Raw genomic sequence first — 288,358 nt, 5'->3', positions numbered from 1 at the left:
AGGGTTGTGGTTGCGACTTGCGAGCGATCTTCAAAATAGGTTTTCTGATGTTTAAACTGGCGGCAATAGCCCATATGAACAATTTGTAAACCTAGCATAGGTTAGGCCCATGGACACACCTGGTCCATGGTAGAACCTATTTTGTGCGCTAATGGGTTCGAGCTTTACGTCAGTTCCACATGAAGCCCAATGGAGCCCAAAATTAAATATATAGAAATGAATCATCCTACTTTTACAATGCCTAATTTAAATGGGCTTCCACTGGAGGTTAATGGGATGAATAGATTCAGGAAGCTGTTTGGTTTGCATTATTTAGATCAAGTCCACAGCAAAAATAACTTTTCAATGAGAGAAAATTAAATTGTATTTCCTAAATTAATTTTGCTGTTAATTATTTTTTAAAATATTAAAATTATCTATTTGATTGATTAATTGCCAGTTATACCAAATATTATTAGGTTATTCTACTTAATATCATTTTTAATATATATATATATATATATATATATATAGCCTTTTTTCATATCTTGGCAACCTTATAAGTTATTACTGCAAAACATTATTTTTTGTACACAAATGATATGTTAATGTTAGTTAATATATATTAATTTTGGGGGTAAAGAAAAAAAAGTCAAATCTTATCAATTTTTGTCAATTTTATGAAATTCTTTTAATTTTAACAGAATCAGTGAAATTTTTAAAAGTCGTTAAAATTTTATTTAATATTTCATTTTTCGATATGTTTATAGTTACCATTAAAAATTCAACATTACCATATTTATCAACTCTTTTGTACTTTCTGATAACCCTTGAATATCAAATTATGATAAAATTTGGCGATAATAGAGAGAGAGTATGTAATTGAAACCATCCAATTTAATTAAATGCTAAGAATTTTAATGCTCAATGTATATCAAAATGAAGTTTGTAAGTAGTTGATGGCGTTGATAATTAAGATTTGATTAGTTCGAAAATAAAGTAGAAGAATATGTTAAAAAAAAAAAATAAAATTACAATAAATTTTCAAAATTTAGAAAATTTTGACTAAAATTTTTATTTATTTTGAAAATTTAGCCCGTTGTGAAGATTGAAATGATTGGATAAAATTAGTTGTTTTGTTTTTCATTTTTATTTTGACCTGATCCTTAAAATGGTCTTTTTCTTAATTATTTTATGATTTGATCTCAAAATTCTCTTAAACCGCCCAAATGGCCCCATAAAACGAATATACTTGGAATATATAAGAGTTCAGTTAGAATAGGCCGGCTGTTTTCCTATATTTAGCACTATAGAATAGATTATAGATTGGCAATTAAGTTCAGTTTCTACTTGTTATATAATTAGAGCTACCATGATCATGATGTGTACACCTGCAAATTAAGTACACACTCATCAACTTCTCCCCTCTATGTAGATGCTGTGCACTAGGAGAATACAATTAATTTTAAGTACTGATCTTGACCTTTGAAGAGCACTTTCTGAGTACATAAAATACGTTACTCATTGATCTCCTATAACAAGAACCAACCATCGTACAATCCAAATGCCCCCACACCATCCCCACTCAACATAACACTAAATCCTAAGTTACCCAAAGCCAAAAGCAATCCTGCATGCCCACTATCCCATACTTTTGGCACTAATCTTTTGGCTCATGGGAGCCTAAAAATTGCCCTTAATCTCATGTGCAGCACGTCAAATTGGATGGGTTATGGTTGCTGTTGATCTTTTTTATGGGAGGCATGCACCTAATGCGACTAAAAGCTAAGGGCTACCCACTACAATGCGGGATATTAGGGATATACTCTCCACTTTGGAAGCAGTGTGGAAAGCTCGTGTTGGAGAAAGGAATTGCAGGTTTCATAAAGGAGCTTACTATTGGCTTCCGCTAAACGACACAATCCCATGCATTGTAATTGGAATCTGTCCAACACTTTATATGCACTGAAATTTCCTGGAAGATACCAAGCTTAAGTGTGTTCTTCACATGACAACTATCAGTATAATTAAAATCAACTTTGTTATCTCCGCCTGTCGAGTTAAGTCTGAACTTGTGAATTTAACGCAAGTTTACTTGTGGGACTAGAGCAGTAATTGAAAGATAACAAAGAATATCTACTGCACGAAGACTTTTCCTTTGGTGTACAATCACATTATCAGGATTTTTCTTGGAGATTTAGAGATGACCTAGGAACCTATTATAGGTCTCGGTACAAAACTACTATAGATTTCAATTTGTTTCCTTGACTTTTGCTCCAAAATAACTTGGAAAAGGATAACTGGGTGAAGTTGTAACTCCTGCAAGAATAGACATGTGTCATTCAATTAGATGCTGTGAATGACTTTAATAACTGAGCTCATTTTCAATTGGAAGAGCCCCAGCTAGCACTCTAAGCTGGTCAAGAAAGCAGCTTCTCTGAACTGAACAAGAAAAACACTCTTTTTAGAAAACATGTGCATGATTGTCTACCGGAGAACCTGACACTGAAACAAAAATTTCAAACATATAATCCTTTAAGCTCCCCTTTTGCAAGATTCAAAAACGCATTTGAAATCTCTTCCAGACAACTTCAAATTACGTGTCAAAAACAACTTAGCATGCTTGACTTTGAAAAACAATAACCTGTTTACTTGTGGAAAAAATTTTGTGTTTTCCATTTTAAGGAGTAAGTCTTACATGATGTGTATATTGATTAACTTAGAGATGCCATATTATGTAAAATTATGGTGGGTATTCAGTGGCGAATTTAAAAAAAAAAAAATTCTGATCAATATATAAAAAATAAATAATAAAATATTATTAAAAATAAAAATAAAAATAATAAATAGTTAATGAAATTCACTATCTTGAAAATTATAAAAAAAAAATTATTATTATTAATATTATCAAAATACATATATCTATATACAAATAACTTAAAATCAATTCATTATTTGAAAGTTAGAGTAAAATATTAAAAACAAATAAAATTTTCAATACATAATATAATTTTTATTTTAACTGATTTTGCATGTTATCATAAAAAAATTCAATAATTAAATTCATGAGAAATATATATATATATATATTAATTGAGTGTATATGTACAAAGGATTTTCCCCCTTTTCAATTTTCATAATATGTTTTCTTTAATTATTAAAAAGAATTTTTTTTTGTAATTTAAAAAATTAAAAAAAATACCAAAATTGGTTTTTGTAGTTTGAGACTTCAAAATTCATGTTTTATATAAAGATGAAACAACAATACAACAACAATTTCTTATCATCATCATCATGGGTCAAGGTTGTATACTTGTTTTATAACAGGTTCATCTTTTGAATATTGTAAAAGAAAAATATATATACTTTTTCAAAAGAGAAAGAAAAGTTTCATATCCTCTAAAAGCGAAATCAAAAGGAAAAGTTACATTTTTTATTCTAAAATTGACTTGTTAATAGAATATTTAAGTTTATTAGAATATAAATTGAAATTTAAGAAAAATGAATTAGCAAGTGATGAAATTTAAAAAAAAAAAATTGCAAAAACATTTATATTATCTAATGAATATTACATTATCAAAAAGAAATGTACATAACCAGAGTAATATATATATATATATATATATATATGTAAGTTTAAGAACTTATCTTTTGTTTTGAAATTTATATCAATGCCTAAATAAATTTTAATCTTTATAAAAAAATCCATATTTGTATTTTTCAAGAGTATTTTTAGATATATAAAAATTTTCTTTAATTTTTTGTTAATTTTCAATTTCAGTAAAATTAATGAACATAGTTTCGATTTTCCAATGGACAGGGTGGGGTTATATGTTGGTGGCAGTATGGATAAAGATGGGAACCCATTAGAGAACACCACGTGATTTTTGTAAAAGGACAAAATCACAAATCCAAATTAAAAGCCAACTCCTCTTTGCCCTCTTGCTAATTGCTATCTCTATTTTTAGTCCAATATTCATGATGACATATATATACATGTCTCAACATAAATTAAGTCAAAATATATACTTACTCTTATGAATAATTTTGTTAAATTTGAGGAGAATGTGGGTTTAGAATTACAATTTAATTAATTTTAATGCAAACACATAGAAGTGATTAAATTATTTTACACATGTAAATAACTCAAATTAATATTGTAATTCAATCATTTATATTTTGTTATTTTATTTTAAATATTTTCAATGCGGGCCGAACTTAGCCAAGTCAATTTCTAATAAATTTATTAATTAATATGATGTTGCGTGTATTGTTCTTTAAAGAAGGAACTTTGAAACTCATTATTTACAAAATAAACGAGGCTTAAACATTAAATGTCCTGTTCGACAATAATTTTATACTGTTCATGTTATAGTGTGTATACATTAGTATTTATAGATTGAGATAGTGATTTATTAAAGGTTATTTCTCCTAATTTATAGAGGTTGAGGAAGCTTTTTAATTATGGTCAGTAAGATGATTCTACTACTCTTTTATTTAATAGTTAATTTAATAACTATTTTTACTGAACACTTCTTACTTTAAATCACTATATAAACAGTTAACTATTAATAATTAATATCTAATAATTAATAGTTATTAAAATAATTAACAACTATTAGACCAACTAAGGAATAGAATTAAAGAATTTCTTGAATTTCTAAACTTTTTCCTCTTTTAAATTAATTTTAGATATTACCATAATTCTCATTCTTTACGGGTGTCAAATACCAACATGATTAATCTTATTTACCCTTCTCTCTATATATATATGTGTGTGCGTGTTTGTGTATGCGCGTGCGTGCGTGACAAAGAGGACAATTGATCTAAGTCGTATCTAGAAGATTTTATTTTATTTTGTGTGATATTTAATAATTTTTTTATTAACTTTTTAATTATTGAACTGCTACAATATACAAATATAAAAATTATGGAAAACACAAGCTGCCTATTTATTCTTTTTCCTCCATCATGATCTTAATATATATCCTAGACGAAGACAAAATTAACAAGAAAAAAAATATATCTTATTACACAATCATTCAAGAAGAAAATTGAAGACAACAACAATCTACATCCGGGCCCTGAATGGGACCCAAGTAAGGATACTAAAATTTCTTGGCATGGGAAGGGGGCAATTACTGTGAGGAGGCAAAGAGCCATATGTTCACATGGCCTTCTTTGTCCCCATTAATACAGGCATCACCCAAGGGGGGGCATACCAGGTTGCTTCTTTTGAATTGATGTGCCAATACAGAAGAAAAATAAAAATTCAAAATCTTTATTATTAATTCCCTTCTCTTTTCTCACTCTTATTCAAAATTTTTGGGCAGGTGTTCTATGTTCCCTTTCATGTGCTATCTGGGTTTTCTCATGTGAAACCCACATGACTCCCATACCCACGTAATCAAACAATGTCACCTTCAACTCAAAATTTCTTCCACAAAATTAGCTACTTAATCATGCAAAATTACCCTAATTTAATTGCTTCTTCATCGTATATAATTATAATTGATTATTTTTCTTGGATTAATTAGAACATTATGGCTACCCTTTCTTGTCATTGTCCCTATATTATTAGCAAATGCGGCCACTTGGCGGTGGTTAATGTCTAATTGTGATGTTAGTGTCTTAGTGATTGTGGACACACACTTTCTTAATCAATTCTTTTCATGTCTTCATTTTTTATTTTTTTTCTTTTCGTTGTTTGCATGGAAAAAAAGCCAATCAATTATAGCTGTTTCCTAACCTTTAAACTCTGCTTCACTGAACCATCAACGCCTCTTCTTATCAACCTAAGAGTTGATGATATGATCATTCTTTGCTGCTTCTTCCGTGGTGCATAGAACAACCTTATCCCTTCTGAAATGATTTCTTTACTTGAAAAGAAGGAAATTAAAACCCATATCACAAATCTGCTAATATTAATTATTTATGGTTAAGGGATGAATTAATAAACAAGTAATGAAGTTTAAGATTCTTTATAACTTGAAACTGAAATTGACCATCTACTGCTCAGAATCTCAGATGCGTTAGAATAAACCCTAATCTTGTACTATTTTAAGGATAATACTTCACTGCAGATTATAATCTTGAAACTTCCAATTATAATATAAGCAAGAAAAGCCAAGAAATATCTAGGGCACATGTACATATGTAGATTCACATAGTCAATAATATCAAGGAAATCGACCGAAATTCCCATTTCTTTCCATTTTTTTTTTTTTGAGGTAGACAAATTTTATTCTTAATTAATTGTAATTTTATATCTCCCCAACAGTACTAACTAAGGAGTACCAAACTCGTAATCACATGAAGTATCATGGGTAGTTTTGACAGGTATTCGCCGCTTATCATGCAGAAAACAAAGACACAGAACACTTAATTATTTAGAAGAACCATATTTTAATTGTTGAAAATAATATTAATATATATATATGTACATACCTAAATGAAATTTTCTTTTATATTTTCTACGAAAAGTGTCAACACATAGCACATGGAAGCAGTTTTTGCGATCAATTCCATAACCCACTAGCCCAATTAATTAAGACATTAATTAATTTATTAATAAATTAGAGATTAACGGTGGTGAAGTTAATTATCAAAATGGAATTCCAACATAAAATGGAGCTGGTGTCTGTTGTCACATCGACAGAGAGAGACGTCTATCTTCATGCCAACAGAAACAAATTTAACCCTGTAGATATTATGCTTAATTTAATTTGTTTAAGCACTTCATGGTTTGATCTCTCTGCAAATACAATTCCATTCTATCGTCCAATTAATTTCAATTCTCCATAGTCATGCATTGCCACTTTCCATGCTCCGAGCCACATTGCTTAATTATTAATTAATTATTTAGTAGGATGATTAAATAAGATAATATATTTTATATATATATATATAGTTAAGAGTCACCGTGGTCTTTGGCGCCCTTGACAACATAGCAGGGTATACATGTGAAAAGTGACGTAATGCTTGATTTCAATTAACAATTAATTCATTAATAATTAATTGTCTCCATATATAATATATGTGGTAGATACTATATTATTGTTAAGTGTATAATCTATATACACATGATATTTATGTTTGCATATCTTTACTAATTAATATCCATAATTTATTATCTTTAACGTCTTAAATCAGTTGCTATATAATTCCCATAAAAAAAATATTCAAATCCTTGATGGGATTTTCACTTTAATTATGGCTAATGCTATAATGAGATGGATTTTTTTTTTTAAACCTAATTTATTATGCATTCAAAATATAAGATGTATGGTATAATACACTTATTAAATATATAAATTTTATATATTTATATTTTAAGTATATAATAGACTGAGTCTAGATAAAAAAATTTTAATACTATATATGAGTTTTATAATTGATTTTAATTGAAATTTAGACTTCGAACATTATAATTCTCAAGATGATTCCAATATCACTGAAATAAACTTCACTGATTATATATAAAAAAATTTTAAAGTTCTCTATTTGTATAATTCAATTGATAAGATATTATTATTGGTCAGTGCACACTAAATCTATCTATGTGATCCCATGAAAAAACCATTATAGGTTTAGTTTGCAACCTCTTATGATGATCAGTCATTATAGAAGCAGAAGTATATCTTTAAGATCATAGACATCAGCATATAATTGAAAGATCAAATGTGAGTTGATGAACACACCATCTGATCATATATAAAAATATATTTTGTAAGATTTAGTGGCTTAACTTAAAGCAAACGAAATCTTTAGGTTCAATAATTGAATGTGTGCGCAAATAATTTTTACTTCAATTTGCCTATTATATAATAATTTTGTTGGTAACAAAAACTTGCATGGATTTTTGCATATAAAAAGAACATCTAAATTTTAGATAAATAATTCACTCTAAATCTCTTACTAAAATTGTTAGGAGAATATACATATTTATATAATTAAGATGCCCATATATCATCATGCATATAATTAGATTACATCCCTTTTTTTTCACAATAATTGAAGGCCATGAATATTTAATTCCCTTTTTTTAAAACAAAATATTAATTATTATTATTAGTTTCATATAAAGAAAGCTTCTTTGTTTGTAAATGAATACTATTTAAGGGCATGCTTTGTTTCCTAAAACAAAGTCATTTATTTTGTAGAGACAAGTCTTGTGATTGGTTTAAAATTAGCCATAAAAACGCGTAAACGTCTGCAACACGAACCCATATTAATCATATCCTACACAAAGTTTAAAGCCAATGCATACTTAGGCATTTGCCATCCAAAAGAAATGGTTTAAAAAGGAAAAAAAAAATAAAAAGAGCATTGGACTTTTTCGATTACTTGCAAGTAACTCTTCTCTTCTCTTGCGTCGGTGGTGATAAGTGATGACTTTGAGCAATTACCATCTAGACAGTTATTGACTTTGATTGCCTAAGAATTTAAATTCGAAATTTCACAGATAATTTCGATATTTTTTAATTAAAATTTATTGGTTGTATATATATATATATGTTTTTTTTCTTTAACATGTTTGGCTCTATTTTGTTTCAGCATCAACCCTAGAAATAATATGGATTATATATTTATTTTGGAAACTATGGCTCCAAATCACAAATGGGAAACATGTAAGATCCTTCCTTTTTGACCTTACCATTTCTTCCTCTTTTCTCTCCCAATAGCAAGGCTTTTGACCCACGAAAGCTGATCAATTGCACCTCCCAGTCCCACGTAGATTATCCATTGCTTGATAAGTGTGCGCGACAGTCCCCTCTCTCCCTCCCACTCCTCTTCACATGGCTTAAAGAATGTCAAACGCCCACCATAAAAACAGTATTGCTATAATGGTTACGATCAAAGTCGGTCGAGACTCAATTAATATGCATGCGTCACCTTGTGGTGTGGGGGACGACGACGTCGGTAGCTCCCTTCACCGTCCTTCTCTATCCATATTGTTAGCATAATTACAGCAATTAGCATGATTAAAGGAGATTTGTGTAGCATAATTACAGCAATTAGCATAATTATAGAAGATTTATGTAGCATAATTATAGCAATTATTATTCTTGTCCAAATTAGTTCATATTCTCATGTATAAATAGATGTAATATATTTGTAAATGAGACACAGACAAATATACAATCATTTCTTTCATTACTTGTATTCTCTCTTCTAACATGGTCTGTTGCAATAGGTTTTGAAATATCAGATTTCTCCATTGATAACAAGATGAGGAGAAAAAAAAATGGTATAATAATAGGTATGAAAGAATGAACCAGAACAGGTTATAGAGAGAGCAGAAAGACCCAAAAAACTAGAAATAAAAGTTTTATGGCTCTGATACCATGTTAGAAGAGAGAATATAAGTAATGAAAGAAATGATTATATATTTGTCTGTGTCTCGTTTACAGAGATATTATATCTATTTATACATGAGAATATAAACTAATTTGGACAAGAATAATAATTGCTGTAATTATGCTAACACATATATTTCCACTAATCAAATCTTTACCTCTGCCACTACCGCTATGCGGGTTGGTATAGCTCTGTTCTAACAATTAAAGCAAGTGTCAATTATAACATGATTATAAAAAGGATAATAGATTTTTTTTAATTACATGTCAACTCATAATCACATTATCATACATTCTTTGAAGAATTTCTTTGAATATTTTCATGCTAGAGAGGATTGACACATAGTTTTACAAGGAGTACTAAAAACGATCAAATGCTTAGAAACACTCCAATATCCATATCCACAGATGGACCTGAGTGCAATTTTTTTCTAAAATTACAAAAAAGGAAAAAATGGAAAAGAAAATTATCCACCAAAAATATTCTGGAGAAAGAAAAAAATTTATGGACGCCTGTGTATATGGGTTCACACTTGACATGAAACACCAGACTATCGTTCTTCTGGCTCACGGTCGTGAAACGATAGCCGGAAAACCCACTTGGTGAGTGACCTTTTTCTTGAATTTTTCAGCATCTGGTGGCTGCTGGTCATTGTCATGGAGTCCACAAATGACTTCAATCTCGCCATAGCCAGGTTTAGTGTTTCTTCGGACATGTTAGCGAAGCAGACTCGGAACCACCCTGGCTCGGTGCAATGGCAAGAAGAACCAGGAGAGATATTTAGCTTAACATCATAAACAATCTTTTTCCAGAGCTCCATTTCTGCTTCGAATGTGTTGGATCCCAAAAGATGCTTCATGTTAACCCAGCAAAACAAGCCAGCATTGCTCTTGAGGCAGATGATGCCGGCTTTTTTGAGGCCCTTGACGAGGAAGTTTTGTCGCTGTTTAAGCCTTCTCTGATTCTCTGAAATATAGTTCTTGGTGAATTTGCTATCGGACAGAAGAGCAGAGAGAAGATATTGTGTTTGAGAAGAAACTAAACCAAAGCTAGACATTTTAGTCGCTGCGGATGCAACCAACTCATCGTTGGAGTAAATTGCACCAACTCGAAAACCAGGGAGTCCAAGATCCTTTGAAAGGCTGTAAACAATGTGAACTCTTTTCCAAACTTCAGTATTCTCGCATTTCCTATCTTTCAAAACTTCCATGATACTTACAAAGCCTGGTGAACTGAACACGGTACCCGAATAAATTTCATCGCTTATGAGATGAATGCCTTTAGCAGTAATGAAGTTTACAAGAAGGTTCAATTCACTTCGGCTCATTGTAGTGCCTAATGGATTTGAGGGGTTCGTAACCAAGACACCCTTAACCCTTAGGTTGCGTTTTTGGGCTTCTAGATAAGCCTCTTCAAGAGCTGGTGCAGTGATTTGGAAGTCATTTGAGCTTGTACATTGAATTGGTACAATCTCAACCCCGGTTCTCCACTTGAGATCTCTATCAAATCTGCAATAATTTTATAAAGTAAGATCAGAAACGTACATTTCATGCATAAGTGATAAGAATCTTGGTATTTCATTAATAAGAAAAGTATATAGCAACACATATATATACGTACCCAGGATAGTATGGAGTTGGAAGAAGAAAGGCTTCGCCGGATTCAGCAAGGCAAAACATGAGGGTCTCATTCGCAGAAGTTGCACCAGCAGTGAGGACTATCTTGTTTTGATCGAAAGTTACTCTGTTTTCTCTTATTTCCGCCATGAAATCAACCAATGCCTGCAAAATTATCCAAAACAAAGTTAGAGATATATATATATATATATATATATATATATATATATATATATATATATATATATATATATATATATATATATATCTATGTTTTTATATCAACAGGATATGTATTTGTTGGTCCCTAAGGGAACTTAGAATAATTGAGGACGCTGAACTTACGTTCTTGAAATCAGGGAGGCCATGATAATCTTGAAAGAGTGCAAGCTCTCTAAATATGGATTCCCCATCTTTCTTGAACCCAGCAGCGTCAGGGTTATTGGCTAGCCATGACTCAAGAAGATCAAATGAGAGCTGCAAATAATAAAGAAAATGGGACGTAAGCATATATTGCCAAAGAGAAGAACATGGAAATTAAAATAACAACTCTTCTTCTTCATCATCCTTTTTTTTTCCACATTTTTCTTACCTGATTCTCTGCAAGACCCATCTGAATGATCCCTGTTGGATTCTTGATCTCATGATATGGGTTCTTCTCATATTCCTGCCATCCTAGGAAGTAAGAAGAATCTTGGCCATGAGCGTTGCAGGTGGCTTTTCTAGACAAGAGCCTCATTTTTGGTATTTCTTGAAAAGATAGAGATGTGCGAATCAAAGCTGATGAACGGGCAAATATATATACGTAGAGAAACAAAAGAGCTGCGCAGGGAAATAGAAAGAAGTGTAGCTATATAGGTAGAAATAATTAGAGAGATGACTGGATAGATGAGTGTTGAAAAAGAAGAAGAAGAAGAAGGCTGGTGCAGTGGAGTAGTTTCATGGAAGATATATATAGAGTTAACAAGTGAAGAAAACCACGACAGATTGCCAAAGACAAATTTGACCATAAGACACAACTTCTTTTGCTTAATAATTTTTTATATTACAAGACAAATGACACTTATACGCGCTTTCTCCACCGCCCCTTCGACATTACACATTTCTATGCTCAAATTTGGTTACTACATTCACAGGTTACCCCTAACACCACCACCAAAGTCTTCATTTCTTCATTTCTTGATTGATAGGTGTACTCCACCAACTCCAAAGGTCGCGTGGGTTCATTCATTAGGCTTTTAATTTAATTTTTAATTATAGTAGAATCATGCTGTTAGTAGAAAACAAATAATACAAGGACTTAAAAGGAAAGAGATTGCAGCAGTAGCGTTTAGATGCCTGTACTCCGACATAATCTTATAGAAAATGGCTTAACACTGACCCACATAAACTCCCAATGCTAAGGTTAAACTCTATGCTGGTTCCACCGGAGGGTCCTATCTGCCTTCGGCCTATTGAACGCAATATCCAACCATGTCGGCCACATTCTTCCTCTTTAACCTTCATTAGTCCTTTAATCTGCTTGCTTCTCCTTTTTTATTTTTTTAAAATTTTTTTTGGTTTATATTTCTATGCACCTACAACAATATACCAAACCTTTTATTTGATTCTTCTTACCTTTAATTTTTTTTTTATTTCTTTTTTGTAATTATTTAAAAAAAATGAACGGGGAACAAACCCTTTTTGATTTTGAAGTCAAACATTCAAAATCTCAAGTGGGAACAAATTAATAATGGGGTATAATTAATTAATTAAGTACGAGATCTTCTGCAGGCAGGCTAGCTATATACCACAATATGGCCAGCTAGTAGCCTTTTTTTTTTCCTAATTAAAGGCACGTCGGTTCTTATAATTATCCCATTAAGGGTAACTTGATATTAGATGAACTTAATTATCACTTGCTCCATCCTAATACTCCAAATTACAAGCCTTCTTATTATCTATTTTTCAGTGGTCTGCCCGTGATTGCCTTGCGTAGTTCAAATATAACAAAATTCTCTAAGGTTCAATCCCCAAATTTCATGGTTCCCTCTAAAGCAATTTGTAAAGTGAAAATGTCAATAGATAATGTTCATGATATATGGACGGTGGAGATTGGTTGGTTTTGTTGTTTATAAAATCTCTGTTCTATAGCGAATAAAATTTAAAAAAAAAAATTAAAGATTCTAGAAATATCTCAGAAGAAAACTATAATTGCTAACAACTTCCACCTTCCGCCCTTAGTTTTGGGCTAGCAGATTTGAAGGTGCCCCATTGTAAATATAGCAAAGTTGGCATGAATTCGCGGAAGTCACAGAAGAATGGGTTTTTGTAGGTAATAAAAGTTCATTAGAAAGGATGATTAATTATGGGTTATAGTATTGACGGCAAAATAGAAACTTGGGAAAGTAGGTGAGGTGGTGGTGAGGCCATTGGCCCGCTCGCAGATTTGAAGGACCTTTCTGCTCTTTATGATAAAATGTAATCTTCATTGGTTTTATTGCATATATTTGATTCAAGAAAGCTAAGTCAAGGACAGCTCACGAAAATATACTTTTCTTCATCTTTTTCTGGAGATTGAGGTTAGGGATGGGTCACTTAGCTCACTTGAAACTACTGGGAAGTAACCCTATATTTATAATGCTAATTAAGGATAATTAAATCCTAATCTTTCTAATTAATTATCTAGGGAACCCTATTTTCTTCATTCTTTTGTTCTTTTTATTTTTAATTTAATTTTTCTTTTTAAATTACAAAAATTATTTCACATTTCACTTTGATAAATTGATCGCCAATTTAAATTATATATTCATTTACGGTCCACTGTAAGATCCAAACTATAAATAGATGAATCAATATATTTAATAAGTGAGTTTCATTGCACATTTTATATATTAAATTTATGATGAATCAAATCTAAATAAGAATTATGAAATTGATAATTAAAGATAAATATTTTTTTTTTTTGTTCAGAAAAACAAAAAATGAAGTAGCTAGATAGTGGGATAAGATGTCAAAAATGGAAAGTGATCAAGATTGACAAAAGAATACAAGAGTGTCTAGAAAATCCGGGGGTTGCCAAAACCATATATAATCTGATGGGAGCATAATTAATCCAAAATAAAACGGTTCAGGGGGAGAGATACAGGCAGCTAGGGTCCCCCAATTCTTACCATGCAGGTCTCCCATTTGGCTAGAATGATCTGATTGATGTAATTAATTAGTGAACATTTCATCTTTGACAGACACAAAGTATAATTATGGGACGACAAAGCCGAGACATGATGCGAACCCGTAAATAATGTGATAGCTAGATATATATCTATATATTACATATATAAAATAATAAAATATAAACCTAGCTAATTTGTATAGCCAATGAACTGCTACATGTACTGTTTTGTATTTTGGGTTGATGCAGTACACTTTCAAGAACCTGTTTCTTCCTTGGGCAAGAGAAATTATTGGTTTGTCTATATATGATCCCTCTAACTTATGCAAAGATATAGCAAATCTTGGCTTATTGTTAAGTACATAAGCAACAGAAACATCCACAACAAAAATCTACCAATGGATTTTATCAATGGATTGAAATCTATTAGTAATTACCAGTAGATTTTAAAATATGTTATGCTATATTTAAATGGAGAGATTTAACCTTATGAATTTAAAATAAATACATTGTTAAAACATTCTAAATGAAAATGGATTTGAATTTGATCCAAATCCCATATTCATGATAAGTTTACAAACTAAAATTTTAAAATAACTATTTTCACCTTATTTTAAATTTGTTTTAGTGCAATCAAATGTATCAATTTTACATGATGCCACAACTTTTAAGCACTTTGACAGAAATTTTTTTTAGTAGCCAAATAAAAAATTTTTAAATTTATGAATTTCAAATTCTAAAATTTAAATCAAATATTTGAAATTTAAATTTTAAATCCAAATCCCATAATTCAAACACAATCTTAACAAATTAAGACATATAAAAAATATAATGCTTAAATTATCAACGGATTTCGAATTTATTGGTAATTACCAATGGATTTCGAATCCATTAGTGAATGACCAATAAATTTAAATCTGATTATAATTCATTAGTAATCCGTTGCTGCATTAAAATCCTTGCTAAATATATCAAATTTGAAATTCGTTGGTAATGTAGCAATGAATTATAAAATTTATTGGTAATTTAAAAAATAAAAAAATAGGCATTTTAAATTACCAATAAATTTTAAAATCTATTAATAGTTTACTAATGGATTTTAAAATTGTTGATAAATTTAAGTGGAAAATCAAGCCTTTCTTTTTTAAAAGTTTTTTTTTTTCAATTACCAATAGATTTTTAAATCTATTAATAATTGTTGGAGGGAAATTAAAAGGCTCACCTTAAAAAAAATGGTATTTAATTTACAATGGTTGGTAAAATGCCCATAAATACCTACAAACGTCACTTTTCCTTTATTCATTTCATTTATTCAATGATCATTTTCTTCTCTTCCATTTCAATTTTTCTCATTTTCCCTTTTCTCTTAATTTTTTTTCTCTTATTTTCTTTTTCCTTCTCTCATCATTTTTTTTTATTTTCTTCCCCTTTTTATTATTATTATTTTTTTATCTTCTCTAATCCTTCTTCTATTTTCTCTTATTTTCTTTTCACTTCCTTAGTCATTTTATTCTCTTTTCCCTCATTTTTTTTATCTTTATCTCTTTTTTTTTTCTCTTTTCAATCATTTTCTTCCCTTTTTTTATCTACATTTTAATTTTAACTTATTTTTTTCATTTTCATTAATATGATTTTCCCTTATTTCTTTTTCTCATCTTTATTATTATCATTTTTCAAATATTATTTTTTCCTCTCATTATAATGTATTTATAATAATTATTAGGGATAAAATAATATCATATTTATAATAATAAAATAGTTAGAGAGAAAATATTTTGAAAGATAATAATAAATAAAATTATTATTTTAATTGAAAATAATTTTTTGGATAGCATTATTTGATTTTTTTTTTATTTTTATTTTCTCTCAATTTATCATCAACAGATTGGAGTATCCTTTGGTAAAAATAAAAAAATTATAACGATGTTCACTGTAATAGACAAAATCTATTGGTAATCTTAATTACCAACAAATTTTATAGAATTACCAACAGAAAAATGCCTTAGTCATCCTAAAAAACTTCTTGTAGTGTCCCCTCTAATTGAATTTACAATTTAAAGCTAGCTTAGGCAGATTAGCACTTGTAATTAGGTGGCGTTTACTGTTTAAAACACTAATATTGAATAATTGAAGGTGGCCACGTGGTTTGTAGTAGAACAAGGGTTATTAGGGCATGTGAAACCCTCGTTTAGTTGCCCCCACCACAACCCACTTAAACACATACCTATAAGGAAGAAGAAGAAGAAGAGTGTAGGGCTGAGGGACCATTTTGGAGACCTCAGTCCATTGGTGACATCTAACATGATGCCCACGTTAGTCCATTTTTATCACTCTTCCTCGGAGACATTGCCATGGACCTATTTGCTTCCTTCACTTCAATAACGTAGGCCCCCTCTCACCATCCCAACTCCTTCATGAATGCTTTCTCTGTATCTCTTTCTCTCTCTCTCTCTTTTAATTGATGTTTATTTCCATTAATTTCTTGCACACCTTTCCTTGGAGGTCAACGAAAACTACACTTACCAACTTAACTAAGTTAGTATTAATAGAACACATAATTACAATTCTAGTTGTCAACACCCACAAAATAATTTTTTAAATACAAAAATTGAGTATAAATTCCTTTAATTTCCTCTTTAAGATATGTCAGAAAAAAATTTCAGCTTCTTTCTTTTTGTTTTTTTCAATTTTTTTAGTGCATTGACTTCATTAACAAGTCATGAAGAAATTCGATCCCATTGATTAGTTAAATGTAATATTCGATTAGTTTAATTTTACTACAATCTACATGTTCGTATAATGATTCAATATTTCAATTAATTTTGATACGTAACTGGAAATTTTCTATAGTCAGAAACAAAATGCATGAGTTTATCATTTTTTTTGCTTTGGTATGTAATATAGGATAAACCCAACTTCATTTTCCTATAAATGGGTATCAATGGCTGACTAGTCATTACCCAAATGGGTCTACCAAGTAGGAGAGAAGATATCATTAATTGAAGAAGCTGACCATTCAAAAACCAAATATGGGCTGTGTGAAACTCGACGTTTTGAAATCAAGAAACTCGAAAGAGATTCGATGTTCTTGTCATAATTGATACAATCATCTTGTGTTTACAATAAATCTTTTCGCATCTTAATAGAAGACCTAGCTAGCCAGATAGCCACCATGGTCCAACACATATACCTGTTTGAGACTTCAGAGCTTGTCAATGAACCATTGTTATATGTCTTTTATGCCTGTGTTAATTTGTTGTTCTTCCATTTGGGTGTTGGTAATAGAATCATCATATGATTTGGATTTTGATAAATCAGTGTATTTCATGTGCTTAAATATGTTAATTAACCAAAAAAAAAAGTTTAAATACCCTAATGTCATTAATGATTTCTAATGTAGTTACTGATGGACGGATCAATAGCTATTAATGGTGCTAAAATATTTAGACATTTTTTTATTAATAGACTTAATTATAGAATACTGATTTTTTTTTAAACAATAATCACTAAACCTATTTAAAAATACCCAAACTAAAAAGTAATACCGTATCATAATCAGGAATAAATACCTAGCATTTAATATCATTAAAAAAAAATTCTATTGATATAGCAATGAACTTTTTTTAATACATTATTAACGAATTATAAAATTTGCTACTGATCAATTAATTTACAATTTAATAATAATTTGTGAGACATAAAAAAATTGAACGTTTAAAGTATTAAAAGATTTTAAAATTTGTTGCTAAATTACCAATAGATTTAAAATTTGTTGATAATTTATGAGACATAAAAAAAATTAAGTGTTCAAATTATAAAAAAAAAAAAATTTAATTCATTACTAAATTATTAACGGATTTAAAATCTATTAGTAATTTGCGACAGGTCAAAAACAATTGTGTGATCATTAGTAATTTATGCGACATAAAAAATTTGAGTGTTCAAAATACTAATGAAATTGAAATCCATTGATAATTTAGTAAAAGATTTTGAAATGCATTGGTAATTTGCTAATAGATTTTATAATCCATTACTAAATTATCAATGAATTTAAAATCCATTGACAATTCGTGAGATATAAAAAAATTAAGTATAAAAATTGAGTGCTCAAATTACCAGCAAATTTGAAATCAATTGATAATTTACCATGAATTTTAAAATTTATTGTTAAATTATCAATAAATTTTAAAAATCTGTTGTTAAATTACTAATGAATTTTAAATTTATTGGTAATTTATGAAGATAAAAAAAATTAAAAAATTTAATTAAAAAAATCTATTATATTCAATCATAAAAACTTTAAAATTTAAAAAAAAAAATTGCAAACAATTAGTGAAATTTAGCCCTTGAAGTTCCATTTATTTCTAAACTCAAATTTTATTTCATTCTAAAAGATTGTTTCTTTTATTTAAATTTTAAAGCCACGTTAAAAGAGAGGGATTTTAGAAATTAGAACATGAATTTTACGAGCGGCATGAATCTTCAACATGAGTATTATGGTCAAAATTCAGAAAAAAAAGAAACAAAAATGCACATGCAAAATTAGTTTGTTTGACGATTGAATCAATAATTAATTGATGCAATTCAATTTGACAGATGGGAAATCTCTCTGAGTTGTTCAAAGTCACACTGCAAATTTATAAGCTGAGGACCCAGAAGCAGCCAGTTTTAGTCCTGCATGTTTCTATCAAACTAAGGTACATTTTGTCCTGATATATATCCAAGTGGGTCAGCATGGTGTAACAGTCAAGCATGGAGTGCAGGCACATTCACACGTTAAGGTGTCGTAGTTATAAGAGCTTCTCTTCCCAATTATTTGATCACATTTTTTTTCCCATATAAAACAGTTCCAAGCTAGCCATGCAGCTTGCCATATTGAACCTCATGACTAGCAGAATTGATCCAGCCTAGCTTGAAAGCGATTGCTATACCCTCTTTCCCCTACAGTACACTGCAGTGACTGCTCTCTCTGTGCTGGCCTTCAGTATTATACATGAGGGTTGCCTTTCACAAACCATTTTGTCACTTTTTTTTAGTATCTAAACTCTTTCTTTTTACTGGGTTTTGATGAATTCTCAAAATCCAGAATTACTCATCAAGAGAAAAAATGAAGCCTAGCTTGTGAAAGTTGCAGACGGTAGATGGATGTGGGGTTGGGATTTTATATGAAGACCCAGCACAATCAAGAGGGTATGTGAAGGCCCATTGGCCTGTGTAATGGACATGTACACTGTTGCTGATCCCGACAACTAGTTTTGGCCATTTTAAATTAAATTCAGCAATTAGTACTGTTTCTGAAGTAATGGACCAGACTTGCCTATCACATTGCTAATGGAATTTCCAGACCCAGAAAGAACTGGACCCGTTGCCTATGTGTCATTTTGCAAGCTGATGCCTCCCTTCGAGTGCCTAGTTGGCATGTTCTAGTGTTTCCAGGGGTTTCATTTATTGTATTTTTCTTCGTAATGAGCAAGAGGCTGAATGAGTGGAAATTCGAATATGAGTGTAAAAAAATTTTCTTTTTTGAGCTTAAAACTTTTTATTATTAGCTAAGATTTGATGAAGTTAAAAATATTATTTTTCATATTAATTTAATATTTTAAACGCAATTTTAAAGAGATGATAAACTTCTTGTGCAAACTCAATTTCAATATAATAACTTTTTATTAAATAAACTTAAATAATAAAGTTTTAATTTTGATTTAACCTCAAACTGAGCTTGAATTTACCTAGAATTAAAGAAATCAAACATAAATAACAGCAAACCCAATAGCAAATAAATGTGAAATGGATAAGTTCATACCAAACCATATAGATTTTTTTTTTTTAATGGAAGATTAAAGGGATGAAAATTTAAATGATATGTTTTTAATCACTAGAAAAAAAAAAAAAAAAAAAAAAAAAAAAAAAAAAACAGCTAACCCAATTGACATAGATTGAATGCAAGACGAGATCTTTGCTTTGGCCAAAACTCAAAACATTTTTGTCATGTTTGAATCATTAAGCTGAATATTGATGGCGGGTTCTCATCAAAAGAAATGGGCCAAGTAGGGATATGATTCTGACACTGAGACGCAGTAGGAATTGCGCCCACTGATTTTATTATTATTTTTTTAATGGAAAAGATTATTATTCAAGAGAAAGAGGACAAGTACAGGCTATCCTTAACAAGAATAGCTAAGGCAGGAGGGGGATTATTGACCCAACCCACATTAAACTTGCCCATCCCAACATGCTTAGTAATCCAATCAGCACAATTGTTAGCTCTTCTATACACATATGAGATGGATATACGAGGATAAACTGTTACGAAGGATGAATGACAGCCTCCAATTCCAAAGGGATGAAAATTAGAGAAGTCAAAATCTTATCAGCTGGGACAAGTCAGATTCAATAAAAACAGAAGAAAAACCTCTGCTAATAACAAAAAGAATTGCTACTCTTAAAGCAAAGCCTTCAGCCATTAAGGAGATCCATTGGAACCCATTGAACTTGTGTTATACAAGCAGCCAAGACGACATGTCGTAGCTTCAACCCTTCGCTTTGACAGTTGATGCAGATCAGATACAAATGTCTAAATAGCCGTAAGCTCATTTCGATTTGGGTCTTTTTTCACTTTTTAAATCTCAAAAAAATCATTTGTGGCTGAAGATACACGAGGAAATGTCAATAAAGATGAAGCAAGCAATCTGAGATGTGCTTTGATGAATGATGATGAAACTGGGGAAGGAGAGAGTTGATAGCATCATTGTTAGAAACTAGCAGTGGCATTTGGACCATTTTCAGCCAAAAATGGGGAGCCAATACTTGTGATGAAAGGCCTCAGAATACGTGGGGATTGCCAAAGTGCAATAAAATTTATCTCTGCTATTTCTGGTAGAATAATTAATGTCAGGTATACACAAAGATTTCATTACTTCAAGGAAGGACAGGGCTCTCGTGCCAATTATCGGTTATAATAGTTTGACAAGGAGCATTACTGGTTCCTGCATTAGTAAGTAGGCATGGCTAAGCTAACTTGTCCTGTTGACTTATAACTAACACCCATACAAAAAGCTCTTCAAAAAGTAAGCTCAACACAGCAAAATGAAAGTAAGAAACAAACCATATAATATTTTTCATCAATTAAATTAATAAACATGTCCCGTATATTGCTAGGATACAACATAGAATGATATCAACTTCTCATTTACCAAATAATCTATCTGGCTCGGGGGATATCCTATATGACAACTGAAGATATAATGTTTTTGGCTTAGTTGCATGACAAAAAAAAAACAGCAAAAATCTTGATCTGGTAAATTCTCACATTAATTATTAATGGTATGGGTTCAAATGGAACACTTGACAGGCTGGCTTGTATGACCTCTTGGATGCAGCCTGCTCAAACTTCTTGAAAGCAGCTTCATTTTCGTCTAAGCTGGTCTGTACAAAAAAGCGAATCCACCAAGACGAGCTCCTCATTTTGGCCTGCACATCAACATCAAGTGCTCATTGACATGAGAATACCATATTCCAGTAAACCTAGTGCAAACGATTTCAACAACAGGAAAACGGACTCTGAGCCAGCAGTCGGTCACAACAATTAATATTTCTTAATATCAACAAGTATTCATAAACTTTAGCCAATATCCTTTACTGTTTTGAATCTTTACAACATTTGATGCTTTTTATCTTTTATGCATAAAAGCTTCATTCAGCACTTCCATATTATTTGAACCTACTCATTTTATCATCAAGTACACAAGAAAGGAAATAATTATGCGACTCAAGTCTAAAGTAAAGACAATGGAAGTTAGGTTAATTATTTACAGCACCTATTCCTGCTTTAATATTACGTGCATCATAATCTGTTGAGCTCATTAACATTAGGATTTTGCATCAAGAATTTAAGAAAGTTGACTGAAGACTTAAGGCTGGTAAAACTCAACTGACAGATAATCATATGAATATCAGAACTACAATCTGGTAATATTTTTTTTACTATTAGTAGGACTGTATGCACAAGTATAAGATAAAACAACTTTCCAAAAGCATAATTCACTCAAATTACAACCACAAGACATTTATGGGCAACTCCAAATCCGAATCACAAGTTTCTAAGACTATAAAAACAAAAGAAACAAAGAAACAAGAGAAACTACAAAAGCCATTAAACACTCACCGGCCGTCCAAATTTAGACAACTCTGCAACTTTAGCTCTCTGTTGACCAGGATATCCTAAATACAAAATGTAAGTGGTGAGGCTACAGGTAAACAAAAATGAAGCCAAACAATTAGCCACTGCTATGATGCTGCATGTTTGCTGCTTCTACCCCCTCCCTCTCGCCTGAACCAAAAGAAGTTACCGTTATGGTGGGGTTGGGGAGAGGGGGTGTATAGATGAGAAAGAGAGAGAGAGGTAATGGTGTTGTTACATCATTAAAATTTCCTACTCTGTACTATTAGATAGTTTGGAAGTTTAGAGGAATTACCAGCAAAAATAACAAGGCCATCAGAAGCCACCCTTGCCAATTCTGGAAGAGTCCTGTTCAGGTATTTTGGAGAAAGGTAATCAAGAGCATCTGATGCAATAACCAGAGAAAAAGACTTGGACCTGTAGGGCAGAGGGAACTTAATATCAGCTACACGAACAATGCCCTTGTGAATAGCATTCTTGCACTTTGCATCTGCATCCTCTATATCATATGGTTCAACACCCCATGCTTCAGTTTCTTCTTCTTTCAATAGTTGAGAGACCACTGAACAACTATCAGGGCCCACATGCAAGACTTTGCGCATGCTGTCACCATATGCTTTCTTTAGAATGGGTATTGCTCTCTGAACTTCTAATGTGCATGAAAAGTCACCTAAAATGAAACAAAGTCTAACTACTATCAGAAGTTCAAAACCAATATTGAACAAAGGCATATCTCTATAATAATGCTTTATCTGCAATTGTTTAAATCCCATCAGTGGTCACACATTTCATTCTGATTAGCAAATGAAACCTTTATTTAAAATAAAATTCAAATTAATCAAAACCTCTAAAGCAGCTTTACTGACAGACATCTAAAATTCTTAAATTTAGAACCAATCTTGACTTCTAAATGATTCAGGCAAGATTATGGTCAACTCCGGTGATGAAACAATATCACTAATGTTAAAGGCATTCCTAAGGCACAAGCCACACCAGGCATAGCCCTCAGTGGCTCTGATGGCACAAGGCAGGGCAACATCACCCAGGCTCATGCCTCCTTGCCTAAGACACTCGCCTTGTAGTGGGCACAAGGAGCACCAAATGTGCGCCTCAGCTAGATTTTCATCCTTAATTTTTTTTACGCAATTTTATGTGCTCTCACCCACACCAAATCAAACCATAATAAGAGAGCTCAAAAGAAACAAAAGTTTTTCCTCTTTCATTATTGGCTGTCCAAAGGAAAAAATAAAAAAAATAATTAAAAAAAAAAGATTTAGAAGAACAGGAGATCGATTGCTGCTGGTGGGTTTAATCACACCAGATTATTTAAATTTCTCTTTCTTGTTCTTTCCTCTTCTTCATGTGCTTTCCTTCTCTCCTCTCTCTATCTCCACTCACTTGAATTTTTGAGTCAAAATTTTTCTTTCCGCTTTAGCTTAGACCTGATCCCAACACTTTCTTGTTTGAGCTTCTACTATTACTTTTTCAATTTGTTTTTCCCATGTGTCCCTTAGTCCTTTGTTGGCTGATGTCCAAATTAAAAGTGGCTGCTAGTGCTACAATCCAAATTAGAGGGTTGTTCCCTTTTTGCCCCCCAAAAAAAAGACACTAACATGCTATTTAGGTCATCTATTTCTTAATTATTTTCCCTCCATTTTTAAATTAAAAAAGAAACACCAAGAAACATTATTTAGGTCATGCTTTTCTAACAACGCTGGCAGTATTATTTGCATTTGCAAGTGATTATCAAAAATATGGGGTTTGTTTTTAGATGTTCAAAGTTTGGGTTTATTTTATTTTCTAACATGTTCTTATAGCGTTCTCTCAAAGAGAAAGATATTAATGGTGAAGTTTTTGTTCATTTTACATAATTTTCTATACTTATTAATGCTTTTTAGATTGGTAATTTCGATAAGTTTGGTTAAACATAGTTATATCAATAATTATTTGATTTTTTTTTTGCACCTCGCCTCATTCAAACGCACGCCTACTCCTGCGCTTGTGTCTAGGCCCTATGACCCATTTGTGCTTAGTGCACATTTTGCCTTTAGCAACCATGATCAATCCGTTAACCAAACTGTGCCCACTATGGATTTCCACTCTCTAACTAACTGCAATTGTAAAAGTTTCTAGATGTTGATTTAGACTGTTGAAGAAAATGAAAATGCACCTCCGTAATTTTCACGAATTACCAAATTTTGACATGAGAATATGCAGATATGCCACTAAAAAATAAATGCTAAGTCAATGAAAACTGCATGTTCAACATTTAAACTCAAGTTCATTAATCACCAACTTCTGAAAATAATCATTCATGAAATCCTAATTTTATATTTTTCAAGTAGTTTAATGAAGTTTCTCTTCCTCCATCTTCACAAATTTGATGGTATACAAATGCTACATATGTTAAACGGCAAAGTTAAATCATACATTACTTGTCAACTGATTTCAAGTGAAGGTTGTAACTTATAATCCCTCAACCCCATTTACATACAACAAGCCCAATCCTTTTAACATTTGCTCAAAAGAAACAAATATTTAAGTTAAAAGTAGAACAGAATTCAGGGAACGTTTAACAAAACCGAAACAAAAAAACATGGGGAGAAAAAAAGAAAAAGAAAAAGGCAAACGTAATTTACCTTCAAACCTGTTAAGAGCTTCTTTGTTGCCTCCAAATATGCCTGTATTTCAAAGATTAACATTTCAATTAATAGATCTCGCTCACATATGCAATCAACCAATAACACATTATGATAAAAACTCTGAAAACAGCACAAAAACTATCGAACAGAAAATCCCAGTAAACAAATCAAAATATGAAGCATTATTATTAGACAGGTGAAAATACAAACCATGACCACTATAAGCATAAGCGATAAGAAGGAATGCGCCCTGCAATTTTAAACCGAGAAAAGGGTCTCACTAATTAACCAAAAAGACGTAAATACTCAGAGATCAGAATCAACAAAACAAAAATAGTAGACAACGGTAATGGAATACCAGAAGGATGAGGCCAACAGACAACAAAGGCGAAGAACGCGATTTAGAATGTAAAGCTCCAGCAAATGGAAAGTTTCCGGTGTCGACAAATCGCCGAGTGGAGCTTACTTGCCTCCTGGACATGATCTCCTAATACTAAGTAGTTTACAACAGAGTGTTGAGCCTGCAAAAGCGCAAAATTGAATCGAATACTTCATCAGTGACTTCAAAACACATTTAAGATGAGAAAGAAAGCAAATCGGAGAAGTGATAGATGAGGAAGAAGTAGCTGCTGCTAAAATTGGATTGAGGAAGAGTGGGAAAAGAGAGAGAAGGGTGAAATACCTTTAGATCGAGAAATGACAGGAGGAAAAGGATTTTGGATCTGCGATTTGGTTTTATGGCTACAGGATAAGAATAATTAAATTAAAGAAGTCTTAACTCCTTGCAAAAGTTGAATTTACAGAGAATTTTTTTTTTTTTTTTAAATCAGAATGAATTTACAGAGCTGAGTGCACTAGAGAAGAGCACCATGATTATGAGATAAGCATAAGCGCGTTGTTTGTCGGCGGTGGGACATGGTAAAACGATACCGTTTTTGCATGACTAATCTTTATAGGCCAAATATATTTTCTCATTTTTAGTTGAAAAAAAAAAGTCCAAGCGGAAGTGGTATACTCAATTTTTTTTTTTTTAACCAAAAAAGACTTGATATGATGATAAAAAAAGACTTGATAAATGCTAGTTTTATAATTTCCATCTCTTTCTTTTTTTTTATCAAAAATATAAAGTTTATTACCATATAAAGCCTAGACTAGAACAAATAAAATATTCATATGGAATTCAACGCACTTAAGAGAATACAACTCAATTATCAGCTAGCTAAACCCATGAAAGTAAAACACATACAAGACCAAGTTAGCATATCCAAGACTTGTGTAAAAAAAAAAAAAAAAAAGACCCTAATAGGTTGTTGCAGACCATGCCACAGCCAATCAAGGCTAGAGGCCTAGAAAACCCTAAACATGCTTAAATTGACTCAAAAAAAGCAGGGATCTAAAGAAGCAAACTAAGCTGCTGTCGTTACCTACCAAGCTTAACTGAGCTACTCCAGGGAAACTAAGAAGTCATGAAGCACTTGTTCGTAATCAGCAAACAACGCCTACCACAGTGGAACCTAAAAAGTACCCATGGAGGGAAACAAGCCTATCAGAGCCTTTAGACAAACAATAAAAGAGCCATGAAACCAACACCTTGGCAAGAACTAGAAAATACGAAGGAAGGAAACAAGATGGGCGCGAGGCAGAGCTTGTTAGCTCTGTTGGCTGTTGAGGGACTGGGTGCCAAAAGGATGGCACCAGTACCATCCCCAAGAGGTACCCCGTAGCTAAAAGTGAACCCATCTATCCCCATGTTTCAAGGTAGCTGAGAGATCAAAGCCGTCAGTTCAAAGTCATTGCCAAGAACATCCCTTGCACCCAACTAGAAAACCCAAACAAGCCAAAAGAGACACTTTGGTAGACCATGCGCTACAAAAACCCGGGCAAAGAATAAATCAGAAATAAAGCTCTATAAGCAGATTGAGAATGTCTTCTTCCCATAACCATAGATTTGCTACAAAAGTAACTCAAAGAAAATTTATTTATGCATAACCACCCTGCTCGAAAGCAGGGAAGGCAACCCACATCCAAGACAAGGCGATGGAGATCCCCCCTGCCCCGAGGGGTAGAGGGAGCCACTAGATGGCAGGAGACGAAGACCGAGCCTCTAAGACTAAGGGCTACTCAGAGAGAAATTTTCAAACCCCTATACTTCAATTTATTTACATCATATCAGAATATAAAAAATGTGTTGATTTGAAATGAAATAATTTATTTTTATCGTGTTTGTATCATAATATTTGCTTAGGCCCATGGCCCAAAAGAAGGTGGAAATCTATCTATAGACTTAAATCTAGCCCCAAATTATAAAAGGCCCAAAAGCTTAAAGATGCATAGAAATCCTAGGCTAAGAAAACAGGTATTTCACCAGTAGGAGAACTCAACAAATAAAAAAAAAATTCTTTGTTGCCCATCTTACAACTCCCAACTAGTGCCTTTCTTAGCCAACAATCATGCATGTTGTGACCTCTACATCTAGGCCAAAATAGTGACACTACCTCCCAAACTAGGATTGGCCTAAAATAGAAGAACCTAAGCCATGAAGAAGCAGAGGCTGAAGAAGACTTATAAGCCAACACCGATGGCAACGCAGTTGAGTGGCAACCGATGTCTTTGGCATCTCACTCGCACTTTCCAAGCAAGACAAAGCTATTAGGAATCCTACGAGGTGCCACCACCCACAATCTAGACTAACAACCCAAGTGTTATACCCACTCAACCATGGCTAGAACAGAAGTTTAAATAGAGCCTTTGAACCTAATGCAAATCTAGGAGAAAGTGAACTAGAAAGATGAGAAAACATAGAAGAAAAAAGAATTTAGGAAGGAAAAGAATGAATAGAGAGAACAATCAAGACTTCATTGACATTAACCATACCAAATTACAGGGTTTGTTCCTCTTTTACACAAATCAACCCACCAAACAATATTAGACATGTATCAATACCTCCCCCTCAAGCTTCCTTGCCCTCAAGAAAGAAAATTGAAAAACAATATTGAAAAAATAAATCTCCACTACAACTATCAACATATATCCAAGTAGTATCTGTGCAATTTTGAAGAACCAAAAACATAGGACAATAGAAACTTTCTGCAGCACTTTTTTGTTTTTGTTTTGCTTCATCTTGCATTTGATCTTGCTCAAATACCCAATTGAGTTTCCATTGACCATCTGTTTCATCTTGCACTTAATTCTATTCAAGAATAATTTCAATTCTAGCACTTGTAAATGATCATGCCCATTGACAGATTCTTTTCTCTGCTTATCTCTATTCTCCTAAATATCAAGTTGTGATGAAAGCCTATCATGTTCATGCAATTTCATGCATTAAATGACAACACAGTCTTGTAACACAAAATTAGCAATAGCAAGTTTATTCTCCTATGATGATGAAACAATGGGAAACTTATCCACAGAATCAAATTCCACAATTACATGATACATGTTTTCCACAGCTAGAATAAAACTCGAACAAGAACCTATATCCAAAAGTTTTTGGGACACATTTCTAGAATCATTTGAATCTTGCAGCAAGCCACTTTGGTTGTTCAAATTATTTTCAATCAACAAAAGTTCTTTTCCCTCCAAATGATTTACACTTCCATTAGCAGAAACCTTTGCTAGAGCTTTGACATTAGCAGCCGCAACTGAATTGGATGGGCCAGGACACCCCGCATCTCTACTAGAAATACCCTTCGGACCAATAGTCCAGCCAAATGATTATCTTTGGATATATTCAAGTCAGTAGTCAAATTTTTCCTCTCCACAGCATTAGATTCCTTGCTCGCAGGTTCTTTAACATCAACCTTGTGCAAATCAAATACCTGATACTCTTCCACAAATTCTTGATCACTTTCTTGCATTTCACCAAAACTTCCTTTATTTTTTGGGTTTTCTTCGCAGGACCAAGAGAAATCTTCAACATCAACACTCTTTCCATCTTCTTTATTGAATTCTACCTCTTCCTCATCTTTAATATCAGTTATTATACTCACCATGAATGGTGCCTTATCACAATCATGGTTAGCCGTAAATTGTTCATCACACCACAAGCACAAGCCCTTACACCTATCAATTCAATTCTGATAAAGTCTTTGTGATTGTGACAGAGAAAGGAACATGATTCATGGCAAAAAATTGTGTAATCAAATAGGGTTTCAAATAAACAAATGGAAAGAAGTTTTGTGCAAGAAGAAATCAAGAATCAAGAAATTGAATTAGTTTCCTGGTAAACAAAATCTCAAGAAATTACAACAGAGAAAAATGGGAAGAATGAGAAACAAAAAAGTAATAGAAAGAACAGAGAAGAGGAAAAACCTAGATTCAAGAAAGGAGAAAGAGAAGAAGAATTACCAATAGAAATCCATGGCCAAGTATCATTGGCTCTGATACCAATGATGCAAATCTAGGAGAAAGTGAACTAGAAAGGGGAGAAAACATAAAAGAAAAAAGAATTTAGGAAAGAAAAGAATGAACAAAGAGAAGATCAAGACTTCATTGACATTAACCATACCAAATTACAGAGTTTGTTTCCCTTTTATACAAATCAACCCACCAGGCAATATTAGACATTTATCAGAACCAAATTTGGAATCCACGCTGCCATCGCATTTCACTTGCAAGACGACTCCAACCAAACAGGCACAAGCTACGTGACTAGTCCTGTGCAGCAAGCCCAAAGTAGATCCACAAAAGCTCCTCTCCAATCCATCCTTGATTTGGAAACAAAACAACACAACCCAGAGACTATTTGCAGTCCCGCCCAGAGGTGGGGAAGTAGAGACCAACTCTCCCAGCCCTCACCCAATCTTTAGTTAAGCAGTTCCTCTCATTCATTAATCATTACCTTCAATTTTATCAAGACGCATGACAAAATCACAATAATAAAATCATTAAAATCTATAAACTAAATCAACAAATTTACAAACTAATCCATAAATTCACAAACTAAAACCTATTTAAATATTTTCATGACAAATTAAAAGCTAAAAACCAACGAGAGCAAAGCATCAGCTACGATAACCACAGTAGCAGTGAGAGGATGAGATGCCACAACAAAGCAGCCAATAGTAGGGAGTCGACACAACAAGCAAACTCATCTTTTGATCAAAACTAAGCATGTTTGATATTGACCTAGTATTTGGAAGAGATCATTTTGATGAATCATGCAATTTGAGCTGATTCCAGAAATCCATAACTATATACCTCAATAATGCCCAAGGGAAAATTCATAGCTAGCAAGATTTGGAGTTCAAAATTCTTGCTTTATCCTTCCCAACACAAAAAAGATAACCACATCATTCCTTCCACATTCCCCAAGTTACCAATTTAGGCCGACTTGCTTATGGTGCTTGAAAATTGAAACAACAGGGAGTAAGAATCAGAAATCTCCTGATTATTGAGATACTCAAGTGTTGACTGTTGAGATAGATACTCATATCAAAAGTGGTAGTAACACTACATTCACCTACAATAACAATCATCATCCTTTTCTTATACCACAAATATCAGTGCTCTTATGTTTCTTCCTCAGAATGATTGGCTCCATCATCATCTCGAATGCAGTAACCTTCGTCCCTGTAGCCTTTTCAACTTCATAAGCATCAACAATTCTAGTCCCTTCAAGGACATATTTCTCTCCTATACAGTTGCATGCTTCATGAGAACAAATGTTTAAGCACTAGAAGACAAGTCTCTGAAGTAGACCAACACCCATTCCATTATACCTTTCATCTAGCTTACATATAATCTGAAACAATAACAAAGATGATCAGACCATATACGTTTGTTACTGTTCAACTGCCATACCAGCATCATCTGCATGTGATGGCCTCCATTTTCTATCAAAGAAACCCCTTTCCACTACATTCTGGGCCTTTAGTGTCTCATCCTGAGTCTTTAGCCTTTCATCAATGAGTTCCAGCAATTCTTGCAAGCCAACTCCTGTTATAGCAGATATTTGGACATGGGGACCAGCTTGAGATTGCAACTTTGTTTCTGTCCCTGAGTTATTTAAGGTCTCACCTCGTTGGTCATCCAGACTCTTCAACCAATGGTCACCCACGTTCTCTTGGTCATCTCCTGACAACAGCCAGCCATCAGAGCAATTGTCTTGAATGTTATCTATCGTCTCTTCAAAATCCCCTTCACTACATTCCACTGCTAAAGAACTATTGGCCTTGTCATCTTCTAGTCCTGATGATATCTCAGATGCAATATCATCTTCATCACCATCATCTAGGGGTTCATCATCACTCATGTCTCCCTCTTCATAATCAATCTGAACAACAAATAAATTTAAGAAATATTGCAATTTGACCAGCACCAAATTCTTTTTTATTTGTCATGTTCCTTTTCCAGTTAATTTGGAAAAAAAAAAAAGGAAGCAAAGAATTCATTGTAGAACCTTATTCCAGACTTCAATCATACTCTGGAGTTTCTCTTCTGACACTCCTATTTGCTGAAGAACTTGCAACACTGTTGTGCGATGTTCATCGAGATTAGGAGCAGTGCAGTCTATCACATGCTGCACCAATATTTATCCAACACATTAGATGCATAATTTACTTGAGTAAATCTCTACATATGGCAAACCATATAAAATCGTTTGTCACATTGAAATACTACTAAAGAAAAAATAAACAGCACTGATCTTGAACCATTTTTCCATAAGGATAAGAAAGGAATGAAAGAATTTGACATCAAAAGACTGCTCCTAGAAATGCTTCTTTTCGTATTCAGCATTTGCCATTTGACACCAACTTCCAGAAGAACCTATACACAATATTACTACCTTAACTCTGGCTAAGCTGACTTGAGCAAAAAAGGAGGATGAATCATGAAATACAGTAATTACTAATTAATAATTGTGTATTCATGTCTCACTATTCATCCTATTTCTATTTATTTTTTCTTTTTTTCCCTTTTTGGGTCTCTTTCCATCTTTATTTCAAAATCGAGCCTTTTATTGGAGTAACAAACTTTTTAACCAACCTAATGCAAAATGAGGAGGAGGGACCATAACAGATGTTCAGTGGTTCTATCAGCAGAAAAATGACCACAAGGTCAGCAATGAAAGGGCAGGAAGTTGACTTACCACAAGAAGGTCTGCTTCCACTAATTCTTCCAGGGTTGCATGAAATGCTTCCACTAACTATTAAAGTAAATAGAAATGGTAGAGTAGAGTTATCATATTGATTAAAAGAAAAAATAAAGAAAGCAACTGCACATAATTGTCAGTTTGTCACTTACCTGCACAGGCAAATCTGATATAAATCCCACAGTATCACTAAGAAGCACTTTCCTCCTGAATATTATTGTTTAATCAGATCAACTGAGCACAAGTGATATTTCCACAATATGTTTCATTCAAGAAAACTTCAATTATTCAAGTCCCAGAACATGACAGGGAACATAGAAAAATTAAAATAAATAATTAAACTGACAATCTCACCCTGAAGGAAGAATAACGCTTTTCAGTCTTGGATCCAGTGTTGCAAACAATCTGCAGGAGCAAGAACTCCAAGTAACCACTAAGGCGAAAAAGATAAATCTTAATATTGAAGCTGCTTTAAATAGGAATTCCAAATCTAAATCAGTTTTAAGAGGATAGAGATACCGAGAATCACTATAAAGATCACTCTCTGAGAGCGCACTGACCAATGTAGACTTTCCCTGCAAATTGAAAATTTGTGTCTAAGATTGTGTATTTTATTATTGTAGCAGCAAATGAGTAACTTCGATAAAATTTTAATCACTTACAGCGTTTGTGTACCCTACAACAGCAACAGTGGCTAAACCTTTATTATGTGATCCACCATGCCTCTTGCGAGCAGCACGTTGTAAAGCTCGAGTTCGACGAACCTCTTCAATTTGGGATAACAAATGGTTGCGTCTTTCTAATATTCTGATATCAGAGTACACAAATGACTATATGAACACACAAGTCAAAGGTAAATTGTATACTGCAGACAGATTGATAAAATCCAGGAATCCAACAAACAAAACTAGCCAACAGTTCTGGAAACAAGTAACAATTCTTAGCATCAAAATGTGGCCAAAGGTAATATTAGGAGTTTAATCATCATCCTCCATGAATGTCTTCACCAGAAAAAAGAAAAATAAAGAGAAGCTAATAACAATTGACTTAACTGTTTCCTATATAAATTTTTAATGTCAAGGAAAATTAGTGTCTTCAAATCAATTGCATGATCAATGCTGATATAGCACAGAGTAGGGACACCTACAGGACTTGCAGGACCATACATTCAGTCTACCGAATTGAAAAGAAAAAAGGAATCAAAAGAGTTTTATATGATGTTACTGCTTGATCTAACAAACTACCCTGGCAAAAGCCTGAGTTTATTAAATTTAAGAATCTGTCTGCCAAGTGCCAACACATAAATGATGTCAAAGACGCTATTAAAATTCATATAATTCTTGTATGAGCAACCATGACAACCACAGAAACACTCAATTTCGAATGTATCTTCTATGGAGGAACCAATTTCAAACATGTGTCTTAAAACAGATTCTTAGGAGATAAACTGATTGAAAAAATAATAAATAAATAAACAAATATAATATATAACTCAGGTACGTTACACTAGGCCCTTTAACTTCTAGTACCAAAAATTATTCCTATGATACGTTATGCTCCAAAAAGATGCACTTATGTAGCTTAGGCCACACAAGAGGGTGCATGCAACAATATTTGACATTAACATGACATGATTTATATTGAAAGAGTCAAGCAGAATACTCTGGATTTTGGAATTTCCCCCAATAAATGCAGATATTAGATCAGAATTAATGTAGCATGGGTGTTAAACCCCTAGCTTAAAAGGAGGTCGTGCTGGTCAATTTCATCTGATGAGATATTAATTATTCAATTGTCTTCTAAAGTAAGTAAAAATCAAGAATTCTAGATCAAGAAGCAGACCTTCGCCGTTGCAATTGGAGTTCCGTTTCTCCAGCACCACTAATGAAGCCACGTCCTCCACTTCCCCTCCTGCAAAAAATACCCATGGACATTTAGAAACTGTCAAATAATAGAAAACTGATTAACGAAAGCACACATATCCAAGCACATACAACAAAGACAGAGAGAGTAACCATGTCTATCCCTGCCTGGGGGCAATCATACCTTGATTGAATCATGCAATATTTAAAAGTGCTAAAATTTAAGTATGATAGTAAGGAAGTCCACTAAGGAAGAATACCCATATTATTGCAGTATCTATGATCAAAATATGGCAAGACGAAGACAATTTATATGTAATGCAACTATACACACAATTTTTATGCCATCTATGAAGAAAAATTTCTGGCCATCTGAAGTGCTCAAGAAATGGACAGGGATCAACAAGGCATCAAGGCAGCTAAACAAGTACTGATAATGTACAAAAATGAGAAGTATCTGAAGAATTATTAATTACAAAAAAAAAAAAAAGCATATAATAATGGCTATATAACAAACATCAAAACCACCTAACAAAGGGAAGGTTGCACCTGTTGTAAAGGAACCAGAAATGAGTATGCAAAGTAACAGGTCTGAATCAATCTCAGGGAAGGGAATTGAAACAGAATTCTCAGAGAACTTAAGAGAAACAGTAAGATTGGGTGAGAAAAGAATAGAACAAGATGAGAAGAGAAAAGAGTTTAGAGATGAGAGAAAGTATTATTGAATATCATTCTTTGAATGAGATGATACAGATATGAATTCTTCCTTTTATACACAGCAGTAACTGCTTCCCAACAACTCCTTCACACTCTCCAGACAACCAGAATTACCTCTAACTACTTGAGGCCTTTCCCTCCAAAAGTTGTTAAATGAGTTTCCCACCAATTCTAACCGCTGTACCCCTGCCCCTATTTATTCTTTTTCCTTCTTCTATGATATGTAACAGAGTACTGAGTTCTAGCCATAGAAATCCAAATATTGTATAAGCAGAGTTGCAACTACAGATGAATGATATAATGTATCTTCAGATGCTGAAATTCAGTTTTCTATTTCATACCTAGCGACCGGCAATCAAAATGCCATTGAATTATCTCAGGAATCTAGAACAACTGACTCATATAAATGATAATCCTACAAAAGACCTGGATGCAGAATTGTATTTGATATGGCTCCTGAGCACCATTTGACAAGAAATTAAGGCCATAACAAACTCACCCTCGGGCACTTACAACTTCAGCTTCTCCAGTTGTCCCAAATGTATAGCGTCCATCAGGGCCTCGTACGCGAACAAGCCTACTTTTCTTATACATGAGCGCAGCCAATTCAGACTGCAGAAAGATAACAGTTCCACTAAAGGCTAAATTGGCACAATGCATGACAAGATTAAATTGAAATTTAAGCAAAAGGGGTAGAAGAAAGATGTTATGAAACTATCCTCAGTACCTGTAGCTTTGCCTCCTTCGTATAGGCATGAGCATTAAAAATCTCTATTATAAGGCCAACACGGTCCAACACAGGTTTGCCCCATGCACGCTGAAATGGTGAAGAAAGTGGAATAGAAATGGCATCTCATGATCTCTAAACACCCAGAAACGAAGAGGATTGAAATGAGAATTCGAAAACTTGCCTCCAAATTTCGTTGTTGAATCCCACTCAGAATAGAATTTACAAACACAGCATCCACTTCACCCTATTAAAATCATATATTAACGGTTGAAACAACACACTCATATCCAACAAAACACTGACAATCCAAATAAAAGTTACAATATTTCTTACCTTGGACTCCGATGTATATAGATGACATTTGATGGTTTCCACTGTCCCTGGACCAAAATATGTGTCTGCGCGAGCTCTGGAGGAACGGAGTATTGGGTTTTGAACGACTATATGAGGAGGCAAGGCCTTGTCGAAGAAATCAGTCTCAAAGTAGCCCTCACGCTGTTCCTCGAGGGAATTGGCGAGGCAGAGAGCCTCGTTGAGCTTGGCTTGAAGGAAAGTATCGGGGCGGAGGCGAGGCTGGACCACGAAAAGCCGAGGGGGGCTGGTTGGGTCTCTGTTGAAGAGCGATACAACATCGTTCTTGTCCTCATTTCTGTCATTACTTTGCTGCTTTGAGGAAAATTGTGAACATAGAATGAAAGTTGGAACTAGAATGGAAGACTGGGTATGGTGATTGAGGGATTGGTTCACAACGGTTAGGGTTTGAGTTAGGGAGTTGAAGCGGTACCTCAATGCTGATAGAGCGGACATTACTGAATTTTGGCGAGCAAAATGGTTGAATTCTTGTTGGAGACTACCACTCTAGGGGGAGAGATGAAAGTAGAGTGCCACAGTAGCTTTTACGGGCAGAGATGAAAGGAGTTGGGTTCAGGATGCTGCTGCACCTATTTTTCCCTAATTAATGGTAATCATCAAGTTGGATTAAACGACGTCGTAGTTGCACAATTTGATTGTAAATAAAAATATTAATTTTTCCCATAAAATACTTTTTCCATAAAAATAACATTTTTAGAAAAACATAAAATTTCAGTTCATTAACATGCAATTAAATTTTAAATTTGAAGTACTTAAAAAAATTAAATTTAAAGTATCAGTAAGCATAATCTAAGATAAATTTTATATATACATAGATACACTTATATTTTTTACCTAGACTCGATTCATCATGGACTCAAGATATAAAATATACAGTAAAGCTTATTTATTAAATATATGAATTTCACATTATTATGCCTTAGATATATAATATATTTGATTTAGATAAGAATTTTTCTATGCTAAAATATTTAACTAATAATGTCCAGAATTTAAACTCTAAATTTTTTTTAATTAATTTAAGAGACTATGATAATATGTCAATAAATCACTAAAAATAAAAGCTTAAACTTATAAATAAGAGCAATAAGAGGTACAAAAATAGTTGCATGTCTCTTTAATTTAGCAATAATATAGGTTGCATCATTTAATACTAAAGTTTTACGGACAAGATTTAAGCAAGATTAATGATATACAAATCAAAGGCCAAGCAAGGAATTCATATGACATAGAAAGAAACACTCAAATTGATCAAAGTGGCAACTTAAGATCCTTAAACTCATCGATTGTGAATGGAAGCACCATTGCAATGGATACAAAATCAATGAGCAATTGTATGAAGCCTGAAATGTAACATTAAATATTGAATCCAAAATACGTGAAATATATGTGCATATTTTGAATGGCGGATTGAAACTCTTTGGCTCTTACTTCTCTCCTAGAGGGCTGTGAATGCGGCAGAGGCTGGAGATTACAGTCGGAGGTTGGGAGATGAAAGGAGTGGTGGGCTTGGAATTTGGGGGAGGATAAGAGCGTGGATGAAAAGAAGTTGCTCCTATGGAGTCAGCTGCCCTGGGGTGAAAGTTTAAGGCCAAGTATTCAAGTGGCCGTGAAGCTGACCAGACCCAATAAATTAAAACTTTATCTTCTGAACGCAAACGGGAAATTTTTGCCTGTATTTTTCTAGAGGAGTAGAGTTTAATGAACCCAATCCATAATTAATTCTACAAATTAAATATGTTAAACAAAACTGTATAATTCCAAAATTAGTTCTAGAGTTTAGTACTGTAATCCAATCCTGTTCAGATAATTAATGCCAAAGAGAGTTCTGGACTGGTGGAGGCCTCGTAGCTGATCTAATAACCAGCACACATGGCAGAATAATGTCCTGTCTGATTCCCATATTGATATACTTCATACCTGACTTGCCTTGGATATAGCTCGTCCATTGTGGGACCAAAACTACACACCAGAACATATTCCTCTGTTCCTTTCACACTGCTCTAAAGCACTAATAGAGAGAGAGAGAGAGGGAGGGAGAGAGAGCCATGTTTGAGAAGTTTCAATCTACTTGCATGAGAATCTGACTTTTACTGTACACTTGTCCAGCAAGTCTCATTAGTCATGACGCACCTAATGCTTGATTTTGTTATAAATTAACAACATTATATGAAATATGACCTCACTTACCTCCTATATACAAAGAATACACACCAAAAGGAAAAAAAAAAAAAATCTATGGCAGTGGAGTATAGTTGCTGTGGAACTGGGTTCTTCGTCCACATTGCTATTGCTATTTTCCTGGTATTGTTTGCCGGGTTGATGTCTGGACTCACCTTAGGTCTCATGTCTATGAGTCTCGTCGATCTTGAGGTTCTTGCCAAGTCTGGAACGCCTACCGATCGTAAGCACGCAAGTAATTATTCGTTTCAATTTTGTTTCTGGGGATTATTATTACTATTTTGCTTAAAGTACCTTCCAATCTTTTCTTGGCAAGTTGTTCTGTTCTTTCGTTGTTTGTGTATGGGGACAAAGTGCATGATAAGTGAAATTAACCTACTGAAAGTACTATTTAAGGGGACTAAGCAAGCTTAGTTGTTGTTGTCGTTTGATGCTTTATGGTTAACTTTCTTAGAGATAGATGTTGGAGCTCAAAATCATTCAATGTTTTATGACCTGTTTGCTTTCCGGCAGCAAAAATATTGCCAGTTGTGAAAAGGCAACACCTGCTGCTCTGCACCTTATTAATCTGTAATGCTGCTGCTATGGAGGTGATTACAAACACAAGTTTTTCAAGTTTCAAAACTAAAATTTTCATTTATACTTCAGGGGTAGAAATTATTAGATTTCGTAACTGTTTGTTTTGCAGGCACTACCCATTTTTTTGGATGGTTTGGTATCAGCTTGGGGTGCCATTCTTATTTCTGTGACCTTGATACTTTTATTTGGTGAGGTTAGTTTCATATATGTAATATAAAATGATATTTTTGAGGGAATCTCAGACAAATAGACTACAATTCTTGTTAGACAACAATTTACCTCGTTTATTTATTGTCTAGCCTGATTGGAATTCGCAAATTCATTCGCAGATTATTCCCCAAGCTGTTTGTTCTCGATATGGTTTGGCAATTGGTGCAGCAGTGGCTCCAATTGTTCAAGTTCTTGTTTGGATTTGTTTTCCTGTTGCGTATCCAATAAGCAAGGTAATCTAGACAGTGAACTTCCTAATATTGAACATAAGAGCTTAATAATTGATCAAAGGATCCTGATTTTGATTGAAATTTCACTAGCTACTGGACTTTTTGTTGGGGGAGGGACATGATGCTCTTTTCCGCAGAGCTGAGCTGAAAACACTTGTAGATTTGCATGGTAATGAGGTATGTGTTGTCTTGATCAAGAAGATTTAAGGCATGCTAATTATTTTATTTTCTTGTCATTCATCAAAAGCAATAATAGCAAAATTATTTTCCTAGCAATCCATGGTAGTTTCTTTCTTGACATCCTTGTGGGATCCTGCAATATGCAGGCCGGCAAAGGAGGAGAACTGACGAGAGATGAGACGACGATCATTGCAGGAGCACTTGAACTCACTGAGAAAACGGCAAAAGATGCAATGACACCCATATCTGAAACCTTTTCCATTGATATAAATGCTAAACTTGACCGGTATTTAAGTTTTGTTTTCATCAAGGGAAAAATGAAATTTAATTATTTATTTAAATACATTGATTATCTTGAAAATAAGGCACATTCCATGATTGCTAACAGCTAATTTGCAGAGCTTTGATGATGTTAATTTTGGAGAAAGGGCATAGCAGAGTGCCAGTTTATCATGAGCATCCAAGAAACCTAATTGGACTTGTCTTGGTAATCACTTGTTAAGTTACTTCAGGATATTTTCATGTAATTAATAATAGTTGTTCTCTTTTTTTTTTTCTTTATTTAATTTCATTTCATTTACCAAAGTCCTTTGGCCTGCTTCACATCACAGTTTATCAGGATTTCCTGCCGTCTTTGCAATCCATTTCCTGCATCAGGATGCATGTAAAACGAAGTCTTTACTGATTCTAACCAAATTGCAGGTTAAGAATTTGTTAACCATTCATCCAGAAGATGAAGTTCCTGTGAAGAATGTGACTATTCGCAAAATCCCAAGGTATATTAAAGTTGTTCTACATTTAGCTCACATTTCCATTATCACTTCATCGCTTTTACCAATAACTGGAGATTTTAAAGTGAGCGTATGACTGGCAAAAACAGAAACTGTTTGAGATTAATAAGTGGTAGATGCTTAAATTGAATCTTGCTGCCCAGAATCCAGGAAAACATTACACACGGAAAATCCAAACGAAGAAATGCTTTGGCAGCTCCTATCCTAATAAGCCTTTTCATAGAAGAAAGTGAATCATTGAAGAAATTTTATGTTGATTATCTAAGCTTCAATCAATACCATCACAGCATAGAAATTCCATGCATGGCTTCATTATTCTTACTCCTTTGATTTATCTAATCCATCAGATTTTGACAGACATTGTGGAACTTAAACAGAAAATAATCATGTCATACCAACATTATATGAACATTAATCTGGACGCATTCCTTTCCTTTCTGTCTGCGTTTTTCAGGCAAAAATGAACTCCTAGTTCTTGCCTAACAGCAATTGTGGACAGCTGTTTGAAGTCATATTACAATAATTTGTGATATCTCTGGCCACCCTCTGGCCTGATATTGCAATGTTTTCCTGTCGCAACATGCATAAGTATGTGAATGAATTCTGATGAATTAGGTTAATGGTTTATGTGGCAGGGTTTCAGAGACAATGCCTCTTTATGACATACTAAATGAGTTTCAGAAGGGTCATAGCCATATGGCTGTCGTCGTAAGACAACATGGTGACACAGAGAAATCAGCTGGCGAAAGCACTGCTCATGGTAAGCAACAAGTGTGTTCTCCTTTAGTCTCCCAGACAATTTTCTTTTGGAACTAATACATTCCATAAAACACAACACAATTTAGTCAGAGATGTAAGGGTGGACATTGATGGCGAGAAGCTCACACAGAAAAAAAGTTTAAAGCGCAACAGATCACTCAAGAAGCTGAAGAGTCTTCCTAGCGATACAAGTCTGCACAGGGTAACATCCAAAAGCAAGAAATGGGCAAATGGGGTTCACTCAGAAATCCTGCAATTCGATGACAATTCCCTTCCAAGTCTCGCCGAAGAGGGGGAGGCTATTGGCATAATTACATTGGAAGATGTCATTGAAGAGCTATTACAAGTATGCGAATTTTTTCACCTTTGCTTTTCCTTTTTCAAAGATTGTTTTTCACAACAAAAGATTTCATGCCCTACTTATCTTGCGCATATAGGAGGAGATCTTCGATGAGACAGATTATCGTGATGGGAATCACTAATTCCCTAACCAGAATGAAGGAATTCATATTACATTTAGGAGCCAAAACATTTACGAGTCGAACCAGCAGAAGCTAGGCTCATATTCATGATTAAAGTAGCTATCTGTACTCTCTACTTGCTTTTGTCATTGCTGGTCCATACCTTTTGAGTAGTGACAGCAAAAAAAGAGACTTTTAAGCAATTTGAAAATGTACAAGACTTTTCAATGTAATGGGCTTAATTCACCACAATATCGCTCAGATTCTCCCAGTTCTACATGGGTCTGTACCAACAAATAATACAAGTATAGGTATTATAAGAAGTGTTCGTTCTAAAAATTTGCATCGAATTCAAATCCTTCTGCAAATAATTCTAATAAAGAGTGTAACAATTGAAAATCTAAAGAAAGATCCTGACCATCTAGATTTGAAAGAGAGAAAAAAAAAAAAAAGAAACCCAACCTTGCAACATCTCTACCAAGTGCAACGAAAAAACACAAATTGACAATTTCCTTTTCTGATGGTAAGGGAAGGCTGTCATGAATGCATGAAAGTTGGTTTTGACGATGCAAATAACATTGCCTCTTTCTCTTCCTATTTCAGCAAATTCAATTGAAAAGAGTTCTACCACACAGATAGGCCTGAATTTAACTCAAGGGGATATTTATCTATCCGTCCTGCAAAAAAGAAACTGAATTCTTTTAGATAACACGCAGCTTTCAATTTTTTCCAAAAAATTATAATACACCCACCAATGTCTTTTTTTTTTTAATTTTTTTTCCCCCTTTTCATTTTCAGAGCAAAGAGAAGGAACTGAAGATTTTTCTTCAAAGACCAACTCATTTCACTAGGAATGAAAAACATATCACATACTCAGAAGCAACATATTCCTCTCAAAATTATAGAACAATAAATCTATAGTGCATCACAGAAGCAACCATTTGGCATGTTCAGTAGGAATTAATGATAACCATGGGTCATCAAATAGCAAGACAAAGCCATATGGGAATTAAAGAAAAGGCACAACAAGGTAGGAATCAACCCTTATGATTCATGCTCAAACACCGTCAATTTAACTAGAGGTCACTTCTCAATTATGTGCCCCCATTAAGCCAGAATAACAAGTGTTCCTTTTATGAACAAAATAACACAAAAAGAATGTCTCAAGTTAAAAGCATTCGACAAACAAGGAACAAATTGACAATATTTGAAAGGGAAAATGATAAACTTTCAAGCATTGAAAAGGAAATGAAAATGCTATCCACTACAGCTAAAAGTTAATTTCACATGCAAGGCATTGGAGATACTATTCCCTGCATTGTATCAAGTCAACTTACAAAATTTAATATCCCAAAGAACATGATCACCGTACGGTTTCAGAAGCAGCTCTCAGTTCTCCAATACAATCGTCATGGAAATATGCATTTAACATTTTTCACCAGTCTTGCATATAGCACTTTCAAATGTCACACTTCTTCCACCAGGATGACAAAGCTTCTACTCCACAGCTATGACGTGAGGAGGGCCAATCCACAAAGAAGTTAAAAAATGATTAACTGAATACATGTAATATGTGCGCCTATGCATGTATGTGCACCCATGAGCCATGCATAGCCTACCGTGCAATTTTTACATCCTAGTCCAACAAAAAAGCTACTCTAGTAATAAATTGAGTGCATTTGAACATAGAAAATATCTGAGCAGCAAGAGGATTCATCAAATAGTTCCTTTTCCATCAGACAAAAATTTAGAATTGGAAAAGCTCGCAAACCTGCTTCATGAGTAAGCTGACACACACGTACTACAAGTGATGACCTAACTGCATTATTAGTGCCAGCCAAAAGAAGGAAAAAAAAAAAAAAAAAAAAAGAGAAGGCAAAAAGAAATATAAGAAGATTACTTAATAGAGAAAGCACCTCCATGTCCAATCTTGGCAAGTGGACACGATGGAAACAGTCTCATCCAAACAATCTTAGCTCAAAATCAAACACATCTAGTTATTAAAACTAAATGCTAGCCCTACTACGGATCCTGCCCCACTGGCGTCTACGAGCCCTCCTCTTTCTCCCATCCTTTTTTGCCTTAACCTTTTCTTTTAAATCCCTCTCCCCTCGTCGTTTATAACTTTTGAAACTTGTCTGTCTATCTGCAGCCATCTTTCTCACCTTTTCTGTGATCTCTACTGCAAACTGCCTGTTATACAATTTCCTTAAACCACGCATGAGCTTAGCAAAAGTTTCTGGCTTTGGCATTACATCTGCATCCATCATATCCAAACAATATGAACAAGCCTCTTTCACATGTCCATTTGAAAACAGTGCATGAATCCAAATTGTCCAAGCATCCGAATTAAGTTCACATCCTTTGGTAACAATGCAACTCCAGACATCTTTAGCCATTTCAAGCTTCTCACCTCTCAGCAGAGCATTCAACAACTCCTTCAAGATACCATATTGAGGAGTATATAAAAGGCCTCTCCCAACCATTTCTTTAAAATACTCACAAGCCTCAACCAAACAACCCTGCCCAAGAAGCCCATGAGTCAAAATAAGAAAAGAGTCAATCCCTGGACTAAAGCCATTTGCTTCCATTTCATTCCAAACTCGAATGCCATCATTGACTTCCCCCAGCTTGCAGGCCAACCTAATCACTACATTGAAAATGCTGAGATCAGGAACACAGCCTACCTTCTGCATTTTCCCCTTCAATTCCATACACTCTTCCAACTCTTCTTTCTTTTCATGGGCCAACATTATGTGCAAGTAAATCAGTTGATTAGGCATACACCCTTTCTCTATCATATTATCCAAAATCTGATATGCCCTATTAATTTTACCCCACTTGCAAAACCCACTTATTAATGCAGCATAAGTCACAATATCAGCCTCACAACCATTCCTTTCCATCTCAACAAAAACTCTCATTGCCTCATCCATCTTCCCCTGCGCACTGAGTGCCTGAATCAAAATAGTATAGGAATTTGCATTAGGCTCACACCCCTTCCTCCTCATCTCCTTCAACAAATCAAAAGCATCAGCCATTTTTCCTGCCATGGTATAGCCAATTAAAAGATTGTTATAAACCACAATATCCGGTTCAAACCCAGCTTCACGCATTTGTACCAAAACATGTTTAGCCTCCATTAACTTTCCTTCTCTACACCAACCATATAACAAAGAAGTAAAGTGATTCAAGCTTGGCCTAAACCTCACCCTCATGTCCTCAAAAAGCGAAGCAGCCTGCTTTACACTACCTTTCTTACACAATGAATCCAATAAACAACCAAAAACATACTCATCAGGTTCACATCCATACTTTGGCATCTCATCTAATACTTCAATTGCTTTCTTAACCAATCTGGCAGAAGCAAACCTTCGGATCAAAACAACAAACAATTCACTCGTTATCAAAACACTATTATCTTTCCTCATTTCCTCTAGTAAGGCCCAAACTGCACCAAATTGTCTCATTTTACTGAAAATCTTGACCATAGCCTTATAATTTTCATAACTATGTCTATAGCCGGGCTGCTTTGATGCCCACACAAAGAACCTATACCCCAAATTCCCTGCATCACCGCAGCGATTTAATACCCGTTCGGTTAAGCCTGCACGCACTACAACACCCGATTTTTGCAAGGCAAGCTCTAATTTTGGAACTCTAGAATGAAAATTTCTGAGGATTCTGTATACCTTTTCGACATCTCTCGCAAATTCATCAACGTTGTTGTCGCTGCTGCTGTTGTCCCCGTCTTTAAAGCTCCCTTCTTGAGTTTTGAGACAAACAATACCAAAACCATTTCTTGGATTGTTAGGTACAGAATTTTCTTTGATGGGTTCGTGAGCTTTGTGGCATAATTGTCTGTGGATGAGATATAGCGGGGAACTTGTTGGATTAGAGGGAAGTGAGAGACGGCAACAGTGTTTGTTCAGAAAAGAGTTCCCTTTCAAGGAGAGTCTCTGCATTTCTCTTCTGGAGAGTGGGAGCATTTCGTTAGCGTTTCATTTTCCAGGGAGGAATCTCAAGGGAAAGCTAAAAACGATGTCGTTAGACTTTAGTATTCACAGTGCCCACGGTTAAGCCCAATAATCATTTCAAGTCCATAACCGAAACCTAATTGCGAGCTTTATAGCCTGCAGTGCATCGAGCAGCAGTTTACTCAGTGTCGACACTATATTTTGGCCGATCCCCAGAATCAATAAACTATGAAACCGATCCCCAGCACTAAATTTTCCTTTGCCAGCCAACTACATTTCCGACCTCTCTTTGCCATATTACCGATCTCTCTTCACAGAGAATTGAATCAATGCTAAGCCCTCGTATCATCTAAGGCCTTGCCAAGTCGCTCACCGATCTCTCAAGCTAATTGTCAAATTTCCTGACCGGTCGATTACATTCCCGATCTCTCCTGTCAAACAAAATTGAATCAATACTAAATCTTTATGTCACTGGTCTTATTGCCGATCTCTCATTTTAAGTTCAGGAATAATTAAGATTCCAATCCGATGTAATGATGATCTTGATTTTAAGTGGGTTCACCAAATTTCTAATTTTAATCAAGTCCCGATTAATGTTGATTCCCTATCGATCTCATGCTCATTATGTTTTCCGATCTCTCGCACTTAGGTTAATAATCTCTTTCAGTTACTTCGATGTACTCAGACAATCAAGTATTAAGTAATTTAGAGATTTTCCGATCACAATCATTCATTGAACAAAAGAGGCATTCTATTTCATTTCAAAAATTGTACAAGTCATTCAGCTGGAGGATCACCCCCAGTCTGATCTACATTTTGCTCATTTTCTCTCTCATCCTCGGCCTCCTCTTCGCTTTCCTCCTCGCCTCCGGGAGCCAGGTCGGCCATCCAAGAGAAGTCCTCCTCTGGGTAACGCTTTTGGAGCTCGGCCAAGAGATCTTTATGAGCGTTCACATAAGCTCCGGCTATTCCTGTCACCATCTCTTCATCTTTTGCCTTAAGCTCCTCAGCAAGGTGTGCGACCTGAGCAGCTTCGTTGGCCCGGAGCGCCTAGACTTCTCTAAGGGCCTGATCCCTCTCAGCCAGAACATGAGTCTGTTCGGCCAGCTTATCCTCATAGTACTTCACCCTCCCCTCAATTTGAGATATATAATCTTGAGCGGATGAGAGTTGGGATCGGAGGGATGCCACTTCTTGACTCTTCCTTTCGACTTCTTGACTCTTTTTCTCGACCTCCTTACCCAGGCGGTAAGCCTTTTCCCGAACTATGTCTTTGGTTCACTGTGCACTCTACATCTGAACTCATGGAGCGGGTTAGGATGTCGTCAAGATTGTCCGGAGACAGTCTGTCCCGATCCTCCCGAAGGCAGATGGAAGACCCCAAGACTTTGGCAAAATCGGGGTTCTCCCGAACAGTCCGGTTGTTCTCCAAAGAAGTGATCAGCACTTGGGCACCACGAGAAGGGGGCCTCGCAGGAGGTCGAGAACGACCCCCTTCTGTGCTTGGAGCAACTGGAGGAGTTGGAGCCGGCTCTTCTCGTCGAGGAGGAGATCGGACAGCTTCCGCGATCGGCCGTCCCGAAGGTCAAGGCGGGTCCCCTTGTATCTCACCAAGTTCATGGCCGGGTGTTTGAAGTAGGGCCGAACGCTTCATCTCCTTTATTTTCTGGGAAATCTCTCTCTCCTTCTTCCGCTTCCTGGAACCTTCACCACCCGCCATACCTACACAAAAAAGAGGTCAGTGAGATCGCTAAGGTCCAAAGATCTGAGAAATAGAAAATACCGATGCCAAGATCAGAGAGCTGAAGCCCACGCTTTTCGCCCGTGATCAACTCCATCGTCCAATGATGCAGCTCGACAGTCACCGCATCTAAACAGGAGTACTTTTGAGTGGCAGCTTGATTCTTTAGCTCCATCACTATTAGGTTTTCCTCCTTGTTCAGGGTAATACGCTTCGGAATCAAGGGCCCCTGGTGCCACCAGCTACGGAGGAAGTCCTCGAAGCAGGTCGGATTTTTGCTCCTCAGAATGAAGAAGCGGTTCTTCCAATTCTCAAGGGAGGAGGGCAGATCGGTGAAGAGCCCGCAATGAGGCTTCGCCTGAAAGAACCAATGCTCGTCGTCCTTTTGGCGAGTTAGCCTGTGCAGTTCGGTGAACACCTTAGCCGTAGGTCTGATTCCCTTAGCTTGGCACAGGCCTCGGAAGGCTACCAAGATCCGCCACGAGTTAGGGTGAATTTGGGCGATGCACACTCGGTGGAATTTTAGGACCTCCTTGAAGAAGTCGTCCAGAGGGAACCGAAGACCGGCCTTTAACTGTTCCTCGTATACCATCACCATGTCATTCTCTTCAAAGGAGTGATCGGCTCGGTGATCGCCGTGACACCGGATAAGTTCATATGAATCGGGCTCTATGTTGTACTCCTGGCTAAACGACTGCAGATCGGTTTCTTGCAAGATCGACGGCAGCTCGTCCATAGGAAGATTCTCCCTCCCTGAGGAAGGTACAAGCCTCAATGGTGCGGTTCGCCCCCTAGCTGGAACGGAGACCCTAGAAGGTTTTGGTTGTGCGCTCGGCCCGACCACCTCTACTTCATCAGACGACCATGAAACATGGACGGAAGGTGGGCTTGCCGCTCTCTGACCTTCGGCGCCGCTCATTTTTAAGGAAAACAAAGAACTTAAAGTTAAAAGAAGGATTAAAACCCTTACCGGAGCTTGAACGGAGTCGGAAGAGCTTGAAAATCGGGAGAGTTTTAGAATTGCTTGCGAGAGACTGAAAATGACATACAGGAGCAAATGGCCAACCCTTTACCCCTATTTATACTCGTCCGAGCATTTAATGCTCACGATGTCCCAGGCAATGCATCGGTTAACGGGATTCGCCAGCTGTTCTGACACGTCTCTCAAATTCCATAAAGAGAACAGCTAATTAGAGATCGGCATATTAAGATAAATGTTTCGAATTGCGGATCAGTTAAGGGTTGTTCAGTTAGGAACCAGATCAGATAAACACATCAGAGATCGGAAAATAATCAGTACAATAATAATAAGATAATAATTGACTTTTATTTCCAAAAGATCGGATTACATCGTTTGGGCGATCTCTGGGGATCGGAATAATAGAGATCAGAAGATGGGAGATCAGCATGAGAGATCGGAATAGGAGCGTGGGAGGGGTCGGAAGGCAAAAAGAATAAGACAAATCCCAAATAACCATCGTCAGAATCAGAGCCGAGGTAGTTAAAGCATGGCAGACGAGATCTCCACCGCACGCCTAAGAATCGCCCGCAATGCTGACAGGTGCCAGGGTATGTCATGACAGTCCTGTACATCCCAATCGCCACCGTTGATCTCACTTGTAAGGACAAGCTCGGAGCCCTTGGATCAAAGAAGAAGACGACAAGACCAGCGCCTTTCACTCCTACTTCTGGATCACCTCGAACAAGAAGATTTGGGACCGTCAGATTGAAAGAAGAAAAGGACAAATATTCTGAAGAGCGATCTCGGCCATTCATTTTGATTCTCTTTAATTCCTGAACATCCGATCATGTCCTTCGAAATCTTGACCCTCCATCTCCCTCAAAATAAATCCTGACCCTTCATGGGGAGCACCCGATTCCTATAAATACCTGCATGAAAAACTGTTCAAGGGACGGGCAAAAAAGAGAGGTAGTTATTATAGCGGAAGAACTCTGAAACTTCATTCAGTTTGTTACTCTGCTACTTAGAAGTGTTGATTAGAAAGACTTTTGAAACTAGTTTTCTGAAGTGTTTTCTTGAAAAGGATTCTGAATACTGGAACTCTACATTTTCAGTTTGTTCATTATCTGGTCACACTCTCACTTTCAGCCTTTTATCATCTCTGTTTTCATTCCCATTGTCCAAGCTCAACTTCATCCCACTCGGTTTTTATCTTAATCTGATTGCATTTTAGCTAAGCACCCTTCAGTTCACGACGAACATCAGCCCTCAGGCTAATCAGTCCGCTGTCTTATCACTATTTGTCACCTCGTAGTTATTTCAATAGATTTGGCTCCTTACAGGTAAGAGCTCATATTGCTGTTTTATTAAGTGTTTACGTTTACTTTTCGCACTTTCTTTGTTCTTCTTACGTATGCGATTTTCTCCAAGTTCATTCTGTGCAAAAGAACCCCGAAGAATGTTACTCTCGAGTTATCTCTTTAGTGATCAGTCCATCATTTTATTAATCTTCGTCATTTCTGAATGCAAGTTTTCTAGCTCCTAGTAGCGTGTAAGTGGTTGGGTAAAACGTAGGTAACTGCAACTTAAGGGTCTCTTTTAAGAGAGAGAGCCTGAATAACACGTCAGGAAAATAGCCAAACTATTGGGCTGACGTAAACGGCAATTCGGCAAGATGCCATAAAGTGGAATAAAACCAAAAGTAAATGAAACAGAATAGATCGGACATTAATAGGTATTGGTAAGATGACTACATGGAAGGTCGGTAAATCAAGTCTAGTATTCTCCGTTTAGTCACAAGGTATCAAGAAGCCTTATCCCCAGCATCCTTGAATGCCAGAATCCTTAGCTTTAGGCTCTTATGACATGTAGCTGAAATTAAAATTCGGGAGATCGGAAAAGTCCCTTTCAGGCTCCTGTTAATCTAAAAGAGATCGGAGGAGAGTTCCTATCCGGTCTCAACTCAAATTTTAATAAATATCAAATAGAGATCGGAGGAGAGTTTCTATCCGGTCTCAACTCAAATTTTAATAAATATCAAATAGAGATCGGAGGAGAGTTCTTATCCGGTCTCAACTCAAAATTTTAATAAATATCAAATAGAGATCGGAGGAGAGTTCCTATCCGGTCTCAACTCAAATTTTAATAAATATCAAATAGAGATCGGAGGAGAGTTCTTATCCGGTCTCAACTCAAAATTTTAATAAATATCAAATAGAGATCGGAGGAGAGTTCTTATCCGGTCTCAACTCAAAATTTTAATAAATATCAAATAGAGATCGGAGGAGAGTTCTTATCAGGTCTCAACTCAAAATTTTAATAAATATTAAATAGAGATCGGAGGAGAGTTCTTATCCGGTCTCAACCCAGAATTTTAACAGATATTAAAGAGTTCGGAGAAGAGTTCTTATCCGATTATTAAATTAAATTTTAATAAAATATTCCTTTCAAATAAAATTAACATACAAGAGTAACTCACTAAGGTTGTCCCATTTACTTATGTATCTGGGTGATCCAAATTTAGTGAAAAATCAAATGTTCCTTTAGTCAAAAGGATTAACATGTCCATTCAAGCCCTCCTAACTAATGCAAAGTTAAATCTACTTACCCTTATTAAGGGACGAGGTGGGGTGCCTAACACCTTCCCCACCCGTTTACGGACCCCGAACCTAGAATCTCTGTCTTGAAGTGGTTTCATTTCAATTTATTTTCACAAATGGTTTTCTTTAGTTTCCCTCAAAACTAAGGTGGCGACTCCTCACTCTTTCCCACTTCGGTGAGGGTTCGTTCAGGCGACCGCAAAATCCCTTGCGACAGCTTGGCGACTCCACTGGGGACATATCCGAATTTAACCCCGGTCTAGAGGTCTAAAAAGTAGATTTAATTTTCCAATCAAATTATAGTTAGGTGGGCTCACCCGGCGATAGTTTACATGTTAATTTTTGTTTATTCCTACTAACTGTTCCTCTTGTTTTGCTTGTTTTGCTTGTTTTATCCTCCTACAGTGCTCTTCGTTTCAAAAAAGGGAAAAAGGAAAAATGGAAAGAATAAAATCCCCCTGAATTGGGAAGAGGTAAAGGTGTCCCTTCACACACTGAACACTCACACGATGTCCTCACACACTTCGGTCCTATACCCGGGCTTTCTTACCCTTTTAGGAAAGTAGGAGGGGGTCATGTAGCGGTACCCATGGGTTTTACCCCGTTAGTATCCGTGAAGGCTTCTGCTCAGATTGAAACTCGTTCTATCCACTGTGATACTCGTGGAATTTTCCCGATAATATCATGGTTATAGAACGGGGCTCTACTGTTACAGTAGGGGCAATTTGGGAACCTGTGGCTTTTAGAAAATTAGACCTTGAGCTAAACTATCACAATAGCTGAAAGCCGTAGTAAGCTACCTTATAAGATAGAACTATCCAATCAGGTAGCACTCATCAGGTATCAGGAGTCTCCCTGTGCTAGGACAAAAAGGGGCATACTTACTCTTACCCTGTTCTGCTTTAATTTCTTTTTGTTCATTTTTGTGAGGGTAATCTTGAATTCTACTGAAACACCTACACATTTTCCTACTTTGATAAATGTGTATGTGTCACCCTGCCAACAGTATGATTCAAAATTACCCAAATTTATCTTGCTAACGAGTTTTTTCGCAGGCATCATCAAACCAAGAGTCTGTGAAAAGGATAAGGCATCATTTTTATCATGGCATCCTCGAGTCAGTCGGCAGAAGGAGTTCAGAATGCTAAACTTTGGTCTGAATCAACTCATTCTCCAGTACCCTCGCAAAATAATGTTTCCAAGGCACATGCTAGCTTACTACCCTCATGGGATCTGAATAAAATTGAGGTCCGAATGAACAGCCTCGAGGGTCTGTCTAATGGATGGAGGTCGCTTCCTGATCAGGTCAAGGTACGATTTGAAAGGAAATACGGGAAAATTGCAACCCTAACGTGAGTCAAGGTCCAAATCCCGGCATTAAAGGCCATGCTGTCAATTTGGAATCCTAAGTACGGGGTATTCTCTTTCAATGACATTGACACAGTTCCCACTATGGAAGAATATCAGGCATTACTGGAGATTCCTTACTCAACACAGAATCGGATCTACCTACACCTTGAGCATAGGCAGACCTGGAAACGATTAACGCATTTGTTGGGTATTCCTTCGGAGGAGGCAAAGTCAAAAGAAACGGTCGAAGGAAACACGCATGGATGGTATTGGACCTACCTCGAGAAGCGGTTGGATCAATTCCTCCAAGAGAAACAGTGGGATCAAGCTTCAGTAGCACTCGCATTGGGAATCTATGGCTTGATTTTGTTCCCGGGACCATTAGGAATCATAACCTGCAGCACGGTGGAAGTATTCTGGGCGGTAGAAAGGCAGGAGGTCAATCCGATACCGGCAATTCTTACGGAGACCTTATTAACCCTTACCTACTGCAGACAACAGGGTAAAGGGTCCATCAAGTGTTATTCTCAATTGTTATATCTCTGGATTATCAGTCACATATGCCCTGTGGAGACAAAGGGATTGACTTGGTACCTTGACCAGCCTCCCATCTAGAAGATGACCCAGTTAATAATCAGTCCGAAGAATGAACAGCAGTGGCGGGAACAGATTTTGAGTTTCAATAGCCATGTTTATTGTTGGAGGAAGTCGTAGGCGCAAAGCCAATCCGCTTTGATCAAAGACGGAGGAAATCAGTCGGTGTCCCTGATCGGAGTAACCGGATACACAAGTTACACTCCGGCCTTGGTAATGAGGCAGTTTGGCTCAACACAGTCTAGAATCGACATTGAAGAATATCACCAAAGTCATTTCTATCATGAGCTCAAGGAAGAGGAAGGGTTGAAAATGGCTCGCAGATCCTGGGAAAACATCTCTCTGATGGAAAGGTCGCCTAAAGGTCCAAGTGCCACACGTGATTATCTTGAATGGAGGGCTGGCAGGGACCGAGAACACTCAACTCTAGAATTCGAAGACAGCGACCCTCGCCGAAACGTCCTATTAGAAGAAGCTGATGATCGCCTGGTTGACTCCCTACAAAAGGCAAATACCGAGAACTCACAACTACAAGAACAAATAAAACAGTTGGAGGACAAATAGCAGATTCTCAAGAGGAAAGTAAGAAGGCTCAGAGAAGAGGCAAGGGCCGAAAAGATGGGTTTTGAAGAGCAAGAGATACGGTGGGAAAAGGAAAAAAACTCTCTCCACGCTGTAATGAAAGAAGTAGAAGCATAGAATATTAAGCTTTAGGAAAAGATAAAATACCAAGAGATACTCGTTGAAGAGTATAAACAGGAAAACAAAAAGAAAAAGCTCGAATTAAAAGAACAGGCACTACTCATCAACGATATCTTGAAAGAGTGTGCTAAGGAAAGGAAAGAGAAAGAAAAACAAGTTGCTCTCTATCAAGAGTTGAAAGAGAATGTTGACCAGCTGGAAAGAATGATAGCACAGGGAAAGCAAGAACTCTTACCCGAATCCGAATATGCTCTGAAAGTTTTCGACCCTGCTAAACAAGAAGAAAGGTTATATGAGTATCTCAGAAAATGTCATCTCATTATAAAGAACCTCCCTGAGCCTAGGCCAATGTAAGGAATACGATGTACAAATTATTCAGTTAATGAAATGATTTTTGGGCCACTGTTTAGCAAATTTGTGAATGAATAATATGACTCCCGTAGGAACTCCCTCGTTAGGGTTATATGAAAAATTGAATGCGCCATATGGACAGGTATCATAAATACGCATTCAACCCTGTCATTCACAGTCAGACTATTGAACGATGCCATGATAAAAGTGATGCAGTTATCCTTCAACAAATTTCATTTATGGCTCTCAAATGCCACCGTATCCTTCGTCCACATCAGGACCCTATTTAATTTTGATCAAAATTCACTAAAAATTTCTTTTTTTGGCTCCTTACAGAAAAACAACATTGCTTCGAACAAGGCAAGTCTGACCAAGCACACGATTCAACCCCAGCGAGTGTACTTAACAAGATCTCAAACAAGAAAACTAATGGAAGACCAGGAACAAGTACAGAACCTACAGGGGCAAGTGTCTGAACTAAAAGACCAAGTTTTAGAACTTATGAAACTGATGAGGGAGTGTTACACTCATTTCATATAGGCATTTTAGGGTAGTTTTGCATCCATTTTGCCCTTATATTTTAGTATATTTTATGTTTTTAGCTTTATTTTAGTTTATTTGCTAATTTTAGATACTTTATATTTGATTTTTGTAATTTTGTTGTTTTTGATAGGATTTTGTGGCAAATCGAGGATCAATGAGTGCATTAGGAAGTGATTTGAAGAAATTTGGGATTCTTTAAGCATGGAGGAAAGTTGAAGAAATCAAGCCTTGAAAGAGCAAACCAGCCGAAATTTGCTTGAGACCTTGCTTAAGGTCATGCTTAGGGTAAAGCTAGTTGCTTAAGGTGCAAAAGTCAAGCATGAGCAGAAAAGTCCATTTTACTATAAGTCTGCCGAGATTTCTTGAAGGTCCGCTTAACCTTAAGCGCATGCGACCAGAGGCTAAATTTGCTAAGAAGTCGCTTAGGGTTAAGCCAACCCTAAGCAGAATGCCTAACGTGAATAGTGCTGCTGACTTGGATAATTTTACACCTCATTTTCTATCCACTCCTTGTCTTTTATTTACTTTTAGGGTAACTTTTAGGGACCATATAAATTCATCATTTCCTTATTTTTGCCACAAGAGGAAAGGAGGAAAAACAAAAAGGAAAGAAAATTATATAGAAAGAGGTAGAGAAGACGCCATTCTCTGGAGGAAGAGGAGCTGTTGCATGAGTTTGGAGCTCCAGAAACCAGAGACCTTGGTTCTTCCACCTGGGTTTTCCTATTTCAGTCCTTTTATCATGTTTTTCTTTATTCTTCCATCTATATTTCTTGTAAATACCATAATGAGTGAGTAATTTCCTTAGATTTCAGAGTTGGGAAATATGTTTTAGATTAATTTGTGGATTTGGATTGGGTATTTCCTTATTTTATATGAATATGAGTTTTGATTCCTTCCTTGTGTGCTTGATTTAATTGCATAATGTTTGTACACATTTTGTATTGTGTTAATCTTTGATTGAAGGACCGAAAGGTGAAGGTCATTGATAGTTAATCAAGGATTGGAACTTAAAATCACCTAGATTTAGAAATAAACTAGGACTTTAAGAGGAATTAATTATTGGTTACAAAACTTCATGGGTTTTAAAGTAATCAAATACATACGAAAGTAGGTTTGGTTATTTTTAGAATACGCTTTGATTTGCTTGAAAAAGATATCAAAGAGATTTAGAATCAATTTCCTTCAAACTCTATTTTTCCCTAAAAATTGGAATGCCCAAGACAAATCCCAATTAATTTATGCATAAACCCCCAACTCTGGAATCACTTTTACCATAATTAGACTTTCGTTTAAATTACCCATTGTTAATTTTAGTTTAATTGCGAGCTAGAATTAGAATTTATTTGTTTGCTCTTTACCCATTTCAATTAGATTAATCAATTTACCTTGCTCATTTACATTTACCATTTATTCATTAATCATTAGCCCAAATAATCGCTTCATTCATAGTTTAGTAATCAAACAGCAAATCCTCGTGGGAACGATACTTGATTCATCACTTTATTACTTGAGACGACCCGTATACTTGCGGATAAGTCACAACAGGGAGATGTCCCAAAATAAGCCAGCTTCAGACCTTAACCTACCATTACCTCCCCCACCTCCTACAACGGTTGATTCTCACTACGCTTCAACCTCTTTCACTTTCCAGCCACCAATCCCGGATCCGACGGTCACTGTCAATCCGGTTCCACTAAATAATGAACCTCCTTTCTCTTATTATCCAACCATCCCAAATGCCGAACCATCCCTTTCGGTCCCGAACCCTCCAATTCATTCTGCCTCTCATTTTCCAGTTGGGGGAGTACCTCACACAACAGGAGGAGAAAGTAAGATGAGAGAAAATGAGAAGCTGTCCGCTCTGGAAGAGAGATTGAGAGCTATAGAGGGCCTGAACATGTATGGCTCAGTTGACGTGGCATCACTAAGATTAGTACCGGATGTGGTGGTGCCGCCTAAATTCAAGGTCCCCGATTTTGATAAGTATACTGGGAATTCGAACCCTCGAATTCATTTGGCCACCTATATTGCCAAGATGTCCTCTATGACAGATGATGACAGACTGCTAATCCACTTTTTTCACGAGAGCCTCTCTGGAGCAGCCCTGAGGTGGTGCGTTCAGTTAGACAGGAGCAGATTGCGCTCCTGGAAGGATTTAGCCGAGGCCTTTTTGAAGCAGTACAAATTTAACTGCGATGTGGCCCCCACAAGGAGGGATCTTCAAAATCTGGTGCAGAAAGACCGGAAAAGCTTCAAGGAGTATGCCCAGAGATGGAGAGAAAAGGCGGCAGAAGTACATCCCCCGGTGACCGATAATGAGCTATGCTGTCTATTTATCGAGACTTTGAAGGTTCCCTACTTCAACTTGATGATTGGAAACACTTCCAACAGCTTCTCTGACATCATACAGGCCGGTGAAAGAATAGAGGCCAATCTAAGAATGGGACGACTGCAAGAGTCAGCTGAGAACCCTGCAAAGAAGACTGCCAATTTTGGCAAGAAAAATGAGAGTGATGTACATTCCATCACTCGGCAGAATAATTACTCCCCATTTCCCCAAAATAACTACCGGCCATATCTTTCCTCTCATGGCCAAACCATCGCAAACATTCCGCCTCCTCTCCCAAATTATCCACACCCGCGCCCACAATATCCCCCGCCTGCAAATTACTAGCCAAGACCACCTCCTCCTCCTGTTCAACCAAGACCACCACAAAACAACCCAAGACCTCCAAGGAACCCTGATCCACCTCTTCCCCTCCCTCTCAGTGAAATATACCGATACCTTGTCGGTATAAACCAAATTGTACCAGTCCCCTTAGACCCGATCTAGCCGCCATATCCCAGGTGGTATGATGCCACTGCCCGTTGTGAGTACCATGGAGGGACACAAGGGCATTCAACTGATAACTGCGGAGCACTCAAAGGGAGAGTGCATGCTTTAATCCGAAATGGGTGGTTGAAGATCGAGGGAAATGGTTCCCTCCCCAATGTTACCTCAAACCCACTGCCTAACCATAATGCGGTCAGTGGTGTAAATATGATAGAGTCTGATAGAGAATGATCAACACCGGAAGTAGACAAGTTGGTTCCTTACTTTAAAGAAATTTTTGCTGTGGCAATGAGGGAAGGCTACCTTTGCCCTCAAGTAACAGGAGTAGAAGAATGTACGGGGTGTCCTTATCATGGAGGGGCAACCGATCATGAGCTGCGAGATTGTGAGGGATTCAAACAAGAGGTCCAGAACTTGTTATCCCTCAAAGTTCTGAGATGCCAGACAAAGTCAAAGACGGAAGGGGGAGTGAACACCACTAGATTCAGCCAAACTGCTTCTACCTCCAAACCCAGAATCACCTTCTCACCCCCAGTAGCCTCACCGCCAGTGACGGTTATCCGAACTTCGCCCCAGCTCCCTGTCACCAATACTCATGCTGTCCCTTGGAACTATAATTTCCAAGTTTTCACTCAGGGAGCGTCAAGCAGTACATCCGCTCCTAATCTTGCCTCACCTCCGGCACCACCGAAACTATGTTTTGCTCCTCACAAGCATTTTAGAATGACTTATGCTGGACCTACCAGCAACATTACTCCCCAAACCAGTCCTCAGCCCGTTATCACCACAAAGCCTTCTCCACCTGAGCAAGAAGTCGAGTTTATAACTCGAAGTGGGAGGTGTTACGGGAACGAAGAAAAAGAAAAGAGAAAAGGGAAAGTAAAGATGGGAGAGTCATCAAAGAATGCAGAAGATGAGGTTGAGAAGGCAGGGGAAGTAGAGCCTGCTGAGCATAAAGAAGAAGAGGAACTGCTGCTCCAAATAATGAAACAGAGCGAGTATGATGTGGTGGAGCAGTTGAGAAAGACACCTGCCCGAATTTCACAAGTATCGATCTTGAGTTCGAAGTGCACCGACAAGCCTTGCAGAAAATCTGGATCGAGCCTTTGTAAACCCCGACATTACTCCGGCGCTTTGAGAAGATAGTGGGACAAATCCAGGCATCCAGTTTTGTTACTTTCTCGGAGGACGAGATAGACCCTGCGGGTTTAAGGCACACTAAAGCTCTGCATGTAACAGTGAAGTGTAAGGGTTGTATAGTAGCCAAGATACTTATTGATAACAGATCAGCTCTTAATGTACTGCCTAATACCACCTTAGCCAGGCTGCCGGTTGACCAATCTGACATACGTCAGAGTGCTATGGTAGTGAGAGCCTTCGACGGTACAAGGAGAGAAGTGCTGGGAGACATTGACTTGCCAATCCAGGTCGGTGCATGTACTTTCAACGTCACATTTCAGGTGATGAACATTGAGCCGGCCTACACTATGTTGTTGGGGAGGCCTTGGATCCATTCTGCGAACGCCGTTCCTTCAACTTTGCACCAAAAGATCAAATATATTATGGACAGCAAAATCATCACAGTGAAAGGAGAGGAGGCCTTGCTAGTCACCAAGCCACAATCACTCCCTTATGTGGAAGCAGCTGAAGAGTCGTTGGAAAGCTCCTTCCAGGCCCTTGAGTTACAAGAAACCAGAAGTGGAGGGGCTATGGCTATGGTGGCCAAAGTGATGTCAAAGAATGGATATCAGGAGGGCAAAGGCTTGGGCACCACATTGCAAGGGATCGTTGAACCTATACCGGCTATTCAGAAGATAGGTCGCTGTGGTTTGGGTTATGAGGAAGATGCCCTTATGGATGGATGATTCTGGATGAGGAAAACACTTCGGGATCAGAGATTCGATCAGAAAATGGGAAAGATGAAAGTAGTCCCGAGAATCACAGAAGTCTTCGCTAAACCGGTCATTGAAAATCCGGCAGAGGTGGAAGAATCACCTGATGAATCATCCATCGATGTCATCTACCTGGATCCCTTGTATGAAGCTCTAGTCTCACCGATAGCTGAGGTGCAAGAACTAGACAACTGGACGGCAGAGGACATCCCTGTACTCAATTTCGAGTAAAGTACCTTTGGTTATCTACACTTGATCATTTTGTCCATGGTGACAAGTGTAATACTGTAAATGGACCTTTTTCTTATGGCATAAATATTAATGAATTAATAGCGCATTTTAAATCCAATTCTTTCCTTTTGAATTTCATCCTTATAATATGTTCCATTTTTATTCATTCAGGACCATTCATCAATTAACACCTAATAATCCAATAGACTCAGAAATTCCTCTGGTTAATTTTGAAATCCCCATAATTGCCGTTACTTCAAGTGATTCTGAGGAAGACCTTACAGAAGAAAGCAATGAAAAGGATGAACCCTCCCTAGTGCCTTGTGGAGACGAAACACACACCATAAATTTAGGCACAGAAGAAGTAAAAAGGGAACTTAAGGTAGTGGAGAGTGAAGAATTGGGAGATATGATCAGTCTGCTTAAAGAATTCCTCGACGTATTTTCCTGGAGCTATAATGATATGATGGGTTTGGACCCTCAAATAGTGACACATAAAATCCCCCTAATTCCGGGGACAGTCCCAGTAAAGCAGAAGTTAAGGAGAATGAATCCAGACACACTGCTCAAAGTTCGGGATGAAGTCAAGAAACAATATGACGCTGGGTTCCTGGAAGTGGTCAAATATCCACAATGGGTGGCTAACGTCGTCCCGGTAATGAAGAAGGACGGGAGAGTCAGGGTGTGCGTTGACTACAGGGATCTTAATAAAGCAAGTCTAAAAGATGATTTCCCTCTCCCCCACATTGATGTGTTGGTAGATAATGCTGCGGGATTGGGCAGGTGCTCATGCATTGATGGGGCATCTGGGTACAATCAAATCCCAATGGATGAGGAAGACAAGGATAAGACTGCTTTTATCACTCAATGGGGAGTGTTTTGCTATCAGGTCATGCCTTTCGGGTTGAAGAATGCTGGTGCTACCTACCAGCGCGCAATGGTCACATTATTCCACGATATGATGCATAAAGAGGTGGAAGTGTATGTGGATGATATGATCATTAAATCCAGAGGAAAAGAAAGCCACGTACAGGTGATGAGGAGGGTATTCGAGAGACTCAGAAGATACCAGTTGAAATTGAACCCTGCCAAATGCATATTCGGAGCTAGATCGGGAAAGTTTTTGGGATTCATAGTAAGTGAGAGGGGAATAGAGGTTGATCCAGACAAGGTTCGAGCTATTCAAGAAATGCCATCCCCAAAAACAGAAAGGGAGGTGCGCAGTTTCCTGGGAAAATTGAACTACATTTCGAGATTTATTTCTAATCTCACTGCCAAAGCTGAGCCTATTTTCAGACTACTCCGGAAGAATAATTCCACTCAGTGGGATTCAGTTTGCCAGGAGGCTTTTGAGAAAATTAAGCAATACTTGACCAGCCCACCAGTATTGGTTCCACCCGTGGCAGGAAGGCCTCTTATCCTGTATATGGCGGTCCAACAGAACTCGATGGGGTGCGTTTTGGGACAACATGATGATACCGGCCGAAAGGAGAGGGCTATTTATTACTTGAGCAAGAAGTTCAATGATTGTGAGTCAAGATACTCTTTCTTAGAAAAGACTTGCTGCGCATTAGCCTGGACAGTGAATCGCCTCAAGCACTACATGCTGAATCACAAGACATGGCTCATCTCCAGGATGGATCCTATCAAATATGTATTCGAAAGCCCATTCGTGCCAGGCAGAATAGCCAAATGGCAGGTTATACTCTCCCAATATGACATAGTCTATATGACCCGGAAGGCGGTGAAAGGTAGCGTGATCACGCCGATCTCTAGCGAGAAAATCCTATCAAGCATTATGAAGCTCTTGATTTTGAGTTAACTGATGAGCACATCAATGAAGTAGACTGCGCGGAAGGAGGGTCAGCCAATGTATGGGAAATGTATTTCGACGGAGCTGTCAATTTGTCAGGTAATGGAATTGGAGCTGTGTTGATATCCCCGGATGGAAAACACTTTCCGATAGCTGTCAAGTTAAGATTTGACTGCACCAACAACGTCGCGGAATACGAAGCTTGTGTGATGGGACTACAGGCTGCCATCGAAATGAAAATCAGGAAGTTGGAAGTATATGGAGACTCAGCCCTGATTATTTATCAAGTCAAAGGAGAATGGCAAACCAAGGATCTGAAGCTAATCCCGTATCAGAAGTACTTATTGGAGCTGATTAAGAAATTCGAAGAAATCTCTTTCACTCACCTTAGTAGGGACAAGAATCAATTTGCTGATGCCTTAGCTACTCTAGCTGTTATGGCTCAAATCGAAGAGAGTCAGATGATTCAGACATTGAAGATTAAAGCAAGGAGTGAGCCAGCATATTGCTTCATGATTGAGGAAGAACCTGATGGTAAACCTTGGTATCATGACATCCTGGTCTACATCAGAACCAGAGAATTCCCTCCAGGGGCTAGCAAAAACGAAAAGAGGATGCTTCGAAGATTAGCATTGGGATACTTCCCCAGTGGAGAAGCCCTATACAAGAGAAGCTCCAATGGCGAATTGTTGAGATGTGTGGATGCAAAGGAGGCAAAGAAAATCCTTTTCAAGACGCATGAGGGAAACTGTGCAACCCATGCCAATGGGCACATGATGGCTAAGCAAATCATGCGACGGGGATATTTTTGGACTACAATGGAAAAAGATTGCATCGAATATTTTCGAAAATGCCATAAGTGTCAAATCTATGCAGATCCTATAAATGTGCCACCTCACAAGTTGTTCAACCTCGTCTCGCCATGGCCTTTCTCAATGTGGGGCATCGATGTGATTGGTCCCATCAATCCCAAGGCATCCAATGGGCACAGATTCATCCTTGTGGCCATCGACTATTTCTCCAAGTGGGTCGAGGCGACATCCTATGCGCACATCACGCAGAACACGTTTCTCAAATTCCTCAGAAACAATATCATCTGCCGACATGGTCTCCCCAATGAAATCGTCACTGACAACGCCAAGAATCTGAATGGTCTGAAGATTCAGAAATTATGTGATCAATACAAAATCCAACACCTCAATTCCTCCCCATACCGTCCCCAGATGAATGGAGCGGTGGAAGCTGCAAACAAAAATCTCAAGAGAATAATCCGGAAAATGATGGTCACGTATAGAGATTGGCATGATATGCTTCCCTACGCTCTCCACGCATATCGAACTTCTGTAAGAACCTCAACTAGGGCAACTCCATACTCACTGGTTTACGGGATGGAAGCGGTATCACCTATTGAAGTTGAAATTCCTTCCCTAAGGATTCTGAAGGAATCAGGGATTGATGAGTCGGAATGGATCCAGTCAAGGTTGGATCAGTTAGACTTGCTGGATGAGAAAAGGTTAGCAGCAGCATGTCATGGGCAGTTATACCAGATGAGAATGGCTAGAGCATTTGACAAAAGCGTTCGCCCACGCAAATTCCAACCCGGGGACCTAATTCTGAAAAAAGTGCTACCGAATCAAAATGATCCCCGGGGCAAATGGTCACCAACCTACGAGGGACTCTATGTGGTTAAAAAGGCATTTTCTGGAGGAGCCTTGATCTTGACCCACATGGACGGTGAAGAGTTTCCAAGACCTGTGAATGCTGACACCATCAAGAAATACTATGCCTAAAGAGAAAAAAAGAGAAAAAAAAAGAAAAAGGGGTAGGAGCGAAAACCCGAAAGGGCGCTCCTAGCAAAATGTGTGAAAGAAGGCGAAAACCCCGAAGGGGCACTTTCTGTAAAATGAGTGAAGGATGAAAACCCGAAAGGGCATCCTGAAAAAGTGAGTCATCCAAAAAAAAAAAACAAAAATCTAGGGGTGAAAACCCGCAAGGGCATCCCAAGAACCAAAAGGGAGAAATAAGGAAAGAAGCATGAGACCAAGAAGGGAAATAAACCGTCGTGACACGAGGCTTCAGAGAATTTGAAATAATGGCAGTTAAAGGATTCCAAAGCCAGCCACAAGGAATATGTGAGATCTATCCTTGTACCTTTCTTCTTTGAAACTCTATCTTTGTTTTTATTAAAATCGTAATAAAGTCATACTTCATTCCCTATGCTTCTATCTTTCCCTTATATTTATTCTTCAACATTATCCTTCTGCAATCTCGTTATTTAATGCGCTATTAATCAGTTAAAATTTTTGCCATAAGATTAGGATCTAACAATCGATAACCTCACGTACTTTACTATGAGATTTGCAGGGAATGACCAGGAAAAGGGTATATAAAAGGAAATAGGGATGAAAACCCGAAAGGGCATTTAAAAAAAAAAAAAAAAAAAAAAAAAAAAAAAAAAAAACCAACTAGAGGTGAAAACCCGAAAGGGCATTTCTAGTCATATGGACGAAGTGGAAGTGAAAACCCGTAAGGGCGCTTTTCGGGAAAAAGTCAAAAACGGAAGAAGAGCATTTGAAAAGTGGGGTCATAGGTCAAGTCTTGCAACTCATCCTCCATTAATCTTTGGCCTTCGGGATTCTGTTAAGTACACTTCATTGGGGAAGAACTTCTCGTGTCCGAATTAGGCTTGCTTTGTAAGTGCAATTTAAATTTCCAGTTATCAACCTCTGGTTCCTTGATCTAAGTTGATTTTAATTTCCTGCGATTTACATTTCCTGTTATCAACCTCTGGTTCCTTGATCTAAGTTGATTTTAATTTCCTGCAATTTAAATTTCCTGTTATCAACCTCTGGTTCCTTGATCTAAGTTGATTTTAATTTCCTGTAATTTAAATTTCCAGTTATCAACCTCTGGTTCCTTGATCTAAGTTGATTTTAATTTCCTGCGATTTACATTTCCTGTTATCAACCTCTGGTTCCTTGATCTAAGTTGATTTTAATTTCCTGCAATTTAAATTTCCTGTCATCAACCTCTGGTCCCTTGATCTAAGTTGATTTTAATTTCCTGCAATTTACATTTCCTGTTATCAACCTCTGGTTCCTTGATCTAAGTTGATTTTAATTTCCTGCAATTTAAATTTCCTCCTTGTTCAGGGTAATACGCTTCGGAATCAAGGGCCCCTGGTGCCACCAGCTACGGGGGAAGTCCTCGAAGCAGGTCGGATTTTTGCTCCTCAGAATGAAGAAGCGGTTCTTCCAATTCTTAAGGGAGGAGGGCAGATCGGTGAAGAGCCCGCAATGAGGCTTCGCCTGAAAGAACCAATGCTCGTCGTCCTTTCAGCGAGTTAGCCTGTGCAGTTCGGTGAACACCTTAGCCGTAGGTCTGATTCCCTTAGCTCGGCACAGGCCTCGAAAGGCTACCAAGATCCGCCACGAGTTAGGGTGAATTTGGGCGATGCACACTCGGTGGAATTTTAGGACCTCCTTGAAGAAGTCGTCCAGAGGGAACCGAAGACCGGCCTTTAACTGTTCCTCGTATACCATCACCATGTCATTCTCTTCAAAGGAGTGATCGGCTCGGTGATCGCCGTGACACCGGATAAGTTCATATGAATCGGGCTCTATGTTGTACTCCTGGCTAAACGACTGCAGATCAGTTTCTTGCAAGATCGACGGCAGCTCGTCCATAGGAAGATTCTCCCTCCCTGAGGAAGGTACAAGCCTCGATGGTGCGGTTCGCCCCCTAGCTGGAATGGAGACCCTAGAAGGTTCTGGTTGTGCGCTCGGCCCGACCACCTCTACTTCATCAGACGACCATGAAACATGGACGGAAGGTGGGCTTGCCGCTCTCTGACCTTCGGCGCCGCTCTTTTTTAAGGAAAACAAAGAACTTAAAGTTAAAAGAAGGATTAAAACCCTTACCGGAGCTTGAACGGAGTCGGAAGAGCTTGAAAATCGGGAGAGTTTTAGAATTGCTTGCGAGAGACTGAAAATGACATACAGGAGCAAATGGCCAACCCTTTACCCCTATTTATACTCGTCCGAGCATTTAATGCTCACGATGTCCCAGGCAATGCATCGGTTAACGGGATTCGCCAGCTGTTCTGACACGTCTCTCAAATTCCATAAAGAGAACAGCTAATTAGAGATCGACATATTAAGATAAATGTTTCGAATTGCGGATCAGTTAAGGGTTGTTCAGTTAGGAACCAGATCGGATAAACACATCAAAGATCGGAAAATAATCAGTGCAATAATAATAAGATAATAATTGACTTTTATTTCCAAAAAATCGGATTACATCGTTTGGGCGATCTCTGGGGATCGGAATAATAGAGATCGGAAGATGGGAGATCAGCATGAGAGATCGGAATAGGAGCGTGGGAGGGGTCGGAAGGCAAAAAGAATAAGACAAATCCCAAATAACCATCGTCAGAATCAGAGCCGAGGTAGTTAAAGCGTGGCAGACGAGATCTCCACCGCACGCCTAAGAATCGCCCGCAATGCTGACAGGTGCCAGGGTATGTCATGACAGTCCTGTACATCCCAATCTCCACCGTTGATCTCACTTGTAAGGACAAGCTCGGAGCCCTTGGATCAAAGAAGAAGACGACAAGACCAGCGCCTTTCACTCCCGGCCCTCGGATCACCTCGGACAAGAAGATTTGGGACCGTCAGATTGAAAGAAGAAAAGGACAAATATTCTGAAGAGCGATCTCGGCCATTCATTTTGATGCTCTTTAATTCCTGAACATCCGATCATGTCCTTCGAAATCTTGACCCTCCATCTCCCTCAAAATAAATCCTGACCCTTCATGGGGAGCACCCGATTCCTATAAATACCTGCATGAAAAACTGTTCAAGGGACGGGCAAAAAAGAGAGGTAGTTATTATAGCGGAAGAACTCTGAAACTTCATTCAGTTTGTTACTCTGCTACTTAGAAGTGTTGATTAGAAAGACTTTTGAAACTAGTTTTCTGAAGTGTTTTCTTGAAAAGGATTCTGAATACTGGAACTCTACATTTTCAGTTTGTTCATTATCTGGTCACACTCTCACTTTCAGCCTTTTATCATCTCTGTTTTCATTCCCATTGTCCAAGCTCAACTTCATCCCACTCGGTTTTTATCTTAATCTGATTGCATTTTAGCTAAGCACCCTTCAGTTCACGACGAACATCAGCCCTCAGGCTAATCAATCCGCTGTCTTATCACTATTTGTCACCTCCTAGTTATTTCAATAGATTTGGCTCCTTACAGGTAAGAGCTCATATTGCTGTTTTATTAAGTGTTTACGTTTACTTTTCGCACTTTCTTTGTTCTTCTTACGTATGCGATTTTCTCCAAGTTCATTCTGTGCAAAAGAACCCCGAAGAATGTTACTCTCGAGTTATCTCTTTAGTGATCAGTCCATCATTTTATTAATCTTCGTCATTTCTGAATGCAAGTTTTCTAGCTCCTAGTAGCGTGTAAGTGGTTGGGTAAAACGTAGGTAACTGCAACTTAAGGGTCTCTTTTAAGAGAGAGAGCCTGAATAACACGTAAGAAAAATAGCCAAAATATTGGGCTGACGTAAACAGCAATTCGGCAAGATACCATAAAGTGGAATAAAACCAAAAGTAAACGAAACAAAATAGATCGGACATTAATAGGTATTGGTAAGATGACTACATGGAAGGTCGGTAAATCAAGTCTAGTATTCTCCGTTTAGTCACAAGGTATCAAGAAGCCTTATCCTCAGCATCCTTGAATGCCAGAATCCTTAGCTTTAGGCTCTTATGACATGTAGCTGAAATTAAAATTCGGGAGATCGGAAAAGTCCCTTTCAGGCTCCTGTTAATCTAAAAGAGATCGGAGGAGAGTTCCTATCCGGTCTCAACTCAAATTTTAATAAATATCAAATAGAGATCGGAGGAGAGTTCCTATCCGGTCTCAACTCAAATTTTAATAAATATCAAATAGAGATCGGAGGAGAGTTCCTATCCGGTCTCAACTCAAATTTTAATAAATATCAAATAGAGATCGGAGGAGAGTTCTTATCCGGTCTCAACTCAAAATTTTAATAAATATCAAATAGAGATCGGAGGAGAGTTCCTATCCGGTCTCAACTCAAATTTTAATAAATATCAAATAGAGATCGGAGGAGAGTTCTTATCCGGTCTCAACTCAAAATTTTAATAAATATCAAATAGAGATCGGAGGAGAGTTCTTATCCGGTCTCAACTCAAAATTTTAATAAATATCAAATAGAGATCGGAGGAGAGTTCTTATCCGGTCTCAACTCAAAATTTTAATAAATATTAAATAGAGATCGGAGGAGAGTTCTTATCCGGTCTCAACTCAAAATTTTAATAATTTAAAAGAGATCGAAGGAGAGTTCTTATCCGGTCTCAACCCAGAATTTTAACAGATATTAAAGAGTTCGGAGAAGAGTTCTTATCCGATTCTTAAATTAAATTTTAATAAAATATTCCTTTCAAATAAAATTAACATACAAGAGTAACTCACTAAGGTTGTCCCATTTACTTATGTATCTGGGTGATCCAAATTTAGTGAAAAATCAAATGTTCCTTTAGTCAAAAGGATTAACATGTCCATTCAAGCCCTCCTAACTAATGCAAAGTTAAATATACTTACCCTTATTAAGGGACGAGGTGGGGTTCCTAACACCTTCCCCACCCGTTTACGGACCCCGAACCTAGAATCTCTGTCTTGAAGTGGTTTCATTTCAATTTATTTTCACAAATGGTTTTCTTTAGTTTCCCTCAAAACTAAGGTGGCGACTCCTCACTCTTTCCCACTTCGGTGAGGGTTCGTTCAGGCGATCGCAAAATCCTTTGCGACACTCAGCAAAATGCTTGGTAATGGAAAACGGCATATCTTTATTAAGAGAACCTATATAAAATGATAAAATACATCCTCAGATACTTGTATTATTATATTTTTACCCAATAAAAACCTGAACTAAAGTTTTTAACTATCACACACCTAAATTTATAAAAAATTTAACACATAAACATAATTTTGCACAGTGCCCCGAGAGTGTAAAATACACGCATCTTACATGACAATTCTTTGCCAAATGGACGTTAAAAAGCTGAATTGGTATAAAAAGCTGTGTTGGTAGTGAAAGAAAGAGTAGGGTAACAATTATGACTTTGGAGGTAAAAATCCCAAAATCTAAACTCTCTGAATTCAATTTTGTTCTTTAAAGAAGCCATCCATTGACAGCAATGCATTGAAGAAGATACTGAAATTCAACACTGAGGGATGAAATCCATCATGTTATATGGCAAAATGTGAGTTTAGTTTTTTGTAATTTGTAAGTTATTGTATTTGCATGCTTCATAACAGTGTTAAAGAATGGCAATTTTGGTTAATATAGTGTAAGATTATGGGTATTTAATTAGGTTACCTAGGTTGAATATTTTATTTAGCGAGTAACAGTTGAAAATAAGTGTATGATTTGCCCTTCAAAGTTTCTTTAATTGCATGATTCTACAATTTTAGTGGTCCCCTAGAAAACTGAATGTTGAATTTTTTTAGCTTTGTTGATGTAATTTGCAGCATGGGTCTTACTGTGAGATGGCATTTTGGTGGGGTATTTGCTAATAACCCACATGCATCATATGTGGGTAGAGGTGAAGAAAGTGTAAGAATGGACCCAGATTACCTCTGCATATTCGGCATCCTGGATTATGCAAGAGATTTTGATTGTGGCAAGGTATTATGTGTATATACAAGGCCCATTGGGAGGACAGAAGAGGAGTTTATTTTACTGTGCAATGATAAGGTACTACTAGATGTATACAAAGAGACAGGGGATGAGGGTACTCTTCAATTTATGTGGGCCACACTTGGGAGGAGCCAGATAAAACTAGGATAGCTAGGAGGGAAACATCTACACAAGCAAAAGATCCTCCCTTTCCTGCTGCTATTGACTGTAATGTGGTTGAGGAAATTAAGGCAGATCAAGGTCCACTTGTTGTAGCGGTTGGTGGTGAGGTAGAAGTTGTTGATCTAGAAGTTGTTCTGCTAGAAAGTGTTGAGACAAAAGCTTGTGAGCCACATGCAAAAGCTGTTGATCATTTTTCAGAAGGTATTAACACACATCCATGTTCTGCAGTGGCTGAGGAAGAGCTAGAGGCTCTAAAACATAATGCTAGTTAAGAAGATGTTGATTTAGACAGTAGTGAAGATGTGTCATACCAAATTGGTTCACAAGAGCAGGAAAGCATAGAAAATGATAGCAGTGATGAAGATCTACAAGGTTTGAGTGATGAAGAAGAGTTTCTAAGTGCACTTGAAGCTAGTGATATTGATGAGGAGTTGCGAAATGTAAGGGAGGCAAAGAGGGAATTGAAAAAGAAAAAAAGGAACAAATAAGAAAGACAAAGCAACTGAGGATGAAATTAATTTAAGAGAGGCAGGTGTTGATGTGGGCTTTGAGAATGTTGAGGGATAAAATAGTAGGTATGCTAGTAAGATAGCTGGAGATAAAGATTTTTGGGGGAGTTTTGATCCTGGAAGTGAAGATTTGAGTGATTATGATGCAAATGAGGAGGATGCAGACCAACCAACCAAGAGAAGAAGCAAGACAACCTATTATGATCCCGAATGCCAAATTCTAGTATGGGAGCTAAGTATGGTTTTTGAAAATGTTGTTCAATTTAGAGCTACTATTAGCAAATATGCTATTCATAGGGGTGTGTTATTGAGATTGAGACCTAATGACCCTAAGAGAGTGAGAGTCACATGCAAGGATGTTTGTCCATGGTTGCTTTTTGCAAGTTTAGAGACATAGTCAAACAACTTTATTGTCAAATCTTATAATCCTGTGCACAAGTGTTATAGGACAAACACCAACAGGCAGTGTAATGCAAACTTTATTATAAGGATATTTGAAGATATGATAATTTCAAAGCCTAGCATCAAGTTGTGGGAATTACAGGATTTATGCAAGCAATAATTAGGGTGTTATGTAGGAAAATACACGTATAGGAGGGCTAAACAAAAAGTTTTTATGGAAATTATGGGTGATTATAAAGTAAAATATGCAAGGCTTTTTTATTATGTTGATGAATTGAATAGATCAAATCCAGGCATTGCATGTTTTGATAGGACTGACACCCAAAGTGAGCCAAGGAAAGTCTTATTTAGTAGGTTTTATGTTTCTTTTAATTCCATAAAGCAAGGTTTTTAAGGCAGGGTGTAGGAAGATCATAGGTTTGGATGGATGTTTTTTAAAAGGACCTCGTAAGGGAAAATGTCTAGTGGCTATTTCGAAGGATAGAAACAACCAAATGTTCCCTATAGCATTGGCAATTATTGATTTGGAAACCAAAGTAACCTGGAAATGGTTTATAAAAGTCCTAAAATAGGATTTGGATCTTCGAAATGGAGATAAGGTGACTATTGTGACTGATATGCAATAGGTCTATTTTTTTATATACATTTTAAAATTATTTACATTTATAACCATTTATAATCATTTTTTTAGTCATATCATAATTATCTTAATTTTAATTGAAGGGGCTTATTCCTGCAATTGAAGAGGAACTACCTAAGGCTGAGCATAGGAAGTGTGGGAGACATATTTATCAAGCACGGGCAAAGAAATGGAGGGGTACTGAGAGGAGAAAGAAATTATGGGTTGTTGCTAAGTCTACCTTTGAGTTTGAATTAAAAGACAATCTTAAGCAATTATCAAAATTGGGTACAGGGATTTGTGAGGAATTGTTTAGTTATCCTGTGTAGGATTGGGTGAGGGTTTATCACAGTCCACATGCAAAATGTGATGTGGTTGAGGATAATATGTGTGAGACTTTTAATTCTTGGATACTTACTACTAGGCACAAGTCTATTATCACAATGATGGAGGAAATTCGTGTCAAAATCATGAATAGGATAATAACCATGAGAGATTTTGTTGCAACTTGAATAAGTAATATAAGTCCAATTACAAGGGATTGTTTATAGAAGAATTCTAGAATTTCCAACATGTGTAGGATTGTTTTGACGTTACTCATGGTGAATATAGGCATACAATTGATTTGAGTTGGGAGAATGCAAATTTTGGGAGATAAAAGGCATACCTTGTCCACATGCCATATGTTGTCTATTCCACAAGAAATTGAAACCTGAAGATTACATCTCTAAGTATTATACCAAAGAGTATTACCTCAAGTCTTATGCTTACACTATGCAACCAGTAAGGGGAATGAGGCTATGGGAGGATAATGATAATCCATAAATTGATCCTTTAGTAATCACCAAGCAACCTGGTAAATAAAAGAAAGCCAGGAGAAAAGACAAGGATGAGTTTAGGAAGAAAATGGGAAAATTGTCAAGAAAAGGAATCCAAATGACATGTGGAATATGCAAGAGTAAAAACCACAATAGAAGTGCATATCCACTAAAAGCTCCACAAACTAAGGTCATTTTTATATACTTTAATATTTATAAATGTGTTTAATTATATACTTTAATTATTTCTACCATAGTTTGATAATTCTCTTCATTTCAGGTTCCTCAAGTGAGGGCAAGTCAACATGAATCACAAGGCTTTAATGGTCAGAACATAATCAATCTACCAAATACAACTAAGCAAGTCATTGTAGGTATTAGAAGGGGTAATTATTCTATACCAACTGCAGCTAGAGGGCAACATAGGAGAGGATACCAAGTTACTATGGTAGGGAAACTCCAAGTACTAATATCAGCAATTTGGGTTCCATTAGAGAAAGGAGGGTCGAGGTAGAGGAATTAATAAATTACCAAGCAAAAGAGGTGGATTAACTTCCAAGGGACCCTCAAGATCTATACCACAGATTGAATGTGGCAACATTTGATTCAACTGTACCACCTGCTAACCAGCAACAGAAAGGGGGCAAATTCATTGGATATGGTTATTATGTGAATCAAGATAAAATGTTCACTTTAAAATATGTGAGTTTACATTATATATTCAGTGTTAATTGAAATTTTGTTACTTTATCAACTAATGGATTAATTGCTACTTTTGTAGCCTAGACATGAAACATCTAAGTTTATTCCCCATCATAAACTAGAATCACAAGTGAAGAATGTTACTAAAATGATTGGAGATCTTGGATTCAAAGCAAAGTCACTTAGATGGAAGGGCAAGCAAGCAATATCCACATCACAATTGGAAAAAAAAGTAGGATGGGCCATATGATGACTAGGAGGAATACTAGTCAGCAATCTCAAACCAACACTATAATTGAAATGGCCAACAACACAAGAAGATCAACAAGGCAGCAATCAAAGGGCAATGATTTAGCACCATTTAGTGTTTTAGCTCTTGTAAAAAACTTCTACAACTTGCAACTTTGATGTTAATATAATAAGCAGTATTTTGGAAAAAAAAACTTATGTTTTGGAGTATGTTTTAAACTTGCTATTATATTTGCTACAAAAGTGAATGTGTACTGATGATGCAGTGCATACTCTACTTCTGAATATGAACTAGGTTAGCATTGCAACAATTAGGTTAAGTAAATGTTAACTTTATGGATGTGTTCAACTTATAATTGCACTTATAGGTTTACAAAAGTGTTATTGCACTTGTAGTTTATTTAACTAATTCTGCATTGCATATTAAGCATCTACACTTTTAATAGACAACAAATAGTTCAATCTACAATTTTATAGCTTATTAAAATATAGTTAAATTTGTAATTTTTTTTTAAACAGTTATCACAATCTTCAAAATCACTAATAATAAAGAATGCACATACTTTTTTTAGCAAATTTTCACTTCATTAACATTAACTTAATTACATAATCAACTAACATTTACAATCCATACCAAAATGTTTTCTAATAATTATAGAGAATACAAAAACTACAATCAAGTTGCACATAGCAACCAACCTAACAAATCCAACAAAAAAAAAAACTTTAGCCATAACCACAGTCATGTTAAACACAACAACCAAGATATCAAAACCAATAATATTGCTACTGCTACAAATAAAATTCTTTGACAATATGTGCTTCCACTCAAGGCTCCTCTCTTCTTTACAACTTTATGCTCATTAAACCTTGGTAGCAAATCAAGAATTATATTTTTCAAATGGTCTGGCACAAGGGGATCAAACCAGGCGAAATAACCACATACCACAAAAGTCTTTCATCTCACAAAAATCATATAAACACACAACAATCTTTCAATTAAAACACAAAACAAAAAAAATCAATAATTGCAATGCAACCAATACACATATTACTCATCCCATAATGCCTGCAACCAAAGAATCTTCTCCCTGGATTCATGTGTGTCCAAGAAACTCTCAACATTAATGTTTCTCCATAATGGCACACTGGATACACGAAGTTAATTTGGCTTCCCTCCATTATTCTCTCAAATACCCAATTTGAAATAACTAGGGTTCCCAACAATCATGCAAAATAAAAGAATGAATCAAAAGTTTAAGGGGACTACAGTGTTAAAGGTTTAATATCACACAACAATGAAGAGGAATCGAAGGAAAAAAAAATTACAAGAAGGAGAAGAAGATTCATCTGCGTGCCATAGAAAGGGAGGATTTCTAACCCAGAAAACATTTTGTCATTTTTATAGAGGAGCCAACTAGCCGTTATATGTGCCACATAGACAACAAAATTCCTCTTCAATTGTCTCTCCTCACGTGAGATAGTGCACAGTGCTGATTGTCCAAAATTGTGTTTGTGTTATTTTGTTCATAAGTTTAGGTGTGTGATAGTTAAAAATTTTAGTTCAGGTGTGTATTAGGCAAAAACGCAATAGTACAAATGTCTGAGAATGTATTTTGCCAATATAAAATGGAACTAGAGAGGAAGCCATGAAAGCCTTATTTGGTTTAAAATGCTTTGATTACTTTGTATTTTAACAGTAAAAATTGCTTACAATGTGAAGTAGATGAAGTAGAAGATATTTTAATAGTAAAAATTATGGATGCTTACTTGGCTATTGATGAAGTAAATGATTCAGCCCATGATCAAATTGCTTACAATGTGATGATTGATGGTTTGGTGGGTGTGGGAAGATCTGAAGAAGCCTTCATAATGTTTAGAGAAATGCTTAAGTGTTTTAGGCCTAATTTTGTGAGTTTGATAAGCTCATGCTTGTATGCAGAAGTTGGGTATCAATTTCAGGCCCAAGCTGTCAAGATTGATTTTGAATCTCTCACTTGATTAAACAATGTAACGATAATTATGTATTCAAGTTAGTGTTGTTAAAAGCGATCGAAGCGCCTGGGCAATGCGCCCCTGTGCCGTTGCCTAGGTGCACCTGGTTTGTCCTCTGAGAGGCAATGCCTCAAGCCAATGAGGGAAGAGGCAAAGCCAGGCTAAAGGAGACGCTTTTTTAAACTAATAGTAATTTTTTTTTTTACTTTTTTTGATGTTTTTAAAACAAATACAACTAAAACCCTAACAGCCAACTTACCTCACGCCAAAAACAAGAGAAAAAAAGGCTGCAGCTTGAGCTTTCTTCCTCTCTTTCTCATGCAGCAGCTATCTTCCTCTCTAATAGGTATCCCTCTCTCTCTCTCTTATCTTCTTCTTCTTTCCTCTCTTCTACTCTATTTTCCTCTCTCTCTCTCTCTCCTCTTCTTCTTCTTTCCTCACGATACAACAGTTGTCTTTTTTTTTCTCCTTTTCCTTCTATCTTCTTGAGTATTATTAATTAGTTATTTATTTGTTATTAATTTAATTGTTTTATTTTTTATTCTTAATTGTTTAAATTTTATGGGTATTATTAAATTGTTTAGTTGACTTTGTATTTTTGTTAATTAGTTAATTAATAAATATGGGTATTGTTAATTTGTTGGTAATTAGTTTACTTTTTACTTATTATTCTTCTTAATTTGATTAGTTTTACTTTTTGTCTTGTTAATTAGCCATTAGTTGTTTATTTTATATGGGTATTATTAATTTATTGTTAATTTGATTATTTTACTTTTTGTTAATTAATTGTTTAATTTATAAAGGCATTGTTAATTTGTTGTTAAGTAGTTTACTTTTTACTTGTTATTCTTGTTAATTAATTGTTTGTTTGATTAGTTTTACATTTTTTTTTCTTGTTAATTAGACATTAGTTGTTAGTTAGTTGTTTATTTTATATGGGTATTATTAATTTATTGTTTATTTGATTACTTTACTTTTTATTCTTGTTAATTAATTGTTTAATTTGTATGGGTATTGTTAACTAGTTTACTTTTTACTTGTCATTCTTGTTAATTAGTTATTTAATTTATATTGGGTATTGTTAATTTATTTACTTTTTATTCTTGTTAATTAATTGTTTAATTTATATAGGTATTGTTAATTTATTGTTAATTAGTTTACTTTTTACTTGTTATTCTTGTTAATTAGTTGTTTAATTTATATTGGGTATTGTTAATTTGTTGTTAATTTATTCACTTTTTATTCTTGTTAATTTTTTTGTTAGATTATAAATGGTTGATAAGGGTAATACAATTGGATCTACTACTAGCAGTAGAAGAACGGACCCAGGATGGGCACATATAATTGAAGTTAGTGAAAATAATACCAATGATCTTCAATGCATGTACTGTATGAAAGTTTATAAAGGGAGAGTTAATAGAATCAAGAAACACCTTACTGGAGGTTGCAAAAATATAGTTCGGTATTCAAAATATCCAAAAGATGTAAGAAATCAAATGCAAGAATTCATTATTAAAAAAAGAGAGCAGAAATCAGTTATGAATATGAAAAGACCACCTGAATTTGATGATGTTGAAGTACTGGGAATTGATGAAAATCAGGAAGAGGAAGAGTTGATGCAAGAAATTAGTAGTAGAAAACGAAGGCAAACAATCAATGTTAGTGGCACTGGTACTAGTGTTTCAAAAAAACCAAAAGTTCTACCACCACAAAGCAGTAGAGGGCCTATTGACAGTTATTTTTTTCCCCTAAACCGGCTATTATGGGAAAAAATATGAGGCAAACTACTATTGATGAAAATAGTCCAGCTAAGAAGGAGTTAAGGGAGCGTGCTCGTGTCGCATAACACGATGGATGTATGATATGGGAATAGCTTTTAATGCTGTGAATTATGATAGCTTCGGAGAAATGATTCGAGCAATTGGAAATTATGGGAGGGAAATGAAATCTCCAAGTTTTCATGAGGCTAGAGTTCGGTTACTTACAAAGAAGTGTAGACCATAAATAATCTTCTTGAGTCTCATAAAGAAGAATGGGAGAATTATGGATGTTCATTGATGTGTGATGGAGGGACGGATAGAAAAGCGAGAACCTTGATTAATTTCTTGGTTAAAGTCCAAAGAGAAGCGTATTTATTAAAATCAGTTGATGCAAGTGATGAATCAAAGACAGTAGCATTGTTGGCTAGTTTGATTGAGAAAGAATTGATGGAAATTGATCCTAAAAAAATAGTTCAAGTGGTTATAGATAATGTATCAAATAATGTTGCAGCAAGTAAAATTTTTATTTAACATTTTCTCTTAATGAAAAAAAAAATATATCATTTTATTTTTATTATCAATGAAATAAACTATCTACTTGTTTATTGTCACACTTTACCCCTCCGTAAGGCATAACATGATCCCGTAGTATACCTAATGAACTATCGAACTTCGCCTACCAATAACCCATTAAATATACTACAAGGAATTTTAAACCAATTTCTAATCAATTTAAAATGTAAAGTTGTAACACCCTCCCGATAGCAACTCCGTACATTCTACTGTTCCGGTGACCGGTGTCGGTCCGGACAGCTAGAACGTTCGGAAAAATATTTAAACTAAAGTGAGGAATCATAATTAACTCAAATATTAATAAGAAAAATTTAGTAAAAATTTTAGAAATAAAATACAACTAAGTCAAGTGAGCCGGTGCCCAAGCGATGGGTAACCCAGAGAGAAGTTGCGGTTCTCGCAACTAGGAGCCCTAGACCCAGGAAAAAATTCATAAAATAATTTTTGGGACTCCAGAGAAGGGTCATTGAGGTTCCTATGGCATTAGAATGCCAAGAAAATATTTAGAAAAATTTTTCAATCGGCAAAGACAATTTTGACCCGTTAAGCCAAACGGAGGGTATTTTGGTCATTTCGCCTTCAGAGACGATTTTTGACCGACTTGTCCAGTTGAGTAAATAATTATTATGACATAAAATGTGAATAAATATTGCTAAAATTTAAATTGAAAATAAGTAGAGAAGAAAAGAATAGAAAATAAGAAAAAAGGCTCATTTATGACATCATTATGATGTCATTTGAAGTTCCCACCAATCACATGTAAACAACCAATTAATTAACTAATAAAAGAGACAAATAAAGACCAAAGAATTAAAAAAACAAACAGCCATCTTCCTCCCCAAATTCCAGCCGCACCATAGCCAAGAGGTCCTCCATTTTTCTTCTTCAATCAAGCTTAAAAATCTCTTAAATCTCCCCCCAAAACCCTAAGTCACCTTCACTAAAACTTATCTACACACCCTAAGGAAGCTCTAGGCAGCCACAAAGAGGAGAAATTTTAGAGTTTTCACAAGTTTAATAAGTTGAGCAAAGAGGTTAGTGCTTATTTATGCAAATATTTCTTTATTTTCATGTTAGGGACTTGAATTTAGTATGAAATTGTAAATTAAATGGACTAAAACTCATGTGTATGTATACCATGAATTTCGGCAGCCCTAAGGAAGTAATGAGTTTGATTGTTTTAATGGACTTAGAATGAATTAGAGATTATGTTTAAAGTGTATATATATATATATATATATATATATATATATATATATATATATATATAAGGAATGAAAGAGTTAACTAAGGTGTGTGGTGTGAACCTTGAATTTGAGCTAGGGTTTGGGAGTGAAATTTAGATTTGGCTTATGAAGTGGTAAGTGAACATTATAATGGTCAATTAGTGACCATTTGAGGTAAGTTGACCATAATTTGAAGAGATTTAGAGTAATACAAACTGAATCGGTGGGCTGCCTAATGAGTGCAGCAGGGAGACTGGGAGTCCAGCCTGTTTGGACTGCTATATCTTTGACTGTGTAGGTTCAATTGGTGTTTGGCCAATTGGACATGAAACTAGACATATAATGACACAATTTTTCTGAAGAAACCATGCCCAAAAGACCAAAGCAAGTGGACCAAAAGTTAGCCCCAATCCGGATACCCTGCAAGCAGATTCTGCAGAATGACCAAATGAACAGTGTTCATTTGGCCATAACTCACTGTAAAATGGTCTATTTGACCTGAAATTTTTACAGCAATAAGATAAGATATAGACAAACAACTTTCATGAAGAAACCTACCCCAAATTATGACCAGAACCTATCCAACAAGGCACTCACAGTCACTGTTCATTGTACTGTAGATTTGGTAAATTCTGCAGTTTTCCAATCCGGCCAGCTGTGGTTTTTGGACCATATCTAGAGCTACAAAACTCCAAATGGAGTAATTCAAAAAAAGAAATTCAACTAGACAAAATAAGGAACAACTTTCATGTTTACCTTTTCCTCAAATTTCCACGGTAACAGTCCCTAATGGAACAGTAAATTTATGGTATAAAAACTGAAGATTCTGCCCCTTAGTGCTAAGTTTGGAAATGGATTTGGTGATAAATTCCAACAAGTTTTAAATGCAAAATGTGGTACATTGGGAGTGTTAAAACCAATACACCTATTTTCTATCCAAAAGTCAACATTTTTGTTGACTAATGAAGTGAATAGTGATACCAAAACTTGAAATTCACAAATTGAAGAATTTTAAAGTATCAAATGCCCTAGTATACCTAACAAGATTGGTTTGGATAGTTTGGCATGCCAATAGGGTTCGATTAGCGATCGCACATGGCATTATGCCATTCTGTGATTTTATGGCTTTTAGCCATTTTGATATTGTGTTGAGACTTGGCCTCGTGCCTAATATTATTTACAGCTTGTTAGTTGTTCTGTTGTACACCAGGAGATACATATGTGACCGATGGTGTGATGGCCCGAGGTACTTGATACCCAGTGCCAGTTTACCCGTTTATCCAGTCCAGTCATCCAGTATAGGTTACTTGGGCAACCAAATGAATGAAAATGGACAAAGTTAAAGAAATAAATGAATATAACAAACACAAACAAATAAGACATATACATTCAATACATATTTATTTTCTGCTATTTCCTGTTATTTTATTATTACACCACTAAGCATTATTGCTTAGCGCGTTGCTTTTGCCACGCGTAGGTTCTGGAGATACTGATCGAGAGCCCAGTAGACCGCAGACTGGGTGAGTCCATCCTGCAGCCTACATAGTGTCCGTGTCACCTCACAATCTACAGTGCATTGGTAGGACACTAGGCTTCATTTTGGTATTTTGTAATTGATTTTTTTTATTTTACTTTGTGTAAATGAAACTTATGTAATGTATTTTGATTTTCATGTAAATAATGAAAATTGTGTTTGTGAATGGAAAAGTGAATATTTATCTTTGACTTGTACATGACTATTACATGAGCTAAATGATTGAGAAACGAAATTGAAAAATATTGAGATTTTGATATTGGAGTTTGAGATGATTGAATATGAATATTGGAAGTGTTTTTCACAGGTTCCGAAGAACTGTTTTCTCCATTTTTAGCCGGTACTCTGCCGGATTTTCTATAAAATTTTCGGAACCTCAAATAAATTATAATTTTGATAAATGGCTCAAATATATTATATTTCACAAGTTACATTCAAAACCATGATAAAAATTAATTAAGGTATAATAGAGTGTGCCGGTACACCGTGTAACATTGCTTACTCGAGTTTACTGTACACGGGTAAGGGGTGTCACAAAAGTAATATTGAATAATTATTAAAAGCCTTTAATTGAAGTTGTAACATGAGCTACAATTTTTAATTAATTCAGTGTTGCGAAAATTTTACAAAAATTTCGACAAAGTACCAGCTAGAAATGGAGAAAACAGTTCTTCAAAACCTGTTAAAAAATGATTCAATATGTATATAAATACCCACAACTCTATTTAAGGCCAACATAATTCAACACATTTTCAAACAATCTCAATCTCATTTAATTTAGTGCAATCCAAATATAAAATTTGCAATTCCAAAAGGAGAGAACAAAATATTATTATTACAATTTTAATTATATAACTGCTCATCTAGTTCAATAGATATATATGAACAAAAATTTACATCAAAAAGAAATTTACAAGGGTATAAAGTGTTATACATGTACAAAGCCCAAAAATAAATTTTTGTCCTACCACTTTAGCAGCTTACTCTACTTCTTTATCCTTCTCCCTATCTGCGACAGCAAGAAAAAGTCATTGCTGAGTAATTTTACTCAGTAGTGTACAATAATAATTTCTAAAGCCATCAAAAATATAATCACTTATTGATAATAAGAAGTTAAAATTTTCACAATCACAGTTCACATAATTGTTGTCAAGATTTTTAATAACAATTTATCACAATAAATTGTAAACCATGGTGTTGCCAATAAATACACAACTTAGATTATGACACAAAATCTCACGATCAATGCCGTGTTGTACACCACGACAAAACAATCTATAACCTCACTAACCGAAATTAATGAGGGAGGTGGCTAGCTAGCTATATCAGTACTCATCCGATCTCAACCTCAAACTGGCAGGCCAGAGAGGGAAGAATAAAATCAATCTCAACTCCATAAATGAAGGAAGAATTCAATAGAACTGTCATGCCAAGTGTGATTTCCAAATCACATTCAAATCACATAATTCAAATATTTCATATCAATCAAAAATTATTTTCATTTCAAAATTCTTATTTACAAAGTTGGCAATACACTATTTTTTTCAAATAAAATTCTCTAAGTCAAAATAATCACAATTTATTCATAACAATTATTCAAAAGGATTTTCAAGTAGAAAGTAAAGAAATTAAATTATTGTGCACAAACCTCTTATATTTGCCTTGACTTAGTCCCCTCTTTCTCCTTCCTTGGAGGGCTCCTTTTCAATTAAAACACATAATTTGAAAGTATTTCAATACCCATTCAAATCTTTTCTAATACTAAATCTAACAATTGAATTTTTGCCTACTTAATTTTACTCATAATTTCTCCTATGGGTTGAGTTCTTTACATTTGGTGTATTTATGGTTCTATTCATATAAAATATTGACTTTTTCATAATTAATAGGTACATCATTTCTAAACACATGGTCAAACCACATTTTGGATCACAAATTTGTTGGCATTGGTTACTAATTGCAATTCAAAGTCTATTAGAATTAATCCCAAAATTTCAGATTTAGTCACCAATGTTTACTATTCTATTGGACCAATCTACAGTGGAAATTTGGCTAAACTTTCTTCATCAAAGTTGTTTCTTAATGTATCTAATTTAATTTCCTTTTTGAATTACTCTATTTGGAGTTTTGTAGCTTAAGTTATGGCATTTTTACCATAACTGGCTGGATTGGTCAATTCCAGATTTTCTGGGCAAATTAGGTTTCTGGAAGTTTTTGTGACCTAATTTTAGTTAGCAATTTAATTAGGTTATAATCAGAATTTGGATTTGTGTTCTTCATAAAAGTTGTTCTACTATGTCTAAGCTTTTTAATGGTTTAAAAATCAGGTCATTTTGACCTTTGTACACAAAGTTATGACTATTTGAACAAGTACTGTTCATTTTGGTCAATTCTACCCAGAATCAGGACACCTATTCCGGATTCAACCTAATTTTAGACTAACTTATGGTCACTTTTTGGGCAATGTTTCTTCATAAAAAATTGTAGCATTATGACCCTAATTTCATCTCCAATTTACTTCATACCAATTGGAGCAACATAATTCAACTTATAACCTCTTAAATGAACAGAGGTCAGACTGTCCAGAATTCAACAATTTCATATCCACAACTCAACTCAACTCCAATCATCAATTCACAATTCAAAACACCCTAAATGACCAAAATTGAGCATCATACACATCAATTGGTCATCAATTCTCAAAATCCCTAAATTTCTCCCAAAACCCTAATCTCCAAGAACCCTAATTTCTCAATTCCCTAATTCATGCACATTCAAACATACTAACCACTTATTCTTACTCATTTAAGGTTGAACACATACTTAATTGGATTAAAACACAACAAATCCTCACTATACCATAGCTGGACGAAATCCATGGATTCTCAATCATGCATGATTTCTTGCTTTCTTCATATAATTTTACCAATTTCAACTTAAATTCATGCTTATGTAATTAATTTAAACTTATAAAACACTTACCTCTATGAAGCTTTTCCCAAACTTCAATTCCTTTCAATATTTCTTGAGTTTCTTCCCTCCAATCTTCAAATCAAGATGCAAGAACAAACTTTTGTTCAATTAAGTATGAAATTTAATGGAAGAAACTAAGGTTTTAAAAGCTTGCTAGGTCCATCAATGGTGAAATGTTTGAGAGAGAAAAAGAGAGAGAGAGAGAGAGAGAGATGGCAATTAGAAGAAGAAGAAGGCCCAAATTTTTCTTTTAAATTTTTTCTTTTTATTTGTGTAATTATCCCCCAAATTTTCATAATTTAAAAATTATAATTTTATTATGTCATGCATGATGTTATAATTCCCTTAAAATTTTGAATTTCCTTTTCCTTTTCCTTTTTCTTTTCTTCCATACACCTCTTTACTTTTAATCTATTTTTCATAATTTTAATTTCCTACATTTTAATAGACATTTAGGCCAAGAATCACCTCTAAGGGTGAATTGACCAAATTGCCCTTTATCGGTCTGACCAAATTTTCCAATAGCACTAGGTTGTTTCTTGAACTTTGATTCTATTATTTGAACTGGTTCTCTATTCTTTCTATGGCTTTCACAATATCATTAGCTTCGTTATTATCCCTTGGCCTAGGGTGTCACAGAGTCCCACACGAAATTAGGGCAGCAACTGAGCTCGTAGTCACTTCCCGGTTCGGTCACCCATCTCTGGGACCTCGGCTCATTTAACCGATTATGCTTTATTTTTCTTATTTGTATTGCACCTTCATATAATTTTTATTAATTTTTATTCATGACTTTTCTAGATGACACAAACATAGTTCTAGACATCATGACTGTCCGGACAGACACTAATCATCGGAACAGTAGAATGTATAGACTACTTAATATGAGGGTGTTACATTTATGATAGGGAGAATGTTGGAAGCAAATTTTCCTCATCTATACTGGACTCCATGTGTAGCCCATTGTATAAATTTGATGTTGGAGGATATTTTTAAGATCTGTGTTTTGAAAGAAACATTCCGTAAAATTGTTGAGCTTAGTGGTTTCATACATGGCTCTTAAGGAGTTCTAAATATGTTGCGAAAGTTTACTAATGGAGTAGAATTTCTAAGGCCAGGGCAAACTAGATTTGCTACTACTTTTATTACACTAGGAATGATTCATCTTTAAAAGGTCAATATTAGAAAAATATTTACTTCGGAAAGCTGGACAACTAGTAAATGGGCTAAAGAGGTGAAAGGCAAAAAGTGTGAAAGAACGGTTTTGAATCCTGCCTTCTAGAATCATGCTGTTTATGCTCTTAAAGTTTCTGGTCCTCTTGTTCCTATACTTCGACTGGTTGATAATATATATATAAAAAAAAAAAAGAGCCATGGGATATATTTATGAGCCATGGATAGGGCTAAAGAAGCCATTGCCAACTCACTCAATGACAATGAAGAGAAATACAAGAATAATTTTAAGATTATTGATGTGAGATGATCAATTCAATTGCATTGTCCTTTGCATGCTGCTGGATACTTTCAAAATTCTGAATTTTTTTATCCAAATAAGATGAGAATTGAGTGTGATGAAGAGGTGAATATAGAATTGCTTTCGTGCATTCATAAAATGGAAAAATATTTAGCAAAAGTTGACATGATTGTTGATAAAATTGAGAGATACAAGGTAGCTATGAGGACCTTTGGTTTTCCTTCTGCTGTTAGAAGAAAAACAACCGAATCTCCAGGTTATTAATTTAAATTCTTATTAATTTTTTATCTTGCTCATTTATTAAATTATATTATGAATTTAACAATCATTAATTCTATATTTTAATAGCTGCTTAGTGAAAAACATATAGTTCTTCAACTCCAAACCTACAAAAGTTTGTTGTGAAGGTTTTGAGTCTCACATGAAGTGTATTTGAGCATGTAAGTATATATATATATATATATATATATATATATATGCAATATTCTTACTTTATTATTTTATTTTGAATCTTTTGAGTTTAAAGTTTAACTTATTTGTTACTATAAAATTAATGACAGCTTCATAATAGGAAAAGAAATCGACTATTTCAAGAATGCGTGAACAATTTGGTATATGTGAAGTACAATAGAGCGTTGCTATGCCAACACACTTTTAGGGATATTACAATGCCTATTGATTTGGCAAATATTGATGAAAGTAATCAGTGGTTATTTGGTGAATTAGAAAAAGGCAATGGGGATGATAATGATGATTCTATTGTTTTCATGGATGACATGTTGACCTGGGGTGATATTGGTAAGGCAGCTATAGTTTCTGAATCTCATTATGAATTGAGATTGGCTGCAAGATCAACACTAGTTAAAACTCTATCATTTCAAATGTCTCGTCCAATAAGAGGTGCATCCTTTTCACAAGTTAATGATGATGAAGAGGAGGAAAAATTTGTGATGGGTGCTGTTGAAAATGAAGATGATTTTGGAATAATGATGAGTAGTTTAGATGCAAGTTTTTTATGTACTTCTTGCATTTTGTTTGTGATGACTTATAACTTATTTCTATTTATTAAAATCTGAACTTCTATAATTTACATTTTTTATTCTATGACTTATGACTTATTTTTAATTTTCTATTTATTATGTATAATTTTATAGCATCACTTTTATCTTATACATAAGCTAAAAATGCAGGTATGAACTATTTCTTTCTCTAACTTCTCTTATTATTATTTGTGTTGTTGCTTAGGCTATAAATTTCAATTTTACAGTCTTACTTGTATCTTATACTTAAACTGAAAAATGTAAGTATGCACTATTTTCAATTTCTCTTATATTACATATAGATATAGTGCAAATAATATTTTTTTTTTGTTCTTTTTAATATGCTTTTTTACTTATTAAACTAGTTAAAAGTATGAATTTTTACATTATAAGTACACACGCACACATATGTATGTATATATATAATTTAGGCAATTAAAGCTATGGCACCTGGCTTCAAAAAGGCTCTCACCTCGCCTTGCCTCTCACCTCTCACCTAAGGCCATAAGGTACCCCGTTGCCTTGGTGTCGCCTTTCACCTTGATAACACTGATTCAAGTTGTGGGGATTTGAGTGCAGCAAGTATGGTTTTTGAGAGACTGAAAGGGAAGGAAATTTTGGTAGATCTGCAATTTTGACATACCCAGAAATGCAAAGGACAAGGATTGAACCTGATGAATTTACTTTTGGAAGCTTGTTTTCTAGCTTGGAGCTTTTAGAAACTGTCGAGATGATTCATGCCCTTGTATTTAGAAACGGTCTCACTTCAAATGTACAAGTTTGAATGCATTGGCTTTTGCATATCCCAAGCTTGGAAAAATATATCTCACAGAAATTTGATCTCTAGTAATACTATTATTTTTGTGTTCCTGTTAAATGGGCTCCCAATGAAAGGCTCAAAGCAATTCTCTGAACTACTGATATCAGAATTCAAGCTCTTAATAAAATGCCCTTATTTAGGTAATGCCCTCATTAAAATGTATGTCAAATGTGGGCTTATGGACTGGTCTTCAAGGGTATTCTTCACAATGACCAAAAGAGATTTGGTTACATGGATTGCCTTGATAGTTACTTGTGCGCAACATGGGAAAGGAAATGAAGCTGTGCGCTAGTTTGAGGCAATGCAAGACTTCTGTGGGTTCCAACCAGATGAGGCTACCTTTACAATAATTCTTTATGCTTGCGGCCATGTTGATTTAGTTGATGGTGGCATTCAGATATGCAACTCCATGGTTGACAAGTATGGTGTTATTCCTGGGTTTGGTTACTTTTCTAGTATTGTTGACCTTCTAGGTCATGCTGGGTATTTTGACGAAGTGGAAATAATAACGAACAGTGAAAATTTTGAAGCTCATCGCAGCAACATCTGGGGGACATTATTAAGTGCTTGTGCAGCTTGTGGTAATTTAAAACTAGGAAGATTAATCGTTGGGTTTCTTCAAGATAATCCATCCATTTATTTACTTTAATCAAATACCTGAGATTTGGTTATCTTAAGATGACTCCCATTTTGCTTATTTCATCATTAAACAACTGTTTCTACGTACTGAAAATGAAGATCAATGATATTTCTCAGCATATACAGTTTGCACATTCATGCTGATCCTAGTTTAACAACAGGGAACTTGCAAATATGAACAGGTTTATCCTGATGGTGAAAGCCAAAGCTACCTTGATCTCAGCTCATCATCTGATTTACCTTTCACAGGAGGATGTCTGTATATTGCAGGAACAGTTGCAGGGAAGAACATTTGTCTCACTCCTTCTGCTTTGATAATGGGGAAAATAATACCTGATGCACTCTGCAATAGGACAAGTCACTCAGTAAGAATTAAAGAATTTCATCGTACCCCTTCCTGACATCTTAAGAATAAAATCAAGTTTATTATTAAAAAAAAGAAAAAAAAAAAAAAAAAGAAAATGCATATGGCAAGTTCCTAGTCATAATCTTATAGAATAATAGCTACACAAATAAACTAGTGATGTGCGCTAATTCATAGTCTTGAACAATAATCAAGAAAAGAAAACCAATAGCATGTGTCCACAGTCTACGATCATCAAAATAGAAAGTTTAGGAGATACGCACTGAAATTATTCGAACTCCAATCCACATGGCTTTGGGTGTAGGAAATGGAAGTAGCAGACGACTAACACCGTATATTGCAACAGCAAAGAAATGAAGGACTAAGCTGAGTGGGCGTGGGTTTAGACCAGAGAGTAAAGCCACAGGTCCTGATGAAAATATACCTCCAAGGCTTAAATAGTCAAAGCATGCTTGACGCATTTCCTTCCTTGCTTGATCAGGGGAGGCAGAGAATACTTTGTACAAAGCTCCTGCCAGAGTATTTATTGTAGATGCCACAGGCTGCCAGAAACAACCATTGAATACGTCTCAAGTCATTGACATGCATACATAATATTAACTCACACAACACAACTATAGATAATTATACAGGAAATTAAGCTTGCCTTGCGCAACGTATAAAAAGATTCAAGGTATTTGGTTAGAGAAGCTGCATCATTAAGATCACATAATGGATTTAGAAGATCTCTGAGTACAACAATATCAGACAGTGCCACAGTCATCCCTCCACCGGTTAATGGATGACGCATATTGAATGCGTCACCCATCAGAAGTGCTCCAGGAGTAGTTTGGGGATCAGCTGGCATGCTTCTATTTGGCATGGTCCTGATATTACCTTTATCTATTGCAAATATGAAGGCATCATGAAGCTCTGGTGGAATCTGAAACAGACAATCTCTTAATTAAACAAAGCCCAGCTAAGATGACAAACAGGCTAAAGATGTTTTGTTTGCAAAAGGGCATAATAGAGATGAAAACTATATAACATGGCTATTCCCATTCAAAATCATGTGCAGGCATAAAAAGATGCCCTTTGACACAGACAGATAGAGAGATAGGGGAGAGAGATGAGCAGATCACCTGTGGTACTACCACATCCTTCAAATACTTGGCCATTTCACCATTAGCAATGGGAGGTACTTTTTGACCTGGTATATCAACCAAACAGCGAACCTCTGTGCTGCTAATAGGATAAAACAAAATTGGCGAAGGATCTGCTAGGATGACATGTCCATGATTTGCAAAAGGAAGCTGACAGTTCTCCAAAACTAAACCCACAAAACAAGAGGGCACATCTACCTATCAAAAAGATATAACAATACAAGAAGTGGTCTGAGTAGAGGAGATTGCAGCAAGAGAAAAATGATGCCATGAGATTATATATTGTTAATTGAACTTCTATACTTAATTTCAACCTTCTTGCTCATTATTTTCCACATGCATGGTAATCAAATTAAACAAAACTGAATTCAACTTTGACAATACAATTATGGGTGATAATTCACCTTAGGATTGCATAGAGAGCGACGCAGATTTGAGAAGCAACCATCACATATAACTGTAAGAGGGGCATAAGCTCTAAGTTCTTGACCATCCTTAGTTTTGTATTGAACACCCCTAATAGTCCCATTTTCTTCCAGTAGGGATGTCACTGTTCCTTGGACTAGCTTTACACTAGATGAAAATTGAAAAAAAAGACAAAAAAAATGCAAGCAGATCATAACTATTGAAGAAACTAAAAACTGAAAGAATGAATAATAGTATGCACTATGAAACATCCATTAGACAATTCTGAATTAAGTAATCACAGTAAACAATGATTTCAGAAGATCAGCACTATGCAAATTGGTCAAGCAATAAGGAAACAGAAAAAAAAAAAAAAAAAAAAATACTTGGGAATGCTAGCAGCTTTTTCTCTCATCCTCTGAATAAAACGCCCATTATGGAAGCTCCTCCCAGCAACATTAGAATGGAAACTTTCCAACGGGTAGGAGAGCCTAGTATTTTTACCATTCTTGAAGAGAGCATAACCAAGAACTCGCTGGGCATCAATTTCCTCCACACAATCTGCAGTCAGAGTGTGTACATGTTACATTTTTACATCAAAAATAAGAAATGTATGAAAAGCAGAATGATAATTTGTCCCAGGTCCAAGCAAATTCTTAACAGCATAGGAGTTTGCTCACAAAAAATTCTTCAATAATCTTGAAATTTTCACATCACATAAAACTAATAATGAAGTAAAGCTTTTTATTAACTTCAAATCATACCCTCAAGTCCCAATTCAATTAATTTTAGATATCCCCCAGGCTGGAGCAGTTCACCGACGATTCTGTCAGGCTCTGTTAAGTCCCTTTCTATCATGTGAACTTGTCTTCCATCCTGCAATTAGTATGAAAAAAAAAAAAAATCAAAGCTCTTAGTTGAAGGTCATCTTTTAGGCCAAAAAGAAATCCTTAACATATCCATATGGTAAACCATGTTTAGGTTCAATAGTGGCTCATACGTTTATTCATGTGGAAGCCAAACCTTTTTCTTTCTTTTTTTTGAAGGAAAGTAAGATATCCATTAAACCAAATCACGAAGAAACAAAATCAAAAGGGACAGGGCCCTACTTCTCAAGATCAGACTGAGAAAAGACTTTGGTTGCAATACAATGGGCCACATAATTTGCTGATCTGCCAACAAACTCAATAGAGCAAGAAATAAGCTCATTTAGAAATAAGTGGAACTGAAATTCCTGATATACTGTGAAAGAAAATGTACAGGATTTCTCAAAACTGAAGTACATTAGTCGTCCAACCAACGATAGAAAACTTGGTTTGCCAATCAAGAGGATAAGTAACTGTTAATTTAATATTTTAACACATCCTGTGAATCTAACAAAAAAAAGACCTCATATAGATTTTGTAGCTTCAGATCCACTCAACCATCTAAAAAATTCAATTTGGAATTGGTACGAGTTTATCATAATATGAAACTGAGTTTTTTAATCCATCAACAGGTTAGCCAAAATAGTATGTATCAACTTCCATAACGTTGATCCAGAAAGCCACGAATTCAGCTCCCATTAATAGTTCCAACCCACATATGCTTTTCATGGAGGTTGCATCATCAAACAACAAACCAGAAGCTCATTTCACTTTCTTTTTAATACGACAATCCAAGCACTACAAATGAACTGCTTGGTTTCAAATTAGGTACAAACAAACAAGCAAACCGTGTGAAATTCCAAGTGCTAAAAACTTCATGAATAAATTAAAAATCCCATAAAAACAAGCTAAAAAAAGAATTCAAAATATGAAACTAAATAAAGCTTCGGCTATACATCATCTTATATATTGAGCAATGGAGATTATATTCCTTGCCAGCAAAGAAATTAATACAATCTTGAATAAGTATGAATTGGACAAAGAGTACATTCATACCTTGCCAAGTGTACAAGCGAGGGCCGCACCAGCGACGCCAGCGCCGACTATGATGACGTCAGGACCAGAGCCATCCTCTGGCGTCCGTACATTGTCATTTTGGGTCTTGAAGACAGCTTTTTCCTTAAACTTCCGCTTGTTCTCGAGGTTCTGGCGGTTTCGGCGCAAAATGCAGAGAAGAAAAAAGCCGCAGAGAGAGGCAAAGAAAGTCCCAAGAATAAACTTATCAATCACAAATGCCATATTTATATAGTCACCAAAACAAGCCCCAGAAGCGGATGAAAAGATAACTGGTTCTTGGGTTTCTTTAGTGGCCTCAAGTAGAATGCTGCTTTGTCTTCTTTTTCTTGAGGTGAATACAGTTATACCCGGTGGTGGTGAGGTGGCGAGCCTGGGAGAGAATGGAGGAGAAGGTGGCGTTGTCTTATAGAGGAAAGAAAAAGACCGGTAAAGTTGTGGTCTCGGTGGCAGCTGGATTGAGACTGGAATCATGAATTGCCTTTTTCTCTTTTTTTTTTTTTTAAAGAAGACTGTTTTTGTCGTTGTCAAGAGGAACAAGATGGGTAAAATTGGACTTCACTATTATGATTTGTTGGAATTTTTTATTTTTTTATACAACAAATAAATTAATTTTTAAATTATATTTCATTAAAATTTATCATTAATCAATTATTAAATCATTACAAATGTTATAAAAAATGAAATATAATAAACTCGTAAATTTTTTAAAAAAAATATTTTAATATAAAAATTATTTTTTATAAAATAAATAGAGCTTAAATTATATATTTTTAGGTTCACTTGTAAGCTAAAATATTTTAAATAATATTGGGATGCTATCCCTATAAGTAGGTATATGAAAATCACATGTAATTGAATTGAAAATGAGGAATGTTTAATTTTTATTAATTTAATATTTTATATTTTTTTATTAATAAATATAATTTAAATCATTAATCATAGTCACTAACGTAATAAATATGTAACATTGATACGATGACAGATAATAAATATGATATTTATACAGTGTCATATAGCATTATATGTTTATCACATTATTATCATTTAATAATAATTAATCATTTTAAATTATATATAATAATAAAAAAATAAAATATTAAATTAATAAAAATTAAATCAAGATCCTTCTTATCTTAAAGTGTAAAGTTTTTTTTATATAATTTACCTGCGCTGGCCAGAAGTGCCCTATGCCATACATATATATATATATATATATATATATATATATATATATATATATATATATATATATATATATACTATCACCGTTAAATCAAAGATCATCAACTGAAAAATATATAAATATACTAGAAATCAGATAATTGGATATCATCTGCATGTTAAATTCCAGGAGGACCAGTAGTTGAATCCATCCTATCACTTTTAATTAGATTTGGTGCCTTACGTTAAGAATTTTTTCAATGCCCCTTATATTAAAAATTTATGAATAAATAGATATTATAGTAAAAAATAATAACGTCTTATTAAAAACGAAATTTTTTAGATGATAAATAAAAAAAAATAATATCAGATATTATGAATAAAAATATATAAAAAAAAATCCTCTGAAAAATTATGTGGTAAAGGAAGCATTAAGTATATGGTTGAGCAATTAACGAAAACCAAACTGTATATCATTGACATCAGAAGTGCATGGCCCCTGCAGTTGATATAAATTTGACGGCACTGTGTCGGGACCTCCTTCATCCGCCATGACAGGTTCAGTTGTGCCATTATTTTTGGGAAGCTAATAGAGTGGCAGATTGTCCAGCCAATTTAACTATGCTTGCTTCTATGGGTCTTCATGTAATTTCTTTGGAGTTCATAACTGTTCATCTTAATAATATTTTTTAGAATTATATTATAAAATCTATTTATATGGCATATATCATAGATGATATTAATTTTTTTTAATACGATTGGTTTTGATTAAAATTTAAAATTAAAATTAAAATTATATATAGCTATATATTAAAAATATTACTTGTAATCCTATCTGTATTTGATAGGATGTGTGTTTTGATACATGCCACATTTTGATAAAAAAGAAAATAGATTGGACCACCACATGAACATTTTGTGTGTCACATTGCATAGCAACGTGGAACCAAAGAAGGATTCATTAAAATATAGAAATATAACATATTAATTACACACAAAATACAACTGCAACCATCCATTCCCCCCCATGTCTCAAGAAATTTGATTTTATTCCCATCCTCAATTCTTGTATATATATATATATTGCATTTTTTGAAGAAGATATGCGAGTAGCATGTTGGGCTATATGAATTGGAATTTTGCCTTGCAAGTAAAAGAAGGGCAACAAATTGCCATACAAGTAATGGTAGAGATGTTCAAGAGGTCTTCATACAGCTTACATGTCCATTGTAGAGACTGAATCCCTTCTCCTCTAACTAGAAGAAAATTTGTCGGTGCCTATCTCCTCGTATGAATCTGCAATTCTTTTTCACTGTGTGGTTACTATAAAAATTTGGCAGAGTATGGACAATTTACAAGGACCTTGGCGAAAAAAGGTACTGGAGACTGATGCAATACTGTTACTCCAATAGCTGTCATTTGGTTGTTGCTCTGGTTGCTTGTGCTATAATGCCATGGGTTTTTGTTCTCATGTATCTGTGGAGCCACCCCATCATACAACGCATTATTTGATTATATATTTGGATGGGTTAGATATCTCCATCCCAGATAAATTATTAGGTATATTTAGTGCACATATATTATTTCTCATAGTCATATACGACCTACTCTTCATATTATAAGGAGGATCGAAAATACTATTTTTTAATATTTTTAATATATCTAATAATTAACCCCCATCCTGTATATATATATTCAATAAATAGAATTCAATGCATAATAAGACCTAAGTTCAATATAGAAAAATATTATAATTCACCTTAATTTAAAACCGATTTATTCTATCACCATTAGAGTTCAAAACTAGACATTTTCAAGGCCTAAAAAAAATAGGCCCTAAAGGGAGACCTAGTTCATAATAAGAAAGGACCCAAAGGCCCACAATTAGCAAAACCCTAACTCTGGAGCGAAGCACACTAAAGGAACTGCACTTTTGTAGATCATAGGAGAGACTATCGAACCAGGGGAAAGTCCTAAGGCATTGTTTGGAGGGAGAGATTTTGAGGGTAAAGTATGATTTTAAGAGATTTTTAATTTGTTTGGGATTCCATTTTTTAACTAATTTAGTAGGTTGAAGGGGTTCATATTTTTATATTCCTATATTACTCTTTTTTAATTTCTAAAAACTCAAAATTATCCTTTTTTTATGTTTTTTTTTCTTGACTATCAAGTATATTCAAGCAATTCCATATCTTGCTAACAAATTATAGAAAATATATACTAATTAAATGATATACTATCAACTATCAACATATTTAACTTAAAAAAAAAAAAGCATAGATATAGTTAAGAAAAGAGAGAGAGATTATCATATGAGAGTTTACTAGGGCAAATATATATTATTATTATTATTATATGTTGTTTTCATTGTAAAGAGTAGGAATTAGATGCAACCTTCAAAAATTATATAATTTTATTAGACATTGTTTACTTTAGTCAAATGATATATTATTTATTCAACTATAATAAAAAAAATAGAAGCCAATAATTTTGATTTTCTTAACTTACATAAATACTAAAAATAGAAGCAAGAAAAATGAATAAATTGATAGGAAAAAAATTAATTTAATTATTTTATAAAAGTGTATATTTATAATATTTATATTTAATATTACTTCTTTCTTTCAAATAAAATAATGTTATTAAACCTTTATTTACTTTACTTTATTTTACCTTTATTTAAAATATAAAATAAACTACCACCTTACCTTATCATACTTCACCTTGTTATATCTTATTATACTAACTGTCTGTTTAATATTGGGTTTTGATGGTTAAAATTATTTTTTAAAATAAAAGTACTATTTTATATATCATTAAAAAATTATTTTAAAAAAATTATTTTATTATTTTAATATTATTATAATTAAAATTTATTAAATTTAATTTTAAATTATTTTTTAATACCCTTTAATTAATATATTTAAAAAAATTAATTTTTTTAATAATAATTTTAATAATAATACAAAACAAGCCCCGAACCTCATTCAAACAAAGCCTACGGAGCCAACACAGTAATAACCTACAAATTGACAATCCTCTCAAAACACTCCCTAAAAAAGAACCCAAGAGCATCGATAAATCCTAGAGCCAAGATGGTGAACAAGGGTCCAAGAAAACCGCAACATTGACACAAAAGCAAGTAGAGAACATCGGTTGTGGGACTCTTCGGCGTCCCATTTGTGCCTCCTAGATTGATCTCTCATATCACACCCCACTGGCAACTCCACTAGATGATTGCTTCTCATGCTAAATCAGATCCAAAGAACCACACACTGACGCTTAAGATTTTGATACCCACCACAGAAACCCACAATCTCTAGGAAACTCACAAGCCACCAAAGGCAAGTTATTCAAATCTAAACTGAAAACCCCTCATCGATGGAAGCATGGAACTAGCAAACTCCAAAACTCATATCTACAAACACCACCCAAAAGGGGAAGGAGACAAACCCATTATTGAGAGGAGGAAGATGAAGCCCTCCTGCCTTTAAGGGACAGAGGAGGCTGCTAAATGTAAAACCCATATATATTTATTATTTATTTTATTTTAATTAATTAATAATAATTTAATTTATTTAGAAGAAAAAAAAATATATATATATATATTTTATGGGATAACTTATTTATTTATTTTGAGATATATATATATCATTTTGAAATTAAATATTTATCTGTAATCTGAACAATCAGTTCAATAATAACTCTTATCCCATTCTACCCCTAATAAAACTCTTGAAATATATATATATATATATATATATATATACATACCATAATCATCTCTTCTGCTAAACTTTGCTCTCAAAACCTGTTTGTCATCTTCTTTTTCTACCAAATACTCTCAACATGTATTTTCATCGTCTTTTAATTATTGTTATATATGTACATATATATATATATATATATATATATATATAAATATATAAAAATTTACGATTTATAATCTGATGTCCGCAGAAAATTTTTAAAATTTTATTTCTCAATTCAAAAATTCTCATCCCTTGTTCAATAATAGGTGAATCTAATTTTATTTTCTTTTATTGATCTGCTATAACTACTCAAAAAAATTATTTTTTATCATTGATATTGAATTGGGTTGATCATAATTACTGTTGGACAATAATTTATTGTTATATATATATATATATATATATATATATATATATATATATATGTTATTTTATTTTATTATTATTTAATAGTTTTCTTTTATATTTTGGATATGTAGTGTAACACCCCAAATTTTATTATTTATGAGTATTTTTGGTATTTTAATTTTATTTGAATTTTAGGAATTTTTTTGAGATTTTTCGGATTTTAAAAATCGGGTTCGATTTTCCGAAAATATAAACTTTGATGATTTTTAAAAATTAATTTAAAGACCACGTGGCAAAACTAAAAATATATTTGGAGTCTACGTATTTTTCTGAGTTTTCGGGAATTTTTTTCGGAATTTTTGGACCTCGTTTTCGGTCCCGAGGCAGAGTAAAAATTCAAAATTTTGTATTTCGAATCGAACCGGCCGAATCGAACCGGTCGAATCGGACCGGTCTCTTCTCTTTTTCTTCCTCTTCCTCCCGCGCGCGACGCTCTCCCCTTCTCTCTCTCTTTTCTCTCTCCTCCCCTCCCCTGCCGCCGGCCAGCCGCCTCCCCTGCGTCCTCCCCTCGCCGGCGCCGCCTCCCAGCCGTCCCAGCCAGCCGGCAGCCGCCCAGAACGGCCGGAAAACGCCGCGCGAAGGTCCCCTGCGCGCGCCGCGCCGCTTCAGCTTCCTCGGCCAAATCCGGCCGATCCGGTCACCGATTGGACCGGGTCTTGTGTCCAAAACCATCTACTCGGCGAGAGCTTTCCATAGACACCAAGAACGCCGAAATCCATCGAGCGGATTGTCCGATTTTAGCTCGGGAAGATTTTAGCCCATTTCGACTTTTGGGCTAAATTTCTCGAAAACCGTGAATCCCACGAGGAAACCGAGGCCACCAGCACGCTCCATTCGTCGAGAGCTTCGCAACGACATAAATTTCGAATTTTTCCGACACCGTTTTTCGGTGGGTCCCACGGAACTTCGCAGTGTATTTTCGAGCATTAAATGAGCTTAGAAAATTCTGAAAATTTTATGTACTAACCCCCGTGTAATGGGCTTCGTGTAGGTATCCTCGATTCGCGGAAATTCGGCGATTGATCGGTGCGCAAAATTAGGCGAACGGACCGTTCTGGAAAAGTCTCCGAATTGGGCCGAGGTTTTGGCTAGCCCCCCATTGTCAGACGCCCCGAGCGCGTTCCCGAAGTCGGAATCGGCAAAGGTAAACCCGAACCTTGTTTTTACGTAATTTTCTAGTGCTTAAATAGGATTAAAAATCCATAAAATATTCGTGGTAGCTTAGAAAATTACGATTCTTTTTGCAATAGCTTAGTAATATTGCTAAGGACAGCGGGGCAAAGTTTTATAATTTTTAGAGCTTGTTTGGGCAGTTTTTGCAAAAATGATCAATAATAAGGACTAAATTGAAATTTTGCGTATTGTGATTGATGGCGATTTGATGGGCGGGAGGCTGTGTGATATGATTGAGCTGATATATGGATTGTGAGTATAGAAGTGTGTTTTGAATCCTTTTTGCAGGTTGGGTAGGTCCTAGGTATAGGGGAGACTCTGCCGGATTTTCGGCACGACTTAGGACGTAATTGGTCTTTTTCCTTGTTGTATTGAGTCAGATTGTATTAAATAAATGTAATATGATTGTCAGGTGAGCCGGGACAGCCTTCTTCCTCCGCCCAGCCGCCACAGTAAATTGTCGTCAAGTTTGTGAGTAAAATATTAATTTTAACTGTAATTTCGATATTATTATATGTTCAGCATGCCCATGCATCACTTATATGCATATATTTATGTAGTTAAACTCTAGGCACGAATTATGTTGCATTGGTAACTGTTAATGTGCCATGAGTGTTGTTGTGGTAATTTGGAGCAGTGTGCGTGCGTTGGCGTGCGTGTGATGTGGTGTGGACTATGGATAGGACGGGTAGACACGGCTTGAGTTCTTCGCTGGGACCCGGTCCTTCGGGGTAGACACGGCTTGAGTTCTTCGCTGGGACCCCGATTTGGTATTTAAGTGGAAGTCCGAGCTGAGTTCTTCGCTGGCACCAGATTGGATTTAAGAGAGCTGTATAGGGGATCAGCTCCCATATACTATGAATGATGTTACAGGGTGTGTGAGTGCTCCAAATTACCTTTTTGATGTTATGATGTGAAAATGTTGTGTATGTTGCATTTCACTCCACAGGTTGCATTAGTACTAGACAGTTATAGAGATTATAGTTAAGATTGATATTTTACTCTCTGAGTCGAACGCTCACTCCTGTTCAAAAATTTTTACAGGCCACAGGAGGATATTTTGTTCTGGGTTAACCTGCTTTTCTACCTCGCAGGTTGTTTATCAATATTGTGTAATTTTAATTACTCCTAGAATTTCCGCATGTGTTAGCAGTATTTATTTGAATTTGGTCTGTAATATTTTTATCATGTTGGACCTGTAAACTTAAATATGTTATGCATGTTGATGGATTGGATGAGGGAGCTGAGCTCCCATTTATTTTATGTTGATGAGTATGTGGAGGGTGAGCTGAGCTCCCCAATTGAGTATTTATTGTGTTTACAGGTCGGGTGAGTCAAAAACTCCCCGTTGGAAAGTCCATTTTATGGCCGGACTCTGTCCGTTTGTTTTCTTGAAATTGGGCCCAAATGGGCCTTAGAGTTGGGTTAATGAATAGTTAAGGCTTACTATGGGCCTCGGGGGCTTTAGGCTGGCCCAGGGCCTAGTGCCGGTCCGGCCCATAGGTTGGGTCGTGACAAATGTGGTATCAGAGCTTAGGCTCCAGATTCTTAGGGAAAAATTGTCTAAGTGTTGGGAAGAGTCTACTAGGAGTCACATGCGGAAAAATAGGGTCCATATTCGTCTTGCATTGTCATCTTTGCTTCTAGTTTCTGCTTCATATGTTATGTATAAATATGAGTCTATAGAGCTGTATAATGTGCAGTTTTGAATTTTGTGGGCTAATGCTGCTAAATTTCAGGAAAATGCGTAGAAGCAGGAGAGCTGCCACTGCACCAGAACCAGATGTGCCCGACGAGGTGTCGGCACAGGATGAGGCGCCTGCCCCGAGGAGGCGGGGTAGGAGGCCTAGAGCTGCTCAAGTAGAGGAGCAGCAACCGATCTGAGAGCAGTCCTTTATGGCACGGTCCCATGGATCCCATGGCGGCTACTCTAGCTGATGCGAGAGAACCATCGACATGATGGCTCAAGTATATGGTCCATCCTCCACGCAGCGGCAGCGATCCACCGCACCAAGAGAGGAATCTTACAAACATATCATAAACTTCAAGAAGTTGGTGCCCGGTACTTATGATGTGTCAGACGACGCATATCGGTTTTTGGATTCTCGCATGACGGCAGAGCAAATTACGATTGGTGATAGAAGATTGATAGAGTGTATGCGACGCGTCATGGGGCCCATGCCTAGGCAATGGATGAATGACTACGTGTTACCTAGGATGGAGGGTTTGACATGGGCTCAGTTTGTGGAACTTTTCATCAATCGGTTTGTGCCAGAAAGCTTCAGAGATCAGAAACAGTGGGCCTTTGAGGCCTTAAGACAGAATGGCAGGTCTGTAGATGAATATACTACAAAATTTCTGGAATTGAGCAGATATGCCCCTGCAGCAGTAGCTACAGAAAAGATGAAGGTGAAAAGATTCCTAAAGGGGCTTGACAGGAGGTATGCGAACCTGGCCATGATGTCTGATCAGTCTTTTGATGTGGTGGTGGATCGAGCCAGACAGATTGAGGTTAGCTATGCTGTGGATGACAGCGGAAGAGCAAAGAAAAACAGAGCAGAGGGTTCTTCAGGTGTTCCCCACATGGGTACTATGGATAGTGGTGGCCAAACTACTTACAGAGGAAGAAGCAGAAATAAGAGGAGTGGTTTTAGACACAAATCCCGAGGGTTCAGACCAGGGTACGGATCCAGCAGTGGTAATAGTTCAGGGCAAGCGATTCGGCTGCAGTTCAGATCCTCTTTGGCACCGTGTACTGAGTGGAAGAGGACATTCAGGACCTTGTTTGATGGGGTCAGGAGTATGCTTCAGGTGTGGCCAACCGGGCCACTTTGCTAGAGACTGCCCCGTTTTCAGTGAGCCACAGATGGGGTCACAGGGTTATGTTGCAAATGTTCCTCGACAATTGTATCCGGGTGCTTCCAACATGGCAGGCAGTCAGTTCAGTGGCCAACAGGGCCGAGGACAAGGGGGACGTGGATTTGGAGGCAGATCAGGAGGTAGAAGTCAGTATCAAGGTTCTGCCACTCAGGGTAGGGGACAAGCTCGGGTTTTCACCCTGACCCACCAGGATGCTCAGGCTTCCAATGCAGTTGTGGCAGGTATTCTTCCAGTACATTCTTATGAGGCTCGTGTTTTGATAGATCCGGGTGCTACGCACTCATTTGTCTCCCCTGTGTTTGCCATGAGGTTGGGTAGAAACCCCACAACTTTAGAGTGCCCTTTGTCAGTAGCTACCCCACTTAGTGACAACATAGATGTAGATATGGTTTTTCCGGGTAGCCCAGTGGTAGTGGATGGAAAGATCCTCCCAGCAGACTTGGTTCCTCTACCAGTAATGGATTTCGATGTAATCCTGGGGATGGACTGGTTGGCAACTCATTATGCCACCTTAGACTGCAGGAACAAAAAGGTGTATTTTCACATACCTGGTGTGGAAGAGTTTAGTTTTTGATGGTGACAGGAGCGTGGCTCCATATAATTTGGTGTCAGCAATTAGTGCTAGAAAAATGTTGAAGCGTGGATGCCAAGGGTATTTGGCATTAGTGAGAGATACATCTGTAGAAGGTGTCAGCATGGAAAATGTTCCTGTTGTCAGAGAATTTATGGATGTCTTCCCTGAAGAGCTTCCAGGGTTGCCACCAGAAAGGGGAATAGAGTTCGGCATTGATGTTATTCCGGGTACAAACCCCATATCCATGCCACCTTATAGGATGGCACCAGCAGAATTGAAAGAGTTGAAGGAGCAACTACAGGAGCTTTTGGACAAGGGTTTCATACGTCCGAGCACTTCACCCTGGGGTGCTCCTGTTTTATTTGTGAGAAAGAAGGATGGGTCATTGAGGTTGTGTATCGACTACAGACAGCTGAACAAGGTGACTGTGAAGAACAAGTATCCACTTCCTCGGATCGATGATTTGTTTGATCAGCTCCAAGGAGCTAGATTCTTTTCCAAGATAGACCTGCGGTCAGGCTACCATCAATTGAGAATCAGGAATGAGGACGTGTCCAAGCGGCTTCGAGGACAAGATATGGTCATTATGAGTTCTTGGTGATGTCTTTTGGACTCACTAATGCACCAGCGACCTTCATGGACTTGATGAGCAGGTGTTCAAGCCATTTTGGACCGCTTTGTCATCGTATTCATAGATGACATTCAGTATACTCTCGGACCGAGGAAGAACACGTGTGGCACTTGAGGATGGTGTTGCGGACTTTGAGGAGCACGGCTATACGCCAAATTTTGAAATGTGAATTTTGGCTAGAAAGCATCTCATTCTTGGGACACGTGGTTTCTAGAGCGGTATTCAAGTGGATCCCAAGAAAATTGAAGTCAGAATCGATTGGCTTAGGCCTACAACGATCACCGAGGTGCGAAGTTTTCGGGTTTAGTGGCTACTACAAAGGCGTTTTGTACAAGATTTCTCGAATAACGGCTCCCTAACTAAGTTGACCGGGAAGAATGTTCCATTCATTTGGACGATATTTGTGAGGTGAGTTTCGAAGCTTAAGGAGTGTCTAACTCACGCCTGTGTTGACACTACTGTGAGTGGTGAAGGATACACCGTGTATTGTGACGCCTCGAGTTGGCCTAGGGTGTGTTTTGATGCGAGAATGGAAAGGTAGTGGCTTATGCTTCAAGGCGGTGAAGAGGCATGAGCAGAACTACCCCACCCATGATTTGGAAATGGCGGTGTAATCTTTGCACTAAAAATGGAGACACTACTGTATGGCGAAGTGTGCGAGATATACACCGACCACAAGAGTTTAAAGTACATCTTCCAACAGAGGACTTAAACTTGAGACAGAGGAGATGGATGGAGCTTACGAAAGACTATGATTGCACCATCGGTACCACCACAGGAAGGCCAATGTTGTAGCAGATGCCTTGAGCGAGAAAATCTTACGCGATTTGGCGCACATTTAAAGAGAGAAGAGACCATTGATTCGGGAGGTACATGAGTTGATGGATCAAGGTTTAATCCTAGATCTTTCGGATGAGGGGTATTGTTGGCTCACTTTTGGTGAGGCGGACTTGAGGGACAGAGTTAGAGTTTCCCGGCCACGAGACCAACAAATGATGAAGATCAAAGAAAGAGTACAGCAAGGTGAAGGTGGTGAGTTTGGGTTTGCCAATGATGGCGCCCTAGTGCAAGGTTCTAGGATATGTGTGCCCGATGTGGACAATCTCAGAAATGAAATCATGCAAGAGGCACACTACACACTTTACAGTGTCCATCCAGGTTCCACCAAGATGTACCATGATGTGAAAGATAGCTATTGGTGGAATGGCATGAAGAGAGACATCGCAGACTTTGTGTCCAAGTGCTTGACTTGCCAGAAGGTGAAGTTTGAACACCAGAGACCGTCAGGGAAGCTGCAAGAGCTCCCTATCCAAGAATGGAAGTGGGAAATGATCACTATGGATTTTGTGACTGGGTTGCCTCGTACCACGCGAGGATATGATTCGATATGGGTAATTGTAGACCGCTTGACCAAATCAGCTCACTTCTTACCTGTAAAGACTACATACTGTGGCACAGTATGCTCGGCTCTACATTCGAGAAATAGTCAGATTGCATGGAGTTAGGTTTCCATAATATCCGGCGAGGGCCCGATTCACTTCTCGATTTTGGAGAAAGTTGCAGAGGCACTTGGCACACAATTGAACTTGATCTGACTTTCCACCCTCGGCAGACGGACGGTCAGAAAGGACAATCCAAACATCTGGAAGACATGCTTCGCATGAGTGTCTTGGATTTTGGAGGTCAATGGGATGGCGACTAGCTTTGGTGGAGTTTGCCTACAACAACAGTTATCACTCCAGCATAGGGATGGCACCCTATGAGGCATTGTATGGAAGAAAGTGTAGGTCTCCTCTGTGTTGGACAGAAATGGGGGAAGCGAAGGTGCATGATGTAGACCTAGTGCAGTACACTTCAGAGGTAGTTCCTTTAATCAGGGAACGACTGAGGACAGCTTTGATGAAGCGGAAGAGTTATGCGGACCCAGACGGAGGATGTGGAGTTTGCGATGGCGACTATGTATTCTGAAGGTATCTCCAATGAAGGGAGTCATGAGATTCGGAAAGAAGGGCAAGTTGGCACCTCGGTATATTGGACCTTTTGAGGTTACTGATAGAGTTGGAGCCGTTGCCTACCGGTTGGAGCTACCACCCAACCTTTCTCACGTTCATCCCGTGTTTCACATCTCCATGCTCAGGAAATACATTCCCGATCCTTCTCATGTACTGCAGCCGGATGTGATAGAGCTAAAGGAGAATTTGACATTTGAGGAGCAACCTGTAGCCATAGTGGACTACCAAGTAAGACAGCTAAGATCCAAACAGATCCCTATGGTTAAGGTTTTGTGGAGGAGTCAGTCAGTGGAAGAATGCACCTGGGAGTCAGAGCGGGACATGCGTAGCAAGTACCCTTACTTGTTCAATGTATAATCATGTACTTTATTCTGCCTTGTATAAAAATTCGAGGACGAATTTTCTGTAAGGGGGGAAGAATGTAACACCCCAAATTTTATTATTTATGAGTATTTTTGGTATTTTAATTTTATTTGAATTTTAGGAATTTTTTTGAGATTTTTCGGATTTTAAAAATCGGGTTCGATTTTCCGAAAATATAAACTTTAACGATTTTTAAAAATTAATTTAAAGACCACGTGGCAAAACTAAAAATATATTTGGAGTCTACGTATTTTTCTGAGTTTTCGGGAATTTTTTCGAAATTTTTGGACCTCGTTTTCGGTCCCGAGGCAGAGTAAAAATTCAAAATTTTGTATTTCGAATCGAACCGGCCGAATCGAACCGGACCGGATCGGACCGGTCGAATCGGACCGGTCTCTTCTCTTTTTCTTCCTCTTCCTCCCGCGCGCGACGCTCTCCCCTTCTCTCTCTCTTTTCTCTCTCCTCCCCTCCCCTGCCGCCGGCCAGCCGCCTCCCCTGCGTCCTCCCCTCGCCGGCGCCGCCTCCCTCCCCGGCCCGACCCGGTAAACCCGACGGCCGAAACGCCATGTGAAAGGTCCCTACTTGTGCGCCGCCGCTTCAGCTTCCTCGGCCAAATCCGGCCGATCCGGTCACCGATTGGACCGGGTCTTGTGTCCAAAACCATCTACTCGGCGAGAGCTTTCCATAGACACCAAGAACGCCGAAATCCATCGAGCGGATTGTCCGATTTTAGCTCGGGAAGATTTTAGCCCATTTCGACTTTTGGGCTAAATTTCTCGAAAACCGTGAATCCCACGAGGAAACCGAGGCCACCAGCACGCTCCATTCGTCGAGAGCTTCGCAACGACATAAATTTCGAATTTTTCCGACACCGTTTTTCGGTGGGTCCCACGGAACTTCGCAGTGTATTTTCGAGCATTAAATGAGCTTAGAAAATTCTGAAAATTTTATGTACTAACCCCCGTGTTATGGGCTTCGTGTAGGTATCCTCGATTCGCGGAAATTCGACAGTTGATCGGGTCTGCAAAATTCCGGCCAGACAGACCCGTTACCGGAAAAGTCTCCGAATTGGGCCGAGGTTTTGGCTAGCCCCCCATTGTCAGACGTCCCGAGCGCGTTCCCGAAGTCGGAATCGGCAAAGGTAAACCCGAACCTTGTTTTTACGTAATTTTCTAGTGCTTAAATAGGATTAAAAATCCATAAAATATTCGTGGTAGCTTAGAAAATTACGATTCTTTTTGCAATAGCTTAGTAATATTGCTAAGGACCGCGGGGCAAAGTTTTATAATTTTTAGAGCTTGTTTGGGCAGTTTTTTTGCAAAAATGATCAATAATAAGGACTAAATTGAAATTTTGCGTATTGTGATTGATGACTGATTTGATGGGCCCAGGAGGGGCTGTGTGATATGATTGAACTGTTGATATATGGATTGTGAGTATAGAAGTGTATTTTGAATCCTTTTTGCAGGTTGGGTAGGTCCTAGGTATAGGGAGACTCTGCGGATTTTAACACGACTTAGGGCGTAATTGGTCTTTTCCTTGTTGTATTGAGTCGATTGTATTAAATAAATGTAATATGATTGTCGGTGAGCCGGACAGCCTTCTTCCTCCGCCCACACGAAGAAATTGTCGTCATGTGTGTGAGTAAAATATTAATTTTAACTGTAATTTCGATATTATTATATGTTCATCATGCCCATGCATCACTTATAAGCATATATTTATGTAGTTAAACTCTAGGCACGAATTATGTTGCATTGGTAGCGTTAATGTGCCATGAGTGTTGTTGTGGTAATTTGGAGGCGGTGTGCGTGCGTTGGCGTGCGTGTGATGTGGTGTGGACTATGGATAGGACGGGTAGACACGGCTTGAGTTCTTATTGGGACCGGTCCTTGGGTAGACACGGCTTGAGTTCTTATTTGGGACCCGATTTGGTATTTAAGTGGAAGTCCAGTGAGTTCTTCACGCACCAGTTGGATTTAAGAGAGTCGTATAGGGATCGGCTCCCATATACTATGAATGATGTTACAGGTGTGTGAGTGCTCCAAATTATCTTTTGATGTTATGATGTGAAAATGTTGTGTATGTTGCATTTCACTCCACAGTTGCATTAGTACTAGACAGTTATAGAGATTATAGTTAAGATTGATATTTTACTCTCGAGTCGAACGCTCACTCTGTTCAAAAATTTTTACAGGCCACAGGAGGATATTTTGTTCTGGGTTAACCTGCTTTTCTACCTCGCAGGTTGTTTATCAATATTGTGTAATTTTAATTACTCCTAGAATTTCCGCATGTGTTAGCAGTATTTATTTGAATTTGGTCTGTAATATTTTTATCATGTTGGACCTGTAAACTTAAATATGTTATGCATGTTGATGGATTGGATGAGGGAGCTGAGCTCCCATTTATTTTATGTTGATGAGTATGTGGAGGGTGAGCTGAGCTCCCCAATTGAGTATTTATTGTGTTTACAGGTCGGGTGAGTCAAAAACTCCCCGTTGGAAAGTCCATTTTATGGCCGGACTCTGTCCGTTTGTTTTCTTGAAATTGGGCCCAAATGGGCCTTAGAGTTGGGTTAATGAATAGTTAAGGCTTACTACGGGCCTCGGGGGCTTTAGGCTGGCCCAGGTCCTAGTGCCGGTCCGGCCCATAGGTTGGGTCGTGACATGTAGGAGATTCAAATATTCATTCTGTCAGCTGAAATTGTCTCTCTTTTATTGAATCTAGCTATTATTTTGGAGGTTACAGGTGAGTGGTAATTATAGTACATGATGCCGTTTTAGTCCCTTTTAAAATTTCTTAGCATTAAGTTTGTTATTAAATGAAATTTTAAATCAATATTGTAACAATTATTTTATATGTGATTTTCTAAAGTTTTATTTTATTATTTTGTTTATTTGGATTTTGTCTATTTTTGGGATTAGTAAGTGACAATATATTCATTCAATATACTCTGATAAGGCTTGCATGATTTAAGAATACTTAAATTATGCGCAGGTCACGGTTCAGAATTTTGGGTCGTGACAAAGTTGGTATCAAAGCTCGACTCCCTCTAGTACGGTGTGTGGTGCGAGGACACACCAAGCGGAAGCTGGTGGGCTTGTCACGACCCAAGGATAGGGTTGGGACGTGCTTGTTCAACCAGCTACGCACTGGGGTGGAAACTTCGTGTCCCACATCGGAAACGGGAAGAAAAGATTTGGGCCATATATGTGAGAGCCTTCCTCACCTGGTCAGCGCGCTTTTGGGAATGAAACCTCCCAAGGGGCAAATCCGTGAGGCCCATGGGCCAAAGCGGACAATACGAACTGGAGAAGGATCGGGCTATTACAAAGTTGGTATCAGAGCCAGGTTGAGGTCTAGTAAACTTGCGGAGCATAGGATCCTTAACGTATTTTCAGTTTATCATTGCTTTAGATGTCTTAATTTGGCTCACATTTTCAAATTTAATGCTTGTTTATTAAAATGAATAGGTGCCTGGGTCTGTTAGACATAAGAGGAGAACTAGGGCCAAGGGTCTTAATGGTACAAACCTTGATCCAACAGGGGAGGTACCACCTCAAACTATTAATCGGACATCTGAACAGATGCCTATGGCTAAGACTGGGGTACAACCATTCCAATTAGCTACTGCAGCTCAAGCACCTAGAGCTGGTCAAGTTACTGTGGCAGATCTGGCAGTGGGATTACATGCAGTGAATCATACTATAGATGAGTACCTTACAACTCAACCACAGCAACCAGTGGTTGGCTGGCAGATCTGGCAGTGGGATTGCATGCAGTGAATCGTGCTGTTAATACTATAGCTAAGTACCTTACAACTCAACCACAGCAACCAGTGGTTGGCTCTATTTCAGCACCAGCTCAGGATAGGGCTCGATTCTTTGACTCTACAGACTTTCTCAAGCTAAAACCAAAGGAGTTCACTAGAGAGGATGCGTTAGCTGATCCCTTAGAATTTCTAGATGACATGGAGAGGTGTTATGACACTATGGGTTGTAGTAGTGCTAGGATGGTGATATTGGCAGGAAATCAGCTTAAGGGAGTTGCTCGTGAGTGGTATATCTCTAACAAGAATGGGCGACCTGAAGGTTCTATCCTCTGGCCTGAGTTTCACTCTCTCTTCTTGGAGTGATTTCTCCCTCCTAGTGTTCAAGAGGCTAAGGCTTTGGAGTTTGAAACCTTGAAGCAAGGTAAAATGACAGTTACAGAGTATGAGATGAAGTTTAGCAAATTATCCCATTTTGGTAAACACTTGATTCCAAATGAGGAGAAGAAGGCTCGCAGGTTTGAAAGGGGCTTACGAGACAGGCTAATTGATCGTGTAGCTCCTTTACGACTACCTAAATATGAGGAGGTGGTTGATCGGGCTAGACAGATGGAGATGTATGATGATGAACGTTGGGCTCGTGAGCAGCACAAGTGGTTTAAGAAAGATAGTCAAGGTAATCAATTTAACCGAGGACAGAGTTATCAGGGTTTTTATCAGGATAATAAGTAGGGTTCTCAGTCTACAGTTGGCAATAGGGCACATCAATCTGGAGTTGGTCAGGGACGTGAGTAGAGGACACATGTAGGGAATGCTCGGTATAACCAGATTAGCACTGAGCCTATTACCACTCCTTGTCAGCATTGTGGTAAGCCACATAAGGGCACTTGTCATTGGGTCACTAGAGGATGCTTTGGTTGTGGACAGCTGGGACACCGTAGACAGGACTGTCCTACTAGTGAGACAACTCAGGGTGTTGGTCAAGCAACACATTCTGCTCCCTCTCAGGTTCAACCAGTTTCACAGTATAGTGGTAGAAGTCAGGGTTTTGGTGGTGGCGGACGGGGTGGTAGAGGTTCTGGTGGTAGAGGATTTGCTCAAACTCAGGGACAAACATCTGGTGGTAGAGGTCAAGCTAGAGTTTTTGCTTTGACTCAGCAGGATGCTCAGGCATCTAATGCAGTAGTGACAGGTACACTTCCTATTTGCTCATTTGATGCTAGAGTACTATTTGATCCTGGTTTCAATCATTCCTTTGTTTCTCCATACTTTTCCATGAGATTTAGTATACCACCTACTTTGTTAGAGTATCCTTTATCTGTATCAACACCTATAGGGGATGCAATAGACACTAATATGGTGTATAGGGGATGTACAGTTCACATTGGAGATAGGGAATTAGCTGCAGATCTTGTTTCTTTGGATATGTTTGAGTTTGATGTGATTTTAGGCATGGATTGATTAGCCACTTATCACATTTCATTAGATTGTCATAATAAAGTTGTACTCTTTAAAATTCCTGGGGAGGCAAAATTTCAATTTCAGGGAGATCGCAGTATAGCCTCTAGTAATCTTATATCCGTAGTGAGTGCTAGACGATTATTGCGAAAGAGGTGTCAAGGGTATCTAGCTTATGTTAGAGATGTTCAGGTAGAAGGTGCAGGTTTGGAGAATGTTACAATGGTTAAGGAGTTTCCTGATATGTTTCCAGAAGATTTATCAGTTTTACCCCCATAGTGAGAGGTAGAGTTTGATATAGACTTAGTTCCTGGAACTGAGCCCATATCTATGCCACCTTATCGTATGGCACCCGCAAAACTTAAGGAGTTGAAGGAGCAACTACAGGACCTACTAGATAAGGGGTTTATTCGCCCTAGTGTTTCTCCATGGGGTGCTCCTGTGTTATTTGTACGGAAGAATGATTGGTCTTTGAGAATGTGCATTGATTATAGGCAATTGAATAAAGTAACTGTGCGTAATAAGTATCCTCTTCCATGCATAGATGACCTGTTTGACCAACTTCAAGGTGCAAAGTATTTTTTCAAGATTGATCTTCGATCTGGGTATCATCAATTAAGGGTCAAGAAAGAAGACATACTCAAGACAGCCTTTAGGACTAGGTATGGACACAATGCTCTGGCCGCTTTTATGGATCTCATGAATAGAGTTTTCAAGCCTTTCTTAGATCAATTTGTTGTAGTGTTCATTAATGACATTCTAGTGTACTCAAAGAGTAAGGAGGAGCATGAGCAACATTTGAGAATTGTCCTTCAGAACTTACGAGAACACAAGCTATATGCCAAGTTCTCAAAATGTGAGTTCTGGTTAGATAGTGTGGCTTTCCTAGGCCATACAGTATCGAAGGATGGGGTGTGCGTTGATAAGAAGAAAGTTGAGGAAGTGCTTCATTGGCCTAGACCCACAACTGTGTCAGAGATTCGTAGTTTCTTGGGTTTAGCAGGGTATTATAGACGGTTTGTTCAAGACTTCTCTCGTATTGTAGCACCTTTAACTAAGTTAACACAGAAGAATGTGAAATTTCAGTGGTCTGAGGCTTGTGAAAAAAGTTTTCAGGAGCTTAAGACTCGTTTAACTACAGCACCAGTGTTAGCCCTTCCATCTGGATCAGGGGGTTATGTAGTATATTGTGATGCTTCTAGGATTGGTTTAGGATGTGTTTTGATGTAACATGGACGGGTTATTGCATATGCTTCTCGTCAATTGAAAAGGCACGAACAGAATTATCCAACTCATGATTTGGAAATGGCTGCAGTAATTTTTGCTTTGAAAATCTGGAGGCACTATCTGTATGGTGAGACTTGTGAAATCTTCACTGACCACAAAAGTCTCAAATACATCTTTGACCAACGTGATCTTAATTTTAGGCAAAGGAGATGGGTAGAATTGCTAAAGGATTATGATTGCACCATACAATATCACCCTGGAAAGGCTAATGTGGTGGCTGATGCTCTAAGCAGGAAGTCTTCTGGTAGTTTAGCCCATATATCTACCAAGATGAGGCATTTTGTTTGGTGAATTACATGAGTTGCTAGATCAGGGAGTAGAGTTTAAAATCATAGCTAGATCATTCTTAGCACATATTCGAGTTAGGCCTATCTTGATTGATCGAATTAAGGCTACTCAGAAGAGGGATTCTCAACTGTATGTGATTATAGATAGTATTCATCAAGGCCAAGCTCAAGGGTTCATGTTGAATGATGATGGAGTTCTTAGTTATGGCACTAGACTTTGTGTCTCCAATGTTGATGAGTTGAAAGAGAAATCATGGAGGAGGCACACCATTCTGCTTACACAGTACACCCAGGTTCAACTAAGATGTACCATGATTTAAGGGAGCATTATTGGTGGGGTGGCATGAAGAGGGATATTGCAGACTTTGTTGCTAAATGTTTGACTTGTCAGCAGGTTAAGGCAAAACATCAGAAACCATCTGGTTTACTTCAGCCGTTGCCTATCCCTAAGTGAAAGTGGGAGCATTTTGCTATGGACTTTGTTGTGGGTTTACTAGTACACGAGGTGGTTACAATGCAATCTGGGTGATAGTGGACAGATTGACAAAATCTGCTCATTTTCTTCCTGTGAAGACTACATATGACTTTGCTAAACTTGCACAGTTGTATATAAACAAGATTATTAGTCTTCATGGAGTTCCAGTTTCCATTGTCTCTGATCGTGGTACTCAGTTTACTTCTCGATTTTGGAAGAAATTCCAAGAAGCTTTAGGAACACGAGTAGACTTTAGTACTGCTTTTCACCCTCAGACGGATGGACAGTCAAAAAGGACCATACAGACATTAGAGGACATGCTTCATGCATGCGTTATGGATTTTGGTGGCTGTTGGGATCATCATTTGCCTTTAGTGGAGTTTGCTTATAATAACAGTTATCAGGCAAGTATAGAGATGGCTCCATATGAGGCATTATATGGTCGAAAGTGTAGGTCATTGGTTTGTTGGGATGAAGTTGGAGAAAGAAGGCTTACTATACCAGAGTTGATACAATTAACTTCCGAGAAGGTTCGACTAATTCGTGATCGACTTTTGACTGCTCAAAGTCGACAGAAAAGTTATGCCGACCCTAAGCGTAAAGATGTAGAATTTATGATTGGTGATCATGTATTTCTGAGAGTTTCTCCTATGAAAGGAATCATAAGGTTTGGGAAGAAAGGGAAGCTTAGCCCTCGTTTTGTTGGTCCATTTGAAATTTTGGAGAGAATTGGAGCAGTTGCTTATCGTTTAGCCCTTCCACTTGGTTTTGCACATGTGCATCAAGTTTTCTATATTTCTATGCTTAGGAAGTATGTACCAGATCCATCTCATGTTTTACAACCTCAAACCATGCAATTTAGGGATGATATGTCATATGAGGAACAACCAGTAAAGATTTTAGATCGACAAATTAGGAAACTCCGGTCTAAGAAAGTGGCTTTGATCAAAGTCTTGTGGCATAATCACTCAAGTAGTGAGGCCACATGGGAGGCAGAATCTGAAATGCGAGCCAAATATCCTCACTTATTTGATTCTTCAAGTTAGAATTTTGTCTATTCAAATTCGGGGATCGAATTTTTTTTTGAGGGGGGAAGTATGTGGAAACCCATATATATTTATTATTTATTTTATTTTAACTAGCTAACAATAATTTAATTTATTTATAAGAAAAAAAAATAATATATATTTTATGGGATAGCCTGTTTATTTATATATATATATATATTCAAGAGTTTTATTAGGTGTAGAGTGGGATAAGAGTTATTATTGAACTGGGTTGTTCAGATTGCAGATATATATTTAATTTCAAAATGATATATATATATACCCTAATCATGTCTTCTGCTAAACTTTGCTTTCAAAACCTGTTTGTCATCTCCTTTTTCTACCAAATACTCTTAACAGGTATTTTCATCGTCTTTTAATTATTGTTATATATATATATATATATATATATATATATATATATATATATATATATAAATTTATGATTTATAATCTGATGTGCGCAGAAAATTTCTAAAATTTTATTTCTCAATTCAAAAATTCTCATCCGTTGTTTAATAATGGGTGAATCTAATTTTATTTTCTTTTATTGATCTGTTATAACTACTCAAAAAAATTATTTTTTATCATTGATATTGAATTGAGTTGATTATAATTACTGTTGGACAATAATTAATTGTTATATATATATATATATATATATATATATATATATTATTTTATTATTATTTAATAGTTTTCTTTTATATTTTGAATATGTAGGAGATTCAAATATTCATTCTGTCAGCTGAAATTGTCTCTCTTTTATTGAATCTAGCTATTATTTTGGAAGTTCTTGGTGAGTGGTAATTATAGTACATAGCACCGTTTTAGTCCCTTTTAAAATTTCTTAGCATTAAGTTTGTTATTAAATAAAATTTTAAATCAATATTTTAACAATTATTTTATATGTGATTTTCTAAAGTTTTATTTTATTATTGAATTTTATTTCGATTTTGATTAAATAATTGATTTTGTCAACTATCTCTGCATTAGACCCATTAGGAATCCAGGAACAGGCCTTTAATGTATTTATATTGATTGATATTTGACTATAAAAATTACCGATGTGTTACTGAATTGATTTGAGATTGATTTGATTTTAATTGACTCTCTGAAACTATTGAAATACACTATTGGAATTGCACTATCAGTTATTATTTGCTATCTGAAATTTTTTTATTGATTTTGATTTATTTGTATAAATTGATTTTCTATTTTGAATTGATATCTGTGCCCAGTATCTGTTTCTGTTATCTGGCCCCGCCGTGTGGACTATCACGGTATTAGGTTGCATTGTCGAGTCATGCATCATTGCAGTTTATGGGTTGCATTAGTATCATATGCATTGATATCTGTGAAGGAGGAGGAATGTATCTAATATCTGGTAGCGCGCTTACCATCTGGCCTTTGGTGATGTGGGGTATCATCACCCTGGTGCACTGTACCATAAAATTTTTATTGAATGAATTTCTTTATATATATGTTTTATGAAGTTATTTTATTAATGATTTTAACAGCATGAGCATATTTTATTGAATAGAAAATTTATTGTGAAATTAATCAAGCGTCTGCCTGTTCCTATTCCGTTGTGTGCTATAATTATCATTCACTAAATATCTAGCTCAAACCACGTTTTCTCTGTCTGTTATCTGTTTCAGATCAGTAGAATTCTGCGGCTGATCCAAATTTTCAGTCCATTTTCTGGAGAGGGACAATCTTTGATTTGTTCTCATGGTATGCCCGAATTCATGTTTTCTTAGGCTAATAATTAGTTTAGTTTATTGAACAGTTTAAGTTTTTATTGAAATCTGTAGAGACTCCGCAGTTTACCTATGGGATATTTATGATGTTTATTCAGCATTTTGTTTATTTGGATTTTGTCTATTTTTGGAATTAGTAAGTGACAATATATTAATTCAAGATACTCTGATAAGGCTTGCATGATTTAAGAATACTTAAATTATGCGCCGATCACGGTTCAGAGTTTTGGGTCGTGACACTAAACTGCCAGAAAGAAGAGACGAAAAAACCCTAGCCAAAGAGAAAGAAGAAACAGAGAAAAACGGTGGTGGAGATTGATGAGAATGACTTGAGGGGATTGTTCCATCTTGATAGGAAACAACTTCCTAAGCAATAGAAGATAAGTAACAGCAAAAGCTATGTATTTTGGATAATTCCATTGATGCTTACTGTTTCATCTGAAGCTCATGTCAATTGAATTAGTAAATATTGAAACTTTTTTTCTGAACTAGCTCCAACTTCAAAAGGGAAAGAATGTGGAGTGACTTTTCTTGATAACTGCATGAAATCTGAAACATCATGTGACACAGGGGTGCAAAGAACATTAGAAATACAAAATATTTGTGCAACCACCAGATTAACAGGCCCGGATGAATCATGTAGTTGCACTATTATACATAGAACAAGCGAACAACCCAAAACTTGTATTTCCACAGTCCATTTTTATCCATTAATTAGCCTTAAAAAAATGAGACACACTTTACTGTAGAGAAATTTTAAAAAGCCTCAATATGATGACCATGGAAATGAGAGGCAAATTTTGATTAGGTCTGACTACAGAGCTTCGTAGAGAACTAGAGTTTGTTACTGTATAGATATAATCACATGAGACACCAGTTGACACTCCTGTACCATATGAAATCCAGTTGAGATGGATATGGAGTGAACTACAACAAGCATGCAAAGGCTCTCACCTCATCAAGAACAAGAATTTCAAGTGAACCATTTATGGATGATGATTGAAGATCACCAGCTGACGGACACCTAGCTACACAAGCAGGAGTTGATACGAGAATATCAGGAGGTCCAGCCAATGCAGTCCGCTGCAAGTAATTGTAATAATCAGCTATGATTCAGCAAATAAACGGCCCATGTTTCCCAAATGGACTGGACCTTGAACCTCCCCATGAAAATAGAGGCCGTTATCTGTGCCCAAGATATTATGCGATGGATTCAACTCGGTTAACTACACTAGTTGGAATCTGTGATATGAATATTTTTTTTGCCATTCAATTTTATTAGATATTAAATTCACATCATTATTTAAAACTTATAAATTATTTAGTATTATTTACTTCCACATTATTTTATGTTTCCCCCTCTTATTATCATTCTCTCTGTATTATACATGACTAAAACTATTTTAAAGACTCTCATTTAATTTTCAACATGTGTTATATGCATTCGAGTTGGTTAATTTTATATATATATAAAATTACAATACATTAAATTATTAAAATTATTTAATTGAATTCAAATATACCAAATTAATTATTCCTTTATTTAATTTTAAACCAATTATTTTTATAAAACTATGATCCAAACGGGTGTTAATTGCTATATATGATTTTATCAATAATCAAAATTGTCAAAACAAATTCTGCAAGGAACATTTAGAATTAATATTGGCGTGAGGACATGGAAAATGCAGGGACCCAGCTCATGATGAAGTGCATACCATTGGTAGAGGACCCAAATAATAAGTGAAAGGAATGAAAGCTCATTTGACCATCTTTACTTTCGGTGTGAGATTGAATGTTTTGCAATCACACCCCATTTTTCATCCTCGTCATGATAATACTAGCTTTTGGATTAGTCACACACACACCCCCACAAGATTTGTGGGCCTTCTGAGGTTAAACTTGGCAATAGCAATGCTCTGTTCTTCCTTTGAAGACAAATTTCATCACTTACATCTCCCATTAAAACACCAAATTGCTACTCTTTGTCTAATTATGTTTGGCTAATCATGCTTAACATTTCTCACCTAAAACAAATCATGGTTAATATAATATTTCCCATTTTTATCTTGGGTTGTGGCCTGATGCTATCTGCCAAAGCTAGAAAAAGCTAAGATCATCTTCTGCACTGTTTCAGTCATAAGCAAAATTTGGAATTTTATAATAATAATAAAAACTTAGAACAAAAGAATTATGACCCATTTCCAGACAATTTATGAGATGGTGAAGAATCCATAATTTGGGAGAATATTTAACAAATTTTTATAGTCAATTGAGCAAAGGACTGAAGGAGGCAGGCAGCACACTATCACATGCAAAGCTTCAACAAGAAACAGGTTTATTAATATCTTAATATCACTAAAATCTTTAAGATTAAAGAAAATTGAAGATAAACTAAAGAAGAATAAAAAAAATGCAGGGCTGCATTCCTAAGGAGGAAAAAACAAATGTGAGTAATATATAATTCTTAGGAACCTAGAATTTGTAAGTTGTGACCCACATACCATAATAATACAAGCCATTTCAACCATGTGAATCAATCTACACCCACCTTAGTTAATGATGAAAAACAGAGTGAGAAATATAATTACAGTGGTGTGGAGCTGGTTGTAAAGTGTGAGTTGCCTAATTTAAGTTTAAATTTGATGGTGTACAGAGATATTTGTAGATAACAAAGTTCAAGATGTAGGTCCTTTCACCATTAGAGCCATGAACCAAAACAAGTCAAGTGATGACCAAAGAACTGACCAGAATATTGGGCTAACCAAAGCAACCAAGAGAAAGAGTCCATCAAAAATAATCATTCAAAGCTTTGATAAAACCAGACAATCTGCAATCCATGTGATGGTGCTGGTCTCCCACCAGCTCACCATAACAGAGCACTAGAACTTCTCAAAGAAGGTAAAACCGCATTTTTAATAAATGCAACCAGTTTCAGACTTTCAGGACTCTCAAAAGTTCCCCACAACTGGAATCTATAATATATATTACCCACTGCAGACAAAATTCTACTGTACACAGAACACAAATAGAGAGAGAGAGAGAGAGAATCACTGAAATTACACTAAATTGATTGTTACATTACACCATTAAGATTGACAAGTGAAAGAACTGCACTATTTCTTGTTTGAGTTGATTTATACACTGTTGATTTTTGAGAGGAAATACTATGGCTATAATAAAATAAAATAAAATAAAGGGTTAAAGGGGAGGGACAGAAGGGAAAAAGTTAAAAAAAAAAAAAAGCCTCCAAAAATCAGTAAAATACAACTACTAGTTGTAAGAACCCCATCTGAGAAAAATAGCATTAGCCCACACCTCAATGAAATACCAACCTTTGTTTTTTAAGATCAATCTTCAATAACTCCTAAACATACCTGGAACTTTTTGTTCTATTTTCATCTTAGAATCCATGGTCAATTAAGCTCCATAATCAGGCATAAGCTGGCTATTCTTGCCTTCTTCAAGGGCCATCTTCTGCTCGGTGATCTTCAACCAAATACAAACTCCAGTAAAACTGAGCACCAAACTGGCAAACCCACTTCCCAACCCGATTCCAACAATGGCTAAAACAGACAAACCTTTACTCTTCATCGGAGGCAAAGGGTAGCCGTAAAGATCCTTATTTCCTTCAAAAGAAGTCGCATTGAATCGCGGCAAATTCCCGCTCCTGTTCCCCAATGGACCCGGGATTGGCCCTGAAAGCTTGTTATTGCTGACATCAAAAGCTGATAACCTTACCAAAAGACCCAGCTGCTGTGGGATTTGACCAGTGAGAAAATTATCATGGAAATCAATCACATTCAAATAAGCACACAATGCAAGCTGTGGGGGAATCTCTCCCTCTAGTCTATTAGACGAGAGATTAAGCACTGCAAGATTGACCAAGTATTGTAAATCTGCAGGGATAGGGCCGGACAGAGAGTTGGAGGAGAGGTCAAGGGTCTGGAGGTTGGTGCAGTTGGATATATAAGGAGAGATAGAGCCTTGGAGAGAGAGATTGGTAAGGGAAAGCTTGTAGATTCTGCCATTGTTGCAAGTAGCACCAGATATATAGGAGTTAAAACCAGAACATGGGTTTGCAAGATTGGATTTAGTCCAGTTTTGAAGGGAGGTTGTCGGGTCTTTTAAGGATTGGCTTAGGTGAGTTAAGCATGCTTCATCGTTTGGATCTGATATTGAGAGAGTAGTACAGCTTAGGATGGTAAGAAGAAGAAGTAGAGACCAAACACCCATTTAGAAAGACAAGAAAAAGAAAAAAAGAAAATAAAGAAAAAGATAAAAAGAAAATAAAGAAAAAGAGGACTCAATTCTTGATTAGATTTGTTTATTTCTCAGGTTCAGGTTCAAAGGGCACAGAAACACAGAGAGAGAAAGAGTGGGTGCTACTGTATTTATCTTGTTTCATTAGGTTGAGGAAGCCCACCTTGGAGAGAAAAATATATGAATGTACATATTGGGAGCAAAAGCAAACAAGTTGCCAGGAAGAAACTATTTCTATTTATACCAGTTACTCTAATGAAAATTCAAGGATAAAATAAAGAAGCTCCAAGCAGAAGCAGGGTTTAGAAGCTGGAATTTAATTCAGGTAAAAGTTTATGAAGTGAAGGGAGAGGACAAAGAGAGGGAAGGGAGAAAGGAGGAGGTGAGGGGGCTCGGGGGAGTTGGTGACCCTAAAAATGGAAGGTGTGGGGCATTGACCTGCACGTATGAGGCGCAAGATAGGGACCATACGGAAATGAAGAAAGGGATGGAGGGTATTTGGGTAAATTGCGGGTGAAAATCCAGGGAAGCAGCACGAAGGGAGTGGAGTTGAGTTGAGTTTGAGGGTGATGGGCAATTGTTGGTGCAGTAGAACAGGGTCCAGAGCTGGGGACTTATGGGAAAGTGAAAAGGAGTTAAAGAAATCTGGGGTGTATCCGTGACAAGGAATGATGTAAAATCTAAGCCGTTATTAATGCTCTCACTTCTTTCACATTGGACTCGCTGTTCCCCTCTCTTCTCTTATCTTACCATTTATTTTTCATACACCAACACCCTATCCCCATCACCTTCTTTTAGATTCCTTTCATACACTTCCTAATCTTTTACTTTACGAGTTTAATGCTGCTTTTGTCTTTCGTTAATGCAGAATACACGCATATCTCAATCAGAATCAAAAATAAAAATAAATAAATTTCTTTAAAAAAAAATATTAACAGTGTTGTAATGAAAAGCAAAGGAGAAATATATGGTAATATTGTTTAGCCAAGTCATGGAAGTTGATGTAATTATAGGGCAATTAATTATGGGTTTTCATATCATATTCAAATAGAAGTGTGAAGTTTTCTATCAATTTGGTTCTAATTTCTACCAAGTTCGTTCTTAGTTGAATTTGAGGAAGTGAAACTTATACTAAACTGGTTCTTATAAATCTAATTCGACTGCTAAACTATGAAAATTAGATTTACGTAATCATCTGTATAATTATAGCTAAGAAGAATTTCTTCATTTCCCCCCACAAGAAAAATGACTACAATTTTTTTTTAAATATCTTAATTTTTTTTAATTAGGTGAATTTTTTAATTAATTCATTTTATAAACATCTCATACAATAGAAAATGTAAAAATATTTTTTGCAAAATAAATAAAACTTTATTTTATTTTTTGTAAGTAATTTAAAAGATATTTTAATATAATTCACAAAATTGATTTTTTTTTTGTCTAACAAAACTATAAAAGAATATATTAATCAAGATTTTATTGAAGGGTGGGTGGGTTGAAAGTTAAAATTTAGGTTGAGTAGCACTCTAGTGTAAGTGGGTCCATGAAATGGTAAGTTTGTGGGGCAGATGCACGCGCTGTTGGATCAGTGTCACATGTCTGGCAGAGGCAGAGTAGAGTAGCTCATATAAATCCGTAGAAGACTTGTACTCTCTAAGTCTCCTACCCCATTAAAATCAACTCCGGTTGTTTTAGCTAGGCCGAGGAGAATTCAATTCAAATTAAAAAATTAAATTAAATTAAATCAATTTAATTTAATCGATTTGATTTTAAAATTTAATTATTTTAATTTGATTTTAATTTATAAAAATTTCAATTATTTTTTTTCGATTCGATTTTAAAGAGAAAAAAATCAATTAAATTGAATCGAACTGAATAGTAATTATATAGTCAAATCCAACCGAATTAATTTTTGAATTAATTTATTTTTATAAAAAATTTATGAATTATATTTAATTTTATATATATTATTTGTTTAATTTCATTGATTAATGGTTATTAGGTTAAAAAAAAGTTAAAATTAAATCAAATAACTTGAAAATCAAATCTAAATTAAAAAATCAATCAAAAATCAAACCGATCAATTTAAACCGAACCGAACTAAATAAAGCGGTTTGGTTCGATTTAATTTTTCACCAATTTCGGTTCAATTTCTAAAATTGATTTTTCGATTTTTATAATTTAATTTGGTTCGGTTCGATTCGGTTCAGTTTGAACCGATTGCTCACCCCTAGTTTTAGCTCATATATATTTCATAATATCTTTTAAAATTTTAAAAAAATAAAAAAATATCACCCATCTTACAGTATTAAATTAGATATCTTCAGTAATATTAATTATTTTAATTATTATTAATTATTTTAATAATTATTAGTGATTATATATAAAATATTAATAATTAATATTTATATAATTATTAAAATAAAAAAATTTAATAAAAATAATTAATTTAATTATTAAATATAAAAATAATAATAAAATTTTATTGACTCTATTTAAAATTCTCTCTCAATATCTAAAAGTTAAGAGGAATAATTTTCATAAACTGCTCTCTCAATTTCTAAAAGTTAATATAAAAACTATAAATAAAAAAAAATAATATTTTAACTCTGATCAAAATATTAAAAATTCTGAACAAAGTCTTAATAAAAAATTAAAAATTTCTATTATATTTAAGAGAAATATTAATTTTTTTATATAATTTTATTAAAAAAATAAAAAAAATTCCTTGTGACTTTGTCGCTATAAATAATTAATACAATGCAATGAAATCATATTAATCATCTTCCACTATAGTATTAATAATTAATATATAATTTAACTTTTAAAAAATATTAATTAGTTAAAGTAATATATGTGCATGATTTGGCATGCCTAATTTGTTTAGACCATGCCAGGAGATGGCGTGCTAAAAGAAAGTGATTATGTTTGTTTTAATTAATCATCATCTTTATGAGATCACATTACACTTCGCCATCTCATTATTCACTTTATAGATTTTTATGCCATTTAATGTGTTAAAAAATATTGATGTTTATCCAATTAGATTATTTCTTTTTTTTATTATTGTTAGTTATAATTTAATTTAATATAAAGCATTTTGTGAATATTAATTTTAGAGAAATGATAGCATTATTTTTTATTATTTATTCTATATAATTTGAATTTTTTTATAAAAATAGAGAAAATATTTTATTAGTGAGAAATATAGTAAAAAAAGTATAATCGAATATATTATATTTTTACATAAATAAAATTAATAACTCATATAAAAAATTTTAAAGATTCGATATTATTAATAGAGCATATAAATTAGTCAATAAGCAAAATGCATACTTCATTCTTTAATAACGTGATTTTTTTTAACCTTATTAAATAATATCCAAACTTAAATTTCATATTAAATGAAATATCTATATTTGGTAGAGTATTCTTCTAAAAAAAATATATAATATCTCAATAAAAAAAAAATTGCCCCTAATTATTACCTGTGAAAATACTTATGGATGGCTAGTCGATGGCTAGTCAAAGAGGAAATTAAAAGGTAGGAAATGAAAAAATAAAGAATTTCAAACATAGTTTACAAGTTAATAATTTTTTTTTTATTTTGGTAATATTAAGTTTTATTATTTTAATTATTTTATTTACTATATATTATTTTAAGTTTTGAAATAAAAATAATATTTTTGGTTGAATGAAGTTTGTATTCATTAATTATTTTATTTTATTAATTCTCATATGATTTAATTAAAAATAAAATATAAAATGTTAATACCAAACATTGTTTAACCTGTAAAATAAATTTACATATAGGAGATGAAATATAAATTAATAATAAAAAGGCATTGAAAAAAGTATACAAAAGAGAAAGTGTTAATAATTTTCTTTATGTACAAACATACTTCATGCATTAATAAAAAAAAATACAATTATACAGAGTAAAATAATCAATATATTTTATGAGATAATATTTTTATGAAAAAGATTCATTAATGATATTAGTAACGTTATTGAATTGATTGAGTATCCATACGGTAATACTTAAAATTAAAAATTCAACTTATAATAATTATATATTTTTTAAAATTGTTGAAAGTGTAAAAAATAATAATATTAGAGTTAACCATTTTATATTTTAGCTCTTTATTTTTGTGTGTGTAAAATTATTGTAGGTGAATAATTAAATTGATAAAAGTGTGTGTAAAATTATTGTAGGTGAATAATTAAATTGATAAAAAAAGTCATGTAAACACCGAAGAATTTTTAGCTGGGTGATAATTATTCTATAACTATAAAGTCTTGAATTTATATTACAATTTTATAAAAAAAAAATCAATAAAAACATTACTTTCTCGCTAAAAAGTAAAATCTAAAGTTTAAATTATAATTTTTAATGTTGTTTCAAAAATTTTCACGGATATAAATTCATAAAATAATCAATAATATATCGAGTAAGTTAGTTAATCACCACCCCAATATTTAGATCAATATTTTTTTTTTTAGATTCAATGGAAGTCCAATTGACAGAATAATAATTAATGGGCTACAAAACAGGAGGTAACCATCTCTTCTTTCCCATAAAGGTAAACTATCTTAGGATAGATAGTTGAAGTCTTTTCATTATAAATGTAAATTATTTTAGAATAAATAATTGAAAAGACTCAAACTCGAGACTTTTTCACTTCTTATACCTTAAAGATAAAAGAAAACTAATCAAACTATCCTCTAATCGGCATACTTAGATCAATATTAAAAATTAGAGAATAAGAAAATATGTATACCTAACGATTCTCAAACATGTAGGCATTAGTTAGATTTTCACTAGGTATTGTGATGAAAATTGATCTTCGAATATTTGCTTGTAGAATTCTTATTGATTTTAAAATGTTTTTTAAACTATAATTTTAACTCGATCATGCTAGTATCTCGACATCTTAAGAAAAATTTCCCATTAAGCTTCGGGTGTCCATCTAATACCTGGGCGAGTTGGCCGTGTGAGCAAGCGTCATCTGAGCGGGCCTTATGAGACGAATAGCATCAATTTTATAAAAGAGAGAAAAAAAAAATAAAAAAGCACTAGACATTCTCCCCTGTTGAAAAGGAAGAAAAATAGAATAATGTGGTGAGTGGGGTTTGTCCTAATGATTTCAGTTGCTCTTTCTTTTTATTCTTTTCTTTTCGTTCTTTGGTGTGTAAAGTCAGAGACTCAAACTAATACTTCCACACAATATTTTTCTTATGGAGAAATTTTTTTCCATTTTTTTTATGTCAAATCATTTCTATTTTTTCTTAAAAAAAGAAAGGGTGGACACTAACTCATTAATATTTACTTGATTTTTTTTTAATTTTAATTATTTTATTTTTTTATAAATATTTAGTTATCTTAATTATTTTTCTTAAATCTCTTTTAATTGGATGAATTTTAATTATTTTCTTTTAATTATTTTCTAGAAAATAAATAGAATCTAAATTGAAAATATTGAGACTTATTTTATTATGTTTTTAAATATTTACTACATGTTTCTAGTGGTTATAAAAATAATTAAGACATAATTGAAGAATAAATTAAATTGACATAATGCAAAATTTTATTTGGTTTTACAGATGGAAAAAAAAAATGTTTTTCCAAGAAAATGATGGCGTTTCTTATGAATGAATGAAGAGCTTATTTAACATTATTATTGAAATTATTAAGAAAATTATTTTTTTAAATATATTAATTAAATAATATTAAAAAATAATTAAAATTTAAATTTAATTAATTTTAATCATAAAAATATTAAAATAATAAAATAAATTTTTTTTAATTATTTTTTTTAATAATATTTAAAATTACACTTTTATTCAGAGAATTAATTTCATGTTTTAAAATTCAACGTCAAACAGTGCTGAAGGGAAGTGGAAAAAGGAGGACAGATAGAAAAGATGTCATTTGCCAATCAACGCCGTAATAGAATAGAAATAGTTGCCTCCTTCCAATAATATCTCTTCAATCTAACGCTGATATTCACCCCACTTAGTATTATTAAACTCAATTCGAAGATTGATCCCATAAAATAAATAAATAAATGCATCAATGATTTAATTAGAGAGTTATTAAAAATTAATTAAATTTTAATTATATAAGTAAAATTTTAATATTTATTAAGTTATTTTTAAAAATTTTAATAGTATTTTTAAATTTTATGTAAAAGTATTAAGTAATATAATACATAAAAATTTATATAAATATATAATTCTCTTTTTAATATCTATATAATATTAATTATATATTAAAAATAAATATTTTAAAATAAAAAAAAATGTAACTATCAAGTTAATTCAATTTATTTTAATTCTAAAGACTTTTTATAAGGTTTTGAGTTCAATTCTCTATACCAATATTAAAAAAAAAATTTATTAAATAATTAAACCAGTTGAATCAACTTGTCATACCGATTCACTAATTCAATTATCGGGTTAATTGGGTGATACCGAATCGCTTTCCTATTTAATTCAATTATAAACCTAGATTGATTTAAGCTGGCCAGTTACTTCTTACCTCACTCTTTGCTAAATGACAAATTAATTTTCACACTCAATATAATATCTATTAACTATACTATTATTTAAAGGGAAATTGGTTTAAGGAATTTTCAAATTTATCTTTTTTATTAAATTATATATATATTTTTAATAATTTCATCTTCAACTATTGACAATAATACAATTGTATCTTACTGTATAATTATATCTTACTATTAATTAACAATATGTTCTAATTTCACAGTTATTAATAATTTGAGGCGTAATTATTATTCTTTCAAAAAAAGTGTAATTATTTTTTAAAAAAATCAATTATAATAATGGTAAAATTTAGGATGCAATTAAAAAAAATTTAATATTTAAAAATTCTCATTATATAATTTTATGCTGGTTGAGATTATAATTAATAAAAATTTAAAAGATATATATATTGTAACGTCCTCACATTGGACACTCCTGTATAGTCTAATATTCTGGTGCCTGATGTTTACCTGGACAGTCAAGATGTCTGGAGTTATATCTGTGATATCCAGAAAAGTTATAGATAAAAATAAATAGTGATTACCAGAAGGTCAAGTATAAATAAGAAAAACAGAGCATAAAAAGTTAAATGAGCCGGGGGTCACAGCAATGGGTGATCGCACTGGGAAGTGACTGCGAGATCAGTCAAAACCCTAATTTCGTATGCGGCATTATGACATCGCAGTCCTAGGAAAAATTGCGAAGCTAAGGGAAATGTGAAAATCACAGAAAAATATAGAGAACCAGGTCAAATAATTAGGTCAAGTTTCCGGAAGAAATACAGTATTATTAGCAAACCAGATCAAACCGCGCGATGGGCAAATTGGTCAATTCATTCATAGAGGTGACTCATGACCTAACTATCCAATAAAATGTAAGAAATTAAAATTGTAAAATATATAATTAAATTGAAGAAGTTATGAAAAAATAAAAGGAAAAGAAAAGAAATTAAAATAAACTTTATGACATCATTCAAGTGACATAAGTAATACGTAATAAAACTCTAATTTTTATTATTGGAATTTTTGGGGACAATTTAGCCTTACAAGACAAAAGAAAAAAAAATAATAAATGAAATTTTCTTTTCTTCTTCCATTTGCTGTCTCCCACATCTCCCACATCTCTCTCTTCTCTCTCACCATTTTCTCTCAATCTCTATTAACACACCCATTCCAAAGCTTCACTAAACCCTAATTTATGCCCAAAATTCCTCATATAAATGATAGAAAGCTTCAAATTGACTCTTAAGAAGAAGATTGAAGGAGGAAGGAGAAGGAAAAATTGAGGAATTAAGGAGCTAGAAAAGCTACACAAAGAGATTAGTTAAAATCATTAAATTTCTCTTTATATTTATGCATGTACACTTGAACTAACTAGGAATTGAGGAAAATGAAATAAAAACAACATGTTAGGGACCTAGAGTGAAATTCGGCTAGCACATAAGTAGTTAGGATTTGATGATGTTTAATTAAATTAAATATGGATTCTTGGTGAGTTGAAATTGTATAGGTGATCTATATGTGTGAATTGCATGAATTGAAAAATTTAGAAAATTAGGGTTCTTGACCCTTAGGATTTTGGGGGAAAAAATTTTGAGAATTTGGTAAATTGAAGTACTTTGACCTAAGTGAGGTTAAAATGGTTAATTGGTGTCATTTGGAATGTGTTTGAATGGTGAGAATTTAAGTCAAATTCGGATTGGTGATGGGTCACTACCGGATAGCCTGACCTAGGTTCCTTTCAGGGACCAAAACTATAATTCTGCCACCCTAATTGGTGTAAGGCTAATTGGATATGAAAGTAGACACATAATGCTACAATTTTTGTGTAGAAACTATGCCCAAAAAATGATATTAAGATAGTGAATAATTAGGTCAAACCCGGAATTGACACACTGCCACTGTATAAAAATGACCAAATGAACAGTATGTCCATAACTTGGTATAGGCAGGTCCAAATGACCTGATTTTTGAACCATTAGAAATCTATGACATATTACTACAACTTTTATGAACAACACCAACCCAAATTCTGCCTATAACCAAGTCATTTTGCCATCCAAAGTTGGTTGCCCAAAACTGCCAGAATTAAAAACTGTCCAAAATTCTGGGTAGATATCAATTCGGCCAGCATTAGAAAAATAAGCATAAATTGAGCTACAAAACTCCAAATAGAGTGATTCAAAAAGGGAATTAAAGATAATATATTAAGGAACAACTTTGATAAAGGAAAGTTGGCCAAATTCCTATTGTAGATAGACCAATTGAATAGTATAAACAAGTAACCCAAAACTGAAATTTTGAGATTTAACCCTAATAGACTTTGAATTGAATTTGACAATCAATGCCAACAAAAACATGACTCAAAATATGGTATGTGAGTGCAATTATAATTAATAAACCTATTTAGTAGGAAAAAATCAATATTTTGACTTGAATAGTGCAATGAATAGTGACCTAAAATGCAAATTCAAAGGATACCAATTTAAGCAAATTTAAGGCTACAACTAAGTAGGTGTGAAATAAATTAATGGATTTATTATGAGATATGGTATTGAAATACTGTAAACTGTGTGTTTCAGTTGAAAAAGAGACTGGAAAAGAATCTTTAAGGAAAAACCGAAATTTGGAGTAAACTAGTCAATAAAGAGGTTTATGCACAACTAGTTTAATATTGTTAAAGTTTTGCATATTTTATTTGGTTAAAGGATTTTAGTTTCTTTATGTATTATGTTTACCGATTATTGAATTTATTTCAATGATTATTAAAATGTGTTATGGTATAAATGAGTTTAATTGTGAGAAAATGATTAACTTATGATTTTATTCTTGATATGGATTGAATGAATTCAGTTTGGAAGTTGTGATTGAAATGAGATTTGCATGGAAAAATACAACTTTATATTTTAAATTGTGATGGGCATAAAAAAAAATTATTGGATATTGGAATTGACTTTGAATAGAATTATATTATGATTTATGCTCACAAAAAGGACAAAGAGATTTATGATATTATTTTATATTTCACTATAAATGCTTGACTATATTATTACCCATCTCTCTTATTTGTTGAGGAGACAATGGAGTTAGCTTTTTTTTGTATTGAATACCATAGTATATGCACATGCTTAGATTCTCCTCTTATTAGAGGTTAGATCTAAGTTTTCATTGGCCCTTTCGGAAGTTTCATTATTGTGTTGTGTATTGTGCACGATGATTCGACCTCCCGGACCATATGGAGTTAGAATCGCCCCGAATATAGCCCTTACAGATTAGTCTTGCATAGTTAGTGAGATAAATAATGGGTTTTAAATAGTAAGAATTGTGATTTCAAATCAAATTTATGCATAATTAATTTTATTGAAATTAAGATTTGTTTCCATAAAAGATTTTACATTTGTATTAAAATAATAAAGCCTTTTAATTATTTCAGGTCATTACCTATTCGATGAGAACAAACATTTGTATTTTTGAAATAAATTCAATAATTTAATTCATTTTTTATTTTTATCTAATTTAGTTTTTATACTTTTAGTTTGAGTTTAAATTAGACTAATTGATATACACAAGCTATTTTTTAATGAATTAAAGCTTAATTCCATCTCTATACTTATTGAGGGAGCTCAATTTAATTCAATTTTAACTTTTATTTAATTTAATAAAAAAATTTTAATTTAAGCTCAATTTAGCCTAAAAATAAAAAAAAATAAAGAAATTGAGCTTCGTAATTTTTAAGTTTAAATCAAAAAATTAAAAAAATCAGTCCTAAAATTAAAAAACTGAACTTCTTAATTTTTAATTTAAATTAAAAAATCAAGAAATTTAACTCATAAATTTTAAGTTTTTGACTAAATTAGATAAAAAGTTAAAAATTGACTAAATTGAACTTCCTTAATAAATACAAGAGCTAAACTAAGCATTTTACAAATTTTTTGGCAAAATTTTATTTTTTAATATTAAAATGTTATTTTTATTTTTTATAATTAGTTAAATTAAATAATAAAAATAAATATTGTTTAATATTATTAATTATAATGAAAGTATGAAAAAAATATTATTTTTATATTTTCATCAATTAATTAAATTGGAAAATAATAAAAAATATTTTTATTTTCATATAATTAATTAAAATTAAAAATAATGATTATAATTAATTTTAATTATTTAAAATAAAAAAATTATTTTATATCTTCATTTTCTTAATGAAAATTAGAAAATTATAATGAAATAAAATAAAAAATAAAAAATATTATTTTCCATATTATTAATTCATATTAAAAGTTAAATATAAAAAATTAACTAATTATAATTATTTAATTAACATTAAAAAAATATTACCTAAGTAATTAAAATTAAAAATATTAAAAAAAAACAACTCACGCAACAAGTGGCGAATGAGTTACACATTAGGCTAATTTAAATTTAAATAAAAAATAAAAAGACTAAATTGAACTAAAAGTAAAAAAAAAAAAAAAAACTAAATTGAATCTTCCTAAAAAATATGGAGAACAAATTGAGTTTCTTTCCTTTATTTTTTTCGTGACTTACATTTCATTAGCTCTACGGATAAATAATTTGAGAAAAATGAAAAGAATATGCAATTTTTTTATTTATTAAAAAAAAAATAAAAAAAAGAAAATAAATATTATTTTTCACTTGTTACTTTTTCCCTAATATAAACAAACAGAATTAAAATATGTAAAAAAAAACTTTTCATAAGAAAATTTTAAAATTATCATTTTTATTTTTTTTATTTTCCTTTCTTCCAAATAAAATCCTTCATTTATTTTCTTTTTGTCAATATAATAAAAAAAAAACTCAAATTTTACTATTTTCACAAATATATTCTGAATTTTTTTTTATTATTACAACATGAAGGATTAACAACAATGCAATTATATTCTATCATTAACAACCCGTCACTTCTATATAATATCACTATAAAAAAAAATAACATTTAAAAAAAAAATTGAACCTCAACTTTGAACTCAAAATTTTATTGCTAAACTAAAATTCATTTATATAAATTTTAGATAATATATATTTCATAGAAAATAATTTATATAAAAAATATTTTTTATTATTTAATTATAATATTAAATTAATAGTATGTGTTTATATTATACATATATAAATATTTTTATATTTTAATAAAATTTTTAAAATTTAAAAAATGACTTTATTTAAAAAAATTATTTTATTTAAAAATGGTTTAATTTTCTTTTCAATTAAAAAAAATATTTTTCGTTAACTTTTTTTTTAAATGGCTTAATAATTAAAAATATAAAAAATATTTTTTATAAAATAATAAAAACATTAACGTGTTTTTTTTTTTTTCAATTTTACTGTGAAATTGAAATATACTTTTTTTTTTTTTAAGAAAAGAAATAGAAATAGACATCAAGACAATACAAATAGGAATCAGTTTCAGCATAGGAGAAACGCTACCAATCTACATGGCAAAACTTTTATTAAAATGACATATGAGATAATAAAAAAAAAAAAAAAAAAAAGAGACAAAATATTAATTGTATGGTTAATGGACTGAGTTGGGCTTCATTTTCAAGTAGTGGTCCTGTGTCCAAGAGCTCTACTCCAAGGCTCCATAGCTCAAGTGACAACAGACAGGACATGAGTGCCAACAAACCAACACACTGTTGGGGCCATATTCATCCCCAGGAAAGGGCATCTGCTTCTACCAGACCACAATGGCACTAAGGGGCCCATGATTTTTTTTTTTTTAATTTTTTTTTGGTGCCACAAATAAGGGCCTTAAACCTTAAATTTTTAGGCCCTCTGCTTCTATGGTTTCTCCAGTCTCCAGCTCTTACTTTCCAAGCTTCAGCCCAATTTGGTCCCTCTCAGACCGCATAATATCATCTCCTTGGATGATAGCTTCTTTGATCCAAATTCATGTCACTTCAATACTAGCTCTACTGGGTATAAACTTTACAACTATATCTTGCATATCAAGGAGAGATAGGGATAGACAATGACTCATGTTCATTGACCTTCCAGTAGTGGGGAATTGACACACATAAACTTCAAAAAAAATTACCATATTATCTTATTGAATTTGTACTTATTTGGTAGGTATAAAGCACAAGATGCCCATTAATTAACTTGGACATGGGGTTTTGTGGTTCCATACTTTTAGATTATGATCTTTTTTATTAAAATAATAATATCATTATCCATAATTGTGGAAAAGTCCAGCCTACTGCTATTTATTTGTGTATGGATTCCAAATCTATCAATTGTAGCAATAGTGTCAGATTAGATGTAATGTGTTATTTTTTTTTTTAAGAAAATTTGGTAATTTATTAACCATATAAGATAATTTTATCGTAAAAAAATATAAACATAAACAATTGAAAGCTTCTGTTCATAAATGATATAAATATAGAGAATAATCTTGATAGTAATTGGTCCTTTTTTATTTTAGATAATAAAAGAAATATTTTGCAATACTACTCTTTTGAGAACTTGTTATTTCTGTGACTCGCAAAAAAGTTTAAACTATAAAATTTCAATAGAGAAACAGACCACACTACTAAGTTTCATTGATAAAAAATCATTACGCATACCTAAAGATTTAAAGTCTTCAACTTAAAAGAGTTAATAATCCACAATGTACTTTAAAGTTATTGAACGTGATAAAATTAATTAAAATTGAGTTCAAATTAAGATATTTTAAATTGAAATATATATTTTTTAATTGTTTACTTGTATATTTACTTTGCTTTTACAAAATATACTTATATATTTACATTCTATATTAATATCCATATACTATATAGTATAAATTAAGCATTTATTGCCTTATAATTAGCTTGTAATAATTTAAAGGCCTGAATGAATAATGTTTTGTATGCTCGTGCTGTTGCATAGTAGCCATAAAACAGACGCCCAACTTTAATCATACAAAGGGTCCCCAAGACAACAATATCAGCCTCTTGTAGATAGGCAAGTGGGACAAGTGCACGTTTGCCATTGATGGAAGCTTTCAAAGATCAAAATCAATAGCAGCTGTGAATTGGATTCTGGTGGGATTATGCTTGACAAACCCTATCTTTTGGGTTTTGCACATTTTACCTCTTATGAATGAAAGTATATCAAGATTGTCCAAGTCCAAGACCTATAGCCCCACATCTCCAGGTTTAGTATGTTTCTTGGTCTAGTTACCCTCTTCAAAGATTTGCTCCTTCTTTCTTTCTTTTCCTCCCCAAAAATTATTAAATTTTCTGAGCTGATTAACAATTCAAGAATTGGGTTTGCAAGGCTAAATATGATTAAAATTGGTTTTGGCTTCTCCTTTTGAAGGTTGCTATAACTTGGAAGCAAGTCCAAATTGTCAGTGGAGGAAAGCAATTGCTTGTAGCTGTAAGGTACTGAATGGGTCCAGCTCTTGATTGGGAAACCATTTACTCTTGTGGAGAAATCAATTTTAGGCCTAATGCTTTGATTTGACTGCAAATTCATTTTCCAGTGTGTGGTTTATTTATAAATCTTAACCTGGCCCATTTGCTGTCTTGAATCAAGCTAGGCCACAAAACCTTTCATCAACTCATGGAATTATTATGCCTTTGGAATCTCTTTCAGGTTCCCTTTTGCAAGTTTTCAACCTCTGATGAGGGCCAATTTTGAATTTTCCAACATATAATTTTTGAATAATTTTTTTAAAAAATATATATGAAATTATTAGAATTTAAATTCATAATTTTCTGTAAGCATCTAGTACAATTCCAATGACTCAACATATAATTGATTACATCCAAATTTTACCAAATATCAAGTAGTCAATTTCTATGTCCAAGACGAGTTGTCCAGTGCCATGACTTGCAGGTGCTTATTCATGCAGCTGCATGATAAACAATAATTATACATAATACGTCATCTGGTACTATATTCATTCTGGTCCAGTGTGTTCCCCAAATGGTGGAAGGACCCTGCAAGTCTAGCGGTTCCCCAATAGAGTAAGGTCCCCTACAGGCCCAATAGCAGGCTAGAGTCCTCGTGTGTAAGCTTTAATCATGATAGAAAATGGGAAACCAATGCAAACCAATCCCTTGCAAAGAGGCCTAATTAGATTGAAGATTACAACTCCCCTAATGGATTTGAGCTAATAAATGTTATGGCTTTCAGATTTTTTTTTTGGTTCTAGGTTCTGTCCTGTGACCTACAAATAGACCTGGGTTTCTTGTAACGAAACCAAGATGTCCTGGACTTGAGTTGGACTGATCTGCTTATGCTCTATGGTTCATACCGAGCCAAGTTGCTTCTCTAATTTCCTCTCCAAGAAGCCTTGGATTTCTGTCCCTGCAAGACTAGTAGCAATCGTTCGCAGATCATAAGAAAAAACTGAAACTAAAGAATCTGGCAGCCAGCAAGAAAATGGGAAATCTGCAGAAATAGAATTTATGTTGTGTTCCTCCTGAGCTGCACTAGAACAATTTATAATTAAAATGGTGACGTACTGCATGAATCATTTCATATTTATAGGTTTTGAGAAGAATTAATTTATGCAACCTTATCTGGAGAGATTGTTTATATGGCTTAAATCGTAACCTTATTACAAACAGAATAACCTTACCATTGCAATTGCAATTAAATATTAACAAATCAGGAACTTCCCAAATTTTTTATTGAATAGTCAACACAATTCAAAAGCTCATCAAATTAATATCCACTAACCCGGTTGATGAACAACTAAAAATGCCTAGGCCATGCTTAAGTCTCTCTCTAGTTGTCTAGAGAGAGATAAAACCTTTGTTTCTTTGCTGAATTTTCTATGGGTGTCCCTTCCTTTTCTTTGCCTTTAGTGGCCTCTCCTACTCCATCCGGCTAGGGAAGCGTCTTTCCTCCTTGGTCCATATTGTGGGTATACCCTCCTCGCCTTAGGGTTAGTGTAAATATTTTTTATTGTAATTTTGTTTCACAGATCTAGTGGTTTTTAAGTTGAGGGTTTTAATTTGAAGATTTGTCTTGTTTTCGTTTTTATTGTAATTTTGCATTTGTAGGTAACTATTTATTTGGGAAGAGGTTTTTTAAAGTAATAAAAAGTTTTTCAAGATTTAAAAATTTTAAACTTGTGTTCGGAGGGTAAAAGATTTTTTAAAGTATGATTTTTAGAGTTTTTGGAGGTTTGAAAACTATAAAATTCTTTAATTTAAAAATTTTACTTTATAAAATTTTATTTTGCCCTACCTCCTTTCAAATGGAGGGTAAGTGTTTCTTCTACTTTGCTAAGGTTTATGTTGTATGAACTGGGTCTAGTTTACGGGCTGAAAGATTGGGCAATTTTAGGATTCTTTTATGTTTGTTAGATCATGGGTTGGTTGAGTGGTACTGCCCATTGGGGTTTTCTATGTATTGAACTTTTTTATGCAATGAATTGTCATTGATAAAAAAACAAAAAGCAAAAAAAGTGTTTAGGCCAATTCACTTGATCTGATCCACAAAGATTAGACGGCCTTTGATGGCCAAGAGATTGGGACCAAGAGATTGGGGCCCAAATCCACTTGATTAGCTTTTCCATTGAGCCTTCTTCTGGTTTCTTTATGATGTCTCTCTCATAGAATGGAAATCACATCAGCATGAACACTTCCACTGAGATATGATTTCCTGAACTGAGATTTGTCTGATTTTAACATCATAATAATTAATTCATGCTAATTATAGAGAGGTTAGGTGACTAAAACTTAATTATAAAGATCATTTCAATTATGGGTTTGAGAGGTTCACGTTGACTTGGTGATAAAATGATTGATCTATGCATGGTAGCATCATTATTAATTATATTTTGCATATTCATTGGTGAAAAATGCTGTAATGAATTGAGTGACTAAGATCATACTTAAAGAGGAAAAATTATTTTCCTACTTTCAATTCGTTTGTAAATCTCTAGTGCTTTTGAATTTTGATCATTCATGATTTACAATGGCACCAAATGATATGATTAATTAGTGTGGTTGGTGTAGTACATAGATGATTAAAATTAGGTTATGTTCATAAAAATCATGATGAACAACCCTGGCACAGACACAAATATGGAAATCAAATGGAAGCAACCTAAAAGTTTTGACCATGATTTCTCCAACAGCTGGCTAGAGTCAAATTAATTAATAAATTTAAGGGCAAATTTTACTTAAGTTCAGTTTATTATGAATCTATGACACATTTTATACAGTGAAATTCACAAGTTAAATAAATAAAATTCACATGTTTGTGTTTTAAATTTATAATTAACTAAGGCTCTGTTCTTTTTTATAGAAATATTTTTTTAGAAATTTTTTTTTTACATTTTCTAATATTTGGGCACTCAGAAAAATGAGTTAATAGAAAATATTTTTCCCATTTTTTAATTTGAGGCACTCAAAAAAATAGATCAACGAAAAAATATTTTCGTGATCAAAAGGAAAATTAAGTAATTTTGAAAAAAAAAAAACTTCATCTTTATAAAAAACATAATCATTTTTTAATTTTTAGATTTTGATAATCTTATTAAAATATGAAAATACTTATGCATATATGATAAAAATACTGACCATTAATTTAACATTGCAATATTAAAAAAAAAATTCAATAAAAATTGATAACAATGTGAAATAATTCATTTAAATAATTAAATTTTATTATGAAATGAGAAAGACTATAAATTAAAATTTGATAAAAATAATAAAAAAGGTGTTGAATTTATAAATTATGAATATGTAAAGAGTAGCCAGATTAGTAGCTACCTTAATGGCTTAGTTCCATTCTTGGATTCTTTTCTTTAGGCATTTATATTTGTAAAAAAAAAAAAAACAAAAACTTTAGGCAATCCCTTGTGGATGCTTTTCACTGTGAATAGAGAAACTTGTTTCAACCAAATCACATCAAATTGACAATCACGACTTGCCCTTCTTAATTTATAGCATCTTTCCATACATTGCTAGCCTAGCATTCATCCAAAATTCAAAGGAATAAAATTTTATTTTTTTCACTTATATTGTCATGATTAGTTTTCTTACCCATATTCAAATTTCAGATTTTACAATTTAAAAAATATTACTGAATTAATCAATTCACAATTTATATTAATATATAAAAAATATAATAGAGAGATATAAAATTATTTTTTAATTTTTATTTATAAATTTAGACTTTTAAAATGAGTAATTTATTTATATTGTATTAAAGTCTTTCGTTAAAAAGTTTGAAGTTTGAATTATGATTACTGTATTTATTTAAGCATTAAATTTAATCGAATTTTCACATGTGAAGATATGATAAAGAAATATAAAACTATCTTTAGATCGGCCGTGAATTCTTGCAATCCTATCTTTGTAAAAATGATTATCTTACATTACATGCTAATCACGATTTATGAAAAAGGAAGTAATGCAGAAAACTCCATTTAGCAATGAGTGAGAGACACCATCATTAGCTTATTCTTTTTGATAATGACATTAATTAATATTTTTAAGAACAAACCCGTACACCTTTATCTTATTTAGGACAACTCAACTTTACTCACCCATCACTGCCTAACCTAACCCATCTCCTTCTCCTTTACCCCTTTTCTTTCTTTATAATCGTATTTTTTATTCAAGGTTTTTGCATGGAGAAATGCTATGATACTGACACGGCCAACTTACAGTTTAAAGAAATATTATTTACTTGACAGAATTAAATTCAAGCTATGTTCTCTCATCTCACATGCTGAAAGAAACATTAAAAAGAAGGCACCCAATTAAGTCCAAAGGTATTAATAATAAAACTTATTTTCTACACCAGAAAAGCTTGTAAAGTTTTAACTACGTCAAAATGTGTGTGCCCAACTCATGGGTTGTTGAGATTTTGTAATGAAAACAAGCCTTTGATGTTTATCCAAAGCTGTAGAGCAACTCACTCACCAGCCAAAGAGCATAGCTGGGTTGTGTACTAGTGTCGTCAGACATCAAAATAACAGTATATTGCCAACTCACAAATTCAATTTTCTTCACCAGACACACCAAATCTTCAATGCAAATGATATGGTAAAGATTATAAAGATCCTTTTGAACCTTATTTTCCCGCCAAGATGGTACCTTTCTTTAGAAAAACCATAGCAATTATTATGTGCTTCCATTTGATGCAAGTGAAAAAGAAAAGGAGATATGGTGAAATGAATAGGTAAAGCATGCAACTGCTAGCTAGCTTGCTCGGGTTTGGGCAAGAACTTCCTGTTTCTGGAGAAATCATTTTCAACACCTTCATTTTACATTGGTTCGAATGTTATACCAAGATATTAAACCAGGAAAAGGATGGATTATTATTCATTTCATGTATTAATTACCGTAGAATTAATATATGCATTTAGTCTAAAGTGTTGCTGAATTTTTCTTTTTAAAGTTGAACCAAATGATGGTTCAGGAACAGATTCGAGGCCACACATGTGCAGAAGGGGACAAATGGCGGAACATATGTGATATGTGTGAACACACAGGGTGAACCATTTGACTGGTAATGGAAAACTGGAAATCCATATGCGGACATGGAATAGCTTTCATGCACAGGATCATTAACCTGTAGAGTTAGTGGGCTCAGAAAAGAAGGACCCTTTGAATTATGGGCCATTGAATCATGCAAAGAAACCTATAAAACCAGCCGAAAAAATGAAAAGAAAATTCCGCAATGGGAATCCATTTTCCACCGTCACAGTTCATATTTCTCTTTGTCCTTTAGTCTTTATTTCACCTTTTGTGAAAGCTTAGATAAGAAAAGGGAGTTTTGTAATGATGATGTTATGTTCATGGAGAGCAATAATGATTGATGAGATCAAATTATATTATGGTCAAAGGCTCAAAGTAAAAGAGACCATTTCTGCTGCGTTCTGTACTTGAGATAATCAAATAAAGCTGAAACTAATCATGAATGCAGAGGTCATCCCATATTGCAAAATCATTTCACAGACTTCAATCATATTTGCCTTTAAAGCTTCCCTCCACCATTACTTTGAAGATCTTCTTCATATAAGAGAATGCTAAAAGGATAATAATGTTCAGAAAATTTCAGCGCTTGTTCATGAAACGATGCTACCTACAACTCCGTTGAGGCATTAACCCACCAATTTTCTCCACCAACTAATTAAAGCAAAACCCACATAAAAAACAATCTTATATCCCCCTTGTTCTAATTTTCTTTCCCGTGCAAAAACCTTTTTAACTTGCTAAATTACACTAGCCTATGCATCTGTCCAAGAAGCAAAAACAGGCAGGTGAGGCAAGGTGACTGCAGGCCTCAGTTGGGCTGTTGTGATCCAAGAATTCACATTATTTGTTGGATTTGTGAACAACTTGGATGTTGCTGAGGGAGGTATTGCAAAGAGCATTGGCAGGCTAGCTCTATCTGGGCTGCCTTCTCTCGAGCTACTTAAACTTGTCACCAATGATGAAGCATTTGACAAGTGAGTTCCCATCTTGGTTGAGTCTTCTACTTCTTGCTGATGAACTGAGCTCATGGCATCAATTCCTGTCATATTCTCTGGGGTCAATGGGAAGACCTGAGTTTTGTAATTATCGATAGCATTGGTTGCCTTTTGATCGAGTTGCTGCTGGGAGGATTGATAGAGGACCATTTTCCAGTCTGGCTCACTTTCATTGTTCTTCTGTGAGGGAATGGCTTCCCCAATGCTGTTTAGAGTTGGAGGATTGTGATTTGTAGCCTCATTGCCAGATCCCGTGTCTTTGTTTCTCCTTGCTAGCTCCGCAGCAAGAAGTGTATTGCTCGCCATGATTCGTTCCACATCGTACCTCGTTATGTCAAAGTTGGTTACAGCGTTAACTCCACGAAATTTTATAGCTGCTATGTCATAAGCTTCAGCTGCTTCCTCCTGGGTACCTGAAGTTTCAGAGGAATTAAGAATCAGAACTAGCTGCTTCAAATAAGAAGCATGGCAATCCCATCATCAATAACCATCGCTTGCTAGTGGGTCTATGGAGTATCAAATTGGCCTAAAAGAGTTAAATTATGATTGCCTAAGATTGGCTTCTTAAAGTCAAAAGGCACCCACTCTTTTTGTTATAAATTCCCTAAACATGATTTGCAGAATGTGAACACACAACTTTTGGCATATTGAAACAGAGTTGGCTTAAGAAACTCACTGAATGTTCCTAGATAAAGGTCTTTATTTCCAGCAACCCTTCCGATCCTAGCTTGCCATCTTCCATGTTGATGATGTCTGGAAAAAATTGAAACAGAAAGATTTCAGGGGGAAACAAGTAAAAAAAAGTTTCTTTTCTTAGACAAAAAGAGCATGTGAACAACTTTAAGTATGTTGAGTAAATTAAGTAAGGTTTATTAGATTAGACCTTGTTACTCCTCTGTAAATAGAAGCCCCCCTAGAGAATCCACTGCTTTTCCTGCATTGAAGAAAGCTCAGTAAAAAATAAGATTCTCTAGTAAAAAAATGGTGCGAAGCATGCAGCAGGAGACAATAAAGAGAGGAAAAAATGATTTTTACCTTCTCAAATGAGCAACATACTCTTGTCTAGTCATGTTCTTCATTTCTTCAAGTTCTTTTTGATAATTTTCCAACTGGCAAAACACCACCACCATAATTTGCATTTTAATAAAATATATTGTAAAAAAAAAATCCCCTATAATATTGGAATATAAAAGAAGGGTAAAAATCATTACAGGGAAATTGATATGAGTAGAGGGACCCCAATACTTGAGAGCAGCTAGATCATAAGCTCTTGCAGCTTTTTCTTCCATATCATAGCCCCCTGAAAATTATATTTTGGATTTACTTGGTAAACAATATATTTTGCGGGATATAACCAAAAAAAAAAAAAAAATGATCATTGTAAAGGAAATTGCTTACCCAGATAAACTGCGAATCACCATTTGTTTAACGACATCCCCAACCAAGCCAAACAAATGAAAGAAAAAGTCAGCCATAAATAGAATGAGTTGGGTTTAAAATAAAATAAATTAGAAGGAAAAATTACAAAACCATTTACAGAAGGATATGCTTTGTTTGCTAACCTTGCCTTCCTTTTCTGCTTTGTCCTTCTTTCTTGCAACTATTGTCCCACAAATGGGCTTCATATCTCCCAGTCCATCTGTGCCTGTTTAATAGAAATTCAATGCCAAGAAATACAGGTCTTTCAAAGAAAAGAATAAGAAGCAATGGGACAAAAACAAGACAATTGATAATGAAATGCAGAAGATAACACAGGAAAGGGCAAGTGAAGAAGCAAAGGCAGCAAGAAAGAGCAGAGCCAAAAAACTAATGTGCAAAAGAAAAAGGCTTCATGGTTTAAAAAAAAAAAGAGACAAGCTTGGTCTAAGAAACAGGAAGCTCCATAGATGAAACATAAGAATTAAAAAGAAAGGATTAAACCATAAAAGAAGTACTAACCTTGTAACACCTCTGTACTGTGAGGTTCTTTGCCCAAATGTATCAATGGACTTCCTATGAACAATTTGCTTCTGATCCACCTTATCAGGCCCTCTTTTCTTGGTTTCCATGGCTGCACAGTCAGTCACAGCCGGTGAGATTTGTTGAGAACCAGTAACGCAGCTTGATTGGGAGCCAGGACTCATGGACAAGCTCAAAGACTGCAAATCCCCATATGCCATTGCACTAATAGCTCCAGATTCACCTCCATTTTCACCCATGCAACTTATCATCTTCTGCTGGTCCATTGCGGGGTTACTTGGGTAGTTCCTTGAAACCCAATTCCTCATGCGTTTTATCTCATCATCTCCAATTGTTGGAAGCTGAAGATTGCAATCTGAAACCTGCTGAGTCTCTTTGGGCTCCTCTCCTACTAACATTTCATAGCTCCTGAAGTTAGTATTGTAATATGGGTAGTGTTCGACTTGAATCTGGTGATGTTGTTGGTGCCTGTTGGGGTTTTGCTGAAGATGATTTAGGTAATTTTGGTCGTTGGGCTGATGCTCTGGGTCTTGGTGATAATACATACTGTCCAAGCTAAGAGGCATAGCTTCTCTATCATTGGTTTCATATTGATGGGTCCCCATGGTTGCACCACCGAAGAAGTCCTCCAGTTTTGGAGTTGAAGATGTTACCATTGTTGCTTCACATAAAAAAGTCAAAGACAGAAGAGTCCAGAAGTTTGAGAATAAAAATTACCCAAAACACAAAACAAAGCTCAAAAAGAAAACAAGTCTGAGCTAAGCAGCAGCTAACCTTTAAGCTGTGATCTGGTGAGAGCTTCCATTATACAAAGAGAACCGTCAGACTTTAGTGGCATCGCTGGCAAGGGAGAGAACCCACCATTGTCACCTTCAACATCAAATAAATTGCAATAATTTAGGTTTGAATGTGGTTGGGAGTGGAAAAGGCTTGCTGAGATTGCAGTAGGAACAGAAGCAGATGCAGACTGCGCTTGGTGATGGTGATTAACACCAGAAGGAACTTCCATTTTCATGTGAGGAGAGAGGGAGAAACCTAACCAGTTAGTATTGTTGTTGTCCTGGTCATCATTGTTCATGGACTTCATTTCTTAACTGTGTACCTTCTAGCTTGGTAGAGATTCTTGGTATGTTTCTGTTTCTCTTGAGGCAAGGCAACTCAATCATTGGGGAGAAATGAACTAATCATAGGCCTAACATATATTTCTCTCTCTCTATGCTTCCTCTAATTTTTGGAACTCTTTTTTTCCTTTTCTTTTCTTTTGTTCTCTAGCTGCAAAAATGGATTGGATCAAATCCAACCGCTCATTTAAAAAGAAAATCCAACTCCTGCAACTGAATCTATATGCTTTCTTTCTCTCTCTGAAAAGATTTCTAAAGAGAACAAAGCAAGTTCCTTTAAACTAAACAAAAAGAATGAGTTCCAGCAAGCAATGCTGGGCATCCCTCCTGCATTCCATAGGGATCTGTGTCTGAGAAAGACCTCTTCTTTTGCTTTTCTACCCTAAGCTCACCTCTTGCTCTTCCTACCTTTCCTTTTCCTTTTCTTTATTCAAGACAACCCTCCCCTCTTCAAAACTTGGAGACGCAATAAAGATACAAGATGAAATAAAAAGATCACAGTGTGTGTGTATATATATATATATATATATACACCACAGACAAAAGTGGCAGCTAGTATTAACACACTAGGAGGAGGGAAATCTCATTTTCTCAAGCGTATAGGACTGCTCAGTGCCCTGCAAAACCCAGCAGTTACAACCAAGTCTCTATCTATATTCCCTTTAATATTAGTGAACTAGTGCTTTTATTTAGTTAGTGCAGCGCAGTATTAACATTTCATAATAATCGGCAGAGATGCTATGGGTTTTCTTTGCTTCAATATGGGTCTTAGGCCTCAGTGAATCTCACAGGCGACCACAGAATAAAGTGTCCATCTAGTCACTTCAAAATTAGTACACGGTTTCTGTACTGGCCTACTATACTTTGCAACTCTAGGGGTTATGCATCTGCCACCACTATACCTGGCCAGTGGCCACCCTTGGGGGTCGGTTTTTAGCCGGAATCGACAGTTTTTGTACCTAGGAGGGGTTGAATTAGAATTGAAACTGAATTGGTCCTGTTATAACAGATTTTAGTTCTAGCCGATCTTAGTCCGGTTCAGTCATTATTATTGTATGCCTTGCAAGGATGATTGAACCTCCAATTGAAGAACAAATGGGGTTTATGGGTGAACAAGCTGCACAATGGGTTTTGTATCCACAACTAGTTGCTCATCTCTTAAGAAATTTTAAGAATATTTATTTTTATCACTAAAGTATCCATAATACTTTATCTAATGATCACATGAACCATTGATTTTTAATTTAGGGATTAAAAATAAAAGAAATAAGAAAAATTAAAGAATTTTTTTAAAAGATAATTGGATTATTTTACTTTCATAGGACCAATAAATTCTTTCAATTTTTCATATTTTTAGGTTTTTAAAGATAATAATAATATTTGCAACTCCAATAAAAAAAATAAATGTACGATAGAAATATTTTGTGGCAGCATTGAATACTTGTAGAAGTCATATATACATTTTTTTACAAACAACTCAATTATTTGAGTTGATAGTGGATCGACTAATAATACGATAATATGAGTGTCATATTAAGTTTGATTGTAAATTTTTATTTTATGGTGTTGATTAAATTGCAGACATCAATTGATGACATCAAATTTTAAATTTAAAAAATTATGACTGATATACTCAGATAGCTCTCATTTCATTGCAATATATATATATATATATATATATATATATATATATATATATATATATATATATATATATATATATATATATATATTAGAAGAACAAGCATCAATAAAAGCACATAATAAATTTTACTTTAGTCCACTTTGGATTATCTTTAGGTAAACTCCAGTTCAAATCTTTGTTCTCCAATTGTTCCATGGATGTGACTGCAATGGTTTATTACATTAATTGAATTTTTACTCTTTAGAATCTGATCTGGTTAAAATAATGATCGAAGAAATATATATATTAATAATCGAGTCTAATTAAAATTTAAATTTAAGACTTCAACACTATTAAACTAACTCAATTTATAAATTATTTATTCTCTAATCAAAATAAAAGTCAAATCTTTTATAATTTTCTTACTCTTATTCTTATGATGTATGTTATTTATATGACTTAAATTTTGAATATCTTCATATATAGACCTAAAAATTTTTGTATTGCCACTCGAATAAAATATTTTATGAGATTTATGGTGATAGTAAAATATTGTATTTTTTGCCAATTATAGTAGTATTGTAAGAGAGTCTGAAAAACATACTCGAGTTAAGATTTGAGAATTTTAAGTGATTGTATCTTGTTATTTTTATTATAGTGAAAATTTTCTATATGTCTTATCTATGAACATAAACTTTATGGTCGAGTCATGTAAATTTTGTGTTATTTTTTTTTTATTTCTTTATGCTATGATTGTGTAATTATGTGCGAGTCTTAAACATGTAATGAGTGAAATTACTTAGTTAAAAACATTGTATTGAAAAGTATAAATCTAGCCATTTGAAAATATTCAAATGAGAGATGAAATTGGATTGTTAATTCATTCTAAGGAAGAGAATTGAATGCATAAGTAATGTACTAAATGCACGTACTTAGGATGCATGGCCTCTTTAATGAATACATGGGACACAACGACACTAGCTATCCCTTATTAATAATAATAAAGCTAACTAGCAAAATCAAACCCATATATATATATATATATACAATTGAATGGGCAGGTATACTACATTATCACTGCTGCTTTTTTTTTAGAAAAAAAAAAAAAAACGAAAGCAGCAGTCTATCTAAACATATTGATGTGATCAAAGAATGGGCCAAAGTTTTTGCAGACCTTGTGAAATGGGGACAGGTGTTTGGATTTTGTATAAGTGAGCCCGTCCTTCACCCATTCTGGCCATTAAGCTTGAACTCTTTTAAAGTATTTTAATGAAGAAAAAGAAACAATATCAGAATTATTGGCTTTGTCAAGAGCTGTGTAAGCTGTTGTCATGGAGAATGTGGAAGTGGACGTAGTCAACACCAGGTTTTAGACAAAAAGGGAGATGTGGGACTCTTTCAAACTGTAAAAAGAGGGTATGCTCAATTTCTCATGCAAATGCAGGGGCCACAAGGCAAGCTCTCCAATTGTTCAATTAAATAACTGATATTTGCACATTATTATAATCAACCAATTTTATTCAGAGAATTCTTAGATTGGCATATATATTTCCATAATTTTTAAAAATAAATACAATTAAAATTTAATTAAATACAATTAATAAATTATTTAACTAATTAATATGACAAATTAGATGGCATACTTTGTATTAATTGATGAAGAGTTTTGTATTGGAACATGAGTTTTAAAATTTAATTAAATTTGAAGTCTTTTGTAATTTAAAAGATAAAAGGAACAATATTAATTGTCAATTCTGTGTGCTTGAATTTCAAGCCCTACACAACGATCAGATGAGAACGTTGAATCCTACATTCCAAGATGGGCATTTTTCTTGAAAAATGTTCGAGTCGTTGGAAACTTGAAGTGACTAAAGGCCTTGTAACCTATTGCTTTTAAGTGATTAGTCCCATATCACCACTTCTTTTCTGATATAATAGTAAAAAAGAAAAAGAAAGAGGAAGGCTACAAAATGATATTTCGTTCATTCTAAGGGGAATATATCCTGAAAGCTAATATTCTTGGAATGATGGGTGAAGGGCCCTTGAAGAACATGCTTTTTGTGCGATATGCTACACATCACTAAAGGGTTACGAGACCCAAGAAGCACTTTGCTAAAATCACTTTAGGTTTTTAATTCCTTCAAGACAAAATTTAAAGCAAAAAAAGACTCCAAAGTAAACATCTCCGCGGGATTGCCTCCTCGTCTTAATTAGTTGCTTAAGCAACAATATATAATGACTGATGTATGATTATTATTTCCTAGAATTTATCACTTATTAATTTTAATATACTAATATGAGTAATGTACATAATCTAGATAACCCAAGGAGCTAAATCTGCATTATATTTTATTCAAGGACTTGTGCAGGATAGAGACAACGACTTGGCAAAAAATATTGTAAGGGCTCTCCCCCATTGTTTTTGAAATTTTTTTCATCGTTTTCTATGTTGCAACTATGGCAATAATTGCTTCAAAGGGAAAATGAGTCCATGGTTGGCATTGGGTCGATTTTGAAATCTTTCACAATATACATTTGCATGCAGAATTTTGCATGACCCAATTAAGTTCATGGATAATGGAGACAGAATTTCCGGAGGAAATGATTTGGTTTGAAAAGAGATGGAGTAGAGGAAGTTTGTGGATGGAAAATGTAGCAAGGAAAGAGATGTAGTGAGGAGAAAGAGAGAGGAGACCCTCTTTTTGATTGAAGTAATGATGAGAAAATCCACCCACAATGGCACTAGGAGCCAATAAGATTTTACTAGAAATGGTGCATGGGCCTAGCGGAAGAGCTGAGTGTGTTGCCTCAGCAAGTTTTGCTTTTTCTTTCATTTTCACCACCGTTTTGGTGGGATGCAAGTTGGGGAAGGATTGGTTGGTGGTGCCTCTTTTCACTTCACTGTCTGCTTTTAATAGGCCCCTTTCAGTCACCCTTGATTGGAATTGTGGTTTTAGCACAATTGTCCTTCCCACTCGTGGACCATTACGCCCTCTGCAACTGAAATTAATTCCTTTAGTTGACACATTCCATGTCTCTGATATTAGATTCCAACAATTTGCAATGCTTAGCTAGATTTCAGACATCAATTATATATGTTAGCTCATCAACAGTTTCTGACAATTCCCATCTAATCCGTTAATGAGTTTCGAGTCAATCTATCTTTGAGGAAAAAAAAAAGAGATTAAAATCTAAATGGAATTATAATAAAGAAAAAAGGGATGAACTTTTTTTTTTTAATCAGAGGTCCCAAACAGTGGAGGAAAAAAGAAAGCAATAGATCATGGACAACTCTAACAACTCATGTCTAACAGTAGTCTTATCTTATTGCACCTCGATCAAATTTATTCTTCTATGAAACAATGGACACAAGAAAGGCACCTGTATTGATAGAATTAATAGATTAGCTAGCTAGCTTAGCGATCCACATTGCTTAATTATTGAGATATATTTGCTTTTTTTCATTCAACAATTGACTTCAGGGTAACATTCTAATTACATTCGATAAACTTTTATAGTTGAAAAATAAAATTTTCAAAGGTAGCTTTAGTTTCTTTTATTTACATTGAAACGAGTGGAAAAGAAAAGATCTCTAACCCAAAGAGGAGACCAAGAAAGGATGGCAAACAAACCAGTCATATGACCAAATACAATTTGCCTAGGAGGTTTAGGACTCAAAACTTTAGTGGCCACATGTCTTGCAAAAGTTGTAGCATCCGTTGCTTTGGCAGATTGAGAAGCCCTAGCTCTCTCAGCAATTGCCTCCTTGAAATCTTTGTAGAGTTTCCAATCATAATTGGCCAATTTCTCTGAGGTAGCCCTGCCAAAATTTGATCTTATCGCACCAGGAACCACTAGCACTACATTAATTCCGAAAGGTTTAAGCTCCACTCTCAGGGTATTAGACATGGCATGGACAGCTGCCTTACTAGCACAGTAAGACCCTGCCCATGGGGTAGGTACCGTCCCCACAACACTCCCTATATTTACTATGCTACCACTGCCCCGAGATGCCATGTAGGGCACTACCTGTTGCACCAACCTTAATTGCCCTAATGTGTTAATTTCCCAGGCTTTTCTAATTGTGTCTAGAGAAAGCTCCGCCAAAGGTCCTGTACTTCCTACTCCAGCATTATTGATTAATACATCAATGCGACCATACTTGGATATAATAGTGTTTACCGCCGATGAGACACTTTCATCAGACGAAACATCGAGTTCTAGTGTCTCGATATTCTTGGATTGAATGTCTAACATGTCATCCACGCGTTGAGGGACGTCGGACGCAATGACATGGCAATTTTGCTCTGAAAATGCCTTGCAATACTCATAGCCAATGCCACCTTTTGCGCAGCCGGTGACCAGCACAATTTTGAGACCATCCATGTTTGTTTTAATAATTCTGCTAGCTCTTGATCGGATTAGATGGTTTCTTTTGCTTATATAATATGAGGTTAACTTGTTTAAATCCGCCATGCATCACTAATTCTTGTTCATTGTTTGGACAATGATGTAGAATATACTTGGGGCATATCCTTAGCTTGACGAATATTGGCCGGCTAAAATGGAGCTTCTTTTATGACCTTTAAGGCTTTAACCAATACCCTTTTTTAAGGATTCCATCAATTTTTGCACTTTGTTTCTTGCAGTTTGGTTACAACTATGTTCCAACTGTGAAGGCCAACACTAGGGACATTTTTTTTAGTTGATTAGGCTTCAATTGCAGTTTTTTAATTGCGCAAATTATTAAATACACTGGGTGTATTAAAAAAATAGAATATTAATTATTCATAAAAAAATAATTTTATCTTAAGTTTAAAAATTTAGAACTCATCCTTTTCTTAGCAGTGAAGTACATATACTGAAAACATAATTTACCTTATACTTGAGTATCATTGTAATAAAACTCAATGATACATCAATTTAGAGAGCTAACAATGAAAAATTTAATATTTAATCTCTGAATTTTACCACTAATAATGATTTGATCTCTGAGTTTTGGAAATTAAACTATTTAGTCTCTGATTTTTGCTTTCATCAAAATTACAATTCCCTCCAAAATGTTCACTCATCTTGGACCATGAAATTAGTGAGACTAACGATAATATTGGACGATGGAACTTCTAATTTTGATGGAAGCAAAGTCAGTAATCAAATAATTCAATTTTCAAAATTCAAAAATCAAATCGTTATTAACAATAAAATCCAAAAACTAAATAGTAAACTTCCCTTTTAACAATTTAACAAACATTTAATTCCCAAGTAAGCAAAAGCGAATAGACAAATCATACAAATTCTTTGCAGCAAAGAGGCTGGCATTGGAGGGTTAAGGGCCTTTTTAACTATATCGTTGGAAGAACCATAATTTCATTGATGTCCTGTTCTGTTTTTGGGCTTTTACAAAAACAGGGAATAGGATGGGAGCAAGGTGGATAGAGGCCTATAGCGACATTATATAGAAGTAGCTTATGGCAGTAAAATAATGCTTGCCCAATTAAATATGTGAAGCCTAGAGGACAATAATAATGCTTAACCTAGTAATCTTCAAAACAAAATATGTAACGATTATTGGAAAAATGATGAACAAAAAGTAGAGGAAGTAAATAATTATCTATAACAATTAATGATTCAAATCATTATAAATTTTATTTGTTTTATATATGAAAAAATTTAAAATTAGAAATTTTTATAAATGGACTACAAGAAAATAGTTTTTTTTTTAACATTTAACGAGGAAGGAGTTGATTGGTATTTCCAGTGTGAAGAGAAAATCCAAAGAAAATCTAAAACAAGAACAGGGGTCAACAGAAAAAGTGGATTATGGATAGCAACCCAACTGAGAGAGACCACAATACTATTTTTGTGCTATACTGTATGCATGGGATTAAAAAGTTCTTGAATTTCTTTTCCTTTTCGAGGGGGCGAGAGAGAGAGAGAGAGAGAGAGAGAGAGAGAGAGCATATACTTGTCACCAAGAAAGTGCCCTCCATTAACACCCTCACCTCCCTCTCCCTGCCAGTTTCTCTGCAAACTATTAACCTCATTACTCTCTTTAACTAGCTTTGCCTTCCTCTCCATTGTCTCTCTCCTCTGAAATGTCATGGTCTCTCCCACCCCTAATACATGTCATGTCCCATTCAAAAACAAGATTCTCTCTCTACACCTACTTCGGTCACTGCTGCACCTAGCAATTTTTTAAAAAATTTCTTTTCCAATAATAGGGATTATTTGAATAAATTATTCTGTTGATAAAAAAGGCTGGGACTATAGCCCTGCTTAAGAGAAGACTAGCCTAATAGATTTTGCATCATAAATGGAGAAACCAGGATTTATATAGAAAGAAAGCAAGAAATGGCTCGAGGTGAATAAACTCATCACTTATTGAAGGTAGGCATCAAAGAAAGGCAATCACCAAAAAACCCACATTCCTAGGACACCTATGCTCTCTTGAAAGAGCCAAACAGAGAAAGTTCTGTAGGGAAAGAAATGAATATTTGTGCATATCCAGTAAGGTGCCCTGTTGGGGTTTCTTTTAGAGAAGAATCCAAACCCTTTAACCCATCTCTGGTTACAGGGAGGTGCCTTTCATTTCATGTCTCCTGCAAGACCCTGGAAATATGGATGGATTGAAATTGATTTCCACTTTGCTTTCTCTTCAAGACAGAACAAGGAATGAGGCCCCGAGACTTGTTTGTTTATGGCATTTGCTGCTCTTTTCTTTTTTCTTTTTTCTTTTTTCCTTTATATTTTAAAGGGCTGCAAGCAATACTTACTTGACTTGGAAATAAATGAGAAAGACAGCCGGCCAACCAAATTGTTTTAACTTAATTTTGCATGGTAGCCAGCTTAACATTTGCTTAAATTCTCAACCAAAAGTAGGATTTGATATGATATGACTAGCCCAATTTGCAGCCCTGCGTAGTGGGAGATTATTATTTTTTTTGTCATTGAACTGACGTATTGGGATAATTGAAGCCATTATTAACAACACTACAATAGAAACACATAGCAGAGAAATTCACAAAAAATTAAATTTCTTAAACATAAAGAGAAACAAGATAATTGAACTGAATCTCAACTGGAAACTGAGCAAGTTTTGAGCTGAGAGGCTTTCATGTCTGATTTGAAACCTTTTAGTGGATCAAAGCCCAATATGTTTTCAAAACCCAAGTCCAATGCCAGAAGCAGAATTCCAAGATTGGCGCTAACCTTGGCAATGGAACTTAAAAATAGGTTTAGATAAGTCATTCGGGAGAGAAGGCTAAGACTAGTGGCTGTGGCTCAGTTGCTCCACACTTGCCAAATTTGCACTGGACTTTAACATGGGTGAATGATCCAAGGAAAATCATTTTGGGGTGGATTAAAAATAAGTTATATGGGCGTCTAAAGGCTTATCCTATGGGATTCACATTCTAGATCAACTTCTTTGAGCAATCATGGACTCAATGAAGATGACACAAGTATGTTTTGAAGTTAAAATGGCAACCTTATTTCATATATGCAAATATTCAATCAACATTATTGTGACACACCTATTCCAACTAGCTCAAATAAATTTCAAGCTCTAAACCCCTTGCCCCAAAATGGTTAACTAATTGGGTAAGGGTTATATAAACCATTTTTATTATTCTTTTTCACTAATGTGGTATGTTACAATCTTTCCCACTTAATTTTGGATGTCTTGTAACAACCCAGTTGGTATTGTATGGTATAACTGTGGTTTGTTAGTGTCTTGGGCAACTCTACCTTGTCCTAGATACAGATAATCATTTTCTGATACCAATTGTAAAACTCCTTTCAATTCACTAGTTTTATAAAATAATATAAAATGATTGTTAATTAATTATCAGTTTAAGGGTTAACACTCCTACCGACTAGATTCCACGATCTGCAAAACAAAAGAAAGATGGTTTTAGTAGATGGAGAAGGGCATTACAATAATAATTTGCCTATCTTAGACAAAATCCAAGTTTTTTTATGGATTTAATTCAGACTTTTTGTATTAACCTTGTGTAACAGTATATGTAGACAAGGAATTAGAACTTACACTAAACCAATCTAGTCCTGCAGAAATAATTATCTTAATACTCCTTAATGAGAATTTGTTGACAGCGCTTCTTGCAAGTTGCAACTGAAAGTTGGCAGTAGATATGAAAGAGATTATTTGAAGCAGCTCATCAGCCAATATGTTAGCTCCAAGGTTGCAAGACTAAATGATTTCATTGATAATAAAATTAATGAAATGAATTTAATATATATGAAAATTTTACCTGAGATAAATTTCAAGTTGCCACTTTAATAAAATAAGGAAATATGACTTTAAGATCTCCTTGGATGGTTGGTCCTATTATCCTAAACGACTGGGCTTTTGGGCCCAATGTTAAGAAATAAATGGCTGCTTAAATTTGAATGAATAGACTTGGCCCATTAATGAAGTTGAGATTTGAGACCAGCCCACATGATTGTTGATTAATTGAGCTTTAATTAAGCATTGTAGCCAGATGGAAATGGCGGGATCCAAGGCTCAAAGAAAGCTAGGTTCGAGCTTATCCAAGAAATAAAGAACTTTTGGCCTTGCCTTAACCAAAATTGTACGTTTGTGATTGCATGCACACCACCTGTCCTTAAAATTAAAATAAAATAAAACAATGGGCAAGATATTGTGATTTCATCTTCACAACCTTATTATACAAGAATGGTTGCACGTCATAATCCCATTGGCTCAAGACCTCACAAAGGTCTTCATCATCAACCAATTGATTAAAATCAAGAATGGATTTGAAGATTTCTTGATCTGGGTTTAGCCATAGTAATTCTGAAATCCAAGATTATAAATGGGATTAGTTGCAAACCCATTCCATGATGAGAATTTGGCACAAAAGTATAAAAGAAATGACCAATGGGTTTAGCATTGGAGAAGTGTGGCGTGGTAAACAACATGTTGTCTTGTACTTGCAAATGGCTATCTCCTAATAGGGACAATTGAACGAGTGAGTCATTGGCAACCCAAAGCTAAACCCAATGGAGGCTGTTACGTAAGAAGACAAATGTCTTTTTCAATATCTCAATTCAGATTTTCTAAATCTTATTTATTAAATGTACAAGTTACATAATTGCCCTTACTCATTGTCAATTTGCATTTCATTTGTCTCACCGGAAATTACCTTTTTAACATCACTCTTTGTTGTGATACACATTGAAGAAATTCCTGAAAATAATTCATATTAATGTCAACCTAACGACGACTTTGTCATAATTTCCAAACAAATTAAAAAGAGTAAAATAAAAAAATTAGTTTAATAATAATTATATATATAAATTATTACGTCATCTCATAAAAAAAATCAAAATATTGTGATTAATAATTATTATAAAACTAATTTTATACTATTACGATATTTTGATGTGTAGTTTTTTATGAGTCAACGATAATAATTTACGTATTTACTATTGATATCGTAATTGATTTTTTAATTATTATAATATGATAATATATTTCATATGTATCTGAGTATATATATATATATATATATATATATGCGCATAAATATATTAAATATTGATATTTTTTATTTTTTCACCTTTCAATTTCTTTCACCATTTTTAAATATTTTGTTACATGATTGCATTTTACAAGAGAGAGGAGTTATAATAATGATGAACATTAAAAAAGGTGATACAAAAAGAAAAAATTTTGAAAGTTTCATTAGCGAAAGCTATGTACAATAAGGTATGATCATATATATGATAGAGGGAAAAAAATTCCAATAATTTTTTTTCTCTATTTGGTAAAGCTAATAATTGAAACAATCAAGATTTTTGTAAAAATGATTTTTATCATTGTGAAATTGATTATTTTAGGAGGTTAATTTATTTGAATTTATAGCCTTTAATTGAAAATTTTTCAAATTTGAATTCTCAAGTATACAACCTTTTATACACATATATGTTATACTATAAATTCTTTAAGGCATTTACAAAAGTTATTTCCTTGAATGCTTTGCTACTTATTATTTCCTTGTATTTCACCAAATATTAGAAAATGTAAAATATATTTTTCTTAGGTTAATTTTAATAAAAAAAGCTCTTTAAATGAATTAAAATTATTTTGTTTAAGTAAAGATTATATATTTATATATTGATAAATGAATTATTAGATTTATATAATTATTAAACTAATATGGCAAGTTATTATGAATTTTTTTATACATCAGAATATCTTTTATGTTCGTTTAATGGTATATAAAAAATTAATCTCTTCAAAATTTATTGTTATTCCTTCCAATAATGCCTGATTGAACTTGAGTTCTCTCTTTTAGAGCGTATTATATCCACATTTAATGAATTTTTTTGACAAACACATAAACGAATTAAATTCTATGCCTTCTAAATTGGCTTTTGCTTCTTATTAGTACATTTACTAAGAGTTAAATTTCTATCTATGCAATGTAATTTTCCTCAGTTTTATATTTGCTAAGAGATAAATCCAAAATAAGTGTAAATCTCTATCAATGCACTGTAATTTCCTTGGTTGTGACAAATCTCTATCTTAAGGACGAAGAATTTTGTAAATTACTCTAAAAGCTATCCCTTTCAAAATCCCAAAAATAAGAAGAAAATCTAACAACCTAAGAAGGAGATTATGGTAACTTGAGTTTTCCCTAAAAATGACCAAAAATTAACTTTTCTTCACCTATAAAAACCATGGAAAAAATTTGTGCTGCCTATTTCCGAGATTTGGAGAGTGTGTTGTACTGAGCTTTGTCTGCTCCCTGAATTCAACTCCTCTCTCTCTCCCCACCATTTCCAAGCTCAAACCTCGCAAGTTTCTGTTTTCACTTCCTTCGCATTAGCTCCTACTCTAAAGAGGCTCTTTAGAGTACTGTTGCATTGTGTTTAAAATGGATTCTGGCATTCCTAGCTTGGATGGTTTTGTGGCCTCTGGAAGTAACCAAGCTGCTTCACAATCACAAGTCTCACTCATTGAGGCCAATAACCAAAAGGCTCAGCAAGTCAGGTTAGCTAGGCAAGAGAGACCATCTGATGCATGGAGGACGATATCAAACTATATGCCTAAAGGTACTATTGATTTCTCAATCCCCAAGACAATGCTATTAAACCAGGGCGCTACTTTGTTGACAACTGCTGATTCTATGGTCTATGGTGATTCTCACCAACCAGGGCAAATGCTCAATTTTCCTTCACTTAGAGCAGAAGTTGCTTCATTTCTAAGTAAAGATGATGGGTTGGCTGAGAGAACCCTCCCAAACTACACTAGCTTTCCTCACTATCAATCGCCACCATCTGCTTATACTAGAACTGGAGGTACGAATGTGTTTCATCTAAAATTTTAATTTCTTTTTTCCTTTCTAAAAATTGGAAATGTTTATTTTAGCAGGTTACGGTGGTGCAAGTTTGAATGCAGGCATGAATGGGCCTTCCACAGTTGCAAAAGGACCATTCACTCCATCTCAGCGGATGGAGTTAGAATACCAGGTTTTGATATTCAAGTACCTCTCTGCAAATGTTCCTGTGCCTCCTGAGTTGCTTACGCCCCTAAAGAAGCCGCTCTACCCTTATCCATATGGCTTTTCTGGTGGATTCTACGGTCCCAATTCAAGTAATCTTCAAGACTTTCTATTAACCAAGCACCTCATGACATTGTCACCTCTCCTTGTAAGATTTTGGCTATTTTTTGTTTATTATTTTTGTTATATTTGTGCAGTGGGATGGGGCACTCTCGGCCATATGGGTTACATGGGTAGCCCCGTCGATCCTGAGCCTGGAAGGTGTCGTAGAACAGACGGGAAGAAATGGCGGTGCTCAAGGGACGTTGTTGGTGACCAGAAGTATTGTGAAAGGCACTTGAATAGGGGCAGACATCGTTCAAGAAAGCTCGTGGAAGGTCAAACTGTCCTTGCCACCGGCCAGATCACCAATTCAAAGGCGATGCCAGCGACTAGCTCCACCTCAACGCTGGTAATCAGCAACGGAGATGCCTCCAAAAAGCTTGTGAATGTGATCACACAGCGACAGTCTAGGATTTTAAAAACTGCTACTGCTGTCAACCTGGAATCTGACGAGTCTCCTTTCACTGTCCTCCCTAAAACTATTGAAGAAGAATCCCCACTATCGGAATTTGGAAATATTTCCGCTGAGTCTTTTATAAGTTCTTCAAAGAGGAGGAGGTATGTGAACTCTAGAGATTCTGAGCCTTTCTTAAGCTTCAATGAGCAGGAGACCCAAGACCAACATCCTCTTCGCCAATTCATTGAAGATTGGCCTAAGGACCAATGCAGTCGCTCTGCCATTAGTTGGCCTGAAGAGTTGAAATCTGACTGGACCCAGCTCTCAATGTCAACCCCAATGTATGAGAAAATTGCACTCTCACCATCAATGTCATCTCGAGAGTTTGATCCTAACCGAATGGGTTTGGGGATGAGTAGCGACTTCAATGAGTTAAGTAAAAAGCAAAGCAACTGTGTTCCTATCTCTCGGGGAACTTCAACGAGTGGTCCTTTACCAGAGGTCGTAAACAGCAATAGTATCAGTAATGCAGGTGGTTCCAAGAGCTCATTAACACCTTAAGATAAGGAAGATGAAGGTCATGAAGGAAGAAAGTGAAGAAGCTTGGAGGCGCTTGCATGATAAACTTCATAATAATTGGATTTTATTTTCAAGATGGAAGACTCGGTTGATCCTAATTATCAGCCAATTTTGCTCATACCGAGCTATGGGCTTTGTGGTTTATGATTTAGAAAACTTTCTGAATATTTCCATTGGGCTTTAAGTGTTAGGTTGAGTTTCCTCTTATATTATTTATCAGGATATAAAAACATTGAAAAATGATATATTATTTATGCTATTAATTCAATTTTTAGTTATATAAATATAAATTATAAAAGAATTAATTTGCAATTCAGCTATGAAGAATAACAAATCCTCACAATTTAATTGACTTAATAAATTAATTTCTGCCATTTAAATTGACCTTAACATCCTTCACTATTTTTTAATTTGAAATAATTTTTATAAATTAAAATTTTTTATTTAAATAATTATTTATTTTATATTAAAATAATTATATAAAATTACTCTCAAATTATTACTATCTACTAAAATTATTTCCTTATCCTTTTTGTTTTTAATTTTTAAAACAATATGTATATACATTGTTTTATACATACTAAACCTGTTACCATAAGAATAACAATAGTCTTTTTTTTAGATGAGTTATTTAATTTATTATTTTAATCAGTATAAGAAAATTAAACCTAATAATTAAGTATTTTATATTATGAAAATTTACTTTATCAAATATATAATAAATATCATGTTATTAATGTTAAATTGGTCTTAAACTAAATTATATATACATAACTAATATACAATATAGTGAATGATTAAAATTTTATTTTAATTAAATTAACTAAATGATTTTATAATTATTAATAGATAACATTTTATTTATAAAATATAAATATAACATTTTATATTTTTATAAAATTAAATTAAATATATTTTAATATAAATATTTTTTATTAATTATATTAACATGATAAATATCAAAAAATAATGTTTGCAACATGGCGCAGTTTTCAGCTTTTTTTTAGTTTCTAAGGATCCATGTTGATAGGGTTTGGGTTCTTTTTTTCTTGGTTTTGGGTTGGAGTTGATGTAACAATTCTTTTTTATTGGGCTTTTGGGCCTTATAATTCAATATTATCTAATGAAATATTTTTCTTTCCCAATAAAAAAATAGATTAAAGATAAAAAAAAAAACCTATTTAGACCTTAAAGTTCTGCCTAATAGTTAGGGATGAGTGTTTAATTCAAATCAAATCGAACTGAATTAAATTATTAAAATTAAATTACTATATCTTAAAATCGAATCGAATTGAAATAAATAAAAAATCTAATCGAACGGAATTACTTTATTTTGGTTCGATTCAAACCGATTGATTTTGAATTTTGCTTAATTTTTTAATTTAGACTTAATTTTTAAATTATTTAACTTAATTTTAATCTTAATTTAAATCTAATAACCATTAATCAATAAAATTAAGCAATATATATATATATATAATATTCATAAATTCCTTATAAAAATAAATTAATTCAAAAATAAAAAATACTATTCAGTTCGGTTGGGTTCAAATCAATTTTTTTTTTTTTAAAGTTAAATCGAACTGAAATAACCGACTTTTTTAAAATATAAAATTAAACCGAATTACTGAATTAAAGCAGTTTAATTTTTCAATTTAAAACGAATAATGCTCGCCCTATCAACAATCACTTAAATTTTTAAAATATTTCGAGAACTAAATAAGCTCCTTATATTTTAATTTTAGTCAAAGAAGTATAAAATTAATGGTATTAACTGACTAGGTTAAAAATTAAAGTTATTTTTTGATAAATAAAATATTATTTTTTATATTTAAAATGATTAAAAATATGAATAAAAGTACCAGATTATTTCCTTGGAGCTCTCCATCTTCGTTAATTTTTTTTTATAGTAAATCAAGAACTCTGTTTTCTCTCTGCAATGGTGATTGCAATTTTTTTTTTTAAATAACAATTATAATTCGAAGAGGACTACATTTCATTCCAAGACTTTACACATTAAAATATTTGTTGTAATTATTAATTATCAAAATTTGGATATCCAGTTGAAAGCAATGGTTTCAGTCTGCCAAAGAGTTTTTCATAAATGTTGCAAATCTTTACAGACCACGTAGAAGTAAACTCTCAAGAAAAAGTAGCAAAGCTGATGCAACTAGAACCAGAAGTTGAGAAATCTCCTCAGAAACACTTAGCTCTACTATACATCAAGGACCCTTGGGAAAGAACGGAACAGCATCTTCATCTTCGTCAATGGCAGAAATGACGTGTCAAGCTCCATTCATCAACATTGCAAATGAAATAAGTGAGATCCTTCTGGAGAACGTAAGAAACCTTGACAGAGTAGGAAACATGTTGTAGAATCGTCTTTGCGGCAATTAGGTGGGGTAGATTCACAGGAATTGCAAATGCCCATTTAGCAAAAATTGGGATTAAAAAAATGAAAATTAGAAAATTTTCATCAATTAAAATCCAGTGGAAAGCTTGCATCTTGAGAATGTTGGAGAAAATGGAGAGGGGAGAAGAAATCTTGCATCTTGAGAATGTTAGAGAAAATGGGGGAAAGGAGAGAAGAAATCTTCCATCTTGAGATTGTTGGAGAAAATGGAGAAGAAGGCAGAGAGACCGTAGAGAAAAAATAGTTGGGTTAGATTTTTTTTTTAATTTTTAAATTAATTAAGTTTTTTAAAATAATATTATATTATTTTTATTAGTTTCACCTTTCTATTTAACTACTATTTAACAGTCGTACATATGATTAAATTAGACTTAATTGACTATAAATTATAATTCATAGAGTTTATTCGATTGAAATTGAGAAATGAAAGGCCTACTTGATCCTCGAAACTCAACTTAACTAAACTTTTATTCCAAAATTTATTGAGGTCGGTTATATGAATTTCTTTCTCCACTCTAAACGATTTTAAGTTAAATCCTACTCATCTACCTAGAACCTCCCAATGTTTATGCTTCATATAATCAAACCATCTCGATCTCCCTTCTCTCAAATTATCTTCAATTGACACCACTTATTCTCAAGTTATACTTCAATTGGCACCACTTATTCTCAAGTTATACTTTGTTTAGTATAGTATAGCCACTCATCCACCTTAATATTTTCATCTCCACAACTCCTATCTTAGACACATTGCCTAACATTTATTACCATATAAAATTTTCTTTTCAACTTATAGGGAAATAAAACTCTCTTGGTATGTCTCCACTTCAACCATCCGACCTTAATTCTATGATTAAGGTCATCCTCATATCCACTATCTACTTAAAAGATTGAGTCGATATATTTAAAGTGAAATATTTGAAATAATATCACTCCATCCAAACTAACTTTTTTCCTCATCCTTTACTTATTTTCGTTATACTTAACTTAACTCTAGAGAACTCTAGTGAACTTCTCCAAAACCACGTCTCATCTATCAGAACTATAATATTCACAAACATCATTTGTATATGTAAGAAGGTCTTATATTTAAACCTTATTATAATCTAACTGACATAAAAAAAATTTTCGTGTCTTTTTCCACTGTGCACGGCGCACAATAATAATTGCTCTTTCGTATATATTTTTGATTGAGCAAAACTTTGGGAGTCTAAATAGACATTTTGCCAATATTAGAATATGGTATTGTTTGATTTTGATGACCGTTATTATGGATAATTAGTAGTTTGATGTTAGGAGATTTGGAAGTCTTTTGCCATGAAAGATTGATATATTATGGAAATCTTTTATACACTGTGATTATATTTTGTTCATTATTTTATAAATAGTTTACATTCTCCATAATAGGAGGGAGAAGATAATTACTAATTAGTTTTCAAACTTAAAAACCAAATCAATAAATAGTTCTTTTATTATGAAAAATAAAAAATAGTAAACAAAAAATGTCACCAAGCAACACTCAATAACTTCAAACTTCATTGATTAAGCGGAATCAACTTTAAAATATAAATGAAATAATAAAGGATTCAGGTTGATAGGGTTTTGGGTTGGAGTTGATGTAGCAAAACTTTTTTAGTGGGCTGTTGGGTCTTGTTGATAACCATATAAGCTTATTTAGGTAATTATTTATTTTTATATAATTATTCGCATAAACAGTAACAAGTAAAGAGGGATGCGAAACAAACCCTGTCCCAAAAGAAAACGGCTGAGAAATTGCTGCTACAAGCTGATGGTTATGCAATTTTGCTGATAAATTTGATGAAATCCCCAATCACCACTTGACCTCCATAAAAGTTGAAAGCTCATGTGATCGATGAAGAAGACGAGGAGAGGGAGGAATAATCAGAAACCTGTGGAATGGGCGGTGTGGGTAAGATAACAATTACAACGGAAACTCATCAATTAAGTCATCTTACCCACCTACCCATTTCACAACCTTCCGAAAATCCTAACTCCCTCTCCATCTCCTCCCATTCCCAGCCACAACTAAATCGCTAATCACAAACAAACAAAAAGTGGCCTTACGGCGTAGAAGCAGAAGTCACATCTGCTTTGCCGAAACCTATCGCTAAGGGAGGCTTTTATAGGGGAGCAGAGTTAGGGTTTTCGCTTTCCCAATGCGGATCGTTGCACCTTTTGGGGCCTCATTGTTTGGGATCGGGCTCCGATTGGGTTTTGATTTAGGCCTGATTCTTACGTCAAATCCAATAAGCTTGTCAATCTAGGCCTGATTCTTACTTCAAATCCAATTAGCTTGGCAACCTAGGCCTCATATGGTAAGCCCATCCACTTCCTCATATAAATAAGTAATGTTTTGCTTCAAATATAGAATGCCAATATCATTAGATCCACGTTGCCTTTGTATTAATTCCAGACATTGGATGTTGTAAAATTTGCATAAAGTAATCCAATATTAAACCTAATAACTTGTGAAAAAATTATATAATAAAAGAGTGATACCATACAGCACATTCTGTATCCTTTAACCATCACATCTTTAAATATGTTAAAATTAATAATTTAATTGGCATCCCATGTTTTTATTATCTTTGATTAAAGCAATGGATTGATCCCCACAAGCGCATGTAATTATATTCAGACTGGTTGGAGGAGATAGTGAGACGACGTCTCGATCATTTCATAAAGAATCAAAAGAGTGTAATGATGTCCTTAATTAGTCACTGTTAACCTTCGATTCTTGAAACCTATCTAACACTGGTAGTGGCGGACTTTGCATATCTAGGCTGCAACCTGCAAGCATTGGTAGAAAGAGCAGATTTAATTTAATTGAACAGTTGCTTAAGTAGGCTACAATTATTCTTTAGCTTTCACATAGATGATGTTGAGAGTTCCTGCTTTCGAGCAAGTTCCTAGTTTCAAGGAAAAGGAAATCAATGACTATGCTTTTATTCTTTGCTAATATTTAATATATGTAGTTATATGCACTTAGCTTGGAATTTTTAAAAAATAATTGAAAATTATGCACCATCATTAGTGAAGAAAAGGGATTGCTACCTTTTTTTATTTATTATAATAAATCTTAATTCGTCATTATATTTCAGTCCTATCTACAATGACAAAGTAAAATTTTCTTAAAGGAAGAGGAAGGATAGTCATGGCACGAAGCAAGCAAAATGAAGCTTATACGTCACTGGTAGATAGAAGAGTAGGATCCAGCTTTTGTTAATAGTAGTTTTATTATACTCTGTTAGTGGAGATCAATTTCTTTCTTTCTTTCCTTCTTTTCTTTTTTTATGATACATAATATATATTTCTTTTTTCCATTCTTGCTAAATTTTCTTGGAAGCGTGAATAAAGAAGATGTGTGCATTAACGATTGAATATGCCTCCCCACGTCGCTTTATAGCTGTGTTTCGAAAACAATGTTTTTGTCATTATTAATTGCTTTTGAAGTGATGCTACTTGTCCAAAACCCTCCATGGTCGATTGACCTAACCTATATGGGTCGAATGCCAGGGCGAGTCATTAAAGTGACTCTCCTCGTTTCTCATATGACAGAGTTAGAATTTTAGTTCAATAGAAATTTATAATCCAACAAAAACTAATAACTAAACTAAGTTTTATTCAAACTCAAATCTCTAATCCAAATAAGAGTCTAACCAATTGCTATATAAAAGGGAAATGTTAGGTACGCATAACTATTTTTTATTTCTCATCATTCATCCTCCCGTTCTTCATCAGTCATCACTGACAGCATAGAAAATGTTGCTCAAACCAACTAGGTACCCAATGTTTTCTTTTTTTTTCATATCCATACCCGTGAATACCTTAAACAGCATCATGAAGAAAGAAGAGACAAATAGATGACACCTTCATGCCCTAAACCTGCCTTTTTGGAGTGACTCCCTCTTTGGCATAGATTGCAATCTATACCTACCTCTCTGATAATTTTATGGTCTTGAGTCAGCATTAATCTGCATATTCAATTAAAACACCAAACTTCAATTTAAAAAAAAAAAATCTGCCATGATTTGGTATGTGATCCAAACATCGATGACATTATATAAGATAGATTTAAAGGTTAGGTTTATAGTCATAGACATGCAGATTATATTATATTTTTTTGGATTGCATACTTAAAGCAATATTAATGATATTGTTTAGTGATATTGAATATTTAAAAAAAAAAAAGAAGAAATTATTAAGATTTGAATTGCTAATTCCTGTTTTGTTATACTAATGGAGATATTAATGGAAGAATTCATAAAAGAATCATAAGAGGAATATCCATTTGTGATTCTAACATGATGCTGATTGGGTTGGACATTCAATTACAAAAGCTAAAATAATATATTGCTTAGACCTGATTTATCATGGATTTAAATTTATATATTTAATAGGTAAGTCCTCATATATATATATATATTGTGTCTTGAATTCATAATATATCGAGTGTAGAAAAAAAAATCTATATATAAAAATAATCGGCATTGTGGTGTTTTTTTTTTTAACTTGTAATTTTTTATTGAAAGGTGAAGAGAAATCAAAATTGGGAGTGAAGAAGGGATCCTTCTTTTGTTTATGGGGGTGATGGGATTAATTACTTCTTTAATCACAATTAGTGGCCCCTTAATACCATCATTAATTTCAAACCATATAGTTATTGTTCTCTTTATGAATACTTGGACTTTGAAGTACATACAACACGCATTGAATAATTTATTATTTATATATAAATATTAATTTAATTATTTAAAAAAATATTAATTTTAATATTAGTTTAATTAATTTTATAAATAAAAATATTTATTAATTTAAAATAATTATATTTTTAAAGAACAAAACTTTTATTATAATCAAATTAGGAGTATAAGATTTTGTATCATCACATAATTTCTCCCTTCATTAATGAAATTGCTATTCGTGACAATTTTTTATTTAAGTTAGTTTTAATGTTACATCAACATTCCATAAACCAATGCAAGCTAAATAATAATACCTCAAGAAGGTAAAATGTTTTAGAAAATATTTACTTAATTATAGTTAATATATATATATATATATATATATATATATATATATATAAAAGAATGAATATGAACATGATTATTTTAATAAATTAATTTAAAATTAAATAAAAATAATTTAAAATTTGAAAGTATTTAATATTTTTACACTATAATTAAGTTAGAGTCATTTTCTATTGCTCTGACGTTAGTAATGTGTTTTTTTTTTTCATTTTTTAGATATTATAAATTTTTTTTAGTATTAAAAAAACATAAAGATATTTATATCATTTTAGTATATTTTCTACGTAAAATATATATATATATATATATATATATATTTTTTTTTTTTTCCAGAAAATGTACACTTGCGGAGAAATAGACTGATGTCTGCAACTTGCAATTATTGTTATTATTATTGGACATAAGTCGGTGATGGAATTTATTTTTTTAACGGATTTATCAGCGTCTTGCGTGGATAATTGTCCATCAATCATTGGCTCTGCATTATTTGGACAAGGCCGGTGGAGTAACATGCCGTCTTGCTTTTTTCTGTTTAATTTCTTTACTGACGAAAAGAGAAAAAAAAATAATTTCTTCAATTTTTTATTTAGATATTAAATAAAAAAAAATAGAAAACCTCAATTAAGTGAAAAAGATATATAAGAGAATAAATAAAAAAAATAAGGTATAATAATTAATTTTTAAAAAAAAGTTATATTTTTCTTCTAATTTAATTATTAATGGGTCATATTTCTTTGATTGGAAGGATAATAATACCCTCAAATATTGATTTTTTCCCCTCAAATTTTGAGCTTTATACAAAAAAAAAAATTAAAAATATTAAAGTAGAAAGAAATTGGATTTAATATAACTAGGAAGTTGGGTTGGTGGACTGCATAAGGCACAGATTAAATAGATATAATAATTAATTTATTGACAAAATGAGTGAACGGAGCTAACTTATGGATCCAAATTTATAAAAGAAAAAAATGGATCCAATTACATCTTAACTAAAAACTAGTAAAAATAGCCAACATAAAATATGCTCTAATGAAAGCCAAAACTAACTAGGTTTTATACGCTACAATAAGCCCAACTCGGCTTCATCAAAACCGCTCTTTTTCCAAACATACCCAAAACCCCACCATTTTTCTTTGTTTTAAGAGCACAGTGGAGAGACTATTTGCTCCCTTTCTCTTTGAGTAGGAGAACAAAAAGAGTTGGGACTTTCATCTGCTTAGTAACGAGACTCTTTGTTACTATTCAAAACTTTAAGGGGATGATTTATTATATATATATATATATATATATATATATATATATATGTAGATCATGTTGTCATTAATGATGATGGGGTTTGTTCGGTCGTGATTATGTCATTGGATGGCCATGCAGATGTGAATTGTTGCAGTTGCCTGAACATCAAAATTTGGCGTATGTTTAAGAGCTTTTGTCGCAGCATACGATGCTCAGACCGAAGCCGGTCGTTCTCCCTCTGTTCGCCCTGGCAATTGTACAGGACTAAGCGCAAACGGTTCGTTAGTTCCCGATTCTCAATCCTCAGCCGGTTCACCTGGTTTCTTAGGTTTTCTAAGTGCCTCTGTTTTCGCATGCGTGAACGCCTCGCTGACTCCCGGTTCGATATCATCCGCCTCAGTTTTCGCTCATCGACAACCGAAACGGTGCTCTGGTTCGGGTCATCAGAATTGGAGTTAGAGTTGGTAGGGTTTGAGTCAGAACGGTTCGGTTCGTTTGGTTTATCAGAAACAGAACTCAAAACAACAGGTTTTGGTGATGGAGGGTCATCGGTGGCGGCAAAAAGGTCGGAATAGTCCCATAGCTTGAAGCCGTTTGACAAGGACGGAAATGGGTTTCCAAGCATGGAATCGGGGGAGGAGAAGAAGGCTGCAGGAACAGCAGACAACATGGCCGACGAAATTGCTCAATAGATAGGAGAGAAAAGGAGGAGGAGGAAAGGGAATAAATGCGGCCTAGGGGCCTCATATTTATGGGCAAAACTGGACTGCACTCCTGGGAGGTGGGACCCACTTTTTTTTGGGGCGTGAAAAATGCACTCCAGGGGTGTTTTGGTCTATTTGCTCTTATGGTGATTACTGGGATTGGCTTTCGAGTCAGTGGGCACTAATGCGGTGGGGTGGGTTAGTTCAATTCAAGCCTTAGCTATGCCTTTTTGCAAGCCCGCATATACATATATGGCCATTTGGAGCTGACATAAGCTGGTGGGTCCACTGTAGAAACAAAGATTTGGGTCCCACTTTTATGAAAGGAAATAATGCTAATAGCCAATAGTTTAGAAAGTAGCTGACGTGGAGCCACGTATGCAGGTACCTGAGCTTGAGCCTAGTGGTTAACGGTGATCAGGTCGCTTGGCTGGTCTGATCGATGGGCACAAATATGGCCTTTGATTTGTTTAGTTGGCACGGAGAGTGTAAATAAAGATGGCCACCACCCATTACCTTAAGTGACGTCGCATTTACCCTTTTTTTTTTTTTTTCCAGTGGGAAATAAAGTATTTATGTTACAGTTCATCACTTTTATGCTATAAATTTAATCACCTAAAACAACCTTTACATGCTATCCAAAAATAATAATAACAGTAATAAATTTTTGTACAAATTTATATAGGAATGAATTTTATACTCAAATTAAATATTTATATTAAAAAATATATAAAAATAATATATATATATATGAATTCGAACTTATATTAATCGTAATCTAATAATAATAATAATAATAATAATAATCACCTAATGTGTCATGGTCTATTATGTATAAAATTTCATAACTTATTTAATAATTGATTAGTCACTTTACAAGCTCCGAAAATTATAACAAATAATTACACTGAGAAAGCTACAGATACATATTATTGTTATATTATATAATACTGATCATAAGCTTTGTTCTTGTAGCATTCACTTTCAACTATTGAGTGATCTAGAAGGTCTAGAAGGTATGAAGTAAACCCATATGTATCTACCACAGAAAATCATGGGTTAATATCAAGTTAATTACATTAATTACATGTCTAATTTCAATAATTTGTCTAAAGGGTAAATGAATTCACCCATACAATATTCTGAATTTTTGTATTTTATTTTTTATTTAGATGTGTGAAAAGTTTAAAAATTTATTTAGAAATTTCTCTATTACCCTGACCTTTCTCTTCCCTTTTCCTTTATTTCTACTACCACTATCGCCATCTCCGTTGCCACCGCTTGCTCCCTTCCTCTGGAAAACCTCTAGCTACTGTCCAATATCTAAGGCTAAATATTTGGTTCAAATCAAATCGAATTATTAAATTCGAATTAACCGGATTACTATATTTTAGAAGTCGAATTGAACTAAAATAAATAAAAAATTAAATCAAATCAAACCGCACTATTTCAGTTTGATTCAGTTTGAATCAATCAGTTTTTGAGTTTAGATTAATTTTTTAATTTAATTTTAATTTTCAAGTTATTTAGTCTGATTTTGATCTTGGTTTGAACCTAATAACCATTAATTAATGAAATTAAATAATTTATATATATAATTACATATAATTCATAAATTTTCTATAAAAATAAATCAATTTAAAAAATTAATAAAGTAATTCAATTTGGTTCGGTTTAATCGATTTTTCTCTTTAAAATCAAACCAAATCGAAATAACTGAAATTTTTAAAATATAAAATCGAACCAAACCGGATTATCTTAAAAACTGAACCGAATTACCAAATTAAGATGATTTGATTTAATTTACTTAGTTCAAATTAAATAGTGCTCACTCCTACTTATTTCGAAAGACTCATTCCTAATGAAAAATGACCCAAATTTTAGATTTCATTTTTCAATTAAAGGCCATATTTGATCACCATAGTTGGTATTCTTAACGTTTATGGGTTCCTCTCATCATGGGTTTCAATTCAAGATGGATCATATGCATCGTTATTTCCCAATTTACATGAATCGAGCATCAAAAATTTCTAATCTACAGAATATTCAACTCAATTAACTATATCTTAGATATGCATGTCAGGTCACTCAATCTTTAATGCACAAATTTTAATTATTATCATGTTATACGAAGGTCAATCAATCTTTAATGCATAAGTTTGTGATATTTTTTGGCCATTTTTATGAAAAAAATGTATATAGGTGTTTACTAAGCAGGTTCTGGTATAGAAGACTAGAACTAACTTATGCTGCTGTTTTTTCTGCAATTGATTACTATTTGATTTTCTAATTTTGTTGGTTTCTTGCATGTTTGATTAATTAAACATATTGGGATTAATAATGTGATTAGCAACAAAATAATGTCAAGTAATTGCTGGACCAAATTGACAAATTTGATAGAATTAATTAAGAAGTTTGAATTATTGAAAAAGAGAGTGACATTGCCAACTTAACTTATGATTAATGCCTGCATTGATAATTTCAATACCAATGGCGGCAGGTAAAAATAAAAGGTTTGTCAACGTCATGGTGTACCTTTGCCGAAAGCACCAAAAAGGTGTGTACTCACTAGCGGGAGTGGGAGAGACTGCTGCCAAATCACAGCCAGCGATTTCTAGAACCACTATACAATTACCTTTTTTTTTTTTTTTTTTTTTACAATTTTACTTAGAGTAATTTAAGAAGAATATGTGGAAAGTTTTGATTTTTTTTAAAAAAAATCCAAATATTATATTGACAAATTATTGTATTCAATTGCTTAGATAGACTTTACCATTAATTATAAAGAGGTGAATTTTTAATTATAAAGAGACTCACATAAAATTTATTATGATTAATTCATATCATGTAATTATCATATATATATAACAGTTATATTAAATAAATATTATTCACAATTATTTAATTTTATAAATATTTTTATAAAATTTTAAATTTATTAGAATTTATTAATTTTTAATTGATTTTATAAAAATTATTTTAATAAAAAATTAAAATATTTCATGTTGACTTATAAATCATTTTATAAATAAAATTATCTTATTTTATTAATTTCTTAAAAAAAATAAGATGTATAAAAAAATTTAACTATTCATCGTCATTAAACCTGTCTCTTTTATTCATTTTCTTTCTATTAGCAATCAGTTAGACAATTTTATTTATAAAATCATCGACATGTTAATAAATTAATCTAAAAATTTTTAATTTTTGATCATAGTGATTTTTATAAAATTAAATTAAAATTCAAAAAGTTTTATAAAAAAATTAAAATTAAATAATTTTTATAAAATTACTCAAAATTAAGTGAATACAATTGATAATTATCCAATTAATTATATTCTAAAACTACACTGCCATCTCAAATTAAATATGAAATTAATTTGATTTTAAAATACAAAACTTCACTAACTCAATTGAATTTATATTTTAAAACTCCAAATCAATTACATAAAATATGGAAATATTCAAATGAAATTGTACTAACAACAGACATCTACCATCTCCTCATCATTATAACCTAACTTGGCTTGACAATTTCATTTTGTTTTCATCTCTCCGTAAATGCGCAGCAAGATATTTTTTCCAAGGTTTGGCCATCTGGGGACGAAAACTAGCTAGCCGCCCTTGTGTTAAACAAGTTACAGGACAGGATGCAAATTCAGCTGCTATCATGAATTCTGGAAAGCTTACTCAATTAGTTGTATACTTTAACCGAGACATCCTGCTGATGAATAATTAATAATATAGAAATCTGACCCATAATATTATCTAATCATAATTACTAATATTATTATTGTTATTCTTGTTAATACCATTTTTTTTGTCAAAATATGAATATAGGAAACAAATTACATGTGCTTGACAGCCACTTTGTTTTCAATCCCAGTCATTTTCTCACTTTTAGCAGCTGCTACATCCATTATTGAATGTGATTCCCTTCACAGTGGCACCATTTTATGTAGGCTCTTGAAATATAAGTTGTCATATTAGTGGGAGGACTTTGAAGAAGATATAAAGTAAAAATTGAGGAGAAATATCAAGTTTTTTTTCTTATTATTTCTTTTAGAAATATTGAGAGAGTGAATATTATTTTATCAAGTGAACGATATACTTTCAACCAGAGGGAATATCAAGGTTGACAAGTTCTTAAAGACTTTTAAAAGGTAAAACACAATTATCTATGAGGTTTTTTTTAGTAAAAATATGTAAATATATATCAATGAAGAATAAGAAAATGATATTCCTAATACAATTTAGAAATTATATTCTATATAAAATTTGAAAATTTAAGAGTTTTATTTTTTATGAATTTTATTATTATGAGATTTATTATTTAGGAATTTTATTAATTCTTAATTTATTTTAATTTAATTTAGCATTTCTAATTATGGTGAAATTAGAGTTCTAAAATTCTAATGTGATTGAGATTTCTAATTATTATTATTATATAAGTTTTGTTATGGTAATTTTTATGAAATCAATTATATTTTGAAAATTAGTTCTCCCTTTCGAAGATTGATTCTTTATTTCTCTTTTTTCTTCTGGTTCTTTCTCTTTATTCTACATCAAACTGCCTGCATGCAGCGACTATAAACCAAGAAGCAAAAGAAACTAAAAATAAAAAATAAAAAAATCTAAACCTACGATAGCCATAAACAAATCCCTCTTCTAATATCAGCCGACTATACTTCAAACCAAAAGCTATTTATGAATTCACTTAAAGAGCAAGGAGAAGACCGCCTGATATGGCAGAGAAGAGGACTATAACCCAAGAGACAAAAAAAAAAAAAAAAAAAAAAAAACAGAGGAAATGCTTCACTCTAAACATAGAGAGATTTGATAAAGAAAAAAAGTTGAGAAAAGGACAGAATAAATTATAATTTGTAATTCCATAATTTCTTTAGTGGGTTAGTTGAGATAAATATAGTGGGCATATTGGTTTATTTATTTATTTATTTATTTTTTATTAATCACATATAGGCATCGACTGAAGGCTATTTTCTACCATCTTCAATTGGCAACTCAGAAAGTGTTACTGTTTACTACTTTTAGTTGGAAGGATAGCTAATGATGTATGGAGACTGGAGAGCGGCACGAGCTTTACATTTAATTGATGTTTTAACACGACGACTTAAGTTTTAATCCCAAGCTAGTTAGAGATAATTATGTAAATTTTTCTTTATTATTCAGTTCTATTAAACACCTATGGATTCATATCAATATTTAAAACTTACAAATCATTTTAACTAATGTTTTAATCTAACAGTAAAATTCAGATTATCTAAGAATAATTTAAAATTCGGATCTTACAGTTTATAATTCTCTTTCATAATTATTGATAAAAACTCCATGATTGAGTATTGAAGGCCTCTTCCATTTAATTTACACCAATAATTAATGGGTTAGTTTAGTTTTGATTTATTGCCTGTTTGGTATTGTAATTGAAGGTCAAAACTGTTTTTCTGAATAAAAAGTATTATTTTAAATGTTGTTAAAAAAATAATTTAAAAAAATAATTTTATTATTTAAGTGTTTTTATAATTAAAATTTATTCAATTTAATTTTAAATTATTTTTTAATATTTTTTAATTAATATATTTAAAAAAAAAATTTTTTTTGTGATACTATAAGAAACTATTATTACACTTAAAATTAATTAATAAATACAAATAATTAATAAATTTTGATTTAATGATATTAAATTCGTATATAGATCTATGAAATTTTGGATTGGTATGCAGATTTATCAAATAATTTGTAATGATTATTATTAATTGAAGTAAATATTTCTACATAAAGACCACAAAAATAAAAGGTGAATTCTAGGTAGGCTTTGGACCTTGTTGTTGGGTAGACTTAATTATAGTCCGATTCATAATCAGGCCATAAATAATTAGTTGAATTTGATTTATTTTTAATTAAAATTATTTTTTTAAATTCAATCAACAAATTTAATTAAAACTAAAATTAAACTGAGATTAGAATCGAGATTTACTCTATAGTCCAATTCCAATCATTTAAATCTTCAATTGAAATTGTCAATTTCGACTTGAAATTCGTCCAACTGTTTCGTTGGCCCAACCTAGCTGGGTGGTCACACTATAGAGAGGGAGTCCAAATTGTACATGTCAGTGAAGGACCAACCACTTTTAGACCATTCTGATGATTTAGTGCATATTTAATATTATACTTTAAAGATCTAAATTATTTTTTTAATAAAAATATTATTTTAAATATTATTAAAAAAATAATTTATAAAAATAATTTTAATATTTTATTATTTTTATAATTAAAATTTATTAAGTTTAATTTTAAATTATTTTTTAATATTATCTAATTAATATATTTAAAAAAGTAATTTTCACTATAGTAATTTTAATAGCAATGTGAAGTAGATTTTTGAAATCGAATAAGCACCGACTGATTTCATCCTTGTGATGTGGATAAATTATTTAAAATAATTTTTTTTATGCCAGTAAATTAATGGAAGAATCCCATTTCTTTTTTGATTTTTTCCCCTCAATTAGTGATAGGAAATAGACAATTTTTTATTTTAATTTTTTAAAAAAAAGTGAATGTACAATTTTGGTCCATGATATTATTTGAGTGAATGAAATGGAGTTAGGTTGGTCCATGGTCTATGTTACTCTACCAATTTTTCATACACGTTGTTCATGTTTCAAATGTCATAAATCACAATTGTCATCATTATTTATTTATTTTTTTCCCAATTTTCCCCAATTCTTTTTTAATAATTTGTCTGATTCTTTTAACTTTTATCAAATATAATAAAAAGTTAAAGAGCTTAAAAATATTCATTGAATTTCTTTAATTATTAAAAATAATAACAATACAAATTATTTTACACTTTCAACTAGTTGACCATAATAGGACAGAGTAAAGCTAGTAAACCGAAGAGCTTGAACCGAGCAAAGAGAATCTATCTCTATACAACAAATATTGAAGCAGGCCTTGTTCTTCAACCAGCTCAAAGCCTCCTGAAAGCATAACATTTCGGCCAGATCAACATCCACCAATGGAAATACGATGACGGTGACGTATTATCCAGCCAAAACCAGATCACTTCCGCCCTTTATATCTACCGGAGCATCAACTTTGTACTTAAAATGTGAAGCCGCATGGGGGCACCATTTGACAATATAGGAGGACGATGCTGAACCTGAGTGCAAATCCGAGGCCTGACGAGCTTCCTTCCAGGCTTGTAACTGGACTTTAGCACCATGAACAACTTGTCGAGCCCCTGGCTGAACAACCATGTTGCGATGCGTCTATAAGTTCCAAACCAACATCCGTTATTGAATCTAGAGTCCTGTTCTGCAAAAGATCAAGAAGTCAATCCTCAATAGTGGTGAAAGCTGAATTAGAAACAACATTACACAATTGCCAATAATTTTTAGCAAAATCACATGTCATGATAGTATGAGTAATTGTCTCAGCTTGCAAGCCACAAATTAATAGGGCAGAATTCAGGGACATCAACAATTTTAATAATCAGTATTCATATAAAATTAATTTTGATCAGATCAATTTAAGCTGTGTGCATGGAGAATTCATCATTTAAATTTATTTATATAAATAATTAATAAAATATAAAAAATACATTTGCAGTATTATAAATTATTAAATATATTTAAATTTCATCATGGTGACTTATCGGATGTCAAATCTAAACTCCATTGAGGGAGTTAATATCTCTCTAGTTTCAGAGAAGAAAATCATGTATTTCTTTCTTTCTTTCTTCTGCAGTTTCAATAGTTGCTCTCTACCTCGCCGTAGGCCTTCCTTTGCCTCTCCAGACGGAGGAAGACCCTCTCGGCTCAGAATAGTGGGTTTCACCCTCCTCTTGGATTGTAGATTTTTTTCTTTTAGTGTTTTGCAGTTTGTGCTTGCATGAGTGGGCTTATATGAGATCTGTTTTAAGAAGCTACTTTGGTAGAAACTCTCATGGTTATTTGGTTGTAGTATGCAGGAGTTTATTGTGTTGGCGTGAGGACTGACACCTCAGTGATCTCATAGTCGGCACGTTTGATGGCTACCTGATCCTCAAAGGCGATGAGCCGTGCGAATTCTGTTGGCCGACTCTCCCGCAATCACTGAGGTTGTGCTAAGGTTGGTTTACTGAGGGCCCTTTGTTCTGCCTCTGGAAGGATGGATCTTTGGGTGCGAGCTCTATTTTCGTGTTTTTTTCTTCAGAGTCCAATTCTTTGTGTTGGCCCTCTATTAATAAATTAAACAGACGCCATTGCACTATTGGATCTACATTGAAACCTCAGCCCAAATGGCTCGGTCCATCTTCATGCATGGGCTATCGGTTATGTTGTTGGTGAGCTAAATAATGGCGGACTCTGATCTTCATAGAATCTCTTCATAAAATATGAAAAATGACAAAAATATTCCTCTCATAAAATGTAAAATATCTCTTCATAGTATCCAATAATTCTATTTTTTTGAGAAAAAATATTTGAATTATGGAGGCCTCTCTTATTCTATGGCAAACATTTCTAAAAATTTTTATTTTTTTTTAATAAACTTGCATTCCATTCCAAAACATCCTGTATTATATCATATGTATAGTTGACATCATGGCTTGCATAAACACATGGGTTTACACAACCTAGCTTCTGGACCTACACAAAGGAGTCGTTTCAACCAAGGAACAGGGTATGATCATAAATTTATGTGTTTTCCCCTTTAAACGTATTGACGAGAATTTCATGTCACAATTATAAGCCCCACAAAGCTTTTGTATGATTCTGCAACATCCTTTTCTCCATTATTACCCTCATCAAACACTTCACATTGCTTACAGGAGAAAGCTGAGAAGGCTATTTCTTTTTCTTTGCCCGTTTTCACACTGCACTGCTGCAGCTCGTTCATTTTGGTAAAGTTAAACATTTTTTTTCTTTGTAACCATTAAAGTTTGGATAAATTAATCCAAACCTCTCAATCATGTACCACCCCGACAAAAGTTATTGTATGTTGATTGCCTTTAACAGCTTCCTGGCTATAGTCTTTAGTCACTATACCATTATTTCATGGCCTGTTCTTGTTGCCTTGTGAGATATGGCTCTTCTTTTATTGCAATTTCCATCGACCACTGCAAGCTTGAAAGATATGTGTCAGATAAGATGAATCAAACATAGAGGACAATCAATTATAGTACACGTAATAAACATCAGAACTTGCTCATTTAATTTGAAATGAAATCACAGTGATCGAGTGTGTATCTTATATCAGAAATTTAAAATAATCACTCTTTTTCTTTTAAAATTTTCTAACGATGTTGAAACCTAGTCTTTTTGTCGACTGAATGGAATGGATTTAGCAGAGATGAGTGACATGTGGGATGAGGACAGACACTTGTTGAAGCAGTTCAAAGACTATGTATTGTAGTCTTGCAACTAGCTTGTGTTTACCTAGTAATTTCTGAACTTTTTTTTTTTTATTGAATAAAGTCTTAAAAGAATGCCAATGGATTCTCATTGAGAAAGACTAGATCATTTGTTTTTGAAAATAAACCTAAAGATTAGGATTGATGACATAGATTGGCCAATTTTTTCTCAAATATCGAGCCCAATCTGTAGAATTGATGCTTATTCTCTAGCTTTCTTTAGTGAAATTAAAGCAGATCTTCATTATTGAAGCTGTTACGTATAGTGATAAGCAAGATTTCATGGTGCGTTTCTTGTGGAAGTGGAAATGATAAAGCATGCAACATGTTTCCTTGCTTGGTTAGCATCCTCCTATGACGCCATTTACAAATTCTAGTGGGGTTATAGTAATGGAGGTTAATGCTATCTATACAGTCAATCATATGGATTTCTATCAACTATTTTGGAATTTTAATCAGTGATCTTCATCCCTTATTAAAATATGATATGTCACGATTCAACCTATGGGCCGGACCGGCACTAGGACCTGGGCCAGCCAAAAGCCCCCGAGACCCGTAGTAAGCCTAACTATTCATTAATTCAACTCTAAGGCCCATTTGGGCCCAATTTCAAGAAATCAACCGGACAGAGTCCGGCCATAAAGTGGACCTTTCAACGGGGAGTTTTTAACTCACCCGACCTATAAATAAAATATATCATCAATTGGGGGAGCTCAGCTCACCCTCCACATACTCAAATCAACATAAAGATAAATGGGAGCTCAGCTCCCTCATCCAGTCCATCAAACATGCATATAATAATTTTACAAGTCCACATAACAGTTTATATTACAGACCCGAATCAGTTAAATATTTCTAACACATGCGGAAATTCTAGGAGTAAATAAAATTACACAAATGTTAATAAACAACCTGCGAAGGAGAAAAGCAGGTTAACCACAATAAAATCCTCCTGTAGCCTGAAAAAATATTGAACAGGAGTGAGCATTCGACTCAGAGAGTAAAATATCAATTTTAACTATAATCTCTATAACTATCTAAAACTAATGCACCCTATGGAGTGAAATGCAACACCAGCAATAATTTCACATCATAACATTAAAAGGTAATTTGGAGCACTCACGCACCCAGTAATATCAATCATAATATATATAGGAGCTGATCCTGCATGACTCTCTTAATTCCAAGCGTGCGTGAAGAACTCAGCTCGGACTTCCACTTAATAACCAAATCGGGGTCCCAGCGAAGAACTCAAGCCGTGTCTACCCCGAAGGACTGGGTCCCAGCGAAGATCTCAAGCCGTGTCTACCCGTCCTATCCATAGTCCACACCACATCACACGCACGCCAACGCACGCACACTGCTCCAAATTACCACAACAACATACATGGCACTTTCACAGTTATGAATGCAACATAAATCGTGCCTAAAGTTTATCTACATAGATATATGCATATAAGTGATGCATGGGCATGCTTGAACATATAATAATAGTGAAATTACAATTAAAATTAATATTTTACTCACAGACTTGACAACGGTCAACTGCAAGGCGGAGTAAGAAGGTCATCCACTTACGACAATTACATTACAATTATTTAATACAAATGACTCAATACAAATTAAGAAAAGACCAAATACGTCCTAAGTCGTGCCGAAAATCCGGCAGAGTCTCCCCTATACCTAGGACCTACCCAACCTGCAAAAGGGCTCAAAACACACTTCTATATTCGCAACTCATATATCCACAACTCAATCACATCACACAGCCCCTCCTGGGCCCATCAAATCAATCATCCATCACAATATATAAAATTTCAATTTAGTCCTTATAATTGATCATTTTTGCAAAAACTACCCAAATAAGCTCTAAAAATTCTAAAACTTTGCCTCGCGGTCCTTAGCAATATTACTAGGCTATTGCAAAAAGAATCATAATTTTCTAAGCTATCACGAATATTATATGGATTTTTAATCCTATTTAAGCACTAGAAAATTACAAAAAAGCAAGGTTCGGGTTTACCTTTGCCGATTCCGACTTCGGGGACGCGCTCGGGACATCTGACAATGGGGGGTAGCCAAAACCTCGATCCAGTTCGGAGACTTTTCCTAGAGTGGGTTCATTTTGGCGGAAATTCTGCACTGACAATCGCCGAATTTCCGCTAATTGAGGATACCTACACGAAGCCCACAACACGGGGGTTAGTACATAAATTTTTCAAAATTTTCTAAGCTCATTTAATACTCGGAAAACACTGCGAAGTTCCGTGGGACCCACCGAAAAACAGTGTCAGAAAATTTTGATATTTATATCCCCGCGAAGCTGTCGACTAGTGGAGCGCTCTGGTACTCTCGGTTTTCTCGTAGGGTTCACGATTTGCGAGAAATCTAGCCCGAAAGTCAAAATGGGCTAAAACTTCTCGGGCAAAAATTGGACAAACTGCTCGATAGATTTCGGTGTTCTTGGTGTCTATGGAAAGCTCTCGACGAGTAGATGAGTTTAGACACAAGACCCGGTCCGATTGGTGGCCGGATCGACCGGATTTTGGCCGGGAAGGCGAGCGATCGCGCTGGCGCGACGCTCAGAGCCGTCACGGCGTTCTAGGCGCGCCGCCATGGGGAGGGGTGAGGCAGCGCGCCGGCGAGCTGGGGTGGCAAGGGAGGTGGCGGCGTGGCAAGAGGAGGAGGGAGGAGAGAGAAAAAGAGAGAAAAGGGGAGAGGGGTCGGACGCGGGCGGGGAGGAGGAAGAAAAAGAAGAAGACCGGTCCGATTCGACCGGTCTGATCCGGTCTGATTCGATTCTGCCGGTTCGATTCGGAATACAAAATTTTGAATTTTTACTCTGCTTCGGGACCGAAAACGAGGTCCAAAAATTCCGAAAAAATTCTAGAAAACTCAGAAAAATTTATAGACTCCAAATATATTTTTAGTTTTGCCACGTGGTCTTTAAATTAATTTTTAAAAATCATCAAAGTTTATATTTTCTAAAAATCGAACCCGATTTTTAAAATCCGAAAAAAAAATCTCAAATAATTTCTTAAAATTTAAATAAAATTAAAATACCAATATTACTCATCAAATAATAAATTTAAAATTTTTGGGGTGTTACATTCTTCCCCCCTTATAGAAAATTCGTCCTCGAATTTTTACACAAGGCAGAATAAAGTACATGATTACACATTGAACAGATAAGGGTACTTGCTACGCATGTCCCGTTCTGACTCCCAGGTGCACTCTTTCACTGACTGACTCCTCCACAAAACCTTAACCATAGGGATCTATTTTGATCTTAGCTGTCTCACTTGATAGTCCACTATGGCTACAGGTTGCTCCTCAAATGTCAAATTCTCTTTTAGCTCTATTACATCTGGCTGTAGTACATGAGAAGGATCTGGAATGTATTTCCTGAGCATGGAGATGTGAAATACGGGATGAACGTGAGAAAGGTTGGGTGGTAGCTCCAACCGGTAGGCAACTGCTCCAACTCTATCAGTAACCTCAAAAGGTCCAATATATCGAGGTGCCAACTTGCCCTTCTTTCCAAATCTCATTACTCCCTTCATCGGAGAAACCTTCAGGAATACATAGTCGCCTACTGCAAACTCCACATCCCTCCGTCTGGGGTCTGCATAACTCTTCTGCCTACTGAAAGCTGTTTTCAATCGTTCCCTGATTAAAGGAACTATCTCTGAAGTGTACTGCACTAGGTCTACGTCATGCACCTTCGCTTCTCCCATTTCCGTCCAACACAGAGGAGACCTACACTTTCTTCCATATAGTGCCTCATAGGGTGCCATCCCTATGCTGGAATGATAACTGTTGTTGTAGGCAAACTCCACCAAAGCTAGCTGATCATCCCATTGACCTCCAAAATCCAAAACACTCATGCGAAGCATGTCTTCCAGTGTTTGGATTGTCCTTTCGGACTGTCCATCTGTCTGAGGGTGGAAAGCTGTACTAAAGTTCAACTGTGTGCCAAGTGCCTCCTGCAACTTCCTCCAAAACCGAGAAGTGAACTGGGGCCCTCTGTCAGATATTATGGAAGCCGGAACTCCATGCAATCTGACTATTTCTCGAATGTAGAGTCGGGCGTACTGTGCCACAGAATATGTAGTCTTCACAGGCAAGAAGTGAGCTGATTTGGTTAGACGGTCTACAATTACCCATATCGAATCATATCCTCGCGTGGTACGAGGCAACCCAGTCACAAAATCCATAGTGATCATTTCCCACTTCCATTCTGGGACAGGGAGCTCTTGCAGCTTCCTTGACGGTCTCTGGTGTTTAAACTTCACCTTCTGACAAGTCAAGCACTTGGACACGAAGTCTGCTATGTCTCTCTTCATGCCATTCCACCAATAGCTATCCTTCACATCATGGTACATCTTGGTGGAGCCTGGGTGGACATTGTACAGTGTATAGTGTGCCTCTCGCATGATTTCATTTCTGAGATTGTCCACATCGGGCACACATATCCTAAAACCTTGTACTAGGGCGCCATCATTGGCAAATCCAAACTCACCACCTTCACCTTGCTGTACTCTTTCTATGATTTTCATCAATTGTTGGTCTCTGTGCTGGGAAACTCTAACTCTGTCTCGTAAGTTTGGCCTCACTGAAAAGTGAGCCAACAATACCCCCTCATCTGAAAGATCTAGGATTAAACCTTGATCCATCAACTCATGTACTTCCTGAATTAATGGTCTTTTCTCTGCTGAAATGTGCGCCAAACTACCAGAAGATTTTCTGCTCAAGGCATCTGCTACTACATTGGCCTTCCCGGGGTGGTACTGGATGGTGCAATCATAGTCTTTCAGAAGCTCCATTCATCTCCTCTGTCTCAAGTTTAAATCTCTCTGTTGGAAGATGTACTTCAAACTCTTGTGGTCGGTGTATATCTCGTACACTTCACCATACAGGTAGTGTCTCCAGATTTTTAGTGCAAAGATTACAGCCGCCATTTCTAAATCATGGGTGGGGTAATTCTGCTCATGCCTCTTCAGCTGCCTTGAAGCATAAGCCACTACTTTTCCATTATGCATCAAAACACACCTTAGGCCAACTCTGGAGGCGTCACAGTACACGGTGTATCCTTCACCACTCATAGGTAGTGTCAACACAGGGGCGGTGGTTAGACACTCCTTAAGCTTCTGGAAGCTCTTCTCACAGTCATCTGTCCAAATGAATGGAACATTCTTCCGAGTTAACTTAGTTAAGGGAACTGCTTTCCTGGAAAAATCTTGCACAAAACACCTATAGTAGCCAGCTAGGCCCAGAAAACTTCGCACCTCAGTGACTGCTGTAGGCCTAAGCCAATCAGTTACAGCTTCAATTTTCTTGGGATCCACTTGAATACCGTCACTAGAAACCACGTGTCCCAAGAATGAGATGCTTTCTAGCCAAAATTCACATTTTGAAAATTTGGCATACAGCTGGTGCTCCTCAAAGTCTGCAACACCATCCTCAAGTGCCACACGTGTTCCTCCTCGGTCCGAGAGTATACAAAAATGTCATCTATGAATACGATGACAAAACGGTCCAAAAATGGCTTGAACACTCTGTTCATCAAGTCCATGAAGGCTGCTGGTACATTAGTCAGTCCAAAAGACATCACCAAGAACTCATAATGACCATATCTTGTCCTGAATGCCGTTTTGGACACGTCCTCATTCCTGATTATCAACTGATGGTAGCCTGATCGTAGGTCTATCTTGGAAAAGAATCTAGCCCCTTGGAGCTGATCAAACAGATCGTCGATCCGAGGAAGTGGATACTTGTTCTTCACAGTCACCTTGTTCAGCTGTCTATAGTCAATACACAACCTCAATGACCCATCCTTCTTTCTCACAAATAGAACAGGAGCACCCCAGGGTGAAGTGCTCGGACGTATAAAACCCTTGTCCAAAAGCTCCTGTAGTTGCTCATTTAGCTCCTTCAATTCTGCTGGCGCTATCCTGTAAGGCGGCATTGATATGGGGTTTGTACCCGGCACAATATCAATGCAGAACTCTATTTCCCTTTCCGGTGGCAACCCTGGAAGCTCTTGAGGGAAAACATCCATGAATTCTCTGACAACAGGAACATTTTCCATGTTGACACCTTCTACAGAGGTATCTCTCACCAATGCCAAATACCCTTGACATCCACGCCTCAACATTTTTCTAGCACTCCACACTCCTGTTACCATCGAAGCTAAACTCTTCCACACCGGGTATGTGGAAATACACCTTCTTATTCCTGCAGTCTAAAGTGGCATAATGAGTTGCCAACCAATCCATCTCTAAGATTACATCAAAATCTATCACTGGTAGAGGAACCAAGTCTGCTGGGAGGATCTTTCCATCCACTACTACTGGGCTACCCGGAAAAACCATATCTACATCTATGTTGTCACTAAGTGGGGTAGCTACCGACAAAGGGCATTCTAAAGTTATAGGGTTTCTACCCAATCTCATGGCAAACACAGGAGAGACGAATGAGTGCGTAGTACCCGGATCTATCAAAATACGAGCCTCATAGGAACAGACTAGTAGAATACCCGCCACAACTGCATTTGAAGCCTGAGCATCCTGGTGGGTCAGGGTGAAAACCCTAGCTTGACCCCTAACCTGAGTGGCAGAACCCTGATATTGACTTCTACCTCCTGATCTGCCTCCAAATCCACGTCCCCCTTGTCCTGGGCCTTGTTGGCCACTGAACTGACTGCCTGCCATGCCGGAAGCACCCGGATACAGCTGACGAGGAACATTTGCAATAGAACCCTGTGACCCCATCTGTGACTCACTGAACACGGGGCATTCCCTAGCAAAGTGACCTGGTTGGCCACACCTGAAGCATACTCCTGAACCCATCATACAAGGTCCTGAATGTCCTTTTCCACACTGTGCACAAGGTGCCAAGGAGGATCCTGAATCAGACCCAGAACTGCTGTACTCCGAACTGTGACCACTGCTGGATCCGTACCCTGGTCTGAACCCTCGGGATTTGTGTCTAAAACCACTCCTCTTATTCCTGCTTCTTCCTCTGTAAGTAGTTTGGCCACCACTATCCGTAGTACCCATGTGGGGAACACCTAAAGAACCCTCTTGTAACATCCTCCCTATACGTGTTCTGTACGTTCTATTGCTCCAGTAGTCAAATAACAGTCTAGGCAAGTCAGGATGTCTGGAATTACACTTCGGTGATAGTGAACAGACATATAATGATGAAATAAATAAAAATAAAATACAAGAAAAATCAAACAAAAATGAAAGAGAGAAAATGAAGCTAAGTTAAACGAGCCGACACCGCAGCGATGGGTGACCGCACTGGGAAGGCCGTTGCCGACCCCAGGACAGTGGGGAACCCTCATAATTTAATTCCGGGACGTAAGTAAAGGTCTATTGAAATATAATTGACACTAGAATTATTAAAAAAAAAAAAATTAGTACAAAGAAAAACGAAAAATCGAGAAACAGACAAAAATCGGTGTTACCGAAAAATCGGAAATATAACCCGAAGTGGGGTATTTTGGTCATTTGACACCTAGATTTGCCTTTTGACCTCAATGTCCATTAAAAATAAATGGAATTAAACTTTGAAAATTCCATGAAAAATGAAATTATAAATGAAATGCAATTAAAGGAAATATGGGGCTATAATTAGAATTATGAAAGTTTAATTATTTTAACTTTTATTTAAATGTTTAGTGGGGTATAAAACCTTAAGTGGACATCATTTTCCACTAAACCATTTCATCTTCTTCACTCCTTCATCACCATTGCCGAATTTGATTTTCTCTCCCAAGCTCATCCATGGATGTCCATGAAGCAAGCTTCATCAACCCATGATCAAGCCATTTTTTTCCTATAAGTTTCTTTATTAAAATTGTTCTACACATCATGGGCAACACATAGAGAGGAAAAAGGGCAGCTTTTGATGAAGTTTGATCAAGCTCCATAAAAGGTTAGTGCTAGTTTTCCTTACCTCACTTAATTAAAATTTGTACTAAGGTTGAGATGAGTTGAATTATTGAAAAATTAGAAGGATTGGATGAATATTTAATGGTGATTGAATTTGGCAGCCATGGTTATCTTTAGATGTATTTGATGGGAAATGATATTGATTAAGGTAATTAGAGGTTCTAGCAAATTAACTTTATGTATATGTTGAGATTGAGTGATTGAATTAGGAGTTTGAAAGAATTATTGAAGACCTTGGATAATTGTTGAATTGGGGCAGCCCTAAGAAGCATGAAAATGGTTAATTTATGCATATTATTGTTGATTAATGATGCTCAATTTATGTGATTATAAGTGTTAGAATTTAATTATAAGAGTACATGTGAGGTTGACAATGTGAAAGTGGGTTTTGAACAAAATTTTGAAGACTTGGACATTTGAGCTTGAAATTGGCAGCCTATTAAATCATGAATTTGTGTGTGTGAATATGTAGTTTATTAATGAAATGTAATGGTGTTAAATTGTGGGCAGTATGTATAGTTAAAATGGAAGTGTTTGTGTGTAACATAAGTGTTGATGCACATTGAATTTGGGTGGATGTAAATGTTGAAGTTTAATGGTGTATTATGTGCCTTGTGCACTTAAGTATTCTGCCCAGAATTTTTGCTGAAATTGTGTACAATATATATATGGAAGTGTTGTTGATTGAATATTGTAGTAATGAGGAGGAGAAGGAACATCAAATTGGGAGTGTATGTGCTTTGTGCAGGTTGTGTATCGAAGGCAGCACCTAAATTAGGCCATAAGTGCCAAACTGTGAACCTGATTGGTATGAGGCCAATACGAGGTGAAACTAGATACCAAATAGAACAACTTTCATGTAGAAATGTTGCCAAAATTCTACCTAGAAACTGACCTTAAAAAGTGACCAAATCCGGATTAGTGCATTTAAGGCCTGAAAACTGACCATTTGGGCAGCAGTTAGTGTTTAGGCCATAACTCACTCAAAACAGGTCCAATTGACCTGAAATTTTGACCATGAATAGTTAAGACCTATATCTACAAGTCTTATGAAGACACTAAAGCCCAGAAATGACTATAAGAAAGTCAAAAAGCTTGCACAAGTTCGGGTCCAAAAACTGGCCGAACCTAAAATGACCTAAAATGACCTAAAGTGACCAATTTTGATACAATCTGTCCAGCTTTAGTAAATTGACCATATCTTGGTCTATATAACTTAGAATGACTTGCAATTTTGCCCCGAGTTCAATAAGACATAGAGCTACAATTCTTATGAAGACACCAAAACCCATAAATGGCCAGAACCAAGTCAAATAGCTTGTACAAGTTCAAGTACCCAAACTGCTAGAACTAAAACTGACCAAATTTTGCACTAAAGGTGCAATCTGTCCAGCTTTAGTAAATTGACCATATCTTGATCTACAGAACTCAGGATGACCTGAAATTTTGCCCCGCGTGCAATAAGACATAGACCTACAAGTTTGTAGTTTGGACCGAAACCCAAAAACCGAGGGAACTAGGTCGTCCGGCTAGGTCAAAATAATACACCGAAATCCGGTAAATTGCAATAAAATGCAATACACTTGGAAATGAAATTGGTAATATTAGAATTGACTCACATAGAGTGCATCAAGGGTCAACATTATAGGTTGTCTAATGAAATGAATTGAAGGGAATAGTACCAAGAGAAATAGGACTTTAAGCTAGACAAATCTAGCACACAAAAATTGAGAAATTGACCAAAATTTGAAGTAAAGGTGCAATCTGTCCAGCTTTAGTAAATTGACCATAACTTGGTCTATACAACTCGAAAGGACCTGAAATTTTGCCCCGCGTGCAATAAGACATAGAGCTACAATTTTGCTTCTTTGACCAGAAGCTAAAAACCAAGGAAAATAGGACTTTAAGCTAGACCAATCTAGCATGCTAAAATTGAAATTTGGTAATTACATAAAATGATGCTTGAAGTAATTTGGCAATGAATGCCAACTTGTGAAAAAGGTAAATTGCATTATATTGACAACATATTGAATTGTAAATTGTGACATGTTGATGCTAGAATCAACCTATCCATGATGCATAAAAAGGTCAATAATTTTATTGACCAGTGAAAGGCATAAAGATATATAAACCCTATGAATAAAAAATAAAAAATGTAACATTGTAATATGCCCTAATTTGCCTAGTTGATTAGTTTGGATAGGTTGGCATGCCAATAGGATTCTGACAGCTGTTCTGTAAATGACTTTACGTCATACTGTGTTTTATGGCTTATTATGCCATACTATGATTTTAATAGCGTATGGCTATACAATTTGTGTTATTATACTCGGCTTAATGCCTGATTGATTATATGGCTTTTAGCCACACTGTTTGCACACCGAGAGATACTTTGTGACCGATGGTGTGACGGCCCAAGGTACTAGGTACCCAGTGCTAGTATATCCGTTTATCCAGTCTGGTTAGTGTATAGGCTATATGGGCAGTCATTTAAAACACTATTCAATTCAGGAAGCTAAGTTAAGTTAAGTATAATGAAATTTCAGTACAATTCAATTAAGTATTGAATAAATGAGTAAAAGAGATTAGCAAAAGAAACATAACAAAAATATAAATTGCAGAACAATAGAGACTTGAAATACAATACAGTTAGAATAATTTGAATACTGGGTAGTATTACTGAAAAGTTATAAACTAAGCACTTCCAAAGAGGAACAAACTAGTACATAAGATCATTGATACTAGAAATACCATACCAAATTAAATTGATTCCTGAGTATCCGAATTATGAGTTATTTCTTTCTTTATTTGTATATATTATTTCTTGTTATATTATTGCACCACTAAGCAGAAATGCTTAGCGCAATGGAATTGCTTCCTCGCGCAGGTACTGAAGGTAAAACCAGTAGACTGTCGATCGAGATTTTTGGAGTCCAGATCTGCAGAAGTGTCAGAAGAATTGAAGGTTGTCACCTCCTCAGCAATGCATGTACATAGGGCTCATATTTGCACATGTTATGTATATTGTTCATTCCTAGCACATTGTAAATTATTTGTATATCTTGTACAAAATAAACTCATGTAATTAACCTATGAATTATGGAAGCTACTCAAAGTAAGTATTTTAATATGTGAATTGAATTTGAGTTATAATGGGATTGTACTTGTGAATATTGAGATGTTGAAAATCTGATGAGATTTCTGAGAAATCTGGATACTGTATTGAGATACATTATGTTTGAAAATTTTTGAGACTATTAAGTTTCAGAAATTGAGTATATATATTGAAATTGTTTTTGGCAGGTTCAGAAGAACTGTTAGTCCAAATTACAGTCGACACACTGTCGGATTATCGTTAAAATTTTTGAAATTTCCAAATTAGTTAGATTTTGATAAAAGGAAAAATAGCCTAAACCTTAAACAAAGTTTTTGAATAAATAAATCAAGAATTGTAATGAAATCATATAAGATCAGGTGCTCCGGCACGCTGTGTAGCACGCCTCACTCGGCTACACTGTAGACGGGTGAGGGGTGTTACACCTCTGCTCTGTTTTTCTTTGCTCTTCCGCTGTCATCCACAACATAGCTAATTTCAATCTGTTTGGCTCGGTCAACCACCACATCAAAAGATTGATCCGACATCATGGCCAGGTTTGCATACCTCCTGTCAAGCCCCTTTAGGAATCTCTTCACCTTCATAGTTTCTGTAGCTACTGCTGTAGGGGCATACCTGCTTAGTTCCAGAAATTTTGTAGCATATTCATCTACAGACCTGCCATTCTGTCTTAAGGCCTCAAAGGCCCACTGCTTTTGATCCCTGAAGCTTTCTGGCACAAACCGATTGATGAACAGTTCCACAAACTGAGTCCACGACAAACCCTCCATCCGAGGTAATATGTAGTCATTCATCCATTGTCTAGGCATAGGCCCCATGACATGCTGCATACACTCTATTAGTCTTCTATCAGGCCAATCGCACTGCTCTCGCTGTCACTGGAATCCAAAAACCGATATGCATTATCTGACACATCATAAGTACCAGGCACCAACTTCTTGAAATTTATGATCTGTTTGTAAGGTTCTCCTCTTGGTGCGGTGGACTGCTACTGCTGTGTAGGGTGGATCATATACTACGCCATCATGTCGATGGTTCTCTATAACCCAGCTAAAGTAGCTGCCATGGGGTCCATGGGACCCTGTGTTATAAAAGATTGATCCTGAACTGTTGGCAGCTGCTCTTCTACTTGAGCAGCTCTAGGCCTCCTACCCCGCCTCCTCGGGGCAGGTGCCTCATCCTGTGCTGACACCTCGTCAGGCACATCTGGTTCTGGTGCAGTGGCAGCTCTCCTGCTTCTACGCATTTTTCTGAAATTCAGCAACATTAGCCCACAAAATTCAAAACTGCACGTTACACAGCTTTAGAGACTCATATTTACACACAATATATGAAGCAGAAACTAGAAGCAAAGATGATAATGCAAGACGAATATGGACCCTATTTTCCGCATGTGACTCCTAGTAGACTCTTCCCAACACTTTGGACAAACAATCCCTAAGAATCTGGAGCCTAAGCTCTGATACCACATTTGTCACGACCCAACCTATGGGCCGGACCGACACTAGACCCTGAGCCAGCCTAAAGCTCCCGAGACCCGTAGTAAGCCTAACTATTCATTAATTCAACTCTAAGGCCCATTTGGGCCCAATTTCAAGAAATCAACCGGACAGAGTCCAGCCATAAAGTGGACCTTTCAACGGGGAGTTTTTGACTCATCCGACTTGTAAACAAAATATGTCATCAATTGGGGGAGCTCAGCTCACCCTCCACATACTCAAATCAACATAAAGATAAATGGGAGCTCAGCTCCCTCATCCAGTCCATCAAACATGCATATAATAATTTTACAAGTCCACATAACAGTTTATATTACAGACCCGAATCATTTAAATATTTCTAACACATGCGGAAATTCTAGGAGTAAATAAAATTACACAAATATTAATAAACAACCTGCGAAGAAGAAAAACAGGTTAACCATAATAAAATCCTCCTGTAGCCTGAAAAATATTGAACAGGAGTGAGCGTTCGACTCAGAGAGTAAAATATCAATTTTAACCATAATCTCTATAACTATCTAAAACTAATGCACCCTGTGGAGTGAAATGCAACACCAGCAATAATTTCACATCATAACATCAAAAAGGTAATTTGGAGCACTCACACACCCAGTAATATCAATCATAATATATATGGGAGCTGATCCCCTATACAGCTCTCTTAATTCCAACTGTGCCAGCGAAGAACTCAGCTCGGACTTCCACTTAATAACCAAATCGGGGTCCCAGCGAAGAACTCAAGCCGTGTCTACCCCGAAGGACCGGGTCCCAGCGAAGATCTCAAGCCGTGTCTACCCGTCCTATCCATAGTCCACACCACATCACACGCACGCTAACGCACGCACACTGCTCCAAATTACCACAACAACATACATGGCACTTTCACAGTTATGAATGCAACATAAATCGTGCCTAAAGTTTATCTACATAGATATATGCATATAAGTGATGCATGGGCATGCTTGAACATATAATAATAGTGAAATTACAATTAAAATTAATATTTTACTCACAGACTTGACAACGGTCACTGTGGCGGCTGGGCGGAGTAAGAAGGCTGTCCCGGCTCACCTGACAATTACATTACAATTATTTAATACAAATGACTCAATACAAATCAAGAAAAGACCAAATACTTCCTAAGTCGTGCCGAAAATCCGGCAGAGTCTCCCCTATACCTAGGACCTACCCAACCTGCAAAAGGGCTCAAAACACACTTCTATATTCGCAACTCATATATCCACAACTCAATCACATCACACAGCCTCTTCTGGGCCCATCAAATCAATCATCTATCACAATATGTAAAATTTCAATTTAGTCCTTATAATTGATCATTTTTGCAAAAACTACCCAAACAAGCTCTAAAAATTCTAAAACTTTGCCCCGCGGTCCTTAGCAATATTACTAGGCTATTGCAAAAAGAATCATAATTTTCTAAGCTACCACGAATATTTTATGGATTTTTAATCCTATTTAAGCACTAGAAAATTACGAAAAAGCAAGGTTCGGGTTTACCTTTGCTGATTCCGACTTCGGAGACGCGCTCGGGACGTCTGACAATGGGGGGTAGCCAAAACCTCGATCCAGTTCGGAGACTTTTCCGGTAGCGGGTCTGTCTGGCCGAAAATTCACAAACCTGGACAACTGTCGAATTTCAGCGAATTGAGGATACCTACACAAAGCCCACAACACGGGGGTTAGTACATAAAATTTTCAAAATTTTCTAAGCTCATTTAATGCTCGGAAAAACACTGCGAAGTTCCGTGGGACCCACCGAAAAACAGTGTCAAAAAATTTTGAAATTTATATCCCCGCGAAGTTCTCGACGAGTGGAGCGCTCTGGTACTCTCGGTTTTCTCGTGGGGTTCACGGTTTGCGAGAAATCTAGCCCGAAAGTCAAAATGGGCTAAAATTTCCCGGGCAAAAATTGGACAAACCGCTCTATGGATTTTGGTGTTCTTGATGTCTATGGAAAGCTCTCGACGAGTAGATGAGTTTAGACACAAGACCCGGTCTGATTGGTGGCCGGATCGACCGAATTTTCGCCGGGAAGACGAACGGTCGCGCGCGCGTGCGCATCGCTTCAGGAGCCGTTTTCCGGTGTTCCAGGCGGTGGCCTGCAGTGGGGGAGCGGTGAGGCGGCGCGCCGGCGAGCTGGGGTGGCAGGGGAGGTGGCGGCGCGGCAAGGGGAGGAGGGAGGAGAGAGAAAAAGAGAGAAAAGGGGAGAGGGGTCGGATGCGCGCGGGGAGGAGGAAGAAAAAGAAGAAGACCGGTCCGATCCGGTCCGGTTCGATTCGGCCGGTTCAATTCGGAATACAAAATTTTGAATTTTTACTTTGCCTCGGGATCGAAAACGAGGTCCAAAAATTCCGAAAAAATTCTAGAAAACTCAAAAAAATTTATAGACTCCAAATATATTTTTAGTTTTGCCACGTGGTCTTTAAATTAATTTTTAAAAATTATCAAAGTTTATATTTTCGGAAAATCAAACCCGATTTTTAAAATCCGAAAAAAAAACTCAAATAATTTCTTAAAATTTAAATAAAATTAAAATACCAATATTACTTATCAAATAATAAATTTAAAATTTTTGGGGTGTTACATGATATATAGAGGATTAATTAAACTGTTAATTTGATAATAATAACATATATTTTTTTTCTATTTGTTTTCATCAAACTTTGTAAATAAAGCACATTCTTTTCTCTACACACACCTACTGTTTGCTATTACTATCATCAATTACTGTATGTATTAATTCTTCCAAATTTTTTTTTAATATTTACTTTAATTTAACCTAAGTTCTTGTTGGGTAATAACTTTTAAGATAGTATTTAATATTTTAGTTATAGCATAGTGAATTTTTATTCCATTACTCCTTGTAGGTTTCGTCTCTATCTATAAGTGATATAAGTACAACTAACCCAATTGTATTGATTATAATATATTAATAAAATAAGTAAACCGTTTTTTATATATTTGTGTCTCATAATTTATTATACTTGAGATGGTTGCTTATATATGATGATTGTGATATTTTCTCAATTGGCTTGCCAATTCATGCTAATATATTTATCTTATTGAACATATTATTGCGAGATTCTCTAATAGCTAGTAAAGTAATTGATAGCTATTAAAATATTATTGAATAAGGTTTAAATATTTGAAGTATGAATCTGGTTCTAGAATGAACATATATTATGAATATCTAGGTATACAATTCCAATACCATAAATTGTATTATATTTCTCCATTAACTCTTTCTAGTTGATTAAAAAAAGAAGAAAAAAAAAAACTCTTTCTAATTGAGTTTTTCAATTTGTCATTAATATAGTTTGAGAAATTCAATGTCATATTAAGGCATTTTGACAAATTTAGAGCATAATTGATTGGAATTTCTTTTTTCGTTTAATTGAATATCCTTACCAAATTTAAGTGTCAAATTATTAAACATAATTCATTCATAATTATTTGATTAATATTAGAAATATAAAAAAAATGCATAAAAGAGAATATATTTTTTGTGATTTAATCCACTACAAGAAAATATCAGAACAGAAACCGACTTTAGAAACGGATTTATATCGGTTTATAATTTAAAACAGCTTTTGCAACGGAAATTGAGTAGAACTAGTTAAATTTATCAAAAACCGATTAGAAACGGAATTGAAACCGAAATTTGAAACAGAAAAACATCGGTTTCAAAATTCCAAATTAGCATCAGTTTAGAAACCGATTATAAACCAAAATTTAAAACTGACATATATTCTGTTTCTAATTTGAAGGCTCAAAATTAGTTCTATTGTATTAGGTCATATTAGAAACCAAATAATGTTGGTTTCTAATTTATTGAATTTAATTTAGAAACCGATTGTATTCGGTTTCCACAATGAATGTATTTACTATTTATATTTAGAAACCGATTTTTATCGGTTTCGAAATTAATATAATTTCTATTCTATTTATTAAATTTTAAAGTGAAAATAAAAACCGATTATCTTCAGTTTCTAATTTATTGTAGAAACCGATAACTTTCAATTTTAAAATTTATTTATTGTATATTTTATTTAATAAATTTTAAAGTTAATTTAGAAACCGATTTATGTCGGTTTCTATTTCTAACAGGTATATTTGGAAACCGATTTGTGTCGGTTTCAAAATTAATATTATTTTTTCTTTGAAATTTAGATACCGATAGTTTTCGGTTTCAAAATTTATCTATTTTATCTAATATATTTAAAGTCAACTTAGAAACCGATTTCTATCGGTTTCTATTTCTAGTAATATTTAGAAATTGATTTTTATCGGTTTCAAAATTAATATAATTTCTATTCTATTTATTAAATTTTAAAGTGAAAATAAAAACCGATTATTTTCGGTTTCTAATTTATTGTAGAAACCGATAACTTTCAATTTTAAAATTTATTTATTATATATTTTATTTAATAAATTTTAAAGTTAATTTAGAAACCGATTTATGTCGGTTTCTATTTTTAACAGGTATATTTGGAAACCGATTTGTGTCGGTTTCAAAATTAATATTATTTTTTCTTTGAAATTTAGAAACCGATAGTTTTCGGTTTCAAAATTTATCTATTTTATTTAATATATTTAAAGTCAATTTAGAAACCGATTTCTATCGGTTTCTATTTCTAGTAATATTTAGAAACCGATTATTTTCGGTTTCAAACTAAATCTATCATCAATTTTATCGATTAAATTTAAAGTCAAATTAGGAATCGATTCACATCGATTTCTAATTCTTTTGGTTAATTTTAGAAATTGATTATTTTTTATTTCAAAAATTAAAGTGTTATGTAATTATATTTAGAACCAATTATTTTCAATTTCAAACTTAATCAAATTAGAAACTGATTCTTATTGGTTTCTAATTCTTCTATTTATATTTCGAAACTAATTAATTTTGGTTTCAAAATTAATCTATTAAAATATTAAAAGGAATTATTTTGTTATAATTAGAAACCGATTTGTGCGGTTTCAAAAGTTTATATATACTATGTATATTTAGAAACCGAATATTTTCGGTTTCAAAAAACTCTTAAATTAGAAACCGATTTTAGTCAGTTTCTAATTGCCATTTATTTATTTAAGAAAAAAAAAAAAAAGAACTCTCATCTGATATCACTCAGCTGCCCGTGCCTGTTCTCCCAAATACCCAAATAGCTTTCTTTGCTCTCCAGAATAAATCTCCTCAATTCGGTGGATTGAAGCGCGAGTGGGATCTGCTCTTAAGGTTTGCTATTTAATTTGATGGTCATTTTGTTTCTTTGTTCTGGGTCTTTCACGCTAGCTGGTCGTTTTTGATGCTTAGGGTTTCTTTCGTCTCGATTTCCTCCTGGAGAGTCGACCAGAGACTTTGCAATATGGATTCTTCTTGGCATTTTTACCTCTATTTTCAAGTCAAGCTCCTGTAATTTTCTATTTCCCTCTCTCTCACTCTCTTTTTTTGTTTATTTGTTTTTTTTTATTCCTTCTTTCTGCGTTTACTCTTTTGTTTTCTCCTATACTCTATGTGGACCACTGTTATCATATTGTAGTTAGGGGTTTTTCTTTGAATTGCTAGATTTATGCTTGCTTCTTCTATTTTGAGTTCATTGACCATTGATTTGTAGGGAGATTTGTTCTTTTGGGACAATGGTTATAAAGGGAGATTTGGGTTTTGTTGCTTCTTTATGTATTAATTTAGACCTTTAGATTTGAGGTGTTTTTCTAGAAAATTGCAGGTTGAAATTTTGGATTTAAGTCAAAAGTTCATTGCTTATTAAATATCTACTGTGGGATTTGCTTTTGTTGCCTTTTGTGGTGGGATTTTATTATCTGTTAGTTTTTTGGAGCTTAATTCTACAGTTTCGGTGTTAATTTGAAGCTTTCTTGGTGGTCATTCGATTTTCTCTTCTAATAAGCCTTCTGGTGAGCATATGTTTGCTTTCTATATTTAGTTACTGAGTTGTCTAACTTGTCTTTTTGTTTAAAGCTCTACTGGGTTTCTTGAGCCAAGTATAGGTTCTACTGGATTTCTTAAACACAGTATAGGCATTTATTTCTCTTGCATTGGTATATTTGTTAACTTGTAAACTCGAGTGAAAATAAGAAATTTCATTACTTGATTTTCATCTGTATATGTAGCTTGTGCATGAGATATGAAATTACGAACAGGGACTATTCCCATTCTCATTTCTTGATTGCTAAATTTGATTACTGACCTTGGTATAACATTAATATATGCAATGGTAGTGGGGGTGAGTTTGGTTGGTTGTGTGAGATTCATCAAACTTTAATGTCATTTTTATTGGGTAGGCAGTTGGATTTTAATTCTATTGTGTTATCTACATCATTGTGCCACATTCCTATTTGCTACTGGCTGGAGTTGGAGGGTTAATATTTTTTGAACACTTTTGGCAGCAAGCACAGAATGCTGATAACCTGTGCTAACCTTCTTTGTCTTTTATACTTGTTCAACTCCCTTTCTGGGATGGGAAAGTGAGGACGTTGAATTCCCTGGAATGAATTAGTATTGGTTTTCTGGTGTTGTTGGTAATGTGAAAATCTGGGCTATATCCAATAATTGAGGGCAACTTATGACCTAGTTGGCAGAATGGATGCTTCACGTTCATAGGTTGAAGTATTATGTACATAGGACATTTGATTGGAAACCATTATAATTTGACAGGTGATTAGGTGTTTTGGAACTAAATATTTTTAATTAATATTTATATAGTATATTAGCATCGTTTTTTAAAATTCAAATGCAATCATGTCTGGTTCCTTGAATACTTACTTAGTTTCATCTTTCTGCAAAGGGTGGAGGTTTTATTTCTATTTTTTTGTTATTCACCTTTTGGATTGAACAAATTGGTTTTTGGTGCTGGGTATTATATTGAACATTAATTTTGCTATTTAGCAATTTCAAGAGCCCAAATTTACATCATTGAGTGAAAAATACCTTGGCAACCAAGATATGGGTTGCCATCATAACCCATATTTAATTATATATATCTTGCCAAGGTATATATATATATATATATATATATATATATATATATATATTGTGTTGGGTATTATATTGAACATTAATTTTGCTATTTAGCAGTATCAAGAGCCCAAATTTACATCATTGAGTGAAAAATACCTTGGCAACCAAGACATGGGTTGCCATCATAACTCATATTTAATTATATATATCTTGCCAAGGTATATATATATATATATATATATATATATATATATATATATATATTAAAATTTAACTAATATTTAAAAAACAGTTTTAAGTTATTTTCTATGCTTTTTCTTTATAATAAAAGTCATATTTTTATTTGATTTACAAATAACTTTTTTTATAACTGAAATTATACTGTATTTTTCATTATTAAAATTAAATAATTATTTGAAAATTTATGAATTTACAATAATAATAATAATAATAATAATAATAATAATAATAATTAATCATATTATTATAAAAAAATAAAAAAATAATACATATAAAAAAATTATAAAAGCAAAATAAGTTTTTTTAAAAATAAAATAAAAAATTATTTTTATGGTTATTTAGTAGGCTATTAGTTGTGGATGAGTACACTCAAATAGTTCAGATGTAAATTAGCAACCAAACTTACATATTTAATTACAAATAAAAGATTGTATGTTATTTTATTACCATACTAATATCTATTTTTTCATGTCTTTTAATTTTAATGATTATTATGTTTTTTAATTTTATACTATTATGCCATATAATGTAGTTATTTATTTATTTACTTTTGGGTGTTAAATTTTATACAAGAATTTACTGGCAGAATTTCTTTTTTTTTTTTTTTTTTTTGGAACTACAGTCTGTCGCACTCTCTTTTGGTCACTATCTCTCGTTATTTTGTCCCTTACTTTCAGTATCACACAGGTAAGTAATATTTTAATATGGCGTTTTAATTTGTAGATGCATGCATATCAATTTTTGAGGTGATAATTTTTTCCATTTGTAGAAATTTCGTAACATCTCTCATTGTTCTCTGGGTGCAAATTTTATGTTGTGCACTTGGAGAACTAATGGGAGATGTTGCCGGAATTTTTACAAATATATGACATGTTATTATCTGTCTGTTATTGGTAGAGATGATACAATTCTAATTAGGTTAGGGCCTTACCTTTCAACGCATGACTGGGGATATGATGTAATTTTGATATATGACATATCATTACTAATATTCACTTAATTATTACACAGCTATTAGCAAAATGGGATCAGATCGGAGATGGATGTATGCTAGGTTAAAAGATGGTCTATTGACCTCAGAATTCATAGAAGGTATTGAACAATTCATAACATTTGCTAAGCAACATCCAGAGTGGATGGATGGGGATAAACTGAAGTGTCCATGTAATCATCGAAAGTGTCAGAATCGTAATTATGCTGATGAGAATACAATTCGGTTACATTTGATGAAGCATGGATTCGTGCCATATTATTATAAATGGATTCTACATGGGGAACCCCGCACAAGTAATATTGATAGTGAAAACATAAATGTTATGATAGCGGAGTCTGATCAAGAGGTTGATAATAGCACAAGCAATACCTATGAGCAATTGGTAATGGATGCAGCAGGTCCTGATTTCTTTCAGGATGTAATGGATGAGCCTCCAAATCCATCAGCTCAAAAATTGTATGACATGTTACAAGCTGTTAATCAAGAGGTGTGGCCAGGTTGTGAAAGCCATTCGCAGCTCTCAGTTGTTGCAAGGATGTTGAACATCAAGGCAGAACATCATTTGTCAGAAAGGTGTTTTGATGACATTTGTCAACTTATGAAAGAGGTGTTACCGGATGAAAATTTAATGGCTGAAAACTTTTACAGTACAAAGAAGTTGGTCCAAGCATTGGGCCTACCTGTTGAGAAGATTCATTGTTGTACTAATGGATGTATGTTATATTGGGCTGAAGATAGTGAGTTAACGAATTGCAAATTTTGTGACCATCCACGGTTCAAGCGACATAGTCGAGGCTCTTCTAATTTTCAAACCAATGTGCCACATAAGAAAATGTACTACTTTCCTCTCACATAGAGATTGCAAAGATTATATGCTTCGAATGCAACAACAAAAGAAATGAGATGGCATGCTGAGCATAACCATGAAGATGGGGTAATGCGTCATTGTTCAGATGCAACTACATGGAAGCACTTTAATAAAACACATCCTTCATTTGCTGCTGAGGTTCGGAATGTAAGGCTAGGACTGTGCACCGATGGGTTTCAACCATTCGGTCAGTCTGGACAACAATATTCATCTTGGCCAGTCATTGTTACTCCTTACAATTTGCCTCCTTGGTTATGTATGAAGGAAGAGTATATGTTCCTAACGGTAATAGTTCCTGGTCCAAGAAACCCAAAAGACAAATTGGATGTGTACTTACAGCCCCTTATTGCAGAGTTGAAACAGTTGTGGGAAGTTGGAGTTGAGACATATGACCCATCAAGGAAGAATAATTTTAATATGAGGGCTGCGTTATTATGGACAATAAGTGATTTCCTTGCATATTCAATGTTATCCGGTTGGAGCACAACAGGCAAGATTGCTTGTCCATATTGTAGGGATGATTCAGATGCATTCACATTGACAAAGGGTGGTAAACAATCATGGTTTGACAATCACCGTAAATTCTTACTAGCTAACCATCCTTTCAGACGGAATAAAATTGCTTTTAGAAAGAATAAGATAGTTACAAAAAGTGCTCCCCCCATTCTATCTGGTGAGGAAATTTTAGAACAAATAGAACATCTAGGATTAATGTGTGTCACAGATATGGGTGCAGATGAGAATAATAGTTGCAAAGCAAAAAACACGGGTTGGAAGAGACGGAGCATTTTTTGGGATTTGCCATATTGGAGTACTAACATGCTTCGCCACAACCTGGATGTCATGCATATAGAGAAAAATGTATTTGAAAATATTTTTAATATTGTGATGAATGTTGAAGGGAAGACAAAGGACAATGCAAAATCAAGGGAAGATTTGAAAGAGTTTTGTCACCGACCTGAGTTAGAGAGGGATATGGTAACAGGAAAGTATCCTAAAGCATGTTACACATTAGACAAACAATCAAAAGCAGTGTTGTGTGAATGGCTTAAAAATCTTAGATTCCCAGATGGTTATGTGTCAAACATGGGTAGGTGTATAGACATGCGAAAACTAAAGTTGTTTGGGATGAAAAGCCATGATTGTCATGTCTTTATGCAAAGATTACTCCCAATAGCATTTAGGGAATTGCTTCCAAAAAATGTGTGGCAAGCATTAACCGAATTGAGCAATTTCTTTAGAGAGTTAACTTCAACAAAACTTAAAGAAGAAGCCATGTTACAGCTCAATGAAGAGATTCCTATAATATTATGTAAACTAGAGCGTATATTCCCTCCAAGTTTCTTTGACTCCATGGAACATCTCCCAGTGCATTTGGCTTATGAAGCATGGATTGCTGGTCCTGTGCAATATTGGTGGATGTATCCATTTGAGAGGTAACTAGTTTAATGTATTGTTGCATACTATCATTACATGGAGAAATAAAAACTTTGTTGTGACTAAATAGTAAATGGTACAGGTACCTTAGGAAGTTAAAAAATAATGTGAAAAATAAAGCCAAAGTGGAAGGTTCCATATGCAATGCATACTTAGTTGAAGAAGCATCGTCATTCTGCGCTCATTATTTTGAACCCCATGTCAACACAAGTCATCGAAAGGTTCCACGTAATGATGATACAGTCGAACATATGGATGAACATCTAGGGAATCTATCAATTTTCACTCATTCCGGTAGGCCACTGGGAAAAGGAAAGGTTAGATATCTCACAGAACAAGAATTTCAAGCAGCACAAATGTACATCTTGTTGAATTGTATAGAAGTAAAACCGTACATTGAGTAAGTTTTTCTAATATTCAATTATTATAATTGTTGCAATGCCATTATTGATTCCAAACATGTAATTAACTATTTTCATTGTGTGCAGCATTTTTGTTAATGAGTTACACATGGCCAATCCAAATATCAATGATAAACAAGTTGATGAGAAACTAGAGCGTGAATTTGATAAGTGGTTCAATAAATATGTTCACAATCCCTCCAATAATATATCAAGCCAGTTTTTAAAGGATCTATCAAAGGGTCCATTAAGAAGTGTTATGTCCTACAATAGTTATGTAGTTAATGGTTATAAATTTCACACTAAAAGTCATGGTTCACATAGGGCAACGATGAACAGTGGGGTATGTATCAAGGGGACTAATTACAGTACTAATGAAAGTGACTACTATGGACAATTAATTGAAGTGCTACGATTGGAGTACCCTGGATTACCAATCAAAAGAACTGTATTGTTTATATGTGATTGGTTTGATCCAACACCAAATGTGGGAACAAAGATTCATCCAAAATATAAACTTGTGGATATTAATCATAAAAGATCCTTCAATAGGTATGAACCATTTGTTCTTGCTATCCAAGCTGCTCAGGTGAATTATTCCATGTATCCAAGCTTAAAGCGTGACAAGGATGATTGGTGGGCCGTGTTCAAAATCAAAGCGAGATCTGTTATTGATCTTCCTGAGCAAGTGAATGTGACAACCCCCCCTGCATGGGAAGAACCATTTCAAGAAGATGAAATGGAAGTCCCTTTGATTCCAATTGATGATGATGATGATCAACAACAATATTTGAATGATCAAAATGGTGTACTAGTTGAAATTAATGAAGAGGATGTTGAAGATGAAGAAGAGCTTGAGTTGGACTCAGAAAGCGATGAGGAATGCGATGATGTATATGATAGTGATACTAATTAGAATTAGGTATTTCTCTTAATGAATTTATATTTCTAAACTTGAAGTATAAATTCTAACTATTGAAAATTTAAATGCGTATTATGTATCATAAGTTGAATGAAGCTAACTAATTAATACAATTATTTATGCGGGATGAGAGGCACGATTCTGAGGGGAGGTTTGTTGGGTCATTCACGGTCAAGGCGATTACATGCGGGGATGAGCCCAATGATCAACTAGAATAATCTACACAGGTCAGCCTCGGGTTCCTTCACGATCCATTGGAGTCGACACGGATCCGGAGGGTCTCTCGCTTCAACACAGCAATGAACACCTCCACCTCCACCGCCACCACCTATTACCCCATCTTCTGAGCCTGCAATTGGATCAACCTCTGGTCATGAAGGTCATTCAGTTGGGGCAGCACCAATATCATCAATGGATGGCCTATCACTCACTACATTTGGAAGAAAGAAACGAATAAAGCTCATTAATGGCACGTAAGTATTAAAAATTAATTAACTTTATCTATGATTTGGTATTACATATCATTGGCAATTGAAGTACCATGTTTCTACATTTACATAAAATCAATATATTTGCTGTCTTTCTTTTGTACAGGTTACATCCATCTGAGGAATGTGCTAAGAAGATGAAGAATATCTTCAAGGAGAGGATGGACCCGGAGAACCTTTGTTGGAAAACTATCACGCCTGAAACAAAAGAGTTTTATTGGGATGAATTTCAGGTTATAAAATAAATATTTAAATATAATTAACTATCAGATAACTAATTTGCATAGTTTATGAAACCTCAAAAAAGAATGTTACGAACAAATATCATTTAAGTGATGAGAATTTGTGAATTAATGTAAAAGAACACAATTGAAGTATATTAATGCTTAAATGTTCTATGTACAGCTTGTGTGTTGAGGATGTTGAAAATATATATTGTTGTGAGTTGTTGTAGTTGGGGTGGATGTTATTTGTTGTTGAGAATATATGAAGTGTTTTTAACAGGTGCAATTAATACCTAATAAATAGGCTGGATTGTCCAAAATTAAGAGGAAATGCTGTCAATTTTTTTCTAAAATATTATCATACTAATACAACTGTCTTAATTTTTATTTGTTTTATAACAGAAATACTTTGATTGGCAAGAGGTGACTCCACTAGTAAAGGAAGCTTGGAGGCGTAAGGCTGCAGAGTGCTATAAGGGGCTAATGTGCAATGTCAGGAAAGGAAAATCCAAGGTCATCGTGCCTAATAGTACAATGCAAAAATGGAAGGAGGCATGGAGTAGCTCAGAGTTTAAAGCCAAGAGCCATCAGTTCACTGCTAACCGCTGTAGTGAGATAGGGGGAGTTGGGGCAGGCATCTCTAGACACACAGGGGGTTCAGTTTCACATGCTACTCATGCAGATAGAATGGTAATGATTTCATGTTTACTGGTTTTGTTATTGTCTATCTACATAGTAGTAGCAAATAATTGAACATTATTATAAACATCACTAAAATCATTATATCTTTTCAGGAAGCCCAGCTTGGCCGAAGACCTTTCCTTATGAACTTTTCCATAAGACCCACACTAGGAAAGGCACCTCTGATATGGTTGATTCACGAGCGCAATCAATTAAGGTAAGTGAACAAGTATTTTATGTCTTTCGATTATACGAAAAAAATGAATAAGTGAGTTTGTTTATTCAATTACCAAGAAAAATAAATTTAAAATATGTGTATTAACTTATGCAGGATGCTTTTTTAGTGCTTAAGGAGCAATCGTCTCAACCACAAGAGGGGTGCAATGACCCTCCTACTGTAGATGAGGTCGCACTATATTATCAAGTTGTTGGGGGGGGAGAAGAAGAACATGGTTTATGGCATTGGATCTCAAGCATCAATTTTTTACCCTAGCTCATCACATGGATCATCTTCTACTGCATCCTATTGCGCTCAGTCGGAGGCAATGGAGGAAGAGATTCAACAATTGCATCAGACTGTTGCAACGCTTAAGGATAGTTTGGTTGCAATGGAGGAGAGAGACCGACAATGTGAGTTGATGCTAGAGGAGAGATACAGACAACGTGAGCAGACACTAGAGGAGCGCATGCAACAAATGATGCAAAACATGATGGCACAAATGATGCGAGTACGCGATTCTGACCCCAACTCGGATCGACTCATCAAGATGACGGTAGAGAGGCTGATAGTGGTGATGAGTGATGATCTTGTTGATGACAAGTAGCTTGTTTTTTGTTATTATGATATTTTATTTTTCCATACAGTACATTATTGTCATAACCCTTCACTGTCATATTTATATATAATATTGACTGATATTTGATATTTAACAGCCTGATATTGTAAATATTCTGATGTTGAGCATTTAAAATTAATATTATATTATATGCTTCAATACAGGAAATAATATATTAAATAAAAAAAATAAAAATTTTCTACTAGTAATTTGAAACGGATTAGAAAAGAATTTTTTCATTTCTAATCTAGGGATCGGTTTCAGAATTTAGAAACCGATTTAAAACGGAATTTCTATTTCAAAAAAATTGAAACCAAAATATCAGTTTTTAAATTGAAACGGATTTTGAAACCAAATATATGTGGTTTCTAAATTTAAAACGGAATAGTAGTTTGAAAACAGCTTCAGAATTTGAAACAGATGTCATTTTCCGTTTCAAATTTATTTAGAAACTTGCGGATTTAAAACTGAATAATTCGGTTTCAAATTGGTTTCTAAATGTATTTAGAAACTGATTTTCACTGATTTGAAACCGAATATTCGGTTTCAAATCTCATTTTTTCTTGTAGTGATCGTGGATTCAAATTCTTATTAATGATAGGGAAGTTCCTCAAATTCTTATCAATTATAAATGTGAAAAATTACGTTGACAAGTATAGTGTTATCTTTGAATAATCTTAAAAGGACCAACTTGCGCAAGTAAAACACTGGTGTTCACAAGGAAAACAGTGCGGCTTTTGTGATTAAGACTTGGTGAACTCATGTTTGTTGGCTACAAATTACTTGGAATTGTTTGTTTTGCATCCGTCTTATTAATTACGTGATATTGAGTTATCCTTTGTCTTTTCTTTTCTTTCTTTTTTATATATATTAAAATATGCCAACAACTTTTCATAGGTCATCCTGTTACCAGTTCTACAGTTTTTTAGTAGTTCACCCATCCTTCGTTGCTTTACTCAAAGCATGTTTAATTTGGAAAGTCTTAAAATCATATGTCATTATTTTTATAAAAAGCAGTTGCTGATGCTAGAGATGCATCCTATTTTCTTTAAGCCATTGCAAATTAAAACCTCACATTTCAGTTCAGTGAACAGACATAGAAGTTTCATAATATGCCTTTTTAGCACATCGCTTGGTGGGTTGATTAATTTCTAGAATACTATGCTCATACATGATACTGGAGTTAAAGATTGATTAATGGTCTATATAAAAAAAAAAAAGGAATATATATATATATATATATATATATATATATATATATATATATATATATATAGACAAATTAACTAGCTAGTAATCAAAATGAATCTCATATTAGATAATCAAGAATTATATATTCTTCAATATTTAATTAGTATTGATTTTTTTTTATACAAAAGTAAAGATTAGGTAAACTGTATCCTCCTCCTACTCTATCTGCTCACAGTTAATGATGTGAAATTGTGCACTATATAAAGGCCTAATTACAAAGTAATTGTGTTTTACTTTAATATTTTTAATTTCAAGAATTTATTCTTAGTTTTCAAATTAAATATAATTTTATTTTAAAAATAAAAATTGATTTGAAAAGAGTATGCTATTAAGAACATGAGTTGCTGTATCAAAAATTTTATTTATTATAAGTGAAATACATCAGTCACGTTAACAATAACATAAACTCTTAAATCAATTTTCATTCATTGAATAAAACTTCACCTAATTTAAGAAATTGGATCGAATATTGGAGGAATACAGTAAAAAAATGTTTTTAAAATGAGATTTTTTAAAGAAAGGTAAGGAATTAAGCATACAATATATATATAATTTATAATAATTCTATTTTATATATGAATTTTACCTTTTAATGTAGCTTTATTTCTATAAAAATTTAAATAATTATAAAATGAGATCATAATTTAAAAAACATATAAAAACATATACAAAGAAAAATTATGAAGAAATCAAAATTTAATTGAATGTATTTTCCATTGTCATCCTACTAACTTGAACATAGAAAATGTGGATTTCAACCCTTAATTAATGATAAATTTAACCGGACAATAGCAATATTTAAAGAATTAATAAATATTGATATTATATAATACTAAAAAATTATATAACATATTAAAAATTATGTAAAATATTTAAAACATTAATAAAATGTTGAATGAATTTAGTATCAACATTATGTGGTTACGAATTTTATATAATTAATTATTTTTAATGCATTTAAAACATAAATGAAAACTAAATATAGATAGTTGAATTTTTTTTCATTTAAAATATGAAAATTAATTAAAAAAATTAAATTAAATTCTCATAAAATTTTAGATTTCAAATAAAGAGATTATTTTTAGTTTGATTTTTATTTCTTTTAAAATAAAAATTTTAAGTTAAAAAGAATTAAATTCTTTTACTTATAAATTCTAAACATAAGAATTGATAAAAAGAAATCAATCACATTGAATTTTTATAAAATTTTAATTTTTAAACAAAGATATAATATTTTTCAAGCTCAAAATTACTTAATTAAATTTTTATTTTTTCAAGAACAATGTAGTTCAGTCTATATGATATTAATGATTAGTCTAATTAAACACAAAGTGTGATTAGTGGCTATAATTTGGGAGTGATTTGTGAACGGTGGAAAATAAAACAGGTAATGATCTATTTGAAGTCCACTAACACAACTGTTATATATGGTTCACAATTCATAGTCTGAATTTCAGACCACCTTCTCAATAGTGACATTTTTTTTTTCTCTTCAAATAAAATTATTCTCAAAATTAATTTATTTTTGTGAAAAATAAAAAATAAGATGTCATGGTGACCTAATCATGCGCTTCATCAGCAGTACTAGAAATTAAGGAAGAGATGAATTAATTTCCTTTCAGAACAACATTATTGTATCCAGAAACATTTGCATATAGATTTTTATCTAGATTTTGATGACTGTGAATTTAAAATATAAATATATATTAAAAATTATTTATTAAATACATAAATTTTATATATTTACATCTTGACTTTACAATCAATCAGGTTTAAATAAGAAAAATTATTCTATATAAATGAATTATTAGAGTGTTGAGAATTAAAGGTGTTGTTAAAATGGAGTTTTCAAGTCTTTAACTCGTCAATTTCAGCATTAAACAACCAAAAACTAAGTACAATTTTGAAACCTTCTGTTTTTTGTTAGATGGATGATCATATATCAATATTTGTGCTTGTTTTTCTTTAGTTTCCATTGTCAATGAGAGAGATGGGTATGGTGCCCTCCCAAATTGAAAGAAAATTCCACTATGTGTAGGTCAACATTTTTTAATTTGTTCTTAAATATATTAAATTATTTTAAATAAATTTTAATTAATTCTGTCTGATTTATTTTTTTTTTTTATCTTCAAAATACAAGATAACCATATAAATCCAATTATATTTAATAGATATATTAATTTTAATGTATTGTTATAATTTTTTTTTATATATTTTGAGATATGTTTTTATTCAAACTTAGAACTTCAGTCTAAAATATTCATTTATTTTTGGATGAAAATTAAATGCTCAATAAAAAGTCTAAACCGAATAAATAGATTGAATTGAAATTATTTCGATTGGGTTGAATTCAATTTGAATATTAAAACTAATTAATTAATTACTTTGATTTTATTAATTTTTTGACCCAATAAACTAAAACAGAATGATCATCCTATTTTTCTACCTATAAAATTTGTAATATTATTTTGCTTGAGATTGCAACAATTCACTTTACTTATAAGTTATTCACAACATTGGAGATAATTCTAATATCATGGTTATATATTTATATAATCACACCCTCAATTAAAAATCAATAAACGAATCTATACCCATTTGTTTTTCTCATGGCAAAGAGCCAAGAGGCACACAAATGAGAAAGCCAAGTTGAGGAAGTCATTCCATAAGAATTGAAGGAACATGCAAAAGCAAAACAAATCTGTGGCGATACCACCCCCGACCCATGATTTTCAAACCCTCTTTTTGGGCATTTATTCCTGTGGTCTATCTTCAATTCTACCTTTTCTTTTCTGGAATAATCTTTTTTAAATATATATTTGGTTAATTTTTCATTTTACATATATATTGTTAACTTGTTATATATGTGCTGATTAATGAGCTGCTATAGTTGAAATCCATCCCAGCTTCTTGAGTTCACATGCACCATTAGTTTACTCCGCTCTATAAATACACACTATCCTTTTGTCTCTCAAGTTCTCAATTATCTTATCAATATCCTTCTTGCCTTCTCTCTTACAGGAAACTTAAAAAGAGAAAAAAGAAAAATGGTTAAGCTTAAGGTTGCCACCCTGTTTATCCTGGTAACCCTTATCCTCAGCTCCACCGCGCCGCTAACCTACTCCGCCCGCCACGAGCCAGGCTTTTCTATTGGCTCCTTGGCCAAGGACCAACAACAGGTTGGTTGAACTTAACTTGTTTCTGTACGATCTGATTGTAAAAATGGTTTTGATATTTGGGTTTTTTTTAATTATTTTTCTTGGCTTATATATGTATATAGGATGTTGATGAGGCAGAGGTGGTAGAAGAAAGCTGTGAAGGAGCTGGAGAAGAACAGTGCTTGATGAGAAGGACACTTGCTGCTCATATAGATTACATCTACACGCAGAAGCATAAACCATGAGACTGTTAATTGTTTTATTATCTTATTAATTACTACATATAAATAGAGATTATGTAATATAATTAGTAAAAAATAATATTTCCTTTACATGAGCAGCTCTATCTATATCTCCTTCTTTCTTTCTTTCTTTCTTTCTCGATCAGCTTTTCTTTTCTTGCAAAATTTTGTTTGTTTCTGCAAGTAATTAAAGATTGAAGAAATAATTATTTTTTTGGTTTACAAAAGAAACAAATTAAGAAATGCATATATTATAAAACTAAACCTGAGGATGTAAGATTCTACACAACTAAAGGAAGCAGATAGAGAAGTTTGAAATGAAGTGTAAAATTAAAATTAAAATTAATATGTGAGCTCAGCCACATATATTTCCTTTAACAACGCGGATTTGACTAACATTCTTTCCTATAGAGTCATTGTAATTTCCTTGTTTCTCGTTCATTTCTTTGACTCTGCCTCCTTAATTAAGCAAGAGTTGTACATCTCTAATTTATCTTCTTTCCCACATCTGGTCATAAGACTCAACAACTGTTAACTACTAAGGTTGTCTCCAAATATATTCTTATCCTGCAACTTGGGATAATTGAAGATCTTTGATTCTTGCCATAATCTAAATAAATCTAGGTTTTATGTGCATTTTCTTCCATTATCATTTGAGCATAAAATATTAATTAATCATTACAAGATTGAAAGCCAAAGGATTTCTTGACTATAAGCTTTCATTTCATTCATTTGCTCATCAATGATAAAAATGATCCAGTGTTTACATATTCAAGGAGTTGAAAGATCAAGTATGAAACTTAACAACCCCTTTTCCTGAAGAATTATTTCGAAACTCCGTAATCCTACATAGATAGGGAGTTTGCATCTGTGTTTTGTTACCTTTTCATAACGTATTTTTGTCTAATTTTTTATCATGTATCTGCTGTCTTTTTCTGCAATTTTATTGCTGTCTTGGTTGTATGGTTCTGTTCTTTCCTCCCAGGTTTTCACTTGTAAATTTGTAATTACGTAGGTTGGGTGTATCAGGTGGCCTATCGGCCTGATTTCAGTGGGTAATATCCACGCTAAAGTTTTCCTGAAACTTCTTAATTCAATAAATCTCTGCTTAATACAAAAAAAAAAAAAAAAAAAAACTCCATAATCCTGAAGTTGAATATTACTCAGCCAAAACGTGTACAATTGGGACACTGTTAACAGTACGTCATAAGATTTGGAATGTGGTGAGCAAAGCACATACCTAGATGTTTTCGTGTTAAGGGTTTTTTTTTTCTTTTGTTTTTCTGAATATAGCTGGCAGTTCACTGGAATAAATTTGATTTCAATGCGTACACTACACTACGTACATAATATAATTGTCCATTTTTAAAAATAAATTAATTTATTAGATATTAATTAGTAAGAGAAATTCATATGTGATGAATAATGAAGACATCAAATTAAATCTTTGCTTAATTAATTTCATCTTTCACCAATTTCATGTGAATATTTTCTTTTAAATGTATTCATATTACATAACATAATTCAGTTTTGATTGAGTGATTGAGAGTTATCTTTTAGTTTCTACACTTTTAATCATTGATTTGGAGTCTTTGATAAACACTACTTTTGAATTAATTTTTTGGATTATTTGATAAACACTACTTTTGAATTAATTTTTCAAAGTTAGTGATTAATAATTCTAAATTATAAGTAATTGCATTGATGAAAATTGAAAATTTCGACCTTCAATTTTTACCACTAATCACTAAGTACTAATCATTAGTAATTTTTAATGAACCTTTTTGCATTTTGGCAATTTAATACTGTTTAAATCTTAATAAAATTAGTTAAATTTTAAAAAATCGTTAAAATTTTAACTAATTTTCGTCAATCAAATTTGAACTCATTTTTTGACTTGTTTATAGCCACCATTGAAAATCCAACTTTACTACATTTACTAACTCTTCCATAATTTCATTTTAATAACAATTAAGCATCATGAGATTTAGTAGTGGTGAGAAAAGAGAGTGTGTGACTAAAATTATCCAATTTGATCAATTGGAATTTTGATGGAATATGATGTCAAAATGAAGTTTTAAGGTAGTTGATGGTAATGATAAAATGGATTAGCTAGAAAATAAAGTAGAAGAATGTGTTAAAAAATTGTATAAAATTATAATAATTTTTTATAATTTTGAAAATTTTGGATAAAATTTGAATTCCAGACCAATTATATCATGATTTAAACGTTTGAATTAAATTGTAAAAATAGGAAAAAGATTTAGCTTGTCTTTGTGATTAAGAAAAAAAAAGGCATATTCTCTAAAGCTTAACAGATAAGAGAATTTAAAAAAAGCATTAATCATGCACATTAATAAGGAAATGAACCTAATTAAGAAATAGCATTTTCTTTTGATTATTTTTCTTGGAGGAATAATTTTGTTGACTTAGGAAAGGATGTGGGGATTTCAATTCCTTTCTAGAAAGCAAGATAAGAAGATTTCTTAAGGTGAATTTTCCATAGAACCCATGTGGTGAACCTTCTCTCCCAAATTTTATATGGATCATAAGTAGCCCCCATAGCTTTTGACAAATCCAACAAGCATGATGGTTATGGTCCTTTAATTTCTTTGCATATCCATTACTTTTTTTAAACATTTTTTAATCCACTTTAATAAAAAAAAAGTACATCTTCACCTTTAGTAGCATTTCATTTGACAAATAAATTTTATAAAAGTGTAATTATATTTAACTCCTATAACTAGTCAATGCATGGATGTAACTGACACACTCTTTAATTTTTCTTTACATTTTTATAAGTTTAGGGATTAAATAATTACACTTTTATAAAATTGATGTGATCATGATATACCAAGTTTCAAATTTCTTCAAGGGTTTATTCAAGCGCATGCTGACAAAAGACATGAGATCGACAAACTTAGCATGCTCAAATGGGCCATCTTAGTTTAAGTGTGCAAGATTAGAATTCACAAGTTTTGCGTGCTCAAGGAGTTTAAATGGGTCGTTTTAGTGCAATTGTGCATGGATGGAGTTGGTAGTGTTCAATACTAATAATTTCTTTAACAAATGGTAATAAGAGCCAAAATAGCTTCATTTTCTAAAGAGCACAGAACATCTCACGCCTAATCATGATATTCTCACATTTAGCCATGAGTTAAAGCTAAAAACATTTTTATCTATAAAAGGAACAAAATATCTCACACTTGGCTATGAAAAACTCACATTCAGCCATGGGAAGAGATCTAGAAGGTGCACAAGGAGCCATGGGATTCATCTTGGGGCGCATGACTTTTTGTGAGATACATTTGGAACGGTTTTAGAGGACATGAGGTACACATGGCCAACCATGGCAAGTCCTTTGGGGTGCATGGCTTCTTGTGAGATGCATTTGAAAGTGTGTTAAAGGCCATGAGGTGCACGACTAGCTATGAAAAATCCCTTGGGCACATGGCCAACCATGAGACATACTAAAGAGGCATATGAGGTGCATAGGAGGGTGTGGGATGAGTGATGAAAGCACACATGGCCATGAGAGGTGATCAGGCACACCACATGTAATGGGAGGCTCATCATGGGCCATGAGATTTGTTGTTTGGTTAATTTTTAGTGCTATTATTTATGTGACTTTTAATATTTCTAAGGTTTTAGGTTATTTTGACTTTATATTAGGAGATACATATAAATAAATTATTTTAGAGTTGTAAACACAACTTTGAAATATTAAACAATTGATTATTGAGAGAGAGTTTTTCTTCCATTGTTCTTTATTGAACTTTTTTTCTTGATAAGTCTAATTAAATTGCAAGAATTAATACCTTGATATCTATAGTTCTCTATCATAGGTTGCAAGAATTTTGATATTAGAGTTTATAATTGATTTTACTTAAATTATAAATGAGAACATGTGAGTTAGATTATATCAATTGAATTTTCTTACATAAATCTATGGATTTAAGATATAAAATGTATTTTAAAATTCGCTTATTTAATATATAAATTTTAAGTATTTATATTTTAAATTTATAATAAATTAAATTTAAATAAAAATTCCTGAAAATTTCAATTTGTTTTCAAAGGGTTTAACCACTCTTCTATTCCAATGGGCATTAATAAGCAGTTGACATTTTTCATTGAAAATATCACAAAGGCAATTAAACTTTCCCGAATGTAAGATGGAATTGTCAGAAAAATCCACATTCGGCCAAGAAGTATCTATTATAATTTCTACATTTGACATGTTAGCTCCACAAAAATTTATCCAAGAGTCGTACCGTTATATATTAGCCACATGCATGGGCAGTCCTATTGGCAATTCATGAACTATTTCAATTAGGTTCATTTGGTCGATTATATATATATATATATATATATCTTTAATAAGGGTTTGTATGATTTCTTTATTCTAAATTAAATTGAAGAGTCATATCAAATTAATCAAAATTACACTAAATTAAATTTATTTTAAATAAATTATAAATATAATATATATATTTACATATCCGATTAATATATATATTATCTTTTATTTTTTTATTTTTTTAATATTTTTAATTATAAATATATTTTATTATATTATATAATATATTTAATCTTTTATTATAACAGGACTATTGACTTGAATGTTCAATGACAGGCTTTGAATTAAAAACCCGCTTGCCGTAGCCCAAAAAGCCTGTCAGATAATTATGAAGGACTGCAGAGAAAGCTCAAGTCATGCAAGAAATAGCCCAAGTCGTGAATGAAAGGCCTAGTAACAGGAGGACTGATTTTTCATAGGAAGAAAACTGGAAAGCACTGAAATTGAGGAGCAGCATACAATACACATAAGGCTACCACAAAAAGCGAAGAAGAAAGCTTTTTGATATGTTTTTTAGAAGCAGGTTTCTGTCTTTCCCCATGGTAATTGGAGCCGTAGTGTGAGTTTCCTATCTTTATCTCCTCTTTCATTTTCCCTGTTTTTATTTCTTTCTTTCTAGTTTCTCTCTTTGAGCTGATGCTATCATTTGAATATTCCTACAATTTGTTATACCATTTTACATATTAATGTTTTCCTCTTCATTGTGAACTGGGGTTTTCAATTGTAAGATTGTTCAACTTATTTTGCTTTTAGATTTGGTCCAGCTTCATGCCTATTCATACGAGCAATATTTATCCTAGGCTATTAAGCAAATTATAGAGTAATTTTGCAGATTTTTGAGGACCCATCACCTCAAAGTAAGCAAATGCTGATCAATTTAGTTTCTCTACATTAAAATTTGCAATCAATATAAATTTTTGTTTGAAGCACCTCTAAAATTTCAAAGAGTTACACAATCTTGTTGCATTATTTGTAATTTCCTTTTTCCCCTTTTACATTTCCTTTCACATTGTTAGTGATTTTGTAAGAAATAGATATTAAATTACCTATCATCTAAAGAACCCAATACTGTAAACTAAATTGATGTTTATAAGTTAAAGATGGTGGACATGAATAGGGAAGTGAAGAGCTTCAATTTGATGTATACTGGTAGTATATATCATGAGTAGCTGTTAATGGATCACAGCTTATTAGTCCCAAAGTATGAACTTAACTAGAACCCTTTCTGGTCTGCTACGATTAGACATGCCTTTGAGCAACACGGAATAATTCATAGGCAATGTTAAAGTTTTCAAATTGAAATCTTTTTTTTTTCTCTTTTCTATTGGTTTGCATTTGGATTGGTAGGCATTTGAAATGAAGGATTTAAAGTTAATAATTTAGTTTCAGTGTTGATAATGTATAAGTTTTCTTTGATTAACTAGATTCAACGAACAAAAACTAAATTCACAAATTTGTCTTTAACCAATATGAGCATGAATTTGATATAGCTTAAAAAGTAGTAATTTCAAATCTACACTCTAACATTTGGATTAACCTTATATTTTTATATTGTTGTTATAGATCTATCGTTTACTATTTCACATGACATAGTTTGAACTAAAAACTCAAATAAATATAAAATTTCACATCTATTTATGCAAATAGAGCCTTGATTTTTGTAAACTGCTGGTGCACATTCCATTTTTAACCAAAGTGTTAACTCCATCAGCACATGTGAAGTTATATATATGTATTGCACGTATCATAAATAGTTTTCCCTCAACTTTTCTCCCTTATTGCTAAAAGCATTATGTCAAAACTTGTAGTTTCCTTTTCTATCCTTTTTTGTCTTTCCATTCATTCATGTTGTCTTCATTTCAGCCATGCTTATCTCTAGATATGTTGTTTCTTTATTGCCGGGTGTTCTTTGAGGTAGAGCTTGTCCTATTGCGATGTTATAAAGTTTTTACACTCAACTTGATACACATTATATGATAATGTGACACATTGTTAGTGCTCCTCCATCTCCTCCAACTTGCTCTAATTCTACAGTGTTGGCTTTATCCACCAAAAGTAACTATAAATACATATTTCCTGTTCTATAGGAGTGTAAGATTGTTATTGGCTTCAAAATAATGCAGCATTTAGTTTTATCCCTTTCAACCTAATGATATCCTTCTGCCAAATATGAATTTATTTATAACGATGCATTTTAACAGGAAATGTGGAAGAAATTTGAGGAAAAGGAGATCATGCATACAATAATCTCTGTAATTTTATTTTCTTTGGATTTTTTCCAGGTTTGGGTTTGGCAGATTTTAGCTGTTACTTATGCTTATCTGAACTACCTCTGTTGTACACATTTTATTAAATGTTCTGCATGAGGTGTGCGAAGAATATGTTAATAGAGAAAAACATTTCATTTTAAGGAATCTGAAATAGATGCGTTTAGATAAATAGTGCTTCCCCTTAAACACTCAATTGATGTGATATGTCATGCAGGGTCTGAAAGAAAAATATGTGTGTATCATGCCTGTAAAGCTTTCTTAGGTTTTTACTATGCAAGGTATTTTATACAAATCATTTTTTAGTTTCTTTTTGGAATTTAATAGAGCTGATCAGATATTTTATCTAAGTTTACTTTGGCTAAAAAATTGTCTGTTAAACCTTAGATCTGAATGATAAGTGGTTAACCCATCTTGATCGTAGGTCAAAATTAGACAAGTAATTTTTCCTGGGGAAATTCTGCATGCTACATTGGAAAATCTTAACAGATTTCTAACAATCATGTAGTACACCTTGTTGGCTTCATTTGAAATTTCCATCCAGCTTCTCTACTAGTACACCTTGTACAATCTTCAAGCAGGAAATTTCAAATGTTTCAGGGCACTTGACCTGATTTTACAGTGACATGTTATATTATCTACTCTAGACTATGTAAATGATTGTACATGGATTTGCAGAATTGGAGTTGTTTCTGGAAAAGCAATATTTGGGCCCCCACTTGATGAGTACTGGAAAAAGAAGCTTCAGGAGGAGGCAACTGCAAAAGACACCGACACAAGCTCTACTTAGCAAATGTGCTGAATTTATCACCAGTCCGTGGCAGTAGGCACTGGGAAGTGCGAAATCGTCATTTCCACTTTGCTGACTGAAGAGGCATACTATGCATATTCATTGGAATCATTGCGCTTGATGCAATTTAGATTAGGACAATGCAAATGCTGATAGCTTGATACACCCAGGTGGTATAGGGTCCCAGCTTATTGCTTGGTACGATAGGAGGAACTCGGTGCATTACATTATTTGGTTGTTTTATGTTCAAAGCAGAAAAGCATGATGAACCTAATCTGCTGAATGATTCTTAAGCTTCAGATCCCAATAAAGATTTTATTGAACCTTGATAGTATTGCAGTGGTAGAAGTGTTAAAATTTTAATCAACCAAGAGCCCTGATCAACTAATGCATTTTTATTTTATGCAGTTCCCGACAAGGAGACACCAATCCGTTTTATTTTCTAATTGTATTTCTCTTTTCTTTTACCTTTTCATTTAAGTTCTATATTATGGTATGAGCAAGTAGCAATTACCCTTGCGAGTGATGCCTGTGATGGTAAAAGTACGAGAATAGATCCACTATTTCAAGACAACCATTCTGTCTGCTAATCTTATTATGAGATTGAGAAATAAGGAATTTTTATGGCATCACCAGAAAAAAAAAAGTTGGTATAATGGTGCCGTACAAAGAAATTAGATTGCACGAAAAGAATCCTTCAAACATTAGTTCGTGAAGGAGTAAACAAAGACAAATGATGATTAAGGAGAAACGTTCAATGACTTAAGCAGGCACCAAAATCCAAGCACTATCCAATATGTGCAAAAACAAAGAAAGACATATGGGTGCTATAACAGAGGATCTTGCAGTAATGTATCTCACAATTCCAAGCCCACTGTCAACAATTGCTTCATGAACTGCATAAACACATCTTTTTATTCCATCATAAAGTCTCTCCAGTAAAAACTCCAAGAAAGATCTAACTGTCTCAAATGTAATCCTCCCAGTCACATCAAGAATAAACCTTCTATTGCTTGGTACTGCTAAAGTAGATGACACTTTTCTAAACCATCCACCATCCTCAGCTTCATCAAACGACTTTCTTGCTTTCGATTGGCTTGTAGATTCTTCATTCTCCGATGAACCTTCCTGTTTATCAATGGCTAAGTTTGGAGATTCCAGCCTTGAATTTGCTTCAGAATCAGCATTTGTCAAGACTTGATGAGATGTCTTGACAAGAGTCTCAATAGCACCATTGCATACTGATACTAATACATCTCTCACTTTATTTTCGTGATTGGGATTTGTCAATCCTGCAAAGATTTCATCATAGGTGTTGATGTGCATAGTCTTGTCAAGATAAACAGCAACTGCAGTGCTCACAAATAACTGAATACAATCACCTATAAGTGCTTTACACTTGTGGCTACAAACCACGTCCACCAATTCTGTGGCAGAATTCATTTCCAAACCAAAATGATTACTGGTGATAGGACCATTCAATTCTGAATTTGAATTCATATCTCTACTACTAGATGCTCCATCTTGATACAAGGCCATGACCAAGTTCCTAGCAAAGCTTCCAACAACAACAGAAACAAAACCAGACCCAGCTGGAGTAGAAAGCTTATCAAAAACCTTATCCAAGAAACTTGGATTGGTGTTGGCGCTGGCATCGTGATTAATTCTTGCACTGGATTGATAACCTCGCAAAATTCCCAAAATTAAAGCTTGCGTAAGGCTAATTACAGATTTTGAAAACTCAGATGACCTCGCAACTTTAGAAATTTGCTTGACACTATTGGGAATTTGGTCCGACTCTGACTGCAGAAAATCTTTCAAATCCTTGGAGATGACTCCAACTGTTTCAGCAGAATCAGAAATAACTTCTGCTATAGAAATTAAAGCCCCTAAAAACTTATAAAGTCGTTTTCTTTTTCGAGCAATTGAGGGTAAGTTATAAACTCTACAGGCAGCGTAAGTAGAGAAACCAAGAGAAGCCAACAAAACAAACAGTCGCTTCCTTTTCCAGGTATAATCAAGAAGACCCTTTTTCACCGATTGCAGGTCCATGTTATCCAAAATCAAATCAAATCAAATCAAAAGAACCCAATTGCAGTGTCTATTTTATATTCTTGCCATTGGCATAGAACTAAGAAGATAATCTTGAAGTCAATCAATGCAAGTGTTCAAGCTGTACAAGCAAAGAAACTGTTAAAGACTCAAGAATTTGTATCTTTGTTGTTTCTTTTCTTCTCTTCTTATCTTCTTATCCATAAAAGGAAAACAGAAATTATTTGAAATCGCATGTGATGAATAGGATTAATTAAAATGCGTCAGTATCAAGAATCGAGGAAGATGGAGGAGAGATAGAGAGAAACCTGAGAGAGAGAGAGAAATGACGTAAGGGCGGTTGCAGAGGAAAGTGGCGTCTCGTGCAGGGAAGAGAAATAAGGCGTCACGTAGTGTATAGGCGTGTAGATGCAATTCATTCTTCAGGTTCTGGATGGGAGAAGAGAAACGATCAACTTCAAAATTCTACAGCCACTAGAAAATGTAATTTATATTTATAGCAAGCCCAACATTTAGTCCTCGTAGGCTCATTGCCAGTTTCAAGCATGGATGGTTCTATCAAAGAACAGATTAATAATTTAATTAAATATTTTTATTTCTATTGCAAGCAAGAGAAAAAAAAAAAAAGATTTCCAAATAAATTGGTAGAAGATATATATATTTTTTAAAAATAGTTTACAGTTTTTAGCTTTATTTTCATAAAAAAAAATTGTATGATTAATGGATTAGTATTAAAAAAATTCTATTAAAAATAAATTATGGATATATTTAAAATATAAATCACTTAAATATATTTTTATATTAATATAATTGATTCTAATTACGACTGTAATTCGAATTCAAGATTTCTAAAGAGTAAAAATAATTTTAGCACTACTAAATTAAAACTTATTAATACCTAAATATTATTTTTTTTAATTAATAAAATAAATCAGATTAATTTAAATAACGTTAATAAATTTTATAAAATTATTTTTTAAATAGATTCAATTATAGTATTGATTAATTTATCTAATAACATAATGGAATTGGAAGCCAATACCAAAAGGGTTTCACAAGAAGTTTTTCAAAGAATAAAGATGATCTCCTTGTCTACTTAATATTAGTTGAAATTTGCCATTTATCTCTATCCTTGCACCTGTCACGACCCAACCTATGTAAAGCCCCGAGGCCCGTAGTGTTTAATTGTTCATTAACCCAACTCTAAGGCCCATTTGGGCCCAAATTCAAGAAAACATATAAAATGGACTTCCCAACGGGGAGTTTTCGACTCACCCGACCTGTAAACATAATAAATACTCAATTGGGGAGCTCAGCTCACCCTCCACATACTCATATCCTCATAAAAATAAATGGGAGCTCAGCTCCCTCATCCAATCCATCAAACATGCATATCATTATGTCCAACATGATAATAATATTACATAATCAAATAAATACTTCTAACACATGCGGAAATTCTAGGAGTAAATAAAATTACACAATTATCGATAAACAACTGCGAAGGAGAAAAGCAGTTAACCAAAAATAAAATCCTAAAAATATTGAACAGAGTGAGAGTAAAATATCAATTTTAACAATAATCTCTATAACTATATAAAACTAATGCAACTTGTGGAATGAAATGCAACATCAGCAATAAATTCACATCATAGCATCAAAAAGGTAATTTGGAGCACTCACGCACCCTGTAGCATAATCATAATATATGGGAGCTGATCCTCTCTTAAATCCAAAAGAACTCATTTCGGACTTCCACTTAATAACCAAATCGGGGTCAAGAACTCAAGCCGTGACTACCAAGGATCGGGTCCCAAACAAGAACTCAAGCCGTGACTACCCGTCCTATCCATAGTCCACACCACATCACACGCACGCCAACGCACGCACACTGCTCCAAATTACCACAACAACACTCATGGCACGTTAACAGTTATGAATGCAACATAAATCGTGTCTAGAGTTTAACTACATAAATATATATGCATATAAGTGATGCATGGGCATGCTGAACATATAATAATATCGAAATTACAATTAAAATTAATATTTTACTGACTTGACGACAATCCGGAGGAAGAAGCACCGACAATTTTATTACAATCATTTAATAAATTTGACTCAATACAAACAAAGAAAAAGACCAATACGCCCTAAGTCGCTTTAAAATCAGTCTCCCCTATACCTAGGGCCTACCCAACTTGCAAAAAGGGCTCAAAACACACTTCTATATTCACAATCCATATGTCCACAACTCAATCACATCACACAGCCCCTCCTTGGCCCACCAATTCAATCATCCATCACAACATGTAAAATTTCAATTTAGTCCATATAATTGACCATTTTTGCAAAAACTGCCCAAATAAGCTCTAAAAATTCTAAAACTTTGCCCCGCGGTCCTTAGCAATATTATTAAGCTATTGCAAAAAGAATCATAATTTTCTAAGCTACCACGAATATTTTATGGATTTTTAATCCTATTTAAGCACTAGAAAATTACGAAAAAGCAAGGTTGGGTTTACCTTTGCCAATTCCGACTTCGAACGGACAATGGGGCTAGCCAAAACCTCGGTCCAATTCGAGACTTTTCAATTTTCGCGAATCGAGGATACCTACACGAAGCCCATAACACGGGGTTAGTACATAAATTTTTCAGAATTTTCTAAGCTCATTAAATGCTCGGAAAAATGTTCGTGGGACCCACCAAAAGCGGTGTCGGAAAAATTTGAAATTTATGTCGCCAAGCTCTCGACGAGTGGAGCGTACCCTCGGTTTTCTCGTGGGATTCACGGTTAGAAATCTAGCCCAAAAGTCGAAATGGGCTAAAATCTTCCCGAGCAAAAATCGGACAAACCGCTCGATGGATTTCGGCGTTCTTGGTGTCTATGGAAAGCTCTCGAGTAGATGATTTTAGACACAAGACCCGGTCCAATTGGTGGTCGGATCGCCGATTTTGGCCGAGAAAGGGAGGGGAGGGAGGAGAGAGAAAAGAGAGAGAGAAGGAAGAGGGAACGTCGCGCGCGGGAGAAAGAAAAAGAGAAGAAGACCGGTCCGATTCGATCGGTCCGATCCGGTCTGGTTCGATTCGGCCGGTTCGATTCAGAATATAAAATTTTGAATTTTTACCGAGGTCCAAAAATTTCAAAAATTTGAAACTAAAAATACGTAGACTTCAAATATATTTTTAGTTTTGCAACGTGGTCTTTAAATTAATTTTTAAAAATCATCAAAGTTTATATTTTCGGAAAATCGAACCCGATTTTTAAAATCCGAAAAATCTCAAAAAAATTCCTAAAATTTAAATAAAATTAAAATACCAAAAATGCTCATAAATTTAAAATTTTTGGGGTGTTACAGCACCAAACCTCATTAAAAATTTTACTTTGTTTTAATTTTTTTTTCCATTTAGGTTACTATTTTTTCCTTCAAAATTGTGAAATTTTTTTTTTAAAAAGCTTTTTTTTTTTCATTTTTTTTTTTATAAAAAGGAGAAGAATACTATTACATAAAACTTATCCAATTAGAGGAAGATTATTTGTCTCCCCTTAAGCTATATGATGCAATTAGAAAATTGAAGTATTTTGTGAATAAAAATGAAATTATATAAGTGGGAAAACAAAAGATATAATTTTTTTTTAAATAATAATAATGTACATAAAATCAACACAAATAATTAGTAGGCCATTGTAACAAAAAGAAAAATCAAAAGGCCATCATTGAATTAATATATAGCCTATTGATGGATCAATATAAGAAATTCATGAATTTAACTTCAACCAACCATTTTCTTTAAATAATTCTATAAAAAAAAATAGGGCAATTATAAGCAATATATAGAGTCCACAGGAAATTAAATCACAAATTGCAAATTAAACTAATAATAGAAACAACAAAATTTTTCACCATATATAGGAAAGGGTATCTACTGGGTAATTACTCTTTCAAACTTCCAACCAGCCTCACTTTGCATCATCTGCCCCACCTCAGAAACAGGGTATGAGTAAGGTGTTTCTTGTTTCTTTCCTTTTTAATTTATTCTTTTTGTTAAATACACATTAAAAAAAAAAAAAAACTAACATGTAAAAATAATTAACATGTAAAAATAATATTCACACTGATTATCACTAATGATGCAGTTTTCCTTTAAAATCGGAAGCATTCTAGAGAAGACAGTGAAGTGTTCTGTTGTTGAGTTTTTCTTTTCTATTTGAGGAATCAAAGAATCTTTTTGAAAAGGAGAAAAGAGGAAGGAAGAGGTGAAAGCGATGGTTGATGAACTGCAGAGAATGATTTTCGTAGTGTCGACTTTGAGTGTTGGTTTAACTTGGCTTTTATAGCTTTAGGAGACTATATTCTAGTACTGATTTAGAAGCCAATTGGATATGAATATGATGGTGGGGACATGTTTGAACCAAGGGAATATAGCTGCGTTGTTTCTGGTTTTGGTTGTGCTTCCTCTTGTTGCTTACATTTTACTTAGGAATGGAGTGAAGCTACAAAGAAGAGAGAGAGAATAGATTTGCTTGCTCAATTGGCTACTGAAGAGGCACTTAGGGTAGAAGCAACGCCTCCTGCCACTGCTCCTGCTCCTACTATTCCTTTCATGTCTCATTCAAAGAATGGAATTCATGTATGTGCTAGATGCTTAAGTCCAGCTACAACTCGCTGCTCTAGATGCAAATCTGTTAGATATTGTTTCGAGAGATGTCAAACAATTCATTGGAAGCAAGTTCATCAGCAAGAATGTCAGCAATCAGATACTACCAATTCATGATCTTCTCCTAATGCTACTGCAATTAAGGACTCAATTTCAGAGAGGATTTCAAATAATGACGGCTTGAACTTATTTTACTCTGGGTATAATATTAAGTTAGCTTTGATGAATAATGCATCTTCAGAAAATCTAGTTCATCCTCAAATAATCAATAGCATTTCTGCTGGTACCAATTATTCTGCAGTTGATGCCTTATATGCTACAGAAAAGAAGCACAGACAAAGGGTCACTATAAATCCACTAAAGAAATGTTAATTAGACATGACACGGTTGTATTTGATTTTATGGAAGAAACTACTGGAACAATGCTTACTTGTTTAGCTTCTAATGACATTTCCAGTGTTTATATCAATGGTGGTAGTGCTTGTAGTAATATGCATGTGATTCCTAAATATTCAATAGAATCTGAATACCTAACAAAAATATGATGGAATGTTTAATTTATTTTTCCTATCTAAACGCCTATTTTAAAAATGATATAATAATACATTTCACTTTGTTTAGCAAAAGCGTGAAGGACAATAACCTTAATTCTAACAAGGTATAGAGGGATTTGGCCATTAATGCAAACTTTTGGCCTTATTTGGTCCAAAATATGATTTTGGGTTTATTTGGCCCTCACCCATAAGTATGGGGGGCTGATTTGGACTTTTTTCTAAATAAAAAAGTCCCTAACTCTATCTTACAAACTTAGTCAACTTAGTCCAAAGAGAAAGGCCTAATAGCACAAACCAGCAAACCTTAGACTAAGGACCTCTTCAACCTAGATGGAGGAGAATAGTAGGCAATAACAGGTTGCGCTGCCAAACCTCCATGGACCAAAGCAAGACGAAAATTGACAATCCTCCACCATACCCAAGAAGCACAAAGCCTACATACTAAGATTTATCAAACTAGGGGCACCATCGAAATTTAAGAGCAAAGGCCAAGGGAGTCTAAAAACTAGAGAATGTGAGAGCCAAGAAGAGCAGCAGAACACACCATTGGAAGATAAAGAGTGTCAATGGCTTTGATCGACAAGCGTCCACTTGCGCTATGCCTTCACATCAAACTAACTAAGGAAGTTCAAATCTCTCACACCTTCGGATAGAGAGACCATATAAGTAGGGACCACAAAATTTTCTCTAATCAGCACACACCTGCAAAAAAAAAAAAAAAAAAGCACAAAGAACAGAGCTAAAAAAGAAAGATAACCTAAGCTCAAGCAACAGAGCAGCCTATGAAAGAACCCTCAATCCCATAAGTCCAACTGCTCAACCAAAAGACAACTTTATATACATGTCAACCTAGGGTGGGGAGGGAACCCACACCAGATCAGATGAAAGGAGTGGCCTTCCCCTACCCGAAGGGGCAGAGGAAGGTTGACCAACCATAAAGGCAAGGGCTGAAACTTAAGAGCAAAAGGAAAAAGACAAAGAACAAGGAGAGAGGACTTCATATGTACCTTCAGTACATATGCACCGAAACTCTGTCAACCAAGTTTGGCTGTTGGCAATGTTAGGCTCAACATCCAATCCAGTAGTTAATGCAATGTGATGCTTTTTAGATGTTCCAGCCTACTAAAACTATCATCAATAAACTTGAATTCAGTTTAAATGCCCTTAAGGGAAAAGTCAAGCCCAGTTAACTTAAGTTATTTTGGTGGAGGCATTCTAAAACCCAACAAAAATTTTACTAATAGTCTTTAGCACTCTCTGATAAGATAAGATAAAATCTCACTGTATATTGATTAACGAATAATAATTTGTATGAACAAAATGAGATTAAAAGGCACATTTAGATTATGATGAATAGGTTGACAAATGAGTGAACTTTCCATATTATTACCTAAATTTTATAAAAAAAGATCAAAATATTTATACATATTAAGTACATTGAATATAATTTATAAATTAATTTCATAAAACTACAATAAATAAACTTTTTAAAATTATTTAAAAAAATCTCAATACGCAAATTAATTAAAAATTACCTTAATTATAAATATCAAAAGAAAAATAATAACATATCATGCAAGAGTTGATCAATAATTAGCTGGCATGATTCATAAACTCAAAATAATATAAGAAAACAGAGTTTACAAGGAAAATAAGCTAAAGACTTTCATTCCATACATGTCATCATTTGCTATGGGTGAGGCAATCCCCACTGTTCTCATTGCCACTTCAGCATTTGTTGGCAATATATACATTGTTTCCTGATAGTTTGACAGGGTAAACAACTCCAAATTGACAACTAATAATCCTAATTCAACTCTTACGCTCTTTCCTTCCACCAAGAAACTCATTGCATTTCTCCAAACATAATTCCCAGCCACAACTCCAATTTTCACAAAAATACGAGTCCGTCATTTTAGGACCACGTGTCATCGTCTGCACACGTGTCAAATACCCAGTACATTTCCCAGTCCTATTCCGACGTAACCCCTTGAAGCTTTAACGCTGTGTGTACACGTTCTGCATACACAAAAAAGGAGACACTGAGGAGTTGGTGTGGGCTTCTTTTCCTTTTCTTTTTTTTTAATTTTTAATTTTTCTGTTATATATCTACTCTAGCTTCCATCTCTTTCGGTTCTACAATTCTTCTGCCAAGAAAACGTTCTAAAATTGGCCACAACACTAGCCTTGGAAGGCCCAATTCTACTGTTTTCTTTCGTCTGTCTTCTAAGCTTTCTGTGTTTCTGTCTCGTCTCTGTAATTGGTGGGCGCATGCAAGAGCTCTCATAAAAGGTAATTTTCGTTTTCTTTTTCTTTTCTTGTCTCTTCTCTTCTTGTTTTGGATTGATGAAATAGTTAAACATGGAGACATATCAAGAAATTATGAGGTTTTTGATTCTTGTTTAAGTTCCAGTCTTTTCTTTCTGGTCTTTTTTAATTCTTTCAAGAACATCAAATTGATACTTAAAAATTAAGAGTCCTTGTATTTGACAACTGTCTGATATTATCCAATTTCTTTAAAATCACTCTTTTCTATATAGCTACAGTCCTTCGTGAAACCATTTTCCAGCAGTTTTTATGGATTCAAAAACTTGTTTTCTCAATTAAATATTTATTTTCTTTTTCTTTGTATTCAAGAAAGAGGCTTCATGCATCTAATTCCAAAAAGAAATAAATCTCTTGCCCTTCTCTTATCTCCTCCCTACGTTTATTATATTAACGCGGCGGCTGCTGTTGCTGTTGCTGATTTGTTCCCATTATTCTTCCAATATTTTAAAAGAATGTCTACATATATATATATATATATACTCACAGAGATCAGACGTTGCAAACCCTCGATAATCTCTCTCAACAAAGAATTGCTGACAAGAACAAGTATGGAGATCGCTTACCAGCCTTATATCGACCCTGAGTTCGAATCTCTCATCGAAAGAATTTACCCTCCAAGGTATAGCATAGAAAATATATGTATATTATACCAGCAAATTTCATTTCATTTAAGGCAATGGTTTTAGTTAGTTTGGCTGGTTTTGGCGTTGCAGGGTTTGCATTGATAACGACTCATATCAGGACTGTACGCTTGTTAAGGTACTTTTTTTTTTTTTTTCATTTTTAATATTGTTTAGCAGATGAAAGACATGATTATTCACAGGCTTCTTTTTTTTTTTTTTAATTTTTTTGGGTTTAATAAAGGTGCTGGTGGAGATTCCATTTATGTGATTTGTGAACTGAAAGCATCTCAATAGTATCTAATAACATAGAATTAGTTGAATATTAAGAATACTGCAAAATTCTTGTTATGTAGCTATATTTATATTAGCATTATGCTGCAAAATTCTTGTTTTGTAGCTATATTTATATTAGCATTAACATCTACTATGGGTTCCATTACGAGTTCTTTATATTTAACAAAAACACATCAATCCCACGTTAGGTTTTCTGATCCACCGAGTGGAGGGCCACTAAATGGAAAGGAAAAAAGAAAGATTGCAGAGGAAAAAAAGGCTTTTAATGTAAAAAATTAATTTTCTTTTGCTTTTAGCGTCTCTATATCGTAGAGCAGAACAGAAGGCTCGATTCCCATTCCTTATCTACATTATCTAGTTAGTTTCTTCCTTCGCTAGAAGAAAACTATACTATATCTTTCTGGCACCAACCGAAATGACGTAATCTAGTTACATAAAAACATTGATTACAAGACTTGAAAAACCAACAAACCCCTACTGATAGAAGGAGAAAGGATCACTGGGTAACAAGAATGGCAAATTATTAGATACATAGTGCATGGTTACTCAGTCCTAACTTAATTTAGGAGATCAGAACTCACTTCTTTATGAGTGATAGTGCACATGCATCGAGAGTACTGTATAATTTGCCAGAGAGAATAAAAAAGACGACTATCCTATATATAATCTAATTTTCATGGAGCTACTTGTGCCTAGTTAATTCTTACCATTTCCCTCTCTTTTTTTTCTCATTACAAAACAAGCTCACCAAAGCTTTGTGAATGTTATTTGATCTGCGTTGAAAAAAATATATTTATTAAAAATCTTTAAAGTTTGACATATTTTAATTATGTAAACTTCAAAATAGTGAAATTATATTTTTCAATAGAATTAAGAAATTCAAAATAAAAAAAAATCAAATTGCGATGTCAAATAAAGCCTTACTAGTTTAATTTTACCATGCAGGTTGATAGTGCAAACAAGCACGGGATTCTATTAGAGATGGTCCAAGTCTTGACAGATCTTGACCTTGTTATTTCCAAATCATACATTTCCTCTGATGGGGTATGGTTCATGGACGGTCAGTGCCCTATCCATCATGCTTGCATCAGCTTACACTAGTTCTTAGAAAAAAAAAACTCACACTAGTTCTATTATACCCATTTTCTGTTATTATTTATCCAACGTGTTAAGTTTAATTAATAATTAACTTGGCAACTAGAGATGGGTTTATGATTGAGGATATGAACCCTAACTTTATGACCCAAGTATGAGTCATCCCACGAGTATTTGCTCATATGGGTTTGTTTTTTATTGTATGCTGTACAGTGTTCCACGTGACTGATCAGCTTGGAATCAAAATCACTGACGAGAGCCTCATACTTTATATTCAGCAGGTATTTCTATCTAGGATATACATATGGAAATACACATAACTATGCGGTATGCACATCTGCTTAATTTATCTTGTAAAAATTGCTGAATTACAGGCACTGTGTGCAAGTAGGAAAGGGGGAATATCCCAGGAGCTACAAAATTGTCTGAAAAGAGAAGTTAGGCCGCGTCATGTGTCGATGGACCACACTGCCTTGGAGATAACTGGAACTGATAGACCAGGTCTGCTGTCTGAGATTTCGGCTGTGCTTACTCAACTGGAATGCAATGTCACAGCAGCCGTGGCATGGACACACAATGCCCGAGCAGCTAGCATAATCTACGTGGAAGACAAGCTGAGAGGTGGACCTATTACAGAACCAAAGAGACTTGCCCATGTAGAAGAGCAGTTAGACACTGTGGTTGAGGCCCATCATGGGAGAGGGGAGAGGAGGAGCGTCAGGTTGACCACACCAGTGGCTGGGCAAGCCCATACTGAACGGAGGCTTCACCAGTTAATGTGTGCAAATATGGATTATGAGCCTTGTCGGGGATGCACAGGTACGGGTGTTGCTCACCGGAGGGATTGTACCAAAATTCATGTCTCAATAGAGTCTTGCAAGGAGAAAGGGTACTCGGTGGTGAATATGAGAAGCAGGGATAGGCCCAAGCTCTTATTTGACACGTTGTGCGCATTAACTGATATGCAGTATGTGGTGTTTCATGCTGCGGTGAGCTCTACGGGCACCATGGCTGATCAGGTACAAACCCACATGCCCCCCTTGCAGAGAAAGATTGCACCATTACATGGAAAACTGAATATGTTTGCGGGTATTGCAGGAGTATTTCATTCGGCATAAGGATGGTTTCACTTTGGATACAGAGAGCGAAAGGCATGAACTCACCCAATGCTTGATTGCTGCCATTGAGCGGAGAGTATCTCACGTAAGTAATATACAATTAATAATCTCTTGCAGGTACTTTCAGAGCCATAATTAATCGTGATTGAAATATTATATGCAGGGATTGAGGCTAGACGTATGCACTCACAATCGAGTGGGATTGCTATCAGATGTTACACGGGTTTTTCGGGAAAATGGCCTGTCAATATCAAGGGCTGAGATTGGCACGGAAGGTAACAAAGCAGTTGGATCATTCTATGTCACTGATGCTTCAGGAGATGAAGTTAATTCGCGGACGATAGAATTAGTGAGGAAAGAGATAGGGGGATCTATCCTGGTAGTTAATAAATCACCAGGCTGGACTCCGAGGACTCCCTCCACAGGTAATATTCGCCGAAGTAGCAGTGGCAGAGTAGGTGAAGATAAGCCAAGATTCTCATTAGGAAGCCTATTGTGGTCTCACCTTGAGCGGCTGTCAAACAATTTCGGATCCATACGATCATGAGAGTTGTAATCTCAGGAGTTGCGTCTCATGTTGTGTACTTCATGCATATTGTAAATAATTAATTTTGCATGTAAGTAGATAAGCAGTTTGCTAGTTTCCATGGTAATAATCGAGCTTCGTGTTGTTTCTTACTATACTATCATCACCTTGAATGCAATTTATAATTTACATCCAAGCAGCGGAAGGAAACCACTTGGCATATCCATCATCACTATCAGTTTCCTGCTTGCATATTTTTTTTTAGCAAACCACATGGTACCTTTTTTATACTTTGCTAAGTGATAATTGTATCAAGCAAATCCAGCCTAACAGAATGAGGCGTATGCAAGTGTGGAAACTTGGAAATTTCATATCAATATCCCTTTAGGATTGGTTGGAAGAGTTTAGAAAATGGACGCTTCTCCTTAGCATAACAAGGCTCAAGGCCTCCTGAAAAGAGTGAAAGACAGAATCTATGGGTTTAGCTGGAGTGAAATGGGGAAGGGCATATTCTCATGCATTTTTCCCATTCAAAGCTGAATGGTAGAACTGATACGTGTGTCCGCAAGTGCACGGGTCACAGTAGTACAGTTTTAAAAAAATGATATCGATCCCACAAGGAATTGTGCTTAAATTAGAAATAAAAGTATAAGCTAATTAGAATAACAAAAATTAAAGATGTAAAATGAAATTTGGAATTAAAATTGGTATTTGAGGAATTAAAACTAAATCAAACAATTAACTAAAATTAATTAAACTAGATTACCAAAAATTAATTTGAAATTTCTATTTATGAAATTTGAGAGGAATTAAATCTAAATTCAATAAAAATTAAAGTGATTCTAGAGCTTGGGTGACCAATATTGTTTGCATGTGGTTTATCCCCAATTTAGCCAAACACATGAGAATTGCAATTTTGAGGGAAATCAATTCTTAGTTCTTTGAAACATTTTTCAAGCATTTCAAAGTTGGTTTTCATTAAATCAAACCTTGTTTTCACGGTATTTCAAACCTAACAAAAACCCAATTAATGCTCTAATTGATTTTGGAAAGTCCCCTTAATTTTCCTAGCTTATCTCTAACACCAAGAAAACAAAGTTTATTGCAAGATTATCTATCCCTAATATTCACTTTTCAGTCCATCTATTAAGGATTAAAGCTTAACTTAATGAGGGCCCATTCATCAAGCAAGGCAACAAGCTCACAAGCAATAAATCAAAATATCACAATCTTCATTTAAATGGATAAATCAGTTCAAAACCACAATCCAAAACAATATTTACAAACCCATCTCTAGAATCTCAAACAACTACTCACAAATCATTGTTTCAAGACAAACCCAAGTGTATAAATGAAGAAATAATGGAAATCTAAGTTAAGGAATCCAGAAAAATGCAGAAGAATCTGCTGCAGAAAAGTGCAGAACGAGCTCCTGCTGCTGCTGCAGAAATGCCCTTCACGTGCTCCCTCTTTCTCACTTTCTTTTCTTGCCAAAATTGCCTCCCTTGCTCTCTTATGGAAAGAAAATGATAAAGGGGACTTTATATAGATGAGGGGACTGCCCTAGAATGGGTAAAAAGGGGGAAGGTTCCAGAGAAAGTGAGGTAAAAAATCAGAGTAACGGAAATGCCACGTCAGCCATTTCCAGTAAAAACGACATAAGCTGGATCAGTTGTGTCGCGGGTTGTGTCGCGGGTTGTGTAGCTCTCGGCCTGAATATCTGACGATCCGACACAACCTGCGACATAAGCTAATTCGGTTGTGCTGCAGGTTGTGCAATAATCTGCCTGAATATCTGACGATTCGACACAACCTGCGACATAAGCTAAATCGGTTGTCCTGTAGGTTATGTCGCTCTCGGCCATTTTTTTACTCAACTTCAAAAATTTTTGCAATTCAATTCTAATCTCTTCCAAATGGCTACTCTGATCAAAATACACCAAATTTCTCCAAATTTAACCTACAAAACAAGTAAATTCCAAAAATTAGACTAAGAAGTGTGAAAATTATAAAATTGACTAAATATATGCTAATATCTATAATAATAGCTATGAACAAGGGTAAATTATGTGCAAAAATTACACCTAAATGATGATTTAAAATGCATGCATCAAATTCCCCCATACTCAAACTCTTGCTTGTCCCCAAGCAAAATTTCATTAAAACTCATTTGGAAGGGAATAGAATCAGTCTTTGAAAATACAAAAATCACAAATCCAAACCACCAACTTACCCCTAGCCACCAACATTCCAAGTTCCCACCAGCGAAGCACAAAGAATGAAGCAATCACTTTCAACAATTACAAAATAGCTAAGAATTAACCAATCAACCCAAGCAACAAATACCAACCAGCTACAAGAGTCAATTGTGCCAAAACAAACCTAAATGAAATAGATAGCCAATGTGTCTCAAATAGATGGTGAGTAATGTATGAAAGATTATATTGCCAAACCCATATGCAAGCATAAAAGATCTAACTCTACTAATGTAACAAGCATTTTTCAAAGAATCATTAGGTCTTTTTAAGGGTTGTAATGGGGTCCAATAGGGTGAAATTGTGGTTAAAAAAGAAATAGAATAAGGTAAACAAAATATGAGAATAATATTAATCATGAAACTCAAAGTGCATCTTTCTTTTTTTTTTTTAATAGAATTTTTTATCAAGAGGAAAGAAATTCACAATGAATCTCAAGTGCTATTGCAATAAAGGGACTACTTTTATAATATATTTTTTATTTTGTATGCGTCCCTATTTCACGTCACACCCAAAATTACCTTTGGGATATTTTTGTGACTTTTTTTTTTATCAAATTTTCATAATTACTCTAGCACTTTTCAAGATGTTTCAATCCTCCAAACTTTTTTTTTTATATACTTAATTGCCAAAATATTATTCTCATAAATAGGTGGTAGTGTTTAGGTTTTATGGCTAGGTAAATGATTTGGGTTCTAAAGAAATTAGGGAATTAAGGTTCAAGGGGGTTTGCAAGGGTTGAAATAAAATTAAGGTAGGTTAAGGCTAAATGTGAGGTTTAAAATATGAAGAAATGCCTAAATCACATTCTTATCAAATGCAAGTTAAAAATTTCGCTTTGAAAGATCTAAGATGCTTGTTCTAGGAATGGTGAGACGACAAGGACCATTTTCTTCCTTAAAGGGTTATTCAGACACTCAAAACTCAAAATAACTAATCAGAATCTGCATACCTAGATAGACATATTAATTTTCAGCTATTAAGTAAGAGAAAGAATAATGCTTAAGACTTTGTACCAGCTGGAACTTTCATTCCACTAACCATCTAAAGGCAAGTTGGATTTGCTTGAATAAGTGGCTTATGGAATTCAAAGACTGGTTTAAAAATCCAAAAAATTTAAATGAATAAATGAAATGCATGAGTGTATAAATGTATAGTCAACCTATATGTAACTAAGTATGCATAACTAAGTGTATGAAGCTATATGCAAGTGTATATATGTGAATATGTACAAGTATGAAGTAATGAATGAGTATGTCACTATATGCAAGTAAAAAAAGGAAAAATAATTTTGCAAAAAATTTACCCTCTCCCCCATATTCAGAATGAACATTGTCCTCAATGTTAAAAGAGTGCAAGGAATGGGATAATTTGGCTATATGTGCAGAAAATGGGTGGCTCATATGTGCATAAAGAATTATTACCCTGTTGCATAAGCGATAGCACAACTTGTGTTGAAAGTGACACAAGCTGAGATGAGAATTGTTACCTCATTGAAGTGCAGCCAATTTAATTAAGTAAAATTTGGACAGCTGCTGCACTCATTGCAAAAGAAACAGTGCAATGGAATTCATTAAATCAATTAAACTCAAAAAGTTGGAATAAAGAGGTTAAGCTCAAAAATATAGCCATCAAGTGTAAATCCGAAATAGCAAATCAAAGCAAGTGAGCAATGTACTAAAGATATAAAAGAAAAATGTACTTTATGAGAAACTAAAAAAACTGAATAAGTAAATGGTTCAAGTAAAAGAAAAACAACACAAGCAAAATATTAACTAAATAAGTTCAAAATACTAATTAATTAAGCAACGAAATTAAAGACATGAAATTTTTTTTTTTAAATATTTTATTTTATTTTTATTTTTATTTATTTATTTATTTATTTTTTTTTGGGCTTGGGGTAGCTGCTGGCCCATTCTGGTGAAGTGAGTTCTTATCCTGCAAAACAAACAGGCGACACAAGTTAGAACATAAGGATAGGGGGGTTGTGTCGAAAGTTGTGCAACAATCTGCCCGAAATTTGCCCAGCGAACACAAGCGACGACATAAGCAAACCCGTTATGTCGCAGGTTGTGTAACAATCTACCCAAAATTTGCCCCAGCGAACACAAGCGACGACATAAGCAAACCCGGTTATGTCGCAGGTTGTGCAATAATCTGCCCAAAGTTGACAGATTTAGAGAGTGCCTAAAAAAGTAAAACAAATTAGATTTCAAATGATTAAACCTTCATAACATGAATTCTAATTGTTCAACTTGTTATGTTCATCAAATACTCATGCAAAATAATTTTTCAAAGCACAAATTCACACATCCACATTCAAATAATTTTCTTGTTAAACCAAGATGACAAGGTTTGGAAAAATTTTCTCTTAAAATTAACAAAAAGGGCAATGAATCCAGCAAGATCCACCAGCAAATACTCAACAAAAGAAAGATAAAAATTATAAGTAAACAAATTTGAAACTAAAATTTAAAGCTAAAAATTTAAAGCTAGACTAAAACAAAAAATTTTTTATGCTCATTTGCTTGCAATGAATTGCATCCCATCTGCACAAGGAAATTAGAATAATGTCAAACTCTGAATAAGGAGTATAGAAAAACCTAAAACAAATATATATATGAAAGAAATAAAGAATCAATGAAAAATTGTGAGTTATGCACCAAAAATGCTAAGTTTAGGTCTTTAGCTTGACCCTACTCACTCAAGATTTTATGGAGAATGAGAGAGATAGCAAGTTGCTATCTTCTCAATTGGCTCACCAACTGAATAATGCCTCAATCTTTGTCCATTTACCTTGAAATTACAGATTTTTCACCAAAAATTTCCACAGCACCATGAGATAAAACTTTCACAATTTTGAATGGACCTGACCATCTTGATTTTAATTTTCCTGGAAAAAATTTTAACCTTGAATTGAATAAGAGAACCAAATCTCCTTCTTTAAAGTCCTTTTTCTTGATATGCTTATCATGCCATTTTTTAGTTCTTTCTTTATAGATCCTAGCATTTTCATAAGCATCAAGTCTCAATTCTTCTAACTCATCAAGTTGCAAAAGTCTTTTGTGTCCAGCAGCTTGTAATTTCAGGATTTCCTTTTTCACAACATCCTTCATTGTAGGATTCAATCTTCTTTGGTGTTCAATGGAAGGTTTACTATTTGGCTCTAGGAAAATCCTATGCATATAGACTATTGGACTAATTCCCTTTATATCATCAATTGCATAACCCAAAACTGTTCTATATTCTCTCAAAACTCTCAACAATTTGTCAATCTCAATATCAGTCAATGATGCATTAATTATAATAGGATATGTTCCATTTGGTCCAAGAAAAGCATACCTGAGGTTGGAAGGAAGAGGTTTAAGATCTACCTTTGGGGCATCCTCTACCTTTAATGATGGTGGTTTGATCTCCAAAGTTTGCACTTCTTCAAGTTGAAAAATTGTGGCTTCAGGATGTGGTGGAGAACTCTCCAAGTATTGCGCAAAAGCAGCTATGTTATGATTATCATCATCAATGCTCCCACCATGGACTAAGCAATTTTCAAGTGGGTCTTGTGGATAGCTTTTTCTGAAATGCTCTTGAACAATCTCATCAATAATGTCTACCCGCAAACAAGACTCAACTTCTTCATGTTTCCTTTTCATGGCAGGATTGATGTTGAATATCATTTGATCATCTCCCACTCTAAGTGTCAATTTCTCACCTTTTACATCAATTAATGCACCAGCTGTTGCCAAAAAGGGTCTTCCCAATAAGATAGGAACTTTTGTGTCTTCTTCCATATCTAAAATGACAAAGTCCACCAGAATGTAGAATTTTCCAACCTTGATAGGCACATTTTCTAGAATGCCTTCTGGATACTTAATTGAACGGTCAGCCAATGAAAGATACATATTTGTGGGCTTCAACTCTCCCATATTCAACTTCTCATATATTGAAAGAGGCATTAGGCTGACACTAGCTCCAAGGTCACATAAGGCATTTGCCACACAATTATCACCAATATGACAAGGAATGGAAAACACACCCGGATCTTTGAGTTTGGGAGGTAACTTCTTCTGAATTATAGCACTGCATTACTCTCCCAAGTTGATGGTGTCATAATCTTCTAATCTTCTCTTGTTGGAAAGAATCTCCTTCAAAAACTTGGCATAACTTGGCATTTGGGATAGTGCCTCAGTGAATGGCACATTGATATATAACTTCTTTAGCACTTCAAGGAATTTGCCAAATTGTTTGTCTAGCTTATGCTTGATGAATCTTTGAGGGTAGGGAAGGGTGGGCTTGTAAGGTTCAGGCGGGATGTATGGTTTCTCTCCCTCATCTTGCTCACTTTTGCTTTCTTCTTCTTTTTCATTTTTCTTGCTCTCAACTGAATTTTCTTCTTTTGTGCTCTCTTTTTCTTCTCTCTTGTTTTCACTCTCTTGACCAACTTTCTTACCACTTCTCAAGGTCACAACCTTACATTGTTCATGAGGGTTTTGTGGTTGGCTAGGTAGTTTCCCATAGGATTTGCTTCCTGATGAGCTTGCTTGTTGAGCCAATTGAGTCTCCAACATGCGGTTGTGGACTTGTAATTGATTCATGGTTTGTCTCATGTGTTGCATTTCTTCCTCCAATTTGCTATTCATCTTACTTTGTTCAGCAAAAAATTTCTCCATCATGCTTTCCAAGGTTGGTTTCGGTTCATGAGGTGGAAAGGATTGTTGTGCTCTTGCTTGATATCCAGGTTGTGGCTGCCTTGTGGGCTGAAATTGAGGCTGAAATTGAGGCCTATTCTGCTGCATATACTGCTGGTTATGAGCATAATTTGAGCTTTGACCTTGTTGAGCAAAAGTTGCTTGTGGTCTCCATGTTGAGTTGTTCACATTAGAGTAAGAATTTTCCATAGGTTTTTGTTGATAACCTCCTGCATAAGCAGCTTATTCTTGCAAATAATCATCACCATAAGAAGAGTAATCAACTCCACAACTTTGAGTTCCATCTGTGAAGGCAACTTGTTGCATAGTTGTAGGAGTTGAGGCTGTTGCCTTTGTGCAAAAATCACTAAGAAGCTGAGTCAACTGATCAAATCTTGCATTCATGTAGCTAACTGAGTCAAGTTCATAAATCCCAGCCTTCTTTGGCTCAAGTGCTCTAGGATTTCCCCACAAATGGGTATTATGAGCAATCTTCTCTAATAGATCATAGCATTCTTCACTTGTCATTCTCATGAAATCTCCTCCTGCTTGTGAATCAATTGTGTTTCTTATGGCTGGAGTAACTTTGGTGTAGAAATTCTAAACAATCATCCATTTGGGTATTTCATGATGAGGACATTGCCTTTCAAGCTCCTTAAATCTCATCCAAGAGTCATACAAAGTTTCATTATCTCTTGGCTTAAAAGCTACCATCAAATTCCTCAAATGAGTGGTCTTCCCAGGTGGGAAAAATTGAGATAGAAAAGCTTGAGATAGCTGCTCCCAAGTAGCTATAGTAGCTTGTGGAAGTGAGTCATACCACTCTAATGCTGAATCCCGAAGAGAATGGAAATAAGGTGAGTCGAATCACTTCATCTGAAACTCCAGGTTGTCTTTGTGTACCACATATCATCAAAAATTTCTTCAAATGAGAATGAGGATTTTCAAGTGGACTACCTCCAAATTGTGAATTCTGAACCATTTGAATGAGACCGGTCTTTAACTCAAATTGATTAGCTCCAATGATAGGTTTGTTATCTCTCACATCTGCACATCTAGGAAAAGCATAGTCTAACATGGATCTTCTCTGAGGATCATTTTGATTAACAACTACATTTTGCCCGTTGTGCTCATTTCCTCCATTGTTTCCACCAATAGCTCTATTTTGATTCTCCATTTTTTCTATTGTCTCCTCTTGCTAAAATCTTTGTTGTTCTTCTTTTTCTGCTTCCTTTCTTCTCTTGTATTCCTTTTTGTTGGCTCGACAGAATTTTTTAATTTCTGGGTTGAACAACAATTCAGTGTCGCTTGTGCTTTTCGATCGTCTCATAAACAAGAAAAGTACCTGAAAAACACAAGGAACAATAGTGAAAATAAAATAAAATAAAAATTCTAATCAGCTTAAAACAATTAAAATCCAACTTAAAAACAAACAATTCCCCGGCAACGGCGCCAAAAACTTTGATACGTGTGTTCGCAAGTGCACGGGTCACAGTAGTATAGTTTTAAAAAAATGATATCGATCCCACAAGGAATTGTGCTTAAATTGGAAATGAAAGTATAAGCTAATTAGAATGACAAAAATTAAAGATGTAAAATGAAATTTGGATTTAAAATTGGTATTTGAGGAATTAAAACTAAATCAAACAATTAACTAAAATTAATTAAACTAGATTACCAAAAATTAATTTGAAATTTCTATTTATGAAATTTGAGAGGAATTAAATCTAAATTCAATAAAAATTAAAGTGATTCTAGAGATTGGGTGTCCAATATTGTTTGCATTTGGTTTATCCCCAATTTAGCCAAACACATGAGAATTGCAATTTTGAGGGAAATCAATTCTTAGTTCTTTGAAACCTTTTTCAAGCATTTCAAAGTTGGTTTTCATTAAATCAAACCCTGTTTTCACGGTATTTCAAACCTAACAAAAACTCAATTAATGCTCTAATTGATTTTGGAAAGTCCCCTTAATTCTCCTAGCTTATCTCTAACACCAAGAAAACAAAGTTTATTGCAAGATTATCTATCCCTAATATTCACTTTTCAGTCCATCTATTAAGGATTAAAGCTTAACTTAATGAGGGCCCATTCATCAAGCAAGGCAACAAGCTCACAAGCAATAAATCAAAATATCACAATCTTCATTTAAATGGCTAAATCAGTTCAAAACCACAATCTAAAACAATATTTACAAACCCATCTCTAGAATCTCAAACAACTACTCACAAATCATTATTTCAAGACAAACCAAAGTGTATAAATGAAGAAATAATGGAAATCTAAGTTAAGGAATAGAAGAACCCAGAAAAATACAGAAGAATCTGCTGCAGAAAAGTGCAGAACGAGCTCCTGCTGCTGCTGCAGAAATGCCCTTCACGTGCTCCCTCTTTCTCACTTTCTTTTCTTGCCAAAATTGCCTCCCTTGCTCTCTTGTGGAAAGAAAATGATAAAGGGGACTTTATATAGATGAGGGGACTGCCCTAGAATGGGTAAAAAGGGGGAAGGTTCCAGAGAAAGTGAGGTAAAAAATCAGAGTAACGGAAATGCCACGTCAGCCATTTCCAGTAAAAACGACATAAGCTGGATCGGTTGTGTAGCTCTCGGCCTGAATATCTGACGATCCGACACAACCTGCGACATAAGCTAATTCGGTTGTGCTGCAGGTTGTGCAACAATCTGCCTGAATATCTGATGATTCGACACAACCTGCGACATAAGCTAAATCGGTTGTGCTGCAGGTTGTGTCGCTCTTGGCCATTTTTTTACTCAACTTCAAAAATTTTTGCAATTCAATTCTAATCTCTTCCAAATGGCTACTCTGATCAAAATATACCAAATTTCTCCAAATTTAACCTACAAAACAAGTAAATTCCAAAAATTAGACTAAGAAGTGTGAAAATGATAAAATTGACTAAATATATGCTAATATCTATAATAATAGCTATGAACAAGGGTAAATTATGTGCAAAAATTACACCTAAATGATGATTTAAAATGCATGCATCAAGAACTCAATGAAAAATGGGAATCATCGATGGAGGGGAAGCCTGTTCAATATAACACAGGAAAATCTTAATTGTTCCAATTTCTTTCACTAAAATTTCTAGCACCTTCCTCTAGCTCTATCATCACATTCCATAGTTACGAATAGGAACCAGCCAAGCCTGAAAAGCAGGAAAGTGCAACAGGGCTCATAGCAGAGGGACACACCAACAATTGGTGGTTGGGATGGCTCAAACCCGAGCATCCCTACATGGCTCTTAGAGCAGCACCACGGTCAAGGCTTAGTGGTTTCACACGGTTCAAGTTGATATAATGTATTTCCCAGATCAAATGAAAATAAATATTTCTTAGCACTGAATTTTTATAGTTAAAATAGATATTTTATGCGCCAATGATCTTCCAATTTATAGGTTCAGATTTATGTATAGTTTCCAAAACTTAACTCAGACCGTAGAAACCATATACAAACTATTCACAAGAACATAACAAAAAGATGAAAAACACATTCACCTGGGGTTTTATGGAATTATCACATCACATCACATTAATATCATCAACATCAAGCCAATCGTTGGACTCCTTGGATACAGAGTTGCGATCACGGAACTGCTCAGACCAGCATGTTTCACACTGATAAGATTAATATCCTTAAACTGAGTCTGAAAAGCCTTTCCTCAACTGAACCCAATCTCGTGAGTGTTTTGCTGCAGCATCAGAAACCAGTGTTATTTTCTTATAACTAGTAGGTACATCTCCATCCTCCTCTTCAAGGTCACTGAATGATATATCCTCGTCATTTCTGATATGCATAGTTCCACTTGTGCCTACCATTTCTGAATGTTCTTTCAACCAATCATCAGTATCATCCTTAAATTTCCCATCTAAAATTTTAGAGATGGAACTAGATAGATGTCGATGTTTGGCCCGGTCATCTCAGCTAATCTATCTTCTGTTTACTAACTACCCTCAAATCTCAAATTCTCCATACTTCCCATCTTCACCATGAAATATATGTGGCTATAATTAGTGGTTATGGATTTGATCAATTAACTGATCTATTACAAAAAAAAAAAGACACCATGCACTAATATCACACCCTGGTGATGAATGACATGGGCATTCATAGAACATTTATAATCAACAGATTTGACATGACAGATTTCACTAAAAAAAATTAACATACCTGGGGGTTTGAAAGTACAAAGTAAATCTTCCAAAAGCGGCCATCGCTTGTACATCCTAGACAAGTTAACAATTTGAAGAGCAGATAATCTGGAGGCAAGATGTTCAACTGCCAAAGCATGTTCTTGTTAGGCATTGGAAATGTCAAATCCAAAAATGGAAAGGGGAGAAAAAGAAAAAGATGCTTGACATTAGCCTCAAATACATAGAAACCTATCAAAGAGCTATGAAGAATTTCCTCTTATTGAATAGCATGAAAATTATGGAACAAGAAATATGCATTGAAATAAGCTAACAACATTGGCAGTGTTCTTATTGCAATGCCTTGAAGGTACCTACAAGGTAGAGCAATTGGCATTTGCAATGAAAGTATGCATCAAACAAACCTAGGTTAGATGAAGTTAAGAGCAAAAAAAAAAAAAAAAAAAAAAAAAAAAAATATATATATATATATATATATATATATATATATATATATATATATATATATATATATATATGCCACGTAAATTCTCAGAAAAGGAAAACAAATAATGAAAGGGAAGGGGGAAAAACCCTCTAAATAAATATGATCAAGGTGAATGAATATGTAAATCAAGTAACATTACAACTTCAATTGTCTAAAAGAACAGAACAACAAAATTGAATTCTAGTTAATACTCAAGCCTATAGCTTTGAAGATCAATGATTAGCAGGATAACAAGTAATTAAATAATATAAACAGAACTGACACAAGTCACTGAAAAAGCCCTAAGCTCACTTTAACAATAGCCAACGAAATTACCTAATTGATATGACAATGAAGTAAAAGAAGTGCCATAAAATTGAAATAATAATTTTGATCAATAAAAAAAAGGATAGAATGGCAAACTCTATCCTTTTTTAAAGAAAGCCAATTAATTTCTACAACAAAAAAACTAGTAGGTGATAACTGACAGCCAATCTCACACGATTGTTCTATATGGGCTACATAGAAGTTTAAGTGCTTTATGCCACAAGCACAACAATTAAACACCGATTATAGGACAACCTAGCTGTACTAATTGAATGGAAAAACATATTTTAAGGAAATTCCAATACATAATACAATCTCCACTAAAAGAATTGAATTCAGTATCCCTATTCTCATAAGCTGAAGATATAAATACAATTCAGATTTCTACTAAACAATCAGTTTTTGATCATTAGTACACTATCACCAAGCTTCACCATTTTATTAAGCTGCTAAAACACTATCAAGAAAACGCTAGGAAAAGCATCCTAGAAATCTATTGTCCACAAGCATCTTCATATTCAAACTATATCAAAGCTACATTTGGCTTTTCCAATTCCTGAATCACTTAAATTAAAAAAGCAGCCTAGCGTTTCCATATTCACCAAGGTCAAAGCATTTTCTTGCTGACACCAAGTAAATAAAATAATTAAACACGCAAGTAAGATTTGAAAAAATATACCATCAAAATCTTCATCGTCAGGAACAGGAAAGTCAAGCCAAGTCTCTGGATGCATCGTGATATCCCTCACGAAGGTTAACACCTCCTCGGTCACACCGACAGCATTGCTAATCAAATACTCATGGATAAAACCTCTTTCCTATCCAATCTGCAGGAAGCTTGATGCGACCTTAGTGATCTCCGATACAATTAAGTTACTCAACAGGTTGGAGATTTCGGACTTGCATTTCCGGCCAATCTCGGTGAAATCGCTGTGAATCCCTACATTCAAATCCGCATTGTATTCCTCCGGATCGGACAGGTGGTTTGTTTGGGGATTATCAGTTAGTTCATCAGATATCTGACGGGAAGGTGGAGAAGAAGGGGAGGAGGGATCAAGTGGAGGAGCGAGGAAGGAAGCGACGCCCTAGAAGTGGCGGGTTAGGGTTTTGGTGAGCTCGTAGAGGTCTTCCTTGACCCCAAGCGGTGTGGTAGGGGTGACTGTGGATGATGGAGATGGTGATGATGATGATGATGATGATGATAGTGATGGCGGTTGGGCATGGTAATCAGATTGAGGATTTGGGGGTGATTTTGAGTCCGTGACATTAGGGTTGGAATAGTGATCGTCGCCGTCGATTAAAACCAATCAGACCAACACCACACACACCCCACAACACCCCCCCCCCCTAACCCCCCCCCCCCCCCTGGCACTCCCCCAACCTCTCTAATGCCCTCCCTTACAAATATTTGATACTTTCTGCTCCTCTCTTCCCCCATCCCCACCCCTAATGCCTTCCTTTATAAATATTTGATAGTTTCTGCTCCTCTCCCTTCTTCGCCTTTCCTTCATCAGAGATTGGATCTCCATCATTTGTACAACTGATTCACCAATGGTATCACCACTAGTGTTGTCTCCTTTAAATTTGCTCTGTCATGAAGCTTCTTCAGCATTGCATTTTCGTGTGTTACATTACCTATGTTTATACACTTGATCTCTGTCCAGTTTGCAAATTCTACTCCTTTAGCTACTGTGATTGTGAAAGACGAAGCTCATTTAACCATCATCGCTTCATCAAATTGCATGTTGTCCTCTTCTAGTTGCTTGCATGTTTGAATACGGTTATCTAGGTTTCAATAGAATTTGCTCGTTTGACTTGTACATATATTTTTTTATTGAAATTCTGCAATTTATTAAGAAATTAAAATTCTTTTATTGAAAATTTGAAATTTGTTGATTGTATTTATGCAATTTGTCCAGATTTTCTTTTTTTTTTGAAATTTTACTATTTGTTGAAAAATTTCTATTCATACTTAATCTAATCATTTAATATATAAATATGTGATATTTATTTATTTAATAATTAAATTATATCTAATAATTAAATTATATTATAAATTAAATTTAAATAAGAAAATTTTTTTTTTCAAACACAAAAAGAAAAAAAAATCCTATGAGAAATACAGGATTATATAATTAGCGAAAGGATATAATTTCTTATTTCTGAGTTATAAAAAATGAAGTAATTATTAAAATATCTTCATAATTAAAATTAAACAGTAAATTTTATTATTAATATAGCTTTAAAATACAAATTTTATATGAATTTATAATTTATCTAAAATTTTTAAACTAAAGAATTGGGTTAGAAAATATCCACAAATTTTAGGTATAATTGAATGAAAATTTAAGTTTTTTTTTTATTCAAATGCACTTATTAATAATAGGTACATACGATAACGGGACCGTCGCACCTAATATCAGAACAAAGATATTTCTGATACACAGGATCCTCTTAAAGAGGCAAGTGTAAAACATACGTATATCTGATTATAGGAGTATTGTAACACTCCAAAATTTTATTATTTATGAGTATTTTTGGTATTTTAATTTTATTTGAATTTTAGGAATTTTTTTGAGATTTTTCGGATTTTAAAAATCGGGTTCGATTTTCTGAAAATATAAACTTTGATGATTTTTAAAAATTAATTTAAAGACCACGTGGAAAAATTAAAAATATATTTGGAGTCTACGTATTTTTCTGAGTTTTCGGGAATTTTTTCGGAATTTTTGGACCTCGTTTTCGGTCCCGAGGCATAGTAAAAATTCAAAATTTTGTATTTCGAATCGAACCGGCCAAATCGAACAGGACCGGATCGGACCGGTCTCTTCTCTTTTTCTTCCTCTTCCTCCCGCGCGCGACGCACTCTCCTCTCTTCTCTCTCGTTTCTCTCTCCTCCTCCCCGCCACGCCACCGCGCCTCGCCCTCCTCCTCGCCGGCGCGCCTCACTCCCCAGCCCAATGGCACGCCTGAACGGCCGGAACGCCGCATGGAAGTCCCTGCAAGGCCGCTTCAGCCTTCCTCGGCCAAATCCGCCGATCCGGCCACCGATTGGACCGAGTCTTGTGTCCAAAACCATCTACTCAATGAGAGCTTTCCATAGACACCAAGAACGCCGAAATCCATCGAGCGGATTGTCCGATTTAGCTCGGAAGATTTTAGCCCATTTCGACTTTTGGGCTAGATTTATAGAAAATCGTGAATCACACGATAAAACAGATGCCACCAGAACGATCCATTCGTCGAGAGCTTCGTAACGACATAAATTTCGAATTTTTCCGACACCGCTTTTGGTGGGTCCCACGGAACTCGCGGTGTATTTTCGAGCATTAAATGAGCTTAGAAAATTCTGAAAAATTTATGTACTAATCCCGTGTTATGGGCTTCGTGTAGGTATCCTCGATTCGGAAATTCGGCAGCTGACCGATGCGCAAATTTCGCCGCATGCACTGCACGAAAAGTCTCCGAATTGGGCGAGGTTTTGGCTAGCCCCCATTGTCGACGTCCCGAGCGTTCTCAAGTCGGAATCGGCAAAGGTAAACCCGAACCTTGTTTTTACGTAATTTTTAGTGCTTAAATAGGATTAAAAATTCATAAAATATTCGTGGTAGCTTAGAAAATTATGATTCTTTTGCAATAGCTTAGTAATATTGCTAAGGACCATGGGCAAAGTTTTATAATTTTTAGAGCTTGTTTGGGCAGTTTTTGCAAAAATGATCAATAATAAGGACTAAATTGAAATTTTGCGTATTGTGATGGATGACTGATTTGATGGACCCAGGAGGGGCTGTGTGATGTGATTGAACTGTTGATATATGGATTGTGAGTATAGAAGTGTGTTTTGAACCCTTTTGCAGGTTGGGTAGGTCCTAGGTATAGGGGAGACTCTGCCGGATTTTCGGCACGACTTAGGACGAAATTGGTCTTTTTCCTTGATGTATTGAGTCAGATTGTATTAAATAAATGTAATATGATTGTCGTGAGTCGATGTGCCTTCTTCCTCCGCTCACCGCCACAAAGTAATTTGTCGTCAAGTCCGTGAGTAAAATATTAATTTTAAGCGTAATTTCGATATTATTATATGTTCAGCATGCCAATGCATAACTAATATGCAAATATTTATGTACTTAAACTCAAGCCACGAATTATGTTGCATTGATAATCGTAATGTGCCATGAGTGTTGTTGTGGTAATTTGGAGCGCAGCGTGCGTTGGCTTGCGTGTGATCTGGTGTGGACAATGGAAATTACGGGGTAGACACGGCTTGAGTTCTTCACGGGACCGGTCCTTCGGGGTAGACACGGCTTGAGTTCTTCGCTGGGACCCCGATTTGGTATTTAAGTGGAAGTCCGAGCTGAGTTCTTCGCTGGCACCAGATTGGATTTAAGAGAGCTGTATAGGGGATCAGCTCCCATATACTATGAATGATGTTACAGGGTGTGTGAGTGCTCCAAATTACCTTTTTGATGTTATGATGTGAAAATGTTGTTTATGTTGCATTTCACTCTACAGGGTGCATTAGTTCAGATAGTTATAGAGATTATAGTTAAGATTGATATTTTACTCTCTGAGTCGAACGCTCACTCCTGTTCAAAAATTTTTACAGGCCACAGGAGGATATTTTATTCTGGGTTAACCTGCTTTTATCCTTCGCAGGTTGTTTATCCATGTTTGTGTAATTTTATTTACTCCTAGAATTTCCGCATGTGTTAGCAGTATTTATTTGAATTTGGTCTGTAATATTTTTATCATGTTGGACCTGTAAACTTAAATATGTTATGCATGTTGATGGATTGGATGAGGGAGCTGAGCTCCCATTTATTTTATGTTGATGAGTATGTGGAGGGTGAGCTGAGCTCCCCAATTGAGTGTTTATTGTGTTTACAGGTCGGGTGAGTCAAAAACTCCCCGTTGGAAAGTCCATTTTATGGCCGGACTCTGTCCGTTTGGTTTCTTGAATTTGGGCCCAATGGGCCTTAGAATTGGGTAAATGAACAGTTAAGGCTTACTACGGGCCTCGGGGGCTTTAGGCTGGCCCAGGTCCTAGTGCCGGTCCGGCCCATAGGTTGGGTCGTGACAAGTATGATACAAGTTTAGAGGGTTTCGGAGAGAAAGAGAAAGGTTTAGAAAGCCATAGAAGAGAACTTCAGAAAATATTATTGAAAGGAAAACTGAGTCTTGTTACAACTGAAGAGAGCAACTCCTTATATAGACTTGGAGGTTCTTAGGTTTACAGGCAACCAGTTGGAAACTGGCTATCGACACTCTTAAAGCAGATAAAGTAAAAGCAAAATAAAGAAGGATACATGATTACATTATTGACTGACAAACTTTAACTTTTCTTATGGAGTAGTGGACAGGTTGAGGGTGTTAAAGTCAGAGTCGTCAAAGTCGATTCCAAAAAAGTCCTTTGGCCACTGTCGGTGTACAGGAGATGGGGGGTCAGCGTTTTGAATGGCATCCCGTGACTCTGTGTCCATTGGGTCCTGGGAATCTTGCCACATGGGATGGGTCCAGTCAATGGGCTCATCAGTGAGAGACCGGATGGAACCAAGTGATGTACAATTCACATGGGGGGGCACCAGACAATAATAGCTGTTGATTTCACAGAGATACTCAGCTAGTTGTTTTCTTAGGGGTCCCATGGCGTCCTTTTCAGTATTGATCCCTCATAAGTTCTCCATTCGTACTCAGTATTCTAGGTCCAGAGGAGTCCATTGGGCCTTCTAGAGAAAGGCCTGTGCATTATGAACATGGTCCTGATATTGGGCTGAGTGCTGATGGGCCTGTCCTCAATTCCATGGGTGTCTATGATGCGCTTCAAACTGTAGTGCCATGCTGAAATGGGCTTGAACCATTCCAGGAATCTGGACAGGAGAGTCCTGTTGGTATTACACATAACATACTAGTATAGGGCCATGAGTGGGAACTCTATCCCTATGGAATAGAGAGTAACCATGCACCAGAGGAGCCATAGTTCTTCCAGGATGAGTTCTCTGTCAGGGTGGATACTGAAACAGGTGAGGAAAGGGTTATCAGGGATGAATATAGACAAGGAAGGGAGTAACCCTCTCAGAGTGTTTCTGGCACTTAGGTAGTGGAATAGATGATCCCTTGCAAACTTTTCCATTTTTGTGATAGGCTGGTTTGGTGAGCATCCTGGGGGAAAACTGTCTAGAGTAGGTACCAAGAAGTTGTGCATTAGGGAAGGAGTATGTGGGGAGGATGATGATAATGCCATAAGGATCAAAGGGAGTGTAGAGAAAGATTGAATCAGGTGGAGGTTTTTGGGCCTGGATGGAAGATCAGGAACCAAGTTATGTTTCCCGTTGATATGCTGGACTGTGAATTTATACTTGGTGAACCAGTCCTTTAGCCTCAGTAATTGTGGTTCAGGGAGAGACTTATTTTTGAAGTCTAGAACCTTTGGGAAGGATGAGTTGTCCATGACCACAGTGAAATGGTGGCCAATGAGATGGTATTCGAATCTCTTTATCCCATTTTTGATAGCTAGTATTTCTTTATAAACTGAATGATAATGTTTCTGAGGCTCTGGGAACTCTCCACTAGCATATTCGCAGATATGCTTTTCTCCTTGTATTTCTTCAATGAGGACTGCACCCCAGTGAGTGTCACTAGCATCAGTCTGAAGGATCCGATGTCCAATGCTGGGAATCTTCAGAGGTAGCGAATTCAGAGCCACTTCTTTTAATGCTTTGACTGCATATGTCTGTTCTTCTTTCCAGGGTGAAGCATTCCTTTTAAGCATTCTTGACAGTTGGCAAGTGTGGATGGCCACATGGGGAATAAACTTCCTGATATAATTGATAATATCAAGGATATAATTGATAATATCAAGGAACTGCTGTATTTGTTTTACTGTCAAGTCCTTATCAGGGAACTTCAGTAATTCTTCTGCAAGGTGAGGTCCCGGTTGGTATTTTCCATCTTTGAACTTCATTCCAAGGAGGTTAATATCAGTTTGGGCCAGTGAGCTCTTCTTCTCTGATAGCATAATCCCATAGGAATCCACCAATTGTTGAAATGGAGAGAGAAGGGTTCTATAGGCCGTAACATCTTTGGAGAAGAGAAGGATATCGTCTATGTAAATAAGAGCACTGTGAAGTATGGGCTCGAATATCCTTATCATGGCCTTTTGAAAAATTAATGGGGTCGTCTTAAGACCGAATGGAAGGACTGTCCATGGATATTGGGCCGTGGGAATACAGAAAGCGGTTGTGGGCCTATCAGAGGGGTTAATACCCAATTGCCAAAATCCAGCTTTAAGATCAAACTTGGAGAATACATGGGCCTCGTGGAGTTGAGTGAACAAGGCTTCTGGCTTTGGTAATGGGAACTTGTCGTCTTGGAGGAAATGATTGAGGGGCTTGTAATCAATGACAAGCCTTTTCTTTCCTCTTAAGCGTTCAGATCTTTTCTCAACATAGAAGGCCTATCAGGCCCATTGAGAGGAAGTGGGTTCTATGAGACCTTGTTGGAGAAGTTGTTTGCACTCTTCTTGGGCTAGAGTCAAGTCTGTAGGATTCATTCCCGGGTGTGATGCCTTTGTCGGGTTAATGTCCTCATTAAGTTTGGATGGAAGATTGACAAAGAAATCCGGGTTCTTCCACAGGGGGTGATGATGGTGAAAATGTGCATAAGAATCAGCACAGGATCTTAAGAGGAGCTCCTTGTGTTCTTGAAACTCAGCTGAAGCATCAGCCAAAAAATATAACCTTGGGACAGAGGTGAATGGCTGAAAATTCCTCTTATATTTTAATCCTGTGGGGAGGATCGTTAAATGCTTTGCTTGTTGATACAGATCAAAGCCTATCAATAAATCCTTATCGGGAAGGTCCGACCCGATGACCCTGGTCCAGAGGATACAAGTAGGGAAGAACTGAATCCCAATGGGATGCTTGGTGATGAGGCTAGTTTTGAAAACATTCCCATCTGCTGCCTTGAAATATTCTTCATGAGGGACCCAGTATTCTGAAGGTAAAATGGTTGGGTTCATCATACTTTTGTGAGCCCCGGTATCTAGGAAACCAATGACACTAATGGGCCTTTCATATTTGCTGGGAAGAATATGAAGCGGGACTAAAGGGATTGGAATAGTGTCTGGGCCGAAAGTTGATTGGGAGGATTGGATATGTTGGGCCAGGTAAGACGGGTAATAGGCTTCAGTATCTGAACCTGATTCTTTTGAAGAGAATGAGTGGTCTTGTTCTGAACCAGTATCTGCTCCGAGGGCAAAGACTGTATCTTCATCTGGTTCATCTTGTTCAGAAAACAGGGATTCAATATCATCATACTTCAGAGAGATGTGAGAAGCCTGCTGTATGTGTTGTAAAAGCTTGACTGCCTTATTGGGGTTCTTAGGGCAGTTCTTGGCATAGTGACCTCGATTGCCACAAATGTAGCACCTATCAGACTTTTTTGTACTCGTTCTTTTCTTTCGGAAGTATCTGACTGATCTTCTTCCCTTCTTTTGCTTGAAAGGGGGTTTGAACCTAGAAGAATGCTTCTTGTAATGCCCTTTCTTCTTTGGCTTGCATTCACAATTCTTTTCCTTGCATTTGCTGGTAAGGTGGGACTTCTGACAGATATTCTTCAAGGCCTTACTATTGTCAATGATATCCTTGAACAATTTTTATTGCTCACATATCTTATCTAAACAGGCTAAGGTCATCTGATGGATTTCTCCAATGGTGATGGCATTCATTGCTCTTCCGGTAGCAGTGATACTCCTGTGGAGTTCAGGTTATAATACTTCTGGAAGAGAAGCAATGTATGTATGCCTAAGGTTGACATCATTACACCCATTTAATAAATAATAGCGCTGAGCCATGCGCTGGTAATGCCTTTCAAAATCTGGTCTCTTTAAAGAGCAATAACGCATGTCAAAGAACTCCTGCCGTAGCTATTTGCTATATATATGATGCATTGTCACACCCTCTAGAGGCCTGACTCAGGGCGGGACTGCGACTCACATCACTGTCCCTTTGTGGAATTAAATCCCTAAGCCTGCGAGTTAGGATTCGAACCCTTATCACCACGGATGAGCCGCCTCTCACCAATTGAGCCGCTCTCAATTGGTAAGAGGCAGTAAAACCGTGAGGTGATATGGGTTGAATCCTAGCTGCAGGTGAAGGGATTTAATTCCACAAAGCGACAAGATCGATTTGAGTTGCGTGCCCTACTCTAAGGGTACGCTGGCAAGAAGGCTCACTAGAGGGGCTTGAGCTGGGGCCCACTAAGCCGGGGTGTGACATGCATCTCCAAAGAACTCAGCAAAAATAGCATTGACAGCTTGTATAATATTCAGGTGGCAAAACTGAGCTTTATTATATTCTCCAATAGAGGCAAACCAGTCTTGTAATATGCCAGTAGTCCGAGAGATAAATTCTCTGAGGACAGTATGAGAGTCAGCATCTTCACAATGCATTTGAACATCAAGCCAAGCTTTAAATTTTGCGAGACGATCTCTCCATTTTGAGGGAGGAATGTCGTCTAATGTGAACCATGGACCTGAGCTGGGCCTGGATTGGTGTGGTGCTCCTGGGAGGTTAAAATCCAGGATTGGATCATCTTCTGGCATTTCCACATGTGGATCTTGGGCTTGAGGAGGCCCAGTGGCAGGGCCTTTAGTGCCATTGGTGGAATCTGTAGTTGGAGAAGGACCTGTTTAAGATGCAGTTGGCTGAGGATCAGCCATGAGCAATGTCGTGATATCCATTTGTCCATCCTCACTGTCATCTTCAGATGAGTCACCTGAAGAGTTGTCTTCCGGTTCAGAAGGAATAGATGCCATATGCTGGGGAGAAGGATCAGGATACATTTTGTCCTTACCCTTATCAATCTTTCTTTTAGGTGGATGGGATTCTTTCGAAGAAGATGGACTCTTTGGTTCATATCTGGTGGGTGTTGTAATGGGTCTGAATAAAGGAGATGGGTGATATGTGGTTGGAGGCGGTTCATATGAATAGTTAAAAGGGCCGAAAGGGGAATATGCAGGTTCAGGAGTAGGAAGAAAAGGATTATGGGCCATTTGAGTGGAAAATGGGCTGTAAGAAACAGGAGCCTCTATTGGCCTACGTAGGTCTGCTTCAACTTGGGCTAACTGTTTTCTTAACCTTCTGATTTCCTATTTCTTCTAGTTAAACTCCGCGCCAAATCTCCTTTGCTGGATTGAGGATCTTAAATCCTTGTCAAGCTGGGCAATTCTACCTTGTAAATCTTTGTACATGTTCTGGGCAAATGCAGTGAAAGAATCAACCTTCTGATCAATATGCTGGGTCCTGGTGAGGACTTGATCAATCTTGGAGTCAATTCGTTGTAATTTTTTGTTCTGGACAGCCGCATTCTTTGTCTGCCAATTCAGAACTTCTTCAGCTTGAGTGATCGGGGTTATTTGACCTTCACTATCAACCTTAGTTGAGTGAATGAAAGGTCTGGTGGAGATTTTGGTCTGCTGGTCTGTCTATTGTGCTAATGGGGGAAAATCTATTTCATAAGAAGTGGGTGAGAACATCATACAAGGTTGCACTAATGGAAGTGCAGGAGGAGGGGAAGAAACCGGTTTAAGAAGGGGCAGTTTCTTTCCTTCTTTTCTGATGATCTCAAGGGCAAGCTCATAGATGGGAAGAGGCTTCTTTTGCTTGGTTTCCTCATGGATACCAATCCATGGGCTATTATCTGGATAGTGTCCTCTGAGAACTTGTTGAGGCTTGCAAGAGGTTCTCCTCGTTTGTTTGGTAAGCTTCCTCCAGTTTTTGTCAGACAAAGGATGGTCATATTCATTTTACCAGTAGTTAACACAACAGTCACAATCTTTATCGCACATTCCAGATCCTGGGAGATCCCAGGGACAGTGACCATTTATCTTCTGAGGATAGATGTAATGGTTGTCAGGCGTTACTGCTCCAATGGGAAAGTCTTCTTGCTCCTTTTCTAATGGCTGGACCATCATGGTTTGGAATACAGGTAAGGATCCTGTAGAATGCCGCGGTGGCTGAAAAGTGGTCTATACCGTACCGTCAGGATTTCTCCTGAAAGAGGATTCTGTGATCTGGATTGGTTGAGAGGTTGAAGGGAGCCTTTCATAATTGGTTAACCAATCCTTTGGGATGAGCTGTTCAAGCTCATTTCTAGGCAGTTGCCTAGGTATCTGAACAATTGTTGGGGTGGTCTCAGTATCTGCTAACACGAGCAGAGCATCATTTGAGACGGATGGCTGAGATAGATCTACTGCATGATCTTGCAGCCTGTAGATAATTTGATGGTGTAACATAGCCATTATGGAGGATGTAACTTGTGCTGCACCAGTGAGTTGGATTTGGACTTTTAAAGCGGTGCTGAGATGTGGATCCCTGAGTGAAAGATTGTAGTTTGGGAAGAACGTCAGTACCACACTTCCAGCATGCAAAGTGGTAAGGCATGTTCCTATCACTGCATGTTCATACTGTAAGAATCTCGTATCAAGGAGTGATAGTCTTGCTGTCATTGGAAGCCCTCGTCGTCCATGTAGACTGAGGATAAGTCTAACAGCTCCAAAGTGGAGGTGAGAAAATCCTTCTTGTCTCCATTTGGGAATGAGCTGAGGAGGGATTTCTAAGGTCACATACTGTTTAGCAGATGAGCTCTGAAGAGAGCATTGGTCCATTCTGGAGGCCTGAACATATTCTTTTGATCAAGACCTTCTGGAAGAAATGAGAGATCTGATTGATCTGGTTAAGGATCCAGATCGTCTATAAATATTGTAAGGACTGAGAAGAGGTAAAAGAGATTCTCCAACCTGAGCATCTTCAGGCAGAGTAGAGATTTCTACAAGATTATCAATCCGTGAAGATAGTGTTCTTCGAAGTGGTGAAGAGAAAGAAAGAGAAGAGTTGGGATTAACAATTTCAGAGGGAGAAGGGGTCTGGAGATGAGTTTCAGCAACAGGGTTAGGTGTTTGGCAAGCCATGTTTGGTACGTGGCGTTGTGGCTAGAGATCGCTCTACCTTCTAGGAAGGAATCAAACAGTTACTAGTTTCCAGCCAATATACCAAGATAAGAAAAGATGGCAGAAAACAGTGATATAGAGATTAAGAGAAATATCAAAGGTTGAAAGTTTCTCCCCTACTCACCAATAAAATATGTATAATACAAGTATAATCAGGCTCTGATACCAGATAAGCCGGGAGCCCCTTACCATACATATAATGTACTCATGCTATGCCTATTCCCTCTCCATAGGTACTCACTGGCTGTACCCTTTTGTACATTTTACATACGATAACGGGACTGTCGCACCTAATATTTAATTTGATCAATATTGATTTGAATAAAATGTGCTATATATTCAGTGCATTTTATAACTCATGTTATTAATCAATTGTACACTATAATATTTAAACTTAAAAAATAAGTAACACATGATCTAATAATGTCAATGTTGGGAATATAAAATGAATTGTAAATTGAACCCAATTTATGCATATCAACACATTGTCTCAAGCTTGTATCTCTAGTTTAAAATATAATCACATAGAAACAAAATATATAATTCTTTTATTCACATATCATAATATCGCGAGAATCACCTACCACCATTTTTATGTTCGTTTTTATTAAATTATCAAGTCTGATACTACTTGTTAGAGATATAGAAAGTCCAAAACGCCTTGAAAAAGTCTTTCTCGATGAGTTTATGAAAAAAAACACTAATGAACTTGAGGCCACTTTCAACTCAAAACCTTGAATCAATTAGTATATGGATTCTTCTCATTTATATGTCTCTCGTTTATCCTATCTTTTTTCAGATGTGAGAATTCTATACTTGCATATTTCCAACATAGACCAACTTAAATCCTGCACTCCATGCACACTTACAAGCAGAAAATCCTACACTCCATGCACAATTACAAGCAGAAATTTTATTATTCAGACCTTTCAGTTGGTCATCTATTGCTCAATCTGCGCCTTTGGCAGGAAGCGATATTTCAGGAATGAAAAACAGAATTTTGCAGCTGCTTGATTACATCTGAAACTGCATTCTTCTCAAAATAAGGCCAATCAATTCAGCTTGATTTACTTTCATCATGGTCACTAAGCATTTGAGATCATAGAAATATGGAACTTCATCAAAAGAAGAAAAAGAAAAACAGATAATTAAACTCATAGATAGCAGATCATGACTACATAACATAAAGTTGATAAATCTTGTGTCAATATTGTATCTAGTATTAATAATTAACATACCTAGAAATTAATATAATCATAACAAAGAAAGAAAGTGACAGAGAAATGTTAAAATTTTTTAATTCCACTAAATGTCTAATAGTCCATCGTTTTTAGAGGAACAATTCCTACTGCTAGTGAGACTCCACTGATCTGAAAACGCAGCAGATGATGAGATCCCATTTCCACATTTAGCTACTGCTCTCATATTTTCAATCAATTCTTGAGTCTGAGCCTCTTGTGAAAGTATTTCCAGGAGCTGTTCTGGGGTAATCACAAGCTTCACTTTCCAAAACCCATTGTTGTTACACCTCGAGGAGGATTCAGTGGAAGACCTCTTCAGCATTCCTTGATAATCAAAAGACATCCTGTAAGGAGTGACAAAAGATGAAGGTATGCTCTTTGATCTAACATGGCCTTCTCGCACCACTTGGCCACCAATTTTTGTGTTGCTGAGTGGAAGTAAATAGTAGGAGTGTCCTGCTAGGAGATCTTCATGGAGAGAGAGAGGTCTCCAGAAAAGATCATGGCTTGGATAAATGGCATGACCGGGAAACTCATTGGTGATGCATCCTGCTGTTATCGGCCCTGAAAACTCCAAGATGCCACCGCTAGATGCTATCACTTTGACTGCTCCACCACCCTCTCCTCCAAGGCCTCCAAACATGCAGTTTCCCATATGATCTGTTAATTAACAATATAAAATGAATGTTTTCTGTATATACAAAGCCAAAAGAAAACAACCCTTCTCTCCTTCTCTTATAAATGCTTGGAGGGTATAAAGAGAGGGAAAGTTCTGGAGGGAAAACAATCGTCGGTGGGATTCTCCTTCTTTGGGGCTTCCTAAGACCCACAAGAGAAACAAAAGGCAGGAAAAGAAAGGGAACCACCGCCACCACTTACTACTATAGGTAGCTCCATATAGGTAGTCCCACTGTTCATACACAGAAAGAAATGTTTGTATTATTGTTGTGTAATGATGGAATATAGAACAGGCTCGCATCACTACCAAAGTGACACTTTCTTTTTTATCGTTAGGGCCCGTTTAGCCGGAGAATAAAGGAGATTTATAAAAGATTTTTAATTCATGTCTATGGGCAGTAGTGGAAAAGAAGGGCAACTGAGCTCTTTTTGTACTTTTTCTTTAGCAAGCATTGATTGTCCCACAAATTTGTCACCATAGTGAAGAGTACTGTATATGTATCAACTCCATTAGCAGCTTTTATATATTGGTCTTTTCCTTGGTTATGGCTTGATATCAACCAGCCCACTGAAGATTAGATGCAGACATTTCTTTGTACGATATGTAGCATGTTCCTCCGTTCTATTTTTCATTTTTCTCTTTTTGTTCTTAATAATAATTTAAAGAAGAAAAAAGAACCAAGGGTTTATTACTTTTTGTAGGGTGCAATCTTTGGCTAAAGGCAAAGGCATAGAACTTAAAATATAGACAGCAATCAAATTTTATAGATATCCCACAATCAGCTAGCCCATCATCAGTAGTGATTGTCTAGTTATTACAATTAAATCTTGTTGGATATCAGCTAGTGGCAGAGTTTATGCAATGGACAAAAATGAATCCTAGAAAAGGAACAAAGGTAAGTGGAAGACCAGAGCACTGAAATCTTGCAAAGGGCAGCTCAAAGCTGGTGGTCGTATTTCCTTCCAGACTCTCTGCTTTTCCACATCTAATATAGCTTTTGGAATTTCAGAAAGACTTTTCTACAGAAATTCTTCAGAAACATTGCCCGCGTGATTAGTGCATTAAAGAAAATGAAACCTTTTGAATAGAAGAGGATATTTTACTGCCCCCCTTTCAATGAGGCAGTCATGAGTGTACACTGTGATTGGTTTAGCTAAAGAAATATCTGCTCGAGAGTCTACACCTTTGAAAGTTGCAGACAGGGCAGTGCATATATATAACCTGTCACTGCATGTTCTGATGAACAAATTAAATTGATGTTGAAGTTGAAGTTTTATGAATTCGCTATAAAATTTTGTTATTATTTGAATAATTTACCTTTCAATGGTGATAATCATTATTTTATTTTATTAAAATAAATTACAGCTAAATTATTATAAACCTTCAAACAGTGTGTTGATCGTAATAAAGGCATCTAAACACTAATTACTTTTAACCTATTATTGAGTTTATAACTTAATCTAAATAATTAACAAGCCCGCTCAAACTGTATATGTTCATTATAGAAATTAAGTTTGAACTTAGACCATTAAGACAAACAAATGAGTTCCAAATTGTTTATGAATGGCTCCTGGCATAGCTCAGCACTCAATTAATGTACTCTTCATAAAAAATAGTAGTATGCGATGTTAGCGTAATATGTTAGAGAGATAATGCTCATCACCTACGACTTTGACTTCTAATTTTTTTTAAGAGTTTTCTTGATATGATATTACTTGCAAGCTTGAGCTTTTTTTTATTTTATCAAACGACAAAAATTCATCAAAGTGGTTTGATAAAATACCGTCTGGGGCTTCAACTAAGCGGCCCAAAATCACTCAAACAAACCAAAAAAATAAAAAAGAGAAAAAGAAAAACAAGGCCCCCAAAAGCAGCTAGATTAACCTAACAAGGGGTCCAAGGCCCATCATATAACAAACCCTAGATATTGCAGATTAAGCAAGGAGACGTCGCTGTTGAAGTAGGCAGTAGCACATGTTGATCTCCACCATTTGGAAGGCCAAGGAAAAGTTGCCTCTGGAGAACCCAGCAAACCTTACAAGTATCAAAAACATCAAATTTCCAAAACAACACTAAGGAAACCTTGATCCATGAAACCTGGAGATAGTCGGTGACCCACGAGAAGGCTAAACGGCAGGGCTCACTAGCCGTTCTCAATCTCTGATAGGGCGTGTTTGATATTGCTATTGAAATTACTGTTGAGAAAATTATTTTCTTAAATATTTTAGTTAGAGAGTGTTAAAAAATAATTAAAAATTAAATTTAATTAGTTTTAGTTATAAAAATATTAAAATAATAAAATAATTTTTTCTAAACTGTTTTTTTCAATGGTATCTAAAATAATTTTTTTATTCAGAAAAACAGTTTCAAGTTCTGAAACTCAATCCAAACAGGACCTAGCCAACGGCCAAAATAGAGTTGGCGGCATGTGACCCAGAGATAACCATTCAAATGCAAAACCAGATTGCATCCTGTTGTAGAGCTTATATCCCATAAAGAACCCAAGCACAGATCACAACTAAGAGTTCTTTGAAACTAAGTCTAGCAAATCAACCGTTATCCCTCATCATTCAAGCCCGATCAGCATGCAAAAAGACTATACTAAATCTATTTTACAACCCCGCTGGAGGTGGTGAGGAAGAGACCCACTTGCCAAATAAGGGGAGAAGAAGGTCACCTCCTGCCCAGAAGGGCGCGAAAGACGGTTGCAAAGTGACCAATAACAACCGGACTAAAACAACATAGAAGAAAAACGAAGATGAGAGAAAAACGAAATAAGATGGAGCTCAACTGGTAAAAAATAAGTTTGAGAGATGGAGTGATTTTTTGATATGGTATATTCGAGAATCTTAAATCAAAAGGTACAAGATTAAATATTAATTACACTCATTTATTAATTAAATATTTCAACACAAACTGCATAGACATTCACATGTGAATTATATTAGTATTAGTATATTTCTAGCATAATATTAATCATTCAACTCAAAATGAAAGGTTAAAATTTTTTTTTAGAAATCAATTCTAATTTTCTTTACTAACATGTATAACGTTAAACAGATAGAGAGGTGAACCAAATATACTTTCCAAAAGCAGCAATTTCATGTGTTTAGTTTCCTGCACAAAAAAATGCTACTCGTTTCCTTCAGGGATGGTTTGAAGCACCGGCCGCCACCTTGACAGAGAGTTAAGTCCACGCCATGGATTATCTTTCTGATTCATACCGAACAGGTACATCTCCTCCGCTGATATATTCTTAGACAGCAATTCTTGAAGCTGTTTCTTTGTTATAATTAGTTTAATTCTCTTAGTGGTACCATCAGTGGCCGCCACTGATGGCCTGTCGGAGCTGGAGACTGGAAAGAGATAATAAACATTACCGACCTTTAACTTATAACCGTGGGGAAGAACTCTAAGTGGTTTCTCTGATAGACCGATGGCAAAACCTGATGAGAAGTTGATCAATACATCTTTAACAAGCATAGGCCTTGTGTACTCCAAGATTTTGCTATCAATAGTGTTGACGACCCTCAAAACCTTTCCATGGCAGCTCGTAGCAGCTGCAGAAGGAGAAGGAGAACGGCTTTTCTTGTTATTGCGCAATCGAAAGCAATCGCCCATGTCTTGGCAGTTGAAGAAAAGAGCTTGTAGATGGAGAGGAAGGGTTGAAATCTTTTAAGGGGACAAATGATGATGGGTAGCTCCTATCTGGTTGTACTAAGACGTTCCGTGGATGTCTAGGTTGGTTTGTTAAGAATTGCAACAGGCCAAGTTACCTTTCTGTTTCAGCTTGGAGTTGTTTGGTTAATGAAATAGAGATGCGATAATAATGAAATAACTATCCTGCCTTCTTGTACATGCCATCCATGAACTAAACGAGACAAAGAAGTTGCATAAATTGTCAAAAAAGCAAGCAAACAAGCAAGAAGAGAGGCGAACGGAATCTGCAGGAATCAGTAGAGTTCACTCTATTATTCACTAGTTTTTCTTTTCTAAAGTGAAAGGTTATAAAGAAATGTGTGCTTCACATCTTGGGCTGATTCCATTGGAGGAGGGAAAAAAAAAAAGGGCTTGACGTATTGGAAAAGTAGCTATTTTCCCAAATGTTTAGTTCACACTCAATCCATTTTATCTAATCTTTAATTTGTTATAACAAACTAGCATGAACTTTGTTGCTTTTTGCTTTGTGTGCTATATATATCTCTATGGAAATGGAATGACGACTTGGTCTAATACTAAATATACTGAGGCTCATCTTCAAGATTTCAACATTATTTATCGATGACGAGAGAGTTGCAGAATTTGACTTTGGAAGCTAGACTCGATTGCAAACGAGGCAACTGCTAATTTAATGCCAGGACCAACGAGCCTTCACTATTCAAATTTGATTCGAGCGGTTGTGGTCAGAGCAGCAGCTAGCGGTTAGTCATCAACAATGACTCGCTGAATTATTCTCATCCGAAGGATATAATTAATTGTCTAGTTCTTGTTATTTCAGCTGCTGTAATTGTGATTTTATTTTATATATATATATATATATATATATATATATATATATATATATATATATATATATATATATATATATATAAGCTACTAATAGCTACTTTTTATTTAATGAGAGGATTAGAATCGAATTTATTTTAATAATGTTTTGGTTCAATTTTGATTTTTCAATAAGAATTAAATAGGAATAGTATAATGTACTTAAATTGAAATTGAATTGAAACTAATTTTATATATGTATATTTTTATTATTTTTAAGATATATTTTATACTTTCAATATAATAATATATGTATATGTAATTAAAATTACATATATGTGAACTATATACATCTTAATGTTATCTTTCATTCATTTACCTTTTTTAATAATTTATTTATAAATATATTAAATCACTTAATAATTTTTAATTATAAGTGCACAATTATATTATATAATTAATATGCTTAATCCTTAATTTTATATTATAATTAAATATTATATAATTAATAAATAGTTAAAATATATATTATATGATATAATTGTATTACTATGTTATATAATATGTTTAATTCTAAATTATATTTGTATTGGGGATATGAGAACTCAAAATTAATACATGCCAGCTGAGTGATATGCCTTTAGTTACTAAACCAAATCAGTCTAAGCTATGTAGCTTATAATTAAATATTATATAATTAAAAAATAATTAAAAAGTATATCATATTCATGTGTTGTATACTAATAACGGTAATTTTTTTATGACTTTTTATGAAAAGAATTGTATAAAATTGTTTCAATAACAAAAATTCGAATTAAAATTGTATTTAATTTAATTAGAATCAAAAAATTGAAAATGAATAAAAATATTGAAAAATCATACTAAGATTTTTAAATAAATTCCAAATTGAAACTCGAACCACACAAAAAGTTTATGTTCCCAAACAAAGCATAAAAGAAGAGAAAAAGGAAAGAAAAAAAATTGAAAAAAAAAAGCAAGCAAACAAACAAGAAAAAGAAAGCAACACCAACACAAACACAAACACATGCTCACACACTCATACCTTACATACAATGGACAGTGATAGTAGTAGAGGCTAGCTATTTTGGCTCTTGATATAAACTTCACACCAACCTCCATTACTCATTTTTCCTTCCACCCCATCTTGTCTCCTCTCTTCTCCAACCCCCACTCCTTATGCCCACCATTCTTTTATTTATATAAATCTCACTTCTTCTACGCTTTCATACTCTTATCTAGTATCTACTCCCTTCTCTCTACCTCTTATTCCCACCAAAAATGAAAGGGCAAGCTTGGACTACCCAAGTTAACCCATCCCAACACATTCAATTGAATAAAATACGAGTTTATTAGTTTAGATAATTTGGGTTTGGGTTTGGGGCTTTGGCCTATGGTGATTACGATTTGGAGATTGGACCAGAGGCTTTTGAGCTTGGCAATATAAAAAGATGAGTAGTGGACACAGCAAGAAACAATATTGTTATTTCTTGTATGATTTGCCCTTTGCAAGGAATGAAATTTTGTTGGATTAGTAGTTAAGAGTTAATAGATAGTTGGTAATGAATATATATCCATTTGCTATTTCATAGTGATTAATAATAAAAAGAAAAAAACACAGGCTGTTGATATGGTTAGAAGTTGGCACTTGGAAGACGATTCATTCAGGTGGAGATGAGATTATAAATGGCTATAACCAAAAGTTTTTGTTGCATGCTTCATTTCCACCAATTTTTTTGCTTTTTCTTATGATTAATTGATTTTAATTTGCCTTTGATTTCCTCGCTAGCATTTCATTTTATGATTGTGAATTGCTTTAGTTCTTAGAGGTAAGACTTAAGTGACCTTAAATACAAAGTTTTAGACTTGTTTGGGCCTAAAATTTAAATTGGGCTTATTTGACTTTATCGATTATTTCTTTCACCCTTTTGTCTAGCAATACTAAAGGGCAGAGTCACACTTCTTCCTTTTCCAAAATTCCCGTATCCCTAGAATGCCAAAACCCATATCTCCTTCAATTTTTTCTACCATTATTGTCTGTGGAAGCTCTATTCCATTGTTGTCCATCTTATTCTGTTGAAACTCCATTTGGAAGCCATAACTAGAAGCTAAGCTAACTGCATCTCTGCTCCCTCATCATCATTTGTCGTCTACATCTCTGTTGTTCCATGGGCAAGTGTTTGATTCCTTCACAGAAGCTAAGCTCGTCCACTCCTCTGCTAGTTCATAATATGATCATCTTACCTCCTCTTTATCAGTTTCTTTAGCCTTGACTATATGAATGATAGAGAGAGAATATAGGGCATTTTTGTAGGTGTCTAGCCCATTGCACATTCAAGAAATCTCACAATTTTTTTTTTCAAAGATAGAGAGTAATTCATTAATATAAAAAGGCTTCAATGCCTGGTACATATCAACACAAGAAATAAAGGCTTACAAATAATGGGCCCTATCTACACACCATCTGGTCCACAAGAATTAAACCTATACATTTATCTGATCCTTAAACTTGTAAGTGACACAACTCTTAGAATCTCATAGAGCAGTCAAAACAGAGAAGGAATAATCCATTGATACTGTGATCAAATGTTGGCCAAAGTTGAAAAAGAAACGGTAGAAACACACAAGGAGAGGCTTTTATAATAACGAAAAGAAACCTAGAGAGGTGCATCAAATCCTCTTCCTGACAAAAAATCTCAACTCAAGCTTAGATAGAACCCAAGTTCAGTAGTTCAAATGGGATATGCACAGCACCAACTAGAAGAACATAGCAACCAATTGGTGTTAGACAAAGCTCCTTTAGGCTCTCTCAATCTCCTATAGCCAGTTAAGAGACCGAATGCTCACAAATTAGATGTGGCATCGTTAGTGTCTGCAGGAGGTACCTAACCACACAAAACCCATAGATTAGATATAAGCACAAATAAATAGCCACAATAAACAAAGCTTCATCTCTTACTGAAGCATTATGTAAATATGTAACTTTTGTAGTGTAGTTGCGGGAATCAATTGTAAATAGAGAAATGTTTTTGGTGTAAGCTGGAATGAGCTGTGAGTCTGTTAGGAGATTTTTTGTCTACCCAACACGTCAGCTTGTGTGCTGTTAGCGTGTGTAGATATTTCTTTTACTTTTTTGTATATAAACGTCATTCTTGACAGATATGAAAATGTCTCTTCCCATTTCCTCTCATTTCTAGCTATGTTTTACTTTGCAATTCTTCCTCAGTTTCTGCATGGTATTAGAGCCTGAAGGCTGTGATTCTTTATTCTTGTTACTTTGCCTGTTTTTCTGCTTGAAGGCTGTGATTCTTTGTTCTTGTTACTTTGCCTATTTTTCTGCAAATTCCTTTGTATACTCTGCAATATGAGTTTGATAGATGTGACATCAGGGGTGAAAAGGGAGTTGAAGGTCAAAATAGCCTTACCAGCGATCCGTTGTATTTGCAAAACTCAGATCACCCTGGTCTCATTCTGGTAAGCACACTATTGACTGGTCATAATTACCTTTCATGGAGTAGATCTATGGTGATAGCTCTTAGAGCTAAAGATAAGTTGAGTTTTATTAATGGGAAATGTGTTAAGCCTGTTGCTGACTCACCTTCCTTTGAGAGATGGTTAAGGGTAGATAGTATGGTTGTTTCTTGGATTTTAAATGCTATATCAAAAGAAATTGTTGAAGCTTTTTTGTATACTAATTCTGCTCAAGAACTCTGGGAAGAATTACAACAGCATTTTGGGCAAAGTAATGGTCCATTGTTGTTTCAAATCAAAAGAGATATATGTGGATTTACTCAAAATAATTTACCTGTGAGTGTCTATTTTACTAAGCTGAAGAACATGTGGGATGAACTAACCTGTTTACTTCCTTTTCTTGCATGCACATGTGGTATTTGTAAATGTGGTTCAACAAAAGCTATTACAGATATATACAATGAAGATAGACTTATACAATTCTTGATGGGACTTAATGAAAATTATGAACATGTAAAGAATCAAATACTGTTGATGGATCCACTTCCTAATGTTCAAAAGGCTTACTCTATGATACAAAAGGTTGAGAAAAATAGAGAGGTGCAGAATACTACTTTTGAATCCAGTGAGAATACTGCTATTATGTTAGCTAAAATGCAGAACTATAAGAAGGATTTTTCTAAGGATGGTGGACCAAGTGGTGGATATAAACCTTCATTCAAAAAAAAGGATTATGAAAAGAAAGATGATAGATTTTGTACTCATTGTAATGTTGGGGGTCATGTTAAAGAATCATGTTTCAGATTATTTGGGTATCCAGAATGGTATAAGGATTTTAAGCAGAGGAAGGGTAGGCAGCAATTCAGTGTCACAACTAATATGGTTGATACCCCCATGAGTGATACCTCTCAGAAAGCACATGAGGACTGGAATACTGATGTTAATATCTCTGCACTGGCAAGTGAAGTCATGAAACTGATTAAGGGAAAGATTACGGAAAATGAGCCAATCAGTGTCAACACAGCTGATTTTGCAGGTGAAATATTTAATAGTTGTCATGTTGGTATGAATTCTAAGCACAACAGTACTTGGATTATAGATACAGGTGCAACTAACTATATGTGTTCCACTATTCACTCTTTTGACTATACCACCTTATTGTCACACCCAAAAACTGTTAACCTACCTGATGGTTCATCCCAATATGTCACATACATTGGCACTATTACCTTAACTCCAAAGTTGATACTCACTAATGTTTTATTTTTACCAAATTTTAAATGTAATCTTTTATCTGTTAGTACACTTGCTAGAACATCAAATATCTCAGTAACCTTTCTATATGATAAGTGCCTATTGCAGGATATGCAGAGTGATGAAGTCATTGCTATGGGGCAAGCTAGAGCTGGACTATATTACCTTGATGTCAATTCCAACTCCGGTCAAGTTTATGCTACTACTTGTAATAAATCTTCTGCTATTGAGTCTTCTATCATGCTTTGGCACTCTAGACTAGGTCATGTCTCTTGTTCCAAGTTGAGCCACATTACAGTATTAAATATGAGTTCCAACAAAATACCTATTTGTACTGTTTGTCCTTTGTCCAAACAGCAAAGAAAACCTTTTCCCATTAGTAATATCAGTACTTCTGCTGATTTTGAGCTCATTCATCTTGATGTTTGGGGTCCCTATAGGGTACCTTCTTTGACTGGAGTAATTTTTATGGTGACTATAGTAGATGATTTCAGCAGATATACATGGACTTACATGATTGCAGCTAAGACTCAAGTACCATCTGTCATTTTTAATTTTTTGCATATGGTTCAGACACAATATAACAAGTTAGTAAAGAGAGTAAGAACTAATAATGGGACTGAGTTCATTAGCCAAAAGAGTACTGAAATTTTCAATTCCAAAGGAATATTACATCAGAGGTCTTGTGTTTATAGTCCACAGCAGAATGGTGTTGTTGAAAGGAAGCATAAACACCTCTTGCAAGTATCTAGATCCATCATGTTTCAAGCTAATTTTCCAATCAAATTCTGGTCTGAATCTATACTTGCAGCAACGCACATAATTAACAAACTACCTACCAAAATTTTAAAATGGAAGTCCCCTTTTGAAGTTCTTTTCAACACTCAACCAAATTACAACTACTTCAGAGTAATAGGATGTCTTTGTTATGCCACCAACCTCACCCCTCATAAACACAAGTTTGCTCCAAGAGCTATACCTTCAGTTCTTATTGGCTATGCTCCACAGCACAAAGGGTATAAACTCTATGATCTTAATTCAAACCATCTTTATATTTCAAGGGATGTTGTTTTCCATGAATCCATCTTTCCTTTTAGAAATACTAAGCATTCAGTTTCTTCTTTTTCTCTTCCACTTCCCATATTTTCTACACAAGACTTACATTTTCCTCCAGTCAACACTTCTTCTAATTCACAAGCCAGTCATTTTAATTCTTCACTCTCAGGTTCTAATCTTCCCCTAACACAGTCACCAACCATATCCCAAAAATTAACCTTAAAAGAGTCTTTTTGTCCTTCTTCACATGTTTCACCTATTTCTAGCCCCACATCACCTCATGTTCAACTCAGACGTAGTACTAGGACTATTTCTAAACCTACTTTGCTTCAAAATTTTGTAGCTCATGTCCAGCAGCCTTCTTTTGTGTCTCATAGCATTGACACTGACTGCATTCCAATAGAAACACCAGGTATGCCATCCTTCTTTATTAAATTCAATCCTTCTTACCTTGAATTTGTTGCTAATGTATCTAAAATCCCAGAACCTAGTTCTTATAATCATGCTAAACATGACAAAAATTGGATATTAGCTATGCAAAAGGAGTTGGATGCACTGGAAGCTAATAATACCTGGCAGCTAACTACCTTGCCACCTGGAAATAAGCTTATCGGATGCAAATGGGTATACAAAGTGAAATATTTGGCTAATGGACAAGTTGATAGATACAAGGTAAGACTTATAGCTAAGGGATATAATCAATTGTTGGGGTTGGACTATACTGAAATTTTCTCGCCAGTTGCTAAACTTGTTACTGTGAGGATTTTTCTAGCTCTAGCAGTAGCTAAAGATTGGCCCTTACACCAGCTTGACATTAATAATGCTTTTCTGCATGGTTTTATTGAAGAAGAGTTATACATGATTCCTCTAGAAGGTTATAATAAGGCTTTACTAGGTCAAGTATGCAAGCTTACTAAGTCTTTGTATGGGTTAAAGCAGGCAGGAAGGCAATGGAATAAAGAATTTACTGCTAAGCTTCAAGGTTTTGGTTTTGTTCAATCATCCCATGATTGTTGTCTCTTTCTCAAAGGCACTGGATTGTCTTTTGTTGCTCTATTAGTTTATGTTGATGATGTTCTGATTACTGGAGCTGCTAAATCTCTTATCTTACAAGTCAAACAGTTTCTTCATGATCAATTTACTATTAAAGACTTGGGTTATGCCAAGTTCTTCCTTGGGCTTGAAATTGCAAGATCATCTTCAGGGATGTATAGATTGTTGATATTATTCATGATGCTGGTCTTCAAGATGCTAAACCAGACCCTTCGCCAATGGTTCAAGGATGCAACCTAACAGCAGATATGGGAAATCCTTTACCTAATCCAGATTCTTATCGTAGACTTGTGAGTCGATTACTTTACTTAGGGTTAACAAGACCTGATATTACATACTCTGTTCAACAATTGAGTTAGTATATGCAATTGCCTTGTCAACCTCATTTTGATGCAGCGTTACATGTTCTTAAATATCTTAAAGGGTGTCCAAGCAAAGGCATATTTTATCCACAGTCCAACTCTCTCCAGTTATTTACATTCTGTGATGCTGATTGGCAACATGCCCTACTACCCGTAAATCAATTTCTGGTTATTGTATATTTCTGGGGCCCTCCCTCATATCCTGGAAATCTAAAAAGCAAACCACTGTGAGCCGCTCTTCAGCAGAAGCAGAATATCGCAGCATGGCTACTACAGTTTGTGAACTCCAATGGATTACTTATATTTTAAAAGACTTGCAGGTTCCTGTTGCTTTGCCCATTCCTTTGCGCTGTGATAATCAAGCAGCCCTTCACATAGCCGCAAATCCTGTTTTTCACGAGCGCACTAAGCATCTTGATATTGATTGCCATATTGTTCGAAATAAATTAGCTACTGGGTTCATTTCCACTGCACATATTAATTCTAAACACCAGTTAGCTCATTTGTTTACCAAACCTCTTTGTAATCAAGCATTTAGTTTCTTATTGTCCAAGATGGGGTTGGTTGATTTCTCTCCAACTCCAACTTGAGGGGGGGGATGTAAATATGTAACTTTTGTAGTGTAGTTGCGGGAATCAATTGTAAATAGAGAAATGTTTTTGGTGTAAGCTAGAATGAGCTGTGAGTCTGTTAGGAGATTTTTTTTTCTGCCCAACACGTCAGCTTGCGTGCTGTTAGCGTGTGTAGATATTTCTTTTACTTTTTTGTATATAAACGTCATTCTTGACAGATATAAAAATGTCTCTTCCCATTTCCTCTCATTTCTAGCTATGTTTTACTTTGCAATTCTTCCTCAGTTTCTGCACATTAAGGTAAAGTGAGAAGCACACACAGGTCCTTGGCACTTCTCCTCTGTGTTAAGAATAACATGCAACCAAAAGAATACCTAAAGAGACTATTTACACCCTGGTTGGAGGTGGGGAAGGAGATACCCACTCTCCAAGTCAAGGGAAGGAAGGTCAGCCTCTACCGAAGAGGGGTAAAGGCGACCGCTTAAACAGCATAAGAAGAGGACTTAGGCCTCTGAAAAAAAGACTTTGGAGAGAAAAGTTTTCTATCTAAACCTGGAGAGAGAGAGAGAGAAAAGTCAATAAGAAGTCTCACATTTAAATATTACTGTTATTTAATTCATTATATGTTTATATTATTTAATTACTTGCATTTACTTTCCAAGTCAATTAAATAATATAAAGAAAGGAATACTAGGATGAGTCTCACTCTATACACTCTCAAGTTTCACCTTTACCAGTAAACTAATATACCTATTATATGATCAATCTCCTATTAGGGTATGAATGGAATGGTGGTAGTCAATTTGTTTCAAAGAAGTAGAATTGTTCTCACATAAATACACTAGATTGGAAAATCCTAGTTGCAGCAGTTTCTTGTTTTTCTCTACTAGTCTAACTGACTGCATTTGAGGCTGTGGAGATGGCATTTCCATTGTCTGTGACAACATGTTACGCCATTGATTCAGAAGTTTCAGTATATCTTTTATTGCTCATCATATATGATGAGTTGATTTGAATTGAAAGTCATCCTTTTATATTTTAAGATGTTGTAGTGTATTAATGACTAATAAGCTTGCTGATTCTTTGATTTTGGAAAGAAAAATAAAGTAAAATACACCTATTATATGCAAAATGGATGGAATACTTAGATGAGAAAATGTTCAACAAAGCTTTTTTATATATATCACAATTTGTATCGGGCTTATATATAAGGTGGAGGATGGGTTGCCATTTGAGCTTGTTTTAATATTTGAACTTAGCTAAAATTTAATTTGGCTTGTATTGTTATTTTAATAATCATATTTATGAATCTTTAATTAGATTGTAAATTATTTATAATTATTATAAATTAATAATATTTAATAAAAATATATTTAATTAATATTTTTATGACTCATTAACTAAATTATTATTATAAACTTATCAGATAAACCAATAATCTGTCCACCCATTCTTTTGCCTTATTAATGTTAGGATTGAGCATTCGAACCAAACTGAATCAAATTGTCAAAGTTGAATTACCATATTTTAAAAATTGAATTGAACTACTTTAATTTGGTCCCGTTCAGTTCAAACCAATAGATTTTTAAATTTTGATTGGCTTTTATATTTAGACTTAATTTTTAAATTATTTAATTTGATTTTAATCTTAATTTAAACTTAATAACTAATAATTAATAAAATTAAATAATTTATATATATATATATATAAATACATATAATATATAAATTTTTTATAAAAATAAATTAATTTAAAATTAATGATGCAATTTAATTCGATTCAATTAATTTTTTTTTTAAACTAAATCAAACTAAAATAACTGAAATTCTTAAAATTTAAAAATAAAATCAAATTAATTATCTTTAAAATGTATTAAATGATAATGTTAATTTGGTTTGATTTATTCGGTTCGATAGTGTCACCCCTAATCAACGTCCAAGCAGGGTAAAAAAACTGCGACTGCTTGCGAGATTGAGCTCTGCCATTGACACACTCGAGCAGAATGCTACTTCGAAACCGCCTATTCATCATTTTATCACTTCCATCTTCTCCTTTACCTTCTAGAAAACCTCTCCCACCTACCTTCTCTTTCAATTACTCTACCCTCAAATCTCCTAACCCCATCCCAACACCTCATGTCTCTGCTTCAAAGGCTGCCAAACCGTCAACCTCTGACGCCGCTCGATTCGCTCGGACCGTGCTCTTCGTCCCACCAGGGGTCGACCCCGATGAGGTGACAGAGGATATGGTTTTGCCAGGTTCCAACATCGTTCTAGGACCCTATGCGGGTCATTCACAGATTAAGGAAGTGGAATTCGTTAAGAGCAGCAGTCAGGCCAGAGATTGCCCCAGAGATGACCTGCCCGAGTTTGCCATTCTTGGTCGGTCGAATGTGGGCAAGTCTTCACTTATTAATGCTCTGGTTAGAAAGAAGGAATTTGCTCTAACATCGAAAAAACCAGGTGTAGAGACGATTGAAATTTGAATTTGCATTCGTCTTTATTTTATTTTGTGTAAATTAATAATGAGTTGTGATTTTATGCAGGGAAGACCCAGTTGATTAATCATTTCCGGGTGAATAGAAGTTGGTATATTGTGGATTTGCCTGGTTATGGGTAAGCAAGACATAGTTTCCCCCTTTCATATTACAAACTAAATATACATGTGATACTTTAGTTAGTGTTTGATGTTTTCTAGCTATTTGAGCTATGGTTGATTAATCTATAGTATTTAACCGTGGCAGTCATACATTGATATTACAGTATGTTTGTGAACTCTCTCCTTTACTTCCCTCATTCCCTGGTTTGGTGTTTTTGAAGTATTTCATATGCTTGAAATGTCAATAGTTTGTGCACAAATTTTTCTGAGCTTTTTGAATGAATGTGCCCAATTGGGGAGTCTGCTTGATTGAGATTTGAGAGGTAGACTTGAATTTATCTTAAGTATGTTTCTACAGAGCTGAGAATAAGTGGAAGATTATGTGAGACTTAGTATGAATAACTCTTGCATCTAATTAAGCACTCCATTTGCTTTTATTTTTTCCGTCCTGATTTGTTGACATTGCTTATGTTTCTTTGTGATGTGAGTAGTTCCATTGTGGCGATCATCTCAATTGACAATTCTATTATTCTGGTCTATGCCATCTTATATTGATTGTTTTGTGATGTGAATTAGCTATTTTTCATTTTTAAGTGATTGTGCAACTGAAAGCTTCTATGTTTTCCACTAAACTTGTAATTTATGTGCAGGTTTTTTTCATTCTGTTTCTCCTGTTGTAATGATTTCTAAATTATGGTCTGATATTTATAACTTTGTAGTTAAATTCAAAACTGAAGATGAATCTCATGCAAAATTAATTGTTCATAGTTTGCATATAGTGGTCTTTCTATTTATGTCCAGACTTAGCAAAACCTCTTACTCTTGTTTCTTTTAGAATCATTCAGCGGTGGGTGCATACTCCTTTTACTTTTTCTTTCCATCTCAAACATAATTATGGAACTCTTTTATATTGTTTTACTTGTTTATTATTTATTTGAACATTTGGGTTTTGCTTGCATTATGCTGCCTGAATTGAACCTCAGGTATTAGGCGAAATGCGTGTAGGTAAAGGAAGTGGGGTTAAGCCTTCTCGAATTCCAACATGATTGTCCTTGTGGCTTTAGTCTGCCAAGCTGAACAGTGGTTTTAATGCTTTTAGGCACTCTGACAGAATTCCCAATGGCAATTGCACTTTGGAAGTTAAGTGTCATTGTTATTCTCTTAGAATTTGAGTGTTAACTGGATGCTTCAGTCAATGAAAGCCAAGTCCTGTCAATTTAATTGTTTGTAATGACTAATAGTCCTGTCAATTTAATTGTTTGTAATGACTAATGTTCTCATGGATTGTATAAAACGATTGTGTTTGTTTTCTCCAGCTTCATCTAGTTGAAATTAATAATCATGACGCTGTGTATGTAGTCTATAGGGGTTAATAAATATCCTGTTTGCAGGTTTGCTAAAGCCCCAGATTCTGCTCGAACGGATTGGTCCTCATTCACTAAAGGATATTTTTTGAACAGAGAAACTCTAGTTGCTGTCCTACTTCTTATTGATGCAAGTGTTCCCCCTCAAAAGATTGACCTAGATTGTGCTAATTGGCTCGGACGCAATAATGTAAGTTTTGCTCAAATTCAAAAATTCCTTTCAGTTTGCTGTTTAATCTGTGTAGCCAGTTCAGTGGCACAAAGATAAATCCAGTGTTTTCTTCTTCTTTTTTTTTCACTTTACACCATATGTTTCAGATACCATTGACTTTTGTTTTCACAAAATGTGACAAAATGAAAGGGGGAAAAAGAACAAGGCCGGATGAGAACATTAGGAATTTCCAGGAGCTGATCAGACAAAACTACAGGGAACATCCCCCATGGATCATGACTAGTAGTGTCACTGGATTGGGCAGAGATGAGCTTCTCCTACATATGTCACAGCTAAGGAATTACTGGGATCAATAAGAACATGGAGTCAAAACTACTGCCCAATGTAAGTTATCTGTAAAATTATGCATGAAAATCCAGCTATTATATGAGATGTTTACAGTTCCCACCCCACCCCCAGCCCCAAATTTTCCTGTTGCATGTCATTTCTTCTAAAGTTGTGTTAAAATAAAAAAAATGGGGACTACAACTTGCAGTGTGCTGGAGCCTGGATGTAACATTCTTCATTTGTTAATAGAGGTGAATGACGTCTTACAGTTCTTATTCAGATATTGAGGCTTCAATTTCTTAGAACATTTATTTTGTGTGCATAAACTTCTTGCAATAGTTAAAAATTCAAAGTTGCTCATTTAAGAGTTTTAGAATCCCCATGTCAAATAAACTGTTGGGATGTAGCAAAAGGCGTTTGATTGAAGTTCAATGAACTGTGATGGCTTTCTTTGGTCAGCTTCAATAACTTCACTCATCTAGAGGAGTATTTGTTACTTGTACTACTTGCTGCTACACTCTTGGAGTTTTGACCGAGACCATTTTCTGAAGCATTGCATCTAATGAATTGAACATTCAATTGATTCTTTCTCCTTTGTCAAACCCACTATTGCTTCATGTATGAATTTCTGATGTCATTCTTGGGGGTCAAACATTGAAAGTACTTGCTGAGCATATCAGGGAACTGCTGCTTTAATTTAAGAAAATGCTTATCCAATTCATGCATCCATAAAATAATAATATCAGTTGCTGTTATGAATTTCATGGAAGTAGTTTTCTGAATTGAAATTGCTGGTAGTTTTGCTCCAAATTTTGGCTTATGCAGGCTTGATTAGTTTATAGTATTTGTTTTTGAATAAACACTCAACCTGTTTGTTGAATGAGTAGTGTTTACTATTCGAGTTAAACTTGATTATTGAATGGACCGAAATTGAGTTGAAATCCAAGTTACTCATGATAAGATTCATGTTGATTTAAAACTAATTTTTATTCCCTTCGTCCCGCTTACTATTTTCACATGAATTAAGAAAATATAACTAAAGTAAAATACTCTTTACTCGTATTACTCTATTAAACAAATTAAATAAATTATATTACTTTATTAAAAATTAAATAAATCATATTATGGAATTATTCTTTAAATTAATAGAGTTTAATTATTTTAATGCATATTAATAAATTAATAAATAAATTACTAATTCAAAATTGTGAAGACTTAAATTTTTTTTTTTGTATTTAATATTAAAATAGTAAATATTTTAGTTATATTTTGAAAAGAAAAAATAAAAATTTATTTATCGTATGAGTTTAGAATATATTTCTCTTGAATGTAATGGAAATTAATGGACAAGATGCGTAAGATGTTAAATTTAAAGATAAATTTATATAATTTAATTGGCAATGTATGTATACAACCTTTACCATGCCTATGAATATAATTCTAATGAAAGGATAAATTATTATTATTCCGAAGGATTAGTGAACTAATTATGAAAGACTTCATTCAACCTCTCAGCCAATCCAAATCACAAAATTCTATTTTAGAAGAAATCCTGACGATACAGTACAGACTTCCTTTCAGTCATCATGACATTCTACAGGATCTTAAGATCCCCAATCCAGCAAAGGAGATTTGGCGCGGAGTTTAACCAAAAGGAACAGGAAATCAGGAGATTAAGAAAACAGTTAGCCCAAGTTGAAATAGACCTGCGTAAGCCAACAGATGGCTCCTATTTCTTACAGCCCATTTTCTACTCAAATAACTCATAATCCTTTTCTTTTTACCCCTGAACCTGCATGTTCTCCTTTTGGTCCTTTTAACTATTCATGTGAACCATCTCAAACCACATACCACCCATCTCCTTTGTTCAAACCTGTTCCAATAACTACCGGATATGAACCAAATAGTCCATCTTCCTTGGAAGAGTCTCATCCTCCAAAAAAAAAGATTGATAAAGGAAAAGACAAAATATATCCTGATCTTTCTCCTCAGTATATTGTGTCTATACCATCTGAATCAGAAAACAATTCTTTAGATGATTCATCTGATAGTGAGAATGGATGAATGGATATCACGACATTACTCATGATTGATCTAACAAAATTGTTTCTTCCTTAAAAAAAATCTCATTTTAAAAGGAAAAATTATATATAAAGAAATTATTTATTTTTATTAGGCGCACTTCGAACTTTTTTTTTTAGTAATCGTATCATGCTATTAACCACTGTTAAAAATTAATAGGACTATGAGCTCAGTTACGATTTAACAGTTATATTTTTGTAAATTTTTAATAAATTGAGATATTATTGAAATGATAATTTTATTAATTTTTAATGACACGATTAACGATAGAATAATTCTTAATAATATATGTAATTATTAAAAAAAATTAAAAATATAATTTAAAAATATATAAATTTTATTTATTTATTATCATCTCCTGTCTTTTAAAAGAAGATATTTTGAGCAGTTTTGAGTAGGTCCAGCCTCCTGGGTGTCCTTTCTTTGTTCGATTGTGGAGTTGGCTTCATAAAATTGACTCCGGCCTTTGAGAACCTTATGTCACGTGCCGACATTTTTACATTTGCCTGTCTGCCGTCAACAAAACGAGTGATATTGAACCGTCTAATTCTACGTGTCCACACGTGCATGTTGAATAATAATAATAATAATAATAATAATAATAATAATAATAATAATAATAATAATAATAATAATCCACATTGAATCATCTTATAGCTCAATTAGCATCTTTAATTTCTTTCTTTTTCATAACTTCTTTCCCATTATAAATTTAAGCCTGATAATAAATATTAAAATAAATTAAATTTAAAGTTGAAATCTTCTCTTTTATTTTCTCCTCATTTATAAATTAATAATAATAATAATAGTTTCTCATTTCTATACACATTGTAAACTTTACTTTTTCAGTAGCTAGCCTCATTTTATCAAAACATTTCGAGAATATAGCTTAATTTCACTTGTGATCACTTTAGATAATTATATGAACCACATCTCTCTCAATTTTAATTTATATTATAAAAAATTTTAATTTTTAATTAAATATTATTAAAATTTCTATAATTATCATTATCGATTTGTAGGTTAAATATTTAGTTATTATCAATTTGTAAGTTAATTTATGTAAATTTTTTTTACCATCTCTCAACTTAAATAGGTGTATTACATACAACTTTCGAATTTAATTTATAACATAAAAATTTCTAAATTTTAATTTAATGTATAATAATCTTTAATATAAAATGTATTAAATAATAATTTAAGAACGGATATATTACCTTGCTAATGTGAGAAAAAGACAAATATATATATATATATATATATATATATATATATATATATATATAAAGTAAGTTATTGAGTTTGAATATAAAGTAAAAATAATGTGCTATTAAAATTTTCTTTTGATAAAATAAAATTAAAGAAATTAAGATAAATTTGATGAGAATTGTTTAGACATTAACCTAAAAGTTAATTAAAAAGCAATACAAATAAAAATTAAATGATATTTTTAATTTTTCTTCAAAATAATAATAACAATTATTATATTAATTTTAATAATTTAACTAAATAATTAATTAATTATAAAATATTTATAAGAATATTAAACTATAAATAAAATTAAAATTTTTATTTCAAAATAAGTTGAAAAGTAAACAAAATTTTAAATTAATTATAAAAATTTGAAGGAAAAATTTTATAACAATAATTTATGATTTTTATACATATTTGAAAAATTTTAAAATTAAATTGAAGTTTATCAATTTCTATAATGCATAGTGAAGCTGAGAGATAGTGAATAAAATTTAATTATAAGTTAAGTTGCAATCCAATGAAAATAAATTACAAAAATTTTAATAATATTAAAATTAAAATTTATGAACTTTTATTATATAAATTAAAATTAGGATACATTATTGATACAATAACTGAATTGAAGAATGATTAGTGAAATTAACCTTGTGAATATATGTTGCGATTACTTAATTACTTGCTAATGCGTCATATACAATATGATATATATGAGAAAGCTAGTTGGTATGATCATTTGACAATAGAATATTGAATTTAGGATCAAATAAAATTAGCCCAGTTGATAGAGATGAGATTTTTTTTTTTTCTCTTATCAATCCAGATTTGATTTTTTTTTCTTATCATTCACAGTAGTTTGATCTTTTCTCCATCTCTTTGAAGCTTAAAGAAAGAGGAAATGAAGCAAGAAATTAATTAAGCTGCTTCGACTAAATTAAAGGACTGTGCTTTGCTCCAAACTAGAAAGTGTTCCAGGACTCAGAAGAGGAAAAGAACACCAACCATGGGTAGATGGGGACAGCAGGTTCAACTCGAGTGAAGTCGATGCCATTACACTTTCGGAAACCTTCCTGGGTTTTGGATCAGCAGGTGTGTCAGACATCAACTCCTGATATAAAGCAGAAAATGGAGCTTTGACTGGGGAAGGAAGGAGCTGCAAAGGTGCTGCAAAATCTTTGCTAAATAATGCGGGTTTTTCTTTCTCCAAATCAAGCGGAGGAGGCGCCATACGTTGGAGCCTCTGCTGAGGCTGCGAGGGATCAGGCGCACCGGTGAGCTTCTGAACAAGATCCCTGAAGTTTATAGGGTCGACCTTGTACACTCTTGGTGGGGTTGGTGGCAATGGTGCAATTGGTTTCTTCCATGGCTTCAGCTGGGGCTTACGAACCGAATGGAGCAACTGCGACACTTTTTGGCCCTTTCCTTCATGTGGGTATTGCGAAAAGTGCAGTGGTGAGGAAGAGGAAGAAGAAGAAGAAGAGCTAGAAGAATAAGCTTCCATAGATAAGTGAATGAGAAATGAATGTGGTGTTTGATATATTGTGTGCTTGTATTTTCACTCTGGAAAATGTAGAATGAGAAATCATCAGAAGACTACTTGACGTATATATAGATATAGAAAAATCCTGAGGAAAAAATTTGCAGAAGCAGAAATGTGTAGAAAAGACAAGAAGGAGGCACTGACCAAGCAATGAAGTTGTTGGAGGGGAAAACAAAATTTTAATTTAATTTATTTTTGTTTGCTGTCAGCCGACGGCGAGAGAGATGCGATTGCTTACATATACAATAACCATATATATATATATATATATATATATATATATATATATATATATATATATATATATTAATTAGCTCGCCAGCCATGTGAGAACGAATCCAGGCAAGGTGGCCACTGAAAAGGTAGACTAGCCGCCTGTACCCATTAAAGAACTGCGCCATGTGGCCATTGCTTTGAATCATTGACCAAACTCAGCAATTACATTTATCATGATTATGATAGTAAGAAAAAATTAAAATATTTGGAAAATCAATCATTCATTTGGTAGAAAACTAGAAAGAATTGCTTTTATGTGCAAGCAATGACATTAAATTAAACTATGGTTGAATCCTGAATTCAATTGTGTGACTGATCACTACTCTCACATTCTTTAAAGTTTATATATTTTTATGTTGTTTATTATTTCCTTAAATAAGCATAGTCCATAAAATTTTAAATCAATGGATGAGATTACAGTATAAGTATGTGAATCTTTGGAGTTTTGCTTCTGATCAAAATATTAAATATTATTTGAAATGTCATTACTGATCAGAGCCATAATTCTATGTTGTAGAATTGGATGTGAAATTTGTTATTTTCATATTAAAACCTTCAAAAGTATACTAGAAGAAGGAGAAAGATAGGAGTTTGATCATAATTTTTTTCTAACTCTCCTTGAAAATTGGAAAAATAAATAAAAAAAAATGGCCTTCCTGCAAGTTGGAAGAGGTGCAGTGCAGCCATCCAAATCTTCAAAGAATCTTATAATAATATTTATTTATTTGTTGATCTAGTAAGCACTCGCGTCAAAACACTTTTTTTTTTTTTTTAAATGCTGATCCCTCTCATTTCTCTCATGAAGTTTTGAAATATCCATCAAAATTAGTTGATTATCTCAACCTAAAATTTTTATAGGATAATCTCCTGTTTTTTCATGAAATTAATTTTATTTAATTTATATGTGTCAAAAATATATATATAACCTTTTTTATATGTGAGAGTTAAATTATAAGAGACTCAACAATATTAAGATTATTTTAGTGTAAACACCTCCCCAGTAAACTATACTTTTAAATATGTTTTACTAGTTATATAAACTAACATTTTTCACGTGAATTTACTAGTTATGTTAATTAGATATGTGCATGATTATTGAGAAATCGAATCGAATCAAAAAATTATATTAAATCGACAAGAATCATATCAAATTGAAATTTTTTTATACTTTAATTCGGTTCTCGTTTTTCAATAAGAATTGAACTAGAACCGTACTGAAACCGAATTGCGAATCAAATTTATACATATATTTATATTTTTGGATGTATTATGTATTTCCAATGTAATTATATATATTTATATATGCATATATAATTATAAACTAAATACAACCTAATATTATATTTTATTTCTCTATATTTTTTTAATAATTTTAGTTATAAATACATTAAATTACCTTATAATTCTTAATTATAAATATACTATTATATTATATTATATTATATATTTAATCATAAATTATATATGCACCTTATAGTCAAAAATTATATAATTTAAAAATGGCTAAAAGATATAATATATGATATATTATGTATTAATAATGCAATTCAAAACTTAAATGTTAATTTAAGTATGACCTTTTAAAGAAATAATTACATAAAATTATTTTAAGAATCTAGAATCAAATCGAAATCATACCAAATTAAAGAATCGAGAACCGTACCGAACCGGAATCAAAACAATGAAGAACCAAATTAGAACCGTACTAAAATTTCAGTTCAGTTCTGGTTCCTAAGCAAATCTCAAACCGAACCGAAACTACAAACCCCTAATATTAATAATTTACGTTTTAATTGTATTGAGTAAATGATTTTTTTTTTTTCAAAATAAAATATTTCATTTATATAACGAGAGTATAGATGTAACGCCCTCACTTTAGGTAGTTCCGTACATTCTACTGTTCCGGTAACCAATGGCTATCCGGAGAGCCAGAATGTCTAGAACTATAATTAGACTAGAGTGAGGAGTCATAAATAATTCAAATAAGTGTAAGAAAATTAAGGAAAAATTTTGAAAATAAAATACAATGAAGTTAAATGAGTTGGTGCCCTGGTGATGGTTGACCCTAACAGGAAGTTGCTATCTTCATAGCTAGTAACCCTAAACCCGAGGAAAACCTAGTAAAATAATTTTTGGGACTCCAGAAAAGAGTCATTGAAGTTTCGATGGTGTAACACCCCATTTGTATAGCATGGTATATTTCATTATTCCAGTGACCGGTGTCGGTCCGGACAATTAAGGGGATTAGAACCATACTTAAGACAACTGGAGAAGCCATAAACACAAATAATTAGTAATGACCAATTAGTTAAGTATAAATAAGAAAAATAGAACATAAGAAGTTAAACGAGCCGAGAGTTACAGCGATAGTTGACTTTCTCGGGAACGACTGCGAAGTCGTTTTAAACTTAAATTTCGAACCGTAAAATGTGACGCCGCGGTCCTTAGGACCCTTATAAACACAGTGGAAAAGAGAAAATCACGAAAAAGAACTATTAAGCCAGTCAAATAATTAGGTCAGGGCCGGAAGAAATATAGAATTATTTGCAAACCGGGTTGAACCGGCGAAGGGCAATTTGGTCAATTGACCCCGAGAGCTGACTCCTGACCTAACTGTCAAATAAAATCGAAGAAAAAAAAACTTCAGGATCGAGAATTAAATTAAAGAACTAATAGGAAAAAAAAAAGAAGAGAATGAAAAAGTTAAAAAGGTGTAGGAAGATGACAACATGCATGATATCATGCATGATGCCATAAGTCATATAATTAATAAATTAATTAAATGAATTTTTGGGGTCTTCCATAAGACAAAATAAATAAAAGAAAGGAAAAAAAAATTTCATTGTCTTCTTCTTCCCTTCCAAGACGTTTTCTCTCTCTCAAACTCCATTAGAGCTCTTAAGCCAAACTTCATAAACCTTCAATCCCACCATAAAAACCTTACTCTCCAACATTAAATCTTGTAGTTAGACCTAGATAAGGAGCTTAACAACAAAAAGAAAAAGAAAGGAAGGAGTTTTGAAGAGGGAGAAATTCAAAAAAAAAAAAAGGTTAGTAAGCAAACTTGATGATTTTAGTTTGATTTCTACATTTTTAACTTATTGAACTTGTAAATAAATTTTAAATAAAAGAAAAATTTATTGAGGGACCATGAGTGAAATTCAGCCAGCATGTGTATAGGGGTATATTTGCATGGTTTGATAGATTTAAATACATATGTGAGCTTGTTTGAGATGAAGAAACATGTATGTATGCATGGAATCAATCAAATGCAACAATTTAGTGTGGTTAGGATTTGAATACTTAGGGTTTAGAGACCAAAAAAGTCAAGAAGTGCTAAATGATGTCTTTGACATAGTTTAAGGAAAGAAATGGTCATTTGTGACCTAATTAAGTGTGTTAGAAGTGTTTGAATCAAAGTCAAATTCAGATTGGGTATGCACCATGACCAAAAGTCAACTTTGAGGGACCAAAAATGGAATTTTACAAGTCCAATGGATATGAGACCAATTGGGGATGAAAATAGGCACTAAATGACACAATTTTCATTTAGGAAGCCTGCCTAAAAAGTGACTAAAACCTAGTGAACAAAGTGGCCAAAGTTGGAAAATCGCAGGCTGCCTCTGCACAAACTGACCAAATGAACAGTGTTTGTTCATTTGGTCATAACTCAAGCTAGGTAGGTCAAAATGACCTGAAATTTTACCAGTAATTAGATAAGATATAGATCTAAAACTTTTATGAAGAACACCAACCCAAATTATGCCATTAACCCAATCAAAATACTGAGCGAAATTGGTGACCTGAATCTGCAGAACTGCAGATTGCCATATGAACAGTAAAGTTTCAATAGCTATAACTCTCCCTAGAAAACTCTGATTTAGACGATTCTTGAACCGATGGAAACCTAAGATATAGTAGAACATTTCATATGAAGAAAATTAGACCAAATTATGGACCTAACTTGATCAAATTGCTGAACGAATTTGGAATCAATAATCTGCCAGAATAAAATTCTGCAGCATGAACAGTAAATATAATTTGCTTATAACTTGAGCTACAAAACTCCAATTGGGGTGATTCAAAAAAGAGAATAAACTTAAGACAATAAGGAACATTTTCTATGAAGAAAGTTTTGCCAAATTCGAACAGTAAACTGACATATGAAATAGTAAAATTAGGGACACCAAAATTAAAAAATTGGCAATTTTGCCTAAAAAGCCTAAGTTTTGAGAAAATGACCAAAACCAACAAGTTTAGTGACCAAAATGTGGTATGTGGGTGAAGTTGGAATTCCCATACCTATTAAGCCTTAGAAAGTCAATAATTTGACTTGAATAGTTCAGTGAATAGTAACCCGAAACACAAAATTTCAAGAACGTTGAATTTAGCACGTTAGAGCTAGGTAAAAGTGAAGTTAAATTTATTATTGGATTTATGCTAAGTTATGGTACTGAAACACTGTGAACTTGTGTGTTTCAGTGTAAAAGAATACCGGGACAGAACCCGAGGAGTCAAGTCAAGGCCAATAGGCGACTCGTTTGAGGTTTGTGCACAACGTATACTTTTTATAATCATCTTTTGCATACTGTTTTGAATAATGTGAACTATTGAATTATGGCATTCTTATGATGTTTTGATTTAAATTGTTGAAAGTTATTATGTATATTGAAATGACAATGTTTAGCAAATTGTTAAGATAAGTTTTGAAACCATAGTGTCATGACCATATATTTGAACACCTCACTAGCACGACTAGTGGAGGTAATTAGTTTCGAATTTTGATTCCTTCTCTGGAGAAGTGTTGAGGTGTGCCAGTAGAAGAGGATGTGAATGGATATCCATATATTTGAGCTAGCTAGCCTTGTGATGTGATTTCTCTTTAGCCTCTAGCTATTGAGATTCTATTTGTTTCGAATGGCATGATCTAACTGTGGGTTTTACGAAACGTATTTTGATACTTCGAAATGAACTTGGTTTGCATTAAAACCTCATAATTCATGTTTTGTGTTTAATGCTCATGTTTAGTCAAAATTTTGAATAAATGTGATTTATATTTTGCATAAAGATTATTTTAGTATGTTGTGCACCACTGAGTCCTAGTATTCAGCGATGGCTTCTATTGCTATCGCAGATACAGAGACTAGAGGAGCAGCAGACTGAGCTGCTGAGGTGTGAGGAGCTATCAGCTTAAAGTCATCGGGTATAATTTATACCCTAATTGTAAATATTTCTTTTCATGTATGTATTGCATATAAATGTATGGACATGCAAATGGGTCTTAAGCAGCTTGTACAAAAATTTATATGAAGTTTGTAATAAAGTTTAGTTTATTTTTTTTTATGTAAATTTTGTAAGAATGTATATAAATTGTTTTGTCTCTAATGAAATATGAGTACAACTATTTTATTTAATTTAAATGAAATGTATTGTTAGTATGCTGAGGATTATTGAATTTTGAACTTGAGAAATTTATTGAAATGATTGTGAAATTGATTGAGTTTGATTGTGAAATTGAAGTAGTGGTTGAGAAAAATTTTTAGAAGTGCTTTTTACAGGTATTTGAAGAACTGTTTTCTCAAAATACAGAGGGAACTCTGTCAAAATTTTTATAAAATTTGCGTAAAAATAAAATGGGCCAAAAATATTAACTAGTTTTAAATTTTAACTAAATGTTTTAAGTACTTATTAGAAAATGCTCACTACTTATCAAAAATAAGAAAATTATTTTAAAATCCTTTGTAGGGTACTTAATGAGTTATCGGTAGGTGAAATTCGGTAGTTCATTAGGTATTCTACGGGATCATGTTATTCCTTACAGAGGGGTAAGGTGTGACATGTTTTAGTGGTATCAGAGCAAGTTTTTTAAGTATGTTTTAAATTGTGAATTTGTGTCTTTTCTTTGTTAAGTATAACTGCTCAATGTCCATAATTGTTACATACAATGCATTACATCATGAATATGAACTAACGGAGGGAAATCTCCATGTGTTACTTGTTCAGGAGATACCCTAACTTCAGCTTGAAATGGAAGAAGGGGATCGCTCAGTTGAGCAGTCTGTTGAAGCTGAGGCACAAGGGGAAGCCCCAGCTTTACCGAATGTCAGTGGGTCAGTAGCACCAACCCCGCAAATGCCGTAGTTCCTTGCACAGTTTGCACAGCAGATGGCGGCAATGTTTCAACAAATGGCTGGGGGTATGCCTGTTCAAGCTCCACCCCAACCACCTATGGCACAACCACTGCCTCCAGCCAGACAGTATGATAAGTTATTGAAGTATGGGGCTGCAGAATTTAAAGTCTGATGGACCCTTTGGAGGCGAAGCAATGGCTTAAAAGAATGGACAGAGTATTTAAGAAGTCGCATTGCCAAGATGAATCAAGTTTGAATACTGCGTGTCGCCATCGCAAGGGGATGCGTATGATTGGTGGAAGACCATCCCCACGGCTTGGTTGAACCACGGTCTTGACACAGGATGACTTCATCGAGAGAGTTCGGGCAAATACATCCCGGATGCATATGTTGATCGAAGCGCAAGAATTTTTAGTTTGAAACAAGGAAATCGATCAATGGCGAGTATGAGAGGAGTTCTCACTTTGAGTCACTATGCGGGAGTCTCCTTACTACCAAGGCAAGGTGCAAGAGAATTGAGGCGGGTTTGAAGCCCGACATAAGAATGCAAGTTGTGGGATTTCGACAAAGAACTTCTCGAGCTTATGTCTCAAGCACTTGAACGAGAGAATTGAATCGGAAGCAACCCAGTGAAAGAAAAATCGAAAAAGGCAGAAATCGAGAAAAAGACAAGGGGAAAAATCGGTTGAACAGAGTTACGGTGCTACCTGGAAAGAGAAAGAAGTTTAGTGGACCCAGAGTCGAGGTGAAAGATTTGGTAGGGCGATTCTCGGACAGAGACCCCTAGGTCTAGTCGTGATCGGCGAGGATTCACATTGCTCGCCTGTGAGACTTGTGGCAAGATTCATGGGGATAGTGTTATTGGGCCATTGGAGCTGCTTTAGCGTGGAGGCAAGGGTCATTTAGCAAGAGAGCGCACTAGTGCTCCGTCTTGAGATATAGTCCAGCTCCTACTACGCCGAGGATCTATTGAGTCTTGCTCCCGAGGTTCACGATCGGTTAGCGAGAGGAAGAGGTAGAGGCAACCTTTGCAGCGATCGAGCACGCGATTGGTCAGTCAGGACAAGGGAGTGCTTCAACCAGAATCTACACAATGAGACAGCGAGAAGAGGCTGAGACTTCTGATGTGGTAGCTGGTACATTCTCTATCTCTGATCAAGAAGTATTTGTATTGTTTGATCCGGGTTCAACCCATTCATTTGTTAGTGCTAGCATAGTCAGTTCACTTGCTGTTCCATGTGTGCCATTGGGTTTTGAAGTGCTAGTAACTAGTCCGTTAAGACAGGAGGTCCGGGTCAACAAAATTTATAGAGACTGTCCTTTGGTGATCCAAGGACATTTTTTCCTGTCAGACTTGATTGAAATGCCCTTCAGAGAGTATGATATCATCTTGGGCATGGATTGGTTAGCCAGGCATCATGCCATGATTGACTGTAGACTGAAGACAGTCACTTTTGGTCTTCCTTTGTACGGTGATGTGGTAATACATGGGGAGAGGCATTTACTGCCATCAAGCATCATTTCAGCTGCACTGGCCAGAAAAATGATTAGGAAATGGTGTGAGACGTACTTGGCACATGTGATAGACACCCAAGTGGGTAGTCCAGCATTGAGGGACATCCCTACTGTATGTGACTTTTCAGATGTGTTTCCTGATGAATTGCCAGGATTACCTCCAGAAAGAGAGGTGCAGTTTGAGATTGATGTTATGCCTGGTGTTGACCCAATCTCCATAACGCCATATAGAATGGCACTTGCAGAATCAAAAGAGTTGAAAGTACAATTGCAAGAGTTGCTTGATAAGGGCTTTATCCGCCCTAGTGTGTCACCTTGGGGAGCGCCAGTATTGTTTGTAAAGAAGAAGGATGGCACTCTTCGGTTATGCATTGATTATCGGCAGTTGAATAAGGTGACAATAAAGAACAGATATCCATTGCCCCGCATTGATGACTTGTTTGATCAGTTGAGGGGTACAGCTGTGTTCTCCAAAATTGACTTGAGATCAGGTTATTATCAGTTGAAAGTACAAGAGCAGAGTATTACTAAAACTGCCTTCAGAACCCGTTATGGCCATTATGAGTTTTTGGTTATGCCATTCGGGTTAACTAATGCTCCGGTTGCTTTTATGGATCTAATGAACACTATCTTCAGACCATACCTCGACCAGTTTGTTGTGGTATTCATAGATGATATATTGGTCTATTCGAGGAATGCAGAAGAGCATGATAGACATCTGCGGATTGTACTGCAGACTTTGAGGGAGAAACAGCTATATGCCAAATTGTCGAAGTGTGAATTTTGGCTGAAGGAAATATCTTTCTTGGGGCATGTAGTATCAGAAGAGGGCATTAAAGTAGATCCAAGTAAGATTGAAGCTGTCCTTAGTTGGAGGCCACCCAAATATGTCACAGAAATTCGTAGTTTTCTGGGTTTAGCTGGATACTACTGTAGATTTGTGAAGGGATTCTCCATGTTGGCATCTCCATTGACCAAGCTGCTTAGAAAAGATGTAAAATTTCAGTGGACGGACAAATGCCAATAGAGTTTTGATGAATTGAAGAGATATTTGACTGAAGGTTCAGTCCTGACTTTACCTACTCCGGGTAAAGAATATACAGTATATAGTGATGCTTCTCACAATGGGTTAGGCTGTGTATTGATGCAAGATCGAAATGTCATTGCCTATGCATCACGCCAGCTAAAACCGCTTGAGAGGAATTATCCAACACATGATTTGGAGCTTGCAGCTATTGTGTTTGCTCTTAAGATCTGGAGGCACTATTTGTATGGGGAAAAGTGTTACATCTACACAGATCATAAGAGTTTAAAGTATTTGGGCACTCAAAAAGAGCTGAATTTGAGACAGAGGAGATGGTTAGAGTTGATAAAAGACTATGATTGTCTGATAGACTATCAGCCAGGGAAAGCTAATGTTGTGGCTGACGCCTTAAGTCGCAACACTATGGCAAGTCTACGGGTTACTCCTTTGTCTTTGGTACATGAGTTGAGATCATTACATGCCAGCTTAGAGATTAATGATGATGGGCAGATAGCAGTTGCATGGCATGTACAGCCAGTGTTGATTGATCAGATTAGAATGGCTGCTCAGAATGATCAGAAGTATCAGAAGCTGTTGGAAGAAGTCCGGTAGGGTAAGAAACCAAAATTCTCAATCAGAGATGATGGTCTACTGCTACACCAGGGCAGAATATGTGTTCCTAATGATGTTGAATTGAGGAAGATCATTTTGAAGAAAGCACATGAGTCTCCTTTTGTCATGCACCCTGGTGGCACAAAAATGTATAGAGGGCTAAAGGAGCATTACTGGTGGATGGGTATGAAAAGAGATGTGGTAGAGTTTATTTCTAAATGCCTAACTTGTTAGCAAGTAAAGGCAGAGCATCAAGTACCCGCTAGGTTATTACATCCACTACCAGTACCAGAGTGGAAATGGGAGAGAATAATGATGGATTTTATGATAGGACTTCCGAGGACACAAAAGAGTCATGATGTAGTTTGGGTCATTATTGACAGACTGACTAAATCTGCTCATTTTCTGCCAGTTCAGATGGACTACAGTTTAGAAAGATTGGCCAAGTTATACATCGATGAGATTGTGAGACTGCATGGAGTGCCAGTATCCATTGTGTTAGACAGAGATCCTAGGTTCACTTCTAGATTCTGGGATAGTCTTCAGAGAGCCCTAGGAACTAGATTGAACTTTAGTACTGCATTCCATCCACAGACAGATGGCCAGTCTGAGAGGGTAATTCAGATCTTGGAGGACATGCTACGGGCTTGTGTGATTGAGTTTGAGGGCAGTTGGGATATACACTTGCCTTTGATTGAGTTTGCTTACAACAACAGCTATCAATCAAGCATTGGGATGCCTCCATATGAAGCTTTGTATGGCAGAAAATGTAAAACCCCGTTGTATTGGGATGACGTGGGTGAAAGAAAGATGATTGGACCCGAAATTGTTCAACAAATTGAAGAGAAAATCAGGGTGATTCGAGATCGACTTAAGACTGCATCAGACCGTCAGAAGTCCTACATTGATCTGAAAAGAAGGGATATTGAGTATACAGTGGGTGAGAAAGTTTTCCTCAAGGTTTCTCCTTGGAAGAGAATTATGAGATTCGGTAGAAAGGGGAAACTGAGTCCTCGTTTCATTGGGCCATATGAGGTTCTGGAAAGAGTGGGTCCTTTGGCATATCGGTTGGCACTACCTCCAGAGTTGGAGAAGATACATAATGTTTTCCATGTGTCTATGTTGAGGAGGTACCGATCAGACCCATCTCATGTACTACCAGTAGAGGAAATTGAAGTGAATCCAGACCTCACATATGAAGAAGAACCCATAGGGATTCTGGCTTATGAGGTGAAGCAGCTACGGAACAAGCAGATACCGTTGGTGAAAGTGCTGTGGAACCATCATTCGGGCCAGGAGGCTACTTGGGAACGAGAGGAGGACATGAGGAGATAGCACCTGACTTTTGAAGATTGATACCAGGTAAAATTTCGAGACGAAATTTATTTTAAGGGGGGGAGAATTGTAACACCCCATTTGTATAGCCTGGTATATTTCATTATTCCGGTGACCGGTGTCGGTCCGGACAATTAAGGGGATTAGAACCATACTTAAGACAACTGGAGAAGCCATAAACACAAATAATTAGTAATGTCTATAAACAAGAAAAATAGAACATAAGAAGTTAAACGAGCCGAGAGTCACAGTGATGAGTGACCTTCTCAGGAATGACTGCGAAGTCATTTTAAACTCAAATTTCGAACCGTAAAATATGACGCCGCGGTCCTTAGGACCCTTATAAACACAGTGGAAAAGAGAAAATCACGAAAAAGAACTGTTAAGCCAGTCAAATAATTAGGTCAGGGAACCAGAAGAAATATGGAATTATTTGCAAATCGGGTTGAACCGGCGAAGGGCAATTTAGTTAATTGACCCCGAGAGCTAACTCCTGACCTATCTGTCAAATAAAATCGGAGAAAAGAAAACTTCGGGATCGAGAATTAAATTAAAAAACTAATAGAAAAAAAAAAGAAGAGAAAATGAAAAAGTTAAAAAGGTGTAGGAAGATGACATCATGCATGATGCCATAAGTCATATAATTAATAAATTAATTAAATGAATTTTTGGGATCCTCCATAAGACAAAATAAATAAAAGAAAGGAAAAAAAAAATTCATTGTCTTCTTCTTCCCTTCCAAGACGTTTTCTCTCTCCCTTAGCTCTCTCTCTCAAACTCCATTAGAGCTCTTAAGTCAAGCTTCATAAACCTTCAATCTCACCATAAAAACCTTACTCTCCAACATTAAATCTTATAGTTAGACCTAGATAAGGAGCTTGACAACAAAAAGAAAAAGAAAGGAAGGAGTTTTGAAGAGGGAGAAATTCAAAAAAAAAAAAGGTTAGTAAGCAAACTTGATGATTTTAGTTTGATTTCTACATTTTTAACTTATTGAACTTGTAAATAAATTTTAAATAAAAGAAAAATTTATTTAGGGACCATGAGTGAAATTCGGCCAGCATGTGTATAGGGGTATATTTGCATGGTTTGATAGATTTAAATACATATGTGAGCTTGTTTGAGATGAAGAAACATGTATGTATGCATAGAATCAATCAAATGCAACAATTTAGTGTGGTTAGGGTTTGGATACTTAGGGTTTAGAGACCAAAAATGTGAAGAAGTTCTAAATGATGTCTTTGACATAGTTTAAGGAAAGAAATGGTCATTTGTGACCTAATTAAGTGTGTTAGAAGTGTTTGAATCAAAGTCAAATTCGGATTGGGTATGCACCATGACCAAAAGTCAACTTTGAGGGACCAAAAATGGAATTTTACAAGTCCAATGGATATTAGACAAATTGGAGATGAAAATAGGCACTAAATGACACAATTTTCACTTATGAAGCCTGCCCAAAAAGTGACAAAAACCTAGTGAACAAAGTGGCTGAAGTCAGAAAATCGTAGGCTGCCTCTGCACAAACTGACCAAATGAACAGTGTTTGTTCATTTGGTCATAACTCGAGCTAGGCAGGTCAAAATGACCTGAAATTTTACCAGTAATTAGATAAGATATAGATCTAAAACTTTTATGAAGAACACCAGCCAAAATTATGCCATTAACCCAATCAAAATACTGAGCAAAGTTGGTGACCTGAATCTGCAGAACTGCAGATTGCCATATAAACAGTAAAGTTTCAATGGCTATAACTCTCTCTAGAAAACTCTGATTTAGACAATTCTTGAACCGATGGAAACCTAAGGCATAATAGAACATTTCATATGAAGAAAATTAGACCAAATTATGGACCTAACTTGATCAAATTGCTGAACGAACTTGGAATCAATAATATGCCAGAATAAAATTCTGCAGCATGAACAGTAAACATAATTTGCTTATAACTTGAGCTACAAAACTCCAATTTGGGTGATTCAAAAAGGAGAATAAACTTAAGACAATAAGGAACATTTTCTATAAAGAAAGTTTTGTCAAATTCCAACAGTAAACTGACCAATGAAACAGTACAATTAGGGACACCAAAATTGAAAATTTGGCAATTTTACCTAAAAGGCCTAAGTTTTGAGAAAATGACCAAAACCAACAAGTTTAGTGACCAAAATGTGGTATGTGGGTGAAGTTGGAATTCCCATACCTATTAAGTCTTAGAAAGTCAATAATTTGACTTGAATAGTGCAGTGAATAGTAACTCGAAACACAATTTCAAGAACGTCGAATTTAGCAAGTTAGAGCTAGGTAAAAGTGAAATTAAATTTATTATTGGATTTATGCTAAGTTATGGTACTGAAACACTGTGAAATTGTGTGTTTCAGTGGAAAAGAATACCGAGACAGAACCTGAGGAGTCGAGTCAAGGCCAACAGGCGACTCGTTTGAGGTTTGTGCACAACGTATACTTTTTATAATCATCTTTTGCATACTGTTTTGAATAATGTGAAATATTGAATTATGGCATTCTTATGATGTTTTGATTTAAATTGTTGAAAGTTATTATGCATATTAAAATGACAATGTTTAGCAAATTGTTAAGATAAGTTTTGAAACCATAGTGTCATGACCATATATTTGAACACCTCACTAGCACGACTAGTGAAGGTAATTAGTTTCGAATTTTGATTCCTTCTCTGGAGAAGTGTTGAGGTGTGCCAGTAGAAGAGGATGTGAATGGATATCCATATATTTGAGCTAGCTAGCCTTGTGATGTGATTTCTCTTTAGCCTCTGGCTATTGAGATTCTATTTGTTTCGAATGGCATGATCTAACTGTGGGTTTTACGAAATGTGTTTTGATACTTCGAAATGAACTTGATTTGCATTAAAACCTCATAATTCATGTTTTGTGTTTAATGCTCATTTAGTCAAATTTTTTAATAAATGTGATTTATATTTTGCATAAAGATTATTTTAGTATATTGTGCACCACTGAGTCCTGGTACTCAGCGATGGCTTCTATTGCTGTCGCAGATACAGAGACTAGAGGAGCAGCAGATTGAGCTGCTGAGGTGTGAGGAGCTATTAGCTTAAAGTCATCGGGTATAATTTATACCCTAATTGTAAATATTTCTTTTCATGTATATATTGCATATAAATGTATGGACATGCAAATGGGTCTTGAGCAGCTTGTACAAAAATTTGTATGAAGTTTGTAATAAAGTTTAGTTTTTTTTTTATGTAAATTTTGTAAGAATGTATATAAATTGTTTTGTCTCTAATGAAATATGAGTACAATTATTTTATTTAATTTGAATGAAATGTATTGCTAGTATGCTGAGGATTATTGAATTTTGAACTTGAGAAATTTATTGAAATGATTGTGAAATTGATTGAGTTTGATTGTGAAATTGAAGTAGTGGTTGAGAAAAATTTTTAGAAGTGCTTTTTACAGGTATTTGAAGAACTGTTTTCTCAAAATACAGAGGGAACTCTGTCAAAATTTTTATAAAATTAGCGTAAAAATAAAATGGGCCAAAAATATTAACTAGTTTTAAATTTTAACTAAATGTTTTAAGTACTTATTAGAAAATGCTCACCACTTATCAAAAATAAGAAAATTATTTTAAAATCCCTTGTAGGGTACTTAATGAGTTATCGGTAGGTGAAGTTCGGTAGTTCATTAGGTATTTTACGGGATCATGTTATTCCTTACAGAGGGATAAGGTGTGACAGATGGCATTAGAATGCCAAGAAAATGCTTAAAAAAATTTTTAAATCGGTACAGACAATTTTAGTCTGTTAAGCAAAATGAATGGCATTTTAGTCATTTCGCCTTCAGAGATGAATTTTGACCGACTTGTCAATTTATGTTGGTGAATTATATGACTTAAAATGTGAACTAATATTAATAAATAAAATTAATTAAAATGAATAAAAAAGAAAGAAAAAGAAAATGGAACTAAATACCTAATTATGACATAATATGATGTCATTAAAAACTTTCCACCCAATCACAACTTGACAAACTAATTAAAAGGGATGAAAACTAAATAAAAAGAGACAAAATGAAAAAGAAAAATCTGCACTCCCATCTTCAACCAGCTGGCCAACATAGGAAGAGAGAGAGAAGAGAGAAAACTCCATTGATGCTTGTTTACAAGCTTGAGTTCACCCACCAAACTACCTCAAAACCCTAGCTTCCCTTCACAAAAATTAATCTTTACCATTAGAGCAAGACATGGACAGCAAAAAAAAAGAGAAAAAGTGGAGTTTTCAAGCCTTGGGGATTGGCTAATTCAATGTTAGTGCTACCTTCATCCCTTTCTCTTCTTTAAACTTGAACTTGAGTAGGAAAATGGAAAGAAATTCAAGAGAAATTGAGAAATTATTCATGTTTAATTCAAGAGAAATTTTGGCCAGCTTATAAGTTAAGGGAGTTTATGAATTTGAATAAAATAAATTGTGATTATTGGAGTTGTTTAGTGTGTATATATGATTAGAATGTTAGTTTTGCATGGGTTGTATGAAATGGACATTTGAAAATTAGGGTTTGAGGCATGAAGTTAGGGTTTTGTTCATGTATTGTGGAATTGGAGTCCTAATGGTCAATTAGTGACCATTTGGCTATATTTGATGAGGAATTGAAATGATTTATGCTCATGGAATTGAGGTTAGGTATGCTACCTTAGGTGACCTGTAGGGTTAGATGTGAGTCCAGCAGATTTGGGCAGCTGTAATTTGAGTGGTGTAGGTTCAATTAGTGCAAGGCCAATTGGAGGTTAAACTAGACAAAATGCAATAACTTTGATGAAGAAACCTGTCCTAGAAAACCAAACTAAGTGGCCCTAAAAATTTATCT

At 34.6% G+C, this 288,358-nt stretch overlaps 18 protein-coding genes and 5 long non-coding RNA genes across 31 annotated transcripts; 10 read left to right on the top strand and 13 right to left on the bottom strand.

Annotated features, from left to right (window-relative positions):
- Positions 1–9,569: 9,569 nt before the first annotated feature.
- Positions 9,570–11,888, bottom strand: LOC110664711 (1-aminocyclopropane-1-carboxylate synthase 3-like). Its single transcript, XM_021824479.2, has 4 exons — positions 11,548–11,888; positions 11,301–11,432; positions 10,960–11,120; positions 9,570–10,847 (listed from the first exon to the last, which is right to left on the bottom strand). Exons 1-4 carry the CDS (start codon positions 11,692–11,694, stop codon positions 9,890–9,892), a joined length of 1,398 nt encoding a protein of 465 aa, XP_021680171.2. The 5' UTR covers positions 11,695–11,888; the 3' UTR covers positions 9,570–9,889.
- A 9,311-nt stretch (positions 11,889–21,199) lies between these two features.
- LOC110664713 (probable pectin methylesterase CGR2) lies at positions 21,200–25,794 on the bottom strand. Its single transcript, XM_021824480.2, has 7 exons — positions 25,610–25,794; positions 25,286–25,448; positions 25,138–25,177; positions 24,925–24,966; positions 22,581–22,955; positions 22,271–22,326; positions 21,200–21,576 (listed from the first exon to the last, which is right to left on the bottom strand). Exons 2-7 carry the CDS (start codon positions 25,406–25,408, stop codon positions 21,424–21,426), a joined length of 789 nt encoding a protein of 262 aa, XP_021680172.2. The 5' UTR covers positions 25,409–25,448; positions 25,610–25,794; the 3' UTR covers positions 21,200–21,423.
- A 3,601-nt stretch (positions 25,795–29,395) lies between these two features.
- LOC110666481 (GTP-binding protein At3g49725, chloroplastic) lies at positions 29,396–36,272 on the bottom strand. Its single transcript, XM_021826979.2, has 12 exons — positions 35,666–36,272; positions 35,514–35,576; positions 35,330–35,419; positions 35,102–35,214; positions 33,866–33,934; positions 32,686–32,830; positions 32,543–32,598; positions 32,378–32,428; positions 32,176–32,230; positions 32,021–32,077; positions 31,331–31,450; positions 29,396–31,204 (listed from the first exon to the last, which is right to left on the bottom strand). The coding sequence occupies exons 1-12, from the start codon at positions 36,137–36,139 to the stop codon at positions 30,713–30,715; spliced, it is 1,785 nt and encodes a 594-aa protein (XP_021682671.2). The 5' UTR covers positions 36,140–36,272; the 3' UTR covers positions 29,396–30,712.
- A 1,614-nt stretch (positions 36,273–37,886) lies between these two features.
- LOC110666480 (DUF21 domain-containing protein At2g14520) lies at positions 37,887–41,347 on the top strand. Of its 3 annotated transcripts, none has more exons than XM_021826977.2 (11): positions 37,887–38,108; positions 38,399–38,475; positions 38,574–38,657; positions 38,794–38,907; positions 38,995–39,081; positions 39,231–39,370; positions 39,484–39,571; positions 39,787–39,860; positions 40,511–40,635; positions 40,721–40,980; positions 41,072–41,347. In XM_021826977.2, exons 1-11 carry the CDS (start codon positions 37,943–37,945, stop codon positions 41,114–41,116), a joined length of 1,260 nt encoding a protein of 419 aa, XP_021682669.2. In that variant the 5' UTR covers positions 37,887–37,942; the 3' UTR covers positions 41,117–41,347. The 3 variants fall into 3 exon arrangements, with proteins under 3 accessions (XP_021682669.2, XP_021682670.1, XP_021682668.2); XM_021826976.2 differs by having other exon boundaries at positions 37,888–38,120; XM_021826978.2 differs by lacking the exon at positions 41,072–41,347 and having other exon boundaries at positions 37,887–38,120; positions 40,725–40,871.
- A 33-nt stretch (positions 41,348–41,380) lies between these two features.
- LOC110666479 (putative pentatricopeptide repeat-containing protein At5g65820) lies at positions 41,381–45,166 on the bottom strand. 4 transcript variants are annotated; one of them, XM_058150235.1, is made up of 3 exons: positions 43,012–45,166; positions 42,433–42,603; positions 41,381–41,772 (listed from the first exon to the last, which is right to left on the bottom strand). In XM_058150235.1, the coding sequence occupies exon 1, from the start codon at positions 45,082–45,084 to the stop codon at positions 43,102–43,104; it is 1,983 nt and encodes a 660-aa protein (XP_058006218.1). In that variant the 5' UTR covers positions 45,085–45,166; the 3' UTR covers positions 41,381–41,772; positions 42,433–42,603; positions 43,012–43,101. The 4 variants fall into 4 exon arrangements, with proteins under 4 accessions (XP_058006218.1, XP_058006220.1, XP_058006216.1 ...); XM_058150237.1 differs by having other exon boundaries at positions 41,381–41,786; positions 42,433–45,166; XM_058150233.1 differs by having other exon boundaries at positions 42,433–45,166.
- Positions 45,167–75,144: 29,978 nt separating this feature from the next.
- Positions 75,145–76,164, top strand: LOC131181402 (uncharacterized). Its single transcript, XM_058149457.1, has 2 exons — positions 75,145–75,544; positions 76,019–76,164. The coding sequence occupies exons 1-2, from the start codon at positions 75,145–75,147 to the stop codon at positions 76,162–76,164; spliced, it is 546 nt and encodes a 181-aa protein (XP_058005440.1).
- Positions 76,165–85,939: 9,775 nt separating this feature from the next.
- On the bottom strand, positions 85,940–90,255 carry LOC110666477 (squalene epoxidase 3). Of its 2 annotated transcripts, none has more exons than XM_058150231.1 (8): positions 89,749–90,255; positions 88,591–88,702; positions 88,213–88,387; positions 87,826–87,994; positions 87,401–87,619; positions 86,926–87,201; positions 86,543–86,821; positions 85,940–86,258 (listed from the first exon to the last, which is right to left on the bottom strand). In XM_058150231.1, the coding sequence occupies exons 1-8, from the start codon at positions 90,238–90,240 to the stop codon at positions 86,124–86,126; spliced, it is 1,857 nt and encodes a 618-aa protein (XP_058006214.1). In that variant the 5' UTR covers positions 90,241–90,255; the 3' UTR covers positions 85,940–86,123. The 2 variants fall into 2 exon arrangements, with proteins under 2 accessions (XP_058006214.1, XP_058006215.1); XM_058150232.1 differs by having other exon boundaries at positions 86,704–86,821.
- A 5,891-nt stretch (positions 90,256–96,146) lies between these two features.
- LOC131181559 (uncharacterized) lies at positions 96,147–97,571 on the top strand. Its single transcript, XR_009150088.1, has 3 exons — positions 96,147–96,234; positions 96,676–96,734; positions 97,308–97,571. It is a non-coding gene; the product is annotated as an uncharacterized LOC131181559 (long non-coding RNA).
- An 18,281-nt stretch (positions 97,572–115,852) lies between these two features.
- LOC110666476 (receptor-like protein 44) lies at positions 115,853–117,670 on the bottom strand. The gene has a single exon (XM_021826963.2). It carries the CDS (start codon positions 117,045–117,047, stop codon positions 116,232–116,234), a length of 816 nt encoding a protein of 271 aa, XP_021682655.1. The 5' UTR covers positions 117,048–117,670; the 3' UTR covers positions 115,853–116,231.
- An 18,837-nt stretch (positions 117,671–136,507) lies between these two features.
- LOC110666475 (AP2-like ethylene-responsive transcription factor ANT) lies at positions 136,508–140,834 on the bottom strand. 2 transcript variants are annotated; one of them, XM_058150230.1, is made up of 10 exons: positions 140,069–140,830; positions 139,803–139,898; positions 139,008–139,689; positions 138,632–138,714; positions 138,468–138,476; positions 138,281–138,369; positions 138,105–138,178; positions 137,953–138,003; positions 137,746–137,822; positions 136,508–137,482 (listed from the first exon to the last, which is right to left on the bottom strand). In XM_058150230.1, exons 1-10 carry the CDS (start codon positions 140,097–140,099, stop codon positions 136,827–136,829), a joined length of 1,848 nt encoding a protein of 615 aa, XP_058006213.1. In that variant the 5' UTR covers positions 140,100–140,830; the 3' UTR covers positions 136,508–136,826. The 2 variants fall into 2 exon arrangements, with proteins under 2 accessions (XP_058006213.1, XP_021682654.1); XM_021826962.2 differs by having other exon boundaries at positions 139,803–140,834.
- A 4,371-nt stretch (positions 140,835–145,205) lies between these two features.
- LOC110666447 (short-chain dehydrogenase ptmH-like) lies at positions 145,206–146,316 on the bottom strand. The gene has a single exon (XM_021826929.2). It carries the CDS (start codon positions 146,247–146,249, stop codon positions 145,320–145,322), a length of 930 nt encoding a protein of 309 aa, XP_021682621.2. The 5' UTR covers positions 146,250–146,316; the 3' UTR covers positions 145,206–145,319.
- A 6,197-nt stretch (positions 146,317–152,513) lies between these two features.
- LOC110666446 (growth-regulating factor 1-like) lies at positions 152,514–154,642 on the top strand. The gene is made up of 3 exons (XM_058150535.1): positions 152,514–153,098; positions 153,172–153,393; positions 153,499–154,642. Exons 1-3 carry the CDS (start codon positions 152,675–152,677, stop codon positions 154,359–154,361), a joined length of 1,509 nt encoding a protein of 502 aa, XP_058006518.1. The 5' UTR covers positions 152,514–152,674; the 3' UTR covers positions 154,362–154,642.
- A 3,671-nt stretch (positions 154,643–158,313) lies between these two features.
- LOC110666474 (uncharacterized) lies at positions 158,314–158,911 on the bottom strand. The gene is made up of 2 exons (XR_009150189.1): positions 158,777–158,911; positions 158,314–158,702 (listed from the first exon to the last, which is right to left on the bottom strand). It is a non-coding gene; the product is annotated as an uncharacterized LOC110666474 (long non-coding RNA).
- Positions 158,912–162,728: 3,817 nt separating this feature from the next.
- On the bottom strand, positions 162,729–164,308 carry LOC110666473 (basic leucine zipper 4-like). Its single transcript, XM_021826961.2, has one exon. The coding sequence runs from the start codon at positions 163,747–163,749 to the stop codon at positions 163,153–163,155; it is 597 nt and encodes a 198-aa protein (XP_021682653.1). The 5' UTR covers positions 163,750–164,308; the 3' UTR covers positions 162,729–163,152.
- Positions 164,309–180,962: 16,654 nt separating this feature from the next.
- Positions 180,963–184,399, top strand: LOC131181694 (uncharacterized). The gene is made up of 2 exons (XR_009150188.1): positions 180,963–181,139; positions 184,044–184,399. It is a non-coding gene; the product is annotated as an uncharacterized LOC131181694 (long non-coding RNA).
- Positions 184,400–194,032: 9,633 nt separating this feature from the next.
- Positions 194,033–194,860, top strand: LOC110666445 (uncharacterized). Its single transcript, XM_058149456.1, has one exon. The coding sequence runs from the start codon at positions 194,033–194,035 to the stop codon at positions 194,858–194,860; it is 828 nt and encodes a 275-aa protein (XP_058005439.1).
- An 8,825-nt stretch (positions 194,861–203,685) lies between these two features.
- On the top strand, positions 203,686–204,602 carry LOC110666487 (phytosulfokines 3). The gene is made up of 2 exons (XM_021826986.2): positions 203,686–204,291; positions 204,393–204,602. The coding sequence occupies exons 1-2, from the start codon at positions 204,160–204,162 to the stop codon at positions 204,513–204,515; spliced, it is 255 nt and encodes an 84-aa protein (XP_021682678.1). The 5' UTR covers positions 203,686–204,159; the 3' UTR covers positions 204,516–204,602.
- A 4,590-nt stretch (positions 204,603–209,192) lies between these two features.
- On the top strand, positions 209,193–212,256 carry LOC110666472 (uncharacterized). Its single transcript, XR_002497158.2, has 2 exons — positions 209,193–209,431; positions 211,818–212,256. It is a non-coding gene; the product is annotated as an uncharacterized LOC110666472 (long non-coding RNA).
- Positions 212,257–212,576: 320 nt separating this feature from the next.
- Positions 212,577–214,449, bottom strand: LOC110666471 (protein PHLOEM PROTEIN 2-LIKE A10). The gene is made up of 2 exons (XM_021826960.2): positions 214,290–214,449; positions 212,577–214,102 (listed from the first exon to the last, which is right to left on the bottom strand). Exon 2 carries the CDS (start codon positions 213,979–213,981, stop codon positions 212,692–212,694), a length of 1,290 nt encoding a protein of 429 aa, XP_021682652.2. The 5' UTR covers positions 213,982–214,102; positions 214,290–214,449; the 3' UTR covers positions 212,577–212,691.
- Positions 214,450–221,268: 6,819 nt separating this feature from the next.
- LOC110666470 (ACT domain-containing protein ACR1) lies at positions 221,269–225,392 on the top strand. Of its 2 annotated transcripts, none has more exons than XM_021826958.2 (8): positions 221,269–221,487; positions 221,975–222,142; positions 222,237–222,282; positions 223,386–223,500; positions 223,749–223,816; positions 223,910–224,554; positions 224,634–224,738; positions 224,817–225,392. In XM_021826958.2, exons 2-8 carry the CDS (start codon positions 221,976–221,978, stop codon positions 225,198–225,200), a joined length of 1,530 nt encoding a protein of 509 aa, XP_021682650.2. In that variant the 5' UTR covers positions 221,269–221,487; position 221,975; the 3' UTR covers positions 225,201–225,392. The 2 variants fall into 2 exon arrangements, with proteins under 2 accessions (XP_021682650.2, XP_021682649.2); XM_021826957.2 differs by having other exon boundaries at positions 221,270–221,487; positions 222,010–222,142.
- A 10,130-nt stretch (positions 225,393–235,522) lies between these two features.
- LOC110666469 (uncharacterized) lies at positions 235,523–238,421 on the bottom strand. The gene is made up of 2 exons (XR_009150087.1): positions 237,762–238,421; positions 235,523–236,416 (listed from the first exon to the last, which is right to left on the bottom strand). It is a non-coding gene; the product is annotated as an uncharacterized LOC110666469 (long non-coding RNA).
- A 26,769-nt stretch (positions 238,422–265,190) lies between these two features.
- Positions 265,191–268,023, top strand: LOC110666467 (GTP-binding protein At2g22870). The gene is made up of 4 exons (XM_021826955.2): positions 265,191–265,743; positions 265,827–265,896; positions 267,271–267,433; positions 267,562–268,023. The coding sequence occupies exons 1-4, from the start codon at positions 265,284–265,286 to the stop codon at positions 267,769–267,771; spliced, it is 903 nt and encodes a 300-aa protein (XP_021682647.2). The 5' UTR covers positions 265,191–265,283; the 3' UTR covers positions 267,772–268,023.
- A 3,787-nt stretch (positions 268,024–271,810) lies between these two features.
- Positions 271,811–272,799, bottom strand: LOC110666468 (uncharacterized). The gene has a single exon (XM_021826956.2). It carries the CDS (start codon positions 272,574–272,576, stop codon positions 272,010–272,012), a length of 567 nt encoding a protein of 188 aa, XP_021682648.2. The 5' UTR covers positions 272,577–272,799; the 3' UTR covers positions 271,811–272,009.
- Positions 272,800–288,358: the final 15,559 nt, after the last annotated feature.

Source organism: Hevea brasiliensis, chromosome 7 (assembly GCF_030052815.1).
Source record: "Hevea brasiliensis isolate MT/VB/25A 57/8 chromosome 7, ASM3005281v1, whole genome shotgun sequence".
NCBI classification, from domain to species: Eukaryota; Viridiplantae; Streptophyta; class Magnoliopsida; order Malpighiales; family Euphorbiaceae; genus Hevea; species Hevea brasiliensis.
This window is presented reverse-complemented; position numbering and strand designations above follow the sequence as displayed.

Excerpts from the sequence above, each read along its gene's own strand:
- LOC110666468 (XM_021826956.2), bottom strand. The coding sequence starts at position 272,576 with ATGGAAGCTTATTCTTCTAGCTCTTCTTCTTCTTCTTCCTCTTCCTCA.
- LOC110666470 (XM_021826958.2), top strand. The coding sequence starts at position 221,976 with ATGTCTACATATATATATATATATATACTCACAGAGATCAGACGTTGC. Across the intron at positions 223,501-223,748 it reads TGGGGTATGGTTCATGGACG|TGTTCCACGTGACTGATCAG; the intron begins GTCAGTGCCCTA and ends TATGCTGTACAG. Across the intron at positions 224,555-224,633 it reads CGGGCACCATGGCTGATCAG|GAGTATTTCATTCGGCATAA; the intron begins GTACAAACCCAC and ends CGGGTATTGCAG.
- LOC110666467 (XM_021826955.2), top strand. The coding sequence starts at position 265,284 with ATGCTACTTCGAAACCGCCTATTCATCATTTTATCACTTCCATCTTCT. Across the intron at positions 265,897-267,270 it reads GTGGATTTGCCTGGTTATGG|GTTTGCTAAAGCCCCAGATT; the intron begins GTAAGCAAGACA and ends TCCTGTTTGCAG. Across the intron at positions 267,434-267,561 it reads ATTGGCTCGGACGCAATAAT|ATACCATTGACTTTTGTTTT; the intron begins GTAAGTTTTGCT and ends CATATGTTTCAG.
- LOC110666471 (XM_021826960.2), bottom strand. The coding sequence starts at position 213,981 with ATGGACCTGCAATCGGTGAAAAAGGGTCTTCTTGATTATACCTGGAAA.
- LOC110666480 (XM_021826976.2), top strand. The coding sequence starts at position 37,943 with ATGGCAGTGGAGTATAGTTGCTGTGGAACTGGGTTCTTCGTCCACATT. Across the intron at positions 38,908-38,994 it reads TTGCGTATCCAATAAGCAAG|CTACTGGACTTTTTGTTGGG; the intron begins GTAATCTAGACA and ends AAATTTCACTAG. Across the intron at positions 40,981-41,071 it reads TCATTGAAGAGCTATTACAA|GAGGAGATCTTCGATGAGAC; the intron begins GTATGCGAATTT and ends TTGCGCATATAG.
- LOC110666473 (XM_021826961.2), bottom strand. The coding sequence starts at position 163,749 with ATGTTGTCTGCTGTTCCTGCAGCCTTCTTCTCCTCCCCCGATTCCATG.
- LOC110666445 (XM_058149456.1), top strand. The coding sequence starts at position 194,033 with ATGGGATCAGATCGGAGATGGATGTATGCTAGGTTAAAAGATGGTCTA.
- LOC110666479 (XM_058150237.1), bottom strand. The coding sequence starts at position 45,084 with ATGCTCCCACTCTCCAGAAGAGAAATGCAGAGACTCTCCTTGAAAGGG.
- LOC110664713 (XM_021824480.2), bottom strand. The coding sequence starts at position 25,408 with ATGTCCAGGAGGCAAGTAAGCTCCACTCGGCGATTTGTCGACACCGGA. Across the intron at positions 22,956-24,924 it reads AGCTCTTAACAGGTTTGAAG|GTGACTTTTCATGCACATTA; the intron begins GTAAATTACGTT and ends GTTTCATTTTAG. Across the intron at positions 21,577-22,270 it reads TGTCTAAATTTGGACGGCCG|GCCAAAATGAGGAGCTCGTC; the intron begins GTGAGTGTTTAA and ends GTTGATGTGCAG.
- LOC110666477 (XM_058150231.1), bottom strand. The coding sequence starts at position 90,240 with ATGATTCCAGTCTCAATCCAGCTGCCACCGAGACCACAACTTTACCGG. Across the intron at positions 88,388-88,590 it reads AATTGAATTGGGACTTGAGG|ATTGTGTGGAGGAAATTGAT; the intron begins GTATGATTTGAA and ends CTCTGACTGCAG. Across the intron at positions 87,620-87,825 it reads GCTCTCTATGCAATCCTAAG|GTAGATGTGCCCTCTTGTTT; the intron begins GTGAATTATCAC and ends TCTTTTTGATAG.
- LOC110666447 (XM_021826929.2), bottom strand. The coding sequence starts at position 146,249 with ATGGCGGATTTAAACAAGTTAACCTCATATTATATAAGCAAAAGAAAC.
- LOC110664711 (XM_021824479.2), bottom strand. The coding sequence starts at position 11,694 with ATGAGGCTCTTGTCTAGAAAAGCCACCTGCAACGCTCATGGCCAAGAT. Across the intron at positions 11,433-11,547 it reads TGGGTCTTGCAGAGAATCAG|CTCTCATTTGATCTTCTTGA; the intron begins GTAAGAAAAATG and ends TATTATTTGCAG. Across the intron at positions 10,848-10,959 it reads CCAACTCCATACTATCCTGG|ATTTGATAGAGATCTCAAGT; the intron begins GTACGTATATAT and ends AAATTATTGCAG.
- LOC110666446 (XM_058150535.1), top strand. The coding sequence starts at position 152,675 with ATGGATTCTGGCATTCCTAGCTTGGATGGTTTTGTGGCCTCTGGAAGT. Across the intron at positions 153,099-153,171 it reads TGCTTATACTAGAACTGGAG|GTTACGGTGGTGCAAGTTTG; the intron begins GTACGAATGTGT and ends TTATTTTAGCAG. Across the intron at positions 153,394-153,498 it reads ATTCTACGGTCCCAATTCAA|TGGGATGGGGCACTCTCGGC; the intron begins GTAATCTTCAAG and ends ATATTTGTGCAG.
- LOC110666487 (XM_021826986.2), top strand. The coding sequence starts at position 204,160 with ATGGTTAAGCTTAAGGTTGCCACCCTGTTTATCCTGGTAACCCTTATC. Across the intron at positions 204,292-204,392 it reads TGGCCAAGGACCAACAACAG|GATGTTGATGAGGCAGAGGT; the intron begins GTTGGTTGAACT and ends ATATGTATATAG.
- LOC110666481 (XM_021826979.2), bottom strand. The coding sequence starts at position 36,139 with ATGTCCGCTCTATCAGCATTGAGGTACCGCTTCAACTCCCTAACTCAA. Across the intron at positions 33,935-35,101 it reads GAAGTTGTAAGTGCCCGAGG|GAGGGGAAGTGGAGGACGTG; the intron begins GTGAGTTTGTTA and ends TATTTTTTGCAG. Across the intron at positions 32,599-32,685 it reads TTGTAGGGTACACAAACGCT|GGAAAGTCTACATTGGTCAG; the intron begins GTAAGTGATTAA and ends TTCAATTTGCAG.
- LOC131181402 (XM_058149457.1), top strand. The coding sequence starts at position 75,145 with ATGGTTGATAAGGGTAATACAATTGGATCTACTACTAGCAGTAGAAGA. Across the intron at positions 75,545-76,018 it reads AATCAATGTTAGTGGCACTG|TTGATGCAAGTGATGAATCA; the intron begins GTACTAGTGTTT and ends TATTAAAATCAG.
- LOC110666476 (XM_021826963.2), bottom strand. The coding sequence starts at position 117,047 with ATGGGTGTTTGGTCTCTACTTCTTCTTCTTACCATCCTAAGCTGTACT.
- LOC110666475 (XM_021826962.2), bottom strand. The coding sequence starts at position 140,115 with ATGAAGTCCATGAACAATGATGACCAGGACAACAACAATACTAACTGG. Across the intron at positions 138,179-138,280 it reads CTACTCATATCAATTTCCCT|TTGGAAAATTATCAAAAAGA; the intron begins GTAATGATTTTT and ends GTGTTTTGCCAG. Across the intron at positions 137,483-137,745 it reads CCTTTATCTAGGAACATTCA|GTACCCAGGAGGAAGCAGCT; the intron begins GTGAGTTTCTTA and ends CTGAAACTTCAG.